This window comes from Furipterus horrens, unplaced genomic scaffold (genome assembly GCF_987537825.1).
Source record: "Furipterus horrens unplaced genomic scaffold, mFurHor1.1.pri manual_scaffold_5, whole genome shotgun sequence".
Classification (NCBI taxonomy): Eukaryota; Metazoa; Chordata; class Mammalia; order Chiroptera; family Furipteridae; genus Furipterus; species Furipterus horrens.
In genome coordinates this window covers 136240802-136464901 of record NW_028327175.1, presented here as the reverse complement: position 1 = coordinate 136464901, position 224100 = coordinate 136240802, and the positions used below count along the sequence as shown (strand labels likewise).

General features: G+C 43.5%; 4 protein-coding genes across 5 annotated transcripts; 1 reads left to right on the top strand and 3 right to left on the bottom strand.

Moving 5' to 3' along the window:
* Positions 1-34570: 34570 nt before the first annotated feature.
* Positions 34571-59571, bottom strand: LOC150009924 (sodium-dependent serotonin transporter-like). The gene is made up of 13 exons (XM_090277918.1): positions 59211-59571; positions 56218-56352; positions 55557-55776; positions 54725-54863; positions 54049-54183; positions 53589-53692; positions 52372-52499; positions 52000-52112; positions 51182-51313; positions 50046-50145; positions 48592-48692; positions 39559-39726; positions 34571-35251 (listed from the first exon to the last, which is right to left on the bottom strand). Exons 1-13 carry the CDS (start codon positions 59542-59544, stop codon positions 35177-35179), a joined length of 1884 nt encoding a protein of 627 aa, XP_090134044.1. The 5' UTR covers positions 59545-59571; the 3' UTR covers positions 34571-35176.
* A 40060-nt stretch (positions 59572-99631) lies between these two features.
* DNTT (DNA nucleotidylexotransferase) lies at positions 99632-131094 on the top strand. 2 transcript variants are annotated; one of them, XM_090279235.1, is made up of 11 exons: positions 99632-99869; positions 109422-109596; positions 110328-110453; positions 112253-112423; positions 113460-113531; positions 114695-114818; positions 120216-120348; positions 121425-121536; positions 125519-125764; positions 128495-128575; positions 130829-131094. In XM_090279235.1, the coding sequence occupies exons 1-11, from the start codon at positions 99667-99669 to the stop codon at positions 130913-130915; spliced, it is 1530 nt and encodes a 509-aa protein (XP_090135361.1). In that variant the 5' UTR covers positions 99632-99666; the 3' UTR covers positions 130916-131094. The 2 variants fall into 2 exon arrangements, with proteins under 2 accessions (XP_090135361.1, XP_090135360.1); XM_090279234.1 differs by having other exon boundaries at positions 128492-128575.
* A 3993-nt stretch (positions 131095-135087) lies between these two features.
* Positions 135088-143521, bottom strand: OPALIN (oligodendrocytic myelin paranodal and inner loop protein). Its single transcript, XM_090279400.1, has 5 exons — positions 143518-143521; positions 140226-140284; positions 138648-138767; positions 137229-137285; positions 135088-135563 (listed from the first exon to the last, which is right to left on the bottom strand). The coding sequence occupies exons 1-5, from the start codon at positions 143519-143521 to the stop codon at positions 135387-135389; spliced, it is 417 nt and encodes a 138-aa protein (XP_090135526.1). The 3' UTR covers positions 135088-135386.
* Positions 143522-153331: 9810 nt separating this feature from the next.
* TLL2 (tolloid like 2) lies at positions 153332-221312 on the bottom strand. The gene is made up of 19 exons (XM_090277917.1): positions 221241-221312; positions 208213-208368; positions 206009-206126; positions 199468-199646; positions 198211-198316; positions 189851-189975; positions 187397-187512; positions 181424-181526; positions 174719-174835; positions 173574-173719; positions 172907-173102; positions 166145-166270; positions 165251-165411; positions 164445-164625; positions 163011-163136; positions 160930-161057; positions 158031-158244; positions 155580-155830; positions 153332-154032 (listed from the first exon to the last, which is right to left on the bottom strand). Exons 1-19 carry the CDS (start codon positions 221293-221295, stop codon positions 153898-153900), a joined length of 2739 nt encoding a protein of 912 aa, XP_090134043.1. The 5' UTR covers positions 221296-221312; the 3' UTR covers positions 153332-153897.
* Between the last annotated feature and the right edge of the window lie 2788 nt (positions 221313-224100).

The following is a 224100-nucleotide window of genomic DNA, read 5'->3' as shown; positions in this document are numbered from 1 at the left end:
GTGACTGATTCCATGATTCTATAAGGAACGTGGTCGTTGGGCCACGTGCCCATCTGTTGGATGTCTGTCTCAGCTGGCTGTGGGGAGGAATTCTGATTCCCAGATCTGCTGGTTCTGAGGAGACATGTGAAGCCAAAGCCCTCTGACCGTGTCAGAAGCCTCACTGTTCATCACTTACTGTCCTTCGAGAACCTATATTGCAAGGATAGAGCTACCTTGAAGCACACAGTATAGGTTGAAATCAGGCCCAAGATTTTTATTGGGGGGGTTAACTTTACTAAGTAGAAGCTGGAAAAACTGTCATTTACAAATTGCACGCATAGAGAATCTGTAAAGAAAATGATTAGTGAATCTGACTGCAGCGATATTTGAAACTCCTGTAGAACAAAAAGCAACATGCACAAAATCAAAAGATAAATGACATGCTGGAAGAAATATCTGCAAATAATAATAACTACTACAATTTTTAATTTACAAAGAAACCTTACAACTCAGTAAAAAAGATTAACAATTCAATGGGAAAATGAGCAAAGGATGTGAACACATAGCTAACAGAAAAGAAAAACAAGTGTTCAACAGACTGATGAAAAGATATTTAACATTTCATATAGTTAAAGAAATCTAAATCAAACAATGAGATATGTTCTGCTTACCAGACTGGCAGAACTTAACATCTATGATAATACTCACAGTTAATGAGGGTATGAGAATACAGATATTCTTGGAAATGTAAACTATTATACTTGGTATCTGTCAAAATTTACAACATCCTTGCCATTTGACCCAGAAATTCCACTGCTAGGAATTACCTTATGAATATAGTCATAAAACTATACCATTACATAGATACCCACATTATATACATGTAAGCATCAGATAATAACCCTAATCCTTTCTGCCTCCCCCTAGAAAACATGGAAACAACCTAAACACCCATCAATCACTAAAAAGAAAATAGTTAAATAAACTTTGATAAAACTATACAATGAAATAACACAAACCTTTAAAAAAAAATCTGTATTATCGATGTATAAAAATCCCCAAGAAATGGTAAGTTAAACAAAAATGAAAAGGAGGAGAAAAAAAGAAGGAAGGGACAGTGCAGGATAGTGTACAGCGTACACTTTTTGTGGGGGGAAAAGGACATATGCATGCATATATGCTAGTATGTACATAACTCTTTAGAAAGGCATGCAAGAGGCCATCAAAGGGTTTTCTCCAGGCCAATTTCACACAAATTAGAAAAAGATTCCCCTTTTCTCTGGGTGGACACTGCCCTGTGGCAGGGTGCACAGCTTGGCAAATAGATGAGGGGATTTCAGCCCCTATCAGTCCTCACAGCTGAATAGTGAGGATCAGTGGCTCGAGGTGGGGGAGGGGGCTTCTACTTTATAAAAGGGAAACTTTTACTTTATAATGAAAAATTTTCTATATTATTTGAATCTTTATAGCATGACTTTAGTATATATTCCTTTTATTATATGTTTTAAATACATACATAGAGAAAAATGTTAACAAGGTTGAAGTATAGAACCATGTTTTGATTTCTTCCTAATAATTAGCTGAATAATTCTGCCCTGGAAGACTAGGACATTTGAATTCAGCTTTCAGGCAAGCCTTTCCGCTGTTCTGAGAAAACTATTTGATTGAGTTCTTCAGTTAACAAAATGTAAAGATCGAACACTGCCATTGTACCTGGAGATTTCTCTGATTCTGGCAGCTAGGCCTTCTGTTAGGTAACACGAAGAATAGTGCACAATTTAGCTTAGCATAGGTCTATGAAACCCTGCTGGTTGGGGGGAATCTGGGAGAAATACTCTCTGGCTCTGTAGGATTTAGAATGCACATGCTGCACAGCTTTTTGTTGTGGATGGAGCAGTTTAGAGGATGAGAAGACAGCGTGTCAGAGGATCTCTCTACCTGGCAGGGCCAAATAACCAACCTATGCTGATGTTCGGCCGTAGTTGTTTACTGGGGCCGTCGGGCACCAAGGTGGTAGGGTGAGATAGACATTTCTACTCTTCATCATCTTGGAAAAAAGGAGATTCTCAGGAAAGAAATGGGCACTTAAACTGCGATTTTAGGGAGCTCTTTCTCCTTCTAAGTCTAATGACCATTGGGAGCTGGAGTCCTGAAGAACATATACAATCCTGAGGAATATTCAATGGTGGGGACTTGGGGGAGGGGTAGAGGGGGTGACACAGTGACCCTGAACTTGAGGCTGGGTCTAAGCCTCAGCTCTGAGAACAGCCGTACCCAGCGCCATCCCTAGCCATTTTCAAGGAGACAATTCCTCTCTATTGTCCCTGAATACTCAGTAGTGTCCCATCAGTATTGCAGCCTGGCCTCAGTCGGGCTGTGGGGAAGGGTGTGTTCCATTGGCAAGGAGGGGTGGAGCACAGAGAAGGGGCAGGCTGGAGGGCAGAGTAGAAGGACAAGGGAGACCTTTTTTAGGATATCCTTAGGGCTGCATCTCGGGGAATCATCTCCATAACTAGGGACCCACCAAGGGGCCTAACTTCGGGTGTGGGTAAGGGTTGGTGCCAAGTTGTAATCAGGGTAACAAAGGAAATCTGATCATATTTTATATCCCTAGTTAGGGAGGCTGGCCACATTGATCCCATACACGTGAACCTAGTAAAGCAGCAGGCTCAGCAGCAGAGAAAAGAATGGAGTGAAAGAAAAGGGGACCACAGAGGGTCCCCCGAGCTGGACCCTTGAGTTGCCTTAGAACCCTACAATAGTCTAGAATTTGCTCACATATGTGCTACATCAACCCCTTCCTCCTTTTCCTGAGGAACTATAGAGAATTTCTGAGATACAGGAATTAAAAACAAGAGGTCTGGGAGTGGAGAGAAAGAAATTGAGAGAGAGAGGTGGAAATACATTGATTGGGAGGAAATATAATTCCAAATGAAGATCAGAGGTCAGCTGTGGGTGGAAGCTGACTGACTGAATGGAGTGTCTTCAGCCTAAGGTGATGCTTAACCAGGTTGAAGGGAAGAATGAGCCAGAGTAAAGGATCCTATTAGAAGTTTGTCAAGAGTTGGACACAGGACCTGTAATAGGGATCCAGGGGCTGATTATATAAATGACTTTGCTGTAGGTGTAGAAAAACATGTAAATTGTTGCCAAAGAGTTTAATGTTAATTTTTTAATTTGCTCAACTTGGTATCTGATGCTTCTTGGCATTTAATTTTCATTATCTTATTAAGTTTATTATAATTATAGTCAGTTGTTAAAGTGCTAAAGTGTTTCATAAACTATATGTTTTGTGTTTAAATGCTTTCTTCTCTTTCTGCATCTTGTTCATACTAATCGTGATGTCCACCAAGTGTTCAGTTATAGCTGCCAAACTCGTTACCTGGTAAAGCAGTGTCCCCCAAACCAAAAGATGTGGGGATACTCTTAACTCATTTGCTCAACCATTGACATGCTGCATGATCCCCAGCTTCTCTGTTCTCTAGTATCATCTGGCCCATTTTGGACTACTTTTTTTCTATTGCAACTTATACATATGAAATGACAAAGGAATGAATATGCAACTGGACTGTTTCAGGGGAGGTTGTTCTAGGTTGAAACATCACTTGTTTTCCTGTGATAAATCATGTGTAAGTGAAAACAGGTAAGACATCAAACAGCTTCGCTTTGATTAGCCCTTTCAGAGATATCCTTCCATGGTTGGGAGAAGGTTAATGGAATCACAATGTTTTAATGTTTTAAGGCTGTGAAGAGACAGCCATGTTTGTGTAGCAAAATAAAATGAACACACTTATCCAATATGCTTTAAAACAATATTAATATGTAAGTTTTAAGCAGTCTAGCATTTCAGCATTTATAAATGGTGAGCAGGTCATATAAGTAATTATAATTATTATTACTTGTATAAAACAAATCAAATTTTATAGTCTCACCTTGGCTGTTGCTTTAAAAAAATTTTCAATTAATGTTGAAAAACTTAGTTATTTAACAGCATACTGTAGTGACTCTAGCTGCGCCTAAATCTCAACAAATTTAGATCTCATGATATACTGAGAGAGGACAAAGCATCATTTGAAAGTTACTAGCAGTTTTTTTGCCTGCAAAGAAATGGTTTCCTTTGGAATCTAACAGACCAGTGGTTTCACACTAAACTGTATTCAAATCACCTGGAGGGCTATTGAAACAGAGTTTCAATACATCCCAGGAGTTTCTGACTGGGTAGGTGTGTGGTGGCAGGGCTAAAGAATTTGTATTTCTACTAAGTTTCCAGGTGTCACAGGAGCCATCGTGGAGCTGTGAGAAATGTAAGCAGCCCCAGAGGACTCCCAGAATCTCAAGGGCAAGAAGAAATCTGTAAAAGTGGAATGGAGTACTGTGATTTAAATGGCAAAAGATGACATGACCTTTCTTCTTTTCTTGTTTCTTTTTTGATGTCACAGGTAAGTAGTGGCTGGTGGCATAGGTTATACAGTTTTAAATTTTATAACTTTATTGCTGATTAATATGTAGTTTATGCTAAGTGAAAGAACCCAATATGAAAAGGCTACAGACTTTATAATTCCAACTGAAATCTGGAAAAGGCAAAACTATGGATAAAGTAAAAAGATCAATGATTGTCAGGAGTTTGGGAAGAGGGAGGAAAGGATGAATGGGAGAAATGAGATTTTTTAGGGCACTGTATGTATTTTGTATGATGCTGTAATGGTGGCTACATGTAAGAGGTGTTTCTTGCATCAAAATTTGGAAATAATACTTAAGATATCAGTCTCCCCATTATTAATGTTTAATTGAAGCCTTCTCATTTTATTGGGATTTATCTACACATATAACATGTATAGATTGCACATGATTAAGCTCATATTTGACATTTTGTAATCTGCATTTTCCACTTGAACATTTTTATCAGTGAGTACCACCTTTAGGCTTTGTCTGCTTAGCCAAATAATCCTTTTCTTTTTTTCCCCCATTTCAAAGGGCCCTTTATTTTTAGGTTAAGAGTGGGAAGAATTTTAAAAACTGTTTATTTTTTTTAGTTACAGTTGACATATATTAGTTTCAGGTGTACAACCTTGTGACGTGATCACTCTGATCAGTCTAGTACCCACCTGGCACCGTGTATTGTTATTACAATATTATAGCCATCTAATCTTTTTCTGCACCTTTCCTGCCCCTGCAAAGAGAAGGACCTTTAAGTAGCTGAAACTGTGATCCAGGTGGGCGACAGAAAGGGGTGAAATGTCAGGACTCTGTGCTTGAGAGACCAAAGCAGACTTGAGGAGGCCAGGAGAAGCAAATGCTGGTGAGAATAAGAACTGACTGCCTTGCTTCTGAGAGCCTTGGATCAGGGGGGTTAGGCCTGAGGGACAGGAGAAAGCTGACAGTCTCAGAGTTCCTCCTGGGTCTTCAAACCCAGACAACCCTCTGAAACAGTTTTCTAGAGTGTGATCTGAAGACTGGATTTAATGAGTAACAAAACTCAAATCAGTGCTGCCTGCTGGAGACATGAAGGGGGGACATTTCCACTTGGGTAGATTTCCTCCAGGCCAGAAGGTGCTCCAGAATTGGGTTGGCTTTGGCTTTGTTGTTGCTGTTATTGGGTTTTGGGGGTGGATGGGGGATGGGTGGTGACAGGGAGAGTTGGCTGAGAACCGTCCCCAACCTGACATGGCTGATTGGCACCAACCTGCGGGAATGGTCTACTGACTTCAGTTCTGCATAAAACTATAGGTATTTCTATGCCCTGACATGGGGTGGCATTTTGACCTCTAACCTACAGTAATGCCATTTGCAAATAGATGAATTTTGGGGGGTTTTAGTGTGCACTAAGAATTAGTACTAACACATGCTTCCACATAGTCTTCTCTATTCAAGTGTAAGAAGAGAGCATTTTAATCAACGCTAAGTTCGGTATAATTAAAAATTATGTGCTTGCTAAAAAATTAGATTAAATTAAAAAATTAAAAACTCAGCCCTGGCCAGTGTGGCTTACCTGGTAGGAGAGTCATCCCATCTACCGAAAGGTTGCAGGTTTGATTCCTAATCAGGGCACAGGCCTAGGTTGTGGGTTCAGTCCCCAGGACAGTGGCTTACAAGAGGCAACAGATCTATGTTTCTCTCTCACATCAATGCCCTCTGCCATTCTTCCCTCTCTAAAATCAGTAAGTGTGTCCTCAGGTGAGGATTTTTTTAAAAAATTGAAAAGAAATCATGACTGTTGGGCCTGAAACCATACCAATGGAATAAAAAATCTCAGGTGGGGCCCAGTGATCTGCATTTTAACAAACTTCTTGGGACTGGTGGTTCTTGTGCACATGGAAGGCTGAGAACATTTTTTTGAAGGACAAGAGCAGGTTTATCTCCTTCTAGGCCAGGCTTAATTGCAAAGAGCAGAAGAGAAGGTCTGCCAACCGCCACAGTATCTTCCCACCTGTTCCCTATTGCCTGAAATATTTTTAGCGGCAAATCTTATTCTCTACTCCATAATGGAATGCCAAAGGCTTTCCCAGATACTCGTCACAGCAAAGGGGCGCGCTGACAAACGGGATTTTTAGTCAGTGGTATGATGTCTGCTTTCGATAGGGAAAAAGAGCCAAAAGAATCATTTGTGGGTGCTGACTGGCTTTTACCTTCACCTGTGCTCCAATCAATACCAGCTGGGCACAGAGATCCTTCTCATCTGCCAACCTTCTGTTCCCGGGCCTGGCAGCAGAGCATGGACTCTGACCCCAGGAGCCTAGCCTTCCGAATGAGGCTTTTCTGAACTGAAGTTGTGAGCTTACATCAATGCACAGTCTCTGTGTAGCTTCTTTTTGGAAGAAAAGTTAGGCTAGAGAAGTGGTCTTGACTTTGGCTATATATTACAATCCCTTAAGGAGCTTTTAATAATCCTCATACCCTGGTCTCCTTCCAGATCTTTGGCTTCCAGGTGATTCCACTGTGTGGCCAAGGTTGAGAACCACTGGCAGTATTACCAGAACCGGATTCTTTGTAGATGACCCAGGGAAGACCCACTGGCTAAGAGCGTACAGGTTGGACAGGAATCCATAGATGCTGACTGTCCTTTAGAGGTGGTCTGCAGGCTGAGAACGGTCCCAGGCATGTGGGGGAGGGGAGACAGAACAAGTGCAGGAAGGATGGACTGGTGCGACACAGAGCTCCACCAGGGCCATGCAGCAATGCGAAGGCAGCTGCACTTGGATATTTTGGCCAGATCACCAAAGAATAATCCAAGAAAATTGGCAGTATTTTATACTTTTCCAATAGTTTTATTAAATACATCATTTAAAAGATGGTATCATCTGCAAGAAGTATAGTTCTTAAAGCTTAGTAAAAAATAAACAAATAAAAGGATTAGAAAACATCTTGTTTCCTTTTAGGTCCTTAGTGCATTCACAAAGGATCGTGAAAAGGCAGATTTTAGCTTTTTTTTTTTTTCACTCTGTCTTTCCAGAAAAGGTGGAATGCAAAGTAATGTTGATCAGAGAAAATCCCTGATTGTTTGTTCAATTTTTAAATTTGTTTAAAGAAAAAGCCTTAAAATTATCATTATTTTAGGTATATTTCCTTTTTCTTTTTCCATTCAATATTATTTTGTATTAGTTTCAGATGTACAGCATAGTGGTTAGACAATCATATACTTCATAAAGTGTTGCCCTAATGGTGCCAGTATCCACCTGGCACCATACAGAGTTATTGCAATAAGAAAATCTCTGTTTAATCTGGATTTAGGAATGGGTTAAAGAGGATCTCATATTATGGCGACTCTTTGGAAATAAACAGAGCAAGGAATTCCTTCCCCCTTCTTCATTCCCACACCTTCACCTGAGGTCCAGTTCTGGAGTTCCATTGTTTTTGTACCTGTAGGCCTGGCCCCCCTCTTGCTGCCAGGACTCAAGCCTACACCTGCCCCTTCACACCAGGAAAAGGCTGTGCCTCACAGTGCGCCTGTCCAGCCCACGGTCTATAGGTCTGTCACAGTCCTATTTAGCTAATGCTTTTAAAATCCCAGTTTTCATCAGGCCACTTCCTCCTTGAGAGCCTGCAGCAGCTCCCCAGCGTCTGCTGAATCAAGCCTGATTTTTTGTCTTGACTGAGAGTTACTCAATCTCACCCTGAACTCCTAGAACTGATCCGTGGCTGCCTGTGGATAATCTATACCTACTCTGTTGGGTACCTTTAGAACATCTTCTCCCAACTGGCCCAGTATCTCCAACTAAGATCAAATTGGAGTAGAAGTCTCTGTAATATTTTCTTTGGTATATATGGAGGCAAAGAAAACATCCAGTCTCTTAGTGTCTTTTTTTGTTGCTGTGAATGGATTTTTAAAATGTAATGATCATCACTAGGTTTGCTGATTCTTTAGCTCACTTGTTCCTTTTTCTGGTGTTTACATGATCTCACATTATTGACTCTGGATTTCTTTTTAAGATCCTGCTAATCATTTTTATAGTACACTTTATTTTTGTTATTAAACTTTAACATTAGTTTGTTATAGAAAATTTAAAGTGTCCAAGGAAAAAAATGGAGCTTGTAATCTGAATCTTCAGGCTTGAAACTTCTGACCTTTCTTTGACCTTTTCTCTGTCTTTGATGTTTCATCTCCCATCACTAGTCAATTCATCTTTAGATGAATTTTATCTGTCTCCATCCCCTTCTGTCCATTCCTTTAGCAGCAGCCATTGTGACCTTATGGACAATGGACTATGCCAGTTGCCTCCCATTTTATTTCCCTACTTTCAGTCTCTTCCCTTCCCTAAATTTATTTTCTTAAATTGCCCCTTTCATCCTGTCACTCTGCTCATGAATAGTCTTTGATGTTTCTCCGTTCCTTGCAAGATAAACTATGAACTTATTAGATTGACATTCAAAGGCCTTCACAATCTGGACCCAACCAAACATTTTAGACATTATTAACCCACTGTTGTGAACCCACAATTGTTCCCATTCTAGCCCCCTAGCCCAAGGCCCAGCTCGAGTCATTCCCTCCCCATTCCAGATCATTTCTTGGGCACAGGAAGGGAGTTGCCTCAGGAAAAGAGCACTATGATGAGAGTATAGAGAATCTACTGTAATCTCTGCTGCTTCCTGGCTGTGCAGACCTGAGCAATGCTCGTCATCACTCAGTGCTTCATTGCTTCCTGTAAAAAGGCAAGATTGGATTATATGGACATTCAGTTCTTTTGTGGCTTTAAATTTTATTTTTACGTACCCTGAATTTGTAGCATTTCATGTAGTGCTACTTACTGGTCATTTAATCTCCAGTCTAATGGCAATTTTTGAACTATTATTTGGTTCATGTGACATCTTTTGTATTTTATATCTTAAACTGGTTCTTTAGTTTATGAAAGTATTACAAGCTAATTTTAATAGGCAACAAGTGAAAACTACTCATAATCCTTTGCTGGGAACAAGAAAGACTGGAGAGCTGGGAGGATCTAAGAAGGGGCTGACTGATTTAAAGTTTTAAGATGAAGATACCTGGGAGCTGGATCCTTGTGCAAAATAGAAATTCACAAAGCAAAAGGGTTAGAAACAGCAGTCTGGGAGCGGACAGCAAGTGCAAATGCTCAGAGGTGAAATTGGGATGCTGGGGTCTAGTGAGAAGCTGGGAGTGGCAAAAATTTGGGGTATTGGAGGAAAGGGTATGATAAAAAATTAAGCTTGGGGTGCAAGGAGTCAAGGGCCATGTTAGGCCCAGGAGATGAAGTTTATAGGGGTGGGAAGGCCCTGAAGGCCTTTGCTCAGAGGTGTGTCCTGATTAGGGGGGAAGAATGGAGGATGAGCAGGGAGGCCTGGGCATGGGGCCACTGTTGGCTGGGAGATCAGTATGAAGGCAACTCTCCTGGGCCCCAGCCCAAGCTATGGCAGTGGGATACCAACCAAAAGCACTAGGATAATGTGAAGAGTATCTTTTTGGGCCTCATCTGAGCAGAAGAAAGAATTGATGGCTACAAGGCCAATAGCTCACAAAGAAATCTTAGCTGGGACACAGCACGGTGCCACCATAGTGGGCCTGGGGCTAAATAAATCAGTAGTACTGGTCCTGTCTTCATTTAAAATGTCAATATTTTGTTCAAGGATTGTTTTGCATTAATTTTGATTTTAAAAATATTATACTAACTATTATTTATCTGGACTCACTGGTTTTGGGGGCTCCCCTTTAAAGTTTAATGTTATTTGTTTTACACAAGGTGTGTATTTGTCTTATTTATTACACCAACATTCAGTGAATGCACACTGAGCAAGGCACACGGGACACAGAGCTAACCTCAGTGCAAATCTTGTCCTCTGGTGACCCAGGAAAGAGGTCCCTTCAGCCACCTCTGGCATGACAAAAACCTTCTGACCTCTGTGAAACCAGAGGACAGACATAGGCAGAGACTGGGCGATTCACACAAAATAACTTTCTCTGGTTGGATAATTCCTGTCTCAAGGCTGAAGACTCTGGCCACCATCCATCATTTGGAAACAAAACATCACTTTTTAGCGACTAGACTGTTATTTGCAAGTGGCAGAACGTGTCCTGTCACCAGCTTCCCTCCTCTGCCCTTTTCATAGCTGCGTCTAGTCCTGGCCCAGCTTCCTCATGCCCTGCTTCCTCCATCCTGGCCTTGTGGCTTTATTGATGTTATATTTAGATTTGCAAATTAAGCAGTCAAGTCTGCTTCCATCTAAACAGTGAGTCCACCGTGGATCTGGCACAGAAGTTCTGACGGTCCCTCCCATGGTGCGATTAACCCGCGGAAGCCTCCCAGCGCTGAGGCAGCACCCGCAGCGCCATTCACAGATGTAGGTATGGAGGCCCAGAGATGTCATGATGCTTGTCTCAGACCACACAGCTTTGAAATTCTGACTCCTAATTTACCCTGTCCTTAAGGCAGTCACAGAAATTGGGCAGTGCAATAGACATGGATTATCCTGGGCCAACCTCCCTTTGTAAGGGAGGAAACTATAGTGCAAGGAGATTCTGCCATTGCTCCAAGATAAATTAGCTGAGGATTCCCTCAGCTCTTTCCACCCTTCTCTGTTTTTCCCCTTCCACACATGGCCAGATTCTCCTGCTAGAGGATCAGCTTTTCCATGGCAGGATTGTGTCATCCACAGCCCAGAGCCACAGTTAGAGCTGAAAGCCCAATAAGCCGCGCCAGTGGTCAGACACAGATCATCAACAGCAACAACCGTGAATGCCAGCACTTACTGATCCCGTATTATGTGCCAGGTACTGCTCAGGCATTATCTCATTTAACCCTCATAATCATAGGTAGGTCCTATAATTATTCTCATTTTAAAAATAACCACATAAGATTTACCATCTTAGCTATTTTTATGGGTGCAATTCAGTAGTGTATTTACATACACATTGTATAGTATTCACATTGCTATGATTATCTCGGTTTTATAGATGAGAAAAAGTTTTGCTCCAGGAAATTAAGTACGTATTTTCCGCAGGTTCTTCCACTAGCAAACGGCAGAGATGGGATTCAAATCTGACTGATTTCACAGCCTGTGCTCTCAACCACCGCTGGGTGTCACCTGCTAACTTCTTTTAACTTGGCCCCTCCCCAGGGCTGGTGACCAGCTTTACCATGTGCCTCTTTGGGCACCTTCCTCTCTGTCCCTGCAAAAGGCACCTAGTCCCTCTACCAGCCAAGCAGTTTTTATGGGGGACACATGTGTCCCCACCACTGCCCTGCTACTCATCTCCAAGGTCAGACTTGTTGCTAGAGGGAAGCATGGGACCTTAGAGGCCTGTTGCAGTCTTTAGGGAGGGACAGAGAAAACAGGAAGGGACAGATGGCAGAAGGAAGGGGAAAGAGAGAGGGTAGCACATACAAGTGGCAGGAGGGAATGTGGCATGAAGCTCTCTGGGGTCTAGAACACACTCAGAAGTAGAGCGGCTGAACTCAGCCGGAGGGAGGCCTGAACACCAGAGCCTCATGTGCCCTTTCTTGACGCACTAGTCAGAAAGGCAGCCTTGGAGTGCAGGAAAGGAGGGAGTGTATGTGCTCCACCGTGAGCCTCTCACAGCCTGGGTTGTCTTGCTAACCACCTATTAAGTAACTAGCAAGTTTTTCCAGACACTCTATCATTTCTTTCTTTTTCCCCAACTGACATTTGTGAATATTTTGTGGTAGTCTTTGGCATGTCTGAACTGCTGATCTGGGTTACAGGCAGACGGAAACCTGGCTGACTTGGCACAGCCATGAATAGGGATGATCCTACTAAAACCCTGAATCCTTTAAAAAAAAAATCCTGGCACACTTTACCCTATCAGAGGCATTTAAGCATGGGAACTGCTACCCTGAGATGGATGAGATGACAAGGAACCTATGCTGTATTAGCTTTTAAAAGTTCTTAGAAGATTTGCCGCTTGATGTGACAGAAATTGTCATGGCCCTCCTCATCCCCGATTTTAAGGGCAGGAGCCCTTGGGTCCTGAAGGACTGGGGCACTTGCCTTCCTCTTTGCAATGAGAAACCTTTCTAGTCCTTGCTCTCACCCACCCACATGGCAGGGATGGGCTTGGCAGAAGGGGATACATTATCCTATGAAACCGATGATTCTCAAATCTGTAACACCAAATGACAAATAATTCTAATCATATCTCAGAAAATTCTGAAAATGTAATCCTGTGTACTTCAAGAAAATGAATGGGTTTTAAAATTTTGAGTGTATTCTTTTAAAAATTAACCTTAAGAGTTGGGGGAAATGACTCTTAGCTGTGTCTATATGGTACACTATAATATTGACACCCACTCATTCAAGCATCCATTTACACACTAAAGTATTTTCAGGGACTGTAGAGTGTGGAATGATATTTCCCATACACTGAAAAAAAAAAAAAAAAAAAAGGACTCAATTAAGCTTATTTCACTGGGCTCTGAGTAAAAGGATATCGGGGAATATGATGTGTAGGAATTGAAGTGGAGCGAAGCATTGTAATTCTTAAAAACCATTAAGAAATGTTTATCAAAAACACATTCTTAAAAACTTTGAAACAATATCTAATTGGTCAAACAAGTATATGATCATGGATCCCCCAAGTATGCTATTTTATGGTAAGTATGAAAATAATTTCATGATCAGTTTTTTTATTGTGGTAAAATACATATAATATAAAACTCACCATTTCAGCCTTTTCAAAGTATATAACTCAGGGACATTTAGTACATTCACAGTGCTGTACAGTCAGCACCACTATCTATTACAGAACATTTTCATCACACAGAAGGAAACCGCATGCACATAGGCAGTCTTTAGCAATTTGGAAGTAGATTTTTTTATTATTATTAACTTTTGCGGTAGTCCTGTGAATGGCTTTTGTTTTAATTATTTGAAGAGGTTGTCTTCAGAATTCATCAGGTATATTAGGCCCAATCATCTGGGATTGATTTGGCAACTGTGATGATCTTTCAATGTGGAAATGATAGGAAATCAAAAGTTTTTCCATTGTAAAAAGAGAACTTTGACTCTGAACAGGTTATAGAGACCATTTAAAAGGCAAAAATACTCACATATATGTAGAGGGTTCACTTTTCCAATGATTTGGTATTACATTTTTCATGTTCATTATTAAGAGTGTATTTCTTATGTTTGTGTTTGATTCTCCAGTATTTTCTTGCACTAAAGTATTGTAAAACTGACTGTTTTTCTTCCTGTTCAGTATTGAATGAATATGGACATTAACACACTTAATGTGCTTCAAAGATTATTCCTTCTGCAGCTTTTTATACTTTGAGCCAAGAAAAGTTATCAAGTAAACAACAACAAAAAATTGAACATGGGAGGACATTTCTTCTAACTTTGAAATTCACCCTCTAACCCTCTAGTCCAAGCACCCTTAGTCATGGCTCTACCCTGGGAAGTCCTTTACCTGGGTGTGGCCTCCCTCTCCTGACCTTTCCCTCTTTCTTATCACCACTTTCCTGAACAATATTTCATTCTTTCAGCTGACAGCTGTTATTGAGCCCCCTCTGTGCGTGGGAGGTAGAAGAGTATAGTTCTCCACCCCCTTGGTCTGAGTTGGCATTAGATCAATGTTAGATCAATGTTCCTGCCTGGGTGTTAGTGACAGATAACAATGAAATGCCTGAGCCTATTACACTTAGTGGTGTTTAATTCTGAACCGGGAATTGGAGACATTGCCTTATCCCATGTGGATGCCTCTCTATTGACACCTTTTGGGCACCAGGAAAGCCCAGACCAGAAAGATTTGGCTGGTGGTTGCAGGGAGGGGGCAGTGAAGGCATTCACTGAGCTCTTTCTCTCTAGTCAACATAGTTACTGTTACAACACCCCTATTGTGGTATATATTATCATTCCCATTTTCCAGTTGAGAAAGCTGAGGCTAAGAAAGATTAAGTGATCTTTTCAAAGACCATGAGCTAGTAAGTGCAGAATAAGTATCCAAACCTAGGTCTGCCTTATTCCAAAGTTCATGTGCTTTCCAGTGCAACTGGGGACCTGGCTCACAATCCAGGCGTGTGCCCTGACTGGAAATCAACCTGGCAACCCTTTGGTTCATAGGCTAGTGCTCAATGCCCTGAGCCACACCAGCCAGGTGACTTGTCTTCTATCAGGCAGTGTTCTACCCATAGACCTCAGAGCAAAACAAACTGCTCCGGGACAACAGCAGCATGTCCATATCTGTCCAGTATTTAGCCACTAGGTCAGATCCATAAGCCCTGGGACTTCTTAATAGCTATGTTATTACTTAATTTGCTTTTCATCCCAACTTTAAGGGTTTCCACTTACAAGATGATCTGTTGTCTGGACACTTTTTCTGCTTCCAATTCTCTACGCAGGGGAGAACAACATATACCTCAATGGTGCATGTAGTTCATGGAATCTAGTTTTGTTAGATGTAAAATTTTTAAAAAATTAAAAAATAAAAAACCAACAACTCATTTCCTGACTGGTATGGCTGGTATAACCCCCTGCAAAGCGAAAGCTCATTCATTTGATTCCTGGTCAGGGAACATGCCTGGGTTGTGGGGTTGGTCCCCAATGAGGGCGCATATGAGAAGCAACCAATAGATGTTTTGCTCAAATGTTTTTCTCCCTCTCTTTCTCTCTGTACTTCAATGTTTTTCTCCCTGTTTCCCCTTGCTCTCTCTATAAAACAAACAAACAAACAACAACAAAAAAAAACCCAAACAAACAAAACATACCCCAACTCATTGAAATATAGGCTTAAATACTTCTGGTCCTTCCCCTTGGTCACCCCTTACTCAAACCATCCCAGACAGAAGAAAATTAGTCCAAAAGGAAATCAGTCCAGAAAGCAGAGGCCACATCAACTTCAAAGTTATATATAATACATACTGTCACTATAAAAACATACAAACGAATACATGCATCTTGGTCCGAATCAGAGTTCTTCAACAGTAGCACTATTGACATTTTGTGCCAGACAATCCTTTGCTGTGAGGACTGCTCTGTAGGATGTTTAGAAGCACCCCTGGCATCTACTATGCAGTGCCTAGAGCACGCCCTCCCCCAACGTGACAATCAAATGTCCCCTTGAGGGCACAATTGGCCCTGTTAGAGAACCACTGATCTAAATGATGCAGCTATGCCTTGGGGGATGGCAGGGTAAGGCTACTTCTCCAGGGTCTATTAAAAAGCCAAAGAAACCCATCAGGTGTTTTAATTTCCCTATAACAAGCTGTTGTTTAATTTCTTTCTTTTCTCAACCATATTCTTCAACAAGCCTAGATTTCTTGATGTCATTGCATAAGGACAACAGTGAGATCCTCTTTGAAAATGAGCCAAACTAGTAAATTCTACCCACAACAGAAGAGGTTAGTCATCTGTGGGGGGAAAGCAAGAGGCTGTCTGGAAATGTGTGTGCCTGAAGTGTCTCACGGCAGCCCAGTCTCTTCCAACCCAGTGATGTAGGAGGCAGGGCTGGAATGTATTGTATTGTGTGATTGTTTCATAGCCCATAGAGAGACTGGTTGCATGAAGAAGGAGTTGTTCAGACATTGGGTGAGAAAGAGTGCCTTGAGCTGATAATCCTGAAATCCACACATAATAAGCAAATTTCTAATAATGTGGCTCTCATTCAGTATGAAGAGAATGGGAAGCCACACTTCCCAGGAAGTCTATCTTGTCTCTACCATCAGCTGCCATGTCTCCTTTTTTCTCACCCACAGTAGCACTGTCCTCTAACCTAAAGCTTATAAAGAATATAAGGAGAGATGCCCCCAGACTCATGTGTATTGAAGAGTTGCTCTATCCACTGTGAGCTCCAGGACAGCTTCCCGCGCTGCATGCCACTCCAGTGAAAGGGGGCTGAATCTATTACCAAGAGTAGGAAGTAAGACAGTAGGAAGTTATACTGACTATGGACAAATATCATTCAGTGCACTGCAGCCCATGTTCTCTTACTTGGTCTTCACAACAAGCCTGTGAGGAAGGCATCTCTAGTTTTATTTGACAGCTGAAGAAACTGAGGGTTAGAGAAGTTGAGGGTCTTCCTCTGAAAGAATAACTAGTAACTGGCCAGCCCTTTTGGGCTCCAATTGCATTGTCCTTCCAAATACATCAGAACTACCTTTTCCATAACTCATCTGGTTGCTGTCTAGAATCATTTTCTAACCCCTGTGTTCAGAGATGGGCAGCTTTCGATGTGATAAGAAAAGAGTTTTAAAATATTGTAAAAATTGTTTGTCTCAAATATATCAATATTTGATCAGGAAATATTTCCTGAGGGTCATGGGATAAAATAATACTGTTAGGGGATGTAACATATGTTAAGCATGATCTCCATGCCTAAAGGATCACACATTGTCAAGAGTTGAGGAGGACTTAGGGAATTGTCTGGTGTGACCTCCTCATTGTGTAGCTGTGGGGCACAGGGGAGATGAGATTCTATCCAGGATGCTGTGGTAGAAAAGGAAAGGCAAGGGCATCCATGGAAGCATCATAAAAGAAGGACTACAGGGTGAGTAGAGGTGCACAGAGAAGGATGAATCAGACTTCCAGCTGCTGATGATACTATTGACAGAAACAAGGAGGACCAAAGAGGGCACTAACGGCAGAAAGTTGAAAAGTAGCTAAACTTGTTTCTGAAGAACTGAAATTGGTAAGTCAAGTAACTGAAACTCAATGGACAATTCTAAGTCCTAAGAAGAGAAGTCATATCCCAGAATCTGTTAAATGAGATCTGCAAGTGAGAGTCGTAGCAGTAAGACCCAGACACCATGGCAGGACTCTGTCACACTCACCAGTTTTGTTAGTCACTTAGATTAAGGATATTTGTCACATCTACAGTCCATGCAAAGCTTAATGCCACGGATGTCAGATTCAACAGGTAAAATAACTAAAGTAGCCAGAAAGAAGAACTGAAACTAACATGAGATTTGTCAAGGATCAATGTAAATTTCCCTGTTTATGTTCAGAAAATCAATTACACACTTATGGAATTAATAAAAATAATAATATTGATATTAATAGCTACCATTTTTAAATCCAATAATTGCTATAGACCAGGATCACTGTGTGTCAGTGCCTCACCAAATAATTTATTTGATCCTTTCAACCACTATATGAGATCAGTACAGTTATTATCTCTGTCTTACCAGCTGAAGGAACTGGGACCAGGGAGATTAAATAAACATTTCTAAAATCACACATATGTTTGTTTGACTGAAAAAAATACCACACTCTTTAACCAACAAGATGAGGGTTGGGGAGGCTCGGCTTAACCATTCTGTGTCAAAGACCCTTTGTATTTGTGAAACCAAGTGAATGTGTGTTTGTGGGTGTTACAAAGGAGAATATGCAAGCACAGATGATGAGTCTCTGGGAGGTTATAAAAGTATACAAATATAAAATTTCTTTTTCAAGCTAGTTTCACTGACTGCAAAAGAATACAGTCAATGTGACTGGGATTGTAAATTTTGAAATGTTTACCTCGAAGTGTAAATTTTTTATGATCCCAGAAATGTTTACTGTGGAAGTTTGAAAACCCAGGTCTTCCTAGGTTTCTGATGGCACCATTATCTTATAAAATCCAGGGAAAGTCCTGGCTAAGAATCAACTACAGATCCTGAGAGCTTATGAGTTCCTACTAATGGAGAAACCTACTTCATATAGTGCCGCAATGGGAATAAAAAAGAGAATCTGTGCTCACTTATTTCTGTGGTCACATATAACTTTGCCACCTTGCCTTCCTCAATTCTTCCACAGCAGAAAGTCTCAGGGTGAATACTTATCCCCAATGCTGTTCATCTGGGAATCTTCTCTTTCTCCTTCATTTTGAGAATCCCTTGTTTCCTTCCAATCCTACCTGCCCTCCTTTCCTTGGTTGATTCTGCTTTTTTCCCCTCCTTGTCACACCTGCCTCCAGTTTCTTTTCAGCCCTGGGAATATACCCCTAGATCAGGGCCATCCCTTTTAACCACTCTTGATGAACACTCATTGTCTTTCTATTTTTGTGGCTTAGACTTTAAGCACAGTTTTATATAAACTTTGATAAACCTAGGGGTATAAACACAGCTCTTCACTTATATTGTCATCTGGTACCAAATGATTACACAGTTAGGCAACATCTTGAGTTGGTGTTACCCAGTCAGGACAGAGGATATAAATCACAGGGATGAAGTATTTTATGAACCTAGTTCTCAGTATACCATCTAAATACAGAAAAAGGAGGGATATGATTGCGGGAGAGGGGGTGGGTTGGGTGGGGGAGAGAAATTAGGGGAAAAGGGGACAACTGTAATTGAAAAACCAAAATAAAAAAATAAATAAATAAATAAAAATAAATACAGAAAAAGATTTAAGATGGTGCTTCAAGTCCATTGTTCTTACAGTTTCATGTCTTTGAAAAGTTCCACGTTGACAATGCACATTTTACCAAAACAGGCCAATTCTGTAAAGACAACTGAGTAACCAAGTGGAAAAAAAGAGTTATTTCTGCCTAAGCAGATGAGTGTAGTGTATGATTATCCACAATATAATTTTGGTTTTCTATCCCATAATCCATGGTTGTATATTACCTATGGACCTGCTCTGTGATCAAGCTGGACTTTGTCCCGGAGGGAGGGATCATCAAGTGATTTAGATTGTATTGCCTTCCTTTATTTAGATTCCCATCTGAATTTCTTGAAAGATGTTCTAAGACTTAGTATAGCTCAGGTTATGGAATATAGCTGAAAAGGACCTCTAAAAACTCCCCTGCTCACTTGAGAGAAACCCTAATATCCAGTCATTGTTAGTTTCTTTGACACGTCTCTCCTACCTCTCCTTTCTCTTCCCTTCTCATTGTTGTGCCCCAAATCCAGGCCTACAACACTAGATGCTTATGTTACTTAACTGCCCCTCACCTACTAGTATACTTGCCTCCAGATTCCCTCCCATGCCTATCCGTCCTGCCAACCTCCCATAAGCTTGTTGGTGTGACACCTTTAACAGTGTAACCCATTCTCCAACTCTGTGGTTAGAGCCCTCACTGTCTTTTGTAATCTGACCCCATCCCATGCATCCAAACTTATCAGGAACTTCTGGTCCCACATTCCCTACTCTGTATTCTCTGTTGAATGAGAAACTCACAAATGGATCATACTCAAGCCCAGTTCCAAGTGTTAGCTTCTATATCTATTTCCTCCCTCCCAGGACATAATGCTTTTCCTTGACTTTTATCTTACCTGCCTTTTAAAGCCCAGCTCTTTTTAAAAAAATTAAATATATTGGGGTGATATTGGTTAATAAGATTATATAGGTTTTGAGTGTACATTTCTAAGATACGTCATCTGTTTATTGAACTAAGAAGCTGCACAGCAAAAGAAAGCACCAATGAAACAAAAAGGCAACCAAACATATAGGAAAATATATTTTCAAAGCCCAGCTCTTGAAGCACGTATCTTTTCCCTGAAACATTCTCCAACTACTCTGATTCCTTTCTTGTATTCATTTAGTCACTCATTGCTTCCTTTGTTTTACCTGCCCCCTTCCCATGAGGGTGTAGAAACTTGTGACCAAGGGCTAGACTGAGGTACCTTCTTGTCCCCCACCTTTGTAGATCTTACAGAAGACTCAACAACATGCCCTCGAAATGGCCGACCACACCGATGCTGCCTACTGACTCCAGATCAGCCGTTCATTTTCAAACTATCATTTACCAAGCACATACCAGGTATAAGACACATATTCCAACTGTGAAGGGCTGCCCTTCTGTCAATTCCAGACTAATTTCTCTTAAATTTGGTTTCAAAAGCTCTAGTTCTCCTTGATATTTGTGATAACTTACTTGCTACACATGTCACTTCATCTCATGAAATGGAAATTTAAACGGCAGTTGGAATATAAAACAGCCATTGAACATTTAATGTTCCAGTCTCTAAAAGCCATGGTGCCATTACAATGAAACAAAACAAAACAAAAAAAAAGAAAAAAGACTTTCAGAATCAAAACTTGGGAAGTTATCTTTTCCATAGATCAAAGAAGTTTCTTGATTCTTGCCCATGGGTCATTTCTGGTTGATTTTTTTCTAAGTGGATTTTTATAGATAGTTGTTACATTGACATGAGGATGTGAAAAAAAACAGATCTAATCTCCCCAAAACATTTGTGATATATACCCACAAAATAGAGAAGAGACAGTAAAACTGTAATGAATACAAATGATTACAACAATCCTTAACATTACTTAGCAGTCTATAATGACTTTTCCTTAGAAAAAAACTTATTGTATTCAGGACATTTTGTAGAATCTAAACTTTTGGCATTTCTTTTTATTGTCTCTTCAGAACTTTACATTTTATCACTGGCAAAAGCCAGCTAGAATAAGCCTGCTTGTTCCCATGTACTTTAAATATTCTGTCCACTTCCCTATAGCAATTGCCACCCACTGCCTTAGAACAAGCAAAATATTCCAGGATTTCAGTTTTTCTGAGATGCAGTAATATTATTGGGAAAAAGCAGAAGAAGGAGGATAAAAAGAAGTAGTGGATGGGGAAAATCTTACCTCAACTTCTGACTGGCAGGGACAGTTATTTTATTAAGCTTGTCCATTCTTTTTGGTAATGATAAGAGCCACAAATAACCGTCCAGTGGTAACGTCAGCAGTCCCTGGCCCTCCTAGGGAGTAGCATGGTAAACCTGGTATCTCAAGGGCAACAGTCACTGAGTCTGATTTCTGAGAGTGCAGGCTGCTGGCAAACACCCTTGTACCAGGAAGAAGTAAAACTTGCTCGAACACATAGTCAAGTTTCATGTTTCTACATAATCATGTGATCTGGGTAGCCAGCCAGTTTGGCTGACTACTCCACATTGTGTAAACTTTAATAGTGAAACCTATTGGACATGCAAATTTCTTTCCATCTGCTTTCTTTTATAACCAGATTTGTAACCAGGTCAGGGCAAGCTCTGGTTGGTCACTACTTCCTGTTGTCTTTAACATATCTAGTCCTGTTTTCAGCAGGTGTCATGCTGTGCCCAGCAGCTTCCTGGGCTCCATAAAAAGCAGTATAATCAATTCCACCTGGTTTCTTTGGAACTTTATGCTCATTTGCATTAACTCATGGGTAAACTTTTCCACTTGAAGAACCATGATATGAAAATAAAATTTTTATGTTGTTCTGCTTGCCCCTTCCACCTCCCTAATATTTTTAAAGTAAATATCAGGGTTGGCAGTGACACAGTGTACTCAGGTAGCAGTCTACCCAGAGAATTAGTTCTTTTCCTGAAGATCTATATAAAATGGGATGGACTACTCTCTAGGCAAGGTAGAACTAGGCAGGTGATCTGGACAAGGGGAGAAGACCTCCATCATAAGATGTGTGTCCTCCTTATCAGGTTGCTGGAGTCAGGAGTTATGCTGACAACCAGATGCTTTCAAACAAACCCAGGATATACCCAAGAGTCAGCTGAGAATAAATCTAGCAATCTCCTGACAATGCAATTCTGACATCAGGCTGTTTGGAAGTTTTCTGAAAAGCAGGGTGACGCTCTTCTCCCTGCCTTTGTCCCCTTCTGCTTTCATTCACTGTTTGCTTTCATTCCAGTGGCATGCACACCTGGGAGCAGTAAGGGCATCCCAAGTGCAGCAGGTGGAGCGAGGAGAAGGGAGGAAGGAAACACACCTGCAGGGGCTGAACCATCCAGAGGCCCACTTCCCTTCTGGAAGACTTGACTGTTCCTTTGGCCTGTTCTGAAAACTATGAATTTGTCTGTCATTTAGAGAGCAGAAGGCAGTTTAGGGTCAAGGAGGAAGAAAATGAAAGGGACCATTACTTTTATACCTGGACACACTTCCCTGTAGGCAGCAGGAATGCCCTGCTCACCTTTGTGAAGTAGACACACACTTCCCATACATATCCAGGTGACCAGTCCTCTCCTGGGTCTGAAAAATACACAGAAAGAACAAAGTAGAGGAGTCCCAGGTACCCCTCCTATTAGAGACCCAAGATAGAGGGGGAAGAGATGAAGGAGAGAAGGATCAGGAAGAAGTGGAGGAGGAGGAGGAGGAGAGAGGCAGCAGCAGCAACGGCAGAGGTGGGACCAGTAGATGGATTTCTTCGCTCCTGTGCCTCTCTTTTGTACAGAGGTTCTGCATTTCAGCAGCTAAATCTTAATTATCCACTTTCATGTACTACTGCTTCTGAATTTCTAGTTCAACCAGATATTCAGGAGCTCAATCCTCAGAGCTATTGAAGGGTGGGGCCCTTCTGCTTGGCCAAGTCACTGAATTGGCCAAGCCAGCAAAAGGGCAGACAATTTTACTAAGAAAAATGAGAGCACTTGCCCAAACAAGCAGCTCCGTTTTCTTGCAAAGCATCCTGAAGGAGCCCTAGACCTTCCTTCCCATAGTTACTAACTGAAACTAGTAGTGTAGGATGATAAAGGCACGTAGAATTTCATCAAGGATCAGGAAAGCCAAGCTTCATTAAATAGGATGTTGATAATCAGCTTGCTCTTTCTAAATTATTGTAAAGTACACCCCATCGGCCACTTGATTTTCCTCTCAACCAACAACTCTGCTCAGCACCTGGCCTGACAACTTCTTATTTCCCCAGAGAAAAAGACCACAGGCAAGAGTTACACTTCTGCTTTTTCTTTTTACAGCCATTTGTCTTTCTTCTTTTTACTGTATTTAGTCTGACGTGATAAAACCGAGAGTCTCCTTTTCCAGACTGGACATTTTGCCCCATGTGGTGTGTAGCGTGACAGCCATGATATACCAGGCTGCCACCACTCTACGGGTATCACTACCTTCACAGGAAGGTCAATGCAAGCATGGAAATCGAGGACACCAAGTCTTAGCTGATACTTATAAAAGGAACAAACTCATAAAACATGGTTTCCACAGCACATGGGGAGCAACATACCATGGTAAACAGCTCAGCCTCTATCTACATGTCATAGTGAGCATAGAAGTTAATTAATCACTAGATTAACAGATGGAAAATGGATAATCCCAACCTTAAAGAAAATTGAGAACTCCTATACACTGTTGATCAAAATACAAATAGGTGCAATGACTTATATACCTATGACACAGCATGGGTCATAGATGTCACTGAGTGTGAAGAATATACCATGTACACACCAAGGTCATGTACAAGAATGGTCACGGAAGCACCAGTTTTAATAGAACATAACACAACACTGGAAATAACCCAATTTTCCATCAACAAGAGAATGAATAAATTTTTGTGGCATATTCATGTGATGGGGTGCTATTCAACAGTGAAAATGAGTGGACTACAATTGCATTAGTATGGATAAGTAACAAAAATGATTTAAGCAATAAAGACAAGTTAAAGAAGATCACACACAGCATGATTCCAGTTATATTAAGGTTAAAGATATGTTAAACTAACTAATATATAATTCAGGGCACAAACATATATGGTCAAACCAAGGGAGGAAACAATAAATGTAAAATTCAGAAGGATGACCAGGGAGTGGGATTGGGCACACAAAGACAATGCCAGCGTCTTTCTTTCTCTCTCTCTCTCTCTTTTTCTTCTTTCTTTCCTTCTTCCTTCCTTTCTTCTTCCTTTTTATTTCTTTTACCCTCACCTGAAGAGTTTTTAAATTGATTTTAGAGAGAGAGGAAGGTAGAGAGAGAGAGAGATCAATGTGAGAGAGAAACATTGATCAGTTGCCTCCCATCTGTGCCCAACCAGAGATCAAACCTGCAACATAGGTATGTACCCTGACTGGGAATCAAACCCGCAACATTTTGGTGTATGGGATGAGGCTCTAACCAACTGAACCACCGAGTCAGGGCAGTGTCTTTGTTGTTAAGTGGTGGGTATATAGGTACCTACCGTAGGCATTAAATATTTAAAAACAAATAAAAGAAGATCTGGACTAGAATTATGGGACAAAGCTAGGACAGCCTGCCTGCTTCTCAGTTACTTCAGATGATGAGGCTTGAGAACAAGAAGAGAGATTATACTGAAGCTTGGGATCAAGACTAAACCAGCCCTGGTTTCCCTTGGGCTCTTTCCCTTGCATCTATTATTGATAACAAAAACAACATGCTTATTGAATGCTTTCGTGTCTCTGTGTTATGATGACATTCATTTTACATGTGAAGAAACAGGCTCGTAGAGCTCAGAGTTATGTTACTCATCACTGGGTGTGCTGGGATTCAAACCCAAGCCTATTCCCACAGCCTAAGCTGCTAATCACAGGGATTTACCACTGCAAGAGAGATCTGTGATTCAGTAGAGGGCCCTGTACTGGGATCAAGGCACCAACTTAAACATGACCTTGAAGGAATCACTCAGTTTTCCTGACCTCAATTTCTCACCTTTAAGGACAGACAGGAAAGGTGATTAAAGGAGGGCTTAGGCTCCTTCTAACTTGGAATCTGGACACTGACCCATGTGCACAGAAATTGGATTCCTAAATGGAAACACTCAGTTTCTAGAAGAGCAACCTCTAATTGTCATACTAGATCCCTTTGCAAAGGGTGGCTAGGTGATTGTGGCAGTTTACAGAGCCTTAGAAGTAGTCTGGGTCCTCACTGGAATGGGGAGATCAGCCATGTTCATGCTCTCTGCCCTGCCACCCAGCTGCTGTTGGCTTTTCCCTTGCCAGGTCTGGTTTAGCAAACTGCTGAAGAAAGTAGACACAGTGTGGCATTTGTACTATGCAGCCTAGTTTTAACCATAACCTACTCCTATGATAGTCCAGCCTCACAACTCTATGAGGGGTATTATTATCATTCCACATTATGATGTGAAGCCTGAACCTCAGAAAGCTGATGTAATTTACCAGAGATCATTCATCTTCCTGATCCCTGAGCCAGGGCCCATTCACTCTATTTTCCTCTCTTGTGCTGGCCTCCTTTATTGGGGTGGAGATGGGAGTGCGGGGCGGGGGTGTCCTGCAGTTACAGTGGCCCTAGCAGCTTTCTGACACATGCTGGCCAAAGTAGCAGGAGCTTGCTGTTCATCAGACCCAGCTGGTTAACTGGCCAGTTAGGGGCCCAGGTGGAAGAGGGAACCTGGGTAAGCCAGTGGGGGGAGAAAAGCAGAAGAGGCCAGGGAAAGGGAGAGAGAGAAAAGGAAGTATGGCAGATGTTGGCAGCGTCTGTCTGTTCTCCTTTGTGGGGAGGTGCGGGGGAGGGCAGGAAGGGAGAAAGAAGGAAGAAGGGAACACATCTGTGATTTGAGCAAATAGGCAGAGGCTCTTTAGAGCTCAAGGCTTCACTTTGTGAGAGATGAATCAGTTCTTATTTACAGTTGTGAGGACAGGAAGCAGAGTTTATTCTTGTATTATTATTTGTTAATTATTGTATTATTTATTTGTATTACAACTGTAAACCTACTTTTGCTCACCCCTGTGTATATCTCACATAACAGATTAGCAAAAATCTAAAAGTCTGATAATAGGGTGCTTTTAGGAAACAGGCGCCCTTTGCTTACATGTCAGTCTTTGTGGAGAGGAATTAGCATTATCTGACAACATACATGGATTTACCTTGTAACCCAGCAGTCTTATTTCTAGGATCCTGTCTTGAAGATATACTTTCATACACCCACAAATGCAACAGCTACACCCAGTTATTTATTGCGGTTTATTTTTAATAGCAAAAGATTGAAGAAAAAAAATCTCAGTCCCTCTGAGTGCAGATCTTGTTGAATAAATTTTGATCCATCCTTGTAGCAGTGTTTTTTGCAGCCATAAAAAGGTATGATCTCTAGGAGGTGTTAAGTGGAATAGACAGACTCCCTTTAAAAACAATGACAACAACAAAGAAGTGAGAGGGAGTTTAAACACACACATTTATTATTGCAAAAACTAACAAACTCTAGAAGGATAAATCAGAAATTAATAAAAATAGTCATCTATGGGAGACAGAACTGGGTGAGGTGAGACAAGCAGAAGTAATCTCTTTTTTCATGGAGTTTTGATTTTTAAATGAGGCAATAGTTTGACATAGCCTAGGAACAAAATAAAGGCAATTTTTAAATTTTATTTTGCTTATTTAAAAATGTTTCTGTTTGTCTATTTATTGATTTTTAGAGAGAGAGAAGAAGGGCTGGGAGAGAGAGAGGAAGGGAAATATCAATTTGTTGTTCCACTTATTTATGCACTCTGGTTGCTTCTTGTATGTGCCCTGTTTGGGAATCGAACCTGCAACCTTAGTGTATGAGGATGACACTCTAATCAACTGAGCTACCTGGCCAGGCTAAGGCAAAAAAAAAAAAATTTTAAGGCAAACTTTAGAATAAAAATAAACAGAAACAAATGAAGGTAAATGGTAACATATCCCAGAGAAGAAAATTATTCCAACTTTTGAACATAGTCCTTGATGCATCCTCAGTGAAATATAGTCTAAAATTGAAAATAACTGCAAAGGAATCTTAAACTCCACTCAGCATTTTTGTTTTTAGTAATAAAAAATATATTATGGTTTTGAAGTGATTTTATGTACTTTAGATAAAGCTAAGAAATATGTTAATATTAATAGAAGCCAAGATTATTAGTATGAGAGAAAAAATACAAATATAAACTCAAAGAAGAAAAAGTTGGTAATGTTAAATTTAATTGATACCAATCTAAACTCATGGTTTCCTAGCACTAAATATTGAAAGGGCCTAAAAGTAATGAAATCTGGATTTTAACCACATGAAAGATGCTCAATCACTATTATACCAAGAAAAAGATTCCTCACTTGCAGGAAGGCTCCATGAAGGAAGGGTTTAGTTCAGGTTTTGTGGCATGGAAACCAGAACGTGAACCTGGAACATCTTGTGCCAGAGAGCAAGGAGATTATTAGGTGGGTGGCGGGGGATGGTGACAAAAAGAAGGAACAAATCTTTAGAAGAGGCAATTTGTGCATCAAAAAGAATAATGACTGTAATTTATTTTAAAACATTGAAGAAATAAAAACCTACTAGTCTTTAATCATAAAGCCCCCAAACAAAGTCATTTGCCACAATTGGAGGTAACTATCCCACTAGCTCCCTACTTCTGATAATTAATAACTTTTTTTTTAAAAATGAAGCATTTACCCTAAAATTTTAAAAGAGGAATTAAAAATCCTCCTCACTCTGGCTGTGTGGCTCAGTGGACTGAGCACAAGCCTATAAACAGAAAGATTGCCAGTTCAACTGGTCGGTGTACCTCTCACACATTGATGTTTCTCTCCTTCTCTTTCTCCCTCCTTACTCATCTCTCTAAAAATAAATAAATAAAATCTTTGAAAAAAATCCTCCTCTATTTTCTTTTTTCTTTTCTGTACAGCTTATCTTTTTTAAAAAGTATGCTTTATTGATTATGCTGTTACTGTTGTCCCAATTTCTTTTCCCTTTGTTCCCCTCCACCCAGTGACCCCTTTCTCTCCAGTTGTCACCCCCCCATTTGTTGTACATATAGTTCTACTCAACATATACCTATCTACTCCACTCCCTCCCATGCTTCTTAATTCCTGTACCATCTCCCTCCCTTTCCCCCTTCCTCCTCCCCACTGACCTCCCCTCAAAATGTTCCCCATATTTCTAATCCTTTTCCTACTCTCCTTGCCTACTTAGTTTGTTTTTGTTTCAATTCCCTAGCTTCTGTTGTTGGTTGTTGATACAGTTTTCATTTTAATGTTCATAGTTTTGATCCTCTTTCTCCTAAACAAGTCCCTTTAACATTTCATATAACAGTGGTTTGGATCTGATGAACTCCTTCAGTTTTACTTTGTCCTGGAAGCACTTTCTCTGCCCTTCTATTCTGAATGACAGCTTTGCTGGATAGAGTAATCGTGGTTGTAGGTTTTTGCTTTTCATTACTTTGAATATTTCTTGCCAGTCCCTTCTTGCTTGCCGAGTTTCTTTTGAGAAATCAGCTGAGAGTCTTATTGGGGCCCCTCTGTATGTAATTCTCTTCTTCTCTCTTTCTGCTTTTAAGATTCTCTCTTTATCCTTAATTTTTGACATTTTGATTCTAATGTGTCTTGGTGTGGTTCTCCTTGGGTCCAGGTTTTTTTGGAACTCTCTGTACTTCCTGGACCTGTAAGTCTATTTCCTTCCCCAAGTTAGGGAAGTTCTGCTTCATTATTTTTTCACAAAATTTTTCAATTTTTTGTTCTTTTTCTTCACCTTCTGGCAACCCTATGATTTGGATGTTGGCCCGCTTATAGCTGTCCCAGAGGTTTCTGATCATCTCCTCATTTTCCTCACTTTTTGTTTCCTCTTCATGAACTGGTTAACTGTTTGTTCCTTCCCTATGTTCTGATTTGTTGACTTGTACTCCTGGTTTTCTTTCCCTCACCAGTCGTTTTGTATGTGTTTTCATTTATTTCAGCAGGACTAGCCTTCATGTCTTTCCCATCTTGTTTAAGATCTACTGTTAGGTCTGTAAGCATTCTTATAACCAAAGCTCTGAACTGTGCCTCAGAAAGATTTCCTATCTACTGATATGTTAGATCAGATATTTGCTGGCTGGTCAGTTGTGTCACTGGGGATCTCTATCATGATCTCTGCCATTCTGACAGTTTTGTGTTTACCTTTGCTTCCTGGGCAGGGCTGTCACACCTCCTACACTACAGGGGACAGAGCCCCATGCACTTGTCACTACCAGGTGACCCTTCTCACCATGCTGTGGCGTTTTGTGTTGGGGTGGGGGCCTAAGATGGATTCTTGCTGTTTACTCTCTGCTGAGAGACCGAGAGCTTCTTCCTCCATTCGCACCACCTCTGGCCTTCACAGTCTGGGGTAATGGGGTATGCCTTCCCCAGCATTGGAATCGTGAGCTGACGAGTCTGATCTGCAGCCAGGGGTGCTCCTCAGGTGCTTCTCGCCTCTTTTTAAATACAGGTGTCTGTGCTTACTGCCATTTTTCCGCTGTCACTGCAGCTGCCGCCACTGGCACAGCTTAACCTCTCCGCCCTGGCTTTGCCCCTCATACCCGTCCAGAAGAGCACCACTTGTTTATAACTTCATACGTTGGACTCCCATGTAGCTTTATTTGCTGGAACTTATGGTTATTTCTGGTGTTGCAGTAGATGTATTTCTTCTTAGTTATGGAGGGAGATGGAGCGTGTCAGTCTAGACCTCCATCTTAGCCAGAAGTTGTACCCTCCTCTATTTTCTGTGAATGCTAACTAATAAATGAAGAATTTTTTAATGTGTTTTATTGATTATAATATTACATTTGTGCCAATTTCCCTTCCCTCTGCTCCCCTCCACCCAGTGGCCCCCCTCCCTCCAGTTGTCCCCCCCTTTTAGATCATGTCCATTAGTTGTGCATACAGTTCTTCTCAACCTCTCTCTGTCTATTCCATTCCCTCCTACCATGATCCTTAATTCCTATATCATCTCCCTCTCTCTCCCCATTCCCCCTCCCTGTTGACCTCCCCCCAATATGTTCCCCGTACCTATAGTTCTTTTTCCACTCTCGTTGCCTGTTTAGTTTGACTTTGTTTCAATTCCCTAGCTTCTGTTGTTTCTTGTGATGCAGTTTTCATTTTAGATTTCATTGTCTTGATCCTCCTTTTTCTAAACCAGTCCCTTTAACATCTCATATAACAGTGGTTTGGATCTAATGAACTCTTTCAGTTTTATTTTGTCCTGGAAACACTTTCTCTGTCCTTCTATTCTGAATGACAATTTCGCTGGATAGAGTATTCGTGGTTGTAGGTTTTTGCTTTTCATTACTTTGAATATTTCTTGCCAGTCCCTTCTTGCCTGCAGGGTCTCCCTTGAGAAGTCAGCTGATAGTCTAATTGGGACCCCTTTGTACATGATTCTTTTCTTCTCTCTTGCTGCTTTTAAGATTCTCTCTTTATCTTTAATTTTTGACATTTTGATTATAATGTGTCTTGGAGTGGTTCTCCCTGGGTCCAGTTTTTTTGGAACTCTCTGTGCTTCCTGGACCTATAAGTCTATTTCCTTCCCCAAGTCTGGGAAGTTCTCCTTTATTATATTTTCACTCAATTTTTCAAGTTCTAGTTCATCTTCCTCGCTCTCTGGCAAACCAATGATTCTTATGTTGGGCCTTTTATAGCTGTCCCAGAGGTTTCTGATCCTCTCATCGTTGCTTCCCATTTCCTCTCCCTGCATTGGTTGACTGCTTGTTCCTTCTCCATATTCCAGTTCGTTGAAATGAACTCTGGATTTTTTTTCCTCACCATCTGTCTTGTATGTGGTTTTGTTCCTTTCGTTATGAGTGTTTTTAGCTTCTTTCTCATCTTTTTCCAGATCTTTTGTGAATTCTGTAAGCCACCTGATAACAATGGCCCAGAACTGAGCCTCTGACAGATTTCTTATCTGTTCATCTGTCAGGTTCTCCATCTGTTGCCTGGTGAGCTGTGCCACCGGGATTTCTATAGTTGTCTGCCTCATTTTGACAGATGCGTTTTGTTTTCTTGGGCCGGCTGTAGGGGGCAGTGCCTGTGTACTCGTAATGACCCAGCGACCGGCCGCCGTTCGGCAGCCTTTCTTGCTGTGCCGTGGTGCTTTGTCGTCACAATCCAACGACCGGTGCCTGTCCGCGACCTATTTCGCAGCCCTGTGGCACTTTCTTTGGGGGCGGGGGTCCAAGATGGATTCACAGAGTTATTCCTCTAGGAGACCGGGATCCGTCCTCCCGCCCCCCTGGGCCTCACTGTTCAAGGCGATGTGGTGGCTGCTTTCCCCAGCGTTGGGGTCGCGAGCTGCTGGGGGTTCGACTGCAGCCGGGGTTGTTCTCCCTGCCGCTGTCCCAGGTGCGACCGCAAACAGCACCGCCCCCTTTCGCTCCCCTTACCTGCCCAAAGGGCGGTGCTGGTTTATAACTTCATATGTTGGGCTTCCGTGTAGTTTTATTTTCTGGAATTTCTAGTTATCCTTTGTTTTGAAGTAGTTGTATTCCTCTCTAGTTGTAGAGGGAGACCTAGCGCGTCCGTCTAAGCCTCCATCTTGGCCGGAAGTCCATAAATGAAGAATTAATGATAAAATGATAGGTAATGTAAAAGAATAAGGAAATCACCATTTTGCAATCCCAAATAAGGAAATAAGGTAAGGATCATCAATTATTGTTAAAACTAGTAGGTGAAATGTTGAGAAACAGGATATTGTCAAGGTATCAAAGACTCATGGCATAGGCTGCCAGCTAATTGCAAAAAGGAAATCCACTCTTTACAAAGATGAAATCTGGCTGTCACTACCGAAGTGATCAAACTCAGCATTATCCATATGTCCTCCTGACATGATGTAAAACTAAGTACATCTCACTTATGCAGTATTCTTGCCACAAATGCTTAATTTCAATCAAAACAACTCTTAGATCTAACTTCCAATTTACACAAAGTGAACATGTACATAATCAACCAAACTTTTGAAAGTGAAAGGGAACTTCATTAACAATTATGCCAGGACTGTAGGTGTAAACAGGCAGGGCATGCCTAGATAAACTGAAATGTGAGATCCAACTATGCTTACAAGAAATAAAAGGAATAGAGAAACAATTTGGACAGCACGAAGAGAAAACAATAAAAAAAATTAAAATCCCGATGTGGGAAATTCTACAAGACATCCACCTGGTCTTCTAAAAAGAAAAAAAAGTGGAGGGCACATTCAAAATTAAATCAGACTCAAGATTCATAACAACCAAATGCAATGCATCGGGCATACTGGTTGAAAGAAACCAACTTTAGAAGACATTTGGGACAATTGGGAAAATTTTAATATAGGGTGGGGCAAAAGTAAGTTTACAGTTGTTTGTATGGAAAATAATACAATAATTAATAAGTAATAATACAATAATGAACTATGCTTCATATACTCACAACTGTAAATCTACTTTTGCCATGCTCTATATGATCTCAACATTAGATGATATAATTAATTTTTTAATATTCTTAAGTATGATTATAGTATAGTGGTAATATAGAAGAAGATCCTTATTAGGACTGTTTGGGAGAACTATGTTGATGGGCTTAAGGTTTAAGTATAGTGATGTCTACAAATGATTCAGAAAAAAATGTTAGCAATGATTGAAGCTCTGTGATGGGTATATGGGTGTTTATTGTACCATTCTTTTAAGTTTTCTATACACTTGAAATTTTCATGTAAGTAATGGAAGATCTCTAAATGTCACTAACCCTTAAGTTACTATAGTTAGTCATCAGGGGTATAGTATTTGCCTGGTGCTCCAACCCTCCTTATCAACGCTGTCTCCATCAAGGGAGTATCCTGCTCAGAAGTCTCCTGGCAAGTCTTCCCAACCTCCCATATGTTGCCCCAGTCTTCACCATTTTCTAATTTCTCTATCTGTGTGTGATTCTTTTAAGATAATTTTATTGGGGTGATGTTAATTAATAAAATTCCATAGGCGTCAGGTGTACAATTCTATAATACATAATCTGTATATTGCATTATGTGTTCACCACCCTAAGTTAAATCTCTTTCCATCACCATTAACCCCCCCTTTACCCTCTTCTACTTCCCCCAATTCCCTTTTCCCTCTGGTAATCAATATACTGTAGTCTGTGTCTATAAGGTTTTTTTTTCCCCTTAATCCCTTCACTTTTTTTCACCCAGCCCCCCAACCCCTCCCTTCTGACAGCTTTCAGTTCTCTGTATTTATGAATCTGTTTCTATTTTGTTAGTTTATTTTGTTCATTAGATTTCACATGTAAGCGAAATCATGTGGTATTTCTCTTTCTCTGACTGGCTTATTTCATATAGCATAGTATTTTCCAGGCCCATCCATGCTGTCACAAAAAATAAGATTTTCTTCTTCTTCTTCTTTTTTTTTTTTATAGCAAGTAGTATTCCATTGTGTAAATGTACCACAGCTTTTTCAACCACTCACGTACTGATGGGCACTTGGGCTGCTTCCAAATCTTGGCTATTGTAAATAATGCTACAATGAACATAGAGGGTACATATATTCTTTTGAATTAGTGTTTTGGGTTTCCATGGATATAGTCCCAGAAGTAGAATTGCTGGGTCAAAAGGCAGATCCATTTTTAATTTTTTGAGTTAACTTCATACTCCTTTCCACAGTGGCTGCACCAGTCTGCATTCCCACCAACAGTGCATGAGGGTTCCCTTTTCTCCACATCCTCACCAACACTTGTCGTTTGTTGATTTGATGATGATGGCCATTCTGACAGGTGTAAAGTTAATTCTCATTGTGGTTTTAATTTGCATTTCTCTGATGATTAGTGATGTTGAGCATCTTTTCATGTGTCTGCAGGCCATCTGTATGTCCACTTTGGAGAAGTGACTGTTTAGGTCCTTTGCCCATTTTATAATTGAATTTTTTTTTTTTTTTTGGTGTTGAATTTTATAAATTCTTTAGAAATTTTGAGTATTAATCCCTTATCAGAAGTATCATTGATGAATATGTTCTCCCATTTTGTTGATAGTCTTCTTTGCTGGGAAAAAATTTTTTAGTTTGATGTGTTCCCATTTTTTAATTTTTTTTTACTTTTTGCCTTTAATTGTTGTTCTTTTACAGTTGTCCCAATTTCCCCCCATTGCTCTCCCCTGCTCTGCCTACAACCCCTCCCAGAGTCAATCCCCACCGTGTTGTTCATGTCCATGGATCATTTTTACCTGTTCCTTGACTAGACCCTTCCCCTTCTTTCTACCCTTATCCCCCTCCTCCCTCCCCTCTGGTCACTGTCAGTCTGTTCCATGTTTCCATGACTGGTTCTATTTTGCTCATTTTTTTGTTTTGTTCTTTAGGTTCCTCTTATAGGTGAGATCATATGGTATTTGTCTTTTGCCGCCTGGCTTATTTCACTTAGCATAACACTCTTCAATTCCATCCATGCTGTTGTGAAAAGTAGCAGTCCCTTCTTTCTTTCTGCTTTGTAGCATTCCATTGTGTAAATATACCAGCTGTTTGGGCCCTTTAGGCTGTTCCCAGCACTTGGCTATGGTAAATAACGCTGCTATGAACATAGAAGTGTAGAGGTTCTTTTGGATTCATGTTTCAGGATTCTTTAGGTGTAATCCCAGCAGTGGAATCTCTGGATCAAAAGGCAGTTCCATTTTTTGTTTTTTGAGGAAATTCCATACTGTCTTCCACAGTGGCTGCACCAGTCTGCATTCCCACCAACAGTGCATTTCTCTGATGGTTAGTGACATTAATCTTAGACCTGAAATCATAAAAATCATAGCAGACAAGTAGCAAAATCTCAGACATTGCTCATAACATTATTTTATTGGCTATATATCCCCAGGCAAGGGAAACAAAAGAAAAACAAACAAATAAGACTAAATCAAACTAAAAAGTTTTTGCACAACAAAGGAAATCATTAACAAAATAAAAAAGACAACCCACAGAATGGGAGATCATATTCACTAATACATCTGATAAGGGGTAAATATCCAAATTTATAAAGAACTTACAAAACTCAACACCAAAAAAACCCACACAAAAATCAAACAACCCAATTAAAAAATGGGCAAAGCCTGATTAGAAATATCTCCAAAGAGAACATACAGATGGCCCATAGACATAGGAAAAGATGCTTAATGTTGCTAATCATCAAAAATAGGTATAATTTTGATTCAGTTGTACCAGAGAGCTATTGTGTTGGCTTTTGTCATTTTTTTATTTGGCAATCTAAGGGAAAAGAGGTCAGTGCCCCTGACTAAATAGTTAGGTATTGCATGTTTTAAAGATTCTTGCTGCACACTGGTTGAAAATCATTGACTTAGCGGGAGAAGGTGATGTGTGACTTGTCAGAACTGGAGGGAGAAGTTGTTAGAAAGCCACTTTCTTCTCGTTGAAGCATTTTATATGGTATTCAAGTGGATGTCCCTACATGGAATTTCCGTTGGTGTTTCTGGAGTGATGCTTTTAATAATACGCTGTTGAGAAAAAAAATGATATTAAAAACATTCTTATAATTTAACAGTATTGAGAAAATATTTCAACATTAACATTAACACTAAGTGTAGATAGCATTTTAATGGCACTTAATAGTAAGTTGGAATAGTCTCACTGGCTTTCCTTAAGAAAGGAATTGCCGATTTATTCATTCTCCAATATGAATTAAAACAGAATATTTAGGAACTACAAGCATTTGTAAACTAATTATGAAAGTCATTATATCATTAATGGGAGAAAATGATGAGCCTTCAACAGAACCTCTGCTGGCCTATAACATGCCTTTGGTGACCTGGGAAAATGCATCTTTTTGTCTGGAAGGAGGAGGTTTCATGTGGCCACACAGGGCTTAGGGAGCAGAGTGAGAGCTGGATTCTGACACTCTCCCCTGCCCTCAGCCCAGCATACACATAAAGGTGCAGTATACAGCGCCATCAGCCACGTATCAGCTAGGATGGTATTGATTTAATGAATCCACCTATAAAGGAGTACTGGTTAGTTCATACAAGGATGCAAATCATCACATAACTTAAAAGATGTGACCACTGAATTCATCAGTCCTAAAGTAATCTCATGCTGACATAGCACTCATCACAAGGAAAAGGCTGAGAATTTTTACATTAGAGACAGCTGAGGTACACAGCTTTAAGACAGATCTGAAACATGCTGGGGCTTGTGTATCACATGTACAGCCTGCCTTATAAAAGCATCAAGGTGATATGAAGCAGCTTAGAGATGTGGAGAAGGAAAATAGCAGTACTGCGGGAGCTTAGAAAAATCTTTACTAGGTTGCTTCATAAGGCCTTTGAAGGCAAAGTCTGTCTGTGTGGTAAGCAGGCAAAACTGGATCTGAAAGCGTTTGTTTTATGATTTTAAGTGAAGCTCTACTACGTATTCTTTTTATTTTAGATTGAAAAAGTACATAGTCCCCTTCAATCTTTCTTATTTTCTGGTTCTGGGAGTTTGTTATTCTTTAAGGAGCAAGGCCTATGGAATTCAAAAAGTCCCATTTTCATAGTTAATTAAATGCACAATGTTGTATATGTAGTGTTCCTAATGGTCCCCATAGTCAAATATTGAAAGCTCACACTGGAAACTCATTTAAAAAGGAGTTGTTATAGGGCCCATCAGCTCCCTGGACATGTGAAGCCACAGAAAGCAAAATTTCACAGACCATCCTTCCCCAGAGAGGGATATGTAACCCGACTAAACAGAATTATGTAAACTGATTAAATAGAATATGTAACCTGATCACACAGAATTATGTCTTGCTAATTGGGACCTGGACACAGATCACTCTAACTAACCAGTCAAGTGTGTGAAAGAGAAGAGAGCACTAAGGTGTGTGGTGGATGCAAGATCCATGATGAACCACATTGTAAAGTGGAGTGGGGGTCCCCAACCCCTGGGCCATGGACTGGTACCAGGTCTGTAGCCTGTTAGGAACTGGGCCGCACAGCAGGAGGTGAGCAGCGGGTGAGCGAGCAAAGCTTCATCTGTATTTATAGCTGCTTCCCATCGCTTGCATTACCATCTGAGCTCTGCGTCCTGTCAGATCAGTGGCGACATTAGATTCTCATAGGAGCACAAACCCTACTGTGAACTGCACATGCAAGATATCTAGGTTGCACACTCCTTTAGAGAATCTAATGCTTGACAGTCTGAGGTGGAGCTGAGGTGCTGATGTTAGCACTGGGGAGAAGGTGCAAATACACAACATCCTTAGCAGATAGTTTTAACTACACAGAGACCATAATAAATCAATTGCTTGCAGACTCATAGCATACCCCAATCAGTCAGTGGCAAGTGACAATTAAGCTGCATCTGATGGCAGGCCATAAAGCCATCCTCACCTCTTACCCCTGCCCCACCCCGGTCCCATGGAAAAATTGTCTTCCATAAAACCAGTCCCTGGTGCCAACAAGGTTGGGGTCCACTGAAGTAGAGTATTTGGTTTTTGTGCCCTGGCTCCCACCCACCCATTCTGCTGCACTTCTGGCTGCTGATTCCCCCAAATGCCAGGCTCACCTTTGTTTTTAATATTTTGGCAACATTTCAGTTGCCAAACTACAATTACTTTCAAAATTTGCCAGCCCTGGCCTTCTTCAAGGTGATAATCTAAAAAATGAATCACTGTTGGATTATTTATTAGGGACCAATATATTTCTGTAGATTAGCAGGGACTTCCATGAATGACCTAATCAAGCTGATGGCTCCAAACTTGAGACTTCCAGGCTGCAGGTGCATGTGATATCCTACAAATTATAAGTGAGCAAATGTTGGCTCACTCCACAAACTCCAACCTTGTGTATGGCCAGGGCCCAAAAGAATTAAGAAATTTACCTTTCTCTTAGTCTTTTTTTTGTTTTTTACGCATACAAAAATTTCACATGAGGCCTCCTTCCCTCATAGAATGTTACAGACCATCAAATGTGATATTCACAAAGAGTTATAGTCCCTTGGTGCTCCTGACAAAAAACATGGCATGATTTATCCCTCTCAGAGATTAAACATGCACATGGGCATACTAAGGCTTTTGCAAAGTCCTGCAATAAAGAAACATATTTAGCTTGCCTTAATCCAGCATTCTCCAAAAGTTTTTAAACTACATAATCTTTTCCCCCAGCAGTAAAGTCTATTGAGATCCCATGGAACTACTGCTCCTTAAAATATATTAACATTTCAGAAATGTTAATTCAGTCCAATGAGCACATTTTAAGGGCCCAGAGAAGATGAACAATTTGCCAGAGCTGACTAAGCCTTCTCCCTCCTAGTCCTCCTTGACTGGCTATATCATGATGCTTCCTGGTAACCTACTGTGCCCTACCTGGTGGCCTATGGCAAAGATGGCCCTACAATCAGCGCCTTACCTCTATTACTAATGGATCTGACTTCTGCTAATATATACCTTTGGGTGGCATTTCCTTGTGGCCAAGAAGGGGAATTTTCAAGAACGATGACCAAGATTCAAGGTGCAGTCTGTGACCAAAGAAAACTGACATTTACTAACCTGAGTTCCCACCCCTGACCTTGGCCTCTGGGTTTGAGTCAACAGAGTCAATGTACCATCATGACTACCATAAAGGACAACCCAAAGAAACAAATTCAGTGACTCTAGGTCTGAGCATGTATTTCAAGCAACACCAGAGTCCAAGTTCCTTTGGGAAGAATGAGGTCATTACAGGATAGATTTGGGTGTAGAAAATTAGTAACTTCTTGCAGAGTTCTGTTCACCTAGAATTCAGTTTACCTGTTTGGAAAAAGAAATGAACTCAGTTTCCCAGACAAGCTAATTTTTAATTGCCTCATTTCTCTTACTTTTTAAATTTTATTTATTTTTATCCTCACCCAAGGACATGCTTATTGGTTTTAGAGAGGGGAAGGGAGGGAAAGAAAGAGTGAGCGAAATATCAATGCAGGAAAGAAACATTGATTGGTTGCTTCTCATAGCATCCCCACCGGGGACCAAACCCGCAACCTAGTCATGTGCCCTGACTGAAAATCAAACCCACAGCCTTTCAGTTTACCAGATAATGTTCCAACCAATTGAGCCACACCAACCAGGGCACCTCATCTTCTCTTGCTTCATGTTTCTTTTAAAGTGTTTTAAGAAGATGAAAGTGTTGGTCTCATGTTTAAGAGCCCACAGACTAGCCTTCCCATCCACCTGACAAGGTATTTTGATAACAAAATGGGATAATCTACATGAAGATGCTATGAAAAATACACAACCTTATACAAATGATAAAGTTTTGTTATTAAAATTTTTACAGCCAATTATTAATTACTGAAACCAGTCTTGCTATAATGGTAACTTTTTTACTCTAATGGTTTGAACTAAAATTACGATGTTATTGCAATATCTTTATTTAGTGATGATTTTCAAAATGGCCCTTGTTAAAAATGACCATAGAAATTTACCACCATAATCTCCACTTAAATCAAAATTTGTGTATTGTCCGAGGTGCCAATGAATTTATACCCATGCTAATGGCAAGCAGGAGACAAAGAGGTTATCTGGTTATTTTAGGACACTACGCACACCCCAAGCTGCGTGTTATGGAGCTCTCAAAATACCAGCTCGCTCCTTTGCTGTGGTATTTGAGGAAATCCCATGACAGTGGCAGCTGTTAGAGGTCTCCATAGTATATGTTATATAAATATGTAAGGTGAATTTCATGTGGTGGACTTACCTCCTGTGAATAGAGCATAGCACGAGAACCCTTTTTTCCCAAAATAATTACCAATCTGCACACACACACCACACACACACACACACAGCACAAACCTCCTTCAGTGTCCCTGGAGTGACAATCAGCCGGTACATGATATATGTGGGGATGCAGACGAAAGATGCGGTTCCTATGCAGTAACCCAGGATGACACTCCAGTAAGGATAAGTATACTGGAAAAGTTGTAGCTGTGGTGGGCTCATCAAAAGACTGCAAATGATGAACTAAAACAGAAATTCCAAGAAACATGAAAAATCATAACAATATTTGCACAGCTAGAGACGGTTCTGATGCCATGAAACACCAACTGTAAAGCTAAGGTGCTTGCGGAAAATTCCCAAAACGTGATATATCTTAGATTCAACTCTGGCACATAAAATTCATTGATTTCTGTGCCCAATTTTCTGCAAAAATAAAACAGGCAGGTGCTTATCTTGATTTTTCTACCCACCCCCCACCTCAACCTCTACAGTGGGGATACCAAGACTTCAGAATGTTATTTAAGGGAGTTACAGCACCCCCTTCAGGGCAAAGGGGAAGAGATTGGCACCCATCAGAAGTGGTTTGGGCCTCCTTTTATTGGACGGTGGAGGAATAAGCCAGAGGACCTCTCCATGGCGCCTGCCAGGCCTAGGGCTTCCTATTTCTGTCTGTGTCGCTTTCGTTTCCTCCTGCATTCCTCAGCTTTGGCTGTTTATGGTCAGATGGAAGGTATCCAAGTCCAGGAGAGATAATAAGGTTCTCAAGACTCGACGAGGACTTGGGCTCCTGGGTGTGTTCTTTCTGTCCCTTTTCCAAGCTCTCTGCTTTCTGTACCTTAGCCTGGGGGTTCAACCAGGATGGCTGTGCCATGAGGCATTTCAACACGAATGACTGCCTGCCACTGGTCCTCATAATAAAAGGAATAACAGAAGGAAAACGCAGTGTACTACACTTTTTACTTGAAAATTCAGTGAAAATTTTGACCAAGAAAAATTCCATGATGTGCTCCAACACTCAACTTACAAGTTTTCTTATTTCAGTTTGGTTTCATGAGAAAGCATGAATATTGGTTTTGCCTAGTAATTGTTATTGCTCTTAATTTAATTTAATTTTATTATTTCATAGTCATAAAGAAGACAATAGTGTAAATTATTTGTGTGGTTAAACATTTATTATACTTATATCATTTTTCTTTGTCTAAAGATAATAAAATGGGAAATTGTTAAACACACATCCATCTTCCAAACAGTGTTATCTTAACCACAAGAGGAAGTTTTCAAAACAGGAACTCGGACAATGGCAAACCTTTCTCTGGACTTGCTCTCCTCACTCCCAGGCTCAGCTACGAAGAAAGATAGTTTTGGAACAGGAAAAGGGAGTCTAATTAGGAGCCATCCCTGCTGTAACTCATCTCATCCTGATGTTGGGTGTGAAACCCAGTGCAGTTCAGGGAGGTCCCAGGCTCTCGTTGCAGCCAGTACGTGTTGCATCAGACACCCCTTTGCCTGTTCCAGCTCTCCTTGCTTGTATAAAATATTTTCTTTTTGTAACTTGACTTCAGTGAAAAAGAATATTTTTAGTGAGCTATACTCATTGTTTACCTAGAGCAGCCTTAAAAAGCCCAGAGTAGGGCCTCTGTGAAGTGATCCCAGAAGAGGGAGACAGACTTGCCTCCTCTTCATCGTGCCCTGAAGCAAGCACTTGCCTTTAGAGGAACTGCGTGAAGTAAACATCACAGGAATTATGAGTAATGTGCCTGAACCCAGATCTGTGCATGGGGTTTGCTGGGCACCAGAACTCATTGACAGTACACCAGGAGTTCACCCAGTCTGCAGTATGACCAGAAGGTCACAGAAATAAAAATAGTAAAAGCCTGGAGCCAGGATTAGGGTGAGACATGTAAGGCACTCACCTCGGGCCAATATTTAAGAGGGTACCAAATTTTCAGTAATCAAGATAAACAGTATTTAAATACAAACTGTTAAAAAACAAACAAACAGGACCTGACAAGGCCATATTAGGGTCAGGTGAGTGAGGTAAGTCATCCCAGTATAGCCTTGGATTCTGTCTCTATTTAAAATGTTGATATATTATTCATCAGGGATTTTTTTACATTAATTTCAATTTTTAAAAAGAATATTTCATTAAAATAGCATGTATCTTGAATATTGCCCTGGCTGCTGTGGCTCAGTTGGTTGGAGCATCATCCCATACACTGAAAGGTTGTGGGTTCAATTCCTGGGCAGGGCACATAGCTATGTTGCTGGTTTGATCCCCATTTCAGGTGCGTACAGAAGGCAACCAATCCATGTTTCTCTCTCACATTGATCTCTCTCTCTCTCTGTCTCTCTCCCCCTTCCTCCTTCCCTCTCTTCTCTAAAAGCAATGAAAAAATGTCCTTGGGTGAGGATTAAAATAAATTTTTTTAAATAGCATTTATCTTTAATACTGAGATTTTTGGTGTCCCCTTAAATTATACACCCATGTTGAGTGCCTTAGTTGCTTCTCCCAAATTTCAGCCCTGGGTATCATTTTCTCCTGACTGGGGAATACTAAAATAAATAAACAAACATGACTTATTCCTTCAAGGAACTAATACAGTGTCTCTTATTCCTTTGAAAAACAAACTAAAGGATTTAAGTTGATTACAAAGAAGGACTGGTAATAATATAATAACCCATTTATGTCAGGACTTCTAGTAATGGCAGGCTAGGTGATTCAAACCAAACTTCTCATTGAAAATAATTTTTAAAAAATTATCTAAAAGCAACAGGAAGTTGATAAGGAAATAAGGAACTACCAGGCTAAGATGCAGGGGAATGCTGGAGCTCAGAGCACACACCAGAGCCACCAGGCCCTGAGAATTCCTCCAGGATGCAGGGGAAGTGAAGCAAATCAAGGAGGGATTCCGGGTAGAGGCACATGCAACATTGCAAAGGCAAGGTGAGCATATAGTCTATCTCGTAGATTGATGCATGGTACAGAAAGTACAAAAAATAAAGGGCTGCCCTGAGAAAGTCAAAACAGATCACAAGAAGGTCTGTTTCCAAAGAGAGGGAAGGCACAGCTATATGCCAAATGTAGAAATGTCCCAAGAAAAATGGATGGTTCGGCTACTCCTAACTGCAGCTGGATTTAAGGAAGTCTAACAACTGTTTTGTCTTTAAAAGATTAAAAAAAAACCTTCCCCCACCAAATAAAATTACAGATAAATGAAAGAACGGGATAGTAGTCCCTGCAGATGTGCAGGCTGCCTCAGAGAGCAGTTGGGATGTTAGTAGGGTGCTCTTCCATCTTTGGGCAAACATCTCCTTCAGATGGACAGCAGGAGGAAATGCAGGGGCACATTCAGCAATGATGAAGTGAACACTGAACACGTCTTAGCAAACACGTAACCATTAGAACTTATCTCTCTCACCCAGGGTCTTGGGCATGATTCAGATCATGCTTAAGGACTTTGGTGTGGAGCATCTTTAAGACAATGAATACAAAATTACTAGAACCTTTCCCAGGGTGTCTTAAGTGGCATGATAAATCCTTTCCTGGTCTTGAACAGTTCTTATTTGTCATGTGACCTTGGACTCTCTACTTAATGTCTCTCAGCCTCAATTTCCTTAAATGTAAATTGGTGTATTAGAACTATCCTACTGAGGTTCAAGATGGCAGAGGAGTAAGTGGAAGCTACACTGGCCTCCCAGGACCAATCTGGAGTTACAACTAAATTGTTCAGAAATCATCTGGAATAACCAATTGAACAATAGCAGGAGAGAAGCCTTATAACCATGAACGGACAGAAGAAACCACTTCACCACAATGACACTGGTATGGAGTGTGGAGGATACAGCTCCCACTGTGGCAGCTGAGGGGCCAGAGGGAAATTTCAGTGGTCAGGGAGATTTCCCTGGTAAGTGTGAGGTATAAACCCCAAGCTGGCTCCCTAGCCTACAGCAACAGAGCTGGAGAAAAACCCAGATAACATCTCGCTGTGAAAAGTGGTGGGATTTCTGTCTGCGAGGAATAGATGGCTGGAGACGCACAGAGCCTCTTAAAGGGCCAACATATAAAATTTTGTTTGTAGCCACTTACCCTGGGCTCTGGCAAAGGGGGCAGAGTAGACTAGAGACACTTGAGGAGAGTCTTGGGATAGTGGCTTTGGGGAGAGAACTGAGGGAGCTGCCACCAGGATCCCTGTGCTGAGTCATTCCCCACACTGCAGAAGCCATCTAGCTCAGGCAGAGCAGTCCCCTCCAAGTAGCATCAGCCTGAGGGGAAGCAATAGTCCTGCCTGCAGGAATTACTCTGCTCCACCCTGTGGCTTTTAAGATTGACTGCTGATTATAGATTGACTAGATAACAACTGAAGGAGACAGCCACAGACTGAGTATTGCTGGTAGTCTTGAACAGACTGCCTTAGGGCCAGACTGAGGCACCATCAGCAAGCACCAGGGGCAGCTCCAGAAAGAGAAAACAAACAAACAAAAATGCTAAAGGAGTACATCTCCACCAAACTAACATCGCAAGAGGTGCTAAAGGGACTGCTTTAAGGAGATGAAGGAAAAGAGAGGGTGGTGGGGTGGTGGGGATGTAACACAGGTACAAAGAAAAAAAATGGTAATGAATAAGTACCTGTCGATAATAACCTTAAATGTAAATGGATTAAATGCTCCAATCAAAAGACATAGGGTAGCTGAATGGATAAGAAAACATGACCTGCACATATGCTGTCTACAAGAGCTCCACCTCAGAACAAAAGCTCTACACAGATTAAAAGTTAAGGGATAGAAAAAAATATTCCAAGCAAAAGGACATGAAAGAAAAGCTGGGGTAGCAATACTTATATGAGACAAAATATATTTTAAAACAAAGGCCATAAAAAGACACAAAGAAGGACACTACATAATACCTAAGGGAATAATCCATCAAGAAAATATAACCCTTGTAAACATATATGTACCCAACATAGAAGCACCCAAATATATAAGAAAAATCTTGGAGGACTTCAAGAAAGATATTGACAGCAACACACTAACAGGAGGGGACTTTAACATCCTATTGTCAACAATGGATAGGTCTTCCAAGCAAAGAATCAACAAGGATATTGTGGCATTGGACAACATTTTAGATCAAATGGACTTAATTGGTGTATACAGAAGCTTTCACTCCAAAGAAGCAAAATATACATTCTTTTGAAATTCACACAGAACATTTTCAAAGATAGAACACATGGTAGGACACAAAACAAGCCTCAACAAATTTAAGAAAACTGAAATCATATCAAGCATCTTCTCAGATCACAATGGCTTGAAGCTAGAAACCAACTTTAGGGAAAAAAACTCAAAAACATTCAAACTCATGGAGACTGAATAACATGCTATTAAATAATGAATGCATTAACATTGAGATCAAGGAAGAAATCAAAAGTTTCTGGAAACAAATAAAAATGAACACACAATAGCTTAAAATCCATGGGATGCAGCAATGGCATTCCTGAGAGGGAAGTTCATAGCAATACAAGCCTACCTTAAAAAGATATAAAGATCTCAAATAAACAACCTAACCCCACATAACAAGCACTAGAGGAACAACAACAAAGCCCAGAGTGAGTAGAAGGAAGGAAACAATCAAGATCAGAGCAGAATTAAATGACAAAGAGATGAAAAGAACAATTCAAAGGGTCAATAAATCCAAGAGCTGGTTCTTTGAAAAGATAAACAATATCAACAAGCCTAATTTAACCAGACTCATCAAGAAAAAAAGAGAGAAGGCCCAAATAAATGAAATCAGAAAAAAAAAGAGAAGAAATTATAATCAATACCACAGAAATAAAAAGGATTGTAAGAAATTACTATGAACAACTATATGCCAAGAAATTTGACAACCTGGGCAAAATGGACAAATTTCTAGAAACATGCAATCTTCCAAAACCAAATCAAGAAGCAAAAAGCCTGAATAGACCAATAACAACTAGTGAAATTAAAGCAGTAATCAAAAAACTCCCAGCACACAAATATTCCAGACTGGATGGCTTCACAGGCAAATTTTACCAAATACTTAGGATAAAAGTGACTCCTATCCTTCTCAAACTATTACAAAAGTTCAAGAAGAGGGAAGACTCCCCAACTCATTTTATGAGACCAGTATTATCCTAGTTCCAAAACCAGGTAAAGACACAACAAAGAAAGAAAACTTCAGGCCAATATTGCTGATGAACATAGATGCTAAAATCATCAACAAAATATTGGCAAACTAGATCCAGCAATACATTAAAAAGATCATACACCATGATCAAGTGTGATTCATCTCAGGGATGCAAGGATGGTATAATATTCACAAAGCAATAAATGTAATATGCCACATAAACAAAATGAAAGACAAGAATCACATGATCATATCAATAGATGCTGAAAAGGCATATGATAAACTACAGCACCCATTTATGATAAAAATTCTCACCAAAGTGGGAATAGAGGGAGGATACCTCAACATAATAAAGGCCACATATGAGAAACCTACAGCCAACATCATACTCAATGGGCAAAAACTAAAAGCTTTCTCCCTAAGATCAGGAGCAAGACAAGGGTGCCTGCTTTCACCACTTTTATTTAACATAGTATTGGAAGTTCTAGCCACAGTGATCAGACAAGAAAAAGAAATAAAAGGCATCCAAATTGGAAAGGAGGAAGTAAAACTGTCATTATTTGCAGATGACATGATAGTATACGTAGAAAACCCTATAGGCTCCACCAAATACGTACTTGACCTAGTAAGTGAATTTGGCAAAATAGCAGAATACAAAGTCAATATTCAGAAATCAAAGGCATTTTGAACACCAACAATGAAACATCAGAAATAGAAACTAGGGGGAAAAAATCCCATTTACTATAGCAACAAGAAAAATAAAACACTTTGGAATAAACTTAATCAAGGAGGTAAAAGACCTGTGCTCAGAGAACTACAGAACACTGAATAAAGAAATTAAGGAAGATACAAATAAATAGAAGCATATACCATGTTCATGGATTGGAAGAATTAACATCATTAAAATGTCCATACTACACAAAGCAATCTATAGATTCAATGCAATCCCTATTAAAACACCAAATATTTCACAAATAGAGAACAAATATTTCACAAATCTGTATGGAACCAAAAATGACCCTGAATAGCCTCAGCAATCTGGAGAAAGAAGAATAAAGCAGGAGGGATTACAATACCTGATATCAAACTATATTATGATACAAGTCTACTGTAATCAAGACAGTCTGGTACTGGCATAAAAACAGACACAGAGATCAACGGAACAGAATAGAGAGCCCAGAATAAACCAATGTCTCTATGGTCAATTACTCTTGACAAAGGGGGCAGGAGCATAAAATGGAGTAGAAATAGCCTCTTCCGCAAGTGATGTTGGGAAAACTGGAATGGTTCATGCAAAAAAATAAAACTAGACCACCAGCTCACACCACATACCAGAATAAACTCAAGATGGATCAAAGACTTAAATATGTCATGACACCATAAATACCCTGGAGGAAAACATAGGCAGTAAAATTTCAGATATTCCACGCAGCAATATTTTCACTGATATGTCCTGTAGGGCAAGGGAAATAAAGGGAAGAATAAACAAATGGGGCTACATCAAGTTAAAAAGCTTCTACATGCCTAAAGAAAAAAGAATCAAAATGGAAAGGGAATCAACCACATGGGAAAACATATTTGTCAATGCTATTCAGGCAAAGGCTTGATCTCCAAAATATATGATGAACTTATATGGCTCAACACCAGGAAGACAGACAATCCAATTTTAAAATGGGCAAAGGACCTGAACAGACATTTCTCTGAGGAGGACATACAGAGGGCCCGTAGGCACATGAAAGGATGCTCAACATCACTAGCCATCATAGAGATGCAAATTAAAACCACAATGAGATATCTCCTCACACCTGTCAGAATGACCATCATTAACAAATCAACAAACAAGTGTTAGTGAAGATGTGGAGAAAAAGGAGCCCTAGTGCACTGTTTGTGGGAATGCAGACTGGCATAGCCACTGTGGAAGACAGTATGGAATTTTCTCAAAAAACTAAAAATGAAACTGCTTTGATCCAGTGATTCCAATGCTGGGATTATACCTGAAGAATCCTGAAACACCAGTTCAAAAGAACCTATGCACCCCTATGTTTATAGCGGCATTATTTACAAATAGCCAAGTGCTGGGAACAGTCCCAAGTGCCCATCAGTAAATAAGTGGATCAAAGAACTGGTACATTTACACAATGGAATACTACACAGCAGAAAGAAAGAATGACTCTTCCCAACAGCATGGATGGAACTGGAGAGTAATATGCTAAATGAAATAAGCCAGGCAGCAAAAGACAAATGCCATATGATCTCACCTATAAGAGAAACCTAAAGAACAAAACAAATGAGCAAAATAGAACCAGAGGCATGGAAACAAGGAACAAACTGACAGTGACCAGAGGGGAGGGGGGAAAGAGGAGGAAAGGTCTAGTCGAGGAACAGGTATAAATGACCCATGGACATGGACAACAGGTTGGGATTTGACTGTGAGAGAGGGGATGGGCAGGGCAGGAGAGAGCAATAAGGAAAATTGGGACAACTGCAATAGAACAATAATTTTAAAAAGGAAAAATAATAATAAAGAAAGGAAAAAAAAAGAACTATGCTACTTTGTAGAATTGTTGTGAGGATTAAAAGAACAATGGGCTTAAGTTTTGCTCCAAGTCTGTCCTGGTACTTAATGTTCAGTAAATGTTATTTATCATTTATCACTGAGCAGGGCAGTGAAGCTATAAGGTGACTGAAGCCTAGATGACTACGGTGTATGATGTCAGAAGAAGGGTTAACTACAGGGGTCACAGTGACTGGGCCAGGACACAGAGGAGCTTCTGAAGTGTTGATTGGGTTTTTGTTCCTTGGTATGGTTTTGGCTACAAAAGTATGCTCAATTTATAAACTTTCATTGAGATGTACATTTGTGATTTGCACCCTTTTCTGTATGTTTCACTTCAATAATATTTATTTTTTATAAATGTTTGAGTGGATCTTTCTCTAGGACCAGAAGGAGAAGAAAAATGACAACTCACCAGGAGAAATAGAGGGCTGATGCCTACCCAGCATGTCCTCCAGAACCATCCTGGACTGAAGCCCAGCATTTCCTTCACATCGCTGCAGAACTGAGTGATGCCTAAAATCATCCAGAAGGGAAAGAGATTGATGCATGAGAGAGGACATGGACTGTCTGATTCATTCTCAGGGAGAGAAGCAGCTCTGAAATTCCTCAGGGGAGCGACTCAGGGCACCAATCTGATCTGAAAGTGGGACAGAACTTCATTTCATAGCAAGCAACATTCTTTCTCCACGGAGTGGAGGATAAGGGGATATTTGAGGAGGAGCCTAAAGCCCCCTATTGGTGTCCACACTGCCTTTCTAAGATCAGAGCATATATTTTATTTTATTGTGACTGTAGAAGAGAAAGTTAAGTTTGTCTAGGAATGATGAACCTGCTCAACAAAGACTGACTTTGACCATATAACCATGTACTAGAAACTTCCAAGAAAAAATTTTCACCACAGTATGGCCCATTCATGTGCCAGATCACAATCACGGTTTTATAAAAGTAACTGGCATGGAAGTGAGAAGTGAGGCCTCTGGTGAGAAACTGGGAAGGGAAAGGATCGTTACTCTGGTTGCTTCCCTGAGAGTGCCCAGCAATTCTCGGGCAGGTCATAGTAATCCACGCACTTGAACTTCATCATCTGAATTGCTGACGAGGTGAGGAGGACTTCTTTTTAAGAAACTAGACTCACATGTAACTCAAAATATGGGATCCCTTCTTCATATTATGCACAGTGACAAACATGCTAATGCTGTTTTATTATCATAGAAACTAGGAAAATAAAGACTTCTTGATTTTATGAAGAGAGGCATCTCTGAACCCGGTTGTCTTTACTTCATTTGCCTGTGCCCTTCGCCACCCCCACCCTGGGGCTCCTGGGTCCCCTGCCAATGGACCCGGTCAGCTCACTCTAAGCTCTTTATGGGTTTCTCTGGGGCAGATTATCAAGATAGGAGCATTGTTGCATCTTCAACCCCAAGCTCTGTCTCAGGGCTCTGGAAGGAGCATTTGCTTGTGAAATTTAAATTGAAGGCCACTCTGTGTAACAGTAAAATAAGGCTCATTCTGCAGATGCATTCCCTGGATACTAGTTCTTTGTTTTTTGTCCACTTCTTAGAGCCAGTCAGGATCTTAAGCATCCACTATGGATGAACTAGAGGGAAACACTTCAGCCTGTATCCAGCAGGGAAACACTTAAACTCGGAAGGAAAACATGTCCTCCCAAGAGTATAAGCAATAGAGAGGCAGAGGAGATGAAGACCCATTTCTGAAGAAGGCCCTAACCTGAGTTTTCCTTACAAACCTACCAGGAGGTGACATCTTGTCTGCTTTCCTATCCTTTCATGAAATCAGCCCTTCTGTACTCTGGTAGCCACAGGCTGACGTAGAGAGGACTGTGGCTGGGGGCAGGGAGTGTCTTACCATAGAACCAGTACACAGCAACCGCCTCTATCAGTGCCACGGCAAGCACGGCAGGCCCCGTGGCGTATTCCTCCAGCAGCTTCACCACGTAGGCCCCTCCCTGCGAGTGAGACCATAAACCCAGTTAAGGGCCCTCTGAAGCATTGCCTGCTCTTTATGATATGGGCCAAAAGAAGCTTCTTAACTAAGGATAATGCAAGAAAATTCCCACCTTAGACCTAATATAAGTATCTCTTGGACTGGCCTTTTCCGGATGGGCCAGATTTCACCCTATCAGATGTCTATCCCCTCCCTACGGCGCACCCTCTTCTTGTTTCCTTTCTCTACTAAGTATTAAGAGACAAACTCAAAAGGATCTTCATCTGTTTTCAACTTTCTTCAACTTACCAAACACCTACTGTGTACTCTACCTTGGAGAACCCTGTTCCCCAAAGACTGGATCTGGGAGAGTCCATAATACCAGACCCACTGAGCACATCAGTCACAGTTTTGCCTTCTGTCCTAACTCACAAATCCCTTGAGTCCTGCTCAGGGTCCCACCGCCCTACTGAAGCTCCACAGACACTGAGGTCATAGCTTGAAGATGCATGTCTGAAAAATCTGCCTCGAGTCAGGGCACAAGCCTGGGATGTCTGTGGGTACTGTCTGATGCCTGTTTTACAGTATTTGTTTCAGCTATCAAAAAAATCATTGAAAAGGGTCCTTGCCATTGCAAGTTTTCTGGAGGAGACAAGACGACATTACAGACATGAGGTGCCAGCCTCCAGATATTCTGCATATCAAGACATTTAGGGCAATGTTGCCATGAGAACAGCGCTAAGGACTGGAAATACGCCAGAAAAGCAAGTCTTAGTTTATCTCCAGATATTCTGCCAAGCCTGAAATCTGGTTGGATCTACTGTCAAATGTGAAGAGCATCCAGATAAAGGGCACAGATTCTGTAAACAGATGCCACTGGAAAAAACTTTTCTTTGTACCCTTGACAGGCTTTTTATAAGCAGTCACAACTTTTTATAAGCACTCCTTTTGACCCTAAAGCAAGGGCACCATGTGGGATAGAAGGAAAGAAATGGCTTCTTGTAGCATTCTGTTGCCCTTGGGGAGGCTGACTCAAAGCTGAGGGTCGTGGTACTCACAAAAGTCAGGGTGGCCAGGGACCCGAAGAAGGCGGTAATGACCACACTGAGCACAAACAGCTCTCGGCGCTTGGACCAGATGTGTGGAAACTCATCCAGCACAGCTGTGATCACCGCCTCCAAGCCTGCAAACTGAGAGGGACACACAAATGGTCACAGAGAAGGGCTTTGGGACAAATCCGTTACTTTCTAGGACACTGAACAGGCGGGAGGGGTTAAGACTGCCAATTGACCAGTCAAGCTGATCATGACCCATTTCCCCCTACTCACCAGCCCTCACTGGAAATATCTTTACCTCTTTACACTGCCATTTAGAACCCATCCCTAAGAACATGAAGGAAAGGAAATAGAGCACATGGACCGGACTTATTTTTTATGTGAGGTCTCTTTGGGAGACTTTGGTTGCATCAGAAAAGCCAACTCAAAACTGAGACTCATTCTGTACTAAGTGCAAGGCACTGAGCTTAATGCTGGGTGGCAGGGCACTGGGACACAAGAGTGGCCTTGCTCTGGCCTTTAGCTGCTGCCACCTGGTCAAAAGACAGTGCGCAATAACAGTTCACACATGCTGAGCCCCTGGCCTGTGCTTGTGTCTATATACACAAACAGTCATCCCATTAATAACTAAGGTACTAGAGGGTGGTAAGCACAGTCAATGAGGAGTGAACAAGGGTCTGGGGAAGCACCAGGAGGGGGCAGCCAACACCATCTGGGGTGGCCAGGATGGGAGGGAATGGGTACAACTTCCTCTTTCTCCTCCCCCTCCTTTTTCTCCTACTCTTCCTCCCAGAGCCAGATTTCCCTCCCGATTCACTCACCGTGCTATCCAAACCCAGTGTAATTAACATCAAGAAGAAGATGATGGCAAAGAATGTGGATGCTGGCATGTTAGCTATGGCTTCTGCATATGCGATGAAAAGGAGACTGGGGCCTGAGATGGAGGATGGGGGAGAGAAGCCCATAATGTATTCAAGGCCCTGGTACTGGGTGCCAAGGGAGCTGCCCCATCCCACTATAGCCTGAAAACCTGGACAGGGTTGAGATCTCCAAGGCATTAAATTTCCCTATAATCTTTGACAATTTTTAGAGAAACATTTAGAGATGATTCATAAGTTAGATATTGAAAAGACCCAAAGAGCAGCCAAGCAATTCAGTGGGAGCAAAGGACCCGTACAGAACCAAGGCCCTACCTGCATCTTTGGCCACCTCGGACACATCTTCCTTCCTCATCTCAGCCATATACCCAAGCACTGTGAAAATGACAAATCCCGAAAGGAGGCTTGTCACGCAGTTCACCACACTGGTCACCAGGGCGTCTCTAGAGCAGAAAACCCAAGAGGGCTGAGACATTTCCAAGTCAGGAGTCTAAGGTGCATCTGTCACCAGCTGTGGCAAGGGGGAGCAGGCTGAGCACACAGGGACACAGAGACGTTTGTCCCCTCCCCACTTCCCAGCACCCGGCCTCTCAGACAGGTTGGATCAACCTTGAAACACAAGCTGCCGTTATCATCACACATGGCACAAGAGGACAGCAAGTCAGAGATGGTTTTAAAATAGAGTCCTGTTGCGAACCAGCACAGCCCGGACCTGTCAGTTTCAAACAAGGCTCGCTCTGAAGCAACACCTGGGTTGGAAGGGAAGCCAGAAGGGGACCTTGGCCTCACATTTGTGAAGTCCTCAGATTTAGACTTTTGACATTATATGCAAGACTGCCACAGTGATATCCTGACACTTTTAACAGAAGACCTCATCATAGGACTTCCAGCTGTTGTCCCAGCACAAGGCCACATTGCTTAGAGTGCATGTGAATTTCTTTAAAAAAAAAAAAAAAAAAAAGTCTGTAATCATTTTAGGAATAGCATAATTTGCTGCACATTGCCATCCATGAGAAAACATTAAAACAAAGCCAGCTCTAAAGGTGATGTGTGATATTTAAATCATAAATGGTACAATACTTGGTTTCATCAACATTTCTGAAATGAGATTTTGCCACAAAAATTATAGCATTATGTGTTGGTCAAAATAGTTCATCATACTTTTTATGTACATATAAATAAATAAATTGTCACATTATAATTGTGTTAAATACAATAAGTCAAATCTAAACAGTTAATGTCTGCTGCAATTTCTGCCAGCCTACTTTAGAATGTCTTAATGAGTTTTTTTTAATATATAGAGACTCACAAAACAAAAGTGGCCTGGGGCCTGTCTCACCCCTGAATGGCCCACGTGAGGCTCTGGCTGTGGTTGAATTGCTCAGGGATCTGTAGCATCCCTGAGGGTCAGAGTATCAACATGGCCTGAGCCCAGCCAGGTTTGAGGCCATCGGTTCAATCACCTTCCTCCAGACCAGCTGACTTACACTCATCCCACTTTTAAGCTTTGCTTGGTGGCCCCTGATACTCACTGATAACAGTTGTTGTTGAATTTGTTGTAGCTAGCAAAAGCCAGCAGGACCCCAAAGCCAGGACCAAGAGAGAAGAAGATCTGAGAGGCAGCATCCACCCACACCTGGAACACAGCAGAGGTAGGGTGAGGACTGAGACCCGGGCCGATGCTGGGTGCCAGCAGGCCCAGCGCCCTCGTGCCTGCCTCCATGTGGCTGTGTTCGGACACGGAGAAACAGCTCTCAAGGCTCATTCCAGGATGGCCACACACCAAGCGCAGACAAATGTGATTTCCTGTGAGGTAGGCATCAGCCAGTCCAGTGGCCTCAACTGTTCTTTTCATGCTTGTATTTCTGATTTAAAGCATTGCAGACTTGTCAATGAACCCAAATTTTAGTTATTGCTACTGTTTTGTTTGGCGGACTAGCTTCATGTAGTAAAAGGACAGAGAGGTGCACACCATTCTTCTCATTATCTAACCTTTGTCTCCAGGAGTTTCTGCCAGTTGGGTTTCAAGTAGAAGAGAACACCTCTCCAGGCTCCGGGGAGGGTGGCTCCCCTCACCAGCAGGACCAAAAGGACGATGTAAGGGAAGGTGGCTGTCACCCATACCACCTGTGAGGAAGGAAACGCGTTATCACCGTGTGGATGTTGGTGTCTTTTATTCTTGAAAACGTCCAAGAAAGGAGGTCTACCTTTTCTTTTAATATAATTTTAGGAGGCAGGGTGGTGTGGCAGAAAGATCACAGCCTTTAGATCAGACAGGGATCTGATTCACTGCTTGCTGGTGCTAACTACCTCTGAATGCACTCCCCATCAGTAAAGTGGGGAAAATATCTGGCAGGAAACAATCAAGTGGCCAGTGTATGTAAAGCACTGAACATGGTTCATGATGGGTTTTCAATAAATTATTGCCACTATTATTCATTGTGACACTACCAGTAGGCTAAAGAAATTTTAAAAATTATGTACTGCTTCTTGGGATTGGCACATTTCTAGGACTTTCTAACAGACTTGGTGAAGAGATTGAACATCGTGGCATGTGTCTGGTGTAGAATGAAGCGATGTCCCCTATGTGGCTGTCTGGGCTACTGAGTTCTGAGTTTGAGATGTCTGGGGCCCCTTGGCAGGCGTGGACTGGCAGAGTTCTCCTCACCTTGCCAGATGTTTTGATGCCTTTCCAGATACTGAAGTAGATAACAATGAAGATTGCCACAATGCAGAGGGCAAGCTGCCAGTTGATGCCGCCCAGGTCCTGGAGTCCATTAGATCGGTGGATCTGCAGGACGTGGCGCCTGGGGTGAAAGAGAAAGAGAGGCCCATGAAATGGTCTGAACTGTGACCAGACTGTGCTGCTGGTGCCAGAAGAAGAAATGGACACCGCACTGCAAGCACCAAGCAGTCATCAAACCTCAGCCAGAGCTGGGCAAAGACCAGCACGTTCAGCTGACCAACCTGGGAAATGAACTCAGTCCAAAGACAGACTTCCAGGGCTCTCCTGTCCTGGCTTGGATCTAACCGAGCAGGAAACATGACCGACATGGCTGGCTTTGGAGGACCTGAGGATTTGTATGTGTGGGGAGTGGGCCCCTTCCCCGCCCCAAAGGAATACTCTCTTTGGTTTGCCATCGCCTGAAATTCCAGGATCAAAGAGTATTCCCTCCTCCAGGCATCATCTTCCAAAGGGTAGGTCCCACTTATGAAGTGAACACATGAAACCAGGAACTACTGAAGTGGTCAGAGGCTTTGCTTCTGGGATACCGGCTGAGAGGACAGCCCAGGAAGAAGGGTGGTGTTGAAGCAGGGGAGTCATTTGGGAATGTGAATGCAGAGATCGTCCCGGGCACGTTGGAGCCACCTGGCATGGCACGTCAGAAAGGACCAGATAGCACAGAGGGCCAAGGGATGAGCACTCTGTCTGAAGAAGCCAAACCCCAGGGGTGTGGCCTGCCCTCAACAAACCACCCACAACCCCTACTGGCACTTGCATGTAAAATTCCTCAGCAGGGGATGTGGAGTAAAGTGTCCAGGTGATGTTGTCCTCCGAGAAGTAGTTGGTGCAGTTGGCAGTGTTCCAGGAGTTCTGGCAGCTGGTCCAGGGCAGCTGGGCAGTGAAGGAGGAGACGAGGTAGTAGAGCGCCCAGGCCATGATGGTGTTGTAGTAGGAGGCGGTGTACAGGGCAATGATGCAGATGGTGTAACCGACCCCTGGGACAGAGGGGGAGGGAGGCCAAGTGTAAAAGGCAGCCCGGCAGTGAGAGACTGAAACAGGGCCTGGGAGGGCACGGCAGCCGGGGGAGGGGTAAGGATGGGGCTGCCACTCCCTTCATTCCCCAAAGACTCTGGGAGGTGGCTGAAAAGAGGCAATGTGGTAAATGACTTATACATATTTGCAAGGTTACGTGTTTCAGAAAATGTGTGTGTGCTGCTAATGCTTTACATTTTTCTATTCAGTTTACTTTTAATTGTCATTTATTCTGTTTCCCTTTAACAGTCTCCTAGCACTTGAGCAGTCAAAAACTTAATTATTGTGCTCAAGTTATCTCCCAGGGTTACTGAAGACCCGATTCTAGAAGGTCTCCAGCTGCCACCCACTGATGGAAACCACCACTTTCTTGGAAAACCCACCCACTCAAGCCTTTCCATTACCTTTGAAAATTGGGCAGATTTTCCTCCATATGGAAATGCACCCATTTCGGTGGTACTGGCCCAGCACAAGCTCCATGTAGAAGAGTGGGATTCCCCCAAAAATGGCCATGATGGTGTAGGGGATAAGAAATGCTCCTGAGGCAGACAAAAGACAATTTTACTCCCTGCCCACATCTGTCCCAGGAAGGCCCCACTGATCTGCTCACCAGGGTCCACACCAAGAATCACAGAGCCATCTGGTGCTAGAGCGCCACAAAAGATGCATCATGAGGGCTGCCATATCTGTATCAACCAAAACCTGGCGCCCTTTGGATCGCAGAGTAAACAACACAGAAGTGATATGCCATCTGCTCTGCCCTGGGTGCCTCAGCCTTACCAGTCATGCCTACAGGTCATCCTGCAGAGGAAGTTCTTGAACATCTTTTGGTGGTTGAAGACACAGCTGAAGGCTATGAAAACACCAAGGAGGCTGTTTTGCTTCTTAAACCTAAGGCCTGGAATGGTATCAAAAAGGTCCATGCCTCTCAGCGAATGAGGGCTGGCAAGGGCAAAATAAGAAACTGTCATTGTATCTAGCACAGGGGAGCTTGTATCATCTATAACGAGGACAGTGGTATCATCAAAGCCTTCAGAAACATCCCTGGAATTACTCTGCGCCATGTATGCAAACTGAACATGGTGAAATTTGCTCCTGCTGGGCGTGTAGGCTGTTTCTGCATTTGCACTGAAGGTGCCTTCCCAAGTTAGGTGATCTGTATGGCACTTGGCATAAAGCTGCTTCCCTCAAGAGTATCTACAACTTCCCGTGCACAAGATGCTCGATACAGACCCGAGCATACTGAAAAGCTGAGAGATCCAAAGAACCCTCCAGCTCCATGCAAAAACATTAACTGGAATCTGAAGAAGAATCCACTGAAAAACCTGAGAAGCTTGTTGAAGCTTCACCCATATGCAAAAACCACATGCCGAAACATCATTCTTCGCCAGGCCAAGGACCACAAGCTCCAGAGTGGATAAAACAGCAGCAGCACTAGAAACCAAATCAGATGAGAAGGGGGTTCCAGGCAAGAAGCCTGTGGAAGGGAAAAAAGGAAAGAAGGCTGTTGGCCTTGCGAATCAGAAGCCTTTGGTGCATAAAAAGGCTGCAGTTACCAAGGAACCAACAGCTGAGAAGGAGCCCAGAAAAGAAAGCCACCACAGAAGAAAAGAAGCCTGTGACGTAAGCTTAAATGCACTTATTCCATAAGGGTCAAATCACTGTAACAGCTAATTTTGAATGAAAACATGTCAAAGGCAACAAAAAACTTCTTAAGCTTGTCAGGGGATTCTGATGCAACTGGTACATGGACCAGCATTTGGGACACTTGGAACAGATCTCCTGTGTCAACCTGTGCAACAGCTGCAATAATCTAGGAGCCACTGAATTATTATCTCTGTACATCTGTATTATCCCTGATTCCAGACACTTGGTTATTGATACTTAGCTATTTTCTACAACTTCACTGAGCCAGAAGGCTCCCTCCTGAGCCACTTACGCAGGTGTGGCTGAACAAGGTGATTTGTCGCACACTGAGAAAGGGAGGAGCTGCGGTGTCTCTGGCGATGCTCCTGTCTCCTGGCTCTCATGGGGGAGGCAGAATGTGGAAACGCAAAGTTGAGGATTGCTCATCTGTAGCCTGAGTTTTAGCCCCAAGGATGGGTCGGCTGTCATTTTCCCTGACAGTTTTTCCTTTCATAAAGTGCTTCAAAGTGGAAGCCTGAAGTCAGTGCAGCTCAGAAAGGTCCCACCTAGTTTACAATCACTCTGGGGAAATCTGGATTGAGAATAAGAACTGCGCTGTGTTCTCATGGTGGCATTTGTCCAAAAGGTTTGGTTGCCTGGTTTTATCACAGGAAATGAGCATAGGGGAAATGGCACCAGTGACCCAGCCCCTTCCGTAATGCTCAGGCTAAAGGTGAGCCCTCTCAAGCTGGAGATAAGGTGATTCCAACTTCTGTTCCTCCCAGGCAGGGAGCACTGGGCTCCTCCTCCCCACAACAGAAACGGCCTTCGCAGCTGCTGGGACCATGGCCCTTAAAAGCAGCAAAGACACAGGCCATCTGTGTCAGGCCATGGACACAAATGAATTACCCCCAAAATATTGCTCCCCTCCCAAATCTGTTACCAGACCTGTCAAAATAAGTATCAATTGATTCAACTCCCATCTCTCATCGTTGTCCTGTTCTGATAGCAAGTCTGATGTGAGCACAGAGGCCTCACACCTACTCACTCCTCTCCCTGGGGTTGCCATATCCCTGCCTACAGTCAGCCACTATTTTTCATAATCTACAAGTTCACTGCTCTGGGGGCATTGGGATTGAAGGAGGGACAAGAAATCGTCTCTGGCCTCAAAAATCTAGCCCTCTTGTCAGTGACAGGAGACACGTCCACACATGGCTTGGGGTCAGCATTAATGTCATGCTGTGGCTGGGTTCGGCTCTGGATCATGCCCAGACTTTAACTTAAGACTCTGGACCTGAGCAGATACCCTTCTCTGATGTCACACAGGTCCAAAGGCCCAGGAGGGTGTGGACCCTAGAGCTATCTCCCAATTCTTCCTTATACAGCTCTACCCTCGCTGGGATCCTCTGAGCAGAAGCTGCCAGCAGGAGCGTGGGCTCAGCCCAGTGATGCGGTTATCCCCATGTCTCGCTGCATGGAGAGGGGAGCTTGGATCATGCAGGGATGAGAAGGGAGCCCTTCAACTAATGTGTTGAATGATGTAGAAAATCTCCTGAGGTCAGGTTTGGGAGATTTCTTCCAACTTTATAGCCCAGAGAGCCTTAGATATGACAACTTAAAGTGTTGGCTTACTGGAGATTTAAACAATCATGTTTCCAGACTCACATTAGTTGAACAAGACAGAAAAGATATGATTTATCCTCTGGTCTCCCAAGAGGCTCTGCAGACCACCCCAGGGTCAGAGCCTCTGCTCGTAGCCCATGATACTGACCCCCTCCATTCTGGTAACATATGTAGGGAAAACGCCAGACATTGCCCAGGTCCACGGCGTAGCCGATGACCGACAGGAGGAAATCCATCTTCTTGCCCCAGGTCTCTCGTTCCCCTTGGTGAACCTCAGCCTCTAGGGTGGGAGTGGCAGCCAGGATGCAGTGCTGAGTGTCATCTCCTGCACTAGGGCTCAGAACTGCTGAGTACCCACTGGAGATCTGGACGGACTCCACCTTATCCCCAGGAGTGGGGACACCCTTCTGTGGAACTCCATTTGCCTGAGAGTCTTCTCCATCCTTATACACTGACAGCTCCTTTGGGGAATTTAAGGACATCCTGCTGGCTAGCAGATGATATTGACATCCATCTGCAGAGGACCCGAACTGAATTCTTGGAGCGCGATCTCTGGGGGTCCTCAGAGCTTTATATCAATGGGTTTGAGAGCCCTGTTGGGAAGGCACACAGAGAAAGAAAAGAATCACTCATTTCACGTGGCTTTTGTATTAACTCATCATCTTAAACAACACTGGTTAATGGGATTATAAATGCATGTGTTAAAAGTAAGACATCCTATTTGCTGTACGAGTCAATAAAATCAACTACATTTTTCAACCCATACAAGATATCAAACCACAGTCAAGCAATTTGAAAAGGAAAACAAAACAAAAATACACAGCAAATCACCAAGGTCCTACCCAGGCTCTATTTAAGAACAAAGTATTGAGTTTACCAGTAACTCAGAAGAATAAAGAGTTTACCAGTAAGAAGAGGGCTTACTTCATCAAAGCCCCCTCAGAGAACTTACTTGGTTCTGGATGCTGTGCTGGGAAAAGAATAAGAAATAAAGAGGCCATTTCATCCTTTAAGTAGATGAGGACAGTCCTCTCATTTAAGCTAAACACCTGAAGCATATTTTAGGTAAACTATAGGTGTGACTTAAAGAAGAAGAGAGCAAAAGATACAGGCAAAAAGGCCACCCTTTGTGAGGCACTCCCAGCTCCTGGGCTTTTTCACTCTCCCTTTCAGCTCTTAGAAACCTCTGGGCAGCTTCTAGCTGCTTCTGGCTGTGTCAGGTCCATCTGTGCTTCTCCTTTCTTTGTCCCCATTACACCTCTGCAAGTCCTACTGGGCCTCACACGGTGCTGCTGCTCACCATTCTGTTTGCCCCTCCCCAGCAACTCCTGTGGCTAATCCACCAGTTATTTTGCAATAGTGGGCAGTGGAGCACCTCTCATCCATGCCAGAAGAGCCAGGGACAGCAGCTTGGTGGCTACAGATACCAGCATGGCTGGTACCTTTGCCCCCACGCACCATGGTGGGGAGGGCTTGGCCTGGGTCCCTGAGCCTCCATGTCACTGCCGTGGGCCAAGGTGCCGGAAAGTCAGCTCAGCTCGCTCTCCTCTGGATTGAGGTCTAAGACGTCAAACATGGGGTAGAAATATGAGCCCTTTTGGACTTTAAACCTATGGCCTGTTATAAAATAGTAAGCAACCAAAAGCTTCCAGCTAATTTCATTTCTCCTGGGCCTGAACTTTTCAAACTCTGGAAACAGTCTGAAAGTTGAAACATGTTTCTGCTTAGCTCAGATTACATACCTTTCTAAGAAAAGATGTCTAGGGGTGACTGCCACCCCTATTCAAAACTGCACAGATTTATCCTGACCTTGCAAATCCAACAACCGGAGGATGGCAAGGAATGTGTAGCTAATAAAAATGGCAGTGTATGTGTCTTACCTATTTGGGACTTTCAGGGAATATAACTTAACTATCCACACATGGGAATATAAAGACAAAAAATGTAGTGACTGAAAAATTAGAACACAAAATACCAGATTCACACTAATGACCATGTATGTAAATATTGGCAAGAATTAGGCATGAACACTAAAGGATAGAAGTAATTGAAGTTTTCTGTTCATCTGGGTTCTTTTTTTTTTTCTATACAGTAGAAAATAAAAATTTTAAGATTGATTACTGCCAAAAATATTATAGCCACCAGAGATAAACTGGCTCTATGGAGCTAGAGGCTGTGCGTGTAAGGGGGTGGAGTAGGGCTCCTGAGTCCTACCTTATCTAGCTGTTCGGTCCCCAACACTGACCTTATCCTGGGCTCAAGGATACAAACACTACTCATAGAAGAATACAAATTTCTGACAAAGAGTGATATAAATTTGAGGAGGGACCCCTAAATAACCAGAATTTATTAAAAATTGTGTATTTATTCTTAAATGTTTAAACTTCAGTCACCTTCAAAGTATTCTCCATCTGACGCAATACACCTATGGAGACTTTCTTCCACTGCTCAAAACAGTCTTTGAACTTGTCGATTTTGATGCCTTTTAGTGCTTCTGCCATTTTTTGTTTCACCTCTTCCCCATCAGCAAAACATTTCCCTTTGAGAACTTTTTTTCATCTGGGGAAACAAAAAATGTCACTTGGGGTGAGATCGGGTGAATAGGGAGGGTGGGGCATAGGGATAAAAAACTGCTGAACACTCAGTGTGGTGTGAGCAGGTATGCTCATAAATCACTCATCATGAAATGGGCAAATGTGTTGAAAGAGTCTTCAGAAAAATTCACTGAAGCTGAACGCAGCCTCTTACAACAACGCCAGCTGGTAAACTGATACAGATGGGTTCTTAGAACACTCACTGAGCAGAATACTTAGCAGAATAAGCCTGTACTACAAGCGACCTGCCCTCCAAAAGATAATTCTGGTTTTTTGGGGGGTCCATTTTCACCAAACCCCATTCTTCTCATGTTTGTGTTGCTGTCCAGGCTCTTCCTGCTCTCTCCCCTCCCTGAGACCTCAACTAGACTGGATGAACTTTTAAAATAATCACACATCTTCTCATCCACCATAAGTAACTATGAGGCCAAGAAAGTTCTTTTTTTTTTTTTTTAGAGAGAGAGAAATGACAAAGTGTCAATATATTTAAATATATAGTTAAATTCAACCTGAACTTGGTGGCCTCTGGCTGTGTTGTTTGAACAAGGCCTCTGCACTCTTCTTCAGCCTATATCAACAACATGCATTCCACCCTAAACACCAAAGAACTGAAAGATCAGATGGCAGAAATAAAGAGCTTTATGATGTACAGCCAGATGGATTCTGCCTGAGCAGTGATTTTCAACCCATGTGCCACAGCACACCAGTGCGCTGCAAGAAGTTTTAATACGTGCAATACCTGACTATTTAGTCAGGGGCACTGACCTCTTTTTCCTTAGATTGTCAAATAAGAAAATGACAACAGCCAACACAATGGCCATCTAGTGTGAATGAATTAAAATTACATCTGTTGAGGAGGGGTCACATTTGGTGTGCTGCAGAATTTTAGTAATTTGTTTTGTGCCACAAGATGAAAAGGTTGAAAACCACCATGCTAGAGACATAGGTGCCCTCTTAAAGGGCCAAGGCACAAAATCTCATTCGCAAATCACTCGCCCTGGACTCCGGTGGAAGAAGGGCAGAGTGGACTTGAGTTGCATGAGGAGAGACTGAGGTTTGTGACTTCAGAGAGAGAGCTGAAGAGACAGCCACCAGGATCCCTGCGTAGAGTTCCTCTCCCGCACTGCAGATGCCATCTATCTTGGGTGAAGTGCTCCCTTCTTTAAAGTAACAGCCTGGGGCAATGCAGTAGCCCTACCCGCTGGACTCCCTGTTGCCCCACCTTGTGAGCTTGTGCCATGCTGAGGAGTCTGCTGCCTGGGTTGGGATTTAGAGGGCCTAGCATACTCAAGGGGTGTCAGTCACTGAGTTGGATGGCTTTGGGGTGGGGGCCATTTCCTCTACTTTCCTGTGAACCTGACTGGTGCCTCCCCCCATGGGAGATCTCCTAGCCCCACTCTCCAGGCTCCTGGTGGCCCCACCTTGCTGACTCCTGGTGGCTCTTCTCTGCCGAAGTCTGTGCAGAATCTGAGACAGACTGAATTGTGTGGCTCTGGGGCAGGGGCCACTTCCCCCACCTTCCCCCAAGCCTGACCAGCTTCTCCCCTTCACAGAATATCCAGTCGCTCCACATTCTCATTTCCCAGCACGCATATTCTGCTGAGATTGGGCTCCAGGCAGAACCGGAGACAACTGGCTCTAGGATGGGTGGGGTACATTTTCCCCTCACACACCCAACTGGTGCAGAGCCCTCTCTTCAAATGGTGAAATCTTGGTCTGTTAGGGCCTGATAAACTCTGTTGGACTCACCCTGACAACTCCCTGAGACCCCGTGCACCACAAAGGTGTGTAAGCACTTAGCAGGTGGCCGCTAGACTTGGTATACCCTGGGGCATTTGCAGACTGGCTTCAGACCCAGCACTGGCACCAAGTTTGAACCTGCATCTACTTGGTGAACACCGATTTTCCCTACCTGGACTGAGAATCTACATTATGCAACTCAAATACCACCAGAAGCTCTTTCAGTGATTGAGCTTAGGAGGCAGCCAGCAGGGACAGGTAGGTGGAGGTGGATCTCCAGGTGTCTTGGACCTTTTGCTGACTTGCCTCTGGGCTCAGTGTTGGTGGTAGCCAGTCTTGATGTGCAGCTTAGTTTTCCTGCACACACCTAGACCCAGCAGAGGCAACCACAAATCCTGGATCGCTTTGTAGCTCCAAACAGGTGGCCCAGAGCCAGTCACAGACAACATCTGATATTGATGTGCACCAGAGTTCCTCCCAAGAAGCCCCAGAACCAACACATCCAGTAGCCAGTTTCAAACAACATCAGAACAGGATCCAATTAGCTTCACTAGAAGAATATCCAAAGGGAGATCTCAGCAGGCACGAGAACCTACTGAGGCAAATTCCACTTCATGTGGTCAGCATCTGCACAGCAGCTAATACACTGTGGTAGGGGTTGATCTTCACAGTCAGCCAGCCTGAGGGTCGACCCCATGTGTGAATGGACCAATAGCAATCAAGACTCAATTACAAAAGGAAGGCCTATATAACCCACACAAGGGACATTTCTGGAGCACTCAGCTTAGGTGATCATGGAGACTGTGCTACTGGGTTTCACAAGACACTTATCTAAGTCCACTCTATAAAGACTGGGAGACATAGAAGATATACCTAATATATTAAAACAAACACAAATAGTTAGCCAAAATGGGGAGAAAAAAATGCCCCAAATGAAAGAACAGAAGAAATCTTTAGAAAAAAGAGCTAAATGAAATGGAGGCAAGCAATTTACCTGATACAGAGTTCAAAAAAATGGTTATAAGGATGTTCAAGGAACTTAGTGAGAACTTCAAAAGCATGAAAAAGGACATAGAAATCATAAAAAAGAACCAGTCAGAAATGAAGAATACAATAGCTAAAATGAAAATTACACTAGAAAGAATAAACAGTAGGTTGGATAAAGCAGAGTACTGAATCAGTGACTTGGAAGACAAAGTAGCAGAAAACAGCCAATCAGAGCAGCAAAAAGGAAAGAAGATTTTAAAAAATGAGATAGTTTAAGGAATCTTTGGGACAACATGAAGCATAACAATACCCACATCATAGGAGTACCAGAATGCAAAGCGAGAGAGCAAGGGATCGAGAATATATTTGAAGAAATCATGACTGAAATGTTCCTTAACCTGGTGAAGGAAAAATATACACAAGTCCAGAGAGTCCCAAACAAGATGAACCCAAAGAGGCCTACACCAAGACACATCATCAAATGGCAAGGATAAAATATGAAGAGAGAATCTTAAAAGTAGTAAGAGAAAGACAGTTAGTTACCTACAAGTAAGCTCCTATAAGACTCTCAGTTGATTTCTCAACAGAAACATTTCAGGCCAGAAGGGATTGGCATGAAATATTCAAAATGATGAAAAGCAAGGACCTACAGCCAAGACTACTTTACACAGCAAAACTATCATTTAAAATTGAAGGAGAAGTAAAGAGCCTCCCCGACAAGAAAAACCTAAATGAGTTACCACTAAACCAGTATTACAAGAAATGTTAAAGGGTCTGAATAAGAAAATAAGAAGAAAAAGAAAGAGGAGGAGGAGAGAGAGAGGGAGGAAAAGAAGAAGAAAGGAACATAGTTATAATCAAAATGGCAATAAAAACATACCTATCAATACTCACTTTAAATGTAAATGGCTTAATTGCCCCAATCAAAAGACATGGGATAGCTGAAGGGATAAGAAGGCGAGACCCATATATATGCTGTCTACAAGAGACCCACCACAGAATGAAAAATACAAACAGACTAAAAGTAAAGGGATGGAGAAGATACTTCATGCAAATGGAAATTTTAAAAAGCTGGGGTAGCAATACTTATATCTGACAAAATAGACTTTAAAACAAAGGCTATTAATAAGAGACAAAGAAGAGCACTACATAATAATAAAGGGATCAATCCAATAAGAGAACCCAATCCTTATAAACATTTATGCACCAAAAATATGAGAACCTAAATATGTAAAGCAAATCTTGATGGATATAAAGGTAGAGATCAATAGTAATACAGTAATAGTAGGGATTTTAACTACCCATTGACATCAATGACTAGATCTTCCAGACAGAAAATCAACAAAGAAACAATGGCCTTAAACGACGCACTTGATCAGATGGATTTAACTGATATCTTCAGAGCATCTCACCTCAAAGCAGCAGAATACACATTCTTTTCAAGTGCACATGGAATGTTTTCTAGGATAGACCACATGTTAGGACACAAAACAAGTCTCTGTAAATTTAGAAATATTGATATTTGCTATGACCATAGTGGCATGAAACTAAAAATCAATTACACACAAAAAATAAAACAAAAACACACAAAGACATGGAGGCTAAATAACATGTTACTAGACAATGAATGGGCTAACAATGAGATCAAGAAATTAATTGAAAAATAGGTTGAAGCAAATGAAAATGAGGACACACAAACCAAAATCCATGGGACACAGTGAAAGTGGTCCTAAGGGGGAAATTCACCATTACAGGCCTACCTCAAAAACAAGAATAATCTCAAGTAAACAATCTAACTTGAAACTTAAAGAAACTAGAAAAAGAAGAACAAACAAAGCCCAAAGTGAGTAAAAGAAAGGAAATAATAAAGATCAGAGCAAAAATAAATAAAAGAGCCTAAAAGAACAACACAAAAGATTGATGAAACCAAGAGCTGGTTCATGAAAAGATAAGCAAGATTGACAAACCTTCAACCATACTCACCAAGCAAAAAAAGTTAGAGGACCCAAATTAATAAAATCAGAAATGACAGAGGAGAAGTAGTAACTGACACCACAGAAATACAAAGGATTGTAAGAAAATATTATGAATGGGCACTTAGGCTGTTTCCAAAGTTTGGCTACTGTAAGAAGTGCTGCTGTAGGGTGCATATATTTTTTTGTTTTGGAGTGACAACTATATGCCAACAAATTGGATGATCTGGATGAAATTGATAAATTCCTAGAATCGTACAATCTCCCAAAACTGAATCAGGGAGAATCAGAAAATCTGAATAAACAGATTACAGCTAATAAAATTGAAACAGTAATCAAAAACTCTCCCAAAGCAGAAGTCTTGGACTAGATGACTTCACAAGTGAATTTTACCAAACTTTCAAAGAAGAACTAAAACCTATCCTTCTCAAACTATTCTTAAAAATTCAAGAGAAAGAAGACTCCCAAGCTCCTTTTATGAGGCTAGCATTGTCCTAATTCCAAAATCAGTTAAAAACACTACAAAGAAAGAAGACTATTGGCTAATATCCCTGATGAACACAAATGATGCCAAAACCCTCAACAAAATATTAGCAAGCCAGACCCAGAAACACATTAAGATCATACGCTGTGGTCAAGTGGGATTTATTCTGGGGATGCAAGGTTGGTATGGCATCCTAAGATCAATAAATGTGATACACCACATAAACAAAATGAAAGATAAAAACCACATGACCATATCGATAGATGCAGAAAAAGCCATTTGATAAATTCCAACACCCATTTATGATAAAAAACTCTCAGCATAGTGGGAATAGAGGGATCATAACTCAAGATAATAAAGGTCATATATGACAAACCCACAGCCAACATCATACTCAAGGGCAAAGGCTAAAACCATTTCTCTTAAGATGGGGAACAACACAGGGGTTTCTGCTTTCACCATTCTTTTTTTTTTAAGTATTTTTATTGATTATGTTGTCACAGTGGTTCCAATTTTTTTCACCTTTGCTGCCCTCTGGCCAGTATCCCCCTTCCCTCCAGCAATCCCACCTCCCTTAGTTCATGCCCATGGGTCATGCATATAAGTTCTTGGGCTTCACCCTTTCCTTTATTATTCTTAACTTGGTCCTGTCTATTTTGTACCAACTGATTATGCTTCTTAATCCCTGCACCATTTCCCCATTTCTCCCCCTCCCCCCTCCCAGCTGATAACCCTCCAAATGATCCCCATACCTATGATTCTGTTCCTATTCTGGTTTGCTTAGTTGGATTTTGTTTTTATTTTTTAGATTCAGTTGTTGATAGCTGTGAGTTTGTTGTCATTTGAGTGTTCACAGTTTTGATCTTCTTTTTCTTAACTAAGTCCCTTTGGCATTTCATATAATAATGGCTTGGTGATGATGAACTCCTTTAGCTTGACCTTGTCTGGGAAGCACTTCATCTGCCCTTCCATTCTAAATGATAGCTTTGCTGGATAGAGTAAACTTGGTTGCGGGTTGCCTTTCATCACATTGCATACTGCTTTCCAGTCCCTTCCTGCCTGCAAAGTGTCCTCTGAGAAATCACCTGATAGTCCTATAGGCAACCCCTATACGCAACTCTCCGCCTCTCTCTTGCTGCCCCCAGGACTCTCTCTTTATCTTTCACCTTTGACATCACAATCATGATGCGTCCTGTTGTGGTCCCCTCTGGGTCCAGCTCACCTGAAACCCTCTGTCCTTCCCAGACCGGTCTGTCCATCTGCTTCACAAAATTTGGGAAGTTTTCCTCATTTTTTTCAATTCTTGCTTCCTCATTCTGCACTGGTTGCCTGTCTTTTTCTTCCTTATGTTCCAAATCATTGATTTGAAACTGTTTCCTTCCCTTCACCATTGGTTTTGTGTGGATTTTCCTTCCTTTCACTTAGCATAGCCTTCACTTCTCTTATGCGTTTGCCACTCTCAAGCATATCTGTCAAGCCTGTGAGCATCTTTATCACCAGTGTTTTCAATTCTGCATCTGTTAGGTTGGCTATCTCCTCATCTGTGGGGTTGGTTATCTCCTCATCACTTAGTTCTCCCACTGGAACCTTGATCTGTTCCCCCTTTTGGGCCATACTTCTCTGTCTCCTCATTCTGACAGGCTCCTGCATTTGTTTGCCTCCGCGTCCCAGGTAGAGCTGTCGCTCCTCTTACGTTTAAGGGGCGGAGCCTTAGGGATTCGTCAGTGAAGGGCGACCTGTTTCAGCACGTTGTGGCGCTGTATGTGGGGGAGGGGTCCGAGGGGAAACCGTGCCACCTGCCCAGCACTCGCCCCTTTTTCAGGCACCTCTCCCACTTCTGCACCAAACTGGCTGTCATTCCCAGAGTGAGTGGGTCTGTGGACGTTGTAGGGCCGTGCAGACCCCTTAAACAAGCAGACTCTGCTGAGAGACTGGCACTTTCTGCCTCCACCCCAACCCCCACTGGTCTGCACAGTCTGGGACCGTGAGCTGCGAGGTCAGGTGAGGAGCTGGGAATGCTCCCCAGGTGTCCCTCCTGACTTTTTACAATGTGTGACTGCACTTTATCCTGGCCTGTCACCGCCACTGCCGCTGCTGTCATTACCACACCTTGTCCTCTCTGCCCTGGCTCTACCCATCCTACCTGTCTGGGTGAGTATTTCTTCTTTATATGTTTGTTTGCTGGACTTCCATGCAGTTTGATTTTCTGGAACTTCTTGTTGTTTCTAATTTTGAGGTAGTTGTATTCCTTCTTAGTTGTGGAGGGAGACGCAGCATGTCTGTCTACGCCTCCATCTTGGCCAGAAGTTCCTGCTTTTACCACTCTTATTCAGCATAACACTGAAAGTCCTAGCCACAGCAATCAGGTAAAATTGTTACAGAACCCCTAGGCTGCTCCAGTTGAAAACAAACCCACGGGCTCTTTAGTTAGGGGCCCGATTGCCCGCCACCAAAATTATAACTCTCAATACCAGAGTTTAGTGAAAAGAAAAAGAATTGTTTATTTAACAGTTATATAGATTTAGTTATTTGCGGATTTCTGTTGTTAAGTCTTATGCTCTTTAAAACACCCACAAACACATATCCTTGTCTCCCCTTACCAAACCAGGCTAGTTTTAGAAAAGTTAGAGAAACTGTTTCCCTACTTTCCAAACACAGTTCAGCTTTACCAGCAGCTGCCAATCATTCAAATCTGATTGGGGAGGTCCTTTCTGCACCGTGGTGCCCTCCAGCTCTCAATGCAGGACCGCCTGGATTCTCAGCCTCCTTCCTGCAAACCGCGCAGATCTCCTCTCCTTCTCAAAACCGCATGGTGAGAGCCTCTTAAAGCAGCCTGGAGACCCCTTCTCCAAGCCACGTGGAGGGAGCACATGAGAGAATGAGAGAGCAAGAGCCCGAGAGCGAGCACCTGAGCCAGAGCGAGAGAGAGAGCGAGAGCGAGAGCGAGAGAGCGAGAGCCCGAGAGCGAGTGCGCGTGCGAGTGAGAGAGCGCGTGAGCGAGAGTGCTAAAATGTCCGCAGCTGCTTATATATCCCTGACTGCGTCCTCTGACGCAGTGGGCGTTGCAAACAGTTCTGACTATTCACAGAACCCCACGTAGGCTTTGTGTGCTTTCAATACCATCCCCTGGTTCAAGACTCCTCCCATCTACCTGAGGCTTTGGATGCATTAAAGCCATTTTGCGTAAGAAAGACATTGGCCACCAGCCTCAGGCATGTGGAGGCATTCTGAAAACTGCTTCCTTCTCCCCATCCCCCAGCCGCAAATTCTGGGGATTTTTGGAACACCCCAGTTTCTGTAACAAAATGAACAAATAAAAGGCATCTGAAGTGGAAAGGAAGAAATAAAAGTGTCATTATGTGCAGATGACATGATACTGTACATAGAGAACCCTAAAGATTCCACCAAAAAACTACTAGAACTGATAAATGGATTCAGTAAAGTAGCAGGACGCAAAATAAATATTCAGAAATCAGTTGCATTTTATACACCATTTTCTAACTTCTTATGGCCTATGCAAACTTGACTCTCCTTCAAGCTCCGCTTCCTCCTGGAAGCATGTCCTGTCTTCTGGTCCATCTGGGCCTCTACTCTGACTTTCTCGGTCTCTTGGTACTTGGACCAGTTTTTGCTTTTACCCATATGCTAACTCTAATATTTTTCTAGTGCATATCCTATCATAAATGTTGCAACCAAAGGGCTATACTCTACTTTTTTTATCTTTCTCTATAGCAGGCAGAGAACTAGGAGATTATTTATACATAATAAATACTTTCTGAATTAGATTGGACTGTTATTAAAAGACACCTGCAAATAAATAAAATAAAAATTTGTTGTGAGATGTAACTACTGTTTACACTCTGGAACTGAATTAATGTTCAAAATTATTGAGGTTGCTAGCTTCACACATATAAGAGGCTTGGAAGTTGCATCTGCATCCTAACAAGTAAAAAGCTGAACAGACTGAAAAATAAACAATTCTTCTTTGATCTGTAAGAGAAAAGAGGACACAGTGCAAACCACTGCTCCCATGACTGAGGAGACAGGTGAATATAGGTCATTGTGGCTTAGAGGAGCAGAGGCTCAGGAGGAAATAAGTGATGGTGTAGAAAAACCTGACCTGAAATTGACAAGTTGCTGGATGCTTGGTGGGAACAACCATATGAGTTAAAAAGTACAGGAAAAACCAGTCATAAGGGAACCCAACAATATTGTGAAATTTATTACTAGAAAAATAAACAGGTTTCCACACTATCAGAGAAAAATCCCCTTGGGTTTCCAGCAGGGGAGAAGAAAAGAAACCATTTTGAAATATATCAGAGCACTCAGTTCATTGTTAACAAGGTCTGTCTCTGGAGAAACTAGTTAACCGAATTCTAACCTACTGGGGTTTTAGCAGAGCCTAAATGACCTGGGAAAGGGTAATACACACTCTAGCTCACTTTAGCCATCTTGTCCCACCTAAGGGGGAAGAATTAAAGAGAGAAACATCCATGAAGTTCCCAGTCTAGGGGCATAGAATCACTGAAAGACTGAGCCCTAATTATAGGACAATAGAATGCCTCATCTCTCCCTACACTGCACCACTACTTCACTAAAGACCTGTTTATAGCAATTCCTTTTACCCAGTGCAGCATGCCAATTTAGCAAGAAAAAAATTACAAGTCATACCAAAAGTAAAACAGAAAACCCTCACACAATTTGAAGAGATGGAGCAAGTATCAGAACTAGACATGACAGGGGTGTTGGAATTATCAGACTGGGAATTTAAAACATCTATGATTAATATGCTAAGAGGTCTAATGGATAAAGTAGACAATATGCAAGAACAGATAGGCAATGTAAGCAGTGAAATGAAAATCTTAAGAAAGAACCAAATAGAAATGCAAAAGATTTAAAAAAAGAACAAAACATTGTAACAGAAATGAAGAAAGCCTTTGATAAGCATATTAGTGGATTAGGCATGCCTGCAGGGGGAAAAAATCTCAAAACTAGAGGATATGTTAATAGACTCTTCAAAGAGCAAAAAGCAAAGAGAGCCAAGACTGAGAAAACAAACAAACCCAAAACAGAGTATAATGTTAAGAAGACTGTGGGACCACTAAAAAGGTATAGCATACATATAATGGAAATACCAGAATAAGAAGAAATAAAGGAACAAAATAAATATTTAAAACCATAATGACGGAAAATTTCCCTAAATTAATGTCAGACACCAAACCATACACCCAGAAAGCTCAGAGAATGCCAAGCAGGGTAAATGCAATATGTATATTATTTTCAAACTGCAGAAAATCAAAAATGTCAAGAGTCCCGAAAGAATCAAGAGGGGAAAAAATACCTTATTTTACACAGAAACAAAGGTAAGAGTTATATTCTACTTCTCAGAAACTATGCAAGCAAGGAGAGAGTAGAGTGAAATATTTAGTCTTGAAAGAAAAATACCACCAACCTAGAATTCTGTACCCTGGGAAATTATCCTTTAAAAGTGAAGGAGAAATAAAGATATTATCAAAGAGAAATGAAGGGAATTTGTTGCCAGTAGATTTGCCTTGCAAGAAATGGTAAAATAACTTACAAGAGAAAAATAATATAGGTCAAAAACTTGGATTTATATAAATCAAAGAAGAGCATTGAAGAAGTAATAAATTAAAATAAAATAAAAACTTTTATTTCTTAAATTATTAATTGGTCTAATAGTTAATTGTTCAAAATAATATAACAATGTATGCATGCTTATGTATGTATTTTATGTATATATGTGCTTATTTATGTGTATATACAAGTGAAATAAATGAGAACAATGATACTAGGAGTGAAAATAAAGAATTAGAAATATTTTGTTATAAGGCATTGACACTACCTGTGATGTGGAATAGTGTTATTTGAAAGTGGACTTGGATAAGCTGTAAATGCATTTTTAATTTTGCTGTAAATGTATATTGCAAACTCTAAGGCAACAACTAAAAATGTAAACAAACAAACAAAACAAACAGTATAACCAAAATGCTAAAAAAGGAGAGAAATTGATTCATAGTAAATACTCAGTTAAAACCATAAAAGGCAGAGGAAGTGTGGAAGACCAATAAAAAAGGACTAAAAAATAAGAGCAACAAGTAAAAAAGAGTAACAAATATAGTTAAATATAGTAGATATTAATCTACCAATTATAGTTGGAGACTTCCTCTCTTCTCTATCATAAATGAACAGATCCAGTAACCACAAAACCAGTAAAGTCATAGTTTAACTCAACAAATACATATATAAAATCTTCATCTGAGGACTTTTTTTTTCATACTTTTAGAGAGGAGGGGAGATAGCAAAACACCGATGTGAGAGAGAAACATCAATTGGTTGCCTCCTGTATGCCCCTGGACTGGGGATTATATGTGCCCAGATTGGGGATCAAACCTGAAGCCTAGGTATGTACATTGCTTGGGAATTGAACCCACGATCTTTCAGTTATGGACAATGCTCCAACCAACTGAGCCACACTGGCCAGGGCTCAACAACAATATTAATCAACCGGATATACTTGATATCTATAAACTACTTCATCCAAGAACAGCAGAATATATGTTCTTCTCAAGCTCATATGAAACATTCACTAAGCTAGACCATATTATGTGCCATAAAACACACCTTAGCAAAATTAAAAGAATAGATATCATACATTGTCTGCTTTCAGACAACATGGAATTAAACTAGAAATTAATAACAGAAAAATAACTGGAAAATAACAAAATACACATTAAATAATACACTCCTAAATGACACACGAGTTAAAGAAGAAATCTCAAGAGATTAAAAAAATTTTTGAACTAAAGGAAAACAACACAACTTATTATAATTTGTGAGATCCAGTAAAAACAAGGCTGAGAAAGAATTTTATAGCATTGAATACATAATTAGAAAAGAAGATATTGATCTAAAAATCAATAATCTAAGTTTCCACCTTAGGAATCTAGAAAAAGAAGAGCAAATTAAATCTAAAGTAATCAAAAGAAAATGATAAGAGTCAGCAAAATTCAAAAAAATAAAAAACAGGAAATCAATAGAGAAAATTAATGAAACCAAAAGCTGACTCTGTGAAAATATCAATAAAATCAATAAGCCTTTACTCAGGCTAACTAACGAAAAAGAAAGAGGACACAAATTACTAATATCATAAATGAAAGTAGGGACATTACTACAAATCATATGGACATTAAAATATTAATACAGAAATACTATAAATAACTTCATGACCACAAATTTGATAAACTAGATGAACAAGACCAATTCCTTGAAAGACACAATTTGCTAAAACACATAGCAGAAATATATAATCAATTAATGTAATCCACCACACCAACAGGATAAAAAAGAAAAATCACATGATCATATCAATAGATGCAGAAAAACATTTGACAAACTCCAACATCCATTCATGATAGTCACTCTTAGTAAAGTAGGCATAAAGGGGGAATTTCTTCAATTTGATAAAGAATAACTTTAAAAATCCATAGCAAACATCATGCTTAATAGTGCAAAACTTGAAGCTTTCCCAGAAAAATCAGATATACGTTAAAGATATTCCCTCTCACTTCTCCTTTCTAATATTGAACTGAAAGTCCATGCTAATGCAACAAGACAAGAAAAGGAAAAGGTATGTAGATTTTGAAGAAAGAAATAAAACTGTCTTTGTTCATAAATGGCATGATTATCTATTTAGAAAATCTGGAAGAGCAACAAAAAAAATTCCTGGAACTTATAAGTGATTGTAGCAACTTTGCAGGATACAAGATAAATAGACAAAAATCAACCACTTTCCTATATACATGCAACGAACAGGAATTTGAAGTTAAAAACACAATACTATTCACATTAGCACCTCCCAAAATGAAATACTTAGGTATAAATCTAAAAAAATATGTACAAGATCCATGTGAGGAAAATTACAAAACTCTGATGAATAAAATCAAAGAAAAGCTAAATAAATGAGTAGCTATTCCATGTTCATGGATAGGAAAACTCAATATTGTCAAGATATCAGTTCTTCCCACACTGATTTATATATATATTCAATGTTATCTTCATCAAAATCCCAGCAAGTTGTTTTGTGAATATCAACACACTGATTCTAAACTTTATATAGAGAGTTAATAGACCCAGAATAACCAACACAATATTGATGGAGAAGCCCACAGTTGAAGGGCTAACATTACCCAACTTGAAGATTTACTATAAAGCTACTGTAGGCAAGACATCGTGGTATTGGTAAAATAATAAACAAACAGATCAGTAGAATAGAATAGAGAGCTCAGAAATAGAGCCATAAAAAATATTAACTGATCTTTGACAAACAAGCATAGGCAATACAATGAAGCAAAGATAGTTTTTTCAACAAATGAACATCCACATCCAAAAATAAAAATAAAAAATCTAAACACAGAACTTACACCCTGAACAAAAATTAACTCAAAATGAATCACAGACATAAATGTCACATGCAAAATTATAAAACTCCTAGAGATAACATAGGAGAAGACCTATATGACCCAGCATATGTAATGGTTTCTTAGATACAACACCAAATTGCATGAGCCATGAAAGAAATAATTGATAAGCTGGACTACATAAAAATTAAAAACATACTGTGAGAAAATATTTCAAAAGACAAGTTTATTATAAGATTATTATCCAAAATCATAAAAAGAACTCTAATTTGCCAATGGTACCTCAGACAAGGGATTGATCTCCAAAATATATAAAGAACTGATACGACTCAACACCAAGAAGACAGACAACCCAATTAAAAGATGGACAAGGGACCAGAACAAACACTTCTCCAAAGAGGACATACAGAGGGTCCATAGGCATATGAATGAATGCTCAACACCACTAGCCATCAGAGAGATGCAAATAAAAACCACAATGAGATACCTAACCTCACACCAGTCAGAATGGCCATCATCAACAAATCAACAAACAAGTGCTGGCGAGGATGTGGAGGAAAAGGAACCCTTGTGCACTGTTGGTGGGAATGCAGACTGGTGCAGCCACTATGGAAAACAGTATGGAATTTCCTCAAAAAACTAAAAATGGAACTGCCTTTTGACCCAGCAATTCCATTGCTAGGATTATACCTGAAGAATCTTGAAACACCAATTCAAAAAACTTATGCATTCCTACATTCATAGCAGCACTATTTACAATAGCCAAGTTCTGGAAACAACCTAAGTGCCCATCTGTAGATGAGTAGATCAAAAAACTGTGGTACATTTACACAGTGGAATACTATGCAGCAGAAAGAAAGAAGGAACTCCTGCCATTTGCAACAACATAGATGGAACTAGAGAGAATTATGGTTAGCAAAATAAGCCAGGCAATAAAAGAAAAATACCATGTGATATCACCTAATACAGGAAACTTATGAACAACACAAACAAAAGAGCAAAATTGAACCAGAGACATGTAAACAAGAAGCAAACTAACAGTTACCGGGGAAGTGTGGAAGGGAGAGAAGGGAGATAAGTAAGGAAAGGGTCTAGTCAAGGAACTAGTATAAGTTACCCATGGACATGGACAACGGGGTGGGGATTGACTGTGGGAGAAGGGTGGGCTGTGGGGGGAGTGATGAGAGAAAAAGTCGGACAACTGTAATAGAAAAACAATAAATAAGTAAATAAAATAAAAAATGAAAAAATAAAAAGACTTTTAAAATCTCAACAACAAAAAGCAATACCCAATTTAAAATGGACCAAAGATTTTAACAGACACCAAAGAAAATATACAGATGTCAAATAGCATATGAAAAGATGCCCCACATTTTATGTCATAAGGGAAAAGGTCAGTGTTGCCAATCCCAGTTTCTTTACATTGTCTCCAAACAGCTCCCTGGCCTCTTCAGGCTTCACCAACATTTCCTTTACTGCCATCCTTGGACTGGTTTCTTCTGGACAATGGTATCCCATTGCAGTGTGGAACCCAATTACCCAGACTGCAAAGTACCTTGCGATTGGACTACGTTTCATGGCTCTATATTCAATCATAATTTGTTAGGTCAGAAATAGGCCTTAGAGAGAGAGTTACCAAATTTAGCAAAGAAAAACAAAACAGGATGCCCTGTTAAATTTTAGATAAACAACGGATACTTTCTCAGTAAAACCACATCCCACATATTGTACCATGTCCTGTATTTTATCTGGCAACCCTAAGATGAGGAAATCAAGGCCCAGAGACTGAGCTGGATTGCAAAAGTTCACTTTAGAGAAAGTACTCAGGCCAGAAGAAAACAATAGCAGAAAGAAGTAAGATCTCCTTACTCCCAAACCATGTAAAATATTCTTTTCTTCAAAGATAACAATGTTGTAGTCAGAATATGTTGAATCAGAACAAGGATGGAGATTATTGTGGAAAATGGTACATGCTTTTTTATATCATTAACCAAATTAATTTGGGTCCCTAAAGTAAAATGGCTTATACCATTTTTTAACCTATCAAATTTTTAACTTTTTAAAAGTGACCATATTTGAGTTTGTCAAATGCATTGGTAAATGGGGACTCTAGTTGCTGAGAACACTACAAATTTAAAAACTTCCTCAAAGGCAAAATTTGGCAATGTGTATTAGGATTCTTAAAATGTTAATATGCACAAAAGAAAATGTAAAATTTTAGGAAATTTATCTAAGTGTAGAATTATTCATAATAGTATCGTATCATATCGGCAGCCGTCCGTCTCGAGAGACGATGGTGTAGCTTCTTAAGAGTCTATCTGCACCGCCGAGAATGGTTGTGCAGTCCGACTCGGGAGTGACACGGTATCTGTCTCCTCCCGTGTTGAATCGACATCTTGCGATGATGCTGGAGTGTCCTCTCCAGTGAAGCTGAAGCTACAGAGCCTGGGCAGGGTGATATGGAGGGTCTGCTGTTGCCCATGCAGCAGACCCCCCCTCTCTTCGCAGCTGAAGGGTCCAAGGGAAAGACAGAGTCAATACAGCTTGGCTTCAGGTGCGCCGCAGGAGTTGCCGGTGTTGACTACAACGTCAAACCGCCTTAGGGACTCCGGCTCCGGATTTTCTGTCGGGGTTTACTCCCTTAGCCTTTCCCCTGAAGAGGTATGCCGCAAGGCAGCGGAGGTTTTTTTTTTTTGAAGTCAGAGTTTTCCTTCTCTGATGTGCCCTGACTGGAAGATCGAACCAGCGACACTTAGCTCGCAGGCCAACGCTCAATCCACTGAGCCAAACCAGCCAGGGTTTCATAATAGTGCAGAATTAGAAATTATGTAAACATCTTAAAAATAATGTAATAACCTTATGATTTGATATATCCACAAAACATAATTCTCTGCAACCATTAAACACAATATTTTCAAATAATCTATAATGATATGAGAAAATCTTCATAATATATTGGTAAAAAAAGAAAAGTAGGACCTGAAGCTGTCCGTATAGTATGATCCAGGTTTTATAATTGCTCGCATATAAGAAAGATGATTGACATATTGAGAGTGATTATTTCTGGATGGTTATCATGTCCACTTTAAAAATGTTTCTAAATTCTAAAATGAATCTTTTGTTTGCTTTTAAAAATACAGGGAAAATATAAAAGATACTTATTGTACAGGTGAAGTATTACTGCCTTGTATTACCTTCCTAGGTATCCCATAAAAAGTTAATGGCTTAAAACAACAGAAACTTATTCTGTCACAGTTCTGGAGGCCAAGGTCAAAAATCAAGGTGTCATCAGGGTCATGCTGGCTCCAAACTCTAGGGAAATATTCTTCTTTGCTTCTCCCAGGCATTCCTTGGCCGGGGATTGCAAAACTCAAATCGCTGCCTCTGTCTTCACACGGCCTTCTCTATTTCCATGTCCCTCTTCTGTTGGTCCCTTACAAGAACTCTTGTCATTGGATTTAGGGCCCACCCAATTAATTCAGGATGATCTTATCTCAAGATCCATTATTCCATCTGCAAAGACTTTTTTAGGAAAGGTTCACAGGTTTTAAAGTTTAGTGCTTAGACATATGTCTTTTGGAGGATGACCATTCAACCTCCTACATATCCTAAGTCAGTCTCATTTGTCTTATAAATGCAAGTATATAACTAAAATATTTGTGTTTCCCTTAGTACTCTTCCAGTTGCAAGCAACAGAAAACCCAACTGAGACTGGATTAAGTAAGAAAGGAAATAGTTGATTTATTTAACTGTTCTGGGCTGAACTGCCTGTAGAGTTCAGGGTCCATACACTACAGTAAGACTGATTTTCACACTCTCTGGGCCTCTTGGTTAATTCCTTCTTTCAAGGTGGCCAGATGGCTCTGGTTCAGTGGGTGGCTGGATCTAGCTCAAACCAACTCATGAGAGACAATTATTAAATTTTTAGGAATTTCCCAAGCCTGCTGTTAACATAATCATTTTTAAAACATTTAAGCCTACAATTATATAACTTACATTTTAAAGGAAGGCAATAAATACTCAAAACTCATCTCTTCCTAGTTATTTTATTTCCTATTAACTATGCTCTTAAGATTATTTACATCTATTGTATGTATCTCTAAGATAGTGTGCTACTGCGCCTCTCTTCCCTACTCCACATTTAGTAATATTATATTTGAACTTATAATTCCTATGGTGAAAGTATTTACACCACAGGAATTGGAAAGTACTGTAAATTAGGGCTTTTTCTTTCTTTCTTTCTTTCTTTTTTTTTTTTTAGAGCCAATTATTAAACATTCTCCAACACACCACCAGTCTGGCTCCCCCAGCCTCAGGTTCAAGTACAAGAAGATGGTGACAGACCATCAAAAGTGGTGAGAACCACCCTGATTAGATATTTTTGTTCCATCTCCAGTCCTGAATCAAACACCAAGGCCAAGGATAAAGTGATGCCCTATCCTCCATCCTGGAGCTGGGCTGAAGGCCCACCCAAGCCCATGTATTTGGGGGCATCCCCACTTGAAAACCAGGGCTGTCCCTGGAAGAAGGGAGAATGGCCACTGAAGAAATATAACCACCATAACTTGTAAAGTAGTAACTTATAGTCTCAATCTCCCCTAACCCACCTCAAGATTCCTTCTTCATTCATCTTGAGTAAGAGGCAAGTGGTTCTGGAACAACGAAGCTCCTGATAAGCAGTGAAAGATGGGTGGGCTCTGACCTGAGACCTCTTCCCAACAGTCTCCAACCTTGCCATTTGGTGGAATGATGTCCCCGCTATCGTCCCCTATTCCTGTTTTCCACTGCTCACAGCTTGCTTCCAACATAAACAAGTGAAACATGCATTCATGTGTTGTGAGGTTCCTGAGAAATTTTTTAAATTAACTTAAATTATTTCTTCCTGTGAAGGGTCCTAGTCAAGTGGAGGACACACGTAGATAATTACGAAACAATGTAAAGTGTGCTTCCATAGAGAGATATTTAAGCCGTGCAGATAGCTAGTGGGGGAGTTATAAAAGTGGGGGCAGCTCCCAAGAGAAGAGGACTTGTGAGCCTGAGCTTTATATACACATAGGAAATACCCTGTGTGGCAAGAGGAAGTCAAAGGGGACTTTCTATTCCAAGAGAACAATGTAAGCTGTGATACCGCAGGGTCACCCAGCTTTATTTACCCTTATGTTTTCCCCAAAACTCTAGGCTTATAGACACCTCGGGAAAATTCCCTTCCTCTCCTGCTCTCCTTTTCATTCTGAGCCCAAAACAGAATTCATACATATATATCACACACAAACACAGTGTGGTTTATTTACCCTTACATGGGGGACAAAGAACACCTAGGTTTTTAAAGAGTCTGGGGTCACTGAAATGATCACCATCACCTCGGGAATCTCCAGCTGCCACTACCACCTTCTCAGATGAAATCGATTCCTCTTCAAGCATAAGCACTCAAAGCAAACAAATTCTTACATGTTAGCTTTTCTCTTTGGCTTAATTACTGTATTGCCACAGAATCGTTTTTTATTTTCATCGCCAGAGCAGACATTTCTGCAACAGTCTTTTGAGCCTGGGGACTAAAACACCACTTATAGCTTTGCTTCTGTGGGAAAAAGTGCTTTCAAGTCCCAAATAAATGATTGAACTCAACTGCTTTTAAGCAATAAGCTTCCTGTAAGGTTTTGCACACTTCAGTGCTAAAGGCTGGTTTGTGTGTGTGTGTGTGTGTGTTTAAAATTTCTAAATATGGGTGCCAGGTGTTCCATTTTCAGATTGACCAAGTGTAACATTTTTTCCCTCTTAAAGCAACAGAATCATTTCTTTAGTGAACACAAATCTGTTGAAGAGAAAACGGGGAAAGATATGGATGGGAACAACAAAAGAAAATAGCAATGCTGAAAATAGGGGGGAAAGATACATATTTGCACAGTATAAGAAAAGAGGTTAACTTTTTTTTTTAACTTTGTTATTGCACGTTAAGGCAAAATAGTAAAATGCCTCTAAGTAAAAGGAGAGAGAAGGATCAAAACCACCTGAACTTGTTACTTTCAGCCCAGTCACCCAGAGACCACCAAGGTGTTTTTATTCTGTTGCAAAGCAAGCTCAGACACAGAAGAATTTGAAAACTACACAGTGAAGAGAGTACACAGACTGGCTCCTAATAAATCAATATTATCAGATAATGCACACATCAGAAGGGGTGACGATGCAAATTGGTTTCCTTGCGTCAGAAGAAGACTACTGGGCTCAATACTTGATTGATTTCACTCTCCCACCCTAGATTCCTCTCTCTTTTCTACTGTGGGCTGATCTTCTCTATTTAGTCTTATTTCTCTCTCACTTCCTTTATCTATAGGGGATGATGTGGTTAAATTAATGCTCCTGAACCAAAAAAACTAATTCAACTATAATTTTTTTCCTTTCAAAACTATTAATTTACTGCTGCTTATTCAAGATTCAGACCTTTTGTTTACGCTTTACCACAAAGTATATACATTTTTCCCTATCAGCATTAGTGTGTATTTTCTACATGCCAGAATGGTAGGCGTCTTTAAAAAATAAAATACTGATAACTATCTAATGAAACGTTTTTAAAAAATTTGTTTTCCCTTTTGAACCAAGCCCAATATTTCACAGTGAGCAAGACTGGCTACATATTTTGTGGGCTCCAATGTAAAATGAAAATGTGACCCTTGTTCAAAGTTATTAAGAATTTCAAGTTGGTGATAGCAGAGCATTAAGCCATGTGTGAGGCTCTTCTGAGTGGGGTCCTGTGTGACTATGTAGGTAGGACACATGAGCTGGCCCTGCTGCTGGATTTTTTAAATGAGAGCGCACACAACAGACACATGCACAATTCTCTGGGCTGGTATAGAATTACTCAGAAATTCACACTGAAAATTTAATAATGTGACCTCATAAAAAGTGCAAATGTCCTGTGGTGATTTCTAATACACTTCCTGAGAATTCACTTATTTACAATAGTTGACTCTGGAGAAAAGACTGTAATTCATAACAGCACCTGAGCCAACTGATGAATGGGGTGTTGGGGATAACCCGTTGTCAAACATCTGGAACTTAGTAACTCAGAATATGCTCAGCATAGTAGAGATTTTGAAGTCATTTTTACCCTGGGTTGGAAGCACTTGTAATAATGTATATGAATGAGCTCTGTGTCTTGGGAACCATGATCAACCTTAGCCACCATATAATGGATTGACAGAATGGCTGATAAAGCCAGGTTTACAGCCAAGAGAATTATGAACAGGTTTCTCTGGTTCCAACAAATTAAATCACAGTCACATTTTTCTTCAATGAGTGTCCCCTAGCAGCAACTTGAATGGTGGTTTTATTGTCTTCTAGTCCTTCTTCTGCTGGTCTCATGGACTTCCACCCCCCAGCAAGTCCCCATCCAATGTCCTCATCCCTTGTCCCCTGGGACACTCTATCTTTCCCTTGTGGTAACAGTGATCATCTCATGTCCTTTCTTGCAAATTTGGCAGAGTGTCAGTAGCATTGTCCTCTGCCCAGGCTGCCGCTAGCTCCAGAGTGGGGAGGGGCCTTTGTGGGACGGGGAAGGGCAGTTGCTGGGATTCCAGTTGCACCTGTCTCCAGCAGGATTGGTTGCAGGTTCTACTGCATTTTCCAAGGGTAAACACAAGCCACCATCACGAGGTTTTTTTCTTGGTTGCGCATGCCAAGCCCCAGTCCAGTCTCACATAAGCATGAGGAGTGCGTGCGTGTGTCACTCGCGGCGTGAGAGATGAGAAAACTAGGGATGCTAAAAAGTGGGGGATGGGGGGCCTGATTCAACCACCGCACTCCCCTTAGTTCTATATTGCCCACAAGACTTACTGTAAATTAAATTATAGAATAGCAAATTTTAAGATTTTGGGGAAAATGATTATATTTACGAGATTTCAAACAAGCCTCTTTGTGCTCCCTCTGGTTTTCTCTGTTTTCCGACTCCTCACGAGATCACCCCCCTCCTCATATGCCAATTCACCTCCCTCTCCCTCAAACCTAACGGGCGATTCTAACGTCCTAATCTTCCATTTTCCTCCTAACACTGCCTCCTCCCACTCAGATGCTGTCGAAGAAAACAAATACACAAAAAGTTAGGAAATCTAGCATACTCACCAGCAAGGAGAAAGAAGCTAACCATCTCCAAAGAAGTTGGAAGGATTTCAAGAAAGCTGACAAATTCAAAATCTAGAGTTGTGCTGCCTAAGTTAACTGGCAATGCTGCACCAACTTGTAAAAATTAAAATAATGTATGTGCCTATAGACGTTTATAGTTTATAAAGCTTTTTACATGTGTTAATGCCCTTGAACTTCACAATACAGTGTGACATAGATACTATTATTAGACCCATTTACAGAGGAGAAAACTGAGGCACAGAGCAGTGAAGTGACTTTCCCACAATTACTCAACAGGAGAAGTGAAGTCAGGTTTTCTAAGTTAAGAGCTCAAGTTCTTTCCACTCTCCCACACAGCTAATTATTGACCTGTTTTTAGGTCAATGCACATATATATTTCTTTTTTTCCAAGTGACAAGTTCTACAGTGACATCCTCCTGCTCTAAATTTAGAAGTCATTGACCTTCTTTCAAAACTCCAGTAGGTTTCAAATCAGTGGAGAAAATATGGATTTAATAAAAGGATCTATGGCAACCAGGAAGCTACTTGGAGGGAAAGAAACTTGGATCCAATACCTCACTTTGCACACAGAAATTAATTCCAAATAGATTAAAAATTTTAAATAAAACCATTTTTATTTTAAATTATACTTCATTGATTATGCCATTATAGTTGTCCTGATTTTTCCTCCTTTGCCCCACCTCCACCCAGCAACCCCCACTTCCTCAGGCAATCCCCACAAGTTCTTTGGCTGTTCCGTTTCCTATACTGTAATTGACATCCCCATGGCTATTTTGTAACTACCTGTTTGTACTTCTTAATCCCCTCACCTCTTCACCTATTCCCCCATACCCTCCTCCCATCTGGCAACCATCATAATGCTCTCCATATCCATGATTCTGTCTCTGTTCTTCTTGTTTGCTTAGTTAGTTTTTTAGATTCAATTGTTGGTAGATTTGTATTTATTGCCATTTTATTGTTCATAGTTCTGACCTTCTTTTTCTTAAATAAGTCCCATTAACATTTCATATAATAATGATTTGGTGATGACAAACACCTTCAGTTTTTTCTTGTCTAGGAAGCTGTTTATCTGCCCTTCAATTCTTTGCTGGATAGAGCAATTTTGTCCGTAGGTCCCTACTTTTCCTGTCTTTGCATATTTCTTGCCAATCCCTTCTAGCCTGCAAACTTTCTTTTGAGAAATCAGGTGACAGTCTTATGGAAACTCCCCTGTAGTAACTAATTACTTTCCTCTTGCTACTTTCAAGATTCTCTCTTTATCTTTAACCTTTGGCATTTTAATTATGATGTGTTTTGGAGTGGGTCTCTTTGCATCCACCTGGTTTGGGTCTCTCTGTGCTTCCTGGACTAGCATGTGTGTTCCCTTCACCAAATTAGAGACATTTTCTTTCATTATTTTTTCAAGTAGATTTCTAATTTCTTGCTCTTTTTCTTCTCCTTCAGGCACCCCTATGATGTGAATGTTGGACTTCATGAAGTTGTCCCGGAGGCTTTCCTCATTTTTTGAATTATTTTTTCTTCTTATTGTTCTGATTTGTTGTTTTTTGCTTCCTATGTTCCAAATCATTGATTTGATTCTCGGCTTCATCCACTCTCTTGTTGTTCCCCTGTAAATTGTTCTTTATTTCAATGAGTGTATCCTTGGTTCCTGACTGGATCTTTCTTATACTGCTGAGGTCCTCACCAAGTTCCTTGAGCATCCTCATAATCAGTATTTTGAACTCTGCATCTGATAGAGTGCTTATCTCCATTTCATTTAGCTCTTTTTTCTGGAGTTTTGATCTGTTCTTTCATTTGGGCCATGTTTCTTTGTCTCCTTGTTTTGGCAGCCTCTGTGTTTGTTTCTGTGTATGAGGTAAAGCTGCTTTGACTCTGTGTCTTGGTAGTGTGACCTAATGTAGTAGATGTCCTGTAGGGCCTAGTGGTACATCCCCCTCTATCACTCAAGCTGGTACTCAAGGTGTGCCCTTTGTGTGGGCTGAGTACACCCTCCTGTTGTAGTTGAGCCTTGGTTGCTGTTGGCAGGTCAATGGTAGGGATTTACCCAGGCTAGTCAGCTGCAAGGATTGGCTGTGATCACTTACCACTAACCTCCACCCTCCATGGTGGATCAGCGGTGCAGAGGCAGGGTGGTGTTGCTGCTCTGTTGTGGTCTAGAGCTGTCCACTGGGTGTGCTGGCCCTGGGGTTTCCCAGGTGGTGCAGGCCAAGGTCAGCCTCCACCTGCGTTTTGCCCAGGGCTTCTCTTCCTGAGCTATAAAGCAGTCTGAGATGGCTGCTACCTACTTGTGCTGGGCTTGGAGATTCCCGGGTGAAGCCAAGCCATGAATCTAGGCTGGCTGCTGCTTGTGCCAGGCCTGGAGCTCACTGAGGCCAGCTGTTACTTGTTTAACAGGATTTAGGAAGTTGTGAAGTATGAGCCAAGACCAGTCATTTGTATGGAAAAGCTGCTTGGCTGAGCTTATATGTTGGGTGGGGCAGAGGGTCTGTGGAACTCCAAGGTAGGTCAAATAGTATTAGTCAGGTTGATGGAGTCTCAGATATCACACCAGCTTGCCAGCTCTGGGGAGAGGGTTTAGAAAAGGGACAATGGCCTCTGCTTACCTTGATATCAGACACTTCAGTTTCTCCTTTTATACCACTGGTGCCTTTCAAGCTGCTACCCCAGTGCTAGAGCTCAGATGGAGTGAGTATGAGTAGGTGAGTTCATGTACAGGTTCTTTAAGAGGAACTGCTTGGGGCTCCAGGAGTTTCTTCCACTGACCCCACTGGATTTTGCAGCCAGAAGTTGTGAGGACTTACCTTCCTGGCACGGGAACCCTGGGCTGGGGGGGCCTGGTGTGGGGCCGGGAATTCTCACTCTGGAGATATCCCTCCTGAATTTTTATCCAGGGACCAATACATTCCGTGTCTGCACCCCTCCTGCCAGTCTGAAGAGATGTGGTTTCTTTAATTCTGTAGTTGTCAGACTTCCATTCAACTTGATTTCTGATGGTTCTGAGTAATGGTTGTTTTATATTTTATTTATAATCTTGATGTGGTTGCATGTCGAGGTGAGCCATATCTGCCTATGCCACCATCTTGACCAAAAGTCCTTCTAAAATAAAACCATTTTAAAAACTAAAAGAGACCATGGGAATTTTTTTTCCCCTGTTTTAGAATCTCAGGGTGGAAAGGGGCTTTCTAAGTATAACACAAAATATAGAAGTCATAAAAGATAAAATTGAGATATCAGCTCCATTAAAAAATATGTTCCAAAAATACCGCCATTTACTAAATCAAAAGTCAGAGGAAAATTTGGGCCAAGTATTTGCAATCTATATGCAGAAAAAGAGCTAATTTTGTAATATGTAAACAAATTCCACAAATTGACAAGAAAAATACAATACACCCATTAGATAACTAGGCAAAAGATTTAAATGGATGGTTTGTAGAAACAGTCTGGCCAGTAAATAGATGAAAAATATGCACAAACTCCCTCATATTTAAGGAAATGCAAATAAAAACTCCACTGAGATACCTTTTGCCTAAGTCAGCTTGGTGAAGATCCCACTGTTTATAACACACTGCCTGTTAAGAGTATGAGAAAATGGGTCCACTTCTACCTCTCTGGTGTATAATCTTGTTACAGAGTGGGGGTCTTCAAAAATTCCCAGAGCCTGAGGGTTGGGGGAAGGGGAAAAGGGGAACAGCTTATGAGATGCCTTTGCATGACTATGGCTAGTAGCTTAGTGTCTCAGTTATGCAAATGTTTTGGTTCTTCCAAGACCCCAAGAAGATGGGAGGGGTTTGACCATGGAATGATGCCAAAAGAGCACACAGAGCCTATGCAGGATTCTGCGTCACAGGATGCAGTCAGGGATTTTAAAATAGGTGGCAGACATTTTAGGGGGAGAACACCATGCAGCTTTGAAAGGAAAGGGAGAGCTCCATGCAGTTTACAAGGAGAATGGAAACTCCACGTGGTTCTGCATTAAGAGCTGGAGGGCACCGCAACAGGCAAAAATCTCCCCAATCAGAATCAAATGATTGGGAGCTGCTGGTAAAACTGGACTGTGTCTGGGAAGTAGGAAGACTGTATTTCTGACTTTTCTAAAACTAGCCTGGTTTGGTAGGGGGAGGCAGAACTATGTGTTTGTGGGTGTTTAAAAGAAAGTAAGACTTAATGACAGAAATCCGCAAATAATCTTTTTCTTTTCACCAAACTCTGGTATTGAGAGTTATGCTTCTAGCGGTGGGCAATCAGGCCCCTAATAACTAAAGAGCCCATGGGTTCTGTTACAATCTGAGTGTAAATTAGTACATCCTCAATGGAGAACAATTTGCAGATGGGAAATACCTATAAAAATGTAAATGCACATACATAGAATTTAAGCCAATTATCTTGTTATCAAATGTAAATGATGGAACCTAGGTTCGGCTCCAAAGTCCATGCTCTTTGTTGCACAGCCCCAGAGCTGAAGGACCAGGAGGCCAACGCAGCCCCTACGTATACAATAAACAGGCATTCAATAAGTAGCTGAAAGAGCCAATGACACCTTGAATTTTCATGATAAACTGAAAGAAAAGTGCTTATTATGTATGAATGAAATGGGGTACAGAGCGGGGGAGGGACCCCCAAAGTCCCCACAGCCCACGGTTGGGGGATGGGAGAAGGAGACAATACAACTTAAAAGGTATTTTGCATATCTATGGCAACTTTCCTAGCTAAATAGCTCTGCTACCACTCTGGGGAAAAAGAGTTCCTGATTCAGGATTTAAAAGCAAGGCCAGGCAGCCTTGAGAGAAGGAGCATGATGGAGGGGTACCATGATGTAGGAAGGTGCTGTAGCAGCCATGTGGGAGGCAGCAAGCAGCTACGCACTTTGTAGTCAGGATTCGGCCGTGTGGCCTGGGCTGGTAAGAAAGCAGGCCTGCTGCTGCTTTGATCGTGCCCACTCTAGCTGACTCCGAAACCACCACGGACTCTGCCTTGCAGACCCAGACTCTATCTGGACTGTTGGAACTCAGGACATGAGAAAAGGACACTCTCTTAGGGCTTGTGCCATTCCTGGACTTCACCAATATCCAGTGTAATGCAGCACATGCTTTCCGGGGCTGTTATACGGAGGCTGAGGACAACACACTCCATCCAGATCCTGAAAGAGAGAGCTGACAGATAAGCAGTGGGGAACTATTGAGCTTGGTTTTGGCTTATAGCATTTTGGGGAGCAAGGAAAGTGCTGGGTCTTGTGGGAGAACAGGGCTCTGAGCTTAAGTGCTCCCAGTCCCCCCAAGGTTGCAATATTACAAATAAAGACCTGTTTTTCTCAACACTAATAGTTGGGTCATATACCAAGGCGCCACCTGAATGAGCACCGGTTTGTTCAGTAACATGAAGAGATTGGCTCAGAGAGGTTAAGTGTCTTGCCCAAGGTCACACAGCTGCCAAGTGGCAGAGCCAGGGACAGGCTCTTTTCATATAGACCTGCTGCCTCCGGTGGCTGCCTCTCCCCTGTTTATGCTGACATTTGGAACCCCAAAGGTTCTGGGGGAGGAGGGACCTGTGTGACACAAAGCTGACCCTCAAAATTTGTTGGTTGACTGAATGAATGGTATGTTCCTATGCTGGCTTTTGGTGATAAAGAGGTTGCTGATCTTTTGCTGCCCAAGGAGGAAAAAAAATACAAAGTAGAAAATGAAGGAGTAAAAGCTAAGAAGAAGAATATTAAAATCTAATTAAATTAAGTAATTTATTCACAATCAAATGCTCCAGACTTTCTCCAACAGGAACTTTGCTTTACAACCAAGAGACCTTTAAGATAGAAAATACTGACACCACATGGTGGCAGTGAGAACGTGCGTGCGTTCATTGGAAACGAAGCGTGACATTGACTGGCTCACTGAACCACTGCAACGGTTCAGACAGATTGGCTTCTGAGTGGCACCACTGACTATGTTAAGATTTGCCCTCAAGGACCTGGCATGTCTTCTCTGCCACCAGAATCCTAGAGCATGTTAGTGGTGCTGCCCACTGTTGACCTGCTTCTAAGTTCTTGTCCACACTGCCTTGGTCTACAGTGTGTGGATAGTTATACAGGGGTTTATAGTTGTGAGTATGCAAAACACAGAGTTTATTCTTGTATTATTAGTTATTAATTATTTTATGATTTATTTATATTATTTCTCTTATTGTTATTATTTTGTAAACTTACTTATGATTTACCTTTTAGGTGGCAATGGCTGGTAATTTAACCTACTTTTGCCCACTCCTGTGTGTAGACATAAGCACATACAAATGGATTTGTAAGCTCATGTGTCAGCATGCCAGACTACTTACTTTACCTTTTGTGTACAGAAAAAATGTGAGCTTCATTATTTCATCTATAGAAAAGGTGATTTCCTTTTTCTTCTTGCTGGAATGTGGAGGAAAAGTTTAAAGTTTAGTCTCATCTGTCGATTTCAGTCCAATCCAATAATTTTAACTGTCTTATTAGGTAACTTAGTGTCTTCTTAGATAATTTCAGGAAATATAACCACCTCAAGATAGCGCCTGAGTAAATGAGAGGAGTATGTGGCCATGTGTCCCTGTGGCATTGGGGAACACTGTCTCACTGGGTGACAATAAAGTGGAGTTTGTGCTTAAAAGGGGGTTGATGTCTTCTCATGATGTTCTGCTTGGTGCCATCTAGCAAGTGCTAAATTGTGCAACCTCAGGTTGTTCAGAATTTTGAGGAAAATGCTCCATCAATGAAAAGTAGTGATTTCATTTAGCAAACCCAAATATCAAAAGGGAATAGGGAAGGAGTCCGTGTATCCATATCTTTTTAACTTTATATAAAGGAAGACAAAGCACAGTTAGCAATGGCAGCCATCTGCAACAAATACTCTAAGCCAGCGGTTTGTCAAGCAAGTTTGGCAGCACGGGGGGATAGCTGAGGAGCTCAGGAAAAATACCAGATGTCCTGCCTCAGTCCCATCCTGTGAGACTCAGATTCTATCAGTCTGAGATGGAGCCTGGTCCCTGATACTTTAAAAGCTCAGGTAGTGCTATTGTGTAGCCAGAGTTGTGAACCAAAGTTCTAAGCAGAGAACAAATATTTATTTAACAATGCATGCATATAACAAGCAAACAGTAATTTTGTTTTTTGCTTTTGTTTTTTACCCACTGTTAGGGACTGAATGTTTGTGTCCTTCAAAATTCACACGTTGAAGCCCTAATCCCCAGTGTGATGATATTTGGAGGTGAGGTCTTTGGGAGGTCATTAGGTGACAGGGTGGAGATTAGTGCTTTTATAAGACAAGACACAAGAGGGATGATCTCTCTGTGTGTCATGTGATAACACAGCAAGAAGGCAGCCATCTGCAAACTTGTGAGGGACCCTTCACAAGGAACCAAATTGGCTGGCCCCTTGATCTTGGACTTCTCAACTTCCAGAATTGTGAGAAATAAATCTCTATTGTTTAAGCCACCCTGTCTATAATATTTTTGTTATAGCAGCCCAAGCTAACTAAGACACCCATCATGCCCCAGGAGACTCTTAACATCTGGAATTTACTAAAGTTTCCTCTCAGAGCTGTCTGCATCCTCTTGGACTTTTCTGGAAATCTCCCTTCTCTCTCCCTATGTTCGCTTCTCAAGCTAGTTTTGCTCTCTGAGGCAAACTTTTTCCTTCAGCAGAGGTTCTTTCTTCTGGGCTCTCTTCTGCTTTTTCTAACAGAGCTCAGACTTCCTAGTAGTTCATAGATCTATTTCCTCTGTAACTAAGTAACCTGCTACTTCAGAAAACGTTTGAAAGGCGCCAGACTCTTTTGCACCACAGTAGCATTTAGTTCATGTAAGTGAAAACATTTGGTTAAATACAACCAAACTATTTAGCAAAGAGCTATAAGCTAAACTATTGTCTCTAAAATTTTAAAACATCAAATATGAAATTTTCTGTTATTTTTGAAATGTAAACAATAGCTCACAGTCTTTTATGCAAAAAGATTACTGTGCTGAAAGGGAGTCCTTTGTCCCCCCTCTATAAATTATCCTCTTTGAAAAACACACATTCAAGATAAATTTCTCAAAGTCGTCGCATCAAGATCTGAGTTTCATAGGATATTCACCAATGTGTGATTGTTTCTACTGGGACTGAGCAGTTGAAACCCTTTTTCCTCCCAGGTGGTGATAAAAGACTTTCACTTCCTGGCAGGGAATCAGAGAGGGCTCTGGCTGCATCCCCAGCAAAACCAGCTCTGGGGAACACTTGGCCTGAGCATTCCTTCCTTCTTCATGCACCAGGGGAGTGTGATGCACAGAATTCTCACTGGTCTCTGCGGGTGGAAACAGAAATGGTGTGTTCATGCCTGTAATAAAGGGCTGTCATATATGTATGTACAAGAACCCATTGTCGTCTCTCTGGGGTACACAGAGAGGTCAAGGATAATCTCCTTACCTTCAAGAAGGTTATGACCTAGGTGGGAAGATAAGCCATGCTTGTCTACATAGAGAAAGGTAGTTAGGGGAAGAAGACAATTAAAATGTGTGTTCTAAGGGTGAGTTCCCGGGAAGCTGGCTCTGAAACAGGGATTTGTGTGCAGGAAGTCTATTGGGGATGCTTTGGGATTAACATCTGCAGTGGAGGGGAGTGAAGGAAGTAGACTTGGTGGAGGCAACACTTGATCCACAGTGAAGTCACAGGCCTCAGCGAGTCCCACGGGATGCTCTGGATCTAGAGGAGCCCTTCAGAGTTGCCACCCCTTGAAACAAGGTCTTCATAACCCCTCAGACTCACCAGGAAGGGGCCAGACTGAGGCCAGGTGGCTCCCTTTAGCAGTGAGCCACTAGCTCCCAACACTCCAAGCAGCGGAGGAAATCAGTGCCTTTGAGCTGAAGGGGGTTCTAGGCAGCACGCCACAGCAGCTACTCTCAGTGATCAGGAATCTGCCATGGGGGAATTTCAGCGACCTTGACTTTGAATTCTTACAGCAGGAGGGGGACAAAGGCCCATTCCTAAGGGACTGGGAGCAATTGGGAATGTGAAGCATATAGTGTGGACAAAAGTAGGTTTATAGTTGTGATACAAATAAATAATACAAGAATAAACTCTGGTTCGGTACTCACAACTGTAAGCCTGCTTTTCTCCACCCTGTTTTATTATCATCAGGCTATTTGCTGGTCATTTCCCTCTGACCTAAGACTATCTCAAATCCCTCAAGTTACAAATAGTACTATGGCGTAAAATTTCCCCTGCACAATCTAGTAAATAATAACTGAAAAATTAAACCAACTCTTTTCAAACCGGGAAAAGTCTGGCTTAATTCTGTGTACTTTACAATTTTGGTTATGATCCTGTTGTTTTCTAATTCATTGTCTAACTTGTGAGATTCTCTCTTTTGAAAGTTGTTTCTTTATGATTTGCCTCCTTGATCTGTCACATTTACCCCAACCTCTATTCTACTGAAATCAGCTTCTTTCAGGTCTTTGTTCAAATGTCATGCCTCAGTGAGACCTTCTGATATCTTAGTTCAAATTGCCACTTTAACCTGACCTTGTGCCCTTTATTTCTTCCCAAAACACTTATCATCTAGCCTACTCAAGTTTATTTAGTAATTATAATTATTGTAAATTCCATGAGGACAGGGATTGTGTGTTTTATTCACTCTATATTCTTATTGTGTAGAATAGAGCCTGGAACATAGTAGCCACACAATAAATATTTGTGAATGGATGGATGAATGAATGAATGGATCCCCAGTTTAAGCTCTTTCAGTTCTTTCCTGGCTGATGGCAGTAGTCTCCTAGCTGGAGTCTGGATCTCCACATCTCCGAGGTGTCCCCTTCTAGACTAGTTTACATATCACCGCTAGACTGACTTTCTCTGGCCTCTGGCCTGCTCAGAGGCTCTCTGCGGCTTCCCAGGGCCAACCAAGGCTGCCCTTGAGTGTTCTCAGAGACTTGGACCCTCCCTCCTGACCCTGGACAGGGGCCCCTCCCCTGCAAGCACCGTTCCTGCCTCTCCCCTCCTCTATCTCTGTATTCCTCAAGCAGCAGAGTGTAAAGGGAGCAAGTTAAATATCCTCCAGGGTGTTCTGAAGGGCAGGGGGTGGGGAGGTAAATGTTGAAGCGCTTCCTAAAGCCCCGCAGCTTTACAGATGACCATTATTGCTATGCCATCATCATCATATGATCATGTATTAAGCTTGTCAATGAAATTATATGTGTTCTGAAGGCAGAACTGAAGAATATAGGCAGATTCTCCAGTTTGCCAATAACAAGGCTGATCCAGTGACCCAGACTACAGTGGTGTGTTAGATCCAGCTTGTACCAGCTAACAAAAATCAAATGTTAAATGTTTTGGAACTTTTCAAGCTAGTTGTTAGACATTCTCATGCTCCCTGCCACCTATCTGACCCTTGTGCTTATTTCTGATTTATAATCCAGAGGGGACAGAGAGTTCCTGGTTATCTCAGAAAGGCCATCAGGTGAGAACGAAAAGGACCTGGCAGGGAGGTAAAGGAGCAGTTTGGGGAATGAGGAGGAGGAGTTCTATGTTAGGCATGTTGAGTAAGATCCCTAAGGAGAACCTAAATGGGTCTGGCATTCAAGGGAGAGGAATGGGCTGGAGATAAAGATTTAAAAATCACCTGGGAACTGGCAGTACTGGAAGACTCCCCCCAACCCATGGCCAACCACTGTCATGGCCTGACACTCTCCTTCCAGCTCTATTCAGATTCGTTTCAGCCATCTGAGTCCAGTCTTTCATGGCCTCATGCCTAGGTTACTACAATTATCTCCTAATTTCTTCCATCCTCTCTTTCCCTTCTCTGATTCCTCTCATTCATTACTGCCTGATTAATATTCCTACAACACCATTTTAGCACATTTTGCCTTTGCTCAAACACCTGCAACAGCTCCCAATTGTTTGCAAATAAATTACAACTTTCCTGGTCAAACTCTTCATGGTCGTAAATATCTGTACTTTCTCACCTCCATGCCTGATATTCATGGTATCAACTGCCATTTTGTGCACAGCTAGAGTTTAAGAAATATTTTTGACTAAAGACTAGAAGTCACATATAAGCTGCTGCTTCCATCAGTTTCCTTGTTCTTGCCATCATTTCTCACCTTGTGGATGAAGGTAAAACCCTAAGTTATCACTAAAATTTTCTTGTGTTTAATAGCATCAGGGATATATAGCTACAGATTGCTTATCAGTGGCAAGAAGTACATTTTTCAAAATGTTAGACATATCTACAATGGAATATTACTTGACCATAAAAAAACAACATGCATGGACCTAGAAGGTATTATGCTAAGTGAATAAGCCAGACAGAGGATGACAAATACCACATGATTTCACTTATATGTAGAATCTAAAAAATTAAATAACTGAACAAACAAAACAGAAACAAACTCATAGATACAGAGAGAAGACTGATGGTTGCCAGAGGGGAGAGGATTTTGGGGGGGGCTTGGTGGAAAGGGGAAGGGATTAAAAAGTACAACTTGATAGTTACAAAATAATCATGGGAATGCAAAGTATAGCACAGGGAATATAGTCGATCGTATTGTAATAACTATGTGTGGTGTCTGGCGGGTGGGCACTAGACTTATCGGGGCACCGCTTCATAAACTATATGTGTCCACCTGAAACTAATATAATGTTGCATGTCAACTGTAATTGAAAAAAATTAAAAATAAAATAAAACAACTACCCTAGGGTAAAAAAATAGAAAGAAGAAAGGAAAGAAACTCTACTAGTTTTCCCAAGGAGGCCGTTCTAAACTCCGGAAGGCACTTGCTGCCAAGAACCAAACACAGCTGTTCAGGCTGCAGAGGAAGCCGGTGCTCGGTAAAAAAACAAACCAAACCAGAACTCTGCCCACATGTTCAAGGATGGCAGAGTTCCCAGATCCACAGCTTGAAATGAGTAGATGCTACATGATACTTCATATAAAAGAAAACTGCCGGAAGCAGAAGTTTTTCTCTCTCAAACAGATTTCTTCTAATGCACCTAAACAGAGCACAACAAGACTTCTAGGGATGAAAATAATATTTGTCCGTGGGAAGAGGCTCCCTTTTCCAATGAACCAGGGGAATCCCGCATCCCTTCTTTCCTGCAAGATCACACCTGGTGAGGTTACCAGGCCTAACTCCAGGCTCCCAAGCTTAGTACATATGTAGCCATCAACATTTGTTGTGTTCAACAAGGTGCTATGTGTTCTAGAAAACCCACAGATAAAAAACAGTCAAGTCAGGAATATAGTAGGCTATAAACAAAATGAAACGGGTTTCTTTAGCATTCTGTCACAAATCGTAGATAGTTGTCTGGCTTGCCTACACTCCATTGGCTACAGAACTTTTAATTTAGTCTGGGCTGCTTAGTGAGACTGGCGTTCCCTGGACCCCCAGTTGGGAATTATTGCAGGGCACCCCTGCAGTCTCACTGAGACCCCTAGTCTGTTCTTGAGAGGGATTGATACCACTTTTGGAAGAGTCTAAAGAAAGCCAAAGGCCAGAGGGAAGTTCTCTGACAGAAACCTCTCGAGTGTATGCTCTAGCTCTTGTCACTGTCATCCTAGCACAGGACACATGACACTCACTGCAAAGGACTCTCAGAGGCAGCAGAAAGGACTTCAAAGCTTAAAACTCCCTCCCCAGAGTCAGCATCAGTGCATTATCTAGCTCAGGCAGAATCACACACCCCTTCCATTCCTCAGCATGGGAATCCTACCCCAGTGGAGCCTTGCCCGGCAGCAAGATACGACTGTTACATAAGAGACAACAGTGTTTGTTCCTCAGCCCTGGGCTGTAATTATAAAAAAAAAACCTTCAAGTGCTATTTAGCTTACTCAGAGCAACTATACTGCCTTTGACTCATAGCTTTTCACAAAGACCACATGGTGTCAACTCAAGGTTATTTTTTAAAGTGATTTATTTTTGTGGTTACAAACATAATTTATGTTTATTACAGAAAATGTGTAAATTACAGGAGAGCATGAAGACAAAAATATAAATTATGCATAAACCCAACAACCAGTGATGTCCATTATTATAATATTAGCCTTGCCATATTTTCTACTCTTTTCTGTCAAAATGGAGGTCATACAGTAACTATTGATATTTCGTAAACTGATTTTACTGTTATTATATTGTGAACATTTACCCATGTTTTCAATAGTCTCATATGACCTGATATTAGTGGCTGCATTGAGTTTTCTCATTCCTTCTCACCCTCCTGTTATTGGGCATTCAAGTCGCTTTAAGTGTCTGCTGCACAGACAGTGTTGTGATGAAGCTCTTAGCACATCCATCTTTATGTGTCTCTGTATCCAAGGGAAAGTGAGAGAAAAAGGAAGGAAGGAAGGAAGGAAGGAAAGAAGGTAGGGAGGGAGGAAGGGAGGAAGGGAGGAAACAAGGAAGGCAGGAAGGAAGGAAGGAAGAGAGAGAGAGAGAAATAAAGAGAACGCTGGGTCATGGGATTTGGACACCTTGAGACTTTATCGCACTGTTGTGAATTTCCCTTTAGAAAGAGTAGTGTAGGTGAGTCTTCGTCTCCCACACTGCGCTTTAATTGGACAGTACAGCAGTCAGGGGCCAGTTAGTAAAAATAAAAGCTCACTAAGTGTCTCAACAAAGAGAATTTAATATAAGGGTTAGTTTAATAGGCATTGCCTGAGAGTTAACTCAGAGAGGGTAACTGCAGAAAGCATGCCCCACCTCAACAGCCGCAGGAACAAAGGCACAGAATTGGGATTGTTGCAACCTGCAAGTTTGAAGCACGGGGTCCCCCTGAAGCTGGAATGCAGACCTCTGAGGAGGGGGTGCTGCCTGTTGTTGCTGGCACTGAAGGAGTTCACACCAAAATCTCTGCAGGCCTGGGACTCAGACCTCTGAGAGCTTCCTGGCTGGTGTTGGTGCCTCTGAAGGGCATGACAAAGCTGTGTCTGGTTGTGCAAAAACAAACAAACAAACAAACAAAAAAGGTAAAATAAAAAGCTAGAGTGTGGAACGAGCTGCTGCCGCCAGAATAAGGAACCATAACTGGAAAGACCCTGACAGTATCAGCAAGCGAACCAACAGGATCGTCTTCTCCAGCCTTGCAGTCTCCCTCTAGTGCCCCCTACTGGCAGAGCCTAACGTGGAGCCCACTGACACGAGAAACGAGGTTTGTGGAGTCCCAGCCCCAACCTCATAGAAAGGAATCTACTAACCAGACAGGAATCATCACATTTAACAATTTTTTTAGGTAATATTTTTAATATCAGTGATTCAAATCAAGTTAAGTAAGACATTGCTTAGTAAAATATTTTGATGATTTATAATTTTATAATACGTAGAGATCTGACTTCAGATCGAACTGTGAATTCTTTACAAACAAAATACGAAATTACTACCAGCTGATATTTATTTTAAGTGCTTTCTATGTGCCTAGTACGCAGCTCAGCAGGTAATGGAGGTGAGATTTGTACCAGCAGTCAGATGTCAGAGTCTGAGCTCTTAGTCCTATCTTTGTTCTATCTCTATTCCCTTTATCATTTAGGTGATGCACTGGTTCTTCCTCTGGCCATACCATGGGGATGAACACAACAACCTCAGACTCTTGCCAGAATCTTTTGCTTGTTCCATGCTGCAGGGCCGCTTGGTAGTTTAGGCTGTTTTCACATGAAGCTTTCAACATTTCAGGAACCAAAGGCCTAACAGTGAACACCAGAATGGACCCAGCCCAAGGTTTTGTTCTCTAACAAGCAATCGTAGCGTACTGGAACCACAGAGTGGCATTAAAAGATATTTGAATCCCTTTGTAACATTCCAATAAACAGTTGTTCACTTTTGAACAATTTTCATGGCCTGTAATATACAGTGCAGCCTCTCTCTATTTCTCAATAGCTCTGGTTAATAAAACAAAGTCCTTCCATGAATAGTGCTAAGAGCTGTTACTCTACAAGCTCCACCTGAAGATTTTTGATCCTGCTTCCTTGACAACACAGTTTTGCAAGCGCTCGAAGGCAGTATCACATCAGTCTTCCCCTGGTGTTGTGGTGAGGGGCGCATGTGCTTTTGGAGGTAGCAAAAGTCTCAAATATGGCAGAGTGAACAAGCAGAACTGAGAATTGTTACTGGGGAAGACCGACGTAGAGGAAGTTTTCTTTGTGATTAAGAGCACAGGTTTTAAAATTAGACCAATCTGAGTCGAAGTCCTACTTGAGACCATTTCCTAGCTCTGTCACTGAGCAGGTTGTTGAGCTAAATGGGAACGTTAGTACCTACCAGACAGTGGTGTTGTGAGGATACAATCAGCTGCAGCTTATAGGTGCTTGCTTTGCCACAAAGGAGGTGTTCAGGATGTGAGATCTATCAAGTGTATTGATGAAAGCCACTAATTTTATTTGCCCATAAAGTTATGAAAAAGTCTCAGTAATTCTCATTGAAATATCATCCTGTTTTACCCAAAGATCAATTTTTGAGTTATGTGATAGACTATTCTCCAGACAACCTGTCAGCCCACTAAAAAGCTGAGATAGATGGCATGTAGAATCTGAAGACCGGAATTTAAGATCTTGTTCTGACCCTTATTCTGTGATCTTGAGTGAATTATCTGATAGTTGTTTTTTTTTTTTCACTTGTAAAAGGCACTCACATAGCTAAAATGTCCACCATGAAGTACTATGGAGCAATTAGAAGCAATAGATTGGAACACAGAGCAGTGTGGATGGATCTGAAAATATAATTTTGAGTGAAATAAGTGATCAGCAGAATGAGAAGTATAACAATGTCATTTATGTGAAATCAAAATAATCACACATGAAGTATTGTAACACCCATGTAAATCACAGAAATCCAATGTATTGTAACGATTGTCTATGAGAGGAAGAGAATGCAAGCAAGTTGGAAAATTTAAAGGAATAAAACACAAAGACAAGAGGGGCCTCAACAAAAAAAATAAATAAACAAACAGGTAATGAAATGGGAAAATGATGCTTCCCTACCTTTCTTACAAGAGTATTCTGAGGATCTGATGAGATTATGCATACGAAAACAAAAATTAATTTATTGTTTCCATTACGATCTCCATATTGGGCAAATGAACTGATCAGAGGCAAAAATTCCCCATCCCTCTTCAGCAGGAAGAACATCACCAGGGCAGGGCCCAGGAAGCCTTGCCCTGGCTTCAGAGAAGCTGGTGAGATGACATCAGAGTCTTTATGAAGGAGGGGTAGACTCTCCCTCACTTCTGGAGACACCACTTTTTGACACAGCCAGAAGCAGAAGCAGCCTTCTTCCCATGGATTCACTGCAAATGGCCCACTTGGGCCCTCGGAAGAAGAGACCCAGGCAGATGGGCACCTCGATGGCTTCCCCTCCTCATGACATCAAGTTCCGAGATTTGGTCCTCTTCATATTGGAGAAGAAAATGGGAACCACCCGCAGAGCCTTTCTCATGGAGCTGGCTCGAAGGAAAGGATTCAAGGTTGAGAATGAGCTCAGGTAGGACATCACTGATTTCACTTGTGAATCAGTTTTATGAACAGCTGCTCTGAAACCCAAGGAGCCTGTGTTTTCTCCTACGTAGGGAAGACATGATGTTCGCACTGGAAGAACAGGCTTGAAATCAAGGAACAAATCTTAGTCAGTTTGCTATGGGAAATAAGATGAGTGGGGACTGAATACAATTACATGGAAACTTGTTATCATCCAAAGATAAAGCAAAAAAAAAAATTGCCTTTTAATTTTATGAGATTTGGTATCTAAGGATGATAAACAGAAACCTAGTTGGAAAATTCAATGCTGAAACCACTCAATTTCATTCTTGACCAGTTTGAACAAAACACCACAGTGTTCAATAGCTACTTGGAGGTGGAAAGAATGCTTTGGTTGCTTGACTCTTAAGTGAAACATCTGGCTGTGCTGAGGTGACCAGTGTCTGTGACAGGCTAGGATGAGTGACAGTAGCTGGCTCACTACAGATACCCCAATGTGGCCTTGATCTTGCTTTCCCAAAAATCAGTCTGAGTGGGGTCTGTAGAGAGAGGGATGCTAGTTAAAGATTCAGGGACTGCTCTGATGCAGAGTGGTAGCTACCATGCTGAGAGTGATGAGGTCACTCAAGGGAACCAGACAAGAAGGCAGTTGAAGCAACTGCTTGGGCTACCTGGACTGGTTCACACACAAACCCACCTATATCCCAGCAATTAGCCTTATGGCTTTTGCTAACTGTTATATAAGCTCTTCCCTGGTCTCAAATAGAGGGAAAATAAAACAAAATAAAATGCAGAGCTAAATGGCATTACAACCTTAACATAAATAATTCCAAACTGAACTGCCAGGGGGCTTGCAGTGAATGAAGAATGATGATTAAGACAATTGGCTGGCTATAATAGTCAAAGAAATAGACTGCCAGCATTTTTTTTTCTTCAGGAAAATCTATAAGAATTCTATGTGAAAATAAATTTGTATTTAAAAGATAGTCTTTCATATTTAAAAATAGAACTCACAAGCCTTTCCTGCTGAAGAAATGCCAGCTTCAAACTGCTTGAGAGACATATGTCAAAAGTCAATAATCAGATATGATCATTTTCACAAGAGCCATAATTCATATGAAAAGGCAATGTCACAGAAACATTTAATTTTTTTATCAAAGTGCCACATTCAGAAATTCCTGAGTCTCCCATGAGCTCTCTCCCATCTGATTCCTCTTTCTATGGCCTCCTTTGCCCTTCTCCCCACCTCTTTTTTTCTCTTTAACTCCTATCTCAATTGTGATGTTAAACCCAAAATACCATTAGATGTCAGCTTATTGTTAAGTCTGCCTAATTTTACAGACTTATATGAAATGTTGAAATTACGAGGGGCAAGATGACATAGGCAACGAGGCCAAAAACCAGAACTTAAAAAAACAGAAATTAAAAGTCTTAGCAAATACAGAACTGCCTTTTTGTGGTAAAGAAATTCGGCAAGGGCCAGGCAGGAAGGCGAGAGCCAGACGGTCAGGGTACCACTTACATAGAAAACTCTCTGTAGAACGGTCCATACTTCCAGCAGAGGCTGACTGGGTTAGTTACAGGCACAGCTACCAAAACATCCATGGTGGCTGAGGCAGGTACTTGGGGAGACAATAGGAGGCGAGTTTCTTTTTTTGGCAAGAGAGCCCTAGGGGCAGCTCTGAGCCCCAGATGCCTGCTGCCAGGGACCACGCCCAGCTGCTCAAGCGACAGAGGAAGCTGGTTCGTGGTGAGCAAGTGTGGCTGTGCTTGCCACGGTGGCAAAGTTCCCAGGCTGGCAGCTCATTAGACACACTAAATACAAATGTGTTCTATGGCACAAAAATAAACCACAGGAAGTAGGAGTCCTAGCTCTCAAACGGAATTTTTGTACTTAGATATATTGACTTTAATTGGAAAGCTCAATAGAAATCATTGCAGGGGAAAATCTCTAGAGAAGAAATCTGGAGACCTCAAATTCTGGCTCTGACCCTTCCCAGACATGTCATGTGGGGCAAGACCCCATCCCCCCTCCTCTCTGACCTTAGTGTCCAGATAAATGGTTTGGTCTGCCTGATGTGACCACCAAATATGATGATAGATGTCAATTGCTTTGATAAATTAAAAGTTATGCAAATGTAAAATGTGAATGTTTTCTTGTTAATTAACTGGATCCATTGACCTTCACAGCAAAACCCCAGGGAGAGGGTTCTTTCTCCACAATATAAACTAGATCAAATGATATTAACAAATAGAGCAAAGACAGGAAGGAAACCTGTCAAAATGTTATAAGTGGTTGTTTTGGGTTGGGGAGGGAGCAGAGTAAGGAGGGATTATGGCTGCTTTTATTCTCTGTGTTTTCCAAATTTTTTACAATGTGTATATATTTAAAAAATTAAAATAAAAGCAGATGTTTAAAAGAAAGGATGCTTCTCAATAGTAAAGGCTAGCTATAACTGTTCTTTCTAGTAAATAGGATTCAGACAAAAGAGGAGCTAAGGGGGAAAAAATTATGTCCTGAAAATAGGTAGCAATCTTCGTACTTCCTAGCACATTCTTTGGCTTCCAGGAGGATTAAATTTGAGGAAAAATCTGACTCCTGCTTTACCTGGGCCTGGACACACAGCTTAGAAATGGCATACCTGAGATACGCCATTTTGTTCTTCAGCATATGTGCTCGGTATCCTCACATGTCCAGAAGGAAGAATTGTGACTGGGAAGAATGGCTCTCCAGGGTTATGGGCCCCTGAACCCCCTCTTAGAGAAATTACTGTAAAAACCCTGCAATTATAAATCCTCTATCTGCTTCTTTAAGATGTAAGTCTCCCAACCACCCAAAACTTTCTTCTCAACGACCAGAGAGTCAGCTGTTGAAAGGCAAACATCCAAGGAGGGAACTCTCAACCCCATTCTCTGTGGGGAAGTAAAGGCTCTAACCAAGCACTACTGCCTCCTGTCAGGAAAATTCAGGAAATTTGTTACTCCTCTGAATAGCACCAATTAGCAAATCTAGGTTGCCTGGTCACATGGGCCAACCCCCGCTAATGCCCCTCAGTGCCTTTCCCTTAATATACCTCAGCCTTAAAAAAAAATTTTATTGTTTATGCTATTACAGTTGTTCCAATTTTTCTCTATGCCCCCTTTCGCCCAACCTCTCTCCCTCCCTTAGGCAATCCCACACCGTTGTCCATGTCCATGGGTCATGCATATACGTTCTTTGGCTAATTCTTTCACCTTCTTTCAACGAGTCCCCACCTCTCCCCTCCCCTCTTGCAGCTGTCAGTCTGTTCCATGTTTCTATGCCTCTGATTCTACTTTGCTCATTAGTTTATTCTGTTCATTAGATTCCACTTATAAGGGAGATCATATGGTATTTGTCTTTCTCTGACTGGCTTATTTCACTTAGCATAATAGTCTCCAGGTCCATCCATGCTATTGCAAAAGGTAAGTGGTCCTTCTTTTTAAGTAGTGCATAGTATTCCATCGTGCAAAAGAACCACAGCTTTTTTATCCATTCATCTACTGATGAGCACTTGGGCTGTTTCCAGATCTTGGCTATTATAAATAACTTGGCTATGCTATGAACATAGGAGTGTATATATTCTTTCGAATTGGTGTTTTGGGATTCTTAGGATACATTCCCATAATATACTTCAGCCTTTAAACGGTCTCCTGCTTTCTGTTTCCTTGAAGGTGAACTTCAATCACGCTGTATCCTCCTCTTCCTTATTGCAATAGTTATTACTAAATAAAATTTATCCTTAAAGCTTTAACTAGCGTCCAGCTTTGTTTATCTTTGGCAATATCCTATTACTTCAGATTTGTAGTGTCTGAAATCAAAATATTATGTCATTGTTTGCAAAATAAACTGAACACCAGATGAAAAAGATGCTACCAGCTCTAGAAAATAGGACTTCAACTAGTCCACCTCTAGGCCCCTTCCAGGTCCAATGTTCAAACACCTCTTCACTGGTTTCTCTTTATATTTTTTCCTCACTTTTCCCCCCTGACTTTGAACCTCTTTCTCCCCACACTTCTCTATATCTAAGACCTAAGAGTCCTGAAAACCCTCTTAGAGGAGAGAACACCCTCCCTGGAACACAGCGTGATCCGTGGTCTTGCACGTGGCCTTGCTCCTCAGCTCACGCAGCTACCCCTCCCTGACTCCCCCAGGGCACGGGCACTGCGAGGGCCGCCATCACATTCTGGCAGTTTTCTCGCACGCAGTCGGCTTCCGGAAATATCTGCTGAAAAGAATGATTTATCTCATGAGTATGGAACCACCCAGAGGACCTTGTAATTTTTAATTTTTGTAATTAACATTTTTTTTCTATAATGCACCAGTATTACTTCTGTAACCAGCAAAATGGTAAAGACTTTATTTTTATAAAATTCAAGAGCACACAATGTAAATTTTAATCCTGCTCTCGTCCAAATTACTTTGTTTCAAATTTTATAAAATTTAAATTAATGAAAATGTGCATAATACCACTTAAGATGGACCAAAAAAAAAAAAAAAATGAAGGCAAAACCTTCTCAGTCTTAAATCTATTGGGTGGGGCTGGAAATAGAAACCTGTTTTTACTGCTTTGATGTTTTTTCTGTTTCAGGGATTCTGACACAGATCAGTTGCTAAGGAAAATTGACAGGGAGGGTTTTTAAACTGTAAACAGCTCAGGTTAACTGTAAATTACTATGTAAAGTCATTGCTTACAAAATAAGTCTTACATCAGATGGGAAGAATCAGGAATGACCTTTCCAGGGACAGAGAACAGTTTTAAAGACAAAGCTAAAAGCAGGTGACCACCCATGAAAACTAGGTAAGCCAGATTGGGCTCAGTCTGTCTCCAAGCAAAAAGGACGGCTGCCTCATTCTTCATTCTAATATACTGAGAGGCAGGACTAACCAGGAAAAGAAAGATGGGATACAGGTATCAGAGAAAGATTCAGAACAAAGATTTTTGAGTTAATTCATAATTCAGAGCTTTCCAGACCTATGAGTGCCACATTTAGGGTTCTTGTATCTTTTACTGCATGTGTTACATACTTAATGTGTTTGCTTTCATTGTTCCTAAACTGAATTCTTAAAAATAATTTATCTTCATCCTAAGGAATAATATAAAAACTATAAAACCTATTACAACCAGTTCTGATAGGCATACTTTAAAAATGTGGATATAAATAAACCCACATGCTTTTTAAATGTTCAACTGTGTGCCTGCTAAAATTACCTGATGTGCCTGCAGAGAAATGAGTATCATTGCTGTAACTGAGCCCAATGTCCAGTGTGGGGCAGTTAAAGAAAGATCTTTCTTTACAGCAGTGTTTCTCAAAGTGGAGTTCTTGGGCTGGGGGTGGGTTTTTTAATATGGGTGCTCCCATGGAGAGACAGCAGGGTCTATTTCCCTTTTCATTGCATCGGGGACTGCTTCAACCAATAGATTGACACTAGGTGACTTTTGAGACTGCGTCATAAAAGGCCCTGTGGCTTCTACTGGTCCCTGGATCCCAGAACCTCATGTACGGAGTTTGAGTCCCCTCTGGGAGAGGCCACATAAAGGTGTTCAGGTTGATGGATGCATTGAGCCCCACCTCCCAGCCACCCTCACCCAGGTGTCAGACATGCGGAGTCATCTGGAACATCGACACCTCCATTGGGACCACACCACACAGAAGGATCCCAAGCAAGCTGCCTCAACTCCTGACCCACAAAATTGCAGAGATAATAAAATCATTACTTTTTTTAAAGCCATTACATTTTGGGGCTGTTGGTATGTACCAGTAGATAACTAGGACTGACTATGTCAGAAGCACTGTGGGAGTTTGTCAAAAGGCATGCTCCTGGGCTCTAAGTAAGATTTACTGAATGTGAGTCTCTGGTAGTAAGGCCCAGGCATCTGAATTTGAACCCAGCTTCAATTCATTTATTCATTCTACCAATGGTCTATCTGTTGACCATTACTATGAATCTGGCTATGTGCTGAGCACCAGGTATGATTATAGCCCAGACTGTAACGATGCAGATTATCCCACTGTTCCTGCCCTCAGGGACGCCCGAGGGCGTGAGGAGCACATTTCAGTTCAGCACTAGTTAGTTGCAGGAACAGACTCTGCATATTTGCCCTGTGGGAAGCTGAGAGACAAATTCCATTTCAGAATTGCTTTAATTGATTCAAGTCCTCCCAAACCTAGTCCAAAACATTAGTTAGTCATGGCTAAAAAGCAGGTACATTTAAGAAATTGAATCCACTGATATTCAGGAACAGCCATCTCTTCAGTGTATTGGGGTCTTTGGAAGGTTGGGGGTGGCTGTGTAAGGCTGTCTCCCACCTTATAGTATAAGAAGAAAGCCTAGGCCCTGGTCATGTGGCTCATTTGGTTGGAGTGTTGTCCTGTGCCCCCAAAAGATCACCAGTTTGATTCCTGATTGCAGGTTCGATTCCCAGTTGGGGCGTGTATGGAAGGCAACCTTTCAGTGTTTCTCTCTCTCTAAAAATCAATGGAAACATGCCCTTGAGTGAGAATTAAAAAGGAAGGAAGGAAGGAAGGAAGGAAGGAAGGAAGGAAGGAAGGAAGGAAGGAAGGAAGGAAGGAGCAAGCCCAGGTGGCTGGGGGCAAGGCAGAAACTACCTTAGCCCCAGCCCCAGGTTTGTTTTTTGTCCTCAAAAATGACATTCATGTATATTAGTTCTCCTAAGCAGAAAAAGATGATATATGGTTCATGACAGAAAACACAGAAAAATACCAAAACAAACAAAACCTCACACAGGAGTCTAACCACAGTCTAGAAGAACGTTAAGAGATGGCTTGAGTCATGCACACCTGGGTTTGGATCCTGGCTTCATGTAACCTCCGCAAGCTTCAGTTTTCTCATTTAAAATTATATTGCCCACCTCCTAAGAATATACAGTTGGCCCTTTGTATCCGCTGGCTCCCCCTCCACAGACTCAACCAATCACAGATGGAAAATAACTTTAAAATTCCAGAAAGTTGATCCCTAAACAATACAGTATAACAATTATGTACATAGCATTTACCTTGTATTAGGTGGTGTAACTAACCTAAAGATGATTTAAAGTATATGAGAGGATGTGTGTAGGTTATAGGTAAACACATCATTTTATATAAGGGACTAGAGCATCCAGGATTTTGGTATCTATGGGGTCCTGGAACCAATCCCCTGCAGATACCAAGGGACAACTGTGTACATGTGCATGTGCATGTGTGTAGTTGTTATTAATTTTTCTAAGAGTCTGGATTATTTCTCTTTGGACTTTTTCTTTTGTATATGCCTATGTGTTGTACTGCCACTCTTTCCCCGACTTTCCCAGGCATACTGGATGTCTCTGTTAGAGGCAGGGCTGAGTCCAGAGACACCCTGGGTGAGGAAATAGTGGTGGTAAGAGTGGGTGGTGAGGGGCCTGAACTTGGAAGATGAGCTCCAGGGCTGCTCAGCGGCAAACCCACCTCCCTCCCAGGTTTAGGCAAAGCCCGGCGCTCAGAGAGCCTGGCAGCCTGCCTGTGGCTTCTCCAGCCTGGTGTGTAACTATGGCAAATGTTCTTTCAGATTTTCTGGGACAATTCTACATGTCTTGCAGTCTTATTGTAGTTCATATGATATGGGACATAAAATACCAAAACATAAATTGTATGTGGCGGAAGCAGGGACAGCGGGCTAATGGCATTATATAGGAAGTGTTATTGTATCTCTTTTGCTGTCCTTTGGTGCAAAACAGAGGTTTTTATTATTATGATACTCATCCAGATGTTCTTTCTGCAAAAATGAGCAGCTGTCTACACAGCCATGGAGGAAATGCAAAGTCACAGAGGGGTGGTTCAATTTTGTTCAACATACAAGCTTTGGATTAAAATAGAATTAGGTTCAAAGCCCTGCTCCCCTAGTTGTTAGCTGGGTGGATTTTTACATCTCCAAGGATCTCTTTTCTCATGTTTAGGTGGGTGTGTTAATATCTATCTCATAGTGTTATTGACAATAAAAGAAGTAATGTATGAAATGGGCCTACTGTAGTTTTGAACACATAGTAATTTTCCAATATTATTAACATTTTCAATGATGGAGTCCTTAGAGCAGGAAGAAAGCCACTGTACCAGCAAGTAGACAAATAGCTGCCATAACACAGCAATAAGAAATTGTTAGCAGAATACACTAGTGGCAGTGACTCTCCTTCCCCTCTGAGGTTTAAATAAAACCCTAAAAATAATAATAATAATGATAGATATTATATTAAATATGCTACTTAATGCAATATAGTATTTATTATGATAATAAAGGGAAGAAATAAAAATTGGATTTGGAGCTCTATTAATCCTTTTTTTTTTGTCTTCTTAAAGTCTTTACATAAACAACCTTTCAAGAAGTTGATTATAAATAATTTTTGTAATTATGTGGACCTAGAATAGGGAAGCAGTTAGCTATCTTCCCTTAACTCTTGTAAAATGTTTTATCACGACTTACCTATGCCGGGGCCTATGGCCATCCACACGGTCTCAGCTCTGATCCCAGCCCCTGTCTCTCTCCCAGTGCCAGCTTCAGAATCCAACTGTCAGCTGGAAGGTCACCAGTTCGATTCCCCATCAGGGCACATGCCTGGGTTGCAGGTTAGGTCCCCAGTCAGGGTGCACACAAGAGGCAACTGACCAATGTTTCTCTTTCACATCAATGTTTCTCTCCCTCTCTTTCTCCCTCCCTTCCCCGCTCTCTTAAAATAAATAAATAAAATCTTTATAAAAAACAACAACAACTGGAAATAACATACTTGATCCAGAAAATATCATCAAAAAGGATAAATACCATTTACTAGCTGTGTGACCTTCAGGATGTCATGTAACCTCTCTGTTCTTCAGTTTCCTCATTTTTGAAGTGTGAATGACATAACACTTAGTTGAGGAGCTATATGAGTATTAAGTGAGATGATGTGTGCGAAGTTCTTGGACAGTGCTAAAACATGGTATGTGCTCAGTAGTTTTTAGGTAAAATATCCTGAACCGTCTTGCATTACAAAAAAACAGGTAAAGCATTGTTTCCCACACGCTGGTCACCACCTATTAATGGGCAGTGTGGTCAGTATAGTGGAAGGTTACAAGCATATCTACATGTATATCTATTTGTATTTTGGGTCATGATATAAAATGTATTTCTCACCATGGGTCACAAAGGGTCTGAAAGACACTGGATTAAAACCCTCAACAAATAAAAATGAAATGGCACACCAAAGCCATTTACAGAGTGCTAGGTGCTACTTTAAAACCAATTTCATCTTTCCACATTCTCTGGGCCTTGGCTTTTCATTGACACCACAATCTTGCTAATGTTTTGTTAACTTTTCTTGCACCTGATGGGCAACATAGACCACTGTTGCTACACTAATTAAAATAGAGAGAATTCCTTTGCAAGGAGGCTTACCTTCTCTGTGCCCGTGGTCAGGTCTAGCATGTGTCTTTCCCCATTAAATGGGATGCTCTGAACACTTAGAGGAAAGAGGAGAGCTTCTGATTCCAATAGCCCCTTCAGCTGGTAACTTTGTCTTGCGTTCTGCAGTGATTCCGTCACCCACATTGTGGCAGAAAACAACTCTGGTTCAGATGTCCTGGAGTGGCTTCAGGTGCAGAATGTGAAAGCCAGCCCACAGCTGGAGCTCGTCGATGTCTCCTGGCTCATAGAATGCATGAGGGCAGGAAAACCAGTGGAAATGACAGGAAAACACCAGCTGGCCGTAAGTGGCATGGTTGTAACTCCCATTGTCCTTTGCTTGATGGTGAGGGACATGGGCTACAGAATCAACAGACCTGGGTTCTCTGCTCACTGCTTGTGTGACTTTGGGCAGGTCACTTAGATTTTCTGAGCTTCAGTTTGCTGCTCTATAATATAACAATAGTGCCTACATTATAAGACAATTTTGAGGATTGAAATAACATAGATGTAAAGCACTTAACACAAAGCCTGACCTGTATATATATAGTAGGCACTTAATAAATGGTAGCTATTTTTATGAAGAGGTCTATACACAAATACTTCAAAATATTGATGCCTCCATGTTCTGGCAGCCAGAGAAGTAAAGGGTTCCTATTTTGTTTCCTACTATGACCATTCATAAAGAAAAAACAATCAGAAAATTAAGACCTTAATTCAGAATCATTCACCAATGTGCTAGAACCTTCAGGAAGAAGGTTCAGACCATAACTACTTAAGTTTATGAAAAATGAAAATGATATTTAATTGATGGTCCTTTTTTGTGGGAGGGTTTCTGATTGCAAAAATAATACATGTTAATTATAGCAGATTCAAACATTAGAGATTCATATAACATAAAATTTGACTCTCCTATAATTTTATCTTCTTTTCGGAAATAATTGCCATCAGGTTGCCTCCAATTTTTTCTTCAAACATATCTATTATTATTACCGTTGATTGTTCTTAAAAACAGATGTTTGTGCATTTGTTTAGGTGAGAGGAGACTATTCAGGTAGCCCCAACCCAGAGCCCCGGGAGACTCCACCACTTGCTGTAAAGATCTCTCCGTACGCGTGTCAGAGAAGAACCACTTTAAACAACTGTAACCACAGATTCACGGTAACGGGCTTCACAACACCAGAGCAAATGGAGGGCTTGCAGCTCCTTTCAATGAATCTACAAACGATGATTTTTCTGAAAAGCTAGGAAACCTTTCCCCACGCTCACCTCATCCCCCCCAAAAAACCTGATCTCTGGTTTTTCTTTCTGTCAAGAATGGGTTTACTTATTTCATGGAAATGAACAAATATAATTGGATTATATTCTTTAGAGATGATAGATTACTATTTATTGAGAGTTGTCATTATTGGGCACAACACTTGTCAAAGGCAAATATTCTGAAAAATCAAATACTATAATTAGCCCAAAACATAGAGCAAATTACATAGAAATAGCAATAATGCATAAACAGTCTTTGCTGGGAAACCAAAAGACTGAGAGACAGCAGACCTAGATTCTTGCTTTTCTGATATTAGCTAGCTTGGGGAAGTTAATTCCTCTCTCTCTGAGCCTCAATTCCTCATCTGTTCAATTAGAAATTAGCTAGAACACTTCTAAAGCCCTATCCAGCTCTGAAGTTTGGCAGCTGCATTTCAAATGAGCCTAACAAGCCCACCACTGCTTTTCCTCCAGTGTAGAGTCAGTCATCGGGTGGATAAACTATGCAATACTCGTCGTCGGCAGCCGTCCGTCTCGAGAGACAATGGTGTAGCTTCTTAAGAGTCTATCTGCACTGCCAAGAATGGCTGTGCAGTCCGACTCGGGAGTGACACGGTATCTGTCTCCTCCCGTGTTGAATCGACATCTTGTGATGACGCTGGAGTGTCCTCTCCAGTGAAGCTGAAGCTACAGAGCCTGGGCAGGGTGATATGGAGGGTCTGCTGTTGCCCATGCAGCAGACCCCCCCTCTCTTCGCAGCTGAAGGGTCCAAGGGAAAGACGGAGTCGATACAGCTTGGGTTCAGGTGCGCCGCAGGAGTTGCCGGTGTTGACTACAACGTCAAACCGCCTTAGGGACTCCGGCTCCGGATTTTCTGTCGGGGTTTACTCCCTTAGCCTTTCCCCTGAAGAGGTATGCCGCAAGGCAGCGGAGGTTTTTTGGAGTCAGAGTTTTCCTTCTCTGATGTGCCCTGACTGGAAGATTGAACCAGCGACACTTAGCTCGCAGGCCGACGCTCAATCCACTGAGCTAAACCAGCCAGGGATATGCAATACTATACTGAATACAAATGCCTCATCTCTAGCTTTCTAGCTCCACACGTGCGAGCAAGGCCGGGAATTGGCAGCTGCTGGGCGTCATTAGCACAATGCCACACAGCTGCAGCTACTTCCTCCTCGGCTAGAAGTGCAAACATGTTCTACCTTAAATAACCCCAGCCTTGTGTCTATGCCACCTGATTACACCTGTCATTCAATGAGCCTGTGTTAAGTGCTGACGCTGGTTTTTCAAAAATATACAAGCTAAGAGATGGGGATACCCAGTCAGTGATCAAGGCAGAACCCTGGCCCCAAGCTGGTGGGAAAGTCAGCAAGCAAAGAGGGAAGGACTGGCAATGCTGAGTAATGACTAGTAGGATGCAGTGAGCATAAAATCATGCTTAAATTAAATAATTCCTGAATATCTAATGGCAGTGAACTCAAAGTTTCCTCACAAAGCACTCTGTGGCCTGTCTTTTCAATTCAACTCCACTTGTCAAACAACAGAGGGGTGCAAAGGTACGGAAGACCCAATCCCGACCTTCAAGGAAAAGGTCAGGCAGCTTTCCAATACTTAAAGGAGAGCAAGAGACATTGCAAATGACCACTGGATCAGGGGCTATGGGACATACTGTGTTTTACTCACTGGGTTTTATTCTTCAGGATGCCTTTGAGGTACTGGCTGAGAATTGTGAGTTTAGAGAAAATGAAGGCTCCTGTGTAGCATTTATGAGAGCAGCTTCTGTACTCAAATCTCTGCCATTCACAATCATCAGTATGAAGGACACAGAAGGAATTCCCTGCTTGGGGGACAAGGTGAAGAGTATCATAGAGGTAAGGGTGAAATGTGACTTGTCATACCTCCTAATAGGAAGGTTGGTAGGTAGGCAGGGAGAGGGAGAGAGAGAGAGAGAGAGAGAGAGAGAGAGAGAGAGAGAGAGAGAGAGAGAGAGAACGGGTTTTCTGTCAACTATATAGATGTATTCATGACTTATTTTTCTTTCAATAGATTAGATAGAAATAGATGATGTATCAGTTGATCAATAGATAAATAGATGATAGCTAGATAGATGTAATTCATACCCAATATTATGACAACTGGAGCTATGTGGGACCAGCTAAGTGGAAAAAAGAGCTTTCTTGCATTATTATCAATCACAGTGAAAAACTTGGGTAACCTAAAAGCTCAACAGCAGAGAATGGTCTGACTTCAGATACAGGCTCAGTGAAGGGCCCCAGTTCCATCAGGGAATGTCACCCTCAAGAATGGTGGTGGGTGGTGGAGCTGATTCTGCATTTCTGCATGTACATTTGTTTAATGATGTTGAAGTTTCCCCAGCAAGTAGAGTGAGTCATCCAGGAATATGTTTCAATATAGTCAAGTGCAAGGTCACTTATTCAGGAAAAATAACCCTAACTCTATCTAGAGGAAGGTAGAGATGGCTCTGAGCCAGATATCATAAGGCCTTGAAATTTGGATTGGCTTTTCAATGGGTCCAAAATTAATCCACTCAGATGAAAAGTCTACTTTACTTCAACAAGTTCATATGCATTGAAAAGAAAATTACCACAAATATTTAGACACAGTAAAGATTCTTGTTTGGTGTTCTGGTTCTGTGGATTTGGACCCAAATAATTCTGCACCTTTGTTCCTGAGGATTGTAAAGTGATCCTTGGAAATATAATGACCTGGGATTTTCAAGATTATGGGGAGGTGTTTTATTTTCTCTAGAGAAACTAGAGAAACATTGTCCACACAATGGGTGTGCATTTTGTGAAAAGTCAGGCTATTAGATCTGTGAATTTGAGCATCTTGGACTGTGATTGTCCAACATCACTCATTTAAAAGATGTTCCAACTGTCTTTGCAGGAAATTATTGAAGATGGAGAAAGTTCTGAAGTTAAAGCTGTGTTAAATGATGAACGATATCAGTCCTTCAAAGTAAGTGATTTTACATATATTTATTGAAAATGTCTTTTCAGTTAATTCTGTTACTTATTCTAGGTGGCTGTATTAGTCAGCGTGGGCTGCCCTCACAAAACGCCACGAGTTTCTTTTTTCACAGCTCTGGAGGCTGGAATTCTGAGATCAGAGTGCCAGCATGGTTGGGTTCTGCTTAGGGCCTCTTCCTGGCTTGCAGGTGGTGTCCTTCTCAATGTGTCCTCATATGACACAGAGAGAAAACAGCTCTCTGGTGTCTTTTCTTATAAGGGCACTAATCCGATCATTATGGCTCCATCCTCATGATCTCGTCTAAAGCTAATTACTTCCCAAAGGCCTCATCTCCAAATATCATCGCATTAGGGAGGACTTCAGCATATGAATTTGGGGGGAGAGGTAATTCAGTCTACAGCAATGGTCTAGGAAGCAGATGCCTAGATAAGTATGTGCGCTAGAGCTTATTGTCATGCTATGATGAGATACAAATTACCTTACCTTCCAGGGTCTGTCACTCATGGGTAAAAACATCATGGGGACACTACCACCACGGGACAAAACAAACCTTCTCTAGAAGAGCAAACCTGTGTTGGAAAGCTCCTTGCTGCATCCTTGCCTACTTTGAAGCAGGGTTCATTATTCCCAATGTTTCTTATCTTGGGATTGCGGAGACTTCTGCCAGTCCCTTCAGTTCAGAAGTGATTCACAGGCCTAAAAGGTGTCTGGGTTTGGAGTGCAGGCAGATCGGGTTTGAGTCCGGGCTCTGCCACATACTGGCTGTGTAACGGAGGAGAATTTATACAACCTACATGCACATCCCTCTTTAAATGGTGAGGATAAACATGCAGAGCACGAGTGTGTGTAAGGGACCTCGGCCGAGCAAAGGGCCTGATAGGCAGAGTGGCTGTCGCGTGTTGACAGCGCGGGCCATCCCATGATCGGATTACAGGGAAGTCCTGTGCAGATGCCAGAACCTGCCTCCTCGTGTCTGTTTCATTTATCAGGAAAGGACCTTCCTGAAACAAAAATGTCTCTAAAAAAGTTATTATCGCCCACCCGCTTGTCATATTTAGGAGAAACACTTTTTCTTAATGCTTCAACCTTGAAGAGTATCACTTCATTTTCATGATTATTTTAGACTGAAGGCATGTCTTTCCTTGTTTCAGCTCTTTACTTCTGTATTTGGAGTGGGATTGAAGACATCTGAGAAATGGTTCAGGATGGGTTTCAGAACCCTGAGTAAAATCAGGTCAGATGAAACCCTGAAATTCACACGAATGCAGAAAGCAGGTAAATTGTGTCTCCTAAAAATCTTCTGCTGCTCCCATGGGTGGGCAGTTGTAGTAGAGTGCTAAGTGAGTTGAATTTCAACTCAAATCTCTGTGAGCTAAGTTGCTTGTTTAGCCTCTTTCCATACTATGGTCAAAAGCAAACACTTCTGGAATCAGACAGCCCTTGATCCGAATACTGTCTTCGGCATTCTCCAGCTATGTGATCTTGAATAAGTTGGCTAAAATTTTTGAAGCTAAGTTATTTAATCTATAAAAGGGAAGTAACATTGGTTCTTAAGTGGGAAATAAATCAAATAATGCCGGCAAAGTCCTTAGCGTTGTGCCTGGCACAGAGCAAATTCGCTCTTCATAGTGGTTGTTGTCATTCCTTATATCCAGATGTCAAACCAGGTTGCACTGTTGATCTGGTTCTTACCAAACTGACCCTTCTACCATTTTGGTCCTGGTTGGGTAAGAGATAATGGTGTGGAGTCAAGGGCAGAAAGTTGACATGGAGGGTTGGCAAGTAAAGAATATTTGAACTAACTAGACTTGTTGTCTGGCACAGATATGGATCTGTTTTAGAAACTGTAGAACACCAGAACATAGAAGGGAAATAGTGGAAATCCCGAAAAAATCTGACCAACCCACCCCATCTCATTAATCTGAGAAGAGAAGCCTGGGTTGACATAGGCATCTTGAAAGCCTGGTGGGGCCTCCCAGAGGTTGAAAGTGGCTGGGTCTCTTCCATTTAGGAAGGGTCCTGGTAAACTATTTTTTAATGAAGAAATGCCAATACACAGTAAAAAAAGTATTGTACATGTTTTAAATGTTTACTTTTAACATGCAATAGAAATACAATTTAATTGGGATTTGAAAGGACATCACATCCATAGTTGTGATCCCTATGGCTTCTGAGTTACAAAGAACGATGAAATGATCAACATTCTTAATGATATGAGAGTAAGGGGATCTTCTACAAGAAGAGACTAGAAATAAAACAAAACAGCCATCTTCTGTTTCAGTGATGAAAAGAAACAAAGAACAGTAAAGGAAATAAATCAAATCTTGGTGTTTCACATCAACACTGCCTATAGACAACCCCTTCTCTTCTCTCATCAAGTCACTAACCACTGAGAGAGTTCTAATAAGCTTTATAAGATGCCACATAGGAAAGAAAAGAGTCTAAGGGGGAAAAAGACCCAGCATTTATATTCTGGGCTCCTAAAAGGACACATTTAATAGGAGTGACATATACCAACCAGCTTTAGAGATGCCATTAAAAAGAAATTTACATAAGTATTAAACATAAGTAATAGGTGGCTTGGAATGAGAGCAAGGACTCTCAACACACAGAAATTTTGGGGTGGTAGTGTAGTGCTTGACTTATATAAAAACCTTTATCAAATGACACCAAAGACTCTCGGGGTCTAAGCTTCCAATTCGGCTGCTTTGTAAGCTGGAATTTTCTCTTCCTCCAGGGCTCTTCTAGCCCAGTGAATGAAGCAGCTATTATTCACTTAATCAATTAGTGATAGCCATCAGACTGTTTAATACTCTTGTTTTACGGAGAACTCTAGGAACGCCTTTCTATCATACTTACAGCTTAAAACCCCCGGCTATATGTATTCCTTTAGCAGCACAACGATGAATGGAATTGTCAATGGGGGTGGTTTAGAATACTGCAAAGGGATGTTAAATCAGCTCATAAACAAGTATGATCCATGGGCCCAATGGAAAACCTGATTCAGTTTTACTTATAATTGTGCTTGGTTTTAGTTCCCTGAAGCTTGAGGATTCACATGCCACATTGGCCTTGAATAGTCAATGTCTGAAATATAACAGCACACATATAACATTACTCCCCAACCATACCAAAAAGGAAAGCAAGAAAACCACTGAAGTTCCTTTCCTGGGTGACAACAAATTATTATACTCACAGTCTCTCCAATTTCATTCCTGATATCTGCACATGTCCTTAAAGAAATTGTTGTTAATCATGACTTTTGGTTTATGAACACCCTGAATAAGCTTTGTTTTATGGTTACCAAGTGAATTGTGGTTTGAATATCAGCCATGATGAAAATTTTTTATCAATAAAAAGGCTAATGGAACATTGCCTTTTATTGTTTCACATTAATAAGTTATGTATTTAATTTTATTAAATTGATTTTTTTATTGTGGTAAGGGCACTTAACATGAGATCTAACCTTCTTAAGTTATTTTTCTCCATTAGTATCGTAACTTATTTATCCATTTCCTGTTGTGCACATTTGAGTTATTTCCAGTTTTTGGTTATTATGAAAAAAAATGTGCTATGAATATTCTTGTACCCATGGATATATGTCCTAATTCCTCTTGTGCATAGACCTAGGAGTGAAATTGCTGGACCAGAGGATAGGTAGCTATTTATTTAGCTCTAGTAGATACTGCCCAATAGTTTTCCAAAGCGGCTGAACCACTTTACATTCCCACAAGTACTGTCCGAGATTTTCATTTATTCTACATCCTCATCTACACTTGTTACTGTCGGCCTTTCCTGTTTTGTCTGTCCTGGTGGTAAGTAGTGTCATTTTACTGTAGTTGTATTTTGCAGTTCTCTGATGACCTTTTCAAGTGTGTGTGTGATTTTTGTTTTTTGTTTTTTTGCCAATTGCTCTCCCAAGAGGTGCCTGTTGAAGTCTTTTTACCTTTTTAAAAATGAGTTGTTTAGTCTTTTACTTCTTGATTTGTAGGAGTTAGCTAATGTTCTGAATGTAAGTCCTCAGTCAGATATATGAAATGCAAATGTATTTTCACAGTCTGCGGATTGCTTCTTCACTTGCTTAATAATATCCTCTGATGAGTATAAATTTGTATATTTAATAAAATCAAAATTACCAATATTTTCATTACAGTTAGTGTTTTATTTCACTTTGTTTCAGAGATACTTGCTTACCCTCAACATTGTGAAGAAATTTCCTGTTTTTCGAAAGAAGCCTTCATGAATGTGATGTGGATCATAGACTTTTACATTTTGGTCTGTGATCCACATTGCATTCCTTAACAAATTGTTAAGTGCACAATAGAGTATTGTTAACAACAGACACAATGTTATACAGCAGATCTCTAGAATATACTTGTCTTCTATAACTGAAACTTTGGACCCATTGAGCAGCAACTTCCCTGAAGCATTGTTTTTTAGATCAAACTCCCAATGCACAAAACTGTACATATTGCAAAAAAAAAAAGAAAGTGGCTTAAATTTTTTTTAAATGAGAGAAAGTTTTAGGACTGATATAAAAACAATAGTATTTCATAAGTAGTGTAGTTTGATGTCTGTCACAGTTAACAGATAGTATCATGTGACATCATCTTCTCTTGGATCTGCTGACATATTTATGCAATTGTCCTCATTTAGAGATAACATGTGGTGTTTGGATTTGAGAATTTTGTGGGCATAATGTTGTGTGACCAACTGACTTCCCTGCCTCCACCCTCCTATGATCCTGTAGGTGAGAAATAAGGACCAACAGATTTGTCCCATATCTTTCCGGAGGGCCAGTGATGGGTGAAACTGCAAGGAAGTAGACTTAAGCTCATCAGAAGCAGGAACTTCGGGTGCCCCCCTCCTTTTCTAAAGGGGGTTGAGAAGAATTAAGACCTACTCGCTTAGCAAATTTTAAGTATATCACACAGTATTGTTAACTATAGCCACCATGCTGTCTATTAGACTCACAGAACTCATCATCCTGCGAATTTGAAATTTTGTACACTCTGAACTCTCTCTCTCTCTCTCTCTCTTAGAAATAAGTGATAAAGATTTATTCAAGGGTCTTAAGTTTGCAAAGTTGAAATAACAAGGTAGTGCCCATAGTTTTCCCAAGAGGAAAGAAAAGCTGAGGGTTTTTATAAGTGAAAAGTACATTCTCAAGAAGAATCAGTCCTGTAATGTTAGCTTGGTCTGAAATGGTAATCTTCTAGATGAGAGGTGGTCTGGATACATGAACATTCTTTCCTTAGTCCTTCCGGGGGTATCAGAGGGTTAGCTGAAGCTTTGATGCATATCCAGGCATTAATGCGGGACTGAAAAATTCAAAAGTTTAAGTTCTGGTTAAACGAAGAATAGAATTGTTTCCCCATACCTCAAGCTACTTGATTTTTTAAAAATTCTTGTTTATTCTATTACAGTTGTCACAATTTTCCCCGTTTGATCTCTTCCATCTAGCCCATCCCCCTGCACCCACAGCCCATCCCCCACACCATTGTTCATGTCCATGGGTCATTCATACATGTGATGAACATGTCTCCATTTCCCCCAACCCCCAGCCCCTACACTCTACTTCTAAGAGTTAGACTTGTTCAGTTCCATGTACAAGTGAGATCATGCAATGTCTTCCTGTGTGATTTATTTCACTTAGCATACTGTCATCCAGTTCATCCATGTTGTTGCAAGTGACAAGATTTTCTTCTTTTAAAGGCTGTATAATATTCCATTGTGTGTTAATTAGCTTGATTGTGGTAATCATTTCACGATATATGTATATCAAAACATGACATTGGAAACCTTAAATATATGCAATTTTTATTTGTCAATTATACCTTAGTGTAACTGGGGAAAAAGAACTGTCTAAACAGACTTTACAATTAGGAAATGGGCTGCCTCTGGAGATATCAAAGCCTCCCATTATTAGAAAGATCCAAGTAGAGTTTGAATGATTCTGTCTTGGGGATACTAGACAGGAGAGCAGTGCCTTGTATTGAAGGGTAATTAGTTGTCTCTCAGGATCTCCCCTGCCCCTCTGCTCACCTCTCCTCCAAAACTTCATCCCAAATCTTGGAGATAAGTTTTCCAACTTCTTTACTCCTTTGCTCCACGCTGCCCTCCATGGGTCTGTGGAAATAATCAAGTCATTCTAACAACTCTTTGTCATAACAATCCTGTCTGAGCTTTCATTAATTCATGGCAGTCAAAGACACAACAAGCCAAACCACCAAAGAGGTTTTGTACCTCAGATGCGAATCTACCCTCTTCTTATTCATGACTTCAACTTTTTAATTCATCTATCACCTTCCAACCCTGAACCTTCCCATCCCAAATCTTTATGTATTGTCTTCTTTAAACAATAGGGTGCAGCTGACTGATCGAGAGGACTGGTTCTTCAATAGGAAGTCAGATTTGGACTGCTTGGTTTCTACAGGGATATGCAATACTGTCTATTTCCTAGTCAGAAAATTATGAGCCTCTCAGTCAGAAAACAAAAAGCCATTGTTACCAGGAAAAACTTCACAGCCAAGAGACCAGAAGTAACTGGTCTCTGCAAAACAGGCTGGTGCTGTTTCCTGTAGCCATGTTAGCCATGTGTGGGGGCTGAGGGCTGGTCAGTTCACACGAGATGTGTCACTCTCTCCATTGACCTATCCACTGGCCTCTCAGGATTCCTCTATTATGAAGACCTCGTCAGCTGTGTCACCAAAGCAGAAGCGGAGGCTGTCGCTGTGCTGGTTAAAGAGGCTGTCTGGGCATTTCTTCCTGATGCCTTTGTCACCGTGACAGGGGGTTTCCGCAGGTAAAAAGTGAGGGTTGCTTTTGCCTTCCCTGTTCTAACACATTCGGTGGCTCCCTATGTTCAGAAATTCAGGCTTCTGAACATGGCACAAAAGGTCTTAGGTGCTCTGGCCCCGGCTTCTCTCTGCAGCCCCGTTTCCTAAACCTCATGTTTTATTCCATTGACCCCAATGGCTCATCATTCTTTGCATACACAGGGCTGTCTGTTGCCTCTGTGCTCAGCTGGACCCTTCTGCTTGCACGGGCTTTCCCCGAATCATCACCTCACTGATTTCTTCTCACCCTTTATGATTCCATTGAGATGTCATCTCCTCCAGAAAGCCCGCCTTGACTCCTTCCTTTCCATGCTGCTTGGACAGCTGCCAAGTAATTTGTTTGTATACATGCTTTCCCCAGTAAGTTTTTAGAGCTTCGTGCTCAGTGAGAACCAGTGCATGGTGCCTGGTGCAAAGTAGGCCCTCAAAAATACTGATTGAGTCAATGAACAAACGAATGAATGAATGAACTCTCCACAGAAATGTGTGCAGCTGTTGGATACTGAAGCCTCCCTTTTCAGAAAGAGATTCCTTCCCCCTCACACCCTCCTCTAACTCCCCTTTTGGCTGTCTTACATGGTGCTGTTGGCTTTTCTAGCAAGCTGGGTTTGAGGTGAGAGAAAAACTGGAAAGACATGATCAATCTTAGAAAATGCCCTTAATCCAAATCAGAATTCCAAGAGCCCTATGTTATATTATGTGAATACAGTTCTTGAGTTGCTTGTTGCTGTGCTTGTCTCTGTGTGTTGGGGGTGGGGTGCATGTGTAAGTGTGTAGAAGAAATAATATCCTTAGTCATTTTTACCCATGCATACACATGATCATATGTATGTATATATTTTTAAATTTTTTATTCTTTGGTGTGTCCTAAATTTATTTTGCAAGGTGAAGAGTTGTGCAACCAAAGATATTTTGTTTAAAAAGAAATGTCAGGAGCACTTTGTGTTGCAAACCTTAAGCATAGCATAAAAACTAAGGTGCCTATTAAAAACTGAGAACTAAAAATCTAATTTATTTCCATTCTGTACTTTTTTAAAATCAGGGGTAAGAAGATTGGGCATGATGTGGATTTTTTAATTACTAGCCCAGGATCCACAGAAGAAGAAGAAGAAGAACAACTTTTACCTAAAGTGATAAACTTATGGGAAAGGAAGGTAAGAAGACAAATCAAAGGTGGATGTTTGGGCACTCAAGCATTACAATAATGTTACTGAATTTTTCACACTATCTCATAATCATATAGTGACTAACCAATTCTCAATTATTTGGAACACAATGCCACACAACCTGCATTGGTTTCTAGAGCCCATGTTATGAACATGTTTGTTTATACAAACTTGTCCTATTACCAAAGGAGCTGACGCAGCTGTCTCTATGCTGGACATGCATAGGCCTTCACCCTCAAACAAAGTGAAGCGCATGCTCTGTGAAGACCTGGGGGATGTGAGCGGGGGAAGAGCAAATGTAGGGGCTGGGCAGGACTGCTAAGACCAGGATAAAATCAGTTAAGATGTGTCGCTGACACCTTTAATTTTAGTCAATGGCCACCTGGACCTTGAGCAGATATAGGAAGAAGGAAACTAATGAGGGTAAACTGAGCCCAGGAGAAGCCTCGGCTTCGGAGCTCCCGCCCACTGAGGCAGTCAGACTTGCCACAGCCTGACTGTAGCCCACTGGAGGAGGCATAGGATAACCCTGTGGCCAGAGTTACCTACAGGGCCATGGTTCCCATCAGACCCCAGGGAGAGCTCTGCTGCCCAAGGACTCGAGAGCCCTGTCCAGGGACCTGGAGGGGCTGGGGCTGTTTTATTTTCCAGCACAGCTTCATCCTTCCTGAGTGGTCTAGCCTCTGCTGGGGGTGGACCGAGCTCCTTGCTATGCCAGAGACAGAAGCCCTCAGATAAAGTGAAAATAAAACTTAGAGACACACAATCCTGGAGACAGGAACCCCAACAGTGAGGACCCAACTTCAGAACCAGATCCCAATTCACCTGTGAGTCCATCCCTAAACTTCTATGTCCCTCTCAGGAGAGTGGACCCAGGATGGCCAGGGGCCCTGAGAGCGAACAGAATAGACCAAACCAGGGGAAGGCAGGAGGAGAAAGAGTCAGCTGCATTTGGGCAGGCCCCACGGCTCTGCTCAAGCAGGAGAGATGAAAGATTCTCAGGGACACGCAGCACAAGTCATGGACCCTGCTGGCCAAGGCCTGGTGCAGAGGAGGCTACCTGGCTCCTCACCTTGGTGCTCCCGAAAAACCTTGGTTCGACCTTAGTTTATAGGTACCACCCTCCCCATGCTCTGAGACTGTCCCAGCCCAAGACTGGGGTGGGGTTGTGACATGGTGACAAGGAGTATTTCTTCCACTGGTCTTCCCTCAGTTTCAGGGCAGCCATACTGCTGGCCCCTGAGCAAAGAGATAAACAGGCACCTGTGGAGGCTGACATTGAACATGTGGCATTGAGCCATTTACTGGCTATGTGACCTGGGACACTTTATTTAGTCTTTCCAAGCTTCTCTTTCCTCATCCATATAACAGCAGTAGAAAACCTCTCTCACTTCGTTAGCGGGGAGCATTATCTGAGAGAATTAGAGAAAGCACTTGCACAGTACTGGATACATAGCTGATAACTGGTGGCTGTTATCATGTGCTCTCCTGCACAGTTACTTACTGAACTCTGCCGGAGAGCCGGGCCCTATGCCAGGTGAGGGGACTCGGAACGGAGTAGGCACAGCCCCTTGCCCTCTCTCATTGACAAACAGGACCTTAGGGAGGAGGTGTCGTGGGGCAATTAGTGTCTCAGATCTGTCCACATCTCAGCAGCCCCCCACCAGCCCCCAACACCTTGGCCGTGAAATTGGCACTCAGTGTCTTCACCTTTAATCTCCACCTTGACCTCACTCCTCACCCTGCCATCCTTTCCCCAAACCGTGCTTTCCAGATTGTAAAATAATAGCCTTCCCTGGCACACAGGTGCACCTACTCCACAACATGCTCATATACCCATCCAGTGTTTTAAAACACCTACGGGGCACAATGAACAGCCAGTGGGTACTGGTTTGAACCGCCCATTAGGTGAATCTAAATGTGATTCTTGTAGAAGATCCCTCAGTCAGGGGTGGGAGAAAGAGGAAAAGGAGCTTGGAAATATTGATCTTTGGGGGATGTCTCCATCCCAAAGGCTCCATTAGCCTGAATTTCACTGGCCACCAGCAGTTCAACCCAAAGTGGGCAGGGCTGAATGTCCTTTGGGTTCACACCTGGTGAGTAGACCTTGGGACAGGGCTCCTAACTGTTCCCTGTGGCCACTTCCCCAGGTCATGAAACTGCTGAGACATTGACAGTATTGCCAATCGTTAGAGTAAAGGATGTATCCACTTTGAGAAACCGACTAGACTGGAATAGGGGCGCTGAGTCCTGTGAGAAGGGGTTGGAGGGGATTGAAACCACAGAGTGGACAGATCCTGACCATCACATCAGCCCCAAGCTCCAGCCTCGCCACCCTCCCTGCTCCGTGGGGGTGCCTGAGACTAAATGCCAGGCAACGGAGCCTCCTTCTTTGTGAGAGGGGAGGCTGAGAGCTGAGCACGTCTCTCCTGCCCCGTAACCTACTCAGAGAGCAGGCTGCTCTGTCCCCTGGGGAGCGGGGGTGGGGCTGGGAAATGCCTCCCTCCTTGTTAGGCATTCCTCAGTCTCCAGTAGGAAAAAAAGGGAACAGGCTGATGTGAAATCCGCTCCACCTGTCGGTGTTGATGAGGAAGCCAGAGCGCAAACCTTCCAGGGGGTTTTCAAAACAGGAGAGAAGTTACCTAAGGAGAATGGGGCGTGAGGAGGCAACGAGGAAGGAATTACCGCAGAAAATAGAGATGCCGAGGACAGAGAGTGGGAAGTGACCCCAAGGGTTGTTTGGGTGTTGTCAACCGTGCCCCGTGCAGATGGAACTGTCTAGATGTGCAGACACGAATGTGTCATTCAGGGGATGCATCCCAAACACCATGCAAAGCAAAGCCCTACCAAGGAGTGCCTATTGTCTACTCCGGTCCAAAAGTAACTGCCAGGTGGTGATGGTGCAGACAGTTTACAAGTATTAGGAAGCCAGCTTTGTGGACTTAAAAAAAGGGGGGGGGGAGTGTTATTGCAAATTTGGCTCCAAAGTGAGACTTTTTAATATTTAAATAGCTCACTTTTCAAATGTATATAATTTAAACTTACATGAAATGCTGCTATGCCATACTAATTTTAGTAAGTTTCATTAAAAAGTGGAATTGTGTTTTCTCAAACTGGTATAGATTTATCTATGGCAAGATTTGTCACCCCCCCCCCCAGGTTCTTCCTGATACCAGTGCTACTCCACCCCCTCCCAACTTCAAATGGTGGTGTTCTTCTTAATACCACTGAAGAGCAAAGGTGAAGAATTCCTTCTTTTGAGATCAGCAAAAGGAAAAGCATCCATTCCTCAAAGCACTCAGTCAAATTGAAACAATGTCTCTCGGGGGTTGCAGAAGAAATGTGCATTTCTAATAACGATAAACTGAATCAGTGATGCTCAAAGTGTGGTCCTTGGACCAGCATCATCAGCATCACCTGGGAACTTGTTAGAAATGCACATTCTCACCCCTCCCCACACTGAATCACTTTGTAACAAAGCTTCCAAGTGCTCCTGGTGATAGCATTTGAGAACATCTGAACTGAAGAATACACGATAAGTTACACACCCTAGTAACTAGGATTGAATTATTTTGAGGTTATTTGCTTTTAGTTGCCAGTCAGATTCAGCAGTTAATTGCATGAGTCTGCCTCCCTACCCCCCATCTGCCCTGTGCCACAAGAAATTCCATGGAGCAGATAAGTTGGAGGATGTCCATCAGAAGTTGGGGACAGATTCTCTGGCAGCTCTGCCATGAAGTGGCTCCTGGCTGGGCCTCTGTAATTGCCAACTTCCTCTGGAGGGTAATACACCCACACCTTGGCTTCCTCTCAGAGTGTGGCCAGGGGGACTCACAACGCAAGGACACAACACAATGATGTTCTGCTTGAATCTGAAGAGCTTTCATTAAGAACATTTATTTAGAGCCTGGTATAAAATCATGGATCCTCTCCACTGGGGACTCTTTCTGACGTCTTTGTTTGTTTTCAGGGGTTACTTTTATACTATGACCTTGTGGAGTCCACGTTTGAAAAGTTTAAGATGCCTAGCAGGAAGGTGGATGCATTAGATCATTTCCAAAAGTGCTTTCTGATTTTAAAATTGCACCATCAGAGAGTAGATTGTGGCAAGTCCAGCCAGCAGGAAGGAAAGACCTGGAAGGCAATCCGTGTGGACCTGGTCATGTGCCCCTATGAGCGCCGAGCCTTCGCTTTGCTGGGCTGGACCGGCTCCCGGGTAAGCGCTACCTGGACCCGAGGGACAGAGGCCCGGAGGACTGACAATGGCAGTGAGTGGCGGGGGATGACAGGAGGGAGGGCAGTGCCTAGAAACCTCCAAGTCAGGCATTCCACCTGTACATGGCCAAGTGAGGCAGATTAATTTAGAACAGTTATTCTCAAAGGGCGGCCCCTTGACCAGCAGCATCAGCCTTACCTGGGAACAGGTTACATGTACAACAAGTTCTCCACCCCACCCAGACCAACTGCATCAGAAACCCTGCCGGTGGAGCCCAGCAATTTGTACTTGAAAAAGTCCTCCAAGTGATTCCAATGCAGCTGAAGTTAAAAAGTACCAGGGTGGCTGGAAGCACAGATTTGGCCATCCCAGACTTGGTTACAAGTCCCCACCTTGCCTCTTAGCAGCTCAGTGATCTAGGACAAGTTCCCTATGTCCTTTAAGTCTTAGTTGTCCCCTCGGGAAAAGTGAGGGCAATGAGCTCCCTGGTTCATAGGGATCTGGTGAGATGAAGCTGGCAGAGTCCTCAGCACACACCGGGCCCACAGTCAGGCTGGCCAAGTGGCAGCTCCAGCTCCGGCCATTTTATAGTCACAGAGACAGTACCTGTGAGTTGAGTCTCATTGTTATCGGAGACACCCTGGCTCTTCTCATTGATGCAGTAAAGAATTACAGATCAGCGAGCCTGTTAGCAGGCACACAAAGTTTATTAGTGAATGGGAGAGCAAACGCGAGGGTGGCCAAAGGTGGGGTTCGCAAGCTTGCCCTACTGTGGCCAGAGCCCCTGCGGCCAGAAGGCCAGAGAGCCAAGAGAGAGAGTCCTTTGTTCTGAGGACTTATATAGTTGGTGGGATGGAGGATGGGATGAAGAAGTTACATATTGATTGACAGGTAAAGGTGATGCTAGCCTTCCTTCCAGGATTGGGATATGAATACCCAATGTTAATGGGTTTCTTTCTTTAGGCCCTATGGGCCTTTTGCCGCCTTTTGAGTCTTGGGATGTAAGCACAGTTTCAAAGGCTTTCCTGCCCAGATAATGGAAAAGACACATAGAATTCCAAGGACTTTTCTATTCCTGTGCTAACATAGTGTTTCTTGTGATATTGAAACACCTGGCAATGTTATCAGACCAGGCCCAGGACTGCTGAGTTAGCGCGTGAGACATGTCCCACTCTGTCACTCATTCTTCTGTAACATCATTAGCATGTGCTCCACCCTCTGAACTAAGGCCCCTGCACTGTTTCCCCAGTGCCCTCAAGCAGCTGCCTGTTCCTCTGAAAGAAACAAGTCCTTGGAGGTTTTTATATGGAAGATGAATGACATAACACGAATGAGTTGTCCTTGACCTTGAGCTAAATATCAAGGGTCTTCACTGTGGGGCTGGAATTATTCCAAGCCTCCAGAACATACCTGGCACATAATGGATGCTCAATGAATGTTGAGTACATATTATTGCTTTCCAAAGGAAAGCCATCATTATACTTCTTAACAGCCTATGGGAAAATGTTCCTGACATTTTAGCACAGGAGTCCAGGAATATCTCTCACCACACAGACCTAGGGAGTCAAGGGCAGTCTCTCACTGCCCCCCATTATCCACTCCCTCTTCAGACTCCCTCTCACAATGTGAGCAGCCAGTATTCTAAGTTGGGGGGAACGGGAGGCCCGGCCCAGGGCTGCGGAGGAAGCCCTGTGCTCAACAATACCCCACTACTTTCACATACTAGCAACTACAGCACCCAGAATCTGCTTCACCCCAGTTTTTCCACAATGCAGGCTTCCCCTCCAACTGCATTATAAAGGCCTTCAGGTTGGAAAGTCTGTCTTCTTACACACTCAGGTGGTGGTCTAGAAAGGCAGTTCCCACTTCAACCAGGTTTCCTGTAATAGAAAAATGGTCCCTCGCCACTAGAGGGCGCAAACGTCCCATGTTTTCACCAGGCCCCTACATGGAAGAAACAGTATTTCTAGATTTATGCTTCTCAGGAAAATTAACCCCAGTGAGAACTTCATTGATCGTCCTCCTGTTCCAAGGCTTTCCTGTGCTCTAGCTTTGGCTTCAGATTTTGCTTTCTGAAGCTTCAGCGTTCACCCCTGATCTTAGGAGGAGCTACTCTGGTGCAGGTGGCTCAGACCATCAGTTTTACAGCATCTCATGTGAGAGGATGTTAGAGCCAGAGGTGACCTTACTCATGTACTCCTTTCATGGTTCTGTTTGACCAAACAAGATTCAGAGAGGCTTGGTGACTTGTCGATAGATGTACAGCCAGATAGAGACAAAATCCAGGCTGGAATTGGGATCTCCTGACTCCTCATCTGCTTTTGAAACAGTGATATTCCAAATTAAAAACAAACAAACAAACAAGCAAAAACCCCAATTATTTCACTAGTGTTTACTCTGGACTATATATTATTCAGGACACAATCCTCACAATATCCATTTATTCATTCAACAAACGTTTACCCTACACCTTCTCTGTGCCAAGCCTATTTGAAGAGGAATATAGTTACAAACAGAACAAAATGGGTTCCTGTTTTCCAGAGCTTATCTTCTAGTGAAAGTATGTGAGCAAATCGCTTTGAGACTTTTAGCAAAGTTTAATTTCATGTCACGGAATGTTTAGTGCAGAGATAGATATTTCATTTTGAGAATTTAGATATCCCCAAACACAAAATACTGATGATGTTGTAGACTTGATAGTAACCTGTTTATTTATCTCCTGTCCAGCAGTTTGAGAGAGACCTCCGGCGCTATGCCACACGCGAGCGGAAGATGATGCTAGACAACCACGCTTTATATGACAAGACCAAGGTAGAGATGTCTCCCCGACATGAGCTACTCTGATTCTCATCCCCAAGGCTGGCTCCCTGAGCACTTTTCCTGAGCTCATGTTAGTGTCCAGTTTCAGTTTCCTTTGTCTGAAGTGTCCTGTGCCCACAGACCACAGCCTAGGGCAGCTGGAATGACCCTGATGGAAGCACAGCCCCCCACCTGGCTCACTGAGCTCAGGGGCATTGGACTCAAAGATGATGAGCTTGTAGGGTCCCCAGAACCAGTCTGGCAGTGAATGTTAATTGAGTTTAGTCTATCCTTGATGTTTACAATGAGTAACTCCAAAGAAAACCAAGGATTCCCCCAAGTCACAATCACCACTCAAGCACTCCTCAAATGCAGCAGGCAGCAGCACTGGGAGTGACCACTTAGGTCATTAATGAGAGTCACTGCAAGAAGGGGAACACCAGAGTTGAGGTGTTGCTGAGCTATCTGGTAGACTCACTCACCAGCCATGTTACTCATTTGGCCTGCTAGTCTTGCAGTGACCACAATTCAAACTCATGTGTTAGCAAAATAATAAATCACTGTATCAATTATGAAGGATTAAATATTCAATTGTTAAATCCACAAGTGCCAGGGTCTACTAACAGTGGTCAAGGATACTAAACTAAGCTCTGAGGGGAAAGGAGTCATAAAATAACTAAAATTAATAGCTTTGCCCTCTAGGAGCTTATAGTCTAAATAAGGTGTACCGTATTCCCTCACTTATTGGGGGTATTACATTCTAGACCCCACCCCCCGCGATAGGTGAAAATCCGTGAAGTAGAAACCTTACATTTATTTTAATATTTATATATTTTTAAGGCTTTATAAACCCTTCCCACACACTTATAAACCATTCCTAGTCCCTTATTAACCTTCCCCACTCTCTTACTAACCTTTTCCACACTTTTATAAACACTACTGATGTTCTTAAACATATTCTACCCTCTTAAACCTACGTAACTTTAACAACATACGTATACAGTACCACACAACACTGTGATATAGTGAAAGATCCTCCTTAAATAATTAAATATAATATTTTTTTAAATCCCACGATACAGTAAGGCTGCGATAAGTGAACCATGATATAGAGAGGTACTACTGTATTTAGTTAGAACTGTCTCAGTTACAAATATCAGAAACCCAATCCAAAATGGCACAGACACAAAAGCGAGATTTGGCTTATACACTGCAGCATCCAGGTAATATTGACCTCAGGTGTGGCTGTATCCAGGTACTCAGGCAGGTTTCCCTCAGTGTTGGTTTCATCCTTAGGCAGGGTTTTCCCATGAGTCCCATCTTTCCAGCTTAGCTACCCCAACAAAGAAGATATTCTTTCCTAGTAGTTCCAGCAAGAACCCTAGGCCTGGGCCATGTGCCCACCCTGAACCCAATACTATGGCTCTGATTGGCCAGGCTTGGATTGTATGCCCCTATTTGGGGGTGAGATCAGCCCCATCTGACCCTCATGGACTGAGAGTGGAGGATTTGGGGGGTTCCCAAGGAAAAATCAAGCTGCTCTTGTCAGAAGAGAGTGCCAGGGATGCTTGAAAGATGTGAAACATGTGAACGGAGGCAGAGTCACATAACCTTATTTAGGAATACTTAGAAATGGACGTTCAACAATATCGAGTGTCTCCTATGTACCCAACAATATAGGATGGAGGAGAAGTGGTGTTTGGTCTTAAAGAGATCATGGGGTGGGAGCCTGGTGGAGGTGAGGGCAAGTGTGTGGAAGGTCAGGAAGAGAACTCAACACATACAAGTACCCAGATCTTGACACTCCTCATTACCTAAAGCAGCAGTAATTAATTTTGGCTGCACATTAGACTTACCCAGAGCTTTCAGATAGATTCATGACAAGAACTCTCCTGAGATTCTGATTTCATTAAACTGGGGTATAGCTCAAGTTCCAATATATATTTTTAAACTTCTTGAGGTATTTCGAATGAACAACTGTGGTTTAGCACTACAGATCCATGGGGAAAATACCAGGTGCCTTTAGCTGAATATATAAGGCTGTCATAAATTTTATCTTAATTTATTAAGTGCCATATTTGGGGGTGGAAAAATATAAAAATTATAGAAGTCACTTAAGATGACTTTTACTGCTCAGAAACAGGGAATTATGTTTTGGCAAGAATTCATTTTGACAAGACAGTTCTACAAGTAAAACATTCACTGTCAGCCCTGAGATGCTTAACAGAAATATCTGAATGCACGTGTTTCTTGTTATGCTTTCAGAGGATATTTCTCAAAGCAGAAAGTGAAGAAGAAATATTTGCTCATCTGGGATTGGATTACATTGATCCGTGGGAAAGGAATGCCTAGAAAAATTTCTCTCAACATTTAAAAAAAATTTCACGTTAAATAAATATACTTCATATTGCGGTGGAAGATGCCTTAGGGAAGTTGGGGATTTTATAAGTCTTACTGAAACGCACATTGCTTCTAGAAGTAAATAGATTTGCAAACCTGATAACACATCACCTGGTAATGGGTTATGCTCTAATAGGTCATTTGTATGACTGTTGCTTGGCATTCGCAATGCATTTTGCCATAGAAACAGTATTGTAATTGGTGGCTCCCTTCCAGGGAGGCTCAGCAAAGCCCACTGTACCCACAGTGTAGCTGAAATGCTGTACACTTCCAATAAAAACAGGATGACACAAGGTGGTGGAGTCTTCTTTTTTCACTCAAATACAAAATACTTTTAAGCACAAATACAAAATGAAAGAATACAGAGTTTAAGATTTATCTCGAGGGAGAAACAGGTTTCATTAGATGAGACATTCCCAGGCAGGAGTCATGGACTAAGGAGGTCAGGGCTTGCTGCCCTAAATCCAGGTCTTTCCTTGTTATACCAGCCTCTCTCCTAGAGGTCTGGGCAGACGATGCCGGCGATAAATGGCTGGTCAGCACAACGCTAAGAGGGCTGCCACCTGGAGGGGAAGATGGACATTACAGGCTTAGAAACAGGAGAAAGCCCTGTGGGCCTGGAGACCAGGAAGCCTTCACAGAGGAAGGGCCACAGCAGGTTTGAAATACTGGGAGGAATTTAAAAATTAGGCGGCAGCCATTTGCAAGGAGAGCCACGTGGTTTTAAAAGGGATGGGGGCCCTCTATGCGGTTTGCAATGAGGCAGAGGCGAGAGCCACACGGATTGAAAGAGAAGCACGTGGTTCTGTTTTAAGTGCTGAAAAACACCGCGACTGAGAAGAAACCTCCCCAATCAGGCACAAAGGATTGGGAGCTGCTAGTAAAACTGAACTATGTCTGGGAAATATAAAGCCACAAACTTCTGTTTTCCTAGCAGGAAGCAGTACCTCTGACTTCTCTGTTCAGAAACTAGCCTGGTTTGGCAGGGGGAGGCAGAACTATGTGTTTGTGGGTCTTAAAGAAAGTAAGGCTTAACGGCAGAAATCTGCCATTAATCTAAATCTGTACAACCTTTAAATAAACTATTCCTTTCCTTTTCACCAAACTCTGGTATTGGGAGTTACGCTTTTTCGCAGTAGGCAAATCGAGCCCCTCATAACTGGTTCTCCTTCAATCGGGGCAGCCCATGGATTCTGTTTCAGTAATGCTATGAAGTGCCTGCTTTGGATTGGAAAAGATCAAGGAATAGTTAATAATTACCTTCAGAGAAGGGACATTTAAGTACACTGTCAATACTTTACAGTTCTTCTAGGCTTCCTCCACTGTTAAGTACCAATCCCCTGAAGCCATAACAGGAGGTAGTGAAGATTTGGCTCCTGGGCTCCCAGGTCTGAGGCTGCTTGGACCTGGCCAGCACCGGCTACACCAGCTGAAACTCTCTAAGCACCAGGCTGAGGGCAACAGAAGGCAAAGGCCCAGTCCAGTGACTGGAGTTTATTGGAAGCTAGGGGCTACTTTATGGGAACTTTAGGGTACTCTCTGACTTTTTCTCCTAGGGACAGATGGGAGCCATAGTGGGAGTCATTTTTATTTGTTTTAAATACACTTAAAATTTTTCTTATTGTTGACACTATTACAGATGTCCCTCATTTCCCTCCCTTTCCCCCCTCTCCTCCCCGATCCACCAAGCCCCACCCCCGACCTCCACCAAATTGTTAACTGTGTCCATGGGCTATGCATATATGTTCTTTGGCTAACCTCTTCCAGTCCCGCCCACCCACTCCCCTCTGAGATCTGTCAGTCTGTTCCATGTATCCATGTCTCTGGTTTTATTTTGTTTGTCATTTTATTTTGTTCATTAGATTCCACATATAAGTGAGATCATATGGTAAGTGCGCTTTTTTATCAATCAATTCACATTACTGTAGGTATTTCAAACTCTTTGCTCTGGCATGCATTTCAAAGGACCCCATTACAGTTCAGAAACCCTCCCCAATTACTGATTAAACTCATTATTCTTAACCTCATTTCCTGCAAACTTGAATCATTCCTCAAAATAGTTTGATTTACAATCTCCACTCCAGGACCAATAAAATCACCTCTGTAGAGACTTAGTTTCTCTATCTATAAAATGGGAATAGTAACATCCACATCAGAGAGACCCTGTTTTCTGTCTTTGAGCTTCGAGGGAAAGAACCTCGATGAAAGCTTTCTGCTAGTATTTCCTTGAGTGGGTAGGAGGTTCCATGTTCATTTGGGTGGAGAGACATTTCCAGTAAACCCAGTTGCCTTTAGCTTTTTTATTATGTACCCCATATTGTCATAGGACCTGGAAGGTCATCTGACATATGAGGGAAACCATGCCTATTTGTTAGAGTAACTTATGCGTTAATCAATACATCCCACTGGATTGGTGGGAGTGCAGACTGTCTGAATAGTCAATGCTTCAAAAGTTATTTGTTGATGGTTTGTTCATCCTCAGTTGGCATGACAATGTTACAGTGATGAATGCCAGAAAGAAAGCTATGCTAAACGATCATTTATTGCAGAATACAAGAGAAATAAGGATCTCTCTCCACCTTCAAAGCCAAGAGCTGAGAAAGACCTGAGGACAGAAATCTGAGCAGGGAGGCGGAAGGGGAGGACTCACTTTGCAGGCCTCGGAAAGATAAAGGTAGGATGTTTGAATGGGGGAGATATAACTTTACAAGCCAATCCCCAAACCATGTGATACGTGAAAAAAATGAGACCAAAATACATTGTGCAACCCGCCCCAGGTCACCCTGAGGCTAGCAGTGGGTTGGGGAGCCAGAGCTCCTGATTTCCTATCTCGGGGCTTTCCTCACAACGTGGGCTGCCCTCTGTGAGGGGCTAAACACCCATGTCAGCCCAGCAGAGGACAAACCAGCAACAGGAATGTCCCTGGGGTAACCTTAATTCCAACCCCAGGGCCAGGGCCATGTAGAGCAAATAAAAACCACAGAGATGCTATTGGTCCATAAAAACAACCATTGTACTTTTCACTTTATTCCAAAATAACTTTTTGTGCATTGTAGCAGGAAAAAAAAATGACAGAAATAATGAGCCTTTCTAGTTTGGTAGAAGCTTTTTAAAATAAAGATCTTAAGCAATGGATTGTTAAGTGGAGTTAAAATAAATGGTCCAAAATGTAAGTCAAACCTCATTTTATAAACAAAAATGACCAAGTCTGCTTCTCAGGGTGACTGGACCCAGAGTAAAACTCAGTTTCACAAGGGGCTTTGTGAAGCACAGGTGGGCAGCTGGCAGTGACTCGGTTTGCAGCACCTGCCCTCAGGTATTTGAAGAAGAGGGGTGTGCTGCTGAGCAATCAGGGGCCCTGTGTGAGGAAGGAGTGTTTCTACAGTGTATCAAGGTGACTCGTGGAGCTGGTGGAAGGACTCGGAGGTATCCTGGACCCAAGTTCTCCCATTTTGAGACCCAGCCCACTCCTGAGCACTGGCCCTGCGGGGGCAGCTGGGATCCCCTCATGGAAGTGTGGTGAAGGTGTGGTCCCAGCCGGCTGTCACTGTCCTTAGGCTTCCCTCAGGTGGCAGGCACATTGCTACTCGGCCTATCCCTTTGGTCCTGTGTTCATGTACTCAGAGTCTTCTGGATCTCTCCTCTTGACAATGATTTTTTTTCCCCGTGAAAGTCCACACACTTGTGCTTTTCTCTCTACTCCCACAAAATGGATATAGCCTCATTTCTAAAAATCATTTGAAACATGTCCTACCTTCCTTCCACACTATTTACCCTGCACACACACACACACACACACACACACACACACACAGCCCACTGCAGAATTGCCTTCCTTGAGTACTGTCTGATCACACACACAAGTGGGAGCGATGAAATGTCCAACGATGTGCTGCCCCTGTGGTCAGGGCATGTGCGGCTCCACGTGATTTCTACCTTGAGATATTCAGATATAAAGGACTGTTTCCCCTCATACATCCCATTTAAACTTCATTTATAGACCATGCTGGCCTTGGCCAACCCTTCCATGGAAGCCAGGTCTGATGGCTTTTTGAGAAATGGGATGTGAAAAGGATGAGAAGACAAGACACTCAGATAACAAGCCCCTTTCCTAAAATCAGACACACACACACACTTCCCATTGGTTCCCACTGGGCTCGGGAACAGGGCCCAGGGGCTCCTTCTGGATGCACAGGGGCTTTGCTCGGTGCTTCATTGGTTATTAAACCACAAGATCTGAGAGTTGGAATGAACTTTGTCAGATCTGTCCCCTAAAGAGACAAATCATCTGAAAGTTTTCCAGATCTGTCCATGAAATTTAGATAGGTTAAGAAGCAGCTTAGCATCTCTTCTTGTTCCAAGCACAAATCTCTGGGTTTCCAGCTTTGTCCCAGCTCCAGGTCTTCTCTTTGACTGAGCTACATCATTCCAGGCTCAGTCTGGGTATAAGCCACCACAGTCCCCTCCTTCTCTCTGTTTCTACCGTAGGACGGTAAGTGTCACGCATGGGCTCCTCACTTCCTGCTACAGTCTTCACGTATATGTGAGCTTCTTCTGCTCCCATCATAGTCTTCTCATGTGTGGGTGCTCTCCTAGGATTCTTGAGGAAACAAACAGGTATAAAAAAGATACAGCAAAGACTTCTGCTTCTGGTTAAGTTGGAGAAACAACAACCAGATTTACCCTCCCTCCCACAACAGCCAAAATTCAGACAGACCATCTAAAACAGTTGTTTTTAAGACACTGGAGATCAGGCAAGGAAGGACAGTGATCCTTGAGAGACAGAAAACAAGTAAGGATAGGTCTACAGTTGTCCGAATTTGCTGCCTTGAGAGAGTTTTCAAGCCACTCAACATTCTTTTGTTTAATGTTAGCATGGTATCTGCTTTTCTGTCCTTTTACTTTTAATCTGCTAGTTCCTTTATATTTAAAGTGAGTTTTAATAGGCAATATATTAATGCATCTAACTTTTAAAAAATTGTTGTTCAATTGCAGTTGTCCCAATCTTTCCCCCATTTCTCTCCCCTGCTCTGCCCAACCCCCGCTCCCACAGTCAATCCCCACCCTGTTGTTCATGTCCGTGGGTCCTTTATACTTGTTCCTTGAAGATGTATCTGGCTTTTTTATTCAATCTGAAGATCTCTGCCTTTTAACTGAGGTTCTTATAACAACTACATTTAATGGAATATTGACATGATTGGGTTTAAATTTGCCATCTTGCTACTGGCTTTCTATTTCATCTGTTCGTTGTTACTTTTAAAATATTTTTTCTGCTTTCTCCCATGTAGATTTTAGAAGTACCTTATTAAGTTCTATAAAAATAAATCTACTGGGATTTATAATGAAATTATATATATAGACCAGTTTTAGGTTGTTTGACATCTTTATGCTCTTGAGTTTTCCTATCCAGGAGCATGACATATATCAATATTCTCATTATTTAGATCTTATTTAATATCTTTTACTAAAGTTTTATTTTTCTCCATAAAGAGATTATATGTTTTTGTTAGATTTATTCCTCAGCATTCTATATATGTTTTTATTGCTACTAAAAATGGTATTTTTAAAAATTATTTTTTCTAACTGTTATTGATTTTTAAAGATGCAAGTTACTTTTCTATACTGACTTTGTATCCAGTGAACTTATTAGACTCACTTGATAATTCTAACAATTTATCTGTAGATAATCATATCATCTGAAAATAATGAAAGTTTTTTTTTCCTCCTTTTCAGTCTTATACTTCCTAGTTCTTTTTCTTTACCCTATTGCATTGATGAGGACCTAAATTTCAATGTTGACTGGGTGGTACTAGTGAGCATCCTTGGTTTGTTTCTGACCTTAAAGAGAATTCATTAACAATTTACCCTTAGGTATGCTGTTTGATGTAATTTTTAAAAAAGATATCCCTATTCAGTTTAAGAAAGTTCCTATTCTATTTTTAGTTTGCTAAGAGTTTTCACACCACAAACAGCTGTTACATTTTTGAAGTTTTTCTTTTTTCCTATTGAAATGGTCAGTTTTTCTCTTAATTTGTCAGTAAAATAAATTATATTAAATTGATTTTCTAATATTAAATCAACCCTGAATTCCTGTCCAGCCAATAAAAATACTGAGAACCTCCTTTGTGTTCGAGTATCACTTGGTCATCTCTTTTCCATATGGGTTCACACTGTACTTCTCTTGCGATGAAAAAGGCTTTAAAACCTTTGGTTTAGTAGGTTTAATGTATGCTGATATATAGTGACTACAACCAAGAGTTCTTACCTCAGCTATCTTGGGATTGTCATCGATTTCTGAAATTTCATATGGCCTCTCAATTTCCTAAGTTGAAAAGAAACAGAGAGAGAGAGAAAATGAAGGGTCACAGAATTTGCACATGACCATGATTAAAATTAGTGGTGCTTGAGCTTAGGTTTACAATCACATTACAATCACAAGAGAACTTTGAAAACAAAATAAAATACACAAACAGATAATAACTCTCTCCTCCCAAAACATAAATAGGAAACACCATTGTGAATTATTTCAAAATAACCCAGGATTGACAGGGTGGCAAAATGGGTGGGAGTAGAGATGAAATACAATTGGCCATGGATTGAATCAAATTTGTTATACTATTCTCTCTACTTCAGTATATGTTTAAAGTTATTTATAATAAAAAGTTCTATTTTTTTAAACCAATGCCACAACTCTATTATCCAGTGAAACTGATTTAATTGATTTTGGTGACCGATATTTTTGTAACCTCCTAGATGATCTTAAAATGCATGGAAGGTTGAGAAACTACTGCTTAAATAAATAATACCACCAGCAACCACAATTCTTCTTAATGGTAAAAGTTTACAGCTTGTCAACACATCTTTATATCCATGATCTCACTTCATCCTTGCAAATTTGCCTACCTCCTAAAATAGGAAGGGTAGTTTTTATGACTCTTATTAAGTTGGCCCAATCAAGGCACAGAAAAGATTAAGTCACTTGTCCAGGATCATGTAAATGATAAAGTGGCAGAGCCAGGGTTAGAGCCTCATTTTCTACCTCCCTGTGAATGCTTCCACAGTGGGAACACCAGGAATGTTCATGAACAGGATGGAATTAGGACCCAGAGCCCACATGACACAGTGCAGCGTGGCCCTGCAATCTTGCTGGTTGTGTGTCTTTGTGGCCCTTGAATTCTGAGTACGGTTCCCAGAGCAATCTGGCATTTGGAAGGGGTGGGGTCAGCAGATTCCCTTGTGACTTATGTGTGTTCAGATGTGGAGAAGGGCAAAGAGAAATACAGCCACATACTCTGGACATATACCTGCCTTCAACACCTCAGCACCTGTTTGTCTCCATCCTCTCTGTGATTCTTGAGCCCCTCTGTTTCTTGATTTTAACAAATACATCCACTGTATAGACATGTGTTTGCCATGGCAACAAATATCCCTTTTCACTGCTACTCTTTGCCACCTGAATACCATCCTTGTGGTCACAGATCTCCTCAAGTGAGTTGAGGTCATATGACAAATCAGCTCTGCCTGGAGCAAAATGGCAGGAATCTGAGAAATCAAAGTGCAGGAATGTCCACTGTCTTGTCCTCAGAAAACAGACACAAGTCCTGACACACTTTGCCCCAAAAGCCAGTTCACATAAATACCTATTCCTGCCAACACATCCAAACCCCAAGAAGCTGCCAATCACCTCAGTGGACTCACTGCTTCCTCTGCTTCGGTGAATCAGCGTCAACAGGAAAGCTACCAGCAGGGCTGCAGCCACCAGGGACGGGATGCCCGCAGCTAGTCCGAGGGAGGGCCCACAGTCCTGACGCAGAGGGAGGAGCACAGTCAGGTTCTCCAGGAAGAAAGGAAAAGTTGGAGCGATTAGAAATAAAACACCACCCAAACCTCAGGGACTCTAAGTGTTATACAAAATCAAAAGGGTAACGAAATATTGTGGAAAATGTTTGCAGTCTATATGACAAATGACTCATTTTCATAGGACTTAACTTATATAATTTAAGTCAATTAGAAAAGGGTGATAAACCAGTAGAAAAATGGGCAACAGATATGAACATGACATTCCTAGGAACAGAAATACAGATTTCTCATCAATGTTGGAAAAGCTGAGATACAACTCAAAGCAACAATTAGATACCATTTTTACCTATTGGTTTGGCAAAAAGTGGAAGGTGTTCTTATATCTCACACCATTTTTTTTTAATAACATACTTCTTTTTTAAAAAATTTTATTTATTTATTTATTTATTTTTAGAGAGAAGGGAAAGGAGAAAGAGAGGGAGAGAAACATCACTGTGTGGTTGCCCCTCACTTGCACCCCAACTAGGGACCTGACGTGCAACCTAGTCATGTGCCCTGACTGGGAATCGAACCAGCGACACTTGGTTCGCAGGCCGACGCTCAATCCACTGAGCCACAGCAGCCAGGGCTTCCACACCATTTTGATGTGAAAGTTTTAAATTTATTTACACTAAATGCATTAACCAATTAATTTTCAAACTCTCATTTTGTTTTGATCTGAGTGGAAATAACCACATAAGTTTTCAGATTTACAGATTATCTGCAAATACCAACGATAATCTGCAGAATCTGTATAAATATGGGATTCTCATATATAACATACAGAAAAGTATATAAATCATAAATATATAGCTTGATGACTTTTCACATGATGAACCCACCTATGTAACCAGCATTCAGAAGAAAAAAAAAAAAAACCAGAACATTACCAGCACCCTAGAAGCCCCCTCATGCTCTCTTCTAGTCAGCCCATGTGTAAAACTATTGAAATCTACCACCATAGATTGGATTTGTCTTTTTTCAACATCATCTAGATGTACATAGAAAGTCTGTACAGTAAATCCTCACTTAACGTCCTAAGTGGGTTCTTGGAACAGTGGTGAAATAAAATACAATGAAACCAGTTTCACCAGGGACTGGTTAATATAAACAACAGTTAAGTTTCTACAACATCTCACCAATGTTGTCATGAGACAATGTTGAACTAAACATCTGGAACCTGCGTGTCCAGCTTCTTTTGCTCAACACATTGTGAAACCCACCTGTGATTTGCATGTTTTCCCTCACTTCTGAGCTGAGCAGATTATAAGAATTATAGTGGAACCAGATTCTGTGCTTGGTAACAGTTCATATACCAAATTTATCTATTCCTCAAAACAAATGCACAAGATGGGGAGAGCATTATTATCCCTGTGTTATAAATCACCAAACCAAGCCTCCAAAATTTAAATGGTATACTTACTGCTTCTTTCCCACGTGTAACAACTGGAGAGGAAGTCTGTGTGGAAAAAGAACATACAGCTTAACAAAACAAATCTGTGTGATGAATAGTATATAAGACAGTCTGTCAAAGGTAAAGATATAATGCCTAAAGTTCACCCCTTTGCTAAATGTTCTATTAAAAACAATAAATGACCGTGACTGCCAAACAGAACCTTACTTGATTGCTTCCCAGGTAAAAAAAAAAATGAAATTCTTCCACAAGGAGCGAGAATTCAGAAATTCAGGTAAAGTCTTTGTTATTTACCCCATAGATTTGCCATAACACCCTTTTACAACTCGAAAAGGCTTTCTCTTGTCCTGAGTCCCCCACATCCTTGTCAGCACACCTTGGGCCTATCTGTCCCCATTGCTAGAGGGAACAATGATGAAGTCTGGTGGAAGACAGGCTTTTTAAGGATGATATTGTTTTCAAACATTCAATGAAGCAAATGGCTTTGGGTGGATCTGAGGTTGTGAACTATCCATGTTCCTGGGGTAACTCCATGTTGAATGAATACCTTGCAGGTTGCGGGTTCACTTCTCCACTCAAGGACGGGCACTGGATCTCACCCTTTAATGAGATATGTCAGATAATAGTCTTACCTGAATCAGTAAGCCTCAGGGAACCAAGTTCTACATTAGCAGCCAACCCGTGTGCCAGCTTAAGAGAACAGGTCCTGGGCTCCTGCCTGCAGGGGAGTGGCAATGTCTCCAGTCCCAGGCTAAGGGGTCTCAGTTCCTCATATATGAAAAAGGACTGTTAGTACCTACCTCTAGAGTTTTAATGAGCACCGGAAGTATAAGACTTTGTCATTCCTTTAAACTCAGCAAAGCTCTGATAAGACCTGTTATTTAATATTCTCATCAGCCTCTTGAATACCTTGGAGTCCCTGGGGCTGGGGCTTTGACAGTTTTTGTCTCTATTTCACACACACACACACAAATGAACTAGATCTCAGAGAAGTTATGGGATTTCGTCCAAGATTTACATTTACACAGGTAAATGTAAATCTAACCTGAACTTGGGTGTTTGAATTCCATGCCTAGGTCTCTTGCCCGGAGAGTTCCCACCAAAATGGGAATGTGAGAAAGGAGGCATTGACATTGGTACTTACATGGTTACAGTTTTACCTAAACACAACCTCCTCCTCCCTCTCCCTCTCCCTGTGTTACCTTAATGCTGCCTTTGCCTAAAGTGTTCTATTTCTCTGGGTTGTGGTAAGAGTCAAATAACATTCCAGGTTAGGTATTCTATCTTCAGGTTGCATGAATTCACTTTGGCTGGCTTTGACCCCCGACCCCCGCAAAGGAGTTAACCGTGAGGATTCAGGGATGCTTCGTGGAACCCCCAAACAACGGGAATCTGGCTTCTTCAGGGATCAGAGCTAGGGACTGGGGATTTGTCAGGACCAAATTCATCCTGCCTGGGCACATGACCTTTCACCTGTGCTCTTCTCTGTCAGTGTGCTTTCTTCTTCCCTCTGCAGATGAACTTTCCTGCTCTTGTGAACACCTGCTAATTGTACCAGCTGATGCTTATGGAGTACTCACTATGTGACAGGCTTTCCATGTACAGTTCCTGTATCCGCTCATTTGTTCTCCACAACAGCCAGTGCAGCAGGACTATGGTGATCCCCATTTTACAGATGAGAAGAGTGAGACAGAGAAATGGAGTAACTTGTGTGAAGTCACACAGCCCTGAGTGGCAGATGCCGGTCCAAGCCCTTAACCACTGTTGCAGCACCCCAAATCACGCTTTGTACTTGACAGTTCAGTGTGGCCCAAGAGGACCAACTTGCCTATGTGACCCTGTTCCCAACTCCCCACAGAGGCTCTGATGAGCCAAGTATCCACCTCTCTCCCCTTCCCAGGGCCCTGAAACTCAGTTGCACCAGAAGAAAGGGTCAAATGGTAGAGACATAACTGCCAGGCAGAGTGACTAACCATCCTGGTTTCCTAGGGAGGCTGCCTAACTTGTAGCACATTCAGTGTTAAAACCAGATGGATGCAGGCAAATTAGGATGGTTGGTCACCCTACACAGGTTCAAAGGGAGGAGGGGACATTTCCCAGAGCAAGGGGCTGTTAACCAAAAAGGCACTTCAAAAGGTGACAACTAGCATCACCAGGACCTCCCTCTCACCACTCACTTCTACTGCCCCACACAATGGCTTCTCGCTTCCCTGGGGTATCTTTGTAGGGTGGGCCAAGCCAGGATAAGGAGAACCAGGGGTCTCTACAGACCTGCTGAGTTTAAGCAGCGAGGGGAAAGTTCAAGGTTTTGACAGTTGAGGAGAGGACGGTGGATTTGTCTGTGAACAACAGGCAGAGGCTGAAGCTGGGAGCTGAGCAAGTCAGGGAGGTTCAGAAGGCAGGGCCCCATCAAGAAAGTGAGGCAGGTGCCAGGGGAGGGGTGGACAGACCCCCAGGGCAGCCAGCGGGGCGGGGGCGTGGGGGGGATGCATGGGGCGGACCAGGAAGCTGGAAGTGAGTGACAAAGCTCTACCTTCCTGCTGCTGTCCCGAACGGTGCCCTCGTGTTACAGGAGACTGAGCCCTGCTGTCCCCCTACCCGGTAGATTCAGTTTATTCTCTTCAAATAACCATGTGTCTTAACAGAAACATGTGCTGCAGCCAAACCCATTAAACCTGGGCCAGGAAAACTCCTCCTTCAATCACAGCAGCACGACGGCTCAGAAAACAGCCCTGCCTGGGTTATCTCTACATGACAGGAGAACAGAGATGAAAAATCAGTTCTGGGCTGAAACTGTGTACCACCACCAACTGAAATCGCTGTGCTGACTTGCAGCCAAATGTCATAATCAAGAGCCATAAGATATTCAAAATCATTGACCCCAAAGTTCCCCTTCTAGACTGTATGAAAAAAAGTCATCTTAAGTGCCAACGGGGGTTCATTGATGTCTATGTTTGTGACAAAACTACTCCTAATCATGATTAAGCAATTCAGGAAATAGTTCACTTAAGGAAATACCATGTGGCCGTCCTCATTATGGTTATAAAGGCTGATGGAAAGCATTCAGATAAAATTATACGCAGAGTAAGAACACAGTGGCACAAAGGCAACAAAGGTCAAACTTCACCTAGAGTCAAACAGGACTGGAAGGAGTGACATTTTCTGCTGATGGGAACTTTGGGAAGGTTTCTTTCTTTTTTTGCTGTTTTCCTTTTCAAACTGAGTACTTATCATTGTCAGCATTGGGAAACGTTCTCTCAGCAGCGCTCAACTCCTCCGAAGTGCCTTTGAAGAACCGTACCCATCGCTGTACAGGAGGTTATTGTGGCTGTGTTCTGGAGGCCTCGGGCAGGCTCTGCACTGGTGTTTGGGAGATGAACGGGGATGAACAGGGACGACTGTACTTACCGTGTTAGCTGGCAACGTCAAGTTCAGTGAGAAACTCTGCAAAGGAGAACAAAACTCTAAAACTCCCAGGAATGGTCAGCCAGGTTCCTGACCTCTCTACCCAATGTCACCGACCCTGGCAGATTCTAAGAGCACTTACTGATCCCTTAGTCTCAGCCAGCCCATGTCGTCTCCCAATCTTGGCCCAAAAAGAGGGCAGGCGAGCAGACAAGCCTGAGGTCACAGGCTCCGCCCTCAGCATCAGGGCGGTCTGGCGTCCTCTCCCTTCCCAGGTCCTCAGCCAGGGCCAGGCTAAGGGGCCAGGCAGCAGGGCTATTGCTTGAGGGATTCCAATCCACAGGGGCAATATAAACATTACTAGAAATGCAGTAAAGTGACGAACATTGTTTCTTTTATTTCCCTAAAATTATTCCCAGGGAGGGAACTGTGTGAATTAGAAATACTTGGTACTTGCTGCCTGAGTTAGGAAGGGAGACCCTCCAGGGACATGCTCCAGCCAGAACACTTGCTCCTTAAACCCCCTTCCCAGGTGAGAGAACCTGAGAAAGACAAGGCTTCTGTTTTTGCAGAGTCCAATGCATAGTTTCCAGGCCGGAGCCAAGCTGGTCAGGACAACAGAGAGAAGCTAACCCTTCTCTGCCCTCCCCTCACTCAGCACGCAGCCTCACCTCTCCCCCTAATATGGAGTCAATATTTAAAGTTCGTGGACTCAACAGGGCACCAGACTGTTAGCCTGCCCAGGACCCACTATCTGGGTCAGGCCCTGCCAAGTCTCCTCCGGCCCCTTCCTCCTTCCGTCCTCTTCTTCTGTCACCATAGTCTGGGCTCATCAATGCTGCTCTTTCCAAGCTACTCTTTCCAGAGACCAAGATAGACATTATTCTAGGACATTAGGGCAAGAGGGACATCTGGGCCACCATAGTTCAGGCTCTTCTTGCTCAAGGCAAACCACTGCCGTTGGTCACTAACACCAACCAAGCCGGTGGACACTGCAAGGAAGCTGGTCGCTGCACTGTACACAGCTGCCCGGGGCCTTATCTCATCAGTGAGTTCTGGGTACTGACATCAGCAGTCCCAGGACAAAGCTTCCTTTGGGGGCACAGCAGATGGGAGGAGCAGCAACAAGTGGGTCATTGCCTGTGCTGTTTATCAATATTTGGATGACGAAGGTTTTGGCCAATTTCAGAGAGACATTCATGTTTTGTAGAAACACACTACAGTACTCTCATGGAGAGCACAACATCACATAAATTTGGGTGGAGAAGAATCTGATGCAGTGTTCTTTAGAGAGGCAGCTGGGTGGGGTGAGGCAACCCTGGGTTTGGAGTCACCTCATCTGGATCTGAGTCTAGACTCAGCCACTTAGTAGCCGTGTGGCCTTGGAAAAGTGGCTCAAACTCTCTGGTCTCCATTTCCTCACAACAGATCTATTCTCCCAGGTTCTGATTTTCCATTTCTAACATGGAGATATGATTAACTTTCCCTGTCCACCTCACAGGATAAGCTCAAAGGAAATAACATTTGGGCAACACCATCCGAACTGTAAGCCACTCAAGGTGTCTCAGGGGTCACGTGGGGCCATATTCTTCATGACCTGGCCAGCACCAAGCAAGGCACAAGGAAGCCACATGGGAAGTTCTTTTTGAATGGAATCACATACATGGACCAGCAATATTCAAAGAACTGGAATTTGGTACCATACATTTATTGCTCACATATACTAACTGCTAATCTAAGCACAATATAATATCTACCTGATGGTTCTGAAGGCACTTTAGGATCTCAGCAGCTGAGTATCACTTGTTAGAAGCTCGCTGTTGTGAGGGGAAGGAGGGATAATTACTCACTGTTACGGAAGGTGTGCCATATGTCAGACACCTGAGAAGGGTGTGCTCTCCTCCCTAAGTCCTGGGTGAGGGGACTGAGACCAGAAAGGCTTTTGAAGATCACCAGCTGCTAAGTGGTAGAGGCTGGGTGAGACTGCAAATCCTCCTAATTCCAAGGCCTGAATTTCACACCTTTTAACGATCTCTTTTATAAAGAATCTCAGAAGCATCTTCTGTTTTCCCTCTTAGCAAACTTCATTTGTTTGAGTCACAACCCAACATGTATCACAAGTCAATAAAAAAAGGTGGGAAATTTCTGATGCAACGGATGAATATCTACATTGCTGATCAGGTAGCAGAAGGCAGACTGAACAACAAGAGATAAAGGCATGGATTGGACCCATTGCTTCCACCGGGTAATGAATTTAGCTGAAATATCTACTTTGTACCCTTACTCTATGTGAGGTGTTACAAACAAGACCATAACATTAAAATAAAAGATGAGCCCTGACTGGTGTGGCTCAGTGGGTTGGGCATTGTTCTGCAAACCAAAAGGTTGCTGGTTCTATTCCCAGTCAGGGCACATGCCTGGGTTGCAGACTGGGTCCCTCATTGGGGGTGTGCAGGAGGATTGATGTTTCTCTCTCATATTCTTGTTTCTCTCCTTCTCTTCCTCCCTTCCCTTCTCTCAAAAAATAAATAAATGAAATCTTAAAAATAAATAAATAAATAAAGGTGAGATTGGCAAACAGTTGAAGAGAATTACAAGAAAAAAAAAAGATTAGTATTTGCACATAGGAAACTAATTTAAAACCAAACCCCTTAATTTTATTGCACCCAGGAAAAAGTTATATGAGAATTAGAGATGGGAGCTTTAAAAGCCCGGAAATTGTTTTTACAGAGAGAGAATGAAGGTCAAGGTGAGCAAAAGATGCCGGCTGTCACTTACCATCCCGACAGCCTCTTGAGAACCTTCTCCGAACACTATCCTCAGCAAGCTCCTTTCTCTCTGGAGTTAGTGGCTTGTGTCTCGCATTTGTAGGGACATCCAGCTGGGCGAGCAAGGATGACAGGGCAAGAGATGGCTCTAAGAGAGCCCTGGCCACGTCATTTATGGTCAGGGGAGTAGCCAAATCCTCGGCCCATCCCTCCTGCTCCCAGCCACTGTGTGGCCAGGGTTACCCACCCTCTTTGCCTTTATTTCATGTCCTTCTCACTTGTCAAGTTCCTTCCTCGATGACACCTTCAACTCTGCAAAAAACCCACAGCTGGTCCAAGAGCTCAGAGGCTCCTGCAGCTGGAAACTCTTTAGGAACAATGGGTGACAGGCTGAGGCTGGCCCCGCGGCTGGGCAGCGGCGACCTAGCCATGATGGAGTCAGCACATTACCAGCATCCCCGCAGAGGATGCCTGGGACACGGGGGAGGGGACCTGCTCTGTGTTGGTGGCAAGACTGTAGCTGCCACAGTGAACACACTCCCTGGTCAATGAGCTGCCTACTGGTGAGTTTGGCTTCCCCCCTTTCTGTTCTCAGACTTTGATGGGGACCCTCCTGGAGCTGGAGGAGGCCGCTGACCTGGGCTGCTTTTTATTTCTTACGAGTTCTCTGCTAGGAGTTTGCTTCTCTGAAACAGTGAAGGAGTTGGAGTCATGTGCCCACAGCACAAGGGAGTTGGGACCAATACACTTGATCATTTCAATGAGTGCATTTCTTTATTTTGTTAACAAATCTTTTTGATACCTTCTGTTATTCCGGGCACTGCTCTCAGAAATGGTGATAAGACAAGTGAGGCCTCGACTCACAGAGACAGTATGTCCCAGCAAGGACAGGCAGACAATAGTCACTGTGGAGGAGCAAACGGTCTGGAAAGGAGGAGCAAGCCGTGACCTGGAGGCAGGTGCTCTCGACACCCTGAGAGATGACATTGAAGCTGCGTGTGAAAGATGAGAAGAGGATCCCAGGCAGAGGGAGCCTCAAAGGCAAAACCCTGGGGCTGAAGCAGCTGTGGCGCCCGCAGGTGGAGATGGCCAGTGTACCTGGAGCAGCAGAAACCAGGGAGAGACCCCGGGGGAGTTAAAGACACAGTGACTTAGGGACCTACGGTGTGAGTGTGGGAGGGCAGGGAAGATTTCTCCTGGAGAGCAATGGGAAGCCTGTCAAGGGTTCTAAGTGGGAAGGGAACCTGATCTAACTGGTGTTGACAAAGATCTCCCGGACTCTCTGTGGAGCCTGGACTGCAGAGGACAAGAGTGTGAACCCAGACACCAGTTTGCAGAGTCTAAGTGAGCGATGATGGCGGCTGCCCTGGGAGGGGGCAATGGGAACAGAGAGCAGTTGGTGGGTTTGTGACTTATTGTGGAGGCAGAGGCAATGAAATTGGATGATGGGGAAAAATGTGGGGTTGGGGAAGGGAGAGAAGGTGAGGGGAAGAGGAGAATGAAGCCAACTCCTGGGTTTGGGGCTTGGCCAGCAGAGGGGACGGAGGCACTCTTTGCTCAGTCTGGTAATACTGGAAAAACAGATTTGGTGTGTGGGATCCAGGCAGTGGGGTACTGACCTGAACAAGGCCAACATGACCTCTACCTCATGGTGTTTCCAGTTCCCAAGGCTCTATCAGCCTAAACTGAACCTATCAGCCCCTGGGTATCATGGAGGCGTAGTCCGGGGAAGTCTGTATTGAAAGCCTTAGCTGTCCTTCTGGAAGCTGTGTGGTCTTAGACAAGTGACGTAACTCCTCCAGCCTCACTCCCAAGCCATAAAATGGGGATGATACTGTTGGCAATGACTGGACGACTTAAGTCAGCACAACTGGTACAAATTATGCTTCTAACTTTTGCTTGGTGAGCACAGAATCACATCTGAACCAGATAACTGGACCCAGGAACTTCAGTTCATGGTCCCAGTGCCTGCTGGTCAGGCTGTCTGTGGATGGGTGAGGCCACTGAGGTCCTGTTCTGACTTTTTGTTGGCTGAGCATCCACTGATCACCGGCTCTCCCTCCAATGAACATGCTAGTCCTTTGGAAGAACTGCTAAGACCTCTAGTCAGCGGTGCCCTGGACTAAGAGTCTGGGTAGGCCATGGTCCCCTGGTCACAAGCATCAAAACAGGCTCTGATTAACTTAGAAGAAGGGGGTTAATTGGTTGGGTGGTGGCTCAGGCCAGGGAACGGGGCTGTGGGAAGACATTGCTAGGTTGCTCCTGAGGCTTCAGCAGCAGGGACTCCCAGACAGTCCTCTCTGGATATCCTCCCAGGGAAATGAGCCCCCAAATATTTCAGCCCCTTTCCCCCTTGATCAAGACTCTAATTCCAGGAAGATGATCTTATGGTCTGGCTTGAGTCTCGTGCCCAAAGAGGACCTGCCACCTGGTTGACAGTCTGCCCTGTGTAGGTCCATCTAACGTGAGAAGAGGTGGTTCTGCAAAAGCAGCTTGGCACCATCACCCAAAGAAGAGGGCATGGGTGGAGGGAGTGCGCTCTGCTCCTCTGGAAGCATTAGGCTGAGAATTATTTCCTGAGATGTTGCAGAAGGAACGCCCGTGGTGGGTGAGAGGTTAGGGCCACCAACTGTGAGATGCTCTGATCATTTATATGTTGCCACTGTTTACATTTGTACAAGCCCAATTACACTGCTGGCTTGCCTGCCAGGTAGTCAGTTTAAACTGGTCAGTTAATTTAAAAGGTTGGTCCATTCTGCCCGGGCTGGTGTGGCTCTGTTGGTTGGAGTGTCGTCCTGTAGACTGAGAGGTTGCAGGTTTGATTCCCGGTCAGGGCATATACCCAGGTTGCGGGTTTGATCCCTGGTTGGGGAATGTGCAAGAGGCAACCAATTGATGTTTCTCTCTCATCGATGTTTCTCTTCTCTCTCTCAAAGAAATGAAAAAAATTGTCCCTGGGTAAGGATTTAAATAAATAAAAATTAAAAAATTAAAGCTGGTTCATTCTAAATGATAGGTGGCCTTATTCTAATTGTTAAAACCTTTATCTAAAATGTCAGTAAGGAAGTGGTGATGAAGTAAAATGTTAGAAAGCAGGATTCTGGTCATTTCCCTGTCTCTGAATGTCACAGGTGAGAGTCATCAGTGGCGTCCACAGGTATTTCTAGTTCATCTCACTCTTCACCTGAAGGTAAAAGTAGCCATGTGACTCGATCTGGCCAATGCCGTGTGAGTAGAAGCGATGCACCATGAGCAGGCATTGTGAGAGCCAGCAGGTGATCCTTCAAACCTTCTTCCTTCTGACACCGGAGCCAGCTCTGGTCCAAGCAGCACCTGGTCCATCAGCCCAGCCCAGACCTGACTGAGGACGCCATGGAAGAGCCAGCAGACATTGTAAATGACTATGTAGTTGGAGCAAAAAATAAACCTTCTTATGCAAAGCCCCTGACATTCCGGGGTTGTTTTATTGCCACATAAGCTACCTTACCCTGACTGACCCATCATGCAGTCATGCCCTTGTGCCACTGGAGCTCATCCTTTAGGTACTGGTGGCAGCAAAAGGTAGAAAAATCATAAAACCTTGACACTCCACGGACGGCACAGAACCAGTATGTGTCAAATAGTTTGGCACTGAATCTGAGTTTTTAAAAATATGGGCCCTCATTTCCCTTCCCTGATATGACCCACAAAATTCCAAGAATACCTAAAATTCTCTTCATCTGGTCAACCTACAAAGACTGTTCTTGATTAGATGGAGTCTGTCCTTGAGTTAGAAATGACCATCTATCAGTCAGGGTCTCCACAGGAAATGAGTGATATACTCAATTTGCTGTATTTAGGGGGAGGTGACTTATTAAAAGGATTATTTATAAAGGTCCCCTGTGGGGACAAATAATGCAGTACCCCAGGGGTAGGCCAGCAGAATGTCATTACCACCCCTAGACCTGAAGGGGCAAGTGGAAGGAGTGGCTGCCAGAGCCCAGAGAAAAAAGGCCACCTTATAGGAGCCATGACCTTCAGTTTTAACGTCAGATGTGGTCCTCAGGCACAAAACTGTGTGGAGACAAGCAGGGAGAGTTGCTGAGAGACAAACAGAAGATGTCTACCACATCTACACCCTTGTAGGAGCAACCATCTCCATAATATTTATGTTGTCAAATTACCAGCCTGTCCAGGTCCAAGAAAGGGGGCAACTTTGAAATCACCTTTACCTTTGCTCATGACTTTCTGGGTCCAACAGGGAGCTCTGCTCTGGAGTTGGGCACTGGGTACTCACTGGAGAGTGGAAGGCCATAGAGAAGGACCCCCTTTTTCTATGCTCCCCGAGTTTTTGTGGTATTGGGGAAAAACATTATCACGAGGAACAATCTTATCTGAACTGGTGATATATACCCAGGACACATCAATCAAAGCACATTCTTTAATGAAACAATTCTTTCTAGACAGAGACACGTCAGCTCCTCTCCACTTTCTCTTCGAAACTGACAACACTTCATCAAACGGAAAATTACACAAAATAAAAAATACAATATATTTATAGGTAACACTCTAAACAGTTTTCTTTTTTTCTTTTTTTGCAGAAAACTTTTAGGCATTTGGGATTGTTTTCCAGAAGTACAGGGTACGGAGGACACTGGAAAGACATCTGCCGGAGCCATGGGAAGATTTGTTCAAAACTGAACAATGACAACACAAGGAATTATTTGAAACTTATAGAAGGGACCAACTCAATGGAAAATCCCAGTGTGAACTTACCAGTTAACAAGATTTTACAAATGATTGAAACAATTTGAACATATCATGAATAACAGAAAACTTCACTTTAGAAGAAAATAAAGTTACAGGGAACTAACACAGAGACTCGTTTTGTCTGTTTGGAGAAATTCTGCAGGTTAAAGTTAATTCCAGACCCTTACCCTGCCCCAGATCAAGGTTCTAGTTTCTGCTAGACCAGATCACATTAGAACTGGACCAGGCTGAAGACACAGACCCCAAATATTTCATCAGGTCATCAAGATAATTTTCTGAACTGAAGCTAGTCTCGGAGCTCCGTGACATCCCCGAGGCATGGAGCCCAATTAAGGGACAAAGCTGGCTAGAAGCAATGTCCCCTGACTCCTTTGTCTCTATCCAGGGAGGTGTACAGGAGGTCACTTAGCATTTGGAAGAGCCGGGGCAGGGAGCCTGAATCTTTCTGCTGAATGGACTTTTCTCCATGAAGCCAGCCATCAGACCCTTGCAGAACCTGCCTTGTGCGTACATCCCATGAGTGTGAGCTTCCAGGGGAGCAATTGGGCCAGACCCAGCTGAATCAGAGCTTGTCTTCGCTGGAAATAGTCACTCCCAGAAGGCCTAAGTAAAGGTTTTCATAAGAGTCCCATTGCTTCAAATTGGCCAGAAGGTTGACAATTGTTGAAGTTGTGTGTTTTTGAAAACACCCATGCTAAAGAGATAAAAATGAGTCCCACTGTTTCACCAGGGGAAGACAAAGCTGACTGACTCCCTCCCACTTTTCCAGGGCATTCTTTTGAGACCTCTACGGGCTGAAACTGCACAATTTTTATGTCTTTGAAAAGAGACTACTCAACAACCACCTTATGAACCCTGACTTCAGTTTTAACTTGGACAGATAAGCTGAGACAAAATAAAACCATAGAAAAATACAAAAATCAGAGAAATGGAATCCACCCTAACAGGCAGGTGAGACCTGAACCACGAGACAAGCTGCTCTATTCACTGAACCAAAAATTCCCTGGGGCAGGGTCTGCGCTCTATCACAATCTGAGAATGTAGGCTGAACCTCCATACAGGGTCCGGAGAGGCCGAGAGAGAGCCTGGTGAAAGGGGACGAGCGAGTTACAAGGCCGGTCCAGGAGGGCCTGCTCTGTAAAGCTGTGGCCAGCGGGTTGGCATGTATCACACTGCACTGATTTAAGGCTCTGACAGCTGGTCCTTCACATACATACATATATACAGACATATATTATTATTCATAATAATAGTTTGATTTTTTGTTATAAGGAAAAATATTTCCATGCATTTTCCATCTTTCTTTTTTACTCCCAGCAATATTTTAATTAGTCATAGTCCTCTGGGGGCATATTCTGATATTTTAAAAATATAACCTTTAACCTTTTGCAAATACGTTGTTTAAAATAATGCTGATCCAGCCCAAAGGAATCCTGGTGCTTGGGAGCTGTCTGCGCTCACTGAAAACACTCTGGTGCTCTGTCCTGCGTTCAATACCAGCCAAATAGGACTGGTGGCTATGTAAACATTACTTAAAATTATCCCAACATAAATACTCTTTTAAAGCTACATACCACAGCTTTTAGCTCATAATGCCCAAAGACGCCTTAATGAAATGCCATTCAAATCTACCTCGCTTTTTAAAGTTTACCTGGAGGTTCTAAAATTATGTAAACAACATCCTCTACCCTTCTCTAGAACAAGTGCCCAGTGTGGTGAATTCTGATTGCAGGTTGGTTCATCTGAGCAGAGTCACCAATGCACTCTTTCACCTGATCGGTTACAGGAAGTTAGACAAGGTTAACTTGTTTCACAAGGTGTTGATTCTTACATAACTTATAATTAACCAGTTTTCAACAGTGTTCACCTCACAAGGGACCTGAACTGGGCCTTCATGAGATGTCTTTGCACATCTTGCAAATGCAGTTTGAACTGGTTGTCAAAGAGTCAAGGTCAACCACAGCTGGTGCCTCCAGAGCTGCAGGAAGACAGGTTCTTCTGAGCCCATGGAATCGCACGGTGCACAGTGGAGTCTTCTCAAAGTCGGTGAGCAAAGGAGCATCAGAACAAGCCAGGATGTTTTCTCCTCAGCAAACTGGGGACCTTCACCAGCAAATGCCCTGCTGGAATTCACAGCAGATGCCTCAGCACTCTGATGCAATTAGGGATAAGGGGGAAAATAGGGGGCAGGGAGAGCCGATGACACAGAGAAAAGGCTTGAGGTCTCCTAAATTTGTGACGATGATTCTCATACTCAAGTTCCCTCTGTGTGCCGCTTACTGTGATGCCTTTTAACATGTCTCCAGCCAAAGCTCCAAGTAACAAATGAGCCACAGCCAAGCTCTTATCCTCATTGCCCAGTGTAGACAGAAGACAGCCCGAATCTCCAGGACACGGTCACATTACTGGCACCTAAGGAAGCACATCCAGAAATGGAGGAATGACTGACTGAAGGGATGGCCTTTTGCCCCATAGGAGCAAGTGACAAGGACAATGGGTAATAACAGGCATAGCTTAAATGACCACTGACTTTAAACCTTAAGCTTCTTTAAAATTCCACAATGGATTAATGTTTGTAGCTGGAATCAAAAGAACATTTTCTCTCTTCCTTGTTGGCCAAACTTCATCAAATATACACCTCCAAGACTAGATTTTGAGGTTTTGTTTGAGAAAAATACTGTATACTGTTTAGAGCAGATTCACAAGGTGCTATTTTTATAAAAAACCTTCTCAGTCACTGTCTTCTGAGAGCATTGACATTATTTCTTCATGTGCAGGGCGTCCTGGAACTTGGTGCTGGTGTACCGGGCCTGGAAGCCTTTCTTGTTGATGGTATCATCCGTATGGAACCGAATCATCAGAGAATCCCCTGCAGAGTAGATTTCTTCCAATGGCTGAGGGGAGGAGAAAGGAAAAGCAGGGGACTTTAAGCCAGTTGGCTGTGGTTGGAGTTTGAAATAAGGATGAGACAGAACCTTACACAAAGACACAGGATGATTGATGTTGCCATGAGCCATCCCTGGCACCAGAGCCTCTGAAGGCACCAGTACAGCTCATTTTGGAAGGAAAGCATTGCAAATTCTGCTCCAGATAGTTCCCAGGACCCTGCAGTTCCAAAGACAACCCTAGACAAACAGCTCACATAGAATTTATTCAGTGTATAGAAGGGCCAGGCACTGGTCTATGCACTTTTGGATCTTATCTCACAGAAATTTTACTAAACTTTATAAGGCAGGTACTATCTCCATTTTATGCTTGGGGAAACTGAGACTCAAGTTCACATGATAGGCAGGACCCAAGCTCAGGTCTTTCTGATGGTAAAGCATGTGCCAAGAATCATCCAGCTCTAGGGACACCAGTGTGATGTGTCTCCCAGGAGACCTAAAACAAAAGACATTTTTAGACTGTGTCCTGTCCAAGGACAAAAGGAGTGATGGAACTACTACATTTGTCAGGAAGGTTTTGCCAGGTGATTCATGAATGGGAGCCAGGTTCCAAGGCTGCTGCCTGCCAGATTCTAGTGGAACCACACTGGACTTCCCACAGACTTCACTGCTCAGGACATGCCAAGGTTTTCCTTGGCATGTGGACCCACAGTTTGAAAGATGTTTTCTATGGAAGGCACTGCATTGGTTACAGCACATGCTGTTTTTGGGAGGGTGCAGGAAGATGAAGTTATTCAAAGACATATAAATGCCAGTTTGGGGTTCTGATTAGCACAAGGAGCACTAGTGACTCCAAAATCATTGGCTGTGCAACCAGCCAGTAGCAAAGAAGCTTGAGTGATGAGCCCTGGAGGTGAGAAAAGGAGCGGACTGGAGGCCTGGTGTGGGCAGTGCCCAGCATGCTGCAACCATATTGGGATCAGGATGCTGTACTGCTGGGCCACACTCCTTCACTGAACACCAGCTATTTGGCAGGCCCTTTGTCAGGTGCTGGGGAAACAGTGAACAGAAGGGCTCTGGCTGAGGAAAGAGGTGAAAGTGAGAAAAATGATGATGATCTTCAGCATAACTATTATCTTTATTGTATCATGGTGAGTCATAATTTTCATAAGCATTTGGTTTTGCTCGGGAGAGAGAATGATAAAGATAGGTGATATACAAAAATATAATTAAAAAAATTTAAAAGCCACAAAGCCAAACAAAAATGGAGGATGTGTTTTGCAAAAATAGGAAGCAAGTTCTAAATAGAAAATGCTCTTTAGTAGCTGAGCTCAGTCCGAGGCCTTTATGAATAGGTCCCTGGCTCCCTTCCTTCCCAACCTCCTCTCTGACTATTCTCCAAATTTCCCACTTTATCCCAGCAGAATAGACACCCTGGCTGGTGTTCGTAAGTGGCAGGGAGCTAGGACTCAAACCTAGATGGGTCTGCCCACGCTACTCTTGCTCTGAATGATCAGGCTTTGTCCCCTGAGCCCAGAGCCCTGGGTGGGACTCACGCCAGAGCCACAGAAGCGGCCGAGCCTGGGCGCTGTGCTGTCGTAGCCGTCGTAGGCCTCCATGTAGTCATAGCCGCAGTCGGCCTCCTCCTCCACTTCAAAGGTCCGGAATATCAGCTCCACGCCATAGCCATCCTCCGCCACGATCACCCAGTCGCAGCGGGCCTGACTCGGGTAGTTGTTGTCCCCAAACTGGGCGTGGGAATAGAGCTCTTTGGTCTGCACTTCAGCCTTCAGCCTGCCCCCGCACTCTGGAGTGGAGAGAGAACCACGATGCTTCCTCCGCACAGAGAACCCATGGGTCACCCCCGACCCCCACTTCACACCCTTTGCTTTCTCTGCAAAGTCTGCGTGTGCCCTGTGGGCGAGGCCGGGCAGCCTCCTCATCATTGCGTTTTACAGAGGACCATGGCTCTGAGTTTCAGAGCTCACTGCGGGATCCAAATCGGCCCTTACCAGCCAAGGCCCGATGTTCCCAGGTTGAGCCAAATAAGGCCTCCGGGGATATCTGAGCAGACTGCTTAAAAAAAAAAAAAAAAAGGCTAGCTGCCTGGATCTTGACCACTTAACTCCCTGGAAATACAGCATCTGCCAAGGGCTCACACCAGCCAGACCGACTTTGTGTAATTTGTAGTTTTTGCCAACAGAGGGCACCAAAAGTACATCAGAACCCCTGTGGTCAAGTCTGACAACTAGGAACCTCAGAATAGACCTGACTGGTCCCACACCTGGAGCGCTGACCGCAGGCCGCCCTGAGGCGCCTGTGCGTGTCACTAGTGAGCTGTGCCTCATACTTTCTATTCTGTATTCCTGGTTTCTGGGGTTTTTACCAGAACCAAAACTCTAGTTGGCCTGCATACCATGCTATCTTGTGTCTAGACTACTAGAGGCCACAAAATATAAATGGATAAATGACAGTGATCAGAGATTATAAAGCACCAGAAACTTTGGAAGCAAATTCCTCGCTGTCTGTCCTCATGTGTCTCACGCCCCCGAGGGACTTGGAGCTCCCCAGCACATGGCTTCTGCACTATCCAGGCCCCATTGGCTTAGAATGTCTTCTCGCTGTGAGCGGTCTCTTAAAAAGTTCAAATCTCTGAGATGAAGATGGCAGAGTGATGGGCACAGAGCAGGGCAGGAGGCCTTCTCTCCCTGCTGCCAGAGCACCTTTCCATCCTCAGGAGTCAGGAGGCAGACCTTTAGCTCGACATGGGCGGGCCCCCTTGTCCTCTGCCTTCCGTTTGGATTCAGCCACGGGAGCACCAGCAGCTCAGAGGAGGGAGCAGAGAGAGGTAGGTGAGGGTATTTAGCCCCAGGTTCCTTCCCTGCCTGGTCACCAAGGCTATGTTCTCCAACTAAAGGCCACGGCTCCTGCCCAGGGGTCCTTTGCTTGCCCCCCTTCTGTCTCCAAACTCCAGAAACTGCTTCTCATCCACATCTGGGGGTAGTGACAGCCCTACAGTTCCTAGTCCTGGTTGCTGCACTGTCCTTTGTGGGTGACCCCACACCCTGCCCGCCTCTTTGTCCTTTATTAAATTCTCCTCAAATAACAACTCTATCTGAGCACACCGCCATTTCCCGCCAGGACCGCAACGCACCTCAAGCATCTTTGCTCTCTCTGTAGGAACAAAAGGGTAAAGTCACTAGTCAATGGCTTTTAAATTTCCCTCTGGGAAGCTAGAACCCATTAAGGAGTTGAGAGGGTGCAAACAATGAAGCGTTTTCTGCTAGGCAAGGACGGCTAAGCTGCCTATGGGCACCGGTTGTCATTTTGTTTTACCCGATTCATATTTTCTGGCTCTGAAAAAAAAAAAAAAAAAAAGCTGGGAGGAGGGCAGTTAAAGGGATCCGAGAACTTCACAGAGTCCCCTGACGGATGCCAGAATCAAAGACTCAAAGTTGCTTCCATGGGTTCTAGCCCCAGGTGGTAACATTTTAATGGTTAAAGAGCAGAGCCAATTTTCTTATTGACATTCTTCTATTTAACAAAGCTGATATGTCAGTTAATAACCATATATATTTCTTCCAAAGGACCAAATAAAGCTACTTATGTTTTAAGTGAAGGGCAAATAATGGGGAACAGACATTTATTTCATTTTCTGGAACTCGTCCTTAGAAAGGGCCACTCTCCAGCACTCAGCTCCCAGACCTTTGGATTTCAAAGACCAATAAAATTACAAATAAATTTTTAAAAGGGAGGACGGGGGAAGGAGGAGAGGAGGAAATGATGTGGCCCACTTTAAACGTTGTCAGTTAAAGACATTTAAAAAAGCAACCCTTCCCCCTATCATTGCCCATGTTTCATTTTAAAAGGGACATGGTATTATCACACACACGCACACACACGCACACACGCGCACACACACACACACAGTCAGAATAAAAGGCAGACCTCTCCCAGCCTTTATCCCCCATCTATCTCCAGCCCCCAAGGCTGGGAGGCTCACACACCTGTGCTATGCTCCGCCTGGAAGCCTTTCCTCTGCACCGAGGCATCTGAATAAAACCTAAGAAACAAGCTGCTGCCAGAAGCCACCACGGGGTCTGGTTTCTTGCTGCCACAGAAGCGGCCAAGGATGGGGGCCAGGCTGTTGGGTCCATCGTATACTTCCAGGTGGTCGTAGGCACATTCCTGGTGCTGCTCGATCTCAAACTCATTAAATGTCTGGAGATGGAAAAGCACAAAGTGAGGCAAGGGCCTGGCGGTCAGCCAGGGTGGGGGCCACCTCCCCAGGGGTGGAGGAGGACAGGGTGAGGCAGGACACGTGTCCGCCCAGCCAGCTGCGCAGGGGGCGTGGAGCCATGGTGACCATGGTGACATCTGTAGAGAGGGCCTGGACTTGGCTCCTCTTTTAGTCTCCAAAACAACCCTAGGAAGTAATTATATGAGCTATAGCTACTGTAACCACTTTGCAGATGAGATGGCTGGGTCCGGGTGGCTTAAATGCTTGTTGACATCTGAGCTCCTTCCATCACATCACAGCTTCTCCATCACTTAATCAGACCAGCGATAACCAAGGCTCACTGCAGGCCAGGAGCAGTTTTAAGTGCTTTACAAGTATTAATCCTCACAACTCTGTGATGTGTCTACCATTTTAAACCCCACTTTACAGACAGGGAAATTGAGGCACAGAGCTGTCAGATGACTTGCCCAAGGTCCCCAATGGCAGAGCCAGGTCATGCCCAGGAGGTCTGGCTCCAGAGCCCGTGCCTTTAACCTCTGCACTATGCTGTGCAATTCTTCAGTACAAATGACGTGACTGAAGCTTTATGAAGTACACGCTGCTCTGAGTTGTCATCCTCGTGGTGGCTGACATGAGTTGAATGGAATTTTTCCATGCAGAGCCATGAATTTTCTCTTAATTCTGATGGTGCTAGGAGGGAAGAGCTAATTATCCCCAATGTGTAGAAAGGGAAACTGAGTCTTAGAGAAGTTAAGTGGCTCACCCAAGCTTACACAGCTAGAGGATGGCATTGGACTTGACCTTCAACCTGCCCAACTCCAGCCTACACTTCTAAGCATCCCCAGACTATACTGCCTCCCTTCTTTCTGTCCATCTCAAAGACTCTCCCCTGAAGCAGCCAGGGGAGCCCCACCATGCCAGGTCATATACCAAAATGTAGGACTTCTCAAACATTAGGCAGAAGACCGACTGATGGCTGTGAGGGAAATGGGACAGAAGAGAGGTTGCTGTCCCAATGCAGTGTAACAGCAGCTACGTGGAACTATGCAACTCATATTCGATGGCAGCAAAAAAGAAAATTAGAGCATGATCAATAAAGCCACCAGTCACTTCCCAAGGGGTTTTTTTTTTTTTTAAACTAGCACATATTTACGTGTGAACCTCAAGATTAATTTGAGGCTTGGCCTAACCGTGACCACTGTGGTCAGTTAGTTCAGTTCATTAGTACCTTAAAGAACAGGAAAAGATTTTGCAACTAAAATCCTGTGGCCCTTCGACAATGAGCTCCGTGTCCAGTTGTGCAGATTGCGCGTTACTGACCCCGGGGCACACCTTCCACGCCCTGGCCCCATCTGTCTTCAGATATCTATGTTGCCATTGCGAACATTTTCCAGCAGATGGCAGTCTTGCGGAAGGAGTGCCCTTCTCTAAGCCGTTTTCTGTAGTTCACCCTCACCCAGATTCAAGGCTGTTCTGAACGACGCAGGACAGCAGCATCCGAAAGCATTTCCCACATGGCAGCCATGCATATAAGGTGCCCACTGTGAGCACCCTGTGGTTAGGGGCCCTGCCTTCTCCACTCCTTGATGCCCCAGGCCTGGCACAGAGATATACTAGCACCCACGCTCCAGCCTGGGTGCCCCTTCACCCACCTGTCCTCACGGCTCTTGCCAATCAACACCTAAGCAAGCCCCAGGCCACATCTATTTATCATCATGTTGCCCTTTGTCCCCTTCCAGTCTCCCTGCATTACTCTCCATAATTCAGAGCGACATCCACATGCCTTCTGAAGAGCTTACTCACCCCGAGTCTGAACAACTCATTGAAAAACTGTTTGTCTCAAGTACAGCAACTTCTGGCAAGAGATTTGTTTTACACTCCAGGACCTGGGAGTCCCTGGGAGCTGAGAAAGAGACTTGTGGGAAAGGCTCATTTTTCTTTGAAATAACGGAGCGTGGTGTGCAGACCACAATCTTACGCTTGCATGGGACTTTGAAGAAAGGCTTAGAAGATATATTTTTTTAACTCAAGAGCAAATTAGCATAAATAACTTAATTTGCTATCTTTAATTGAAAAACTCTAAGTCGTAGAAGAGTATGAATAATAAGTGTCCATTTGAGAAGTTGGGGCAAGAAAAAGGATATATGTATATTTATTTTCCCATGAATGTACATACGTCATTGTATGTACATAGAAAATGTCTGGAAGATTCACCCAAAAATGTTCAGAGATGTCAGTTCTAGAGTGGCACAAGGGATCTGGAAATTTTCAGTTATTGCTTCCCAGCCCTCTGTACTGATTACTCTTTTTCGAACCTCAAGAACGTACTGATTTATGAAGAAAAATAAGATAAAACAGGAACAATGAAATCTCAAACAGCACCATGTGGCAGGTTCTGCCTCACTCTGGTCCCTCCGCGAGCAGGTGTTATTCATAGAGCTTTTCTCACCTGCCACCTGTGCTGAGGGCTTTACATGCAGCCCCTTGTCATCCGCACAACAGCCCCAGGGGGCAGGGTTCACTGGCACCTCCACTTTCCAGATTGTGAAACAAAGACTGAGAAGTGTTGAGTAACTTCCCCAAGTTTCAGAGCTGAGAAGTGGAAGAGCAGAGACGCATCCCCATGTCTCTGTCCCTGTTGTCCATTAACTATGAAAATGACTCACGAGTTTCACCCTGTGGCCTGCGGTCGAAGAGATGTTCCATGTGCATTCCCGCCGGCTGGGGTATTTGTCGGGCCAGTTGGGGCTCGCCAGGGTCCCCGCTGCACTGCTGATCTTGTGCGCACAGCCAGCTGGGGGTGGGGGCAGGGGTGGGGGTGGGGATGCATGCAGAGAGAGAAGTGATTCACTCGGAGGCTTTCTAAGAAGTCATCTGTCCCTCACTGTTGGTCACACGTCATTAGAAAATGTGGGAGCAGGGGTCAGCCTGAATCAAGTGTCACGTGGCTTAGAGATCTGTTGATTGGTTGGGCTTTGCCGCCTTTCTGGTGGTGGCTCAGGAGCCAGCTCCTCTTGGCTTTCAGTGGAAATAAGGTAGAGTTAATGGTTTGGGGCATAGGCCTGGGGTCAGAGGGACCCTGGCTCCACCCTCTTCAAGCTGCGGGACTTGGACTTGGCGCAAATATCAAATCTTGATGTGCTCATTTGTAAAAGGGGTGCCAGCCTCGTAAGGAAATTATGTGGAGTAAATGCAGTTCTTCAGAGCAGTTTTGTTTGGAGGCTGCGATGTTGCCCTGGTTACAGTGCTGTTAGTAAAGAGCGGCCCCACGGCCTGCTCAGTGAGTGGCATTTTGTCCAGTCATTAGAATTTGTCTCCCTCTGTGCTGGGCGCTGGGTGAAACACTCAGAACACATTCTCTCATTTTATCTTTCCCGCTTTCCAAATGAGAAACATGAAAGTTAGAGCAGGTAAGCGACCTGCTAGTAATGGGGAGAGTCAGGACTGGAACCTGGGTTTGCCTTTGCAATGACTAAGAAACAGAGGGAGCTGAGGGGGTGGGCGTTGTACCTCTGTGGTTTCAGGCTGAGGGAGCTGGAGAGGGCATGGGAGGGGGCTAGTGGCGGGTGAAGTGGCTGCAAGGAGGTCCTGCTGCTCATTGATCCTCTGCCCCCAGAACAGGTGCTGCAGGGTCAGGGGCTCAGCTGCCAGGACGTTTACTCCAGCTCCTCCTGCCCCCCCCCCCCCCCCCCCGGGGAGCCCATAGGGCAGCAGCCACTGCTCAGCGGGCAGGGCCTCAGTGAGTTTACAGCCCTCACGGCCTTCCCACCCCACATGAGGCAAGCACTGTTCTGGCCCAGGCCCACCTCACAGGGGGTTTGATGATTTTTTAGATTCCAGAATGGCAGTTCCTTCCAAGTTCTTCCCACCTGCCTCCCAACCCAATCCGTGACCGCCCTTGTCTGCATCACAGGGCTGGGCTTGGAAGGGGGGCTGCATCCTGCTTCTAAGGACATCTGAGCTCATTGTCTGACAGTCTAGGAAGGCCCTGACCAGACTGTGAGCCCAGCCAAATCTCCTGACTCCAAAATGTTTATCCCTCACCCTCGATGTCCTCTGCAGGGCTTTGTGGTTAGGGCCAAGTGCTGGAGGCCTGTGTGTTTATCAAAGATGTTCACACTCCCTTCGCAGGGTGGAGTAAGTACAGAGGAAGGCCTTTCCCAGAATCACTGGACAGTCAAAGCCATCTGGCCCTGAAGAACTCCCAGTAGTGAATGGAACAGGGAGCAAAGTTTTCCCAATTCTGTTTTAATATTGGACCTGCATATGGTAAATAATATTGTGACATAGAGGCTGATATTTATTAACATTTCAAGTACTTAATATGTCCCAGACTGTCTGAAATACTTTCTAGGCATTCTCTCATTTAATCCTCAGAAAAGCTTTAAGAAGTGGGTATGTTTAGTCCCCTTTGTTAAACAGAAGAGGAACCCGAGGCTCAGAGAGGTTAAGTAACTTATCCGAGGTTACACAGCTAGTAAGCGGGAGATTCAGGATTTAAACCTGGGTCGTCTGATCCTGGAGCCTGGGGGGTTAGCCACTTGGCAATAATAACTCCACCCCTCTGCAGGAGTGAGCTGCCCTGGGAAAACCCCCCTTCAGTGAGAGGGCAGGAGGAGGGAAGGCAGATGCCAAAACTCAGTGGGGCCAAAGCAGGGCCCTCGCTGTCACTCCTACAGCCAGCACACTGCTGGCAGCCCAGGGTGCTCGGCCCCCACCGCCCGTCCCGGCCGCGCTCCAGCCTCACCCTCTTTACAATCGTGTCCGTTCTCGTGCAGCCGGTAGCCGTTCCTGCACCGGCACAGGTAGCTCCCGAACGTGTTGACGCACTCGTGCTGGCACCAGCCGTTGTCCTTGGCACACTCGTCCTTGTCTGGGGAGATCAACGGGTCTCCTCAGGGGAGCCACCAACTTGTGTGGTCCCTCGCAACTCGGAGCCTCCTCAAAAGTAGCCTCCCTCATCACCCCAACTCTGACTGTCCCCTCCTGGGGGGAGGTGGGAGGCAGCATTTCTTGGGTATTACACAGCCCTGGTATATAGTGAATTCCCCATGCTCCTAAAGCACTTAAATATATATATTCTCCACTCTTGCTCCCCACCAAAATAAAGGAGTTCCTTAAAGGATAGGCTAATGATAGTAACAATAATAAAAATACCTATCATGTATTGAGTATTTACTATGTAATGGGCGCTGTCCCAAGCACTTTCCATACATTATCTAAGTTAATGCTCACACATTCTTAGGAGGAAGGTGCCTATGCCCCCCTTTTACAGGTAAGGAAACTGAGGCTGAGAATGCCAGTGTGCCCCAAAGTCACACTGTGAGCAAGCGGCTCACAGTCCACAACTGCACACCCCCTCCTGCCTGTGGAGGAGGTAAGTGTAGGGCCATGGGTCAGCCCTGCTCTACCAGTGCCAGCTGCTGTGACCTTGGGCAGCCCTTGACCTCTGTGCCTCAACTGCCTCATCTTTAAAGTGGAGTCAATAATGGTTCCTTACCTCATAGGGCTGTTGAGAGGAGGAAATGAATTAGCACAGGGAAAGCCCTTAGCACAGCGTCCAGCCCTGAATAAATGTTAGCTCTTATTTATTATCTATCATGTATGAACTCAAGTGTTAGCAGGTGTTATTGTTATGGTTTTTGGAGCTCAAGCCGGGCCGGGGCCGTGTGCAGCCCTCTCCTGAGCAAACTGCTTCCTGTAATAACAGAGGGCCAACCTCCTTCCCCATCCCCCCACCCCCACCAGGGTAACTGTAGGGGTAAGGCGCTTCCCCCTCTGTACCGTCTGCCCATTGAAGGTCATGAGCCACTGAACACTTTATATTTTATTTATACCCCCATGCTTCGTGAGGATAACTAAGAATCCTTGGATAACACTTAATAGATGAAGATCACCCAACACTTCAGCACCAGAACAGCAGCCAGGAAGAGGCAAGGAAGGCACCTCCCCTGGAGCCTGCGAAGGACACGCCCCACCCCCCCTTTGATTCAGGGCTTCTGGCCGCCAGAACTGGGAGAATATATTTCTTTTGTTCTCAGCTACACAGTTGGTGGTCATTTGTCATGGAAATACTGTGAGGCAGGGGCACTGGGCAGACAGCGGTCAGGGCCCCCAGAGGCCGGACGCGGGCACAGCCATGCGGCCCTCAGCACGGTGGCCTTGCCTCCAACCCCCACACCTGAGAAGAAGTGGGCCCGGAAGCCGCGTTTGGAGACTGTGTTGTCTGACTTGAACTCCACGCGCATGTTGTTGCTCTGCGAGGTGATGACCTCGGGTGTCTCGGAGCCGCAGAACCTGCCGTGCAGCCTGGCATCAGCGGACAGGCCGCTGCGCACCTCCACGAAGTCGTACTTACAGACCTGCAAGGGAGCGCCATGGGGAGCTGCCCGGTCCCCCCATGCCCCCACCCCGGAGCCCCTGACCCCAGGGGGCACTGCAGGATCCCCTTCCTGAGAGCTGCACCCTGCCTGCTGGCCAGAGCGGCTTGGCCAGGTTCAGCAGGAGGGTCCTGTAGATCCCCACTGGGGACCCTCCAGGCCAAGGGATAGACATGGGGCATGCCTGACCACACTCTGGCTGTGGGGCTCTGCTTGGCCTTGGCTGACTAGGTCACCTGTGACCACTGCCCAAGGGAGGGAACAGGCTGTTTATACCATCCTGGTCCCCAGCTGCACCTATCTTCTCCATTTCCCTGGACACTAACCCTCAGGGGACATACTTGTCTGGACCACCTCCCCTTTTCAACACCCAAGACTGCATCTTCCACCCCTGTCCTGATTCTCCTTGGATTTAGCAGTGACAAGAGGACCCAAGCACTCTGTCTGCAGAGGAGCTCCAGCTGAAACTGCTGCACAAACAGTACCCAGATTCTGCCCAGCGAAGATGCCTAGGAAGCCACCTTTCTTCCAGCCGACCCCTTACTGGTTCCCAGCCCCGAGCCACATCCCAACACAGTCCCTAATCAGTTAGAGCGCAGAGACATACATCATTGCCTTCCAGTTCAAACACTTCAAACTGAAGCGAGATCTGGTACTGAGCGGGGGCCACCACCTGCCAGACACAGTTTTTGTTGGTGGGGTAGTCCTTTGGCCACCCAGGGCTGGTGATGGTTCCATTCAGCTTGGTAATGAAGCCGCCACAGGCCACTGCACGGGGAGACAGAAGCGAGATTTGTTTGGTCTTAGTTCCAAGTGACTGCGATCTCCCTGAAGCAGCAATAAGCCCTGCTGTTCTTTAATTAAAAAAAAAAAAAAAAAAAAAAAAAGTTAGACAATCTGAACTGATGAATTCCACATCCTTTCTTCTCGTCAGTTTCAACTGAGGATTTGGAGGGATAAAGTTGAGGAAAGGTCTTCACTGCATTTAAAAATAATGACAATGTATTTGTGCTAATCCATCACCCAGTGGCATAGTTGGGGACTCCACATGACCTGGACCAAAGGAAAGTCAGAAATGTTTGGCCCGAGCTATGGAATGTGCCTGGCTCACACCAACCAGCAAAGTCGTGCAGGTGGGCAAGGAAGACAGAGCACCAGGGAGGTGGAAACGGAGTGAATGAAATGTGCTCGTTGTTGAGTCACACCAGAGTGCTCATAGTTTCTCTTTGCTTTTATTTTCTACCTTAATAATCGTGTGAATTTTATGCGCTCATGGAAGAAAAGAAACCAAGGCTCCAGTGACAGGATGGCGTGCCTGTGATTTGGGCCGTTCTCTCACATTTGTGATTTGATTGAGTTGTTTTTCCCTCCACAAAGGAGGTGGATCACCCACCCCAAGTGTTGGTGCTGCTTCACAGTCAGCCAGCGCCTGCCTCTGCCCACTTCCCCTCGGACTTGCCCCCAGCCCCTCTCATTCCAGCTTGGCAGGTCCCGCACTGACCTTCACATGTCTTCTTATCGGCAGCCAGCTCATAGCCAGGGTCGCACGCACACTTGTAGCTGCCCAGAGTGTTCACGCAGCGCTGCTCACACCCGCCGTGGTCTGGCCAGGAGCACTCATCCACCTCTGTGGGGAAAAGGCGACTCAGTTAAATTATCACAAAGCTGCCTGCTGTGTTCCCTGTCACAGTCCACACCCCAGGGTCCCCAGCAAGTGTCCTCCAAACAAGAATGGCTCCTGGAGACACAACCAGAGAAACTTATTAGCCAGAGCGAGGCTCAGCTGAGGACAGAGCAGGCCTGGATGCTTTCATTTTTTGAAGGGTTCGGTCAGCTGTATTCATTAGTGATTTAAAAAACAAAACCAAAAAAACCCTCAAAGGTTCTATACCAAAGACGGCCAATTTCAACCCCACTGATTCCCCCCAGTCCCAAATATGGAATTTCTCAGGGACATTAAATAAAGGGTAAGGACAAAGGGACACATTTCTAGATGAAGATATATAAGTATTCTCTAGAGGTAGAACAAAAATATGTGATTTTGCACTTTTATAAATAATCTGAAGAGGTGCGCACAGGGACATCTTCAAGGTTTCAGACAATGCCGGGCCCTTAGGAGAGTCCGTGCTCAGGAAAAGGCCGTAGAGAGACGGTCAGCAGGGGAGTCAGATGAGGAGTCGGAAGGAGAACAAGGGAGTCATTAAAGAATCTCCCAGAAACAGCAGCCTGAGGAACCAATGAAGACAAAAAACAAAAAAAGAACAACAACAACAAAAAAACCCAACCAACCAACCAAACAAAAAAACAAAAAAACAGGCATTAGGCATCTCCAAGAAGAGTATCAGAAATAAAAGGAAAGAACAATTCTTTTCTGTTGACAATTTATGGTAACCTGGTGAAGGGAAATCTCAACACTGAAACCATGTTAATAAAACAAAACAAACCCAATCTAGGAAGAAGAAAGGGTTGGGGCAGGGAGGAAAGTATTAGTGGTTCGTAACACCATGGAAGGTAGGAACAGGGCAAGCACAGAGTTGTCCACAAAATCTTGAATGACCTCATTACACATAAAGTAAATGAAATTAGGATATCTTTGAGTTGGTTGGCAAAGGTCTGAAAAGATTCTCGATCCTGCCACCTCAGCAGGGATTCTTTTAATCAAATTTCTGGTAAATGGCCTTTTTCAGACCCACCCTGAAAAAGACCCAGAAATAAGTCTCACAGATTTTCAAAGTATTTCTCATCCTTTGCCGTTTGAATCGTCAAAATTCGGACCCCTCGCAACTTCCACCCATCGGTCCTCCAGAAAATGCAGACCCTTTAACCATAATGCTCCGTCCACTCTGTCCTCTTCCAGCTCAAAAAAACCTATTTTCTCTCAACCTTCCTTGTTTATGATGCACAAAATCCTCATCAACTAGGTTGCTCTCCCCTGGGTAAAAGGCATTTTTTAAATATCCCATCATTCCACATATTAGACAGCAATCGTAGCTAACTCTAAAAGTGATGTGTTCCTGGGCTCAACAGAGTTGGTCAGGAGGGGAGACATGGTCTACACAGGGGGCTGAAGTGGTCCATGGCCTCAAACAAATGTAAGTATTAAGTATGCTAAAATAGGAACAATCCTGATATTACTCATCACTTTACAATTTAACAAGCACTTTCTCCGAGGTTTGCTAGGAGGAGAAACGATGCTAGGGAGAAAAGGAGAGTCCAGGCTTTGGAGTGAGCCAGACAGACCCGGGTGAGCTCCACCAGTGGATATTCCCCCTTCGAACTGGTGATTCGACCCCTCTGAACCTTTCTCTGGTTTTATAATGAGAATAATAATAGTAACAACTGATTTGAGGGTTGTGGTGATTGGAAATGACACGTGTGAAGTAACCAACATAGAGACACAGAGTCCTACACCATGGTTACCACTACAGACAGCAGCGGGGTTGCTTTTGAAATTCCTGCAGGTGCAGAGACACAGTGATGGGTGTAGTGAAAAGAATAAGGGTACTTGGCCACACCGAAGCAGGTGAGATGGGAGGAGTGCAGGCCTGAGGAGGGGAGGGGGATAAGACAGGGACAGAGAGAAGGAAAATGCACCAAGGATGGGCCCATGAAGACTAGACACGCACAGCAGAGTCAAGAAACTAGGTGGTGGGCATAGGGAAAGGGCAGAAGGGACCATGGGAAAAGCCCATCATGACAGACTAAGATGAACATAAGGACCAAGGCCAGGATGAGGCAGGAGACTCTGTTGCCAGGAGCGCTGTGGCTATGGGTAGGACACACCTACATTATAAGCAAGAAAGGAAGGATCACAGATGACTAAGCTTCCTGGTACCATGGTAGCCATGTGGACAGAGGGAGGCTGGAAGAATGGATTTGGGCCTAAAGCAAAGGGAATATAGTTCCTTCACAGAGTAGAAGAGTAAGCTGTTTGACCCACAGAGGTGGGTGAAAGCTATGCATTCACACCTGAGCTCTCCAGCAAAAGCAGCAGGATGTTTGGCCGTTTCCAACCCTGTCCCAGTTTGGGTGGATAGCATGCAAGTGTACAAGGGGCCCTGCTTTCAGTGGGAGCCCGGGGGTCATCTGTATCACCTCCACACTGCGGTGAACTAGCGTCTGCTCCAAGCCCATGGGTCTGTGCTTGCTCTGGGATGCAGTGGCCAAGGCTAAGCCTGCCAGAAAAATCTGGGGGAGTATGCGGGAGGGAGAAGAAGCTGAACCAGGAATCAGCTTTGCATCACGAGAGCTCTGGCTTCTTTGCCTTCCCCAAGTTGTATTAGTGAAAGAGGGAACCATTCTGTGATTAGATAACGAGACGACTCAGGTAGGATCCCGAAAATTGTTTCAAAAAGGGTTAAGGAAAGAGAAGACAGGGCACATCCCTGAGGTTTTGAAGAAGTACCTCGAAAGATGCCAGTTCCCCTCATCCAACACCCCATGGTGGTCCACCAGCAATGGGACAGTGGAATGCGGGGACCATGGTGGGAATCCTCATATATGTTTGCGGGGAGTATGTGGCCATGATGGCCCTGCCAACCCACGAGTGCTGCTGCCATCTCCTGAAGTAACTGCAATGTGAGGTGCTCTGCCGGCTGCCATCTGGCGCTGGGATTGGGATGCAGAGGCCAACTGGCACCCTGGTCTGTGTCCCGTGCCAGCTGGGCCCTGAGCACAACCTCTTGCCAGCTGGCACGAAGGCCAGAGCGTCTTTGACTTGGTCCAGTTCTTCTGCGTGGCCTTTCTAATGACTCCTCCAGCTTCTTTCACTGGAGAAGTCCTGACACACGCACTGGGCACCATGCTCACAGGACATCCTATTATGGCCTCTTGGGAAAAGACTGGGCAAAGAAGTTGGCTGTGCCTCATCTCCAGACCTATGCTGACCCACATGGGAGCCACCAGCCCCATGCGGTTATCAAACATGTGACATGCAGCTCGTCAAAACTGGGATGTGCTGTGAGTAAAAAACACACTGGACTGATGAGACTTGGTATGTAAAAAAAATAAAATAAACCTGTAAAACATCTCATTAATAGTGGGTGTATTGATTACATATTCAAATGATAGTATTTTTTGGTATATTGGCTAAAATAAAATATATTAAAGTTAATTTCATTTGTTTTGGTTTTGGTAAAGTGGCTAGAAAGTATCATTACCTACGTGGCTGGCACTTGTGACTGGCTTTTCGCATCTGTTGCATGGCAGGGCTCTAGACTGTGGTCTCCATCTCATTCATCCTCACGTGAACCCCAAAAGGTAGGCAGAGCAGGGAGCAGGATGCCCAACCCACAAATGAGGAGCCTGAACCTCATTCGTTCATTCATTCATTCATCCATTCTTTGCCCAGTATTTATTGAGCCCACTGTGAGCCAGGCACTGGGAATAGACTGGAGAATAGAGCAGAAATGATCCGGTCTCAGAAAGGAAATCTGGCTGCCCGAGAGTAGACAGCTAGTTAGCCTCATTAGGGCAGGATGAGAACCCGAACTTCAGATGCTGAACCCAGTGCCCCTTTTCCTATACTCCCATGGTATCAAGAAGGTAGAAAGGTGATCACGTGTCAGGATCAGACCACAAACATGAATAAAAAATTTAAACCCCTTCACTTTACTTGATGGTGGCTTTTAGCTTCTGCTGTGGGAAGAGAGTGTACGATAGAATCCTGCAGGTCCAGGGTCTAGTTCTAGCTCTGCCACCTGAGAACCTGTTTCCTCAATTTGAAAATGGGAGTCATAATAATGCCTACCTAGGGGCTGTTCTGAAGATAAAGTGAGAAAACTAATGTCACTTCTAGCACACTCAATAAATACCTTTTCCTTGCCCTTTATTAAGTTCCAATTAGTTTCCACCAACCCTGGTTCAGAGTCAAGGTCATTCTCCTTGATATTAAAAAGGTGTCAAGCTGGGCCCATGCACTAAGTTGGTGTAGATTGGCCTCAATGAACACCTTTGTGGGCATCTCAAAAGACGGTTGCAAATTGAAATGCCCTCGAAGTAGCAGGCTAGGTAATGTGACCCCACCCCCAGGCCAAGTCTGAAGGTCTCCTGGCCTCCTCCCAGGTTCCACACTTCTATGGCAATATGGGGTCTGTCCAGAAGGTATCCATCCATGTAATATAAAAATAGAGGTATTTATTGAAGGAGATACAAGAAACATTGTACATAGGACAATGATGCCTCAGTCCCCTTAAGTAGGCACCTTGGGACCTCGCACAGTTCTCCCAATCGCCATCAGCTGCCCCATCATATTTTCCTGAATCTCATTGATGGTCTGAAATCTCCTTCCTTTCAAAGGTGACTTTGGTTTTGGAAAAGCCATAAGCCACAGGACTCCAAATATGGACTGTAGCGGGGCTGAGTCACCTGGGTGATTTGATGTTTCACCAAAAAACTCTGTACAAGACGTGATGCATGAGCAGGCATATTATCTGGATGAAACTTCCAGTCACCAGTTGCCCACAGCTGCAGCCTTCTGAATCATCCAAATTGTTTCCATGGAAGAATATCCAAGCTTAATGGAAAATATGATGCAGATTCATTGTTCTATTCACTCAGTCATTTTGAATGCGATGGCCACACAGTGCACATACTCATTCAATGGTCTCTACCTTCCCCACTGACTAGTTCAGTGAAGTTATCATTGTTCATGCATGTGCATTCCAGTCCACTCTCCTTGGCTGCCAGGTTACATCAATGTTGCACGAACTTTATTCTCGTTTTAACAATGGCTGGACTTTTTTTTCCCAACAGACCTCGTATCAATGCCCATTTGTTTGCAGGTCTTTTTCACCACCTTAAACTCTTGAGAACAAAGACCGTTTGTCTTATGTGTCTCCAGCCCCTAGCACAGCACCCAACACGTTGTTTGATGACGGCTGAATGCATGTTAAAAGGTGAGGAGGGAAAAGATGAGATCTTCTAATCAGCAAACTGAGCTGGTTATCATGGTTACTTAAAACAGGACAAGGTTCTCCACCCACTCCCTTACAACCCATTTTAGCATCATAGAGGGAAGTATTCCTTTCCATTGCCCTGACTGGCATCTGCAGTAGGGTAGCCACACAAAATGAAGGAGGCCCAATTAAATTTAAATTGGGACATACTCAAACTGAAAGATCATTCTTCATCTGAAATTCAGATTTAACTGGGCATCCTGGTTTTTTTTCCCCTCTAAACCTGCCAATCCTAATCTTCAGCTTTACCCAGCTGTCTCAAAAATGAGCATCACTGATTATCAGCAGGACCAGGAATGAGGGGTGGGTGGGTCAGTGCCTACTGGTTACCAGTTATCTCACTGGAAAGAAGCCCCAGTACCTAATGTATAGACCTGGGGATGGATGTCAGGGAGGAGAAGGACAGGAGAATTAATATAAATAGAATTAGAATAAAACCTCATCATCATTCATAGCATGTGGTAAACAAAATAGGGCTTCCCAAAACTGTCCATGACTTAGTCCCTGGTCAGGGTCACAGGCTTTGAAGTGGGTTCTTCTGACACCCATCTGCTTATGCAGAACCTGGGAGGAGGGACGAAGAGAGGGCAGATGGGGAGACTGGGAGTAAGAAAGGGACCAGGATTGCTGGGTTGGCACAGCCAGGAGTCCTGGGAGAGGAGAGAAGAAAGGAAAAGCAGCCTTCTCCTTGGTGTGAGTGATGCTGCTAATCAAAGGACCTCGGTTGCAAGATTGGATGTCTCCATTCAGTGGCTGTTGTGTGTGCTATTAGTGCCCAATCACAATGTAGTAGGGAATGTCCAGTATTCCCTTATAGGGTGTGGTCTGAGGGACTTACAGGGCCCTGAGAACAGAGAAGGAAGACCTACCTGTCAAAGGAATCCTGGGAAGCCCACTGTGCTGGGGCCAGGAGTGCCGGTCTTCCCATACCATTCTGGGTCTGGTTTCATTAAGACCCTGCAGAGGTGTGTTCCCCAAGCACCACTCCCTCACTCTCCATCCTTCCCCCACCCACTTGTAGGCTAGGGGCTCATGCTTCAGGAGCTGATGACCTGGGCTGCCTCTTTGGCCCACATTAGGTAACGCAATGTAATGTTACACTTGCTGTGTGTGGATATTTGATCTGCCAGTTTATCGGAGTGACCTTCAAAAGCCCTTCTCAACACTGATCAAATGTGATTCAAATTCAATTCAAAGGGTTACTTTGGAAATTAATTACATTGTGTAAATCAAGTACCTTACATAGTTCCTGGCACACAGTAGGTGCTCTTCCTGTGACTAAAAATGGGAATAACTGCTATTCATACCCTTGAAAAAACTGGCTGCAAAGCCCGCTTTATTGATGGAGCCATCGGACACAAACTTCATCCACATTCTGTTAGAGCTCGACTTCACGTCCTCCGGTTTCTCATAGCCACAAAAGTGGCCAATCAGGACGCTCTCTTCGGTGGGGCCATCGCGGATTTCCAGGTAGTCATATGCACAGCTGTCATGCCTTTCGATCTAGATAAAGAAACAGAGGCAATGGCCTTACGGCTTTTGATTTAAGGAGGGAACCTCAATATCACTCTGAAAAAACCTAACCAAGAGGCCAAAGGACCCAAGCGTGTCCTGGGCTTCTCCAAGCCATCTCCTACTTGCAGAAGTCAAGGGTAAATCAAGCTGCGAAGAGACTAAGAGATGATAAATGGGGCAAAATGATTCTACAACATTTTCTGGGATCGTATCCTAGACTTCCACTTATATTACTCCCCCACCTCTCTAGTAGCCTTCAGAAAGGAAACAGACAGGATTTCAAAGCTTACAAGGCTTTTGAAACCAGATGTCTGGGTACAACACATCATGGGCTTGAAATTGCCTCTTAGGTTCCTATTTTTAACCAAAATGTGGAAACCCGTCTTTATAGAGCAGAGCGTGTCTAGCAAAAGTTGACATTTACTTCATCCTTGGATAGACCATTTGAGCAGTAGTTACCTCAAAAACTTGGAAGGTGAGCCCCACGTGAAACCCCTCTGAAACTGTAATCCTCCAAACACATTCTTTGGAAGGTCTGTAGTCATCTGGGTAGTTGGGAGATTGAATCTGACCAGCATCTTTGTTGATGTCTCCCCCACATGTAGCTTTAGAAAGAGAAACAGAACCAGTTTTAGAAAGAGAAAGGAAGAGGGCTCCCTGGTTGGCTCTCACAAAGGCAGTTGGCCCCTTGTCACCACTAGGTGACTCCACTTGCTAACATTTTCATTTCCACCCAACCAAGGCTGTGTCTACAGAAAGGCATCATTTCATGTTTGCAACTCAGAATTTTTTTTTCATATACAGAGAATAACCATGTAGAGCAGCGAGTCTCTACCTTTGCTGTGCATCAAAATCGCCTGGGAGATTTTCAAGCCCCATCCCCACAGGTTCTGACTGAAATGGGGGCAGGGGAGCTGGGAGCAGCAGTGATGCTAGAGTTCCCCAGGTGATTGTAACGTAGAGCGCAGAGGGCAGCTGGTAAACAGAGACATGGGCATGTGCATGCATGCTCTTTCTCTCATAAACACGAAATGTTGGCCTCTCCAAAATTACAATTTAAGACCAAAACGGGCCTTCATAACTATAGAGTGGTTTCCTGTTGGGGGTAAGTAATATGTGGAACAAATAAAGCAGAACTGTCCTGGTGGCAGCTGCCTGGAGCCCAGATCTATCAGTTCTCTCAACTCAAACATCATGGTGGCCTCAGAGGCCTTTCCAAGAAAAGTCTTTGAAATTTCCCTGATAGTGTCCCAAGTCCTCTTCCCACAAATGAAACACACAGAGGCTCTGAGAGGCTGGATTCTTTTCTCAGGCCCACACAGCTATTCAGAGGCTGCTTTCATTCCCACAGCGTTCTGTATCCCCCGACACCACCCCCATGGGACTGGAATGAGGGTTCAGCAGGGTGGTGACAGGTAGGTGACGTCTGTCCTGAAGTGAGCACAGCTGGCCTCCTGCTTCCGGAATGCAGAGGAAGGGGACAGTGGATTACTCAGCCTGGCCCCGGCTGTGGCGCCCCACTGTCGTGGCTCGGGCAGCTGCCACGCACGCCTGGGGCAGCGGGCTGCCTATCAGGGGTCACCCAGGTCCCATCATGAACAAACCTTCATACACCGCGAAGAAACCCTTGCCCAGGATGTTGCTGCTACTCCGGAACTCCACCCAGAGCCGGCTGTCTGTGGAGACAAGGGGCTCCGGGGCTTTATCGCCGCAAAACCTACCTGGGAAGTAAAAACAAATGGTGAGGCTGCTGGTGGACAGTAAGAAGTGGCTGGCAGCAGACAGAAAAAAAAGTCTCCAAAATGTCGTTCAAGGTGATCAATTACCCCGACTGGGGCAGGTCATTCTGTGGCAGACGGGATGGACACTGTCACCCAGCCTGGGTGCTTTCTTCAGACTGTCTTCAGAAGTTCAGACTCCAGTCACTCCAAGTGCCAGAGTAGAGCCCAAGCACCCCTCTCTCCTGCCAAACCGGTCTTGCTGGGGTGCTGAAGGTTTGGGGGTGGTGGTGATCTGAGACAGCGATGACTGTGCCGCCTCGCCTGGGGTTTCCATTACATATATACCTTTCCCTTTGGGGGCATACGTGTGGGAATTCTGTCTGCCTTCCTTGCCTCAGAGAAGGGATGCCAGAGATCACATGATAAAGAAATCAGATCTTCTTGGCTTTTGAGTATCACAAGCCTAGTCACAATGCCAAAGACTTAGAAGAATACACAATGAGTAGTAAGAGCATGTTTTCCCATCCTGGTAGTCTTAGAAAGGTTCCTAGGACTGAAGAGTGAGGGGACTAGGGAGAGAGGGGACTGCAGAGGGCACACGGAGCCTCTAAAAGGACCCTGTGCCCTGTCCCACCCCAAGCTGAGACCCTCTGTGGAAAAGATGATGGAGATGCTAAGTAGGTTTAAGAATCTGGAAGAAGCGGAGAACTGTGCCCCCAGTCCAGGGTGGAGTCTGGAAACACAACAAAACGCTAGATCCCCATGTCCCACCTGGGGACAGAACAGAAGTGTCTGCATGGTTTGCTAGGACATGAGGCCAGGAGACAGGCATGTAGAGTCCCTCAGGCATAGCAGGGCATGATGGGTGCAACAGTGGGCCAGGCTCCTAGGAGGGACAAGGAAGTGATTGTCCCGTATTCCAGAGCAACTAGCGAGCCACAGAACATCTTCTAGGGAGACGTGGACTTCGCACCAGTCTGAACTGAACTGAGACAAGGAGGAGGCACAGAAGCCACTTAGGTGGACAGGTGGCTGGAGACCAGAGAGGGGTGAGGACATCCCAGCAATGCCGGCGGCATGCACTACGGAGGCCTCCCGTGCCACTGTGCCCTGACACAAAGTCTGCCCCCCACCAGCACCCCTACCCTGAGGAAGAAAACACAAATAGACTACAATGAAGTTCCCACTACCTGGTGGGAAGGGGCTCATAATCGTTATTGAACTTTTGTTACTGGAAATTATAAATAAATGTGTATTTCTTGAACACTTGGGTATGAGTCTAAAATTTGGACCCTCTACAGAGGCAAAGGGGAAAGGCCATGCCTTCCCAGTACGAGGTCATTCTTGTCCATATTATTTTGAATGCCACAAAAGATGGCAGCTGGGCCAGGACAGAGGTATGGCAGGTGGAAGACGGTTGTGTTGTACTGACCAATTCTCAATACAGACCGGTCAAGGTGTATTTGGACTGGAAGTCATGGTTCTCATGAGTACTGATTGTGTGAGTCACCCAGAAAATCCATCTAACATTGGGGGACATGGGGAGTGACTGTTAATGGGTGTGCTTTATTTTGGAGGTGATGAAGATGTTCTAAAATGGATTGTGGTGATGGCTGTACAGCTCTGTGGACATGCTAAAAATCAATGATGTGTACACTTTAAATGGTCAGTTATATGGCATGTGAATTATATCTCAATATATATACTTTAAAGCCCTTAGTGACTACTCTCTTATTGCCAGCACCATGTTAAGTACTGAAATCAACCCCTTGAAGCTGTAACTGTGCTTTGTCTTTCTGAGAAATGGGGGAGAACGGCAGGGGGAGGAATCATTTCCTAATGGCCAACTGTGGTTACATTCCTTGGGGAGACACGGTGGGTAGAGGCTGCTAATCCCCCTCTGCTTCCTTCCGATTCTGGCCACCTGCAGCCTTTCGGATTTGGTGAGCTTAATATTAAGCGAAATGAGCTGAAACTGCTGCCAAGAATTCGGCAAGGAAAAATCCATGAGAAGCCTATAAATTTTCGATAATGGTTCCTCTGGCAGGGCCAATTAGTGTCAATTAGGTCTTGGAAAACAACATGTAAGCGTGGGGAAGTATAGCTTACCAGGGAGGGGAGGAAGCCGCTGAACCTCAGGGCCAATGCTGGTTCACAGAAATTCCCTCTTTGCTTAGCCCAAGTGTCAAGTCCAAATTCTTATTTAAAACCCCAGCTATCACAACCACTGGGGACGGTTACCAAAAGAGAGAGGGACTGCCACTGACTTACTGCCTAAGAACTCAGCTGGAAGTGATAAACTATCCACCCCAGGGCCACAGGACAAGCTGTCTCTGCTTAGGACTCAGGAGGAGGTAGGAGTTACAGGCTAAGGTACATCCAATGCCTTATTTGTAAGTAACACCTCTTCCCAAACCACTTTGTAATTACAAACTAGAATCTCTACATTGTGTCCTTGGACTGATGTCTCAACATTCTAATCTTCAACATAATGTGTTTATACCAGACACTGTCCTAAGCACTTGACATGGATTACCTAATTGCATCCCCCAGACCCCTGATTTAGGTACTACCATTAATCTAATTTATGACAAAACTGACGATTGGAGAGTTTGAGTTATGCTCAGAGTTGTAAGTGAAAGCAGGATATGAACCTTGGCAGTCTGAGATCTTGACCTTCATCATCAGTCTCACCTTCTTCATCATCATCACGGTCACCACTGCCACCATCAAAAGGAGCTTATCGGTTTAAGGTGCAATTTTGAACACGGGACGTTTTTGGATCAAAAGACATCAAATCTGCTCTGAGAATGTAAACATTATTCCCATGTCCCAGTTAGGAAACACACACAGGAATGAAGATAAAAGTCTCAACCATAAAGCAGGTCTGTGGCAATGCCAGGCTTGGCTGTTTGACTCATTTCTGCTCATTTGGGAGGCTGCCCCTGCCCAGGGAGCCCCAGCAGCAGGGCCACGCGACACTGATTGGCCAGCCTGGCCTCTCTGAACTTCCCTCCCCACTTCAGGGGAAGGGGGAGAAAGGGCTTTTGTGTGCATTGTGGTGGTAGAGAATACCCAAGGACAGTTCTGCATACAAAAGTGCATTGTCAGAGTCTCTCCTCTGCAGGAATAAGGGAGGGGAATCCAATTAACAGAACGGTATTTCAGTTTCCTGGGTGAGTTCTCTGTTCAGCCACCTTCCTCCCCCCTTTAGGTGCCATCTTGTAACTGACCCCTGAAACTAAAAAACCAATTTGATAGCTTTAACCAGCCGTAAAATGTTCTCATTCTACTTACATTTTCCCTTTAATCACACTGTGAAAACTCAGGTCCCAAACAGCCTCCTTCCAAGGAGACCTAACCGGCGGGAGAGAAATTGGACTAGAGAAAAGGTGTCAAATTCCTAAATTGAAATCTGGGTTCCTGGCTTTGGAGGAGGAGTTTAATAAGGATATCAAGAGAGGAAATGCAGATGAGGGCACAACAAGTAGGCTCCATGGGGAATCATAAAGGGTTCATTCATAAAAAGTTATGCGCCCATTATGCCTGGATTTTCACACACTGCCCTGGGAAAATATGCAATGCACAGTTTTTCAGAGCAAGATGCATACTTTCACAATTCGCCCTAATCCTCTCTCCCTCCTGCCAAAGGGGCATTGACCTGCCTCCTCCTGGCAGATTTCACGGCACTGACCCCTCCCAGGGACCAGCTCGGCCCACACAATGCACTTGTTCCAAGCACAAAAGTTCACTAACAACTGCATTTGGAAACATCAGAGCGGGCCAAATAGTTGGCAAAGGAGATTCCTGCGAATGAAGTATGGTTGTAGGCGCTGGGCCATGTCTTGGCTGAGAGACACACACACAGAGACTGCAAAAGTGTGTAAAATATAAGCCAAAACAAAAAACAAACAAACAAAAAACCCCAAACAAAACAAACCACCAACTACAACGAACAGCAAAGCCCCATTTAATCTTTGAAAGTGCAGCCAGAGAGACCAGGATCTGTAGTGAGAAAATTCCTGTTTCAAGAAAAGGGAATGACTGGAAGTCCCTCTGCCTGTGCCCATCCTCAGGAGCGTGCCTTGGCCCTCTCTGGGGAACTTCAGTAACAGAGAGCTTCCTCCCCATGAGCCCTCTAAATCTGTCATATTCCTGGAGGAGTATAGGGTTGCCAGATTCAGCAAACAAAAATACAGGAAGCCCAGGTCAATTTGAACTTCAGATAAACAATGAATCATGTATTTTATCTAGCAATCCCAGGGGAGACTCTTCTCAGATTCAGCCTCTCCCCGTCACCAGGAATTATAAAGTCTCATCTGACCTCAGCCACTAGCAGGCCGTGTGGCCTTAGTGAGTTGGTCCACACTTAGGGAGCATGGTTTTCCCATGAAGGTGTGGGATAAGTGTCTCTAAGGTCCCTGCCAGGCTGAGGCGTTTGTGATTCCATGCTCTCATGTAACTCCTCCTTTTACTATTTTAATTATAAAATAATACCAAGTGCATTCTTGTGAAAGATTCAAACAACCCAGAAGTATACGGACCAAACTATGAAGCTGCCCATCACCTCTGTATTTCCTTTCTCAGAGGTAACCACCTTCTGGAGTCGGATGAGCACCCTGAAGTCCCCTTTCTGTGTACTTGGTACTAGACAAGTTTACAGGTACGAACATTTGTAGGTAAGTGGGATCATTCCCTGACCCAGTTCTTAGGGATTCCAATGCTGTAGACTCCCAGGAATCTGTACTCGGGAATACTTCCAGGTGGGACTGGTGTTCAGCATGGTTCAGGAACACAGCCCTCTGTCATTTTGCCATATCCAGTCAAGAGCTACCTACAAAGCCATGCCTCCCCCTGCCTGCTAGCACCCATCACATCTGCTCACATTAGATGGGAAGCAGAAACCCAGGGCAGACAGCCTCCAAACTGCCATTGGGTGGCACACCGGATCTGTCCTGCAGCACAGCACTCTGTCTATGCTTAGCCCAGGGATCACTTTCTTGGCTTGCTTACCTGGACTGCTAACTACCTGATTCCCCCTTGTGGCAGTAACCTCATACCTGAACTCAGAGCCTACCTTGGCTCCTTTCTATAGCACCCATGAACATTAACCCATACCTGTTTGTCCCTCTAAGAATTAAAACTAACGCCCCACCAGACAGATGGGGCTTATGTGCTACTCCAGATGGCAGCTGACCTGGCTGAGACCTCTTGGTTATATGGAAGCCTAATGCCTGCCAGGCCCTCTTGGGTCCAGCAGGGGCCTCTGTCTCAGTCTCTTCTGACCTTCCCTAAAATATGACATGAAGTTGGGCTCGGCCTGGCCATGAAACTCCCCAACTTAGTTCTCTTCTCTACTTCCCAACAGCAGCTCACTCCCAGGCCATTCACAGCACAGCAAGGTGGCTTTTCTGTCCACATGAACATGTGCGAGGAACCAAATTCTCCCTGAGAGCGCAGACTGAAAGCTCACTCTACAGACCACTCTAATAATAAGGACTGCCTACTCTCAGCAGAGACGCTTGCGTCTGGCTCCTCCGTCTCCACCACGGTTGTCATTCCTGGGAGAATCCTCACATCCACTCCCTGAGCACCAAAGCCATAGGTCCTCCTTACGACATTAATCTTCTCTGGTCACCCGTGAGACAGCTCTCTTCTATTCACCAATCCTGAGTGAAGTGACCTTTCTCTTTATGCCACCTGCCTACTGCCTCTCACTCAAAGGTCTAAGCTGCCTTTTCATGTATGAGTCCATGCACTGTTCATCTCCCCAAAGCAATATATGCTCAGCAAAGAAAAATTAGAAAATAGAGCTAACCCAGGGACAACAGAATACAGTTTTTTAAAATACTCCACTGTCTTGAAATAGCCACTGTGTATAATTTATTTATGTTTATAATTCTACTTGATATGCATATTGTAGATCACAGAATGGTTTCTTCCAGTTGAGTTCAGCTCACACAATGATTTAAGTCATTTTGGTCAGGATAGACACTGACCTACCGACTCCTTGTTTTATCATACAAACCCCATCTCACTCATTTACACCTTATTTCTGAAGGCATCTGAGTTTATAGTGCCTGTATAATAGATGCAGAAGTGTATTTTTGTCAGAAGGGAATTCTACTGCATATTCTATTTTGTCACACCTTTTTTGTGTGTAAAAATGTACAATGAACACCCTTCCATATCAATAAAGAGTCACCTCCAACTTTATTGTCAATGGCTGGATAGTTTTCCATTGAAAAGACGGATCATAATTTATTCAGCGAGCCCCTACTGTTGAACATGTAAATTGTTTTCAATTCTCCCTGCTTCAGTGAACATCCCTGTGGCTAGAGCTTTGCACACTTCCTTAATTAGTTCTCCAGGATAAGTTCCAAGAAGTGGAATTGCTGGGTCAAAGGGGATTCACAGTTTTAAGAGCTTGTAACATGTGTGGCCAAATGGAGTGCTCAGAGTTTTACAATGACACAGACCCCTGAGAGCTTCCCATGACTGCCGTCCGAATGGACCCTTCCAAACATCACCAGCGTCACACAGAGCATCCAAGCACTCCCCTCTGGAGGCTTTCTTAAGTCAACTCACCCAACAGGGGGGCTTTCCTCCAATAACCATCCCGCACCTCCACGTAGTCGTACCAGCACAGGCGGCTTTTAAACAAATCCATGGATGTGAAGTTTAAGATGATCTGTAAAGAGTTACCACAAAGTCAGTTTTGGCAACAAAGCCTGAGGAGTTTTGAAAGTTCCATCTTGCATACCGGGCTTCTCATGTTACCCTTGAGCATACAGAGCTCTCAGGCCACAGTAGGAGTGTCCTCGCAAAAGCACACTCACAGGAAGCCTCGTGACATTCAATAATAAACCTTAAGCAGGATGGGGGGTAAACAGAGGAGATGGGTCCTTTGGTTCTGTCTGGGGACTCACTAGAGCTTTTGAAGTCACTAGGTGGTTTACAGAAAGCAAGATGCATTAAAAGACAGGCCAGGATGCATTGAGCCTGGGGATTTGGAAGGAGGTAAGGGGTCAATGAAGTTCAGAGATACGAAAAGATCTTATAACATCATCCATCATTCTCAAGGATCTGGGGTTAGCCTGAGTGCATCTGAGCACCTCCTTGATCAATGTGCCCTCGGCCATGACCTCACTCGTCTGAGGTGCAGTGTGCCTGATAGCCTTCTTCCAGTTTGTCCCTACATCCATCCATTCATTCATTCATTCATTCTACCATTGTGTTCTGAGCACCTGTTTTGCGCCAGTTGATGCTGGCCTATTGAGAGATAAAAACATCAGAAAAACAGGGTTCTTGCCTTTGGGAGCTCAGACAAAGAGGGAGGAACAGATGTGTCGAGCCGATTAGAACAGTATGGCATACATGCTGAAAAGAGAGGTATAGACAGAAAGAGTGTTGAGGAGCCCCATGGAGAGAGAACTGAGTTCTGCCCGGTGATACTGGAGAAGGCTTCTCAGAGGAGGGGGCATTTAACCCAAGGGGAACAAGGGTCCAGGGGGCAGAGAAGGAGGATGGGAGGGACCGGACACAAGCAAAGCCAAGGACATGTTTGGGAAACTGTACTGTCCACCCAGCCTAGTTCATTGTGTGTGTGAACTAGGAATGAGGAGCTAGAAAGGGAAAGGAGAAGGAGAGAAGGCTGGGGAGGTGGGGGTTCAGCTGGACGGGAAAGGAATGTTTCGGTTCTCCGGACCTCCTGAGGCCATTCAGTGGATGCGTCTGTCCCACCTGGTAGAGGGGGCTACGTGGCCCTGCAGAGTCGGCACAGGGGCACTGTCCCCATGAGCTGGCCCTGTCCCCATGGCAACTCTTCCATCTCAGGGCACCCTGGCAGACGACCGAGACAGAGCTCAGGTTTTCCCCTCTCCCTTCACCCCATTCAGTCCCCACTGTGCAAGGTGCCCATGCCTTCTCCTGCACCGAGCACCCATAGCTCCTCCTACACCAAGCACCCACAGGCCCTCCTGCACCGAGCACCTGGGTCTCACCAGCCCCAGCTCTCTGGCTGTCTCTCTGCCTGTGCTCAGCCAGTCCCTGCTCCATCACTTCTCAGGTCTTCTTGCTGTGCAAGACCCCACTGAGGGCAGCCCTGCGTCAGCCCCTGCACCCCTGACCCTATTCCTTTTCCCACTTGCGGGGATCTTTCTCTTAGTTAGTTCAACTCTCTCTGGCATCTTCACTCTCCCACTTTCATGTAGAGTCAGCCCCAGCTGGGTCTCTGGTCTCAAAGTAAACCTGAGGGCTGGAGGGTGGAGGGATGCAGGTCAAAGGTTCTGGTGTCCAATTGGCCAAATAGAAAAGAATGTCACATATTTGTTCTTGCTCTCCATGGTCCCTCTACTTTGACCGTCTCCCCTCTGGTTTTGCCACACTGGCCTGTCCTCTCTCCACTGTCTCTCTTCTCTGCCAGCTCTTGTCCTCTCCAGTCCCCATGAACTGTGAGGCCACCTCAAAACAAGACACTTCCCTTCCAGTTTCTCTGTCTGAGGATGACACCATCACCCCAATCACTCAGGTGCAACACCTTTGCCCCTATTGTTAACTCAATGCTGACAGACTCTTGCTTTAAGATGTCTGTGGCCCCTGATCCAAGCCTGCTTTAAGATGTCTGTGGCCCCTGATCCAAGCCTCTCTCACTGCCCCTTCAACATCCCTTCCTGTGTTGCTCCTGCTGAGGTGATTTCAGAACACTCCCTGCTGTGCCCACATCCACTCTGCACACTAGGGCTGACAGATCAATCTCGCACTTTTATCTCATGTTTGCTAGAGCCTCCCTCTGTTCAGAGAACTTCAGTGGCTCCCTTTGCCCCAATCTCATAAATTAAGCTCACTGCCTACCTTCCAGAGCCTCCAGCGCCCACCCGAACGGGTGGTCTTATCTCCCAGTGCTCCCTAATATATTCACGCAAACGAAATCCTCCCCAGGTCCAGCTCAAGTAGCCCCTCCCACTTCCCTGAGTCCTCTGATTGCCCAGATGCACACAACTCTTCCCTCTTTGGAACTCTCCTCTCTCTTTCTTACAGTGATTCCAGAACAGGTGTTTTTAGAGCCAGGCAGATCTAGATTTCTTCTTAGCTCCACCACTCACTAGCTTTGGGGTCTTGGGAAAATACTTGTGTGCTCTTGGACTGTCAGTTTCCTCTTCTATAAAACAACATGCACCCCACTGGGCTGTTGAGGGGACTGTACAACAAACTGCACAGAATGTACAGTGCTATGCTTGGCACATAATAGCCGCTCAGTAAATGGAAATTTTAAGAATCAAGCCACACTGAGTGTCCACTTAGTGTACCACAAACCAGACACACTAAGTGCTCTTTGCAGGCTGCCCGTCTTGATTGAGAGTGTCCAACCCTCCCCTTGGGACAATCCCACCCCATGTTCAGGTGTCAGGACTAGGAGCACCTTCTTCCACAAAGCCCTGAGATCTCTTAGGAAATGAAGAGCCAGTACCAGAAAATAATAGGTCAGCTCACCTCCCATGTTGTAGAGTGTGTGTGTGTGTGTGTGTGTGTGTGTGTGTGTGTGAGAGAGAGAGAGAGAGAGAGAGAGAGAGAGAGAGAGAGAGAGAGATGTTGCTCTTCTTTCAAACTAGACCGGTAGTTCTCAACCCTACTTGCACATTAGAATCACCTAGGAAATTAAAAAATATATATTGGTGCCAAACAAATGCTCCTTCTTCAATTAAATCAGACTCAACAGGGATTGGCAGAGGGGGCACCCTAACTAAACTCTAAGTCTCCTAAATACAGAAACTATACCTTTAAATTCCTTCGTATCCCTTTCAGGGTTCACACTCATGCAGTCTGCTTCAGGAATACTTGCTAGCTGGTTGCAATATAGTTTTTTAGCCTTTGCTTTTTAAAATTCCAGAAAGGAAATGTTATTACAAATTCCTTGGTAACACATTCACGATCTGAATGAATGGGATAATTATACAGGCTAATTATTTTAAGTATGTTAGTGAGCCATAAAGATCATAGGGGAAGAGGTGATGAACAGGAGGTGATAACGCAAATCAGTCAAGTTTGATAATTACTAGCAGCTCTGGGGAAGGCTGGGTGAAGCAGAAATTGAAATAATTGTGCTGAAATTTCAGTGATATGCATTCTCCCTGTCCCCAGTTAGCAATAATAATTAAGGCTGGGTGAAATCTTACACAGTTCAAACATACCAGAGAGCCTCTGCTATGCAGGGCAATTCAACAATTTGGGGATTAACAGACCCCTTCTTTCTCCTCCTCCTTTTCACTTCCCTCCCACTGGCACCTCCTGCAGACACAGGGATGGCACATCCACCCAAAGCAGACAAGTCTAGAGTCTCTCAGGCTCAAGATGACAACCACACTGTCATAAATGCTTACAGCCAGAGGAAGGATGTGCGCATATACGTGTTGTTCATGTGTGCATGTGTGAGCATGTGTGTGTACGAATGCATGTTCAAATGTCTATTAGCCTATCCCTTTCGTGGAATAATAAAGGATGATGGTTAAGCATCCAGGTTCTCAGAGTCAAATTGCTGGGGCTCAAATCCCAACTCTGCAATGAACTGAGTAGCCTTGGACAAGTCCATTTCCTTACCTGCAAAATGAGTGTGGTAATAATAGCACATGAATAATATCAAATGGGCCCTGGCTGGTTTGGCTCAGTGGATTGAGCGTCGGCCTGCGAGCTAAGTGTCGCTGGTTCGATCTTCCAGTCAGGGCACATCAGAGAAGGAAAACTCTGACTCCAAAAAACCTCTGCTGCCTTGCGGCATACCTCTTCAGGGGAAAGGCTAAGGGAGTAAACCCCGACAGAAAATCCGGAGCCGGAGTCCCTAAGGCGGTTTGACGTTGTAGTCAACACCGGCAACTCCTGCGGCGCACCTGAAGCCAAGCTGTATTGACTCCGTCTTTCCCTTGGACCCTTCAGCTGCAAAGAGAGGGGGGGGTCTGCTGCATGGGCAACAGCAGACCCTCCATATCACCCTGCCCAGGCTCTGTAGCTTCAGCTTCACTGGAGAGGACACTCCAGCGTCATCGCAAGATGTCGATTCAACACGGGAGGAGACAGATACCGTGTCACTCCCGAGTCGGACTGCACAGCCATTCTCGGCGGTGCAGATAGACTCTTAAGAAGCTACACCATCGTCTCTCGAGACGGACAGCTGCCGACGAATATCAAATGAAGCTGTTGTGAGAATTAAATAAGAGAATCCACATAATATACTAAAAACAGTACCCAGTCCATAGAAAATGCTCCCAATGGTTCCTAGCCATTATTTTTCCCTAGTTATCACACTGTGTTTAAATTGACATTTAAAGGGAAACCTGTAAGTTGGCTACAAGCACCTGAAAAATTCAAACACCTCTCCCTGTCCCCCCAGCTGCATGTTTTTCACTCTGCCACTCATCCATGCACATGTTCATTCAACAAATATTTATCATGTGACTCTGTGCCATAGGCAATGTCCTCAATGAATCTAGAAGAGGAACAGCCAAATAAACCAGTGTCATGATTTGCGAGACTAGCTGCAACAGGTATGACTGTACGGAGCTAGAACCAAGGGACAGAGCAAACACTTCAAAGATAGCTGCATCTATTTTGAGACAACTTGATGACCTGTTGCCTTTGTAGAAAGGTACAGTGAAGGAAACAAAGGTCTCAAACTGCAGAAGGTCCAGTTCTTAGTTCCGTATCTTACTGTGAATTTGGGCTATTTATAAAGTGCCTGAGCCTCAGATTTCTTGTTCACGGAATGGATATTGAGCCTCAGATTTCTTGTTCACGGAATGGATATAAGGAAATGCATGTTGCAGTAGGGTCGAGAATATACTCCCCTTGGATGAGAACAAAAGAGGTCCCTGCCTTGGGCTTAGCTCTCGAGAGTCATGAAATCTTCAGGGCCAAAGGAACAAGCCCACCCAGAGCTTGCCCAGCTTCTAGACCTCACACTAGGAGCCCAGAACCCTGGAATTCCCTGCCCACACAGCCCTGAGACCACTTCCAGGACACATAAAGACTGCCATCCTGGATCCATCCTCCCGAGGGCAGACAGCACACCTGGGCAGTCCACTTCCACTGGAGGGGCAGCCAAGCAATGACTACTTGCAAGGTAGGAGTAGAGGGTGTTCAGGAGTGCAGGCTGAGGTGTCATTATAGGTGCTCGTAAGACGAAACTGGGACTGGGAGGAGAAGGAGAGGCCAGCTGTGGGTTGGCACCTAGCTCTTCCCATATCGCCACCTGCCAGAGCAGCACTCCGATGTGCTCAGAAATTCTAAATTGGATCCTTTGCCTTCCAGCGCATCCTGATGGTGTGTTTGTCAATGTAGAAGGATAACACCTACTTTGTTTACAAACTGTGAGCTTGATGTACAACTCATGTGAGCATTCAGCACATAGGCTTCTATTTGTAATGAGGGAGGATGGCTGAAAAGTCCAGAAGGAAATAACAGTAAGCACGGTAGCACAGTGCCTGGTGCACAGCAGGCACTCGCAACCTAACAGCTGTCATTACGCTTCAAAGACTGTTACGTCATTTCCGGAGGCGGTCCCACACCTACCTTTTCCCCTGGAGTGACCGATATCCTCCAGACGCAATGGGAATAAGAAGGGTAGCCGTTTGGAAAACCAGGTGCAGAAAAGTTTCCTGTTGTGTCCTGCAGAGTCTCCCCACACGCTGCATGAGCGAAATGACAATCATGATTCAGGCACGTTGCACGCACACCCTACCTGAGAGCGCCCCCTACAGGGCTGCTGAGCACACACCTCTGTACTAGCCACACCCTTTAGAACATATGGCAAGAAGTGTGCCAGGCTGACTGACATTTTCCCGTCTAATAAATGTGAAAATAGGGTCTGGGCACCAAGAGGGAATATCCCAGAGGTTCTTCTGAGGCTCTCCGATTGAGCAAGGCCTACAGCCAGGTTCGAATCTCAGCTCTCAGCCACCTGCGTGGTGGTGGCCTTAGTATTCTTATCTGTTAATTGGGTGGGACCTGCCCAGAAGGTCAATGAAATCATCTGCATTAAATGAAATGGCTCAGGTCCATGCTTGGCACATGGTACATGCTCCACATGGAGCAGCCTTACAATCACCAATAGCAATATCTGTGGCAGAGAGAATATGAAAGCCCAAGTCGGTAACGCAAAGAGGGAAAATGCTTTGAAACTCATTATCAGCTGTTATTTTGAATCCTGCCTCTTCTTTTTCTGCTACCCACCTCTAAATGAGCTACCAAATAGCCAAGAAAACAGAGAAAAATGACCAGAGGCACAGGAAGCTGGAATACTCTGCAAGAGGCTATCCTGGCCATGAATGTCCAAGGGTTGTGAGTCTTGAGTCTAAAAACTATTTCCATGATTTGTCCTCATACATGTATGGGGAAGCTTGGAAGCTGCAGGTTTCATATTCCCCTGACTTCCAGGGACTTCAGTCCCAAAGACGAAGATACTGAGTTGCTGGGGGCCTCCTCCTCTTACAGGGCCATCCCCAAAATGTGGGAAAGAAGCATCCTTATGCACATTTTTCGGAGTGCAATTCAAATGCTGCACAGCAACTACCCTCGCCTTCAGCTACTACTTGAAACTCCTGGGAGCTGCAGTCTTTGGAGATGCAGGAAGGGATAGCTGGAGAGTGGCCCATCCTTGGCCTCAGGAAATCCTGGATATAGGGGATTCAATATCATATTACCGAACAACTGCCAGGCATCACAAGGATTATGCCTGGCAGTCCACACCCCCGAGGGTTCCATGGAAATTATTTCAGAATAATCATCAACATTCTGCAGGAACAGATATGTTACTGTATGGCTCTGTGGTATTTACCAGCTGCCTCGAATCCTTTTGGGAAGTAAGAAGCATATAGATTATAACTAAATAAATACTATGGCATTTCCCAGGGAATGCTATAAGGTTTCTCTTTCAATTCAACAAGGTTATATGATACGTGTGTCCTGTAATGCAGCCCTAATGCGACCCCAGATGACTAATAGCTGGATGAATGTATTTCCTAGAGGTTCACAATGCAGAAGAGCCTCACATGGCCCTTTGCAGGCCGCATGAGCCTGCGGAGCAGGACGCTATGATAGCCCAACTATTCTAAGATGGCCCTTATTTCAAATATTCTGTTCCATGATCAAACCACGTGCCTGGTCTAGGGGTTTCAAAAGGTTACTGGACCTGTTGGTAATGGAGTTTTCTTTTTCCGCCCCAAATGCTGAAATGCATTCTGTCCCATCAGTGGTAAAAACTTGACTGCTGTAACCAATGCTTTGCATTTAAAGTTCAACAGCTTAAAGGGGTGAAGGTGAGCTCACCCCCAGGACAGCAGGGGATGTGATGACGCTGAAGTCAAGGAGACAAAAGGCAAAAAAGGGGGCAAATTCAAGAGGAGCAGGCTTCTGAACTGGCAGGGAAGTGGGCATCTGCTCAGACCCTAGAGCACTGTCCAGATGTCAGTGGCAGGCTGGTGGCCACTGACCGGCATCTTTGATGGCTGGAAGAGCCCAAGACCATAGAAATGACCTCATTCACAGTACTGAGACTCCTTCCACTTTTCACTGTTTGGGAAGCTGACTTCCACCCTTCCAAAAGCATCCGCCTTCATTCTTTGTCTTTTTGCAAACCCCTTACCTCTTGTTTTGCCAAAACACATCCTTTACTCCCATAGAAAGGAGAGGTGCGTTTGCCATTGTGGGGCATGCTGTTGTTTTACTGTGCCTCCTGCCTCTTCTGAACATCAGGGTTTGCCAGAGAGTTCTGCAGCTTCCCACAAGTTAAGCTGTGGGCTCCAAGACCTACCATTCGCTTTGCTGCTGGCAATCACTTCACCCCTCGGGCTTTCTATGCCGTCTAACACCTCCTAACAGCAGCACATCAGAAATCACAGTTCCCAAGGGGGCAGTCTCTTCAAGTTCCCCAAGTTGTTTTTCCAGCCAAGGGGGACGTTTGCGAAAGGGCAGAGTTGCGTTCCAGGGGCGCGCTGCGGGCCCCGGGACTCCCCAGGGTCCAGTTACCTGGGCATTTGTACAGCTTCCTGGCTTGAGCTATGTCTCCCTGACTGAGCCGCACACGCTGGCCAATGGTTGGCCTGACGCCGTTGTCATCTCGACGGGGGAGGATGGTGTCTAAGAAAACTCCTCTACAGGGAGAAAAGAGAGCACGAGAAAGGAGAAAGAAAAGTCAAGGCTGTCAGGCTGTCCACGCTGGGATTTACAGTCTTCATTTCCTTGCCTATAACCCCATCAACATTCCTACCCCCTGGCCTGCCCCCGTGCTGGCACTTGAGCATTCCATTTCATCAGCTGCCTGCTCACTTTCCAATGGGAAAATGATTCTGCCAAGTTTAAAAATATGCCCTAGCCCAGAGGCGTAAGGGCTTCCTTACTGATGTCTATTGAGTATTTCCACAAAGCCCTTGACAGGTCCATGCCAAAAAACTGCAGGGAGCACCATTCAGAGAGACTATGATGTGAGTGGCACCCCCTGGAGTTGTGCAATGGGCAGTACTGAGCACGGATAAGTCTTGGAGAAGCTCCAGAGAGAGCACAGGAAGCAGTACAGTGTGAGACTGTCAAGAGGCTGGTCAGGAAGTGCTAGATGAGTTGGTGAAGAATGGGGATTGAAATTTGGGGGCCTTGCTGGCAAGAGGAATACTCAGATGGAAAATTACATGAACGCAGAGAACAAGGGGTAGTCGAGAGAGCCCTGACCTAGAAATTGCTGTGTAAGCCTGGCTCTGCCACCTGAGTGAGCTTGGACAAGTCCCTTCCCCTCTCTGAGTCTCAGTTTATTTTTCTGAACAATAAGAGATTGGCCTAATGGTCATGGTATTCAGCCCCTTTTAATTTTAATGTCTTCTTCTACTCCAATGCAATTCAAGTTTAAAATGAAAAACAGACACATAGATACGAGGATGCCCAGCTGAGTACGAGCCCTATTTTCAGCTCCATGTTGTGGGCGTGGTGTACCCGCTGTCTGAGCCTGCCCCCTCTTCTTCCAGGCCCCTGACTTGGGACTTCTCCTGGAGGAATAGCCTTCCCTTGATCAGGCTCCTTGTTACCACCCTGTGTCTTTCCTTCTCTTCATAACCAAGTTTCCAGAAAGATTGTCTCCATTTTCTGTCTGCCTGCTCACCTTAACCCAACTTTGATCTGACCACACAGCAACAGTGACCAGTCATTGACCAACCGACAACTCGGACAGACACTTGTCAGTCCTCACCTGCCCCTCTCTACAGCACTGTCACCTTCGCTGTCCCCTCCTTCCTCAGATTCTCTTCTCCCCAGGCCTCAGGGCACTGCTCTCTCTGAGGAGTAAGTTAGGGTCCTCTTCTTCTGCTTCCCTGGGAGTGCTATATCTCAGGCTTCTGTCCTCTCTCTTGCTCCATCTGCTTCTCTGGGCTTCAGCCACCATATACAGGCTCACAGCCCCAGAGCCACCTGCAAGCCAGATGCCTGATGTCCATTCCCCTAGGCTGTTCTATGGGCCTCTTACACCTAACATATTCAAAACCAACTATCCCATTCTTCTCCTTCCATGAACCTTGTCTCCTGAGACTGAAGCTGCAGGTGCCCTCGGCTCCACCCATTCTCTCACACTCCTTTGTCAAAATCAGGAACCAGGTCCTGTCCACAGCACCTTCTGTGTCTGCCTTGAATCTGTGCCTGCCTTCTTGTCCCAGACCACTTCCTTAGCTCAGGCAATCAGTATCCCCTTCCTGAACCCTCCCAGTACCTTCTTAACTGGCCTCCCTCCCTGTAGACTCAGCCACCTCTAATCTAGCCCCCACACTGCTGCAATATGATCATCTCGAAATGCAAGGACAGGGGTGTGCCCTCCCTGCTTAGAATCGTTCACTGACTTCCAGTCACCACCTGGATCTCCAGGCCCTTGGCTCACTGCTTCCGCCTTTCTCTTCAGCCTCACCTCTGGACACCTCCACCTCACTCATTACCTTAAGCAACACTGAATTCCTGCTAACGCCAAACATGCCCCTCCATATGCTGTCATCTGCTAAAGCTGTTGGGCACCCATCTTCTTGTCCCCAAAACCCCATCTGATGGCTTTCCCTGGTAAAAGCCTTCCACGCCCTTTCTATCCTGAGTTAATCATGGCCTCCTCTGGGTCTTCTTCATCTAGTCTCTTCTTATCATACTGTATTGTCTTTTTTTGAGGGGTGATAGTAATTGCTTTCTCTGCTAAATAGTAAGTTCCGCCAGCAAAGAGACTGGGTCCTTCATCTCTATGTCCTCATGGACTGGAACACAGTAGGCCTTGAGAAATGCTTCTAGAACTAAATTACACAGCCAAGATAGAACAGTCATCAAACGATTTTGCAGAATAGTTATTTACACCCAAAAGGAAATGCAAAAATTCTCGTTTTTTAGTTATTAGCCGCACACTCTCTTTTCTCTCTCTTTCAAACATTTCATTTCCCCTAAATTCTACACTACCTTGAAAAATACAGGCTATCCTTATTTCTTCCTTTTTGTTTTTCTATATACTTTTTTTTTTTCTAAATTAGACTTCAAGCTCACTTTCTTTCCAACACTAGCACACAGGTGTCCAGAGACTGCTGATATCCTTTTAGTTCCCCCACCCCAGCATCTAACCACCTGTCCTAATGTCTCTGACTCCCGTCGCCTCATCTCTGGGTCCAGAGTCCTGCAGAGAAACTTTATTGGAATCCTTGATCTCCCCTCATTGACCTCACCGAATTTTAAATTACAGGAGACAAGTTAAGATAAAATTCCAAATTCAATCACCTAGTAATAAAAAAAATGGGTACTTCTGCTGTAATATAAAATGTGTTCATTTGCACTTATTTTTTTGATTCTGCTGAAGAAAGAAATTTAACTGCAGAAAATAAGAGGCTCACTACAATCTCTTAGCAGTCTAAACTAGCTGACACTGCCGATGACCATGCCACATAGGCCACCTTCTGATGTGCCAGGCCCTGGCTGGACACTTGACATGTATCACCTCATTTCTTCCTCATAACACTCTAGGAAGCAAGTGCCATTATTAGTAGGATTCCTCACTACAGGTGAGAAAAGCCAGCCTGCAGAGCTCAAGCGACTCACCCTGAGAACAGAACTAGTAATGGAGAGCCAGCCCTGGAACCCAGGCCAGCCTGCAGCCTGCCTCCTGGCATCTTCCAACCAGTGTTGCCCACTGCCCAAGGAACGGTAGGCCTTAGTGTAGATTAGAGAGTTGACAGAATTAGGAACACTGATGACATCAAAGCAGCAGGAACAACATGGGATCACACTCACACAGCTCTTTGGGGCTGGGACTCCCTCCCCCAAACCAGCAGATCCTGAGCCGCCAGCAAGGCGGTGGGTTCTGGAAGATGTTTACTACAAGAGACATCCCCTGTGTAAACCACTGTAGTAATGTCCCCCTTTTTACGTAGGACAACTTAGAATTGACATTCTGCTGAACTAAGAAAGGGTTTGGCAGATGTCTTAGGGAATAAAACTGTCAGCTCTGAGTTCTCCAAACAAAGATGACACTGTACCAGAGAACTGTCTCCTCATCTGGACCCTTGCCCAACGAATCCTTCAAAGACACCACTACCCTCAGCCCAGGTCCAACTGTTACAGAAACAGGGGAGTCCAAAAACAAACCCCAGAGTTTGCAGCTGGGAGATAGGGAAAAGGAAGCAGCTTTCAGGATGCCCTTGCATGCCTGGAGCTAGTGGCTGGAAACATTGTTGCAAAGATCCGCTTTACTTCCAAGACTCAGGAAGATGGGAGGGATCTTGGACTGTGGGCTGGTAGGGAAGAAGCAGACAGAGCCTATGTAGGGTTCTGTGAATGGTAAGGACGGTTTGCAACACCCACAGCATGAGAGGACACAGTGAGGGGGCGAGAGGAGGCATCTGAGAAAGAGAGGAGGCAGGGAGGAAGAGAGGAGCTGCGGACATTTTGGGCTGGCTCTGGCTCTAGGAGGCTCTCTCTCTCAGGCTCTCTCTGGCCCTCACGCCCTCACTCTCTGGCTCTTGTGGGCTCCCTCCATGTGGCTTGGAGAAGGGGTCTCCAGGCTGCTTAAAGAAGAAGCTCTCACCATGCGGTTTTGAGAAAGAGAGGAGATCCACGCGGTTTACAGGAAGAAGGCAGTTTGCAAGGAGGCTGAGAATCCAGGCGGTCCTGCATTGAGAGCTGGAGGGCACCACAGCACAGAAAGGACCTCTGCAATCAGAACTGAGTGATTGGCAGCTACTGGTAAAGCTGAACTGTGTCTAGGAAGTAGGGAAACGGTGTTTCTGACTTTCCTAAGACTGGCCAGGTCTGGGAGGGGGAGGCAGGACTATGTGTAAATAAACAATTCTTTTTCTTTTCACCAAACTCTGGTACTGAGAGTTATAATTCTGGCGGCAGGCAATCAGGCCCCTAACTAAACAGCCCGTGGGTTCTGTTTTCAATCGGAGCAGCCCAAGGGTTCTGTTACACAACCAAGGGGAGGGGGAGGAGCTGCAATAAACTCAAGGGAATAAAGTTGGAAAGAGACAGCTCAGTTGTAAAGATACATGAAGATTGGGTTTCCCATCAGCATGAATAGCATTTGACTCCAGATGAGTAAATGTTCTATAGGCCATTTTTCTCCTCTTTTACAGAATCAAAGATAATTGCAGGCCACCTGCAGTGTACATGTGAGCAGAAATAATGACATGGAGCTCAGGGGTGGGAAACTTTTGACAGGAAGTAAACCAGGAAAGCCCCCTAGTCAGGAGGCCATTGATAAATATCCCACTGAACAAACTAGTTTTCTAATAATCCATGCGGACAATTGCAGATGGGGCAATGCAAGTATCTACTGGCTAAGAAACAGATTTGCCAAAACCAATCTGAACTCTGGGGGAGAGGCGAGAAGGTGGTTGTGGTAGATTGTTAAAATAATGATATCCACATTCCTTTAGAATATGAAGTTGCCGCTCCCCACACTAAGAGGTAGAATCTATTTCTCCATAACTTGAATCTGGACTGGACTTCATGGTTTGCTCTGGTCAATAAAATGTGACAGAAGTCATGTCATGCAAGTTGTAGAGCCTGGTTCTGAAGAGTCTTGCAGCCTGCCAGCTTGTCCTCTGCTGGAACTCTTAGCTCCCATGGCGTGGAAAGCCCAGTCTAGCCCACTGGAGGATGGGAGGCCACACGGAGGAGAACCAAGTGGTGCTGGTGGGCGGGCAGTGCAATAACCAGATGTGGCACTGGTCATCACCCAGTCCAATCATTCTCTCAAATGACTATTGCTGCGGGAGTGACCAGAGGAGACCAGAAAGAACAGGCCAGAATAACCCACAATATCATAAAAAGATAAGTTGTTGTAAGGCGCTGGGTTTGGGGGGTAGATTGTTCTGCAGCAATAGATAATAGCATGGTAGCAGAAGGGAGGTCTTCCTCTCCTTGGTGCCTGCTGGGAAGCTGATCTGCTCCTACCCTGTGCTGTCTCCTTGCCAATCTCCCTCTGAGGGGTCCTGGGTGCTTGTGAAGAGGAACTGTTATTTCATGGGTTTAGCCCATGGGCTTCCACTGATCTATGCTGATAAAATGTTTTCATATCGACAACAGTGTTAATACTGTTTATCTCCTGAAGGGCAAAGCGGTTGGCATTATGAGCTAGAGATCACAGGGGAAAAAAAGAGGGAGGTTTTTAAAAAGAAAGACAAAAAAGAAATGCTGGTGCCAGAAGATACACTGTCTGCATTCTTGCCTTGGCCTCTGGCTTCAGAGCTTTGCATAGTAACTGGCACTCAGCGGACACTGAGAAGGAAGTGTAGTTCCTATAACCCAAGGGTAGTAATTTATCCGAAATACCCTACCCAGTAGACACCTGCAGATTCTTCTTAATTAAGTAACCACTGCATTTGTCAGTATGTATTAAGAATTACAATGAGGGTAATGGAAATGTCTTCCCTCACCTCGTCTCCAGCATTGCAGATCTCCCTACCTCCTTGGGCTCATTCATTAATTTATTCATTAAAAAATATTTACTGAACACTGCCCTGGCCAGTGTGGCTCAGTTGGGTGGAGCGTCATCCCATGCACTGAAAAGTCACAGGTTGGATCCCCGGTCAGGGCACATACTTAAGTTGCAGGTTTGCTTCCCAGTTGGGGCACGCACAGAAGGCAACTGATTGATGTTTCTCTTATATCCATGTATCGATGTTTCTTTCTCTCTCTTTTCCTTCTTCTCTCTCTAAAATCAATAAATGTATCCTCAGGCAAGGATTAAAAAGTAAAAATAAAAAATATTTATTGAACACTACTCTGTGTCAGGCACCATGTTGAGTGCTGGGGATTAGAAGAGAATGAGATAGTCTCTATCCTCAAAGATCTCAGTCTAGTGAGGGAGAGGGAAATGCAACAGATAAACATTCATAGATAACTTTATAATAATAATTAATAGATAAATTCTAAAGCAATTGTTATGACAGCTACAGAAACAAGACCCAAGTTACCAGCTTCTCAACTGGACTTGACACTGGTAGTTGCCCATAGCTCCTGGTGCTGGTATGGTGTGACCCAACTACTCCCTGCACTATTTCCCAACACCCAAGCACTGCCCCCCACTCTGACCTCTGCAGAAGGTCTCTCATCCTGCCCACCTCATTGGCTTCCTCAGACTCTCCCTTCCCCACAGTAGGTCCCTCAAACTCTCAGTTTCCCCACCTGGAGGAGGAAGACTTGGATTTCCATATGACAACGAGTGTAATCCTATCTGTCAATCCTTCACCCATCTGTACCAGATTAAGAAATTATAATATGAAATTTTCGAGCTGAAAGGGGCTCAGAGAATATGTAGCCCAACCCTCTCAGGATGAAACGGAGGCCCAGGAAGGTAGAGATTTGTCCCAGCACACAGCTGCCCCTAATTACTGTCTACAACCCCCACCCCCCCAGTACCAAGGTTCCTGGGAGAACCAGGACTGGAACTCAGTCTTTCAACTCTCAGTTCAGCAGTCTCTTCATTACACCATGTTTCCCATTATATCTTCTGATAAAGAGAACAGGATAGCACACTCCTACGCCAGTTGTTCAAAGATGCTGAATTAGACCAAACTCTGCCTATTGGAGCTCCTGCCTGGGTGCAGGATTAAGAACATACTAAATTAGCTGTGTGGCCAGAGGGACAGTACCCCTGGGCACTTGGGTCTCTGAGGTTTAGAGGCTCTCTCCCACATATCTATGATGCCATCGACAGAATGCTTTCAGCAGCCTTGCCCAAGAGCCTGGGGTAACCAGCTTCCCTTTCCCCCCGGAATGAATGATTTTCTTCGATCTTTGTGGACATGCTGACTCATGATGTGAATTGTTTCCCTCTTTGCTGTGACTGCTGGGAAGCACAGGGCGGGGTTTGCTGCCCTGACTTTATGGCACATATTCTGAATGTTAAATTGATTCCAAACTTCAACCTAACTATCTACCCTTATTTTTTCCCTACCCTGTGCTCAAATTTCCTCACTTATTTTTTTCTTTTTGTCCTATGTATATATTGGGAATCACCTCTAATCTTTTTCTAATGATTAAATAAATAAATAAGTAGCGAACGAGCTAGTTTTAAGAGGAGACTATGAACAAAGTAGCAGGAGAAAAAAAAATTTTGCACCGTGTCTCCTTTAACTCAAGGTTGGAAAGACTTACAAAACCGAGACTAGCAGAGGAACACTTCTTTATGCAAAATACTTCTGTGGTCTAGAACTAAGGACAGTACTGAAAACATTCAATACCTGGCCCAGCACAACACAAACTCATCAAAACAGATCCTGCTGATGCCAGCCATAAATAAGGGGTCCAGCCATACTTGGGGGTTCCAGCTCCCATCGTCTGTGAGCAGCAGGCAGGAGACCTGGACCTTTGCTCTCACTCCGACCCCAGCTACCTGTGTGCCCTTGAGCTGGCTGGAGCTTCATTTTATTCACCTCTCAAATGAACCCATGATTTAGCACCCTCCCAGCTCTGACACAACTGAGCTACCAATAACCCCAACCGCCTCTAGGAGGACTGGTGAATGCCACCATGTCCACTTCAAGGATGTGCTTTTGAAGATCCCCCTCCCCCCCGAAATTTGACACAGAGCCTCTTAAGTTATTATCACAGTCAACCTCTCGATAATGTCCCTTTTCCAGTTTGCTGCTTGTGATGCTAAGGCATGATGGAACACCAGCTTCACAATGGGATTCAATCTTATTAGTGGGAACCTGATTAGATTATATTTCACTGCAGCCCAGAGGCCACTGTATTTCAAGGACAGACATGCCAGCTGTTCTTGGAGCATGCAGAGACCCACTCTCTGCAGACCGCCAGGAATCCGACCCAAGCCTGCGGCAAGCACCGTAAAACACAGATAAGGCACGAGCATAGATTCCGACCTTGAGAAGGTGTTCCGGGCGTAGTGCATGATGCTGTCAAAGTCGTACGTCTCTCCCAGAGAGCTCACTTCCCCAGCTTCCATTTTTAAGAAATTATATTCCTGACCTGTGAAACAACACTCTGTTAACGCCATTGAAAACCAAGGCAGGCACCTGAAAGGAGGCAGAGATGGGAGAAGGGGGGCCCATAGCAACGTCCAAGAGCTCTGTTAGCTCCATCAGTGGTGGTTCTGGCTGCTATTTTTGAGATTGGAAATTTGAAACTTAGAATAAGCCCTATGTTCTCCCAACCCCACTACCCAACAAACCTCCCCAAATGACACTCCAAACTCTTAAACTAAGTTTGCAGGCAGGTTAGTCATCAATTTGATTGAAAACAAACAAACAAACAATTCTGTTCTTGCTATTAAAGGAACAAGAGAAAACAAGTCAGAGATAAATTCAATCCCAAATAATTCATAATTCAGACTCTTGAAAGCATTTTTAAGGCAACCATATTATCCTCCCAGATACTTTCATATTCAGTATGAACTGCTATATAAAATCATTTAACATGAGAAGGTATTTTTTCAAATCTGGACAATTTATCTGCCTTGGGGCAGAACACTTCTATGCAGAAATATTGCTTTTATATGTACTTGTGTCCTAATTGCATTTCAGTTTCAAAAAGATGTGTTCCCTAAGTCAGCAAAAATGACTTTTATAAAAGCAACCAGAGCCCTGGCTGCTGTGGCTCAGTGGATTGAGCGTCGGCCTGCAAGCCAAGTATCACTGGTTCAATTCCCAGTCAGGGCACATGCCTGGGTTGCACGTCAGGTCCCCAGTTGGGGGCGCAAGTGAGAGGCAACCACACAATGATGTTTCTCTCCCTTTCTCCTCTCCCCTCTCTCTAAAAATAAAACAAACAAATAAATTATTAAAAAAAAAAAAAAAAAAAAGCAACCAGGAGAACCCTCTTTTTTGGCTTATCAGCTTTGATGCTGCAATAGAGTTCTGGTGGATTCCATTCCTTTTAGGAAATGGCATTGGACTTCATTGTCCTTTACAACATAGAAAGTCATATTGCTTCTGCTCTAACCTACAAGCTACGGCAGATGGACAGGGACAGGCTGGTGACAGACGCCTGCACCGTAGTCACTGCCTCAATACTTACAAATGAGCATTGGTCACTGGGCCTGACCCCACCCTCACCACCCCACCCCCCATGGATGCCACCTTCCTGGCCTTTAACCTCTAGATTCCACACAGGCTCCTTACCGGGCTGGATGTTTTCTCTGATGATGGTGACATGCTGATCTCTGTCTGGCCGGGTATGTTCATGCCAGAACCCAACCACATGGCCCAGCTCGTGAGCCACAATGCCAAACTTGTCACAGTTTTTCCCAATGGATATGGCCTGGGGACCTCCTCCTCGGCGCCCAACATAGGAGCAACAGCTAGACAATGCAGAAATATCCAGATCAGCAGGTCAGGGAATAGCAAAAGTCGTGTATGTGTGTGTCTAAAAGAAACAATTTCAGAGCTGAATTTCTCTCATTGTCCAACTTTCCTCCCAATACAGAAACAATCTCCTAAGGTTCTCGACCTTTCTGGCGGTAAAGATCCACTTGAGAATCCGAAGAAAGATATGGCCTCTCTTCCTGGAATAAAACACATACCCTTCTGAACCCTTTCACCCTGAGTCTCTACTGAACCATCACTGATGACAAGGAAAAGAGATGGGGAAGGAGGTGGCTGAGTTCCTGTAAAGATGAAATCTCGGTACAATCATCAGAGAATCCTTAGGGATGGCTCTCCTTCTGGTCACAATTATTTTTTCAAATAATATTGATTCATTATTCCTAACATAGAAAGGTATAAAACAAGAAATTAAAACGGCCATAATCCCACCATGCAGATCATATAAATATGGTAAGTTAAGGATTTATCCTTGACATCTATTCTTGTGCTACTTTGGCTACATTTTTAAAACAAAAACAAAAAACATGTTAAATTCTGCAGATGCCTCTTTAGCATCTATTGAGATATGAATATGGTTTCTTTCCTTTGCTCTTATCAATATGGTAAGTCATGAAAATAGATTTCCTAATGTTGAACTTGTCTTGCATTCCTTAGATACACCTTCTTGGCAGCCCACTCTTCTATTTTTATACTGCTGTATACTTTGTGTTCACATTTGAGTCAGGATTTGGGATGACCATTCATGTTAGATGCATGTAATTTTCTCTTCTTTTTGGTGCCATCTTTGTCATTTTGAGGTAGCAATGCCATGACAGTTCCTTAAACGTAATTTCGAAGAAAGCGTTCTTTCTCTATGCTCTAAAAAGCTTAAATCGTATCAAAATAATCTGTTTTTTGAAAGCTCCAAAGAATTCATCTGTGGAACTCTAGATTTGGTGCTTTGAGGGAGAGAGTGTTTTCCCTCAATTTTTCAATTATTTTTCAAAGTTACTGGTCTCTGCCAGCACTTTATATTTACCTTGAAGTCACTCACGTTACCCAGATTTCCACAATTCTTGCCCTAGAGTTCTGCAGAGTATTCTGATTCTCTGCTGAACGCCCCTTTTTCATTTCTGATTTTGTATATTTCTGCATTGTCACTTTTTTGTCTTAGACTAAGAAGTAGTTTAACTCATTTTTTGTTTATCTTATTCAACATTTCACTCTTCAATTTATTAGTCCTATAACGTGTTACCTTGTCTATTTCTTGTGCTCTCATTAGGTTTATTTTGTTGTGGTAGTAGGCTTTATGTACTTATTTATTTTGCTGACTTCTCTGAATTGAAAATTTCATTGTTATCCTTAATAAGTGTTGTGAGTATTGGACTCTGGGTTTTCCTCTGGACACAGCTTTAGCCATAGCTCTTTAATGGTTGAACTGTAGGCTTTCATTATCTAGATATCTTGTAATTTTAATTCTGATTTCTTTATGACCTAAGAGTTGTTTGGAGAGAGTGAGAGAGAGAGAGAGAGAGAGAGAGAGAACTTTTAACTTACCAGAGAATGCAGGGGTGTTTATTTTTTATTATGTTACTATGTCCAGTTTCATTGCTTTGTGATTAGAGAATATTTTAATGCTATTTCTTCCTTTTAAAATTCATTTAGGTGTTCTTTTTTTTTTTTAAGTATATCTTATTGATTATGTTGTTACAGTAGTTTCAATTTTTTTTCCCTTTGCTCCCCTCTGCCCAGTACCTCCCTTCCCTCCAGCAATCCCACCCCCCCCTTAGTTCATGTCTGTGGGTCGTGCATATAAGTTCTTTGGCTTCACCCTTTCCTATATTATTCTTAACATCCCCCTGTCTATTTTGTACCAACCGATTATGCTTCTTAGTCCCTGCACCATTTCCCCATTTCTCCCCATCTCCGCTCCCAGCTGAAAACCCTCCAAATGATCCCCATACCTATGATTTTGTTCCTATTCTGGTTTGCCTAGTTGGGTTTTGTTTTTATTTTTTAGATTCAGTTGTTGATACTTGTGAGTTTGTTGTCATTTTAGTGTTCATAGTTTTGATCTTCTTTTTCTTTTTTTTTCCCCGTCCTCTTGATCTTCTTTTTCTTAAGCAAGTCCCTTTGACATTTCATATAATAATGGCTCGGTGATGATGAACTCCTTTAGCTTCACCTTGTCTGGGAAGCACTTCATCTGCCCTTCCATTCTAAATGATGGCTTTGCTGGATAGAGTAATCTTGGTTGTGGGTTGCCATTCATCACATTGAATACTGCTTGCCAATCCCTTCCTGCCTGCAAAGTGTCCTTTGAGAAATCAGCTGATAGTCCTATAGGCATCCCCCTGTAGGCAACTCTCTGCCTCTCTCTTGCTGCCCCCAGGACTCTGTCTTTATCTTTCACCTTTGGCACCTCAGTCATGATGCGTCCTGGTGTGGTCCCCTCTGGGTCCAGTTCACCCAGGATCCTCTGTGCTTCCTGGACCTGTATGTCCCTCTCCTTCACAAAATTTGGGAAGTTTTCCTCATTTTTTTCAATTCTTGCTTCCTCATTCTGCACTGGTTGACTGTTTTTTCCTTCCTTATGTTCCAAATCATTGATTTGAACCCCGGTTTCCTTCCTTTCACCATTGGTTTTGTGTGGATTTTCCTTCTTTTCGCTTAGCATAGCCTTCACTTCTTCTCTTACCTGTTTGCCATACTCAAGCATATCTGTCAAGCCTGTGAGCATCTTTATCACCAGTGTTTTGAATTCTACATCTGTTAGATTGTCTATCTCCTCATCTGTGAGGTTGGCTAGCTCCTTGTCGCTTAATTCTCCCACTGGAACCTTGATCTGTTCCCCCTTTCGGGTCATACTTCTCTGTCTCCTCATTCTGACAGGCTCCTGTGTTTGTTTGCCTCCATGTCCCAGGTAGAGCTGTCGCTCCTGTTACATTGTAAGGGGCAGAGCCTTAGGGATTCGTCAGTATAGGGTGACCTGTTTCACCACGTTGTGGCACTGTATGTGGGGGAGAGGTCCGAGAGGGAACAATGTCACTTCCCCAGCACTTGCCCCCTTTTCAGGCACGTCTCCCACTTCCGCACCAGCCTAGCACCCCTCTAGCTGCTGCCCTGGCCGTCGTTCCCAGAGTGGGTGGGTCTGTGGACATTCTAGGACCATGGGGGCCCTTTAAACAAGCGGACTCTGTTGAGACCGGCAGTTTCTGCCTCCACCCCAACCCCACTGGTCTGCACAGTCAGAAGCAATGAGGCTTGATTTTCCCCGGTGCTGGGACTCATTTAGGTGTTCTTAATGCTAAATAGATGAACAATGTCAATAAAAGTTCAGTAGCCACTTAAAAAATGACGTGTTATCAGGTTATAGAATCTGATAGACCCATAGGATCAACTCTTCTAATTATGTTTTTCTAATTCTCTACAAATCTCTACTTATTTTTGGTCAACTTGACAGTGATCTACGTGTGTTGACAGAAATGAAATAAAGTCTCCTGTTGCTGGTGTTTCTGTCAATTTCCCCTTGAATTCCCTGAGGCTTATTTTATGACTCTTAATGCTCTGCTGTTTGGTACATAAAGATTTATGACAGTTATATTCTCACCGGAGTTTGTACCCTTTCTCATTATAAAGTGTCTCACCTTTTTCTCTAGCACTTTAAAAACAAAACAAAAAATGCTTTGTCTATAACAAAAATTGTGATCCTAGCTTTCTTGTTGTTAGCATTTGCCTGTATGCCTTCTTTACTTTTACTTTTACACTTTCTAGGGCATTTTCTTCAGTAGTTATCTTTTTTTTTGAGACTTTAGAGCTATTTTATTACAATATCCTTTTTTTATTTTTAAGTATATTTTATTGATTATGTAGTTACAGTAGTCCCATTTTCCCCCCATTTGCTCCCCTCTGCCCAGTACCCCTCTTCCCCCAGCAATCCTACACCCTTTAGCTCATGTCCATGGGTCATACATATAAGTTCTTTGGCTTCACCCTTTCCTATATTATTCTTAACTTCCCCCCGCCTATTTTGTACCAACCAATTATGCTTCTTAATCCCTGCACCATTTCCCCATTTCTCCCCCTTCCCCCTCCCAGCTGATAACCATCCAAATGATCCCCATACCTATGATTCTGTTCCTATTCTGGTTTGCTTAATTGGATTTTGTTTTGACTTTTTAGATTCAGTTGTTGATAGTTGAGTTTGTTGTCATTTTAGTGTTCATAGCTTTGATCTTCTTTTTCTTAAATAAGTCCCTTTAACATTTCATATAATAATGGCTTGGTGATAATTAACTTTTTTAGCTTTACCTTATCTGGGAAGCACTTCATCTGCCCTTCCATTCTAAATGATAGCTTTGCTGGATAGAGTAATCTTGGTTGTAGGTCCTTGCTTTTCATCACATTGAAAACTTCTTGCCAGTCCTTTCTTGCCTGCAAAGTTTCTTTTGAGAAATCAGCTGGTAGTCTTATAGGCACCCCTTTGTAGGTAACTCTTGCTTTTCTCTTGCTGCTTTTAAGATTCTCTCTTTATCTTTTACCTTTGGTTTTAATTATGATGTGTATTGGTGTGGTCCTCCTTGGGTGTAGCTTGTTTGGGATTCTCAGTGCTTCCTGGACTTGTATGTCTATTTCCTTTGCCAAATTTGGGGAGTTTTCCTTCATTATTTTTTCACATAAGCTTTCAATTTCTTGTTCTTCCTCTTCTCCTTCTGGCACCCCCATGATTAAGATGTTGGCACGTTTAAAGCTGTCCCAGAGGTTCCTAAGCATCTCCTCATTTTTTTCAATTCTTGTTTCCTCATTCTGCACTGGTTAACTGTTTCTTTCTCCCTTATGTTCCAAATCATTGATTTGAACCCCGGTTTCCTTCCCTTTGCCATTGGTTTTGTGTGGATTTTCCTTCGTTTCATTTAACATGGCCTTTACTTCTTCCCTTAAGAATTTGCCATACTCAAGCATATCTGTCAAGCCCGTGAGCATCTTTATCACCAGTGTTTTGAATTCAACATCTATTAGGTTGGCTATCTCCTCAATGCTTAGTTCTCCCACTGTAACCTTGATTTGCTCCCTGTTTTGGGCCATACTTCTCTGTCTCCTCATCTTGACAGGATCCTGTGTTTGTTTGCCTCCATGTCTCAGGTAGAGGTGTCGCCCCTGTTACATTGTAAGGGGCGGAGCCTTAGGGATTTGTCAGTACAGGTTGACCCATTTCACCATGTTGTAGTGCTGTATGTGGGGAGGGGTCAGAGCGGGAACGATGCCACTTGCTCAGCATTTGCCTCTTTTCCAGGCACCTCTCTCACTTCCGCACTGGACTGGCACCCCTCTAGCTGCCACCCTGGCCGTTGCTCCCAGAGCGGGTGGGTCTGTGGGCACTCTAGGAACATAGGGGTCCTTTGAACAAGCGAACTCTGCTGAGACTGGCAGTTTCTGCCTCCGCCCCACCCCTACTGGTCTGCACAGTCAGAAGCAATGAGGCTTGATTTTCCCTGGGACGGTGAGCTGCATGGTCTGGTCAGGAGCTGGGAATGCTCCTCAGGTGTCCCTCTCGACTTTTTAAAATGTGTGACTTCGCTTTCCACCGGCCTACCACTTCCGCCGCCACCGCCACCACCACACCGGGTCCTCTCTGTCTGGGCTCCACCTCTCCTACCCGTCTGGATGAGTATTTCTTCTTTATATCTTTGTTTGTTGGACTTCCATGCAGCTCAATATTCTGGAACTTCTGGTTGTCTCTAGTTTTGAGGTAGTTGTATTCCTTCTTAGTTGTGGAGGTATACCCAGCGTGTCTGTCTAGGACTCCATCTTGGCCGGAAGTAGTAGTTATCTCATTTATATAGCATGTAGTTAGGTTTAAGTTTTTGATCCAATATGGGAAACTTCTGTCAGTAACAGAGTATATCGCACTTACATTTATTGGCATCACAGTGAGTTTAGACATAACCCAGTTATCTTACTTGTTATGTTATGTTTTCCTAAGGAAATCTATAAACTCATAAAATTACATGCAGAATTTTGCATATAAGGAAGTTCATCAGATTCTCAGCGGGGTAACTGGTGCCAAACTGGTTGAGAACCCTTTTCCATATGAAACACCCCCAAATCCTTTTATTGCTCCCATGACAAGGCAGCCAGACAGACCCTTTGTCTTCCTGGAGTCTCCCTCATGACCCACCTACCTGATCATTGGATTGTGAGACCCTGAAGGCAAGGAAAGTTTCTGATAAACCCTAGGCTCCTCTATATTATAGCTCATTGGAAATACTTAGTTTTATAGAGAAAAATCAAGGCTCATGAGTCATTAGCTTTGTCTGCATCTGATTCTGCTGAAGTGGCCTAGCTTTTGCTTACTTACCCACAGGTTCTGTAACTGAACACAATAAAGCTTTCTTCGTCTGTCCTCTCTATGAAGGTCACACAGGTGTGCTTCTCCCAGTGTCTCATGGCCTGCTTAAAAATGGCCCTCTGGCTTCCTGGAAGGACAAGACAAGTGCTCATCACTTCACTCATGGGCCAGTGCTTTCCTGAGATGCTTTAAGGCACGCTAGCTTACAACAGAGCTTGTTCCAATGATTAAAAAAACAAAAAACTTGTTCAGGTGACGAAGAGTAGAAATGTACTAGGAATAAGGATTTACCTTGCTAAGAATAGAATACACCTTTCCAGAATTACCAAAACCCAGAGAGTAGGAGTTTGTGAATTGGAAGAGAGGGGGAAAATAGATTTTCAAACTATCTCGGCTTGCCAGCTTTTCCTCTGTATTGAAAGTACTTTCCTAAACTAAAAACAAAAAACAAAAAAACGCCACCTTACCCAGGTTATCCAATTTGGAAAGTTCAGGCTTCTGAAGCATCTCACCAGCATGTCATTCCAGACCCTCATTTTATTTCATAGCCATGGGGGCATGTTCCCATATGCTCTAAAACTTCTCTTCGCATGTACATCCATGCTGCCTTTGCATGGGAGTTCAGTGTTTTTTGGAGTAACCTTTAACCTATTTTCTAAAACTCCTTTAAAAACAGGTGAGTCCCAGACTTTCTCTGAACCTGTCTCCATGTTTTCTTGATTAGAAATGTGTTGAAAAATAACACAATTAGTGAATTATCTGGGAGCAAGAATAAAATGGTTGCAAACTCCAGGCTGCTAGTTATTAATAGGAAATAAGTATTTTTTCCAAAATCTACCAATCTGAAATAAAGACTATTTTGATTTTGCTATAGATAATGAGGAGGTAGAAAAATAGTTTGGAAAGTACAGAGGTTGGCTGAGGCTAGGTTCTGAATTCTACAGTGACCTTATTGCAAAAAAAACAATCAACCAACCAACCAACCACTGGGGAGGCTCCCATTCTAAAAGATGTGGGTGTGGTATCATACTGTTGTCCCTAAAAACATTTACATCAAATAAAGAATAACTTAGCTGTCCATTTTTTTGGACATCTTGATACTTTTGGTTCAAATTGTTTGTAGCTCAATCACTCAGTGAAATAGCAACCCTACTAATTGCAGAATAACAAAAATTTCTGTGTCAGCAAAATTCTCTATAAAATTAGTTCATTTTGATGTTTATATAAAAAGCACACCAGGTGTGAAAGCACCAAGTGTTACAAAAACTATAAAGCAGGGTGCTGGGAGTAGCTGGTTGGGGTACCAGGGAGTCAAAGAAGGCCTTCTGTGGACATGTCATTTGATCTAAGATTCCAATGATCAGAAGAAGACAGCCAAGAGGAGACCTTGGGAAATAACACTCTAGGCAGACAGAAGAACAAGTGCTAGTGTGCTAAGGTGGCAATGAGGTGGGCATGTTTCAGAAAAGAGACAATTGGTGAGGCTAGTGCACAGCAGCTAAGGGGAGAGGAGAGGGGTAAAACAGTAAGTGGAGCAGGGGTCGGGGCAAGGGCTGCCTTAGAGGTAACAGTTGTAAGTTTCTGCTTCATCAGTGGTGATGGAAAGCCACTGAATGGCTTACATATTTTAAAGATAATAATACCAATAGCAAATAATTACTAGTTACTATGTGCTAGGCACTCTTATAAGTGTGTTATCTAAATGAACTCATTTAATTCTCAAAACAACCTTATAGAATGGAAAATATGATCCCACTTATAAAAGAATGAACTGAGGCCTAGAGAGATTCATTAAGTAAGTTGTCCCAGGGTGTAGGGCTAGTAAGTGCTGCAGCCAGATTGGACCCAGATGGTCTGACCATGTCTACTGGCCCACTCTGGTGACTGTACTTCTGGGGTGGAGAGTGGTCAGGGTGCTCATCGGACAGGGGCCAGGTAAGCCACTGTGTGCAGCTGATCATACTCCCTTCTTGTCACCCAACATGAAGCTTTGGGGACCAGGTGACCACCTTTCTGGATGTAGCCCCAACAGAAACTGCAGAATGCCCATGCCTCATGCCCAAGGCCACGTGTGCATGAGAGAGTGTTACAGGTAGGGCTGCTGTGACCCCACACCTGCTCAATCCCTCCTGAGTTCTTCCTGGGAGGACTTAGGTCAACCTAGGGAGAAAAAACACCATGCCCCAAAGCAGGCCTCATCTGGGGCTACTGACCAGTGAAGTTCCCTCCAATGACGTAGGGGATGACACCTCCGGGCCATATTCTCTCCGTCCTTGAGGTTGTGGCTCTTCGGACCCGGGGAGAGAAGGTCTCAGCTCTGGCATTCGAGGTCCCAGGACTCTGCAGAAGCATGGCATTCTCCTTGCCATCTGCAAGAGAGTCACACTGCCACTTATTTTGCCTTTAATTCCTCTTGTATATTATGGTTAAGATTATATTATCTATGAATCCACCAAATATGTGTTCTAAAAGGGGGCATTTGGTCAGGTCATGGTTTTGAACCCCTGGGTGGGAAGTTTCCAGATAGGGCAAGAGTAAGTGTGATAAGTGTACCAGGCCTATGGTGAGAGTGGGTCTGGCTTGCTGGAGGCCTTAAATGAGGGATCCCCCTGGGGCTCAAGAGCAGCCTGTGGGCCACAGAATTAAGTGGGCCCAGACAACTCACAGTCCCATGGGATGGAGTCAAGTAAAGGGCATGCGCTCTCCCAAGAGCCACCCACGTTTGCGGAAACAAACTGAATAAATCCCTTGCCTTGATCAAATTCCATCAATGTTGCAAATTTTGAAAATGATTTGGCCAGTTTGATAAATAAAGTGAACTAGTCTATGATGCTGGGAAAAGAAACTTTTTGTAAGATAAACCCCTAGAAAAAGCAGAGCACTCCTGTCCGGAGGACTGGTGCACACCCAGGCCTGTGCCCTGACCAGGAACTGAACCAGCAACCTCTCACTTTGTGGGACGAGGCCAATCAACTGAGCCACACTAGTCAGGGCTAAATATTTTAAGTTTTGTGCTTAATATATTCTCTGTTGCAGCTACCCAACTCTCCCATTGTAGAATGAAAGCAGCCACAGACAATATGTAAGCGAATGGGTATGGCTGTGTTCCCATAATGCTTATTTGCAAAAACAGATGGCCGACTGAAATTTGGCCTTCTGGTGATAGACGGCTCACCCACGCTCCAAGGGATCAGTTCTTTGGTACTGTATTTTGGACCTTCCTTTGTAGCCCCATACCTGATTGGTTTTTATAAATGTTCCATGTGTCCTTGAAATAATATGTATCAATTTCTATAACTGATGGTTGAGGTATGCTATACATGTTGTTCAAATATTCTACTTACAAATATTTTTGGCTCCTTGGTACATCAGTTATGGAGAAAAGTGCTTTAAACAACCTTGAGAACTAAGATTGTGAATTGTCATTTTCTCCTTTATTCTTAATTTTAGCTTTATATCGTTCAAGTTATGTTGGTTAAGTGATACAAGTTAAAGATTGTTACATGTTCCAGGCGAATTGTTTATTATTAATAACCCTCTTTATCTGTAATCATGTTCATCCACAATAAATATTATTTTGGCTGGTATTAATATTTATATACCAGTTTTATTTTGATTAGTGTTTGCCTCATATAGCTTTTTTGCATCCATTTCTTTTCAATCATTTTGTGTAATTATTTTTCTGAGTCATTCAACGGGTGTTATTCTTTGAGGAAATTACATTTCCCACAACAAACAATGAAACAAGCTTCACAACGATAATAATGTTGAAGTTCAAATTTTTTTTTTTGCTGTATATGAAATAGTTTTGTAAATCAAAATTCTTATTGAGATAATTGTAGATTCATATACAGTTGTAAGAAATAATACAGGATATTTTGTGTATACTTTACTCAGTTTTCCCCAATAGAAACATTTTATAAAACTATAGTACAGTATCACAGCTGGGTTATAGATATTAATACAATCTACTGGTCTCATTCAGGTTCCCCCAGTATTATATATACTCATGTGTATATGTGTGTGTGGTTTGAGACAGTTTTATCACATATAGAGGTCTGTGTATCTACCACCACATTCTAGATGCCGAACAGTTCCATCACCATAAGGATCCTCATGTTGCCAAAATCACATCCACTTCCTTCCCCCCCCCCATCCCTAAACTCCCAATCACTAATTTGGCCTCCATTTTGAAAATTTTTGTCATTTGAAGCCCATTATAAAAATGGAATCCTACAGGGTGTAACCTTTGGAAATTGGCTTTTCTCACTCAGTGCAATTCCCTAGAGACTCATCCCAGTTGTTGCATGTTATCAATACTTTCTTTCTATTGCTGAGGAGTATTCCCTGATACGTATGGACTACAGTTTGTTTAACCATTCATCTGTTGAAGGACTTCTGGGTTGTCTCCTGCTCTTACAAATAAAGTTGTTATGAACATTCATGTCGAAAAGTTTATGTGAGGAGAAGTTTTTATTTATCTGAGATAAATACCCAAGAGCGGAATTACTGGGTCATTTAGTAATTAAGTGTATTTATGGGTCCTCTATTCTGTTCCATTGGTCTACGCATTTCTCCCTCTGCTAATATGGCAACGTCTTGATTACTGCAGTTATATATAGTAAGGTGTATAATATCGAGTAGAGTAATTACATCTAATTTAGACTTCTTTTCCATGATTGGTTTCAGCTATGTTTCCATACAAATTTTATGTATTTTTCCCTGTAAATTTTAGAATAAGGTTCTCTATGCTAACAATAAAACCATGCTGGAAATTTGACAGGAATTACATTAAACCTATAGATCAAGTTGGAGAGAACTGGCATCTTTACTACAGTGAGTCTTCCAATCCATGGACATGGGTGTCTCTCCATTGAGGTAGGTCTCTCTTGACTTCTTTCACCAGCATTGTGTAATATTCAGTACAGTCACACACCACTTCATGAAGGAGGTACATTCTGAGAAAAGCTTTGTTAGGTGATTTCATCACTGGGTGAATATGATAGAGTATATGTAAGCAAATCAGGATGGTATAGCCTACTGCATACCTAGGCTACATGGTATGTACCACCATCACCATCATATGTGTGGCCTGTTGTTGACTGAAACATTGTTAGGAGGGACATGACTGTATTAAATATTGTACATGTTTTTTTAGTGTTCATCTAAGTGTTTCATTTTCTTATAAATGGTATCACGTTTTTTAATTTAATCTTTATGTATTTTTTCCATTACCATTCAGTCCCCTTATAACCCCCTTCCCCCAGCAATCACCACACTGTTGTCCATGTTGTCTGTGAGTCCCTTTCCATTTTTGCTCAGTCCCTCCACCCCTTAACCTCCCCAGCGCTGTCGTCCTGCTCTCCATCTATGAGTCTGTCCCCATTTTCCTTGTTAGAGCAGGTTGTTCATTGGATTCCACATATGAGTGAAATCATATGGTATTTGTCTTTCTCTGACTGACTTATTTCACTTGGCATAGTGTTCTCTAGGTCCATCCATACTGTCACAAAGAGTAAAATTTTCTTCTTTTTTATAGCTGAGTAATATTCCATTGTGTAAATGTCCCATAGTTGTTTTACCCACTTATCTACTGATGGACACTTGGGCTGCTTCCATGTCGTGGTGACTGTAAATAATGCTGCAATGAACATAGGGGTGCTTATGTTCTTTCAAATTAGTGTTTTGGGTTCCTTTGGATATATTCCCAGAAGTGGGATAGCTGGGTCAAAATGCATATCCATTTTAAATTTTTTGAAGTATCTCCATATTACTTTCCACAGTGGCTGCACCAGTCTGCATTCCCACCAACAGTGCAAAAGCATTCCCCTTTCTCCACGTCCCTGCCAGTACTTGTTGTCTGTTGATTTGTTGATGATGGCCATTCTGACAGGTGTGAGGTGGTATCTCATTGTGATTTTAATTTGCATTTCTTTGATGACTAGTGACATTGAGCATCTTTTCATATGTCTATTTTAATTTTGGTTTCTGCAGGTTCATTTCTACTATAGAGAAATATAAGTAATTTTTGTGTTTTGGCCATGTATTCTGCCATCTTGTTAAACTCACTTATTCTAGGAGTTTCATGTTTGTTTGTTGTAGAGTCCTTCTAATCCTCCACAAAGACAAACTTGCCATTGTGAAATAAGAACAGTTTTATTTCTTCCTTTCCAATTCTTACCACATTTAATTTCTTGTTTTTGCCTCAATGCAGTGTCTTCCAGAACTGTGACAAATAAAGGTGTAAGAGCAGACATCCTGATCTTAGGGGGAGAGCATTCAGTCCTTCACCATTGAGTATGAAGTAAGCTATAGATGCTGATTATCAAGTTAAGATTTTAATTTCTTTCTTCCTAACTTCCTGAATTTTTATCGTAAATAAATGTTAGATTTTGTAAAATGCCTTTTCTGCATCAATGGATGTACTCATAGCATTTTTCTTTTAGATTGTTGATATGGTAGTTACACTTGACTTTCAAATGCTGAACCAGCCTTATATACCTGGGATAAAGTCTGTTTGATTATGCTGTACAATTATTCTTTAAATTATATTTTATTGATCATGCTCTTACAGTTGTCCCAATTTTTCCCCCTTTCCCCCTCCTCCATCCAGCACCCCCCACTCCCTCAGGCAACCCCCACATCATTGTTCATGTCCATGAGTCATGTGTATATCATGTGTATAAGTTCTTTGGCTACTCCATTTCCTATACTGCACTTTACATCCCCATGGCTATTCTGTAACTACTTAACTTGTGCTTCTTAATCCCCTCACCTCCTCACTCATTGCCCCACGCCCCTCTGCCATCTGGCAACCATCAGAACGCTCTCTGTATCCAAGCATCTGTCTCTGTTCTTGTTTGCTTAGTTTGTTTTTTAGATTCAGTTGTTAATAGATGTGTATTCTCATTTTGAAAGTACAAGGATCTTCAAATATTTTATTTTGTAAATACACCTTCAAATTTTTCATGTTACTGTTTACTTGTTTTTAAGACCCCAAATTAGTCATTATTACTGACTTTTTTTTTTTTTTTTGGTTTGCGATACAGATTTATATCTACCTTCATATTAACCCTTTCCTTTGCTCGCTTGCTACTTCTTGCATCACAAATCTCCCTGGAAATGCATCTTTTATTATTCCTTCATGGTGATAATAAACTCACTAAGTTTATTTCATCCACACTCTTCATCTTCTCTCAATTTATTTTATTCTCACTCTGGAAGGAAAATTTAGTTAGGAATGTATAGAATCCCAATTTGAACCATATTTTTCCCTCAGCACTTCAGAGATAGTATTCCAATGTCTTTTGGTCTTTATTGTTGCCAGTGGGTGATATCATTTGTTTAATGGTCATTCCTTCACCCATTATCTGTCATGTCTTTTGTTCCCTGCTCTTTCTGTTGTTCTTTGTCTCTGGTGTTCCTCCGCACCATTCCAATTGTCTATATGTGGATTTGTTTGAATTCTCTACTTGAGATTCAGTACAAGTCTTAAAATTTCACATCTTCCTCTAATTATGGAAAATGCTAATTCCTTATCTGTTTGATCATGGGGTCCTCTTTCCCGGTTTCTCTGTGGGAGTTCTCTCTTTTTCTAGAATTCCCATTGAATGCACATTGAACAGTCTCATTTTATCCTCTGGGTTGTTTCACCCCTCCCCCACCACACACACACTTTCCGTCCCCTTATCTCAGTGATAACATTTGTATGTTCTCATTAGATCTCTTTTCTCCTTCACTAGTTCTCTTTCCAACTGTGTTCGATATAACATTTATCTCATTCCAGTTTCAATAAATATAGTTGTCGTTTCTAGACACCCTATTTATGGCTTCTAAATCTGCCTATTCTTTTGTTTTGTTCTGTTTCTCTCCCACTATAGTTCAAATTCTCTCACTGACTCTTCAGTTATTTTATGTATACTCATTTAATCTAGCCCTGGCTGGTTTGGCTCAGTGGATTGAGCGTCGGCCTGCGAGCTAAGTGTCGCTGGTTCGATCTTCCAGTCAGGGCACATCAGAGAAGGAAAACTCTGACTCCAAAAAACCTCCGCTGCCTTGCGGCATACCTCTTCAGGGGAAAGGCTAAGGGAGTAAACCCCGACAGAAAATCCGGAGCCGGAGTTCCTAAGGCGGTTTGACGTTGTAGTCAACACCGGCAACTCCTGCGGCGCACCTGAAACCAAGCTGTATTGACTCCGTCTTTCCCTTGGACCCTTCAGCTGCGAAGAGAGGGGGGGTCTGCTGCATGGGCAACAGCAGACCCTCCATATCACCCTGCCCAGGCTCTGTAGCTTCAGCTTCACTGGAGAGGACATTCCAGCGTCATCGCAAGATGCCGATTCAACACGGGAGGAGACAGATACCGTGTCACTCCCGAGTCGGACTGCACAACCATTCTCGGCGGTGCAGATAGACTCTTAAGAAGCTACACCATCGTCTCTCGAGACGGACGGCTGCCGACGACTCATTTAATCTCCTTCAGATTGTTCTATTATTTCTATATCTTGGAGTATTAATGCTCCGATTTATTGTCTGCTGATTCCCCTTTATAGGTTAACTTTTTGTGTTTCTAATGTTTTTTACTTAAAGTTTATCTTTAGGGGAAGTTATTCATTTCCACAGGAATCCCACATGCCCTCAATCATGAGTGGGACCCTGTTTTTCCTTTTTTCAGGGCTCTTGGAATGCTATTAATCCCAGATCGATTTTTATGTTAATTTCTAAGTTTAGGCTTTGGGGTTCAATTTCTCATAGATCTTTTTCCCCACTTGGAGCCCAGGAAAGATAGCAGGATTTCTTGCCACTCCTCTCAGTTCCAGTGCCTCCGCAGTCTTGCCACTGTCTGAAGGTTAGTTCCATGCGTTTATGTTCCGTCTTCTCTGCTGCTCATGGCAATTCCCCTTTCCTTCCTTTGAGCTTAACTCTAATTTAAATTTGGGGTGAAGAAAAGGTTACAGATTTTTTTCAGCAGTTCTGTGTTTATATAAGGGCTCCCTACTTATTCAGCTGGTTATATTGCCAGAACCAGAAAGTTGGCATGTAATACATTTTTAAACCTGAAAATAATTGTTTTACTGCTAAAATTTCTAGATCAGAAGTCATGCACTTGCAGCTCTTGGGATAAACCCAACCCACAGATGTGTTTTGTTTGGCCTAGATGCTTTTGGCCTACACTGTTTCTTTTTTTTTTTTTTTTAATCTCACTTTAGAAGCCAACTTTTTAAAATCAAAAGATTTCACTCAAGAAGATTTTCTAGCTTTTCTTTAAAAATGGAATGATCTGGCAACGGTGATCCCATCTCCTGTCGTGAGTTAAGGAGCACCTGCTCCCCGTGGTCAGGGCCATGTCTTCCCGGCTGCCAGAATCGCTCTCCCACTTCACACGGTCCCATCCAGCCAGCTTTCCCCATTGGTATTACCTGGTTGACCTCTACATATATTCTCATTTGCTGTCCCAGTCCTAGACTACAAATTGCACCCAGATTTCAAATATGAGTTGTCCCCGTAGACTGGAAGCTCCATGGGGTCAGGAACTGTCATGGGCTTGTTCACACTCTGTTCACACCCAGCACATTGCCTGGTTGGTAGTAAGCATTCAGGCCTCTTGCATTTTGAATGAATTAATTAAAGAATGGATGAGTTGTGCTAAAAATAAACAGCCCAACAGTCCAAACAATTCTGTGGTGGAAACCTCCTCAAAATATTGGCAGTCCTAAAACCCTTAATGTTTAAATCCTGAGAATCATCACGTCTTAAGTAATCACAGGCAGCAATGTAGCAAGTGGAAGTTTGTTATTCATTTCCCATATGGTTTTCAACAAGTCTCTTAATTTTCCTCCGCCTCCAACTCTCCTTTGGAGAATGAACGAAAAAAAAAAACAACCTTCTCCCTTAGAGGCACTAAGACACATACCATGCTTCTCACACAAGCAGTGTTATACATACATGTAACCAGTACTTGTCAAGGCCAGTGTGCAGCCGACTCAGCATGGGAAAATCTTAAGTGCACCTGGAAAGAGACCGGGGTGTAATTTCCAGAGATGGGTTATTGAATGACAGCTTCCCCCTTGGTCCAGTGAGAAATTTAATTTGCCAAGGACTCAACACAGGAAGCATTTGCCGATTAAAAATATGTCTAAACAGATGTTCCGCTTAGCCTGGAAGAAGGATCTTAATGCAACTGTCATTATTGGATTTTCTTGGATTACTACTATCTGGAATCCAAGTCCAAATAGAAGGATGTAATTATTTATTATGGCCAAGAGTCCTGCATTTGAAAAGGAGCTCAGGGGCGGCTGAAAGGATTTAACACGCTGGGGGTGGGGTGGGCTGGGGGATAAAGTCCATTTAAATTCTCTGACCCTGGGAGTGGACCCTGTCCTCTCTGAAAAAGCAGAGCGGCAGTAACTATTCAATGTTGCATTTCCAGCTGAAGGCACAGCAGTGTCTTAAACAGAATCAGGCCCAACCCAGCCTTCTCAAGCGAGGAACTGCGAATCTTCAGTAAGTCACCGGGTCACTCCCCCGCTGGAAGTAAACACCCTGACAGTCCAGTCAGCTGCATAACCCTCACCCCGCAGATAATGGGCAAATTCGCACCCGGCCCGAGCTGTGGCAGTCCTGAAAGATTAAAGAGCAGCCCCTCACTGGAAAGGGAGACTGGGTTGTTCTGCATAAGTGGTTCTCTAACCTAGATGCCCACCTGAATCACCTGAGGGCTTTAAAAACACTCTGTGGTGTCTGCCCTCCTGCCCTGAGATTGTGACTCAATGGGCCTAGACTGGAGTCAAGGCATCTGTCGTTTTTAAAGCTCTCCAAGTAACTTGAAAGTGCAGGTTAGTTTGAGAACCACTGAAAACAGCCCAGAGGTTAAGAGCAAGGGGTTGGGGGTCATGAGACTTAGAACACACTGCCCTTTGCTACCTCTCTGGCCTTGGATAAGACACCCTGCCGTGAGCCTTCCTTCCTGCTGCATGGTGGTGGTGTGGGCAATGAACCAGGTAATGAATGTCAAACACCTGCTGTACTGAGAGCTCAAGGAGGGCCGCAGGCACTTTCAAGGTCTGTATTTGGGGACAAGTTAGAAAATATGCCTAAAGTTAGGCTCAGCGGTTACACTCAAATACGCTGACACAAGTGACATTCAGGGGTTCGGTATTGTGCGGAGCTTTGCACCCAAGTTTGTGGGATTCCTTATTTTCTAGTGCAACCTGATTCCATTATCATTTGCTTCAGCACAAAGCCCATAGGGAGTGGTACTGAAAGCAAAAGGTCCACTCTCTACTATGTTCTGGAAATCAGGCTCTAGCAAAACAGTCACAGCTTCCTTCATGGAGGAGCTACATACTCCATTTCATTAATCCCATTATCAGCCCCCAACTGCAAACTGAGCGCCCATCTCCCGGGGAGGGAAGCTCCTGAGACCAAACGGTCTGCCCAGGGGATGCTGAGTGAGCAGTTCTCCAAGTCCCTCAGCCCTCCCCAGAGCTGGAAGCACAAATTCCACCATCAGGGCTGACAGGAGCCACATAATGCCGGGAAATAAGTCGGCCACAAAGCCAGCGGGCCAGGGCTTCCCTCAGACCCTCTCTCCTGCTAGGGCAGTCTCTTCTTCCAGGGATGGCAGAAGGCGGGCGGATGGTGATGAAAGGAGATCTGAGACTGACACAACTCGCCTTATCTTTAATTCAAATGAGAAGCACCCCAGCTGGGGCCTGACAGTGTCCTGGAGGGACAACCGGATGAGAAGGCTGAGAGGACAGGCTAGAACAGCCTGCCCTGCTCTCCCCTCAGGGGTCTCCTCCTCCCTCAGGGTTGCCCTGGATGCTTACAGACCTGCTCGTCTGTGGCTGTAACAGAGTGGAGGGTTGGCCTAACCTTGGCATTGTCCTCTTCAAACAAACCAGGGTCATTTGAGGGGCTGCAGACTGTGGATTCAGCCAGCTTGAAGGGATGTGGGCCATGGCAGACGAGGGAACACTGTCATCATCCTCTAAAAACCCAGGACGTTGCAGCGTGGGGACTGTGCACAGTCCACCAGAGGCAGAATTTAAATGGGCTGTAGCAGCCTTATTCCTTCCTGTCCCTCTTAATTATGTTTCTGTGCAGCTGTTGAACAGCTGTGGGATCCCAATCCAGAGGTGGGCGACTCACTTTCAGTGCTGGATAATGTAATTCTCAGAGGTGGAGGCAGAGAAGTGGAGGTGCTCCATTCATGGGATATCTTTTACATAACAGACACTCAGCTATATAGTTTGCATAAACATTATTTCTAATTCTCTCCAAATCTCCTATGAAGAGTTAGCTAACGTATCCAAGGTCATAGTTACTACCTGACTGAGCTGGGATGCAAACCAAAGTGTGGCTAACTATCCAAGTTTATTAGGTTGGGTCATTTTACACTCAATAAACTAGTAAATATTAAAAACCCTGACAATGTCTACTGCTGGTGAGCAGGTGAGAGACAATGAGGGGAGGTGGCAGATGGTCTCCAAATACGGCCACCAGCAGGTCCTCTCATCCCTGTGAGCTCCTGCCCCTTCTCACATTAGGGATGGAATCTGTATTCTTCTCCTTGAACCTGGGCTGGACTGTGGCTTGTTGTGACCAATAGAATGTGGCAGAAGTAGCATTCAAGGAGTTCTGAGCCTAGGCCTCAAGTCGACTGATGGCTTCTCCTTCCTCCTTCTAGGAAGCCAGCTGCTGTGTGGTACAAGAAGTCTCACGTTAGACAACTAAGGGGTAAAACTCCACGTGGAGAGAGGGGCCATGTGGAGGACACCGAAGCACCAGGGTGGTGACCATGCTTTTTTGGACCTCCCAGCTCAGCCCAGCTTCTAGCTGAATGTAGTCCTGTGAGTGACCTCAGCCAATGTCAGCCGAAGAACCACGCGCTGAGCCCAGGCCACCCACAGAATCCTGAAAGACAACAAATCACTGTTTGAAGTCACTAAGTTTGGGGGCAGTTTTTATGCAACAGTAAATCACTTAAACCAGGAAGGAAAAACAGGTCTGACACCTACATCATGGCAAAATGATGACAAATCCCTCTGGTCTCATTCCCAAACCTTTGCTCCATTTTCACCACTACATGCCGGTCATCTGTGGCCACAATGAAGTGTCACTGAGTTTACCAGATGTCTAGGGAGGCTACAGTGCATAAGTCAGAATGCCTTTGAATAGCAAGGTAGATAAATACAGATTTTAAAGGGGGCCTTGCACAGTCCCAGAAACAAACTGTGTGACTTTAAAAAGACGCATATTTGTCAAATGTGGTGGTGGCGCATGGGAACTAAAGAATCTTCCTCTCTCTAAAAGAGGTCAAATTGATAAGAGAGGGATCAAAAACCCAGCAAAAAAAATGGGCAAAAATCAGGAAAAAGTGAGTCACAGAAAGGCACACCCGAATCACTGGCAAAGGTTGGAAAAGATGTTCAAAGTCACCAGCTGTCAGAGAAATACAAATTAAGTAATAATATGCTACCGTTTACTTTACTGAAAATACTGATAATACCTAGAGTTAGAAAAAATATGGGGAGGGGGCATAGTTTTAAATTGCTATGGAAACGTGATTACACCTTTTGAAATGCATTTGAGCAACATTGTTCATGATGGCAAAAAATTGAAGTGAAGTGAATATTGATAAAGAAATGATTGAATAAAGTACAGTCCATTCATACCAGGAGTATTTTGCAACTATTCGAAAGAATCCATTGAAGTTATAACAAGTACCGTAAGGTACTGATGAATGAGAAAAGCATGATACATAAAAAACATATATCAAATATCCTATTTCCTTTAAAAAATGACAAAGCTTATAGCTATATACATGTTTATATGTATATATCTCTACATACATGTATATGTGAATATATGTGCATAGAGAAAAATGTAAAAAAGTGCATACAAGGTCATTTGCATGCATTACCTGGGAAAGGGTAGAGGAGTGATAGAAAAAAGGAAAGGAGGTAGCCAAATTAAAGGGAGAAGAAAAAAAGAGAAGACAATAAAGTATGTGATGACAAATTGTCACATTTGTGTAAAATTATGTACATGTATGTGTGAAATATAAAATAACATTAAAGCAAAAACATAAAAGAAAGCAAATCATGATTTTATCCCTACATAGTCATCCCAAAAACATAAGATTCTGGCATTTTAAAGTTATTCCTATTGAGTGCTGGCCTGCAAACCAAAGGATCACCGGTTCAATTCCCAGTCAGGGCACATGCCTGGGGCCAGGTCCCTAGTTGGGGGCATGCGAGAGGCAACCACACATTGGTGTTTCTCTCCCTCTCATCCTCCCTCCCTTCCCCTAGCTCTAAAAATAAATAAATAAAATATTTTAAAAAAATATTCCTTTTGCTCTGTGTTAATTTTATGTGGAAGAAGCGCTGTGGCTGGAGGCGAGCCCTGACTCCCAGAATGCAGGCCGGACTGAAGGCCAGCAGCCTCTCTCCTCAGCACAGCTTTTGAGCAGGAAAAGCTTCTCCGAAAGTGAGACACCCTCCTATAATCTCCAGGCTGGAATATCAGAACACGGAGATCACTCCCACATCTGAGCCTTGATGTGCAGACAGGAGTGGTGGTGCAGGCAGGTACCTGCTGATCACCTTGCCCACAGACCACCACCACACCTGCCCCCTCCCCCAATAGCCCAAGGCTTCTCTAGTCTCACCCTCCCTGCTAGCCCGCAACCAGCTTCATTTTCCTCCCTTGCCTCCCATGCGCACTTGTTCTGTCAGACCCCTAGTTCCCCAGGCTTCAGCATCCCTCCTCTCATCCCTCAGGAGCTTCAACTCAGAAGCCAAGCTCAAGAGAGAAAGGTCAAGTACAGATTGCAGAGTTGAACTAAAGACCCTACAGTCTCTGAGCAAGCAAATACCACTCTTCTGTCCCGTTCTCTGGCAGCCAGCCCACCCCACTCAACAAAAGCACACACTCCCTCATGCCCACAGACTTCGGTACTTCTTAGTCCACTATGATAAAAGGTATAAGAGGTGCCAGAAGCTGGGGGGGGGGGGGAATGAGGAGTGACTGTTCAGTGGGTATGGAGCCTCCTTTATGGGTGCTGAAAACAATCTGGATCTAGACAATAGTGTTGGCTGCATAACACTGTGAATGCATGTAATGCCACTAAATTGCACACACTGAAATGGTAAATTTTATGTTATGTGAAATTTACCACAGTTTTTTGGGTTTTTTTTAAAGCACTCAAAGGCCTGGTGGGGCCTCACATTACCCTTTCGTGCTTCCTCGCTGCTGGCATTCGTGGCTGTAGTGTTCGACCAGCTCATGAGTGGTTGTTCTTCAAGGCCACCTGAAGGAGGGAAGAAGAAATGTGAGGACGCATCAGCCTTCTCTGCACCAGCACCAGGAAGGAGGTGAGGGAGACAACCTGGTCCCCTGGGGGAGGAGCAGAATCACAATCACCGGCAGCAGTGGAGCAGTAAAGATTTGTTCAAAAAAGGTTTACTTAGCACCTACTGTATGCCAGGACCTGTTCTAGGCACTGGGGCAAAAAAGAACCTGCTATTTTTTATAATATTTTTTACCCTGGCTGGTTTGGCTCAGTGGATTGAGCATCGGCCTGCGAGCTAACTGTCGCTGGTTCGATCTTCCAGTCAGGGCACATCAGAGAAGGAAAACTCTGACTCCAAAAAACCTCCGCTGCCTTGCGGCATACCTCTTCAGGGGAAAGGCTAAGGGAGTAAACCCCGACAGAAAATCCGGAGCCGGAGTCCCTAAGGCGGTTTGACGTTGTAGTCAACACCGGCAACTCCTGCGGCACACCTGAAGCCAAGCTGTATTGACTCTGTCTTTCCCCTTGGATCCTTCAGCTGTGAAGAGAGGGGGGGTCTGCTGCATGGGCAACAGCTGGCCCTCCATATCACCCTGCCCAGGCTTTGTAGCTTCACTGGAGAGGACACTCCAGCGTCATCGCAAGATGTCGACTCAACACGGGAGGAGACAGATACCGATTATAAGCTCATCCGATTGGCGAAGGAAACGAGCGCCAGGGGTCTCCTCTGACGGTGGGAGAGGTCATCGCACCTCACTGGACAGCTACCGCCCGCCTCAAGCTGGGCAGCCCCCAGCCAATTAGGTGCCGTCTTGCCATGGCTCGCCTGCCCCACTGGGTGCGTGGGGATCAGAGAGGCGTCTCTCGAAAAGTGGGCCACAAAACACTCGCACCAGGCAATTCCAAGCAAAAAACAAGAAAGAAGCCTCCAGCACTTCGCCTCGCTAGCTGGAACATCAGGACCATGTGTCCCGGACTTACTGCAGACCTTCCGTGGATCAATGATGCCAGGAAAACCGCCGTCATCGACAGGGAACTGGCACGACTAAACATCGACATTGCGGCTCTACAGGAGACCCGGTTGGCCGACAACGGAACTATCAGAGAAACCAACTACACCTTCTACTGGCAAGGGAAGTCTCCGGACCAACCAAGACAGCACAGTGTTGGGTTCGCTGTGAAGAACACGCTTGTTAACTCCATAGAGCCACCCACAGGAGGCACAGAGAGATTACTTACCCTCCGATTGTCAACAACTTTCGGTCCAGTCAGCATTCTTAGCGCATACGCCCCAACCCTCTGCGCCACCACCGAAGAGAAAGAACAGTTCTACCATGCACTGGACGAAGCGTTATCCAAGATCCCCAGAAGTAACGCTCTTTATCTCCTTGGAGACTTCAACGCAAGAGTAGGAGCCGACCACATGGCCTGACCCACCTGCCTTGGAAACTTTGGGAGAGGAAAGATCAATGAGAATGGTCAGTGACTGCTTGAGCTTTCGTGTCACCATGGCCTGTGCGTGACAAGCACATTCTTCAAGTGCAAAGAGATCCACCAGGTGTCATGGAGGCACCCCCGCTCCCGCCATTGGCACCAGCTTGACCTCGTCATCACCAGAAGAACGGATATTGGCAGCACCCTCCTCACCCGCAGCTACCACAGTGCAGACTGCGACACGGACCATGCCCTCGTGGTAAGCAAGGTGCGCATAACGCCGAAGAGGTTGCACCACTCCAAGAAGAAGGGTCGCCCACGCATCAACACCAGTTGTGCCAGCAACCCAGTTAAAACCCAGCAATTCATCAACAGGATGGAAGATGCACTCGGCGAGGGAATGGCGGCAGATGACATTATCGAATCTAATTGGCCACGTCTCCGCGACGCCATATACAACTCCGCCATTATTGCTTACGGGAAGAAAGAGCGGAAGAACGCTGACTGGTACGAGGCTCACTGGGAAGAAATGGAACCCGTGATCGAGGCTAAGAGGAAGGCCCTACTGGCTTACAAGGCCACGCCCACTCCCAGTACACTTCAAGCTCTACGGGCTGCCAGGAGCAAAGTCCAGAAGACCGCCCGCCACTGTGCCAACACCTATTGGCTAAACCTGTGCAGAAGCATCCAGGAAGCCGCCGATATAGGCAACGCACGAGGAATGTATGAGGGTATCAAGAAGGCAACAGGCCCAATCCCCTCCAAGATCGCCCCCCTTAAGTCCAAGACAGGTGAGGTCATCACTGACCAGTAACAGCAAATGCGGCAGTGGACCGAGCACTACCTCGAGCTGTACGCAACGAGGAACACCGTAACAGACACTGCTCTTAACGCCATCCCAGACCTACCAGTCATGGAGGAGCTAGACACCCCACCTACTGCAGCAGAGCTCGGCAAAGCCATCGACCGCCTCGCTTGCGGGAAAGCACCAGGAAGCGACGGAATCCCTCCAGAAATCCTAAAGAGCGGGAAACCAGTCCTGCTACAGCCGCTCCACCATCTACTCTGTCTCTGCTGGAAGGAGGGTTACATCCCCCAGGATATGAGAGACGCCAACATTATCACCATGTACAAGAACAAAGGAGACCGCAGCGACTGCAACAACTACCGGGGCATCTCTCTCCTCAGCGTCGTCGGCAAAGTATTCGCCCGGGTTGCTCTTGCCCGCCTGCAGACCCTTGCTTCCCGCGTCTACCCAGAGTCCCAGTGTGGCTTCAGAGTTGGCCGATCAACAGTGGACATGATCTTCTCCCTGCGCCAGCTGCAGGAGAAGTGTCACGAGCAGCATAAACCACTCTACCTCGCC

Excerpts from the sequence above, each read along its gene's own strand:
- LOC150009924 (XM_090277918.1), bottom strand. The coding sequence starts at position 59,544 with ATGTCCTTAAATTCCCCAAAGGAGCTGTCAGTGTATAAGGATGGAGAA. Across the intron at positions 55,777-56,217 it reads AATCTGCCCAATTTTCAAAG|GGGTCGGTTACACCATCTGC; the intron begins GTAATGGAAAGG and ends CCTCTGTCCCAG. Across the intron at positions 53,693-54,048 it reads AGAAACTCCTGGAGACAAAG|GTGTGGGTGGATGCTGCCTC; the intron begins GTTAGATAATGA and ends GCTGTGTTCCAG.
- TLL2 (XM_090277917.1), bottom strand. The coding sequence starts at position 221,295 with ATGAGCTGGTCGAACACTACAGCCACGAATGCCAGCAGCGAGGAAGCA. Across the intron at positions 174,836-181,423 it reads GAGGAAAGCCCCCCTGTTGG|GTAGGTTTTGCGGCGATAAA; the intron begins GTGAGTTGACTT and ends TTTACTTCCCAG. Across the intron at positions 164,626-165,250 it reads TTGAACTGGAAGGCAATGAT|GTCTGTAAGTACGACTTCGT; the intron begins GTATGTCTCTGC and ends GCTCCCTTGCAG.
- DNTT (XM_090279234.1), top strand. The coding sequence starts at position 99,667 with ATGGATTCACTGCAAATGGCCCACTTGGGCCCTCGGAAGAAGAGACCC. Across the intron at positions 121,537-125,518 it reads TAAACTTATGGGAAAGGAAG|GGGTTACTTTTATACTATGA; the intron begins GTAAGAAGACAA and ends GTTTGTTTTCAG. Across the intron at positions 125,765-128,491 it reads TGGGCTGGACCGGCTCCCGG|CAGTTTGAGAGAGACCTCCG; the intron begins GTAAGCGCTACC and ends TCTCCTGTCCAG.
- OPALIN (XM_090279400.1), bottom strand. Across the intron at positions 138,768-140,225 it reads TTACACGTGGGAAAGAAGCA|GACTGTGGGCCCTCCCTCGG; the intron begins GTAAGTATACCA and ends CCTCTGCGTCAG. Across the intron at positions 135,564-137,228 it reads ACAATCCCAAGATAGCTGAG|AATCCTAGGAGAGCACCCAC; the intron begins GTAAGAACTCTT and ends TGTTTCCTCAAG.